We start from the raw sequence: 242207 nt of genomic DNA, 5'->3' as shown, positions 1-242207 counted from the left end.
TATCTCTGGCTCTGCCTCTTACTCTAGCTCCACCTCCAGCTCTGGCTCCACCCCCTCTTCTGGCTCCTCCTCCAACTCTGGTTCTGCCTTACTCTAGCTCTGCCTCCTGCTGTGGCTCCGCCCCCTCCTCTGGCTCCGCCTCCTGCCCCACCTCAGTGCTGCCTCCACTCTCAGCCACTGCAGGAACCACCGCTTCACTCTGGACTGTCCACCGGCACCCCCAAGATGTGGTCATACCCATGTACTCTCATGACTCTTCCCTCTCAGCGTCATCTTTGTTTCTATGGTTCCCGTTGTTTCTCCAGGGTCTCGGACAGTTTATATGGAAGCTTAAGCCCTCCATATTTACCTGGTAGACACAATGACTTATAAGACCTGGGCTAGGATGCTAAGGGTCCTTGGGTGAAAAATGTTGAGACTACATGAAACCACATGCAAAGGTTTTTGGTTATTCAAGTGTCATTGTTGATGTGCATTAGAACTGAATTCAAATACTAGTAAGAGGATGAAAACAGAACTTGGGTGAAGTACTCTTCCTTGTATCAGACTCACTCTTGTGCATGTCATTAGCAATGATGTTTCGAAGTGTGTGACAGATAGACCTTAAGGTGACCCTCAGTGATCCCTACCTCCTGCGGTTCACACCCTTGTCCACTTCCCTACCCTTGAATATAGACAGACTCTGTGACTTGCTTCTACCAGAATGTGGCAATGGTGATGGGATGTGTTAGGCAGCTTTTTTCGCTTCTGTGACCAAAAGACCTGACAAGAACAATTTCAGGAGGAAAAGTTTATTTGGGGGCTCATGGTCTCACTCCATAGATGACTATTAGGGTTTGGATGTGGTTTCCCCCAAGAGCTCACATGAGACAATACAAGAAGGTTCAGAGAAGTAGTGATTGGATTACCAGAGCCTTAACCCAATCAGTGAGTTAATCACCTGATGGGACTAATGAGTGGTACCTGAAGGCAGGTGGGGTGTGGCTGGAGGAGATGGGTCATTGGGGGTGTGGATTTGGGGTACATATTTGCATCTGGCAAGTGGAGATCTCTCTCTGCTTCTTGATCATCATGCGAGCTGCCTCCCTCCCCACACTCTTCCGCCATGTTGTTCTGCCTCACCTTGAGTCCTGAGGAATGGAGTTGGCTGTCTGTGGATTAAGACCTCTGAAACTGTGAGCCCCCAAATAAACTTTTCCTCCTCTACAATTGCTCTGGTTGGGTCTTTTAGTCGCAAAGGTGAAAAAGCTGACTAAAACAATGACCAACTCCATTCCTTGGGGTCTGAGATGAGGTAGAAGATCATAGTGGAAGTGTGTGGCATAGGAGAAAGCAGCTGAGGACATGGCACCAAGAGGCAGAGAGAGCTCTGCTCAACAAAGACAAAATACAACCCTAAAACATAAAACCCTCAAGACACCCTCCCAATGACCCACCTCCTCCTGCCATACCCTACCTGCCTACAGGTACCACCCAGTGAATCCCTACCAGGGGATTAATGCATTGATTAGGTTGAGGCTCTCATGACCCAATCATTTCACCTCTAAACTTTCTTCCTTTGTCTCACACGTGAGCTTCTGGGGACAACTCACAACTAATCCATAACAGGAAGTCACTGTGGTTATATATTGTATAATTAATAATTACCTCAGTCTGTCTTGCTGGGAGACTCCACGTATGTCATATGGGAAAAGGGGAAGCCACTGGTCTAGAAAGATCCCAGTCGATGGCGTACTATTGCTGTCTGCTGTGAGACCCCAAGACCGTAGTTCCCAGAAACCACTTGGAGTCCTGAAGAGAAGAGATGGTGCAGCGGGATCTGGGAGGGTGGAGGCACCAGAATGTGATGGGGAATGCTGGGAATAGGCCTCGGGGAAACGCCATTAGGCGGCTTTGTTTCAGCGTCTTCAAATATGCACTTCCTGGGAACGAGAGCCCTGAGACAGGAACGGGGAGTCCCTCCATGGAGACCCGGGGAACCAGGGCCATCCAGACGGTCCATGGGTTGGGTTGCACCAACCATCTCTGAACTCTTGGAATGACCACGGGGCAGAATACAGCCCAATCAGGGCAGCCAGGGGTCCTCTCTGACCCTCTGCGGCCTTCAGTGGACCGGACAGGAAGCAGCCTCCCTCCTGAGTACTACGTGGGTGCTGAGCTGCAGTGTGGTGAGGGGAACCAGCCTGATGCTGGTGTTGTGGGGGATGCAGGGGAGCAGGGACAGAAGGTCTGAGCACATGGGGCTAGAATGTCTTAAGAATTTGTGGAAAGAAGGAAAGGAAACAACCAGAAAGTCAGGCAACCAGCGGGGTCTTTCTAGAGGCCAGCGCCTTCCTGGATGGCCCGGGATGGCTGCTACGGGTTCAGATTCTGGACCCTCTACCTCTGAAGTTGGGAGGGCGGAAAGAGCCTGCCCAAGGTGATGAGCAGTTTGGCGACCCCACAGCAGGAGTTCTGGGTTCCAGAATGACAACGAGGAGCCAGGTGCCATCCTGGGCTCTGCCTCTGGACAACCCTCAGGTACACTGACCGCTTGGGATGTCCAATTCTGGGCCACCAGGTGCCGGGCTGGCTCATCCCCTCCAGGATGATGGACAGTGGCTTCAGTTTGGTGTTTACCTTTGACCCAAACGATTCTCATTTTTTTGAAGTCTGGAGCTGTTGGGGTGGGGAGAGAGTCACAGACAACAGGAGAATAAAACTTGAATGATGCTCTTAAAATAATGAGGGTTTGGTGTGTGTCGTGTTTCAAAATCAGTAATGAACACAGGCTGCACGCAGGGAGAATGTCAACGCCGTCCCCTTGACAGGCACACGTGCACCGTGTCCCCGCATCCCCAAGTGCCGCTCAAGCATCTTGGTGGAAACACCTCTGAGGAGCTGCAGACACCCAGCTGTGCAGAGCTGGGCTCCCAGGGGAAGGGGCTCCGCACAGCATCAGCCTCACAGGATCCTTGGCAGGGTTTGCTCTACAGCTAAAGAGGGTGCTGAAAACTCCGGAGGAAGGAAGAGCGAGTCTGGAGCAGACAGAAACTTAACACTTGGGGGTTTACAGGTGCATGTTTTCAAGGCCATTAGTAAGTGTGGGGAGTACTCTGGGGACCCAGGGAACTTGGAGCAAAGAGGTTGCTCTTGTGACGCTGCTTTAAGTTCAAAATAAAAGGAAATTCGGTGTCTTCCAGGCCAGGGGCAGGCCACCGAGGGTCCCAGCAGGTTACCCGACAAGGGGCGGCTCTAGCCAGCCAGCCCCGACAGTGTGTCTCCCGTGTGTGCCTGGGCCTGGGGAGGAGCCATCGTGAGAACAGCTGCCAGGCCGGCAGGAAAGCGTTCCACTCCCTGAGCACAGCTCCTGACGTGCTCCCGCGCTTGTGAAGGTTGAGTCCCAAGAGTCAATGTCCCTGAGTCTAAGTCCCTTGATGGACAAGAAAGGGGTATTGGGATGGGTGAGGACAGGAGGGCAGCCTTAGCCACGGAGAGCCAGGCTGGAGGTCTCGGGGAACCTGGTGGCCTTTTTCACTGCAGTGACTTCACTTTTTTTCAAATGTCTTGAGTTACAATTGGACCTCCTTAAATGACCCATCCACAATTCAACTTGGCTAAGTGGCAATATGCACCCACGTGTGTACACACACACACACACACACACACACACACACACACACACACACAGTCCCATTCTAATTTGCTTCCAAGAATTATCAAGTTTTCATATAAACCACAGAATATATTTAATTCAAATTAAACATGAAACTAGAATAATGTTCGGTCCTTATCAAGTAGCAATTACATTGTTTAAAAAAAAAAAAAGACAGTACATTTCTCTACATTCTGGCAATCTGACAAGGCACGAGTCACATCCAGTTTGATGAGGTGACAGATCCAGCAGTCACCATCGATGCTCAGGGTTCTGAGGGGACTGGAAAACACAGACCAGACTTAATACAAAACGGTTCTGCAGCAAGTCTGCAGGAGGGGACCTCCCTCCTCACACGAGAGTAAAGTCCCAGTGGCAAGAAGCAGGCGACTTGCATAGTTGAGGGCTGTATTAAACAGGGGGCCGTCGCTTCTTGTTGGTTCCGAGCTGTGGGGGTGCTGGCTGCGTTCACGGCAGTGACAGAAGCTTCCTATACACCGCTCGGCAGTGAGGCCCGTTCCTCTCCGGGTACTTCTTTGTTTTTGATTTTTTGGCATTGTTTCCCTCCCAGCTAAAGAAAGCCAACTTCTTCAAGACCCAGGTCATTCAGCTTAAAGTGTGGGCCTCTACGTCCTCCCTGGCTGTGCACAAGGCCAGGCCGGGTGGGAGACCCTTCTCCTCCACTGAAAGCTTTTCACTGTCTGGTCTGCCCAGCCCAGTTCCGCTCCGCAGGCGGGCGGGCGGGGCGGGTTGGGAGCGGCTCTCTTCACAAGGCGGTACTTTCCGTGTCGTTGTCTATGTCCAGCAGAATGTGGCCAGGCAGGTCTCTGTTTGCTGAGTCTGAGTGCATTTCAGGAAAGATGCTGCGAAGCGGTTCTGAAACCCTAGAATTGGTGTCTGGACAAAAACATGAGGAGACAGGGTATCAATGGGGGTGATGTGACGGAGTCCCAAGAAAGAGGCAGGAGGTTTGAGTCAGCCCATGCACACAGTCCCTTGCTAGAGGCCTCAGCAGCCCTTAGAGGTTGAGTCAAGCCTTGGAGACCCCAGAGGGTGGCCCGCTTGGCATAATCCTCTCTGGTGCACATTCTTGTGAGCCCGGGCAGCCCTCAGAGATGAGACCCTTGGAGGATTTGCTTGTTTCGACTGAAGAAAGGAAATCTCTTCCTTACCAAGGCCTCTAAAGCACTAGCTGAAACCTCCAACCAGCCTCAGGGATGCAGACAGACGAGCTGTTCTGGAAAGAGCTTGCTTCTGAGGCTGGCAGCGATTTCTCCTGTTACTAATGCTATGACCTCAACCTTGGCCTAGCGAAATTCTGGGTTGAATTATGTGGGTTGTGGGGGCTGTCCTGTGCATTATAAGATATTGAGCAGAATCCATGGACTTTATTCACAAATGCTAGATGGCTCTTTTCCCCTAGGGTGACAATCCAAAAAGTCTGTACACACTGCCAAGTGTCAGCTGGGGGCACAATCATCCCTGGTTGACAATAACTGAAGTAGACTACAAAATCTCCTGCAAATATTAATTTTCTCTTCTCTAATACTTATACAGCAAATTCCCTTTTCATGTCTTATTATGTTGGCTGAAATTCCTTTGGTGGACTCCCTCCCTACCCTTCCCCTCCACAGTGCTGGGGTTGCAACCCTGGGCTTCAGGCACGCTAGGCAAGTGCTCTGCCACTGAGTTATATATGTTCCCAGCCCTGAAATTCCTTTAGTAAGATGGAAAACAGTCCCCAAGCCACTGTCCCTCACACTGACGCTCATAAGACACCTTCATCACAGCTCTCTTCCAGAGAGGTCAGTGGGCCTTAGATTCATCACTCACGAACAGTTATTAAATATTTACTGAGCACTGACCACATGCCGTGTTCTGCCTGCCGAAGACGTAACAGTGAAGCAGACAGACGACCTTAGAGGAGCCTGTGGTCTAGTCGGGAGTCTGGCCCTGAGGCTCAGTGTCAGGTGGATGCAAGCTCTGACAAATCACGAGGAAAGCCCTGGCAGGTGTGAAGGAAGGGACGTGTTTAGATGTCGTGACTTTACTGTCAGGTCAGGGGTGTCCTGGAGGGTGCAGGAAGGTACTTCCCAGAATGCTGAAGGGTGGCTTCCTTGGCCCTGGTCACGGCCACGCCTGCCTGAGACCGCTGCCTCCCTGCTCCTCAGCCACATAGGCACGGTGGGCAAACGCTGGGCAACTTCGGCACCGCTGACTCATGCCTGCCCCAAGCCTGTCCTCACTCCTCTGCCTACGGTTCTCCTTGGGGCATCCCTCTTCTCAGTGCTGGCAGACTGTCCCTCAAGTCTCGCTACGCAGAGAAATTCCTAGATTTATGGAGGTGCCCGTGAAGTAAAGAATTAGGTGCTGAACGTCATTTCAGATGGTGAATCCAACTAAACTGGGCTGAACTGCACCATACGGTGGCACAGTCGAAGGCTGGCTGTGCAGAACCGAGGATGTCTCGGAACTGTCCTCAGCAGAACGGAAGTCAACAGGGTAGGGGCCACGTCCATCCTGTTCACAGTGCGTCCTCAGGGCCTGGAAGCACGACTGGCAAAGAGCCGATGCTCACTACACCTCGTGCTGGACACCTGGCTGGCTGCAGGGCTGGATGGGTAGGGAGAGTCATCTGGAGCGACCACCTTTCCAACCCTCCCTCCTTATATCCTTAGGCAATGGCAGCCGTGACTCAAGGCAACAAGGGAACAAGAAACCACTGCAAGTTGCAAATCCCTTCCCTGTTATCCTAACCCAACAAAACAGACAGTGCTAAGCAGCTAGTGTTTCCTCTCAACCCCCGGAGTTGACAAGGAACCTGGAGGCCCGACTAGACTTCTACTTGTTAACATCTGTATTTACATGCAAGACCTCAAACATCACAGATAAAATCTCAATTTTTACTTCTCTGAACTTTTCTATTTATAACGAACACAAGAAATGTGGAGGAGAAATGTGTGGTGGGGCAAAAGGGAAATCCTTTAACCAGCCTCCTGCCTGTCCCAGCCGCCCCCAGCCCCTTCTCATTCTCCTGTGTGCCATTTTGTGAAAGCAAACAGTGGACCTGTTTGTACACAAGGAGGAAGAAGGATGGCGATGTGTGCAGAGCCAGTTCCGAGGAGAATGTCAGTCACGAGGACAGTGACTTCATCGAGCACTGGCTGGGTGTGAGGCTTGCTCAGTGCTCCTCATACGCTATCATGTCCCCTCATGCACCCCTGCCAATCACCCCTACACCAGCTTTAGTTCCACTGTGGAGAGAGAACGGGAGACAGACACTCAGGGGACAAGACTGTGCAGGTCTGAAGGGATCAAGGCCAGCGTGGCTGGACTGTGGCTGGTGATCTGCGTAACGCTTTTCCTCCTCAAGGGAGTATGGAAGTTCTTGGGTGAGGATCCTGAGAGACGTTAGCTGAGGAGCTAATGGTTGCAGCCTTAAACATTCTGGAGCATTGTGGTAAAAAGGAAAAAAAGATTATATTAAAGACAGATGAAAGAACCCATTTTTTTTTTAAATGCCTCTCCACCTATGAAGATAAATTCATACTATCTACATTCTAAGAAGGAATGGTCTTTGTGCATATTGCTTGGAATTAAGTTTATGGCAGATACTAACAACAACAGACTCAGCCCAAAGGCAGCATGGAGATGGTTCACTGTGGATTCAGGCCTCTGACACACGTAACCCAGGTTCCTTCCTGTTCTGAGTATCTTCATCCAGGAAGCAGGCCCTCCAGGGACCTGAACTGGCAATCCAATATTTAGGGTATGGTTCTAAAATGGTTCATCTCTCCAGCAATTTTGAGTATGTGCTTTCGGTTGTAAATCTATCCTTCAAGAAGGCAAGGTTACCTGATAGTACCTTGGCTAAGGAGAGGATCCGAATCTACTCTTGAAGTGTTTCAGGCATGGCTGCAGCGTGGATAGCCCTACTGCCTGTCCGACCCTCCGCTCTGACCGGGGACTGAGGGACGGCTGCCTTCTGTTCCTCACCATTCTTTAAGGCTATGAAAGCCACGGGCTCAACTTTTTACTACTCTAGGAGAGCTTCTGTTCAAGTCTCACTGGATGTTTAACCTGACATGATTTCTGTTATCTACTTACTAAAACTGCCAATAGAAGTACAAGCCACTCCATACTGATCCATCTGCTTAATGAAATATTACGTAGTCATCTAAAAAAGAAGGCTATAAAAAACTGGCAAAGATCATAGGATGTAAAACAGAATAACACAGGATCAAAACTTGTAAATGTCAAAATAATTATGATCATGCACCTCCTTGCCTTCAGAAAAACTAGAATGTTAAAAAGTAAACTAAAAATACTTATCCACCGTAGAATTATAATTTCTTATTATTTCTATTTCTCAAAATTTCTCTAATATTCAAGCTAATGTGTTGCTTTCATGATATAAAAAAGGTTTGATTTTAAAAAGAGGTCGCAGGCTGTCCAATGTTATGGGCTTTTGAGAGTGATTCCGTCGTACAGTGGGAGAATGAGCCCTGGGTATGCTCCCGAGTCCTCTCACTTCATTAAAGACGTCTTCTCCTCCAGAGCATTGTCTTCCTAACCCACAAAAACACTGATACCAGGTAAACCAAGTGGTGCATCAAACTGAAATATCCACAGCAGGGCCGGCCCCTGACCTGTCTCTGGGTCCTGGAAGGCCAGGTCTGGGCATGTCAGTTCTATAAATGCTGACTTATGAATCAATCTAACAAGTAACTTTGATCTAAGACATTTTCTTCTAGATAAACCTGAATAACTGCCATTCATTGTAACCCGTGTATACCACGGCCTGTGACAGAGCTTCCTATTTTATCTACGTCAATCCCCTCAGCAATTCTGCTGATGTCCCAGGTCAACCAGGTGGTCCCTTGCCGAGTATAACAGGGAGCTAAAATGCTAACTCAGCTACGCCTGACTGCAGTGTTTGCTCCTTCTACTACACCTCCAGCCTGTTCGACAGAGAAAAGAAGGGAAATCAGCAGTGCCGAGGCCGGCCCTGTGACCACCTGTTCCACATCTGTGCACACACTTAGTATTCAGGGCACCTCACAGCAAGCATGAACAAGCCGCCCTCCTTTAGTGAGTGCATGCACTATTAGTAGGGGTGCAAGCAGGCAGGGTTAGGGAGACTGGTTAGTAACAGGCATTAGTGCACAAGTATGATCGGGCAGTAGCAAAAATGCTTTGGCCAATCAGGTGCCTTTTCCTTACCATTAAATATTCCAATTTCAGTTCTTACTGAATATGGCAGGTCATACATCTAAATTATTTAATGAAATGTTTAAATTAGAATACTCTTTGCTAAAACCTATTAAACACAGCAAGATGTAAACTCTTTCCCTTGGGAAGTTAAAACCCTACTGATCCTTCGTCCTCCAGAGCTCAGCTGTGGCGCCGAGCTGCCAGGGGCTGGCTACCAAACCTGCAGGGCAGCAGTGATACCCTGGGAGCTAACCTCAATCCCACAAGCCTCGTGTCAGCCCATCTGAAGTTTTCCAAGTGAAAACAAGATGTCATGAGAAAGGACTCCTGCTCAAGAAAGTTACTGTCTTCCTGCAAACCCCTTGCTGTGTCCAAGAATGGTTAATAGCAAGACCAACCCTCGTGGGCTCCTGAACTCTGAATGCTGGCTTTCTGTGCACTTCCAAGGACATCCAGGTGATTTTAAGATGTTAAAGGTTAATTCTGTAATACAAAGACAATTCTGGTGACCTGGAATCTTGTGTTAGAGAATTCACAGCATAGATGGGCTTTTAAATATTTAGCTAATACCTTAAGAAAAAGTATTTTTAAGTGTGAAATTTCACCTCATAATTACAAAACACAGTGAATTACACTGTTGTAGCTGATTGACAGAAAACCTGACATAAATATATCACAGGTTAAGAACTGTGTTAAAGAAGATCTGGTTTTTAGTCCTCTGTCTAAATAAAATGAAAGATCTAGAAATAAAATGTTGGTGTGCCACAGTATGAAAGTGTTGATCCTTTAATAATGATTAGGGTTCAGTTACTTTACTTTGTAAATGATTTCTACACCCAACAGGGCACTCCCAGAGGAGTAAGGGGGTGGACTCAGGCCTGCGCCTCTTCCATGTTTTCGGTTACTCTAGAGTTTTCCCTTCTGCTGTCTATAGAAGTCTGGCTCCTACAGAAGCTACAGGGTCCATGAAATGCTTCCGGCTCTGATGAAAGCAATCACACTTCTAACGAGAGGCTTCTGCTGAGCAAATGTAGGGCCAAGGGCAGGTTGATATGAGCCTCTGGGCGCCTTTTAAAAAGCTCATTATGGTTTAAGAAAGCAAAACATAGGCATGCTGGATTGCAAAGGGATTCAAAGGAAATCAGGAAAGGATCTTGGGGTGAAGACTGTTTTTCACCCCCGTCCTGAGAATTTCAGGCATCAATTAAGAAGCTCCATGCAGTTAAACTTGCACTTAAGATAAAAAAATTTTAAAATAAAACAAAGCTAGGACATAGCGGATACAAGTCTTTGTGGTGATAGCACCCGAGTCCTCTGTGGTTGGATGCTGGTGAGCCAATCGGTGGGAGGCAAACTGCCATGGGAGCAGCAAACTGCTGTCAAAGGCTTTCCAAGAAAGAAAGGCCAGCATCCTACGTGAGCAGCCTGAAGGCAGCTCTCAGTCTACTGGCACCCATCCTGCATCTGGAGCTCTGCAGCTCAACGTGCTTCTGATGAGGACAAAAGGAGGGTCCGCGTGCCACGGCACGGATGGCCCACTGCCTGCCATCGCGCGGGGACATGGGCCACTCTGGAGCACAAAGTCCAAAGCACATACACGAAATGCGGCTTAGCAGGAGCGTTGGAGCTGCGGTTCAAGCTGCTTGAGGGGTACAGACCTTAGTCCTGGGCACCTTCCCCACCTGTGAGGGCACTAGGAAGGACATCTATTGGGAAACAAACAAGTAAAGAGACCATTGTGGTTTTGTGGTTTTTAAAATAAACCCTGGTGTCATAAGAAAAGTCACTAACCATTAAAGGTACGTGCGAACCAGGCATTATATTCCTGGGAAAAAGCAGCTATTGAAAGACACCTTTTGAAGTTGGCTATCTTACCATCTGGGGTACCAGTTTTGGGTGTACTGTTGGCCCGTTTTTCACTGAGAGCCCAGAGGAATATTTCAGCGACTTCTCCAAAAACGCCTCCATTTAGAACAACCTACTGCTAGGTTATGGTAGGTATGAGGAGGCTGCTGTAAGAAATGATGTGGAGCTCCGAATACCATTTTTAAAACACACTAAAAATCTATTCATTCCTAAAATTAAATATTAAATTTGAGTGTCTGGGACAGAAATGTTTTTTTAATATGATTAAGTAAAATGGTCATGTTTTAGATTTCCTCTAAGAGATGCCATGAGGTGGCCCACTGCACCGGTACAATCATCCCCTCTCCAAAACAGGCTCGCACTGGGCTTGCAGAAGAATCCCAATTCCTCCCTCTCCTGCCATTTGCAGGTGGCACTCTGATAGGATCCCATACCTCCCGGCACCTCCCGCATAGGAAACCAAACTTAACAGCAGGCGGTGGATGGCAGGCTTTGCAGGTCACGTGATCTGCCCAACCGCACCACTCCTGCTCTAGCACAAGAGCAGCCAGAGACCATACGCAAGCCCCTGGGTGCGCCAGCACAAGGCGGGGCCAGCTGGGCTGCAGGTCCTTCTGCTGGCGGTTGCTCAAAGGCAAAGCCTAAGTGACGGGGTAGCGTGAAAACCACAGAGCTGGGAGAAGCGTGGGTGTGACTTCCTACTCACCCGTCACTATTTTGGAAGCTGTTGGTGCTGCGCTGGTGAGGCTGCCGTCCCCAGCAGAGTGGGCACCAGGAGGATGGGGGGGCGGGGGTATGCTGGGTCGGTTCCTCGGCTTTGGTACTGGTCTGGGTCTTGGTAGGGTTCCAGCCTGTGTCTGCGCGGCCTCGGGGTTACTCACCGCCTGGGTCTGAGCGGCTGGCACTCCGAGGTTCTGCTTTCCTAGGGGTGGAGTGCTGGGGGGTGTTGGAGTCTGGGGAGGGGTGGGCGTCGGCTGCTCGAGTCCGTGCTCGCTGGGCAGTGCCATGGAGGTGGGCGGGCCCTGGCTGCCAGGTTTGGTGTGCACCTGTGGCGTGGCCTGGGTCGGGGGCTGTGGCGGCGGGTGACTGGGTGCTTGTATTGGAGACAGGCTGCTGGAGTACCTCCGGGGTGCAGAGAGCTGGGGGGTGGCCGAGGGCTGGCCTGGAGCCTGGCCTGTGTGTTGCGGGGGAGGAGAAGGGCTTCGAGCGCACGGCTTTGGTGACAGGCTGGGTGGCAGCTGAGCTGTTCCTGGAGAACTCTGGCCGCCGGGATGGCCAGGAGGTGGGTTACCTGGCTTCGGGGGCGCTGGAGCAGGCTTTTTAACTGCTGCACAAAAGAGAAAAAACCACTTTCAGTTCCAGCAGCAGGGCGCGAGCCAGCAGCTAGCCAGGAGCAGGTCAAGCCCTCCAGGCGCAGGCAGGGCTGGCCTCGCCACCCGCCGGGAGGAGGGCGGCCGCCTGGTCTCCTCCCGGGGACCTGGAGCCCCAGGCTAGCCATCGGAAGGCCATCTGGCCAACGCCAAGGAGGGGCTCCCCCCAGCACCCGACTGCCCCTCCTCAAATGGCTGAAGTCAGGAAAACACAAGGAAAGACTGAGACGCTGGCACAGACTGGAGGGGCAGGAGACGGGACCTCCTGGGTGGGGAAGGGACGTCACTGGAGTTTAATGAATAGCTGGGAACTGGTATCGGTCCCTTAGCTGTGATGAATGTCCCCTGGTGATGTCAGACAGGAACAACAGGGGAACTCAACTGCTCGGTAAATCAAAACTTAGGCCAAAGTTAAAAGTTCATTTAAAAATACTAAGTGCATTACACACACAGGCCCTTTGTGACCTGTCATTTTAAAAGATCAGAAAGAAGAAAAAGCAGTTAACAGAGGCTGCCACACTGACACAGAAATGCTGCACCAGGTCCCACACCCAAGCGCCCCAGAGCATGGGAAGAACGGAGGGAGGGGGCGCAGCGGGCGCCCACCGGGCCAACCCTGGCCCGACCCCAAGAACCATCCGGGTTAACAGACACACCCTAGAAAAGAGGAAGAGCGGCCTTAGAACAACTTCTCTCAAGAGAGGAAGAGAGCCATCACCCTCCTTCTGACACCAGCAAGGTCGGTCTTCGGACTTGACACCGAGGAAGACGCATGGAGAACAACAGATCTGGAGCCTCGGATTTGGGCCAGGAGGGTGGGCAGACCCGAGCATGTCATGATTTCTGCTAAGATCTCACTGATCCCACAAGAAAGGGAGAAGGAAATGAAGAACAGAAATGGACTTGTGTCACTCCCCTAACGCATCACCGGCACCAGCTGAGCACTGCGACACCCATTTCACAGTGGAGAACACCGAGGAACAGAGAGGGCAAGCATTTCGTAAGAGGCCACACAGTGAGTAACGGGCAGAGCAGAGCTCCACACCCGTGTCAGGTGGACTCCCTGGATTCTTCTTCCTCTTTCTTCCTCACTGCTTGGCTCCCTGCTCCCTGCCCACAGAGCCCAGAACCCAGAGTTGGTAAGGTGAGGTCTGCTCTGCTGCACTGGCCTAGCACGTCTGACGCTGCAACTCCGAGTGCCTTTTTCACAACCCACCAGCCAGCTTGCACGGAAGCGCTCTCTCGAAGGGCAGCAGCTTTAAATTCATAAAACGAAAGCTCGTTCCTGACACTTAAGTGTACAGTGGGAATCAGGAGCAGAAGCACAACAGCAGGGTGACAGGGCTGTGGGCCGGGACCCACGCAGGGCAGGGCTGAGAAAGCGGGCCTGGTAAGACCACCAGAGAGTGTGCGGGAAGTGGGGGAGGGGGCAAGGGGATGGAACCATCCCCCAGGAAGCCTGAGAGCCGAGAGTCAGGGAGCCAGAGAGGCTGCTGACGCCGGCAGGGAAGAGCCTCAGTCTGGACGCAGGGGTCCGCAGGGGTCCGCAGGGCCGGTGTGGGGACTCGTGTCCTCCAGGGTGCCTGGTGAGGGGGCCCATGAGGGCAGCCTGAGGGGAGGGGGGGCCTGGGGAAGGACAAAGGAGCCTGTGCCAGCCCCGTCCCCAGCGTGCCTCCTCCCTAGAGTGAGAGACGCCCCGAGGTCTGCGATGCTGCGTGAACACGGCGCCTCCTCTCGCCAGCGGACTCACTGAGCTTGACCCTCACGACCCCCGAGGTGGGCGTCCTGACCTCTATTATTCTCGTGAGAAAGGCCGAGTCAGCAGCCTTCAACCAGCTGACTTCAGGCGAAGGCTAGAGCTCAGCTTCTGCCCCCAGAGCCCTCCCCACTCACGAGTGCCTCTGGGGGCGCTGGCATCACCCGACGCCGGCCTGCTGAATTCCTCCTCCTGTGGCCACCGCCCCCGTGCGCGGCCTCGTCATTGTGAAGCCCTGCAGTGGCCAGTGACTTGCCAACCTCTGGCTGTGCCGCTCTGCGCTCCTCCTCCTCCCAGGGCTCCAGGGCTCCAGGCTGATCTGCCCCCGCTCTCGCTATAGCACGGCGAGGCTGGCGGGCAGTCAGACCGTCACCGAGTGGCTCTTCCCGGGACGTGCGGTCCCCAGACCTGCATTACGTGTCAGGAGCTCAACCACAAAGAAAGGGCAACAAGGTCTGGGGAGGGTGGGGGGACGCGGGCTGCTGCCCCGTGGGTGGGGCCCACACCTGTCAGAGGGTGAGCGTCTTCCGCGCTGACTGACTCTGGTCAAACGCACATTTTGGGGCTGGGGTGCCGAGGTGGGTAGCCAGGTGGGTGCTCTGCAAGCCAGGTGAGCTCCAGGGCAGACGGCCAAGCAGGGGAGCTGCCCTCAGGGGTGCAGGGAGCACACGAGCAGCGCCATCAGAAAGTAGACCACCGTGGACGCTGACCCGGCCACTGCTCCTGAACTCTAGTCATCAGCGGAAGAACAGAGAACGGCCCTGGCTCTGCGGGGCTTACCACACCTCCACACAGGGGCCCTCAGGAGTGATGCTGCTCCTGCGGGACACGTCACGTGCCGAGTAGGACAACGACGTCCCTGTGCGGTGCTGCAACCCTCTCCTGCCCTCTGTCACCCTGCCTCCCTCTGATCTGAGGCAGGACACACGATTAGCATACCCTGGAAGCTGTGGCTGGAGCGTCCCCCAGCATCTGCGTGCCGGGGCTTACTTCCTCCGTGTGGCCCAGTTGGGTGAGGCCGAGGCGGAGCTGTCTGGGCTATGAGAGCAGAGCCCTCAAGAACGGGTCTCTGCCCTTCCTGCAGGGAGAGAGCTACCCAGGGCTCCGGCCCCCTTTTCTTTCCCACAGACGCCCAGGTGCCCTTCCGAGTTGAAGCAGCACGAGGCCCTCACCAGAAGCTGAGCAGAGGCTGCAGTGCGCCCTTGGACTTCACAGCCTCCAGAACTGTGAGCCAGAAGAACCCTCTTAGCAGCCGGCCATGGGTAGTCTGTCACTGCAGCAGCTGGCTGCGCGTGCATGTGGCCTTACGAGCTCCTCCTCAGGACGCTCCCTGTTCACCCTCCCATCGCTCCAACTAGCTGGAGGCTTTTCAAAGCAAAGCTGCTGCTTGTTCTCTTTCCCCAGTCCTGCTTACAGAGAAGATGCCAAAAAGAACATGGGCTCAGAAATATACTCCTGACTGCATGCAACAGCACCTGCTACAATAAATTCTTATTTATTGAGCTACTAAAAACTACAGGTCACTTTGTAGTGAGGATCATCATAGGCCAATAAATGCAGTTAGTCATTAGGACACGGGTCATGCTGGCTCACGTGGAACCAGTAGACTTAGACACAACTTCACTGAGTCAGGCCCCTTTCTAGGCCACGGGTTTTTGATCTCAGCACCACTGACATTCTGGGCTACTTGATTCTTTGTGGTGGGTCCTATGCACTACAGGAGTTTCAGCAGTGTCTCTACCCTCTGCCCAAAAGATGCCAACAATGGCCCTCTCTCCATTTATCACAACTAAAGTGCCTCCAGGTGTTACCCAATGTTCTAGGAGGGGGGCAGTCACCTCTAGCTTCTCTAGACGCTTCTAGAGGCGTCCTGCCCCAGACCCACAAGGGTCCACACAGTGTCTACTCTCTGACAGGCATGGTACAGGGCTGGGAGCACTGCAGTGCGTGAGCCAGTGAGCACTCAGCCCATTGAGAGCTATGTGAGGAGCTCTGGAGAGACTGGAAATAAGCTAAAAACAAAGAGACTTTAAGATCAAGAAAAATGCTCTAAAAAAAAAAAAAAAAAAAAAAAAAAAAAAGTATCACGATAGAGAAAGGCAAGGGTAGAGATGGAGGAGAGGTTGGTTTTATGGAGGAAGTGACCTTTAAGCTGAGACCTGAATGATAAGAAGGAACACATAAAGATGTGGGATAGAAAGTTCCAGAAGAGAGAACAACAGTTGCAGAAGCTCTAGAGAAGGGTTGAGCTTAGCCCATCCAAGGAACTGAGAGCAGAGTGTGGTGAGAAGAGGGAGAGTGAAGAGAGGGCCTCAGGAGGGAGTGAGCAAGGAGGCCACAGGTGAGCTTCACCCAGAGACGGCGCGGACTCTGTGGGGGAAAGAGATGTCCCTGTCCTGAAGGGGGTCAGGAGGGAGCCATTCATATCATCAATCAGGACCCAGGAAGCCCTGAACCCAAGTCAGAGGCACAGAGACTTGCAGATCCCGGCGCTCGGCAGTGCAGGGGCCACGGTGGGTCCCAACAGAGTGCAGGCCTGGGAACTGGGAGTGTTCCTGGAGGAGAGCTCCCTGCTGGGTAGGCCTGGTGGCTCCCAGGGAAAGTGTTCTCTGGTGTTTGCTTTCCTCCTACTCCCCCCCATTTTTCTTAAATGCCTTTTCTCTTTCATGACTAATTTTCTTGCTTGCCATTTTATAGGAAAATTTTATAGGAAAAGATCCATCTCAAAGCCCCACAGCCTGAACCCTGGCACTGACCCAGGGAGGTCTGCAGCCTTCCCCGAGGGCAAGGAGCCCAGTGGTCACTTACCCCGGCGCAGCGTGTGAGGGCTGGGACCAGCGGCATTGTGAGCTGGGCCGACCGAGAGCTGATGCGAGCTGGCACCTGCCTGGGCCTGGCTTTGGCCACTGTTCACTTGACTGCTGCTTCTCCCTGGTGCAGGGCCAGCTGCAGATGCAGAGTCCTTGGGTTTTGGAGGACTAAGAGAAGCAAAAGCCAAGTTAGATGTCAGGCACTCCTAGCTAGAAGACTAAACAGTATGAGATACAGTTGTCCCTCAGTACCCCCGGGGGCTAGTTCTGGAATCCCTGTAGACACCAAAATCCAGGGATGCTCAATCCCTGATATAAAAAGGTGCAGTATTTAAATATAACCTACCTGTAATGCCCCAGATATTTTAAATCACCTCTAGATTTTATTGAACACTATGTAAGTGCTGCGTAAACAGTTGTACTATATTATCTAAGGAATGACAGGGGGAAAAGTCTGCATTTTTTAAAATACAATTTTAGAAATATTTTAAGAATATTCTTGATGTGTGGTAGGTTGGACCTGTGAGTACAGAACCCCATAGGAATGGGGTGTGGAAGATCCCAAGGGGTCCTGCGGGGAGGGCCCTAGTGGCTTAGCATGCCCAGCACAGTTAGGAGGCACATCTCAGGTGCTCAGGGAGTCTGACTGGATGCGTTAATGGACGAGAGAATGAATGTTAAATGCCAGGAACACGACACCTTAACTGACTTGCTACATTCAAATGCTTGCTAGTAGCACACCAAGTGACAACAAGCAAATGGCACGTGAACAGTGACAGGTACACATCACGCAGGTGAGAAGAGGGTCATCACACTGCTAGTGCCCATGAGTCTCCAGGTTCCAGCACCAAAGCAGTATGGCAGAGAACGCACACACGCTGCTTTCTTCTGAAAACAGAGAAGGAAGCGAGCACCGTGCAGTCCTTTCTGTCCCTTGCCAATCAGGGGAGTGGAGGCACATCTGGTCCACTCTACACTAGAACACGTCTTTGGACATGAGTGCCATGCCCAAAGGCCACCACCTGCAAGAGGGTGGGGGCATCCAGCCTCCACTGCCAGCAGAATCAGCTCCCTTACCTGCTGTCGCCCGGGCTCAGCCCCTGCTCCAACATGCCCGCAGGGGAGGCTACTGTCCCACCCCCTGAGCTGCTTTCGGCCCTAGAGCTCTGGGAAGGGGGCTCTGGGCCTGCTGGAGCCAAGGCGCTGCCATCCATGGGCGGGAGTGGTGGCTGGAAAGCGGGGGATGTGTGCTTTCTATTTAGGGTGCCACCCCGCCGGTGCGCCTGGAAGTCCATGAGCTTCACACCAAAGCTGCAGAGAGAAGAAGCAGTCAGCACACACACAGGCCGACTACCAGGGCAGCAGCTTCACACCAAAGCTGCGAGAGAAGCAGTCAGCACACACAAAGGCCGACTACCACGGCAGCAGCCCTTGGGTTCACATGTATGTGTCAGGACCACACATGGGAACAGCGCCCAAGTTGCCCAGCATGCAGGGATGGGACAAGGACCACAGAAATGGCCATCCCCAACACCAAAGCAAGCAATTCAACTTGGCTTTAAATCTGAGCAAAGCCAAAGGGCCTGGGACCGATCAATGTCCTTGATCAACCTGGTGTGAGTGGCTGAAAGCGAACAGGCAGCCTCACTTTGAGGAATGTCATGTTAATGTGTTTACTTCCCTACTCTTCACTCTGGCTCAAACCAGTTTAGGAAACAAGGCAGAAGCCAAATCCAGAAGGCCTCCAGGGGGCAGTGTAAGGCCATCACACGGCTCTGCCTCTTCCCTGGGACCAGAGGCGGGGTGTGGGAGAGGAAGCGGGCTGGAAAAGGGCTGCTTCTGGAAGGAGGCGGGGGCTGGAGGATAAGAGGTCCCTCTTTTCACTGAAGCCTGTTGGTATATAAACCTGAAACCTCTTTTTCTCAGTCCAAAAACTAAAAAGATGCATGAGTCTCTGAGCTCATGTTCACCAGGTCCCCTGACATGGAGAATCCACCCAGGCAGATAACTGAGAGATGTGTCACGTGTTAAGAATTGTAACACTGCAATTTATAGCTTAAACTATATAAAAGCTGGGGCTGGGGTTGCAGCTCAGTGGTAGAGCGCTTGTCTAGCACATGTGAGGCGCTGGGTCCGATCCTCAGCACCACAAAAAAATAAATAAAGGTATTGTGCCCATCTACAAGTAAAAAAATATTTAAAAAAAAAATCTACAAAAACTAATTTTGTTATAGAAAGAATAACATCCACCAGGAATCACTAGTGAAAGTGTGAATGAGGGTTCAGGTAAGTGAGACTTCTACATTGAAAAATAATAAAAAGTGAATTCTGGCCAAACACTGTGGCACATGCCTTCAATCGCAGCAACTCAGGACACTGAGGCAGAAGGAGTAAAAGTTTGAGGCCAGCCTCAGCCACTAAGTGAGATCTTGTCTCAAAATAAAAAAATCAAAAATAAATAAATAGGACTGGGGATGTGGCTCAGTGGTACAGCACCCCTGGGCTCAATCCCCAGTGCCGCAGAAAGAAAAAGAAAGGAAAAAAAAACCAACTCCCATACACCTCTCTATAAGATCGGGCAATGAGTGCAAGAGCGTGTTGCTTAGTTTTGACGTAAACTGTTTCCAGTGACATCAGGGAAAGCAGGTGGCTTCCGACAGGCCTCTGAACTCTAGCAGTACTGGAATACAGGACATCTCATCACACGTAGGACAGGCTGGCACCTGACGCCAAAAGGCACGGCCTCCAGTACCCTCAGCCATCACAGAGCGCCTGCAGAGATCAGCGCAGACACCACCTCTCACCACATTCAACAGCCACAGTTTCCCCAGAACTGGCAAATGCAGAGCTTTCTCCACTGAACATCAAGTCCAGCGGCTGGCTTCCATGGTGAGACCAAGGGACACCAACAATTCGACTCTTTAAACAGAAAATCACACGCCTCACTGTGAGATGTGGATTGTCCTCGCACACAACCCTGGACCTCGGCCCCCACCCGTCAATTTGCTTTCCCGCCAGTCCACACCTTCAGGTGGACACGTGTGATGACCTGTACTGCAGGGGCGTACAGGCCATCGGGAAAGCGAGGCGCACACGGCAGGGTTAACTGACAAGCTACACCCTACTTCACGGTCAGACTGGTGCTGGGAATGGCCACAGCACGGCTCCTGGGCGAACTGGCCTCTGAGCAGTCGAGGTGCACAGGGGCCGACGAGGCCGGGCGTTCTCCCGCGGCCGCCTGCTCTGCTTTGCGAGGGCACAGTCTGAACGCACCTCTCCTTCTTCACCAAGTCCCCTTCCATCACCGCCATGCTGGCGGGCCGCTTCCTCTCCAGAGTCCCCGAGTCAGAGTCGTTTCCAGTGTGGGAGGCGTGATTGGAATTGGGGGTGGCGAGAGGCACGAATGCTTCTGATACATTAAACTCCACCTCTGCAAGAGAAATGGGCACAGCGTGGGGCACAGCACAGGCGAGAGGGGCCAAAGCACCCCATCTGACCAGGAGCCTCGCCCTCCGTTTCACACAGCAGCAGCCCCCGGCACCGTCACCTGAAGAACACCTGTCAACCCGGTGGGAGATAAAGAGAACCGGAGATGGGGGGGTCGCATTCATAAGGGAAGTCACACTGCTCTTCTGCTTCTCTTTTTGTGAAAAAGAAGTCACGGAAAACAGAAGAAGACCATGAGTGTAGATTACTTATTTGGTCATTAAAAACGTGAGAGATATTTACACGTTGATATCAGACAGAAATGAAACATCAAGGGCTGCTTTTCCAAGATTCCTCTCCTGGAAGGAACATCTGGGCAGAAGGCCCACAGTCCTTCATCCATTGCACCCTCGGGCGACCAACACCAGGGAGGCGTGATGTGAAGGACGGAGACAGTGGAGAGGAGCTGAGTACCGCCCTGGAGGGAGGGGGCCCCCCTGGCAGGGCTGCTGCTCTAGGGAAGCAGGGCTGAGGTCTGGACGCTGCACACGCAGAGCCAGTACCCACCAAGGAAGCGTGGGAAGCTCTGTGGGTCCCAGGAGTGCAACAAAGGTAGCTTGAAGATCTCTCGCTTTCGCACGAAACCCCGGTTCCCTGACCCGGTGACCTCACAGGCCCCAATCACCCCTTCCTGCTTCTCTTCCACCTGTGAACAAACTCCACCATCCAGCCTGAGAGACAAAAAGCCCTCTTCCACGTGGAGGCTCCTGGATGTTCAATGTCACTTCCGCTAAAAGGCAGACCCTGGCTCCCTTTTCCCAGGGCCTGAGTTTTCACCTGGCTCTCCGGCCACCACCTCCTAGTGATGCGTCTGCTTGCACGGCTGCCTTCTCCAGGGGAACAGCGCATCTCACCAGCAAACACACAGCAGGACCTTCACTAGATACTGGCTGAATATGTCTTAGTGAAACCAAGTCAGTATGTCAAAATATGAGTACGAAGGACAAAGACGGGAAAGAAGGTGCGGGTGAAAGCAGACGTGTGACCCCTGAGAGGACTCTGTACTATCACCCCACCGCTTTAGCAGTCCGTGGACTCGAAGTGGCGATTACCTCCAGGGAAGAACCAGTCCGCGTGCTGGATGATGGGCTCAATCACCGCCACCACGTGCACGGAGGTGGCCGCTGCCATTTCAGCCAGTGTTCTGCAGAGGAAGGTCACAAAATGAAAACGCTTCCCCCAGGCAGTCTCTGACTTGGCAGACGGGGTCAGGGCATCTCCATGAATCTTAAAGATATTTAATGCACATTTAAAAATGAATCCACAGGGCCCAGCCGTCGCCCGGGGGGAAAAGCGACCCCAGCGCGGCTGTCCTCGGCAGTCTGTGCAGCACCCAGGAGCCCTGACGCGGGTCTGAAGAGGCAGTAACGAGGGCTGCTTTCCTCCTGGAGCCTCATCGTACCTGGCGGCCTCCTGGGACCTAAGGTCACCAAGACCACCTCTGCCAGCGTCCCTAAGGACGTGCACTGCTACAGCGTGCCCAGAAGACGGACCCCATCGCCACGCTGAGGGCCGCATGCCTGCGTGCACTTGTTCTGGACCCCGGACGGGCGCCCAAGAGTCGCCACTGTCTGCTGCCACGTCCCAAAAGGAAGGAAACGGACGATGACGATCATCCGGCTGGGGACGCAGCTTGGTCGAGGGGCCTGGGGAAACACACACACACACACACACACACACACACACACCCTAGACTCTTTCCTGGTCTGTGAGAAGATTTTTGCTTAAGGTGCTTTCTGACACCTGTTAGAGAGCCCAAATTATGAACTTTAAGTGCACTGCTTCTTGCTGTTTTCACACTTAGAAATTCCTTCTCTGTCCCCCAAATTACAAAAATGTAACCATGTTTATAACATCACTTAAGTCTTGTATTTTTGGTACCAGCGATTGAACCCAGGGGCACTTAACTACTGAACCACATCCCCCACTTTTTAAATTTTTTTTTTTTTAATTTTAAGACAGGGTCTTGGGCTGGGGTTGTGGCTCAGTGGCAGAGCGCTCACCTAGCACACGTGAGGCACTGGGTTCGATCCTCAGCACCACATAAAAATAAAATATAGGTACTGTGTCCACCTACAACTAAAACAAAATATTTAAAAAAAAAAAAAAGGCAAGGTCTCACCAAGTTCTTAGAGCCTCACTCAGGTGCTTACGTGTTTAATCTGCCTGGAATTTATCTGCCATAAGATATGATCGATGTAGTTATCGTATGTCTACCTATCTTAACTTTGCTTTAGATGCTGGATCTTTATTGAGTAACCTTATAAAAGTTTTCTGAAATAAGATGGGGCACATCTGATGTGTGAGTGCAGGCGCCAGCTGTAGGAAAACAGGTCCACCAAGGTAAAGCTCAGGTGCCATTCCCTAGCGGGCTTCCCCTGAACGCCTCAGCTTAAACTCTCTTATCTATGTAAAGTCAGTGGAAGGTGGCAGGATAGGACACCCCAAAATATGCTCCTCTGGCCTGACGGCTATTTTAAGTAAGGCATTTGAGAAAGGCTGCATGCATGAAGGCACCCGACTTTCCTTTTTCTTCCTCAGGTAGGAGACACCTACTCCACGTGGAAGATGCCCCCTCCGAAGCCAGGGGAAAGGAACACTGTCACCGGTGACAGGGCGCGGAGGTCGAAGGAAATCTGCAGGAACCAGCCCTGCTCCACTGATCCTCGCTTCCGAGTCAGTTCCCCACATGACCAGCCAAGGCCCTGGTCTTGTCACGCTGGCCCAATTTACAACTTTTGTCCAACTCTGTACAAAATCATCCAGCTCTAACTGCCTCTTTGGGCCTTCAATTTCCTACTGTAGTGGGCCTACTACGTACTTGTAAAACCTGTGTGGTTTTCCCTTGTCAATCTGCATTATGTGATCTTGATTCTCAGGCCAAGCCAGAGACCCTAGGAAGGCAGAGTTCCGTATAGTCTGTCTGTCTCTCTGTCTCTCTCTGTCTCTGTCTCTCTCTGTCTCTGTCTCTCTCTCTCTCTCTCTCTCTCTCTCTCTCTCTCTCACACACACACACACCCCTATCTATCTCAACACCACACTGCAGGCACCAAGCTTCCTGGCTACCCAAGAGCAGGGACCCCTAGAAGATAGGGATAAGTTTCATACATCTTGTGTCACCAGCATCTGGGACAGTGCCCAGCTTATAGTGGTGTCCCGAGAATGTCTGCTGAATGGAAAAGTCAACTTCCAAACACTCTAAAGAACATCTTAAACTAAAATGCATATCATGAGTTATATGTCTATTCATCCCATCAGGCAGAAAGAAGAAATTTAAATAAGATGACACAGGAAAAGCTTACTTACCCTTCATTTTTGGCCCATAACAAATTAGGGCCTAACACGATAGCAATGTTGCTGGGAGTCATTTTATTGATGTCACTGGTCTGAGCGAGCTTTGCAAGGAACTTGATTAAATACCTATGGAAGAAAAGAGAAAGGGGCGAGCACGTCCCTTCTGAAAACAGAGGCAGACATGTCCCCGTACTGCCCAGGGTTCAGTCCCAGCTCACTCAGGGACTAAATGCAGAGTCGCCTCATCAGAGTCTGACTCAGGTACAGCATTTTACACATCTCTTATGTAATTTGATTTAGAAAACAGAAAAATTAGGGCTTGGAAAGAGAAAATACCTTACATGTAAATCTCTATGATATACCCACTCTTTGCTATATATTTCTAATCCAGTTCTCATTTATAGCCTATCTATTCTACCCCTAAATATATTACATTGTGACTAACAATGGGCTCAACATATTTTTAATACAAAGCGTAGTGTTTAAAACAAAAAAAAGCCTAGCTATATTGCTTAAGGAAATTGTATCTGAAAATGTTACGTTTCAATTGTGAAAATATCCAATTTACCATATAGATGTATGCTCTTCTGTGTAAGGACAGTAGTATACAAATATTAGGAACAACCTAGCTATTCATCAATAAGGCACGGGTTAAGTAAATCACAGTATACCCTTACAGTGGAATACTGTATAACCATACAAAATCATCATGTACTGATATTGGAAAACCTCTAAGATGTATTAAGCAAAGATGGCAGCGGGGAGAGTGGAATGTACAATACACACTACCATTTGGTTTTTTTAAAAAGTAGCCAATTGGAGAAAAACTATGTGTGTAGTATGAATATATGAATGTATGTGTTTGCATGTGCACTGACTCTTAATGAGAAGAATATAAGAAACTGTAAACATTGACTGTCTCAGGAGTAGAACTAGGTGGCTGGGGGATAGGAACAGAAGACTTTGCAATGTGCACATTTGAGTTCTGCACTGTAGCAATATACTCCAAATTTTTAAAAAACAGTACAAATTACAGAGCACAAGAAGGAAACGAAAGGTCAAATTCCAACATCCTAAGAACTGAGCTTGAGTTCCCACCAAAATGCAGTGAACAGATTAAAAGGATTGCAGTTTCAGGCTGTGTGTTGTTAATCAATGAGGGATATTACAAATACCAGCCAGCTCACGAGGCAAGGTTCATACTTAAGGTATTAAAAGGAACTCAGTTTAGCTTAATGATAGAAATCAAGACTGAATTCAAGCCAGGTTAACATCCTGGGAATGTCACCTGTAATAAGTTCTGTCTTTAAATGAGTCCCGTTGGAAGAATTTCCTAGGTTTTAAATTAGTTTCTTTCCCAGGGCCACCTCTCCCCCTTGGCTCTATGCTTCTTCAAAGTTACATATTAAGTCAAAGGGAAAACTGCAGCTAAATTCCAGAGGTTTGTCCCACGGTACACTTTCTTAGGAACACAATTATTTAATGAAGAAATATATACTCTCACAGTAGGATGATTTGTGCTCTATTTATATATGAAAGATATTACGGAGTATGTAAGTATCATGAACTTTGCAGTTTACATACTGGACAATTTGGACTCCAAAGTGAACCCACAGTTGCCCAGATTTCACAAGAATGACTTTGCTAATAGCTGCAGTAGCAACATGAAGGCAGTTTACCTATTAGTGCCAGACGTGCTAACGCGACACCACCAGCGTCAAAGCGATGCCCGTCACACCCACTCCCAGCAGCCCCAGGTTACTCAAAGCTTTCTAATGGGCCAAGTACACCCGAGTTAAATGGCTTCTCTGCAGGGATTAAAACCCACCTTCACTCAGGACCACGGCAGCATGCAGACTTAGTTTACAGAATGCCAATCATACTTACCTAAAATTCACAAAATTCTGTGGTGGCAACTTCTGACATGTTCTCCATAAATCTTGAAGTTTTTTGTCCTGATCCTGTACACTGGTAAACAAATTTTTATGTATAAAAATTTACTGACACCTATTATTATTTATACACTGCTATGGATTGACCTGAAATATCCCCCAAGGCCCACGTGATAATAGCTTGGCTGTCAGCCCTTGGCATTACTGAGAGGGGTGGGGAGCTTTAAGAGGCAGGGCCGAAGACAGACGTCATGACCCTATGTACACGTACGATCACATGAACGGTATGGGTCTACATCATGCACAACCACAGAAACGAAATGATGTCCCCATTTGGGTACAATGAATCAAAATGCAGTCTGTAAAAAATAAATAAATAATTTTTAAAAATAAAAACACAATATTAGAGACAAAAAGTAAAAAACAAAAAATAGGCAGGGCCAAGTTGGAGGAAGCTGGGTCACTGGGCGCATGTCCCTAACAGAGATACTGAGACCCCAGCCCCTTCCCATCTCTCTCTTTGCTTCCCTGTAGCTGTGAGGTGAATGGGATTCCTCCACCACCGGCCCAAAGGCAACAGGCTAAGCGACCATGGACTGAAACCTCTGAAACTCTGAGCAAAATAAACCTTTCCTCCTTTAAGCTAATTATTTCAGGTGTTCTGTCACAGTGATGGAAAGCTGACTAAAACGTGGCACATTAAGTGTGATGCTTCTATCAGTGATGGAAAGCTGACTAAAACATGGCACATTAGGTGTGATGCTTCTATCACTGTTTTCCACAGCTGCAAAGCAGCACAGACTTTGGAGAAAAAAAAAAAAAAAAACCTTAGACCAACACTTTGCACCGGGAGACAAGACACCACTGAAGATGTGTAGGCAATGTGTAGATTAGTGGGTGGTTTTATGGAGTCCAGATTTCCTTATCCATGAGCAGCCTGGCCACAGATCAGTTACCAAGTGCCAGGCACCCAGACTTCTGGAGATTTCTTGATCTCTAACCTGCTCCACGGCCCCAAGCCAAGAAGCCCATTTCTGCCCTGAAGTAGTTACGATAGCTCTTGCACTACATCGCTTCAACACACAAACTCCCAGAGGCAAAAAAAGGGACAGAGCAGAGCCCTGGAGCAGAGTCAATTCTGCACACTAGGAAAAAGAGTGCGAGCAGTTGACCATACTTTCTGGTGAGTTACGGGACAGAGGTTCAATACTCAGATGCCAGTCCATGTGGCACCAGGATGGAGCCATGTTGACATTTCTCAGCTGTAGAGTTAACACAGCAAGACAGACACCTCTTTCACAAAGTTATTCCCCTAAGAGTCTTGACGTCTTAGAATAGAAACAAGAGCTGATATTAGGATGAATGAAAGACACCACCCAATAGAAGAAACTCCACCTCTCTCCCTACCTGGCACTGACTATGGGTTCATTTAGTTCAGTCCCAGGCTAGGCCCAGGCTGGGTTCCAAAGATTTGACAACTTCAAGAACACTTGTCTCTGAACTTAAAAACCTCACCACCTGCCAGGGTAAAGTCCTCATTCCACAATTACAGAGAAAAGCTCAAGTACAAAAATCTGGATGAAGTGACATGGGATGGACTCACAGCCTACTGAAGTATAACTGATGAGAACAAATGGCTTACAGTCATCACAGCCCGTGTGACAGAAAAGTGACTGAGCCTGCGGATGGGGGAAGGGCACAGCAGAGGAGGTGAGATTTGCTCCTCTTCCCTTAAAAGGTGAGACTTAGGCACCTTAGGTTAGGAAACTAGTCAAAACCCTGGGGCAAAAGAGATGTGGAGGTGGCTGGCTAGGCAAGGAAGCTTCTAGGAGGCTTTAAGCAAAGCTGTCCTGCTTAGGACCAATGGTTGCTGGATATGTTGAAGCTGGAGTGGAGGGAAAGGGGTGCAGAATAGCCTTCGGGTCAGCAGGTCTGGGTCAGGAGGTGGCTCTACCTATGACTTGCTACTACCTGGGTCCTGCTCCTTGCTAAGCCCCAGTCCCTCTATCTGTAAAAAAGGGTAGCAATAACAGCAGCCTTTTATGATGTTAATCAAGGATTTCAGGAGGTCCTGGACACACAGTAAACACTCAGGGAACACGTCCCTCTTACAGGGTTGCACAGCTGAACCTGCAGGCAGCCTGCCACTCAGTCACATGCGAGGCCTGGCCCCACTTACAGGGTTTTCTTCAATACAAAGGGGATTTGAAATTAGCCAGTTCATTAATGTAGGTAAAATCAACATACTCAACCATATAAGTCATGCAATGTAAACCAATGCCTAAGCTGTGACTTTCCTGCAGTGATAATAGTAACACTTGATATTTTTACTCTAATATAAACAGAACTGTGACACATTACTTAATGAGCATGCTATCTTTTTTTTTTCTGGTGGTGCTGGGGATTGAACCCAGGGCCTTGTGCATGCGAGGCAAGTGCTCTACCCACTGAGCTACCTCCCCAGCCCATGACACCTGGGGGGAAATGACTTACAAGCAGGGCACCATAGTCCATCCCTGCTTGCAGCTTTTGAGATTCCTGTTTTCTTTTAACTTACCTTGCCACTTGTGTCCATTCCTCATACAGATTAAAAGTCATCAGAGGCTCAGGCAATTCCCGCAAGTAGGACTTCAAAGCACCTGCAAGTGTTCACACTCTCTCTGAGTAGGCAAAGGCAAGGCCAGAAGTCTCCCCAGGCATATTGTCTTGCAAACTGAAATCATCTCAATTACAATCTTCCAAGGTGTACAAAACAAGATCGTCACTGGCCAGGAGGGTTAGAGAATGACATGCTCTCAAAAGGCATTCAGTCCCTCGCAAAAATATGTCGAGAGATGGGGAGAGAATAAGATGAGTGCTAGAGCCACCCGTTAGCAGCCAGGCTGATCTGGGTTGTGAGGTGAAGGAGCGCACACCAGTACATCCAAAAATACCTGCACCATAAGCTCCTTTGCTTGTTTAATACGGGCAGCAGGGACAGACCACAATAAAAAGGAGCGCAAGAATTGTGTGTTACATCCTACCTCAGGGGATTTTATTAGGACGACATTTGATGATTTTGTCACCTAAACCTCCAATTAAACGTGGAGTCCTAACTGGGGCCTCTGCCACTTGGAGGGCAGCTGGACCTACAGACCCTCCGTGCAGCTCACCTGCGACAGCATGGGGGTCTGAGTAGAACTCGTCCAGGTGAGAAGCAGAACAGTCCAAAGCAGCCTTCAGCTTCTTTAACTTGGAGGCCCCAGCCCCGATTCGGAAAAGGCCCTAAAGACAAAGACAAGTCCCAGCCTGAAGTGCAGGTGGCAAGTGACAGCCAGCAGCAGCTGTGTGGCCGGTGGCGCTCCAGCCACCTCCGCCTCTGAGAGCAGCCGCAGAGCCACCTCGCAGGGCCGGCTGGAGAGGGGAGAGGCCCGAGGGTGCGCCCAGGGCTCAGTGTGCGGAAGGGCAGCCCACTTCCTGCCACGCAGGCACTCGCCCTGACTCCCCACTAAACTGCGGGTGCCTAGCAGAACTCCATCCAAAAGCACTTTTACCTCCAAAGGTTTGGCTTCCACAATGCTGCCTGCTGCGGATTTTCTAAATTTAGGAGTTTCTTAAAAAATTGACATCTCAAGAAAAACTGTTAAGCCACGCTGCTAGTCACTTCTCTGCCCTGAACGTGACTTCAGAAAAAGAGAAAAACAAAAAGCGTCAACCAAGAGAGGCAGGTGCGTGGGGACGCTGGGCCAGGAGTTAGGAGACAGGGCGGGTCCAGCTCAGGGCCCCCCACAACTCTTCACTGGGGCTGCCCTGGGCACTGCGGCAGGTCCAACCAGCCCTCCCCTCCCCAGGTGACAACCAAACATGACTCTGGACCTTGCAAACGGTTCCTGGAGAGCAGAACTGGCCTCGGATGAGAAGTGCCGACCTGAGGTACTCAAAGTGAGGTCATGTGTGACCCACAAACAGGAGGAGGGCTCCTGGGGGGCCTTGATCTGGGTGCTGACTGCACGAGTCAGTGAGTCCGTTTATTCTGTGAAACTCACCAAGCTGCTCACCTACAATAATGCACGCTTTTCTCCATGTTTGTTATACATCAATAAATGTTTTTTAAAGGAAAAAAAAGACTCGCACTTTGCTTCTGGCTCTGCCAGGGTGTGAACTCCCTATGTGCTGACATCCCTACCGACACCAGAAGAAGCATGAGAACTACCCTGCTTGGTTCTTGGGGATTTTCGGGGGTTTTTTGTAATGATGTCATAAAATAAAGTATACAAATGCATCCTCTTCAAAAAGAAAAAAATTGCACAGCACTATACAGATGTAGGGCGCTTACTTTAAAAAACTACAGCTCATGGAAGCTCTGACCCATTCATGCATCATGAAATCCATGACTGCCAATCATGAACAGTTGTGGGAGGGGGTGGGAGAAGGACAGAAGGTGGACAGACATGACCCTACATGAATGTATGATCACACGAATGTGTGAATCTACATCATGTACGCTAGAGAAATGAAAAGTTGTGCCCCATTTGTGTACAATAAATCAAAATGCAGTTGGTAAAAATAAAAATTAAAAAATTAAAAATAAAAATAGATTCACACAGTGTATTAAAAAATCATGAACAGTTTAAAATGATACAAACAAGACAGGAAAAGGTCAAAGTATGTAAGAAGCAGGAAAAGTAAATATTGTTCTGTGACATGTGCTTCGTTTATCATATATAGTAAGGTGTGATGTACAGGGGCTCAAGTTAAAATGTTGGTCAAGTGACAATCTGAAAACACCATTCTACACAATCCAGCAGTGGCTGTGCAATGTGAGTGGTGGGACGGAGGTGGCATCATGTACTGGGCAGAGAGGGCACAGAGACTTGGCTGCAGCCTGGGCAGCCCTCACCTCCTCCTTCATGCCTGTCTCCAGGAGCAGCATGACACAGGCTTCGATGGGAAGCGCGATCTCGCGTCCACTCCGCTTCAGGTGCTCCTCCAAAGGCGTCCCGAAGGCCGGCTTTTCTGCCCACTTATCTAGAGCAGCAAACAGGTCAGTAAGACATCTGGCCACCTCACGCATCACCACATTGTTGTCTCCCCAAACTACCAAAGGGGATTTTCTAGCAGATTGGTAGCTGAGGCTTTGGGAAGGAGGGAAACCCCTGTGCTGTTTGCTTTTGTTATTTACCATTCACCGGAGCAAAGACTACGTGCCAGACCAGGGCGGTCTCTTGTGGAACAGAAGCCCTGAGCGCACACACGACACCCAAGACAAGCCGCCCACAGGAGCGACAATGTGCCCTTGCACCTGTTACCACGTGACGTCAACACACAGTGGGCTGGTGGCCTTGCATGAGAACAGAGGGTGCATGTGAATATACTGTTTTCACTGAAGAGAAACTTACTCTAGCCATGCAAAGCAGCACCGGCCTCCCAGCTAGAGGAGAGACAGACTCACTGAATGTGAAAATGGAAACCATCTCTTAAAATGTCAAACGTGAGTCCGACGCTCCCTTCACAGGACTGGAGATGGTCAGGCGCACATGCGTCAGACATGGCATCTCCAGGACAGGCAGAGCTTCTGAATGCTGCGTTCCCAGACAGACCCGAAGCACTCCGAGGAGAAAGACTACCCTCTGTGGCTCCCGCAGCGCAGGCCCGGGCTGCCGGGACAGCAGTACAGCAGGTCGGACGCCCTGCTTCATCCACCAAAGATCTGAGGCAGCTCAGCAGAAATGCATACAGTAAGGTAGTCAAACAGAAAGAAGGATTTAGAAAATGGATATGCTGAAGGAGAGTAAGAAGGATTCGGCCAGCCCGGCCTGCTGTGGGCAGGGCAGAGACCTATCGCTGCCTGTGAGGCACGCAGCAGTCCGAGAGGGAAGCTGGCTGACGGAAAATGCCAGGGGGAGCACTCAGTTCTGTCCGTCCTGCTCGGCACCTCCGGCGGGCATGTGTCCAGTCACTCTGCTATGGACGGCTGGTTTGAGGAAGGCAGTAACTGAGTCCGGTGCGTTCTGACACCTTCGCCTACCTCACGGCAGGGGACAGAGCCCATACGCAATCTGCACACAGAGGCTGGAAGAAAACCAAGTCCACAGGCCTGAGAGCTGGAGACAGTTAAAGACGAACAGGAAAAGCAAGTGGGGGGCAGGCCCACTGAAGAGGAGAGGAGGGCAGGAGGCGTGGGCCACGCCAGGAGCCAGCCGCTCGACACCCTCAGGACCGCTGGAGCCCCTCACCCCCAGCCTGGCCCCAGTCCAGCCCCGAGGGAGATTCTGATAGAAAAAGCCTGGGGGGCTCACGCCCCCAGAAGGCAGAGCTCCATGCCGGTCAGCTCTCCCCGGGACACTCTGTCCCTTTCATCTGAAGAAATGATTCTGAGAAGGCCACCTGAGCCCTGTCCTGGAGGATAGTCATCGGGGCTTCTGCAGGTGACACCAGCCATCACCTCCATCCCATGCCCAATCCTGAGAGGCTTAGAGGTGGACACACTCCCATCATCAGCTAGAACCTTCCGGTAAAATGAACAGAGCGAGCACTACCGCTCAGCCCGGTGTGACGTGGGTAGCAGGTGCAAGAGAGAACACTGCCCTAGAGACGGCTCCCAAGGCAAACTCCAGAGCACGTGCTGCCCTCTCAAACCACGGCCCGCCAGGTGCCAGGCACTGCAGGGGACACCCAAGCTGACAGGGGCTGCCCCCAGCGAGAGAGCAACTGAACGGTGAAGGAAATACAGGACACAGTGGAAACACGTAACAGTCACTAACAAGACACGACAGGTTTGCCAAGTCACGGCCGATCAACGGACAAGGGTCATAAACACAGTTGTCTACGGGGACCAGACAGGCAGCCCAGGTGCATGAACCAGGCTGGACAGCCAGTCTGCAAGGGGCAGCAGCCACCCCTGGGGCCACACCAACGTTTCCACACAGGAAAGCATACCCAGGATCGCTAGATCTTCTAAACGTCCGAGAGAAGCCAACGAGCAGGACTGTACATGGAAGCATCTGGTTTTTACATGATGACAACTAATTAAAAAATTTGTTTGAATGAGATACAGCTGTTTGTGACTTCTGGCGCCGACCATCAGCACGAGACAATTCAGGAGACAGTCCACGCGGCTTCAGGGTCAGAGAAGGATTCCCGGTGAGTGAGCCTAGAAGGGCCCCACGAGGCGGATGGAAAGCAACCAGCCAAGAGCAGGCAGGCACCTCTCGGGAGGGCAACAGGCTGAGAGCAGCCAGGACGCAAGTCTGGAAACTTCCAACTCGCCCCACAGCTCCCACCAAGGAGAGGAGCCCGCGGAGCAGAGGGAACCAGAGGGGACAGGAGGAAGGCAGAGCACAGGGCGAGACGGACAGCGCCCATGAGACAGGTGAGAGAGGAAGGGGCATCAAGTCATCAGAGCTGGCTGGTCTGGAGAAGGTGGCATCAAGGGGACAAGGAGGGGACAAGCACGGCTGGAGTCAGATCCCTGAGCTGAGGGGAGGCCCCATTGGAGGAGCAGAAGCTTAAGATAGGGGGAGCGGATTGCGAGGGAGAGGAGGGCAAGCGGGGAGAGAAAGAGGAAGCCAGGAGCAGGGACCACTCAGCAAAGGCTGACTTCTGGGTGGGAACAGAGGTGAGAATCGCAGAAAATCAAGGCACAAGAAGAAGGACATTTTAACAAGGAAGAGATGCGCAGGACACGTCAGTGCCGGCATCTGCCAAGGGTCCTTTGGCAATTGTAATTTTTTTAATAGCACATGGGCTAAAATCAAACAGTCTCCCAGAGAAAGGAAGGAGACCAAGATTAATTGGGTGCAGTGTCAGGACATGCAGGTCCCCGTACCCATCAGAGGGCTGATGGTGACATTGGGGTCCCCAGGGGCATGGGACATTGGGGTCAAGTTACAAGATTTTCCTACAGTAAGAACGCTGAGTCTTTCTGAAGACAGAGAAGACAAGGAAGGAGGAGACAGGACCAGGTGAGAGCAGGTTCGAGGACAGGCGGAGGGGACAGGCTGAACTGCCGTGCTGAAGGGTGGCCTCGGAGGACGGCCACGTGGCTCTCCCTGCCACGCCTCCCACCTGCCAGCCGCCCTCGATCCTTCCGAAGCTCTCCCTGCCCCGCGTTTCTGATTCTCCAGGGAAACCCAGAAGGGGGCTATCAGAGGAACCCGTCTTCTCTTCCCAATCAGACTCCGGCACTCGGAGGCTGGAGCGATGGAGTCTACTATTCCGCCCCATGAAGGGCCAAACCCCAGTGGGTATCTCAAAAACACGTTCTTGGTGTCCTGAGCTTGCCCAGCAAGAATCTGTCCCTTAGAGGCCTGGATGTTTGCTGCAGTGACTCAGTACCACCATCCACAAACTGGGAAATGAGATCACTTAAGGAAACGAGGCTCATTTAAGGAAACGAGGGCAGCTTCTCCCATGAACAGCCGAGTAAGCAGACACACTGAACCTGAGATTGCTGAAGACCTGCCTCTCAAGATCAGAATCTTCTAATGCCAATACCTAAAAACATTTGGGCTCCAAGCCAGAACATGGTACAACCTCCTCAAGTTCAGGAGAAACAACACAGATTCCTTAAGGCTGCCAGTGTGCACACCCACAGAGCACCCGCACCCTTGCACAATCACGTGGTCACCACACTCAGCACCTGGCCTGACCCCCTTTCAGCTCCAAATTGATGATTCTGTGTCAGGTCTATACCACAAGCAAAACAGCCCTCTGTATACGTGGGTTCTGCATCTGCAGGTATGACCAACTACAGATTGAAAATAACGGGGGACACAACCTTGCTCTGAATGAAACATGTACAGACTTCATTTTCTTGCCATTATTCCTAAATAATATAGTGTGACAACTATTTTTTCAATGTTTACATTGTACTATGTATTACAAGTAATTCAGAGATGTAGATAGGTTACATGCAAATACTACACCACTTCACTTCAGGGATTTGCATCTCTGCAGGGAGTCCTGATAAAGGATGACTGCTAAGTACTAGATCCAAAGAGGACAGAGCATTTCTGCCTCAATAACTTTTGTTCATGTCTACTGCAAACACTCGGATGGTAAATAAGAAAGGTAGAGTCAAAAGCTTTAGGGAGAAAGAATAAACGCTTAAACTGCCCAACCTAACACCACGCATCAGGGGAAAGCTCAAATCATGCATGACTTGGGCATGTAATCTGTCACATGCTTGAATAATATGGCAAATTAATGCTGATGTGAACAAGAGCCTTGAGAAAAGACAGACAGGGTGTCAAGAGAGCGGTCGGGGTCTTGTGACTCACCACTCTCAGTGAGTGACCAATGAGGTAGCATCGAAGAGCAGCTTGTAAAATTCTCTCTTGGAAAGTATGAAATCAACTTTCCCTAGAAGGGATGATCATTGGGTCACAGGGCCAGAACTAAGCCCAACAGAACAAATGACTGATTTGGAAAAGCATAAATAGATGCTAGCATTTTTCAAGCCCACAGAAGACAGGAAAACATACGCACTCCCCAAAGGGTCAGTTTTATCTTCAACTGAAGGTTTCAGAAGAATAGCAAATGTTCATTAGTATGTTAATTTGGGTTTGGAAGAAATTAGAGAATGCAGCAATAAAGATGAAATTATGCCGGGAAATAGTACCCCCCTAGGCAGAGAGGCTTTATCCAAAGGAAAGGCATGCAAAGGAGTCAGGGCGAAGAAGAGAGGCAGAGGCGGGAGGAGGCATCGCCGCACGCAGGTTACGTTACCTTGATGGGCTCGCATTTCGGGAAGGGCCTTTTCTAAGACTGCTAATGCTTTTCTATGGTAATCTGCTTGGGCTTCTAATAACTGAGAACAGACCCACATTCAAAAACAAAAGTAATGTTAGCGTTGGATGGACACACACAATGGCTGAGCAAACAAAAAACAAACTCTTTTGCAAAAAAGCTAAGATGATTCAATTTTTACAACATGTGGATACTTGGTCAGCAGGAGGTGCTTACCGTAACAAAGAATTTGCCAAACTCCCCCTCTTTGGCCATGAAGTTGTACATGTCTGCTGCAAGTTGATCCTGGGTGAGAGAAGAGAAGATCTGTCACTGAAAAGAAGTGAAAGAAAATGGGACCTGAGGAGAGTCTTTGCGAGTCTTAGACCAAAAGGTAATGAAGAGAGGCACAGGCTGATGTCTGTCAACTGACTAAGTGTACAAGCACACATGGGGTTGGGGGGACAAGAAGACGGGAATGGACTGTGGTGCAGAGAGCTCTAGGCTGTTAGGGAGCAAAAGCACAGAGCACTGCTCAGGGCACACTACCATCCAGGGAAAAGGAGGGAAAAGGAGGAGAAAGTCCGGTGCTGTGTGCACACCTCTCTCCTAGCAATTTGGGAGGCTGAGGCAGGAGGATCACAAGTTCAGGGCCAGCCTCAGCAAATAAGTGAGGCCTTAAGCAACTTATCGAGACCCAGTCTCAAAATAAAACATAAAAGGGACTGGTTAAGTGCCCCTGGGCTAATTCCCAGTATTGCTCCCCACCCCAAAAAAGGGGAGAATAAGTATATCTTTATTGCCATATGCAGATACGTCTGGAAGGTCAGGCACAGTGGTGTGACCCAGTAATTCCAGCTATTTGGGAGGCTGGAGCAAGAGGAGCAAGTTTGAGGCAGCCTGAGCAACTTAGTGAGACACTGTCTCAAAATAAGTCTAGGGATGGCCAGGCGTGGTGGCACATGCCTGTAATCCCACTGGTTCAGGAGGCTGAGGCAGGAAGATCACGAGTTCAAAGCCAGTCTCAGCAACGGGGAGGTGCTAAGCAATTCAATGAGACCCTGTGTCTAAATAAACAAAACAGGGCTGTGGATATGGCTTGATGGTCCAGTGCCCCTGAGTTTAATTTCCAGTACCAATAAAAAAAAAGTCTAGAGATGTAGCTCAGTGGTAGAGCACTTGCCCAGAATTCATAAGACGGGAAGTTAATCCCCAGTATTGAAAAACAACAACAACAACAAAACCTGGAATAAAAAACAAAATATTAGAAAGAGCAATTTTCTGTTAGATGGAGGAGAAAGGTGGAAGAAAGACTTCACTCCTCACTGTATGCTACTTTATACTTTTCAGTAATTGAACTAATGTAAATGAATTACTTATGTAAAAATGAAATTTATTAAAAAGTGACAGATTATGCAATTGGATATACATTTCTAATCTTACATGTGTATATACACATATGTATAGGAATTCTACAAACACATACAAAAACATACATTAGGAAAAAATATATACATATAACATGCTTGTTCTAAATTTTAAAAAATGTACTATCTTCTATTTTTTAAATCAAGGCACACAAATTAATGTGAAGATCCCTTCATTTATGATAAACCTGGAAATGCCAGTTGAACGTAACATCCTTTTAGAAGGAAAAGCAAGCAAGTACATTTTCTGAGCCCACTGCATAACCCCTTCCCCCACAAAAAAGAGACAGAGGGAAGGGGGAAAAAAAAAAAAGAAGAAGAAGAAACAAAAAGTCAGAATGCTCAGCTTGAATGGAAGTTGGAAATGATCTGGGTGGATCTGTGCCACCAAGGTGGCCAAGGTGTGTGAACCTGGCTGTCACATGGGGTCAGCAACAAGAGGCCTGAGGCATGGTGAGGCAAGGAAACAGTGCAGACACATCACACGAAGATAAGGTTCCTGAAGAACCACCCTCCACAGAAGGGAGGTCAAAACAAATTACTCATCAGCACATGGAAGTCTTAGGGAAGTGTTAAGGGTTTTGCATTGGACTCTGAATCTAGGAAAGAAAAACAAAGTCCATGAAATTTAAAAAACATACCTGCTTTTATGAGGACTTAAAGTTTGAGTTTACTGTATTTATGGCCCAGGAAATTCCAAACTGAAAAAGTTGGATTAAAGGGCTGGGGAGATAGCTCAGTTGGTAGAGCGCTTGCCTTGCAAGCACGAGGCCCTGGGTTCGCGATCCCCAATACCACAAAAAAAAAAAAAAAAAAAAAAAAGAAAAAAAGTGGGATTTAAAATGGATCTGAGCGAATGGTTAACATAAAAAAATAGATCTGAGCTGGGCTCAGTAGTGCACGCCTATGATTCTAGCAACTTGGGAGGCTGAGGCAAGAGGACTATGGGTTTAAGGCCAGCTTCAGCAACTTAGCAAGGCCCTAAGCAACTTAGTGAGAATGTGTCTCAAAAAAATTAAAGGGCTGAGGCAGGGCTCAGTGGTGAAGCACCCCTAGGTTCAATTTTTAAAAAAAAAGTAATAAGTACTCTAGGACACTCCTTCTCAACCCTAGGAGTCCCACGGATGAAGCCCCTCTTAAAATGAGCTCACAATACAAATACACAAGAAAGCAATCCACCAGAAACAAACTCCCACCACTTTCAAGAACAACTTAGAAAATGGAAAAGTGAAATTAACATAAACTATTAAAATAAGATTTGAAAAAGATTAAAACAATATTCCATACTTAACATTAAGCAAATCAGACATAGCTAAAGAGAGAATGAAAGAGAACCTAGACCTAAGGAAATTGCACAGAAGGTAGCACAAAAAAAAAAAAAAAAAAAAAAAATATTTTTGTAAGTTTTTGCCACATGAAATGCTGACAAGTCATGTTGTCAAAGTTGAGGGGGAAAAAAAATAGCCCATGATGCACCTGTCAGACTCCTCAAACCTCCAGCCAAATGTGTGTGCAATAAGCATCCCATAGGCAGGCTGCAGGGTAGACCAGGTGTGAAAAAGAGTGCTGGGAAATGGCACTGGCCAAGCGAGTGGATGCGTGTTCTTTTGAACAGCAACAGCCACTGTGACACTAATTTATTAGAAGTGTTTATTTGAGAGATCAGTTTTCAATTCTACCCACGACATTATTTTAAACAGCTTATCACAGTTAATGGATCAAGATTTACTATCCTTTTTTTTTTTTTCTTTTTTCCTACTGGGGATTGAACCCAGGGACACTTTACCACTGAGCTACATCCCCATCCCTTTTTGTTTTCTATTTTGAGACAGAGTCTCACTAAATTGCTTAGGGCCTAAGTGGCTGAGCTGTCTTTGAACTTGCCATTCTCCTGTCTCAGCCTCCCTAGCCACTGGGATTACAGGCGTGCATCTTCACACCCGCAAAATTTACTATCTTGAAGAGAGAATTATACATGACCTGAATAAACTAAAATATAACAGCCCTAACTCTATCTATCCATTTTTTTGGAAAATGATGAATAAGAGTAGGAAAAGTCTATGTCGATCCTTAGATTCACTAAAGACCAGTTTTTTATCATTTTGAATAGCATTTGGAATAAACATTCATCTACATTGATAGATGAATAGAAAATGAGATCACTTAACCATCTAATTAATCTGGAACTTAATTTGTTTTTTAAATTTAAAATATTTTTTGGTATTTTTTGGTACTGAGATTGAATTCAGGAGTGCTTTACTACTGAGCTACACCCCCAGTCCTTTTTAATTTTGAAACAGGTTCTAGTTGCTGAGGCTGGCCTTGAACCTGAGATCCTCCTGCCTCAGTTTTCTACATCACTGGGATTACAAGTATGCTCCACTGCATTTGGCTGTATCTTATAACATCTGTTCTAGAAGACCTGTGTGATTTTACTGATATATTTTTTTTTGGGGGGGTGCTGGGGATCGAACACAGGGCCTTGTGCTTGGAAGGCAAGCACTCTACCAACTGAGCTATCTCCCCAGCCCCTTTACTGATATATTTTTATACCTATTGTGCACTGTTTTAATTATTGTAACTTTATAGAATGTCTTGCAATGGTTTTCTCTTTCTTTTAAAACTGCATTATTTTAAATAAGCTTAGTCAAGTTTTTAAAAATACCCCACTTGAAGACTTTTAAATGTTTTATTTTGATTAAAAAGTAGTGTAGTCGGGCTGGGGAGATAGCTCAGTTGGTAGAGTGCTTGGCTCGCAAGCACAAGGCCCTGGGTTCAATCCCAGCACCGCAAAAAAAAAAAAAAAAAAAAAAGTAGTGTAGTCTTGGAAAACAAATAAGAAAACTGCTTTTAATATCATTCAGAGAATTCTGATAGGAGTTATATAAAATGCTAAATAAATAATTTGCAATATTTGACTTTTATTCATCATTTGTAAAAAACAAGACTGACACATGTATTACATTCATCAGGGAATTCTTGTACCTTGCACTGTTCTACTTTATTTCCAGCTTCATCCATTTCTTCCTTTAGGGTATCTATTTTGATGGAAGCCCCTGAAAGTTAGTTCCTGAAGATTTGTGAGCTTGGTTCCACCTGCAAAACAAAGGATAGCCAGTCTCTGAGAACTAGTTATACATACCAACCTTATGGAGTCAGGCCCTAAGGAGACAGAACCTTCCCCAAAACTGATTGTACCTGGGATGGAATCAGTACCCAGGACAGCTGCTTCTCTTGAGTTTATCCTCTAAGAAAAGAAGCAGGCAAAAATAGACATTAGCTTCCCCCTTGCCAGGATTCCCCCAGTGCTAGGGTAGCAGTCTGCTTTGAGCATAACCAGACACATCTGCTCTCACAAACCCCCGTTCTGGAAAGCCACCTGTGGATCCCCTTTCCTGCAGTGCCCAGTTGTGGAATCCTTGCTACAGGGTACCTCTTGCTCTCCTGCTTTGATCTGGAATGTTCCCTGCGCCCCTGGGAACCAAATCCTATTCTTTTTTTTTTTTTTTTGCGGTGCTGGGGATTGAACCCAGGGCCTTATGCTTGCAAGGCAAGCATTCTACCAACTGAGCTATATCCCCAGCCCCCAAATCCTATTCTTGAGGACTCTTTATGATGCATTCTCCTACCATCTTGACCAGGGATTATTTTTAGTTCTGGTAAAAGCCAGAACTTCAATAATACAGTTACGAGAGCATTAGAAACACGTACAGTTACAGCAGCAGGAGAGGTGAAGGAAAATAATCAAAGACCATGGTTTCGGTTTTCAAACGTGCTTTGACCTCTGTGTGTGAATATGTCTGTTGCTGTGTAAAGTTCTAACACTGCAAATCTGATCGCAGATGAGATATAGATGCAGCATGAAAATCTACATTAGCAACTACTTAAACTTCCAAACTGTTGCATTGCCCCCAGAACAACTTGTGTGCACTTCACGCTCCTGATGTGACATAGCAAAACGATTCAGCGAGTCAGCCGAGGCAACACTGTGATGCTGTGGTGAGGCTGTTTCAGGAGCATGTGGCCTTCAGAGTCTGCTGTGCCCAAGTCTGAATAGTGGCTCCAACTGAACAACCTGTGACCTAGTGACCTAGCCTCTCTCTGCCTCGGTCGCCTCAGGAGATGAGGAACACTGTCTGCTGTGTAGAACTGTCGTGAGGAGCAAAGGAGAATCAAACACAGGTGTGTGCACAACGGGTTCCTGCTCACCATTAGGGCTTATCATTTTCCTACAGGGAAAGGTAAGTAAGAGTAAAGGAGAAACATTCAACTATTTCCGTTTCTCCAACACCTACTTTAGATAATAGAGTAAATAAAACCCCATGAACACAAAATCAAGAATCAGCGTTGAGGGCTGGGGTTGTAGCTCAGTGGCAGAGCACTTGCCTAGCATGTGGGGCACTGGGCTCAATCCTCAGCACCACATAAAAATAAATAAATAAATAAAGTTATAAAAAATCCACATTGAAATCCTCTCTGGGATACACATACTTGAGATGTATAATTCCCGACAGACAGAACATCTATAATATCGCTCAAGCAACCCCAGTGTGGAAGCATTGTTTAATCATGCCTTATTTAATTACCCCTAGAACATTCTTCCTTCTCTTGAGCAAAAGGCACCACACTGTGGGCCTGTCACACAGAATTCTTTTTTTTTTTTTTTTTTAATTCTTTTACATGTCTGTTCTTTATTCAAAGTCAATTATACTTCATGAATGGCCCACAGTTTCCACTTTTTTTCAAGATCATTCTCAAATTTTCATTAGGTAATACTTAATAGGCATTAGAAATGATGAAAAATATCTACATTTTTGGTTAAAAATGTTAACATTAAGGAAAAGTTAAAAAAAATCATGCATCACACAGAATTCTAATCACACACATACCCGTGACAAGCAGACATGCTGTCAGAATCCTACTCTGCCATCTATTCTAGGGCATGAAGCAAGTCAGTGAAGTTTGCAAGTCCCTCCCTTGTCTGTAAAACAGGCCTCTTCTCAGAAGCAGGGGATGTCACACTGGCCCCAAGCCCTGCTTCTTCCCCAGCTTGCACGGAGGGACCTCTGCATTTAGTGTTCAGCACAAGGTCTGCACAACTGATTGTTGAAAACGAAGAAGAGCAAATGACAGGACTGGCAGGAGCATGGGGCCAACACACGGGAGCCTGGCACGTGGCAAGTGCCCGTAAGTGACCTCTTGGTTGACAACTGCACTGTGATCGTTTCCATCCTACGGGAATGCCCACATGGCCCTCCTGTCATTTCAGTGATGCTTACACCACAACATACCTGAACAACTGATTTGTACATTTAGGGTCCAGGACTGCTTTTTCCCAAGAAAACCAGTGGATTTTAAACCAGCGATGCATCTAGTGCTCAGTGGCTTCTAAGACACAAAGGAGCGCAGTCCTCAGAGCCACTTGGCTCTGCAGCCAAAGCCTCTGTCTCAGAGGCACTCCAATGGCAGCAGATCCCCACGTCCCTGCCCAGCAAAAATGACCACATCTCCTTCAAAGAACTGCAAGGAGGACGGAAAGACCTGACAAAGCAGGGGTCGGCACAGTCACCTGCTGTTACATGCTCATTCACTTATGCACTGTCCATGGCTGGCTGGCTGGATGGATGGATGGCTGATTGACTGATCATTTGTTTATTTTTGCAGTACTGGGGATTGATTGATTGATTGATTGACTGATTGATTTTTGCAGTGCTGGGGACAGAACCCAGGGCCTCCTGCAAGTGCTCCACACTGAGCTCCACCCACCCCAGCCCATGGCTGCTTTTATGCTGCAACAGCAGGTACAGGGTTACAAGGACATCTGGGTTGCACAAAGAACATTTACTGCCTGCCCCATACGGAAGAAGTTTGTCAGCCAGTGTGACGAAGTTTGAGAAAGGCCTCATCTGTCGGTGGTTGTTTCCCTCTTCCAGTTCTCATATGCCCAAGGAGAGTGCACGTCAATCACTGCCACAAACTCCATCATGCACAGACACAGCGGCCGTCCTGCCGAGGACACCTCAGGCTCCATCACAGACGTCAACGCACGGGTCACAGCCCTATGGACTTGGTTACTTGGGGTCACAGGAGTTCCTCTCCCCTGAGGGCCACATGATCATGAAGGGTAAATCTAGGTACGTGGGGTTTGTGACTTGGCGGGACCCCGGGAGCTGTTTTGTACACTCCACAATTCCAAGAGCCATGCTCTTAGAACAGCAGCACCTCCCTCCTGCTAAACACATTTACTCAGCTTTGCTCAGCTTTTCTGTTTCCTCTCCCTGCTGGCTCACCAAGGACAGGATGCTCTAACAACACCCCGTGCCAGACTTGGGAGAATGAGACCTGAAGGAGGGTGGGCAGGCTGCGACCAGGGCTGCAGATCTGGTTGTGAACTTGTGACAAACCCACCTTGTCCTATCAGTATCCTCACTCCTGTCCATGGTGGGGTGGGGTTCTGGGGAGGTGACATAATAGTATTGCATCAGTGGCTACCTTGACGACTTTACCTTACCTGGCTCTGACCGAGTCCCAGTCCAACACCAATTTAGCCAGCTGTTTTCTCTGTTTCTGGATGTTGGGAATCTCCACCTAGAGGGAAGAACACATCAAATGGGTGCACTTTGGGGTTTTAGTTTATTTACAGATGTTTTCCTCCTAGGTAAAAGGTTTTGCAGTCTCAGTTTACTCCCTTATTTCCAAAAAGAGGCGAATGTTAAAGCGCTGATCACTGTTCACACTGCAGGGACAGGGGCGCGCTCACCCGTCCCCCGGGCCTCCACCAGTCGTCGTTCTGCGTCCACAGTGCCAGCACCCACCTCTGCTATGGCATAGAGAGGATCCACAATCTCTTTCTCAACAAAGACTTCGTGCTGAGAGAGCTCCAGAGCCAGCTGATTCTCCGCATCTCCGCATGTCTCCAGCATCTTCCTTTAGAGACAAGACAGCCAACAAGAAGCCAGCACTAGTTAAACCAGATTCAGGGTTGCCACGTGGCCACTGCTCTGCTCGCCATGTGATGGGGTCAGAGCAGAGAGGCTGCCCGAGAGCCTTTAAAATAGTATACATTCCTAAAATGTGTGTCCACAGATTTGTGCTTTAAAATGAAGGTGCTTATCTCGGGTGTGGACCCTGTACTAGGGACTGAGGATGACATCACAACTCAAGAACTAAGTCCTCACGTCAGTGAAATCAAGTGTTCTCAAGACATCCTGGAAATCGTGTAAAGCTGACATAAAGGGCATGACACACTGCTTTCTGCCTGCTGTGAGTGTAGCCTCGGCTGTTTCCTCCAGAATGAATGCACAGGCTGGTTCTGCTGGGTGAGATGAGGGGGCTGGTCAGTGCAGAAGGGCCTGTCATGAACCTCACATTTACTCTGTTCTGTGAACGCATGGCTGGTGTCACACCAAGTGCACATGCAAAGGATGCAACTCCACTGTTGCTGTTCCCTTCTCTCCTTTGGCGTTCGCCCTGCCCCTCCAGCTCCCTGTGGGTTCTTTTGGCACCAGAAAGTGTGCAGCGTGGTGCAAGATGGCCATGGTGTCGTGTTAAGCTTCTCATATTTGAATATAGGCTTTGCTATTTCGCTGTGTGGTCTCAGGCCATTTTCTTACCCTCTCTGTTGGCCAATGTTCACATCTGTAAAATGGCAGTATTAATGTCACTCACCTCCCAGGTCATTTTGGGGATTAAAGGAGCTATTACTTGGGAACACTCAGCACAGGGCTGGCACTCTGGTGTGAGGAGAGTAGCCACAGGGCAAGGGAGCACAAACATGGAGACACATTCAGGCCCGAGGAGCAGGGGTGAGGACAGGTGGGCACCACCACCCTCTCAGGGCCGGTGCTCTCAGTTGTGAATGTGCAGAGGGACAAGAGAAGGCGCAGGGCAGCAGAAACAGCAAGGTTTCTAGAAAGCCAAGGCCCGAGCCCAGTGGGAGCAGGCCCTGCTCTAGCAGAGCTGCACAACTGTCGACCTGTATTTAAACAGCACATGCTGACTGTCACCTGAGGGAGCAGATGGAGGGGGGCTGCCGGGCTCAGGAGAGCCGCGGGCTCAGCGCGCAGCTGTGGGGACAACGATCAACTGCACATTTCACAAGAGCTAGTAGACAGGGTTTAAATGTTCCCCAAACAAAGAAATGACATGTGTTTGAGGTGACAGATACGATCATTACACATTGTACATGTACTGAAATGCCACACTGTACCCCATAAATAGGCATAATTATGTGTCTGCTAAAAATAAAAAAGTATTTTGAAAAAAAAAAAAAAGAAGAAGAAGATAAGCCAGGCATAAAATTTTAAGATAAAACAACCACCACAGAATAAGAAAATCCATTATTTGGAGACAACCACCACTGTTAGCGGTGACCACCCTTAAAGGAAGCAACTCTCCAGCACTGAAAGGGACTGGGCGGAGTTTACGCTGACACCAGTTCTTCATGCCCAGGTCTGGGGGGACAGACGCTGAACCCTCATCAGTTACTTTTTTTTTGCAGTGCTGCGGAACCCAGGGCCTCACTCCGGCTGGGCAGGCCCTCTACCGCTGAGTACACCCTCAGCCCTTGATCAGCTACTTTTGCTAGTGGTTCCACCACTCCAGCCTGATGCCCAGGAAAAGATTCTCCGGCAACCTGGAGGCTCAGACCCACTTCCTCCTGCAGGGCGGAAGCCTTCTCCTGACGGATGAGCCGCACCATCGTGCTCACGGCCCCCCTGGGCCACAGGAGGTGCCTGCACACCACCAGCCCACGCTCCTCCCCAACCCGAATGCCCCTGGTCTCTGAAGCAGCCGACTCTTACCCCAGGAGAGAGTCTTCCAGCTGAGCGGACGCTTCTTGCATGTTCTGAGCAAGAGCTGTCAGAGGGAGTTTTTTCTGGAAGAAAGAAAACAGCATGTTTTTTCATTATTGTTTGATGACCCCGCTTAATGATCTGCTTCAGTCACCGTCCATTGCTCTCTCCCTCCAGGCACACTGCATGAGTAAGAGGCAGCGGGCTCCGGCTCTGGTCTCAGAGACCTTGGTCGTGTCTTGTCATCTCTATGTTAAGTTAGGGGCCATCTGTAAACCAAAGCAGATACTCCACATCAAGCACCAGGTGCATCGGGAGCACTTGTGAACACTGGAACATTAGCTGCTATCACTCCTGTGGTTCCATTACTATCACTAGTTAACCAAGGGCATGTAGGTGAGTAGCTGTCATCCGAAATGCCTGGGAAGAAAACTGTTTCAGGTTCTGGAATACTTGTGTAGACTTTACTGGTTGAACATCCCTGATCCAAAAATCCAACATCTAAAATGCTCCAAAATCTGCAACTTCAGATTTCAATTCAGAGCATTTGAATTTCAGGTTTTGGACCGGGGATGTTCAGTCTGTACTATGCTCCACACCCGGCCTTACTCTTCCAATGCTCATCTCTAGTAAAGCAATAAGGTGCTCAATTTCAAAAATTTGTGCTAAAACATCTTAAACTGGGTCTTAATTTGGCTATAATCCTAAAATTTTGTGATAGTTAAATATCTAAAAGCAATTCAGCTAAATATTCAAAACAAAGTTTTGGAAACGTTTTTAAGCACAAAGTCAATCAGTTTCCTATGGGGTTTGTTTTCTTAGCCAAACAATGACAAGAACACCTGACCTCTATAATGAAAGAACTCAAACACCTGGAGGGGTCAAGCAGCCGGGCCAGGACCTCCATGCCCATGGCCTGAGCCCAGTTCCCTGTCTTCACCGCTGCTGGTGGCTTAGCTCAGAACACGGCAGGAGGGGCCTAGAAAGCAGTGGGTGGTCATGCTGCCACACCACTGCCTGCTAACAGAAGATGCACAGCCCCTCAGTCACTTTGCCTTCCCAGCAGACAGGGCACTCGTGCCAAAGACACAGGGTCCACTGGCAAGTCACCTGACTTCTCTGCCTGGGAAGGACGCCCTCTAATACACCTGCACACACACCAGCTGGTGCCACAGAGGGTACCCCTGGAAGGCTGGCCAAGGAACTGCTATGCTGGTGGCTCTGGAGGGGAGCACAGGGTGCCTGGGGACAGGTGGCAGACACTTTGTCTTATGTTCTTTTGTATATGCTGCAATCTATTATGCAACTGCACAACCTATTTGAACCTGTATATTGAAATTTAAGAGTAAATAACAATAAACGTATCTAACTATCTCCCCGCCCTCCAATCTTTTCTGGTGAAAAATAAACAGTGGGCTCCTTCTGCCCTATGAGGAGACTCTTGGCTCCTCAGTCTTGGACTGGAAAGAAATGAGAATGATAGAGGACAATTCCTACGTTCTGGTTATGCTGTTTTTCAGAAGGAGGTCAACTGTAAGATAAATGCAATAATCAAAAGGAATACACTTTTTCCACTCTGGAACTCCAGTTCTGTGGGAGTCTTTCATTGATCAAGATGCCAGTCTGGGCACAGCCTTGTGCTTCCATGCCCTGGCCCCAAACCACAGTCCTGCTTCCTGGTGAAGGTAAGTGAGGAGACTCTGCTGGACACTGCTCATCAGGGAAGGTGTGTCTACCAACACTCAACTCCACACAAGGCTGCAGGCTTCCCAGGGGTGAACGGCCATCGCCAGGGAAGAATTTAAAAGCTGTGAAGTCTTAATTCGTAAAATGTATGAAAACTACACATAACAGAAAAGATTCTAAGGGAAAGCGGGGTGGGAGTAGGAAAGATAGTGGAATGAATTGGACATAACTTCCCTACATTCATGTATGAACACTCCACATCATGACACAAGAACAAGATCCTAATTAGAATAAGTCATACTCCATGTAGGTATAATATGTCAAAATACACTCTACTGTCATGTATACCTAAAAAGAACAAAAAGGGAGGTGAGGGAAGGAAAGAGGAAGGGAGGGAAAAGGAAGGAAGGCAGGCAGGAAGGAAGTTAATTCTAGGTCTCCTATGACCCACAACATAAGCTGGACGTGTCGATGGAGGCTGGGGCTGAGAAGGCCACCAGCTCCGTCTCTTTTCCCTCCATTCCGAACTCTTCACATACACGGGAGCTTCTGGGAGACCCTCCCAGTTTTCTAGAGACGGCATGACTTTCTTCTAGTGTGATCTCTGTGGTCACCATCCTCTCCCACCGTTGTCATGGTGACGCATCCTCTCTCCACTCCGAGCCCTGACTGTGGAGGGCTTATGGAGGGAAGCACCTTGTCCTGCTTCCTGGAAGATGCCCATCACCACCAGTAATCCCTTCACAGCTCGGGCAGCACCTCCTGCAGGAAGCCTGCTGGACTGCCTCTCCCCCTCTGGGGCCCATTCTTGGCCCCCCAGAACACCCTGTGCATATCTTAATTAACTCATTGCTTCAGAATTACCCGCTTGCACGTGTCTCCCCCACCAGGCCACGGACACTTACACGCCACTCCTCTCTCTAGAACTCATACGTGGTAGGTAGTTGATAAATACTGTGCTGTTTTTAATGAACATATGTGACAGCTGGGCAGCAACTCAAGCAGACAACAGGAACAACAGAACACAGACTGTGAAGGACGGTGACACCTTTGGGGACTACAGTGAACTGCAGTGGGCATGAGAGGAAGTGGGACAAAGAAGCTGATAAGGCAAAACGGGATCCCATTACAAAGGCCTAAGATGGGATCCCATTACAAAGGCCTAAGACGTGCTGCAGAGCTGGGATGCGTCCCACGTGATGGGAACCAAGCACCGAGGGGCACTGCCCATGAGGAAACACTTTACCAGGCACCGGAGAACATTTAGCATCTGGATTCCCAGCCTCCAAAGCCAGCAGCGGGGCTGGGGAGATAGCTCAGCTGGTAGAGTGCTTGCCTCACAAGCGCAAGGCCCTGAGTTCCATCCCCAGTACCGCAAAAAAAAAAAAAAAAAAAACAAAAAAACAAATGCCAGCAGCGTTCCCCAGTCCCTAGGGCAAGGCACAATGACTCTACACATTTCCAAATATACCCAGGGCTGAAATTCTGCTCCCTGGAAGAGTCAACAAGCTAAAATTTGCTTTTAGGCAGGAGAATGACAGGTTTGATTCGTATACCAGGCAACTGACACTGCAATCAGAGACAGTTGACAGACTGGAAAGGAAGGACAGTAAGGCAGGAAAGGAGGCTCAGGAATGACTGCAACAGCCCAGGCAGAGGTCCCTCGGGTCTTGAATTAAGGCAGGGGCCGTGGGGCGGAGGTGAGGAATCTGAAAGGGGTTCCCACGGAGATCACAGGGCTTGAGAACCAGGCAGTGATGGAGGGTGGAGGATCGCGTAAAGGGGACATAGGGTCGCCCCAGTTCCCTGCTTGCATGACAGTATAGACAGAGCTCCAGGGCCTCAACTCAGGACAAAGAACTGGTTGTATGTGCTGATAGAGCCTAGGGCTGGAACTCTTTTGCCTGTTTGAAAATGGTTTACAACAGTAAACACACCACTTAGAACCCGCAAGAACAGGGTGGCCAGAGAATGTGACTTGAAGAGCGTGGAGAAGCACAGAACCCGAGAAGACCTCTGTGAACGGCAGCTGCTGAGGCAGGAGAACGAGCAGCGGCAGGCTGAGGGTGCATCGGGCCTGGCTCAGGGCAGCAAGCACTCCTGGACCGTAGGCAGGTGCACACGTCCACTCCTGACAGACACACTGCACAGTCCTAGCCGTTGTGGATGGGAGGGATAACCCTGGGGTCAAAGTGCCTACAATTATCTAGGAAATACAAAAGACAGGTGCAGGTATCTGCATGCCACGTCCTCCTTCTGAGAAATCTGGTGACAAACAACACACGGTGCATCCCAGCTTCCCAGTATGCACTGTCACTTGACCGCACCATGTCCAGGCGCCGCTCGATCTGACAGGGCAGAAACAGAGAGGGTTTGCAGGGTCCGAGAGCAGATCCTCTCCTCCCCGTGTGCTGTCTGCAGGCAGGCAGGAAAAGCCTCCAAGGCTGACCTCTTAGCCTTGGGTCTAGTAGGAACGGCTCCCACTCACGCCGCCATTGGCGTTTTGGGCTGGGTAACTATGGGTTGGCACAGGGTGACACAGCACCTAAGACGGTGCATGCTCGTCAGCCAGGAGCCTGCTCACAGAGACAGAGCTGCTAGGTGGACACATGCTGCTGGGTCTACTGGTGGCCCCAGGGACCTGAAAGCTCTGAACACGTGCACGTGTCAGTGGACACAGGACGGCTCTCCCAGGGGCCCCCTTCCTCTCTAGGACAGCACCTGATTCTCCTTAGGGATTTTCTCAGCCTCAGTAAAGCCAGTGAGCTGGAGGTAGACACAGCCCAGGCTCCAGGGCTGGGCCCGACCAGCGTCAGTCGACCCGCCTTGCCAGCTGGTTGACATGCCTACAGTAACTAGGGCTTGTGGCCTGACAGATTAGGGAAATGGCAAGGAACTTCCATGTGGCAATGGCGTGGGAAAAGACGATGTCTTATGCCACCAAGAGAACTACTGGAAGAGCTTCTCGCACAGGAAGCCAGAAGCCTGGAGGCTGCTGGTGCCAATGTGCAATCGCCAGGGTGCGAGTCTTGGGATAAAACAGACGTGAAGAAGCCGGGAGAAGCGGTGAAGTGAGGTTTTGGTTGGATTACTGAAATGCAAGGAAAGTCCTACCTCAAGCCCATCCCAGTCCCTGGACTTCTCCGCTAGCAGGTCAATGAATGACCACCTTTCTAAGTCAATTTAAGAACACTTTCAGATTTTTGCCATCGAATGATTCCCAACTGACATGTCCATTCTCTTACTGATGGCAAATGGTTCAAGTCCTTAAAGGCGCTTGCAGGAGATTCAGGGGGAGCTGGGCACTCGGCCTGGTGATGTCCTAAGCAAGAAAACAATGCTGCGGTCAGGGAGTATCACAGCATAAAGGGCGACAGAGGCATCGATCCAAAGCCAACCTGCCAATGCTGCTTGGAAAAACCAGCCAGTTCAGGAGGTGACAAGCCCCAGAAAGACAAGAAGGGTGTCTGTGGGTCACGTCTGATACTCACGTGTCTTCTCTCAGCATCAGTGCCATGCTGGCCCTGGAAGCACGCCATGAGCCGCTTGTGCGAATGGTGGCACGTGGACCGCACCATGTCCAGGCGCCGCTCGATCTGACAGGGCAGAAACAGAGAGAGTTTGCAGGGTCGGAGAGCAGATCCTCTCCTCCCCGTTGCTATCTGCAGGCAGGCAGGAAAAGCCTCCGCGGCTGACCTCTTAGCCTTGGGTCTAGTAGGAACGGCTCCCACTCACCCCGCCATTGGCGTTTTGGGTTGGGTAACTATGGGTTGGTGGGAGCCACCCTGTGCGTTGGCAGCACACTGGCCTCTGCCCGTCGGACACCAGTTGTGACTCCAGATGTTGTGGAGTATCTCCAGGAGGGTGAGACCACCTGTCAAGAACACTGAGCTTCAAAGGCCTCTGCCTGCAGGTTAAGGGGACAGTCCCGGCTAAGCCTTACTGTCAGGACGAGGGTGGCTGTCAGTTCAGCCTCTATGCACCAGCAAAGCCCTGAATGCAACCACCAGAAGAGCAAATGACCAGTCCAGGCCCAGACCAGCGGCCAAGAGGGAAGAGCTGTCACAGGACAACCAGAAGCTCTCTCCAGCACGTGGCAACGGAGAATTCCACGTGCAGGACGTCAGACTGAAAACCAAAATCAACGTTCCATCATTTAAACTCATGTTCAATGCTCGGAAAATTATTTCTCATTGGGTTTGGGGTGGGGTCTATTTTTTTGTGGGGAGGGGCGGGTGCTGGGGATTGAACCCAGGGCCTTGGGCACGCAAGGCAAGCCCTCTACCAACTGAGCTAGATCCCCACCTCTGTTTTTTTTTTTTTTTTTTTTTTTTTTTTTTTTAATGAATCTCTAAAGCAGAAGAGATGGCCAGCAATAAGAAACAGTGGCTTGGGGACCCACACATTGAGAAGCTTCCCAAAATACTACTGCTCGGAGATGGCTGTTTATGGCAAGAGAGCTGCTTCTGACAGGAAGGAATGCCAGAAATGTGCGCTCCAATGACTCACCAAGGAGCACGGGCCCTTGGGGATGCTTTCTATTTTAAAGAAAAACCAGCAAATTCAAAGCAGAATACATCTTGACTCCCCCACAACATCTCACCCCATGAGATATTTTATGCCTCTTTCTCAAAGGTCCCCAAGACACCAGCAGCTTTTCTTCAGATCCAAGCCCCAATCACTAAGACCCAAATCTCACAATGACTATCCCTGATTTAATTTTGATTTCGATTTCCTCTAGAATGCAAACTCCGAGAAGACAGGAGCCCCGCCTGCTTCGTTCACTGACCCACCAGCGAGGGCCTGTGCGCTGTCTGTCACGGGGTCAGAGGCGTTCGCTCAGCGTTCGTGGACAGACAGGAGGCAGGCCCGCTGAGGCCCCGCGCCAGGTAGGAACATAAGTAGTTCTGGTGTCTCCCGCCAGGGACTCCCAGGCTCCTGGGCGACTTCACACACACAAAGCAGAAGGCAGCCCTTAACCACGCCTGTCATCCCAGCTACTGCAGAGGCTGAGGCAGGACTGCAGATTCACGGCCGGCCTGGGTAACTTAGCCAGACTCGGTCTCCAGATTAAACAGATTTAACAGGGCTGCAATCTGGCATGTAGCTCAGCGTAGAGGATTCCTGGGTTCAATCCCCAAAACAAAACAACAGGAAAAAAAAAATGAAAGTGTGAATGATTCTAACAGAGATCTAAGAAAGAAGTAGAAAGGCAAAGGACAGACAGAGCGGTATCTGGCCACAGACGCAAGCCAGCAACACCCATCTCTGCGGTGGTGTGGTGGCAAGAAAAAGTCACACTGCAGGGTCCATCGTCAGCACTTTCCACGCTGAACTCTGACCCTTTCTAACAACCCTGCCAAGACCCTGGTTGTAGGGGCGAGGAAACTGAGGCACAAGCCAGTCAGAAGCAGACCTGGGAGCCAAGCTCAGAGCTCACGCCTGCTGGCACTTCCTACTCTATTCTCCACCGTTAAAAGCAGCAGAAACCGGGCAGGGAGACCTCGGTGGCAATGGTGGCAAAGGTGGACTCAGAACCTGTGCAATGAGCTCGGGAGTTTCTAGAGACCAGCAACCCTTTCAGACTCCAGGGGATGTCTGCGCAAAGGGACAAGGATGAGGACTGTGCCAACATGCAAGTTCTCTGCCTCATCTCAGGACCCCAGGGCTAAGTGAGTTGATGTTTATTACCGATGTGGGATGTGAAGAGAAAAGATAAACGTGAAAACCTACTCTGGATAACACTTAAATGGCCCAAATGGTATTTCTGAAAGTCTGAAAATTAATTTAAAACATGAAAAAAAATCAACAAAGAAATAATGAGTATGATTCTTTAGAAGTTTTTACAAAATTCTATCCTGTGATTAAAAAAAAAAATAGAACTGGGCTAAGCTGGGTGCAGCAATGCACGCCTGCACCCCAACAGCTCAGGAGGCTGAGGCAAGAGGATCACAAGTCCCAGGCCGGCCTGGGCAACTTAGCAAGACCTTGCCTTCCAACAAAAAGGGCTGGGGACGCAGTCCAGGGACAGAGCACAGGTCAGCATGTGCAAGGCCCTGGGTTCAATACTCAGCACCAAGAAACAAACAGAAAATCAAATGGCCCTCTGTTTCGAGGGTTCTGCATCCACTGATTTAACCAACCACGCATCAAAAACGTTTGAAAGCCAGGTGGGGTGGCACATGCCTGTAATTCCGGCAGCTGGGAAGTAGAGGTTGGAGGATCATGAGTTTAAAGCCAGCCTCAGCTCCATAGCGAGGCCCTACGCAACTCGTGAGACCCCATTTCCAAATAAAATACAAAACAGGGCTGGGGATGTGGCTCAGTGGTTAAGTGTCCCTGGTTCAATCCCCAGTACCAAAAAAAAAAAAAAAAAAAAAAAAAGGGAGAGAGGGAGAGAGAGAGAGAGAAATTGCATCTGTACATAACATCCGCACTTTATTTTCCTGTCCATATTCCCTAAACAATACAACTATTTACACAGGACTTACACTTATGAGGTATCATATGAAATCCTGAGATGACCTCACATATACAGGGATGTGTGTACAAACTAGGACATTTATGTACAGGGTAAGCGCAAATTTTGAACGCACTGGGGATCCTGGAAACAACCTGCCTGTGGACGCCGAGGAACAACGGTGTTCGGCCTGAAGATGGCTGTCATCATTCAGAAGGTTCTGGCCTGTGTGGTGGCAGCTGTGCCAGCTCCTCCTCTACACAGGAAGGCACAGAGGCAGGGGAGCGGACTTGGGCCTTCAGGAACCCTCCCGAGTGGGCTGCTCCAGGGTGCGGGGGAGGCTGGACGGCCTGCCCTCCCCGCTGCTCTGCGGTGGCGTGAGTGGCAGAGGTGTGACGAGGGAGGCCCAGGGTCTGCCAGGAGACGCTCCCACCCCAGCGTCAGGGAACCGTTGACAGGTGGGGTGGGGCAGCCCTGGCCAGAGTCCCCTGGCAGGAAAGGAGGGAAGAGGGTCTGGGTCGCGAGCTGAGGTCTCGGGCTCCTGGGTAGATCTGGGCACCGTCACTGAAAGCATAAGGTCCTGAGGAACCGGCCAGCCTGGAGCTGGGGAGCAACAGTGAGAGAGGAGGGGAGAGCAGAAAGCTCCAGCCGGAGCCTGTGGGGCCCGGGCCTCAGCGGGCGGGGCCTGTCCCCCCAAGGCCTCCGACAGCCGCAGATCGGAGCCTCAGCCCATCAGCGCCTGGCACCTGAATGCAGGGCGAGCCCGCCGAACTCCACGACCTGACCCGGGTTTCAGATCCCCTTTGCACACCGCACCACTGCACCGCTGCTCTTTCCTGCTCAGAGACACGCCAACTCCCTTGCTCTATTCCACTTTGGAAAAAACCCCACAAGCTTCAATTCTCACTGATAGTTCTGGTTTGCTTGTTTTTGTCTTTGGCCGGGCTGAGGACCAAACCCACGGCCTCGTGCTCTCTACCACTGACTTTTTTTATAGTGACTTTAAACAGGTTATTTTAAGAAAACTTTACTTTGTTACCTGTAACAGATCTTCACTGAGGACTTCTGTTTTCTCGGCTCTGTGGGAAAAAATTAAAAATTCAGAATTAGAAACCCAGGGAAGAAAAGTGACTCATGAAACTTAAAAATCATTAGCCTCCAGTTTAAAGTGAAAGAGGCAGAAATGAATGCTGGGGGGACGGGGGTGGGGGGCTTCCGCTGGTGTTGACATCAGAGGGTGACTTTAGCAAAACCAAAGAAAACAAACAAACATTCACAGAGGAGACCAATGGTGGTTCTCCACCCGGAGCATCCGCAGAGTCCGAACCAGCATGTCCAGAGTGAGGGCCTGCATTCCCAACAGGCCCTTCCTTCTCAGACTCCCTCGCAGGAGGGCCAAGAACATGCTTCCAGAAGACTCCTCTCGCAACACTTAACCTTCAGTTCTTCTCCCCTTTTTCTTTAGGTGCTGAGGACTGAACCCCGGGCCTCACACCTGGGCTGCACCACTGGGCTCTACCCGCAGCCCAACATTCACTTCTTAAAATGATCATTTCCATGTTTCACAGCCTTCCTGAAACAAGTTTGTCACAAATCTAGAAACAAGCAGACACAAGTCTACACCACCACACGTACCGACAGCTGAGTATTCCACCTTTCAGACTTCTCCTTAACTTCAAAAAGAAACAAGTATTTTCAAAACTTTCCCTATGCAATGTTTAGAACTACTACTCACTTCACTGACCTCTCCAGAAAACCAAGATGGTGGCCAGCAATCAGAAGAGGCGCATTCTGAGATCCAGAAGGCTCATTTGCCAGACCAGAATAATTTTTGAAGACTGCTATAGTTTAGGTCTGGAATGTCCTCCAAGGGTTCACGTGTTAAGGGGTTGGTCACCTGCTCATAGCATTATTGAGAGATGGCGGAACATTTTGTAAGTAGGGCCTAGTTGGAGGAAGTTAGGTCATTTTGGCATGTCCTTGAAGGGCATATTGAGACCACAGTTCTTTGTCTCTCTCTTGCTCCTGGACCACCATGAGGTGAACAAGCCTCCTCTGTCATGTGCTCCTGCAGTGATGTACCATGTCACTCAGACCCAAAGCAACAATGGACTAAAACCTCTGAAATCATGTGCCAAAATAAACCTTTCCTCTTTATAATTGATTTTTCTCAGGTATTTTGTCACAGTGCCAGAAAACTGACTAGCACTTTTCTCTGCAGTTCAGAATGACTGCATCATTACCATAAATAATACCTAGAAGTACTATTGTTTAAATGTCATTTTGGACTTCTGGTACAATTAGTGATTTGAGTCAAGTCTTTTAACATGTCCACCAAATTCCCATTGAAATGAACAAGTAAATTTTTAAGAAGAAAAAAATCCATTTCAGCTCTGAATAGTGAACAGAGCTGGGTAGAGGCCAAAGTAAACCAGAAACCTGACCTTTTATAAGCTGTACAGCAGGACGCAGAACTGCACCGTCTCAGCCATGAGCAAATGCAAGAGAAACACAAATGGGACCCAAAAGTAAACTCAACACAAAGTTCAGAGAAGCACCAGCTGTGGGCAAAGGAGATGAGTAACTTCGGGCAATGGCATGTTAGTCAAACTGGCATCGCCCCAGAGGATTCCAATGCCGGTCATCACAGCAGTGTCCTAGTGAGCCTGGAGCTGCCTTTGGGAGTGGCTCACTCACAGTTTCTGCAGGAAACTGGAACTCTGCCTGGATTCTACCCTCCCAAGGCCAGGCTGGTGAGAAAGTCAAGGCCCCAGTTCCAGAGCTTACACCCCATGAACAAGTTCCACCAGCAGCAGGCCAAAAGACGCCATCCTTCCCTTGCGTGGCACACGTGGTGCGGGGCACTGCTGACATGCTGAACTCCAGCAGCCACCCAGTCAGGGGAGCTCAGCAGGGTCCTGCCAACTGGGAAGTCAGACTAGCTGCTTCAAAATGAAACCTGACCATCAGCCTAGCAGGGACCAGGACCACCAGAGCCTCCCCTGCGAGGCCTCCACGCCTCCCACCGACAGCCTCACCCTTCCTCCAGTGAAATGCCACTGCTGGCTTTTGTAACTTTTGCTTTTTCTTCTCCAGTCCAGACCTAAAAATCCTCAAGGTCCCTATAAGCCCCTCTGACAGACCCACATCAACTATGAAATCCCACCCTCTGTAACTCAGAGTATACAGAAAAAGGTCTCAAGGCCTGTGAACACTCACAGGTCAAAAGCAAAGCGTCAACCTGAGAACGGCAGGTTCATCCTAGGAGAAAACAAATTACTCCCAAAAGTAACAGAGGGGAACTTGCTTTCCTTTCCCACCAGGCTACTGACAGGTGTGGGAGGGTAGTGAAAGTGTGGTGGCACGCTGACGCCGACCAAGACGCTGGCTGAGGATGGCCACCCTGAGCCTTCCAGGCACCTCACACTGATAATCTGAAAAAAGACCAAACACAAGGGCTAGGGGAACAGCGCGATGGTAGAGCACCTGCCTAGCACAGACAAGGCCCTGGGGATGGCCCCAGCACCAAAGGAGGGAAACACACACACACACACTTATATACATATAATATAGAAACTTATGTATAAATGTTTATATCTAAGTAAATATAATTTATAGATACTATAACAATATATATATTAAAAATCAAATTGAAAACATTTCCATTTCAATTAAAAAAATTTTTTTCCCTTTAAACCATGGCTTTTTTGAGAGAAAGAGCCAGGTGTTAAAGATTTATGAATTTATGAGCATAGTGCTGCAACGGCAGCAAAAATAAATAAATAAAGTGAATGTAAAAATGAAGCAAGTATTAACTTCAGGAAAAATAAAAAGTCCATTAGGAAGGTAGCTACAGTACACTACTATGCTTAGTTGCAAATAATTTACTGAACCTGACAATGCGAATGCCAAACGGTAACATAACCTAACTTTGTAACATAAGAATATTGGAAGGATGGTGGTGCAGAAGCAGAGGGAAAAGTCATACAAGGGCCCCAAACTCTCACTTATCCTAACAGAAAGTCAAGAGACAAGCTACACTTGACGACCCAGAGCAGAGCAGTTTACACGTTATCTGTGAATATGGATATGAGTAAAGGCCAGAACAAACAGCTAAACTTTCATACTAGTTGATTCTGCAGTTGGAGAATCTTCTGGAAGAGCTGGGAAAGCCCCCACTGTATTTTGCAATAAGCCTTTTGAGATTATTTAAACTACTTTTTCAACTACATGTATACATAGCTCAACATTTAAAAAAATACTACAGTACTCACATTTTTAAATAGTGTGCTTGATATGGTTAAAGGGACCTCAAAGCAGGTGCAACTATCAATCTACAAAAACACAAGAGAACACATACCTTGGAGTATCCAAGATACAAAGAAAAACAGCACATTTACGGTTCTTTTTCCAAAGGAACTGGTCCTTTTGTTTTAAATTTAAAATGACTTTATCTAAAAAGGTATCAGTGGTTGAAAAATATTGAAAGTATTACATGAAAATGTTAACATGTTTAAAAATAAATCAGCCCTATGTTTTTGCCTTGTGGATCCAATGCGTCTTTTTAACCAGATTTCAGAGTTCAAGTGAAATTATTTAAGTGGGCTACGTCAGCTATCACCACATCTAACTGACAGAGCCTGACTGTGGGAGGCAATGTGCAAGTCGGTGCCCTCTGGGACCCTTGGCCTTAATGGTAGGAACCGTTACTGTTGTCACCAGTCCCAGGGTGGGGTCCAAGGACCTGACCTGCCTCTTCACTGTGACTGGTCCAAGGCCTTCTATGCAGAACAATTTTTAGGGTGTTCGTCTTTACCAAGAATTTTTACCTAAGGAAATCCAGCAGTTATTCAGATATTAGCCAAGGCGTTCATTCAATAGGCATGTGAATTAGCCATAAAAACAAGCTGATCTTTCCTGAGATGAATTATATTTGCAAATCATAGTATTTCCTCTGTCAGGTAAGTATGAGGTATGTTGTTTTTGATCTGTTGTTGTTGTTTCCACTTATTAAAATTAAACAGACTGAATATGTCAAGGTACCTAAAGGGAGAGAAACAGTGGACAGAGTGACCCAACAATAAAAATAATGCTTGCCAAATGAGACTGCTGTGAATCAGACATTCTGCTGCACAGACCTAAACTTTGTGCGTTGTCAGGGCCTTCTTTGTGCCTAACGTTCTGTGCTTGAAAACACACTGGAGTGTTTCCTGTCTGTAACTGGAAAAACAATACGAATCAGGAAGGAACTTCCCACTCGCCATGTTGCTCTGGGGTTTGTTTTTTCCTATGCAAGCCACTCCACAATCCACTGGTCATTCTAACCAGGCCTACACCAGGGAGGGTTTTTGATTTACTTTCTGCTAAAGCATGAGACCTCTCCTTGCACTTCTAAAGCCTCAAAGCAGCAGGGCTGAGCAGGCCTGGACAGTCTACCTTTCCCTTGACTCCGCAGTCATGTCCAACCCTCCAGTTTTGGCTGACAGGATGCTGCATTCACCCCACTTACTGGGCAAGGAAATATCAGAAATATCCCCAATCTTAGTAGAAATCTCATTAAAAGGACAGAAAATGCTCAGACCAGGGCACAGAGTCAAAGGAAAACTTTCAGACTGACAATTTCCATGTCTAGTCGTAGACCAATTTCTAGCAGAGTAGCTGCCATCCAGACACCCAATTGCCACTGCTGTGAAGCACAAGATACTGACCACTACACACACCTTCATTAACTTCTATTAAGGGAGCCCTGGACTTCCAAGCCAAGGGCAGAAATGCACAGGTCACACCATCAACACAGACTGTGATCTCCAAGCAGAGACTACTGACCTCTCGCTGCCAGACGGCTGGCCCCATGGGGGCTGAGAGCAAATCCAGCCATCACTGTTGCCCCGCACCTACCTGAGCACCTGCCACACAGCAGGGGCTGAATAAAAACACAGTGGAAGGCTGGATGGATAGATGGATGGATGTCACCAAAGAGAAGGTCTGAAAAGCCAACTTTTACCTCATGAGAGGTAACAAGAATAAAAAATCAATCAAACTAGGTAAAAACCAGAAATGTGTGTACAGAACTGCCTTCCACAGTAAAACCCGCAATGACCAGAAGTGGGGGAAAAACACAAAAAGTAAAACCACCTATATTACGACAGATTTTTGAGTTTTATATTGAAGGGGACTAAGACACCCTCCACCTCTCTAATCCCATGTCTCAGCAGGAACTACCACCAGCAGTTCACCTATCCTTCCCAGTGTTGTTCTAACGTTTAGTGATTCGCAACTGGAGGCGACTGCCCGCCTCCAGGGACACGTGGCACTCTCTGGGGACAGGTGGGCTTGTCGTGACTCGAGGCTGCAATGGGTGCTGGTGAGCAGAGGCCAGTGCACCTCTAAGAATCTTACATGGGTCACTTTCCATGACTAACATAAAAGATCATCCAGCAGGTATTAGTTTCCTATTGCTGCTGTAACATATTGCCACAAACTTGGAGGTTTAAACCTTTGTTTTCTTTTGATTCCAGAGGTCACCAGTTCAAAATAGATCTCGCTGGGCTAAATCAGAGTGTCAGCACTGGCTGAATTCCCTTCTGGACACTCCAGGGGAGAATCCGTTTCCTTCCTTTTCCAGCTTCTAGAAGCCGCCCACATTCCTTGGCCCCCTTCCTGCATGGTCAAAGCCAGCAACACACTCTGTGCCTGTCTTCCCCGGGCACGGCTTCCTCTGAAGAACCGTTTCCTCCCTCTTCCACAGTTAAGGACCTCTGGGACTGCGCTGGGTCCACCTGGATAATCCAGGATCATCTCCCTCTGTGCTAAGTGGCAACTTTAAGGCTATTTCTAACCTTAAAACGCCTGTAAGTCCAGGGGTTTGGAGAGCAGGACGTGAACATCTTTACAGAGGAGGAGCATTACTCTGCCTGCTAGGGGTCCTAAAGGTCAACGGTACCGAGGCCGAGAAATCCCAATTCCAGGGACACATTAACACACAGGGATACGTACATCACACACACACACACACACACACACACACACACACACACACCGGGGTATCTTTACAGGTCAAAACAAAGATCTACAGCTCTACCTCTGTTTCTGACGGAAGCACAGTAACCCGTCACCTGTGTAAATAGATTAATCTTAACTGCATGAAACCAGGCAGCACCAAACCATCCAGCTTCATGTTAAACTGTTCCAACAGTGAGCTGCAGGCTGCCCTGTGTGTCAAACCTTCGTGCCCTAAATGATTCTGCAAGGCTCTAGGGGTCCCTCCAGAGGCTTCAGAATAGCCGAGAACAGCCACAGCTACCGTTTACCAGGCGCTTCCTACACCCCAGGCACGGGGTTGGCACCTACATCTATTCTCTCACTTTAATTCCTTATGAGGTAGGTGCTACCATTACCCCCATTTTACAGATGAGGAAAGTGAGGCGCTGAGAGGACACGCCTAGGACCACACCGCTGGTGAGAGGGATGCTGGGATTCAATTCCAGGATGTCTCTCGAGCCCTGGACACACGAATATTAATCCCAAGGGTTAGCCAACCACACCTGCAGGCCAAATCCAGCTCATGGTCTATTTTTATATGGCCAGGGAAGCTAAGCAGTTTTTAGAAACTAAAAGAGGAATAACGTTTTGTGGCACATGAAGATTATATGGAGTTCAAATGCCAGCATGTATAAATCGTTTCCTGGAACACAGCCAGGCTCATGTTTATGTATTATCTGTGGCTGTTTCGGGCTATAATGGCTGAGTTGAGTTAATGTGACCGAGACCATATGACCTAAGAGCTCAAAGTACTCACTATTGGGCTGTTCATGAAAACATCTGCCAACTCGGGATCTACACCAGTGACTCCCCAGGAGGAGGGGGGACCCTCGGAGCTGGCTTTGAAGAGCCACTCGGACCGGCAGGAGGCCGCCTGGGGTGCACTCTCTTCCTCAGCACTCTGCCTTACATTCAATGAGCAGCTGGCAAAATGGACAGGAGGGGCTTCCCCTGGTAACACTGTCCAGTGTGGAGGGACCACTGTCACTACTGCTGGTGACAATGGTGACAGAAAGAAATCAGAAACTACTCTCCTTCACCTCCCCCAATCGCACCTCTCAGAAAACTGTAACATAACAGTTATGGTTTTCTTCCTCGTCTCTACTCATAAACATATTTCAGGACAAGATCTAAACAAATGCGATCTTCTATGTAAGGGTGTAGCTACCTTGTTCTAGAAAGACCGATGAATGTTCACGCCTGTATCACCTCATCCATCCGCGCTACAACTACTCCGCTCTTCCCCTGAAGCACAAAAGCTGCAGATAACACATCCATGACAAACCTGCCAACGTTCCAATCAGGCTCCATGGACACATTGGAATTGCACCTAATTTTCCTGTGTCAGGAAATACTACTGCTCTTCAAATTTTTTCCAACCACTTAAAAATGCAAAGACCACTATGAGCTATATTGGCAGCCGGATTTGGTCCTTAGGTCAGTTTGCTCACCCAGATCTAAGTTAAGGATGTTTTCCCAGGAAACTCCAACCCTTGTCGATCACTTTCAAAATTCACAATCTCCTTACTCTGACAGGAGATTTCTGCACTTTCCCAACTAGCACTTTAGAGCTCAAGAGATGCCGGCTTTTGGAGACTTCACCAAATGGCTCCTGTTGAATCCTTTCCGCCCCCTGAGGCCTGGAGCAGGGGCTTACCTTTCCAGCACCCAGGCAAGCTCCACACAGGGAGAGCAAACACGTGGCTAAGCCACCAGGGCTAACATCAAACATCATGGCCCCGCTGCCCCAAGATCGCAGCACTACAGTTCTTTGGTTTACACATTTGCACGTGAGACTGTGGCTCTGCTGGTCTTGTTCTTTCATGCCTCCCCTCATCCCAAACTACTGCTAGCGTGGCACTGACTGAACTTGCCTAGGAACAGACACATCCATTTCACAGTTGCACACACTGGTGCTGCATAAGTGAGTATTAACACAACAATGACTGAACTCTGGCTGTTTGTCAGGCCCAGGGGGTGGAAGGGTCACACAGAGACAGGAACCTGTCAGAATCTGCCCTTGGGAAACTACCAAGGAAGGGTCCCTTATATTTTCGGGAAGAATTCCTTCTCTCCAAAGCATCCCCAAGGGCCCTTCTGAATGCCAGGCCACCAGCAAGGACGAGGACAGAACCAAATCAGAAGTGGCCCTCTACCTTGGTGAGCAAGTAACTGACCAGCACAATCCAAGTCAGCAGAGAGAGACACACCCTGTGCCCCATCACAAAGACCAGACTGGGCCCCCCCAGGGGGTGGGGCCAGGGAGAAGGGTGCTCCCAGAGGTGGGCATGTGTGGTAGTTAAAAGTCGGAACTGTGGCCCCAAACCGCCTTAGTTTCAAATTCTGGTCCACCAGCACAGCTTTTTGCCAGTTTCTCACCTATCCAATAGGTTTGTGAGAGCAAATAAATCATAAAAAAAATCAACCTAAGCTTGTGCTAGCCTGGATTACAAGCCTGACTCACATAGCAGGCAGGGAGGCTCACTTTTACTAAAAGAACAGGGAAAGGGAGAGAGGGAGAGAGGGAGAAAGGGAGAGAAGGAGGGAGGAGGAGGAGGAAGAAGAAAAGAAGGGGGAGGGGCTTAAAAGCCTGCAGGGGGCTCCTTGTCCTGTGTGTGTGTGTGTGTGTGTGCGCGCGCGCGTGCGTGTGTGTGTGTGTGTGTGTGTGTGTGTGTGTGTCTGCCACTTCAGATGGTTTTCTTAAAACATGAGTGAAAAAGAGAAATGGGCCCCTGAGAGAATTTTTTAAAAACTGATTTTGAATTCTGGTTACCTGGATATATCTGTCTAGGGCTGGAGCAGAGGGTGCGCACAGTGAATTACAGTGACCAGCCCTGCCGCTGAGCAGGGGCTGAGCCAGTGTTTCGTTCCGGGGAATTCCATTTTATGCAACACTGTCATCTGCTGTTTCAAGGGCTTCCGAAATCCTCCAGCCCCTGCGCTGAGCTGGGCCCAATGACTTCATTTCATGGTGACCTGGCAGATTGCTGAGTGAGTTCTTACTGCGGTATCTCACTAGATCAGCTGTCTTCTTACATTTCTGGGAAGGAATCTGAAATCTACTTAATTGGATTTTAAAAATAAAGGACCCTCTGACACTTAATACATAAACAATTTGTTACACATTCCACAAAGTAGTTTAGAAAGTCTTAAAAGACTTTACAGAATCCTAAAGGCATAGCACTGAGAAAAAAATTCTTCCCATGCAGAACATGAAAAAGAAAAAAGATATTTCTCAGGAGGGGAAAGATCAAATACAGATTTAATAATTCTATACTCTGAACTATTTCCCCAAAAGATGGGATTTTGCCCACATATTTACAGTTTGTCTAAGATAGGATTATGACTTTTTTTTTTAAACAACAAAAACAAATCCTTATCAATCTTAATCTTCGTAACATTATTTGAATTCCAATCAATAACTAAGATGAAGAGTTATAGAAATGGAATGGAGTCTTATCACTTTCCTGCACATGTAAGCTTATCCACTTGGTTGTTTGGTCAGTTGGCCTTTCTCCCCTCTGGCACATGGAATGGAATCTACTTGCTAGTCCTGCTCCAACCACGTGGCCTGTTTCACAGTTCCACCGACAATTCCTGCTTATACAGGCAAAGTCCAAGGAAACTTCTCCGCCAATCACACTCTGCAACTTCCCTCAACTGTCTCTCCAGGGGACTTCCAAGTGCCCCAGCCTACTCAAGTCATTTATGGTACCTGCTTGGACCAGGGGGCAGCTGAGTTTGAGATTTCAACATTTATTTAAGCAAAAACAGGTGAGAAATATTTCACAATATATTGCTATGCAGACAGTGCATACAGCACTGTGACCTATGAAGACAGGTTCCAGGAAGCGGGGTCCAGTTTACTGCTGTGGTAAGGCAACACAAGAGGTGAGCAGGAGCTGAAAAACCACACCAAGAGTCTACAGCAGAGTTTCTAGGGCGGGCTGCGGGTGTAGCTCAGTGGTATAGCACTGGCCTGAAATATGTAAGGCCCTGGCTTCCCCCGCAGCACTGGGGGGGTTGCCAAAGGCAAGGCCACAAAAGTCAAGTGCTCAGCTCTCCACACCTGGGCTGACTGGGTGCTGTGGCCAGAGCTGGCAGGGAGGCACTCCAACCCTGAGACAGGTTCTGCGGGCTCTATCAGTCAGCCTGGCTCTGTGGTCCCAGAGAAAGGAGGCTAGAATCGATCACGAAGTTCTCAGTGCAGCTTACAGGCACCCACTTAGCTCCCACCTATCTAAGTCAACTCTGGCAGGGGCCTACGGTTTTTTTCTGAGCCACTCTGAACTGAGGGAACAGTAAGGGAAAAAATTGGAATACACAGTGGCTCTTAACCACCTCTACTAGTTAACAACGCTGGGCACTTTGAAAATAAGACAGATGGCTCCCTTTGTACAAAGGGGCAGAAACGACAACTTACAGAGGCAGAGAGGGGATGAGCGGCTGGTGAGGGTGGGACGGGAATGGGCCTAATTGTGAAGGGCAGCAGGGGAGCCCACCTAGGTGATCGGCAAGTTCTCAATCTGGATTGTGGTATGGCTACACGACTCTAAGCCTACTGAAACTCACTGAGCTGCACACTTGCAAGGGGTGAATTTTATGATACATAAAGTCAATGATGGGCCACATATGTGATGGTCCCAGAAGATTATAAAGAGGCTGAAAATTCCTGTCACCTGGTGATACTGTGCTGTGGCAGTGCAACACATTTCTCACATGTTTATGGTGAGACTGGTGTAAACTAACCTTCCGGGCTGCCCGCCATGTGAGAGCGGAGCACTCCTTATGTCCAGTACTGGATACCTGACCTAAGCGACACTGCTCCTGCTTCATGCAGGGCCTGTACTTTTTTGTACAGTTCTAGGGATTGAACCCAGGGGTGCTGAACCACTGAGCCACATCCCTAGCCTTTTTAGTTTTGAGATAAGAGTTTTGCTAAGTTGCTTAGGGCCTTGCTAAATTGCTGAGGCTGGCTTTGAACTTGTGATCCTCCTGCCTCACTCTCCAGAGTTGCTGGGAGTACAGGCGTGCTCCACAGCACCTGCCTTTACCGTACTTTGAATTGTACATTTTAGAAGAACTGTTACTTTGGGGATTTTACTTAATCCGAGGGTGTGACGTGACACCAGCAGCAGCCTAGATGCCTCGGGTTTGCTGCGCCTCTTGGCTCCATCCTTTCACCTGCTCTGTGTGTGCACGGCGGCTCCAGGAGCAACAGGCTGCGCCCCGCATCTGTACCACAGGCCCAGGCACGTGGCAGGCCACGCTGTCTAGGTTTGCGTGAGCACACGCCATTAAATTCACGCAACGATGAGATCATCTGACATTTCTCAGAATGTGCCCCTGTCCTTCAGTGACACAGGACTCAGTAAAGACAAGACCAATGCCTGGACACCACCCAGAACAACTGGATCTCTCCTCTGGGGCAGACCGTGGCCCTTTTGGAAAAAAGAAAATAAATCCTCCCCAGGCAATTCCCCAGCAGAGGTGGCACTGAGAACCACTGTGTAGAAGGCACATCGATGGCAGACAACTAACAGGGCGGAGCACGGGTCCCAGCAGGAACGGCCGGCAGGAGCAGAGATAAGCCTTCCCAGGTACAGCGGCCAGCGCTCTCTGGCCAGTGCTCTCCGGAGGTCAGCGCTGCCGGAACCTTCCTCAGGGCATGAGTCACAGCTGGATCCACTCTCTCGCCTTCTAACCTTCGCAGGCAGGGTCGCTGAGTTCAGGTAAGAAGCTGGTGGCTACAGACTGTAAATTTTGTTTTAGGGAGAGAATAGGGAGGACAGGGATATGGGATATGGCAGGGGCTAAGGGTCAGGGATCTGGGATCAGGCAGACCTGCTTTGAAGCCCTCTGAGTGTCCCTCTGCTCCCTGGTAAACAGAGTAATTCTAACTATAAAACAAAAATTACAGCGATCACACCACCGGCGCAGTGTGGTGTGGAAACGCCACCCTTTCTATTATTGACCTCACTGATGGCAGTTCCTGACACCTAGTGAGGACTCCTGGCTGGCAGCCACTCTGAGAGGGCTGACCAATTACAACGGCAGATGATCCCGAGGCTTATCTAAGAAGGACCTTTCCCGCGTTCTCAAGCTGCACTTGCTTCTCTCTGGAAGAAGTTACTGCTGAGCCCGGACCACACAAAACCAAAGACCCCGTCCAACCTGGAGCAGGAGCAGGAGCAGGAGCAGGAGCAGGGCAGGCGGTTCAGCTGAACAAAGGGCTGGTTGTGACAATGCTGTGTGGGATGAGGCCACCAACGAATCGCGGGCACCCTGCAGACAGACACTGAGGAGCGGAACGTTGGTGCATGAGCAGAACCCTCCCTCGGAGGATCAACGGCTTAAGCTGCGGTGCCCGCAGCTGCTGGCAAGGAGGCTGTAAAGCGCCTGCACCAGCAGTTCCCAGGGCGCACCAAGGACGAAGCTGCTCCCAGGTAGGCCGACCTGAGACCTGCGCTCACTCATCCCCTACTTACGGCATTTTCACTAAATGTCAGGAACTGGGGAGAGGGAAAAAGAGAAATGAGTCAGCCCCACCCTGAGAAGCTCCTGGGAAAGACAGAAACGTAAACAATCACCCTCGTCCAGAGAGTCGTGGCAACACAGAAGAGTCCTGGCCCCGCGGCCACGTCAGGCTTTCCAGGGCAGCGGTCCACGCAGACTGCAGCTGAGGCAGGGCAGGGGCAACTCCGGAGGCGTCTGTACTCACCAGGGCAGAGAACGCAGGAGGGGGACATGGCTACAGAGAAAGGCTCTGCCTGCTCAGGAACCAGAGGCAACAGGGAGCCACTGATGGCTTTCCAATAATGAACTGGCATCAGGTTTGTTTTCAAATGCAAACACGACCTGAGGTCTCTGCCATCATGCGGGGCAAAGAGAGAACACAGACCCAGAGCCCTAACTCCCCCATCCTGGCCGTGACCTGAGGCTGCTTAACAGAAGCAGCACCACACAATCACTGCGCGTCAACCATCAACTTGAAAAGTCCTTCACAAAGTACTGGGAAAATTTATAAAATATAAAGCTCTCTCTAGTTAAGAAATTATTCATATACAAAAACCACGATTCATAGACCATAACATAATTCATCAAGATACACCATCATTTAACACCAGATAAAAATGTTATTAAATAGTATTACATTTATACATTATTCTCTTTTATGAAAACACTTTCACATGTTACTTCATTTTATTGTAAGCATCCTTATAGGGCAAGTTTTATTTTCCTGATTTCTGGGTTTGGAAACTGAGGCAGATACCCACTAAATAAATGAGACAATGTGAACCCATCTTTCAACCCTCAAAGAGTAATTTCAAACTAGCCATGGTGGTGCGCACCTGTAATCCAGCTACTTGGGAGGCTGAGGCAGGAGGATTCAAAGTCCAAGGCCAGCCTGGGCAGCTTGCTGAGACCCTGTTTCAAAACACAATTCTAAAAAGGGAGTGGGCTGGGGATGTAGCTCAGTGGCAGGACACTTGCCTAACATGCACAATGTCTTGGGTTCATCCCCAGTTCCAAGGAAAGAAAAGGAGAACGGCAGGCGGGCAAAAAGGAAGGAAGCAAGGATGGCTAAGTTCAATGTCATGGACCGAAGCTGGGTTTCTCTTAAATTTTCATGCAAGATTCTGTTCCTAGCCTCCACCACAAACTAATTATATGATCTAAAAATACATCACTTGACCTTCCTGCCCCTTACTTTATTTATATTTGCATCCAATTCTCACATGACTTTTAAGAGACTACAATAAAATAGCAAAAGAGAGACCATTTTGAAACCTTCAAAATGGCTTTACAAATGTCGGCCTGTATCTCTATAAACAAAAATGTTTCATATTTTTAAAAGGCATACAGCACTGACATTTGGATCATCGGGGACACTCTAGTTTTCTGCGATGAGTAAACATCAGATGCAACCCAGAAAGTTCCACTATGCAAGTTCCAGCCTACGAAATGAAGAGGGAAACTATTTACCTGAAGAATCAGGGCAAGGCCACTCTGGACGGATGGCGGGAGATTCTGGGTGGGGAGCACTGGAGATTCTGGGTGGGGAGCATCATAAAGCTTGACTTGCCCTTTTCTAAAGGTCAGAGAAAAGAGTGCCGATTCAGGAAAGAAGGCCGCAGAGGACTCAAAACAGAAAACTCATTTCTTAAAAACAAGGCTTCTTCTCAAAGGGGACCTGGAATAACTCAACATTTGAGTGGAGCTCTGTAGCCGGGCACCCCCTTCGACCACAGGCCGCTTGGAGCAGGCTTCCCCACTAACCTTTTCATGGGCTTAGTCACTGGACAAATATTTATTTGGTTCCCTTCCATGAGCCATCATGAGTAAGAGCCACGGCCCCGGCCCGAGAGAGCTCACAGACTGTCGAGGAAAATAAACCATCACACTCCGGCGCAATGAGGGATCCAACAGGGGAAGCGCAGAGTCCTCGGGGACTTGTCATCCTCGCCACAACTGATATTTCCCAAGCACTGTTCTGGGTGCTTTGCAAGAACTAATTTCATTAAATTTCACAGTGATTTTGTGAGAAGCACAATTCCCACGCCACAGAGGAGAAAAGTGAGGCACAGAGAAGTTAAGTGACTTGCCTAAGGTTTCACCTGTAGGCGCCAAATCTGGGCACCATTACTCTAGACCCTGTACTTGACCCTCTAGTTCATGCTTCATGCACACTAGCCCAACAAATTCTGAAAATGACCATGCCCATTTTGGTGATTAGACATCCACACGTGGAAAACTTAATTAACTTGCAGAAAGTTAGAGAGGAAAGAAGGGGCTCTGAACACAGGCCTGGGAGAGCAGAACAGCTTTCTGAAACAGGTGCTGGCTTCTGGGACCTAATGATGAGTTGAACGTGGATGTGGGGCAGTACAAGAGTATACGATAGCGGCCAAGTTATATTGTTGTATCATGTGCATGGAGGAATCCATAACAATGAATCCTATCATTATATACCAATAAAAAAGTTAACATTGAAAAAAAAACAGCATATGAGGCAGGGAGGACAGAGGGGAGAGACCACAGGAGGAAGAGATGCAAGGTGACCTGGCTGGGGAGGCACTGCCCCTTAAGCTCAGGTGCGTGGGGCCAGGAGAGCCTCCTGGAACCCCAGGCCTTGCACTGCATAGGAGGCAGCTGCAGCGCACCCCTCAGGAGGGCCAGTGCTGAAGACCGTCCCCTCCCGGGGACCAACTGAGGGGAAGGTGGGCGGAAGCTATGAAAGCAATGAGGAAACCAGAGAGACCCTGCGGCCTTTGTGACTTTGAATGGGCATCGAGCAACAGGCTTTTACCATAGAGGAAGGCAAGAGAGAAGCTCTGAGTGCAGCACACAAAGCCCCCAAGTTTGAGGGTAAGGCAGCAGAAGTGGGATAAAGGGGATCTGCCACAGGGAAGATGCTGATCCCATCCTGCAGCCAAATGAACATGTCCAAAGCAACAATGAAGCCCAGAGTCGCACAACTACAGACCAGATTGGCCTTCAAGCCCTCACACGGACCATCTGGCAGAAGAAGGGGCACAGCACTCTCTCTTTCCAGGCACATCTGGCATTCGGTCAAAAGCTAACTCAGGAAAAACAGAAAATAGGAAATGTCATGAAGACAGTATACTGTCAACAGAACTGGATCAAGAGAAGGTCAAGACATTGGAATTATCTCATAGGGACTTTAAAACAACTATGAGAAACACATAAAAGGTTTTAATGGAAAAGGTGGACCAAATGCATGAACAGATGAGGATTTAGACACTTAAAGGAATTATCCCAACTAAAATACAAGGGGAAAAAAGAATGAGGAAAACTGGACCAATGTGTCCAAGATACATGCAATCAGTCCTAAGAGGAAAAGTGAGAGAATGTGGGCAGAAGATTTGTGGAGTCAACATGTAAGAGTTTTCTGAAATTAATAAACTATATTAATCCATGGATCCAAGATGCTGAGAGAACCCCAAGTTGGATAAATGCAAAAAAACAAACAAACTATGACAACAAAAACCCAGGTAAAAATATCAAAGCCAAACTCCTGAAAAACAAAATAAGGAGGAAATCCTAAAAGCAGACAGAAGGGAAAAGCACTTTACAGACAGGGAGCAACAATAAAAATCAGCTGATTCGTCATCAGAAACTCTAAGACCAATGACAATGGAATGACATTTTCTAAAGTGCTGAGAAAAACAAACTGTCCACCTACAAATCTACATCAAACTAGAACATTCCTTAAAAATAAAGGCAAAATAAAGACGTTTTTAGAGAAACAATGTTAAAAAGAATTCTTCTCCAGTACCACAGTAGGGAAGGAAAGGGGAGATGAACTCAGGAGAAGCCTCTGGAAGGAGAGGTGACAGTGGCCTGCACTCCTCAGGCCAGTTGCTAGCCAGTGTTTTGCAGTCCTGCCAAAGAGAAACCAAGAGGCTGCACCCAACTCCCTGGGAGAGGCTCGACAGAAAGTGGGATCCTTCTAGGCATGGATATTTTGGCCCCAGGTTAGGTGTCATTCTTGAAATCACACCTTAAGTTTACGATGCAAGCAGGAGAACAATTAAATGGTGAAGGCTTTATCTACTTCTAGGAAAGTGGCAGGATAGTTCAGCTCTAATAACTTCAAATTCTATGGTCTCTAAGGTCTTGAGAGATGAAGGACAAGTCTGGGCCCGCAGTCTGCTAGGTTCTTCAGAATGCACGGTCTGAGCTTGGCACTCCTGACATCGTGGTCTCGGTGACTCCTTGCTGTGGGGGCTACCTGAGCACTGCAGCATATTTAACAGCATCTCAGCTCAACCCACGTGGAAGCGAGTGACAGTGTGTTCCAGTCTTCCCTTCCCCACAGCGGTGACAACCTGAAATGTCTGGAGAGATTCCCTGTGCCACCCCCACCCCCGAGACGGAGTGGGAGCAAACTATTTGGTTATAGAAAGAATCTTCACAGCTGCCAGAAAGGAAAGGCCCCTTGACACTAGGACGTGAAGGTGGCACTCTTTCTAAGTGCAGATCAACACAGCACACTCAAACCAACAGCACAGAGTCTGCAGGAAGAGGGAGGAGGCTCTTCCGGCTCCACAGTGACTAGTATATAATCGCTCTTCATTTTATTACTACGACTCCCAATTTCATAAATCTTGGTTCTGTACATTTAGGGAGCCCTAGATTCTAGAAAATAAAGAAGATACATACTCATTTCAGTTTGCTTCCACAGTTAGTTCCCTGAGACTTTTTCTGAAAGAGTAATAGTATTACAGATTTGTAATTGCTATGAACTCTGAATCAAGTGCACACCTGTAACCCCAGCAACCCAGGAGGCTGAGGCAGAATTGCAAATTGGAGGCCAGCCTCAGCAACTTAGAAAGACTTGTCTCAAAATAAAAAACACAAAGGCTGGGTTCAATCCCAGTAATGACAAAAAAAATTTTTTTTTTAATTTTTCCCTAAGAACTATATTTTGTTCTTAGATGCTTGCCTTTCTTTAAAAAAAATATATATATATATATAATTTTCTGAAAATTTTTCTTATACCTATTGCCCTGCCTTGAATGATGAATAAATAAGTAAAACTACACTCCACAGACCTACTTTCAGGTACACCTCAACTTTTTCTAAATGACTTTCAGTACTGTACATTTTTAAAATTTCCAAGATATTTTAAAAATGCCTTTTACAACATACAATGGATTTTCTGGGGGAGAAGAAATAACATGTATTCAGTCAACCATCTTAAACTAAAGTGTGTCCCACAACATCTTAAGGTCCCCTCTTCACTGAAGAATTTTCCTACCATTAATAATTTCAGTAACCTATGATTAGAGACATCACTTTGACCTATTATGCTACATTATGGCAATTATACTCGTATGAATTCATAAAAAATTAAAATCAATTACTATAATGTCAAGAGAGGGAGTAGCAGGCAGGGAGGGGTAGAGCATTGTAACCTGGCAAAGGAATTCTCCAACTTCACAGGGCAAATCTAGCATTTTACTGTATCTGCATCATTCAAACAGGATACTTGGTCTTTTCTTACAACCACAAGAATGTTTTTTCTTTTTTTGGTGATTGGGATTGAACCCGGAGTCGCAAGCATACTAAGCACAGGCTCTGCCAAAAAGTTCTTGCTAAGGAGCGCATTCATTCACACACATTTCCCTGTCACCCCCAACTCCAGGGCAGAACCAAAACCACCCAAAAGGAACCAGTGAGGCCCCTCATGGATATAGCCAGCTGCTGTCCCAGGAACGCTGAGAAAGTACTTTTGCTCTCAGCATTACACGGTGATCAGTCTAGACTCTGGAGATGGGTGTACCAGGTCTGTGACCTCAGTTACTGAGGGAAGGACGGAGGGGCCACACCAAGCACAGGTGCACTGAGGAGGGGACAGGGAGCAAGTCCAAATGTAGAATGGTCAGGCGAAGTGACAAAACGTGGGCGTGGGGGCGAGTGAGACCAAAGAGCCCAGGTGACCACCGGGTGAGGTTTCAGTGCTGGCTGGCTGCTGGGACCCTGCACCCTGACAGGAAGCCTGGAGGGCCTGAGGTGTGGTGCATGAGGTCAGCTCTGGAAGTGCTGAGCTGAAGGGGGACAGAAGGGGCCTCTCAACAGGGACGCCCTGCTAGCGTTAAGAATGATCAGCAAAAGCGGATTTCTGGGAGCGCATGCAGAACAGTTCCAGCAGAGAAGATGGAGGCCAAGGACAGAGGACTCAGAAGAGCTAGAGCAGGGAACGAGGTAAGAGAAGAAGCCAGGATGAAGTGCGGACAAAGCCAGGGTAAGTGGCAGCTGAAAAGTGCAGCTGAGGCAGAGAGGGTAGGAAATGGTGGGGAAAGGGAGTGTGGGCACTGGAGGCCAAGATGCAGGCTCCTGCATGGGAGGGAGAAGCCATCTTGACCTGCCAATACCATTTTCATTTATTTTTTTCTCTGTACCAGGGATTGAACCCAGGGGTGTTTAACCACTGAGCTACATCCCCAGCCCTTTTTATTTTTTATTTTAAGACAGGGTCTCACTAAGTTGCTTAGGGCCTTGCTAAGTTGCTGAGGCTAGGTTTCAATGTGTGATCCTCCTCCCTCAGCCTCCCGAGCCACTAGGATTACAGGCATGCCCAATGTGCCCAGCATTTTGTCCTACTTGTCTAAAAATGAATATCAAAATTGCTTCTTTTCTAGTTTCCACAAAGATTAATTTAAGATCTTGATTGGTTTGGGACTGATTCATAAGACACTAGTGATGGGGTGCCTCCTCTGGTCGAGGCTCTGCAGATACAAAAATAAATGAAATGGGCACTGGAGACCAAGATGCAGGGCACTGGCGGGAAGAAGCCAAGCCCCACGAAGGGATGAGAGAGTGAGGACCCCTGACCATGGTAGCAACTGAGAAGGCAGAGGCAGGGGAGAGAGGGAGGCTGGGAAGGCAGGGCAGGAAGGGGAAGCCCCGTGGGGAGGGCTCTGGACGGTGCCTGGGCTGGAGGGCTGGCCTCAGTCAGGGGGCAGGCTCAAGGCACACGGGCCCAAGGACAAGCACAGGGACTGGTAAACTGGAACGACGGTGGCATTTCCAGATTTCTCTGGAAATTAGGAGCCAGGTCATCCAAGGAGAGTGGGCGAGTCTGGGGCAGGGTGGAGCAGCTCAGAAAAGTGAAAGTCTGGCAAAGGCAGGCAGGAAAATGGGAGGGGGCCGAGCCAGGGAGTGGGAGCAGTGCTGAAAGCCGGCTGAGCCGGAGGCCATGGGATCTGGAGGCCCCGACCTGCACAAGTGGATGGTCTTTCCGAGCCACGCCCTGTATCCCAGGTGCAGGAGAGAAGCAGCCAAAAGGCCAGGCTGTTATTCTGCAGATCAGGTGAAAGAAAAAGGCCAGCCGGACAGGGCTGTAAAAGCGACGCCCAAGAGGAACGGGCACGACTGGAGAAGGAAGGGGACCAAGACTGCAGAAGTGCTGCTGGGAAGGAGGACTCTGCAAGGAGAAGAGGCTGCCAGACCCCAGGAAAAGGATCAGGGCGGGTCTCAGAGGCGCTTCCTAAAACGCAAGGGCAGCCTTCTTTTCAGAAAAGAATGCCAGTCACGTCCCTGGCAGCGTGTGACACCGCGTTTCCCTCAGCTCCCAAGACAGCAGCACACCATCACCTTCAACTGTGATCATTTAACAGGTGAAAAAGGAATCTTGAAACTGGGTTTCTTAAATGACTTGTAATTTTGGAAAGAGTGTCATGTTTCCTGGTCGGTCTTTTCAAACAGCTAGACTCATTAATCCCCTGTCACAGAGGCTGTCAGTTTTTCCAATTGGTCACTCAACATAATTTTAATTGTGATATTATAACATATGTAAGACTTTTTTTTTTTGCAGGACTGGGGACTGAACCTAGGGCCTCACGCCTGCTGGGCGAGTACTCTAGTACTGAGCTACAGCCCAGCCCAGAGTTTAGTCATCATGTGGATAAACCTACAGGTTATCTTATATTGTTCTTTCTCTGTACTTTTCTGCCAAACCGTGAAGTACTTTTCATAAGCCCGATTTTCTTTTATTTCTTCTACAGGATTTGTTTGGGGGTGGGGCATTTCTGGGAATGGAACCCAGGCCTCACATGGGCTAGGTACCCACTGTACCCCTGAGCTACTCTCCCAGCCCCTACATGAAACCCTTGATCCGCGTGGAATTCACTTTGGCCTGAGGTGGTGAGGTGAAATCTAACCTGGCTCTTTTTCCTGGAACCAACCTGTCATCCGTACTACTTCCTCACTGTCCCATGATGCCTCCTCATCACAGGCCAGCTCCACAGACATTCCCCGGCTTGCCCCCTGCGGTGCCAGGAGCCCAGCTTATAGCATGGGAACACAGCAGGAGGCTGGCTGGGCCAAGGTCGGAGGGCAGTGGTCAGCAGGGAGGGTCTCAGCTCCTAGTTCACACATCGCTGCGCCCACTGCCCTGAGGCAGTTGTCATTTTTTTGAGTCCTCATCTAAAGTTTAAAAGACATAATTAGCTGACTGCCAAGAAAGGCCACCCTGAGGAGAAAGTAAATTGATCATGAAATCTCCTCACAGAGAGAACCACACTTCTGCTTTTGGGGGGAAGGTTCTCATTCAGAATTCAAGTGTGTGTTTTGGAGACTAGCAGAACAGCCCCCCCAACACATGCAGAAGTGTGCAAGATGCACACCTGTACTGGTACTTCTCCAGAGAGCGCGTCCCAGCATGGGAGCTGCCAGCCAGGCGGTGAGGTTTTGTTCCTCCTGGGGTTCTTGTCCAGAGGCTTGAGGATGTCGCTGAGGCCCATGGAATTACGTGCAAGTGTGTGGATACAGATGAATTTTTCTGGCCAGAGCACTGTTAGACCTTCATCTAAATCTGCAGGCAACAGAGTTTCTCTTCCTAAAGGCTGCCCAAAGATTCAGAGGCCACAATTAAGTCCACTGCCTTGTGATCTGCTAACCACTTCCTCAAAGGTGACATTAATGTGTTGCCGCATGTGCTCCATGTACATCTCCTCCTTCTTTCTCAACGTTTGCATTCAGTTCCTCCAAGTGTACTGCGACTGTTTTTGCCATGTCGTTAGACCATGCAGATTCTGCATCCTGCATTTAAAATCACCGTTAATCTTATGCTGAAGACGCAGAATAAAGGCTCGCACGTCAGATGCACTCAAAGATGCGGCTCAAAGAGGGGAAGCTGCCCACAGGCTTGCACTAAACACTGTCCAGACTACAACACTCGCATTTTAGCAGGATCTGAATTCCTTATCATGTTTCTGGAATGCCCAATAAAGAAACAGTCATACAACTACAATTACTTGGGGATCTAGCAATTAAATAAGGAATTAAAAAAAAAAAAAAAAATCCCTGAAGAAATGAGAGGAAAGCCGGTCACAGTCCTGCACCGCTGTAGGCCCAGCTACTCAGAAAGCCGTGGCCACGGCATCACTCAGGCCCGGGACTCAAGGCCTACAAGGGCCACAGAGTGAGAACCTGCCTCGCAAAAAAAAAAAAAAGGAAAAGAACAGAAACATTACACAGATGATATCAGGTGCACAGACAAGCCAAAGACGCAACAAAGCTGGTAGCTGTGACTAGTTAAGTGGTTAAGTATACACAGAACATTAATTGCCCAGATTTACCAACTGAAGTAGTAAGGTCCTATCCTCAACCAGAAGAAAGTCCCTGGGAAGTGCACGTAAGTGCGTGTGCACGGAGGGAAGCACCACGCTCCTGCCGTAAGCACGATCACCTTCCGATCTCCCCCAGGACATCGCGCGACCTCCATCAGTTCTCCCCCAGGCTGAGGTCACAGATTTACTAGGCCATAAAGGCCTGAGTCTGATTGATTTTTGTATCCCAGGGCCAGCTCAGAGGAGGCATCCAGCAAATATTATTTTAATAAATAAACCCCCAAAACAATCAAAATTGTTAAATGAGTCTTTCTAGAAAATAGAAGAGATACTGATTATCATTTTTAGACAAAAATGGGAGGGGGCTTGAAAAGATCATTTGAAGGAGACCTGTTTAAACAAACCAACAGCTGATGAAAGCAGGGTAGCAGTGGTGTCCCATATACCCTCCCCCCAAGCCACAAAGGAGATGGAACACAGCCCAACGAAGGGCCGAAAACAGATGTAAGAATCCTATTTTTTTAAATAAGAGAAGCACTACAAAACATAGAAAGTGGGGCTGGAGATGTGGCTCATGGTAGTGTTTGCCTGGCATGCATGAGGCCCTGGTTCAATCCCCAGCACCGGGGGAAAAACACATCAAAACAGATAGTGAAGAATTATCCTCTCCCTACTTCAGTAAACAACATCCAACCATAACTTAAACCTCAACTGTTCCTCTTCTCTTTTCTTCAGCCCAAACATTACGAGGTTAAGCATTCTTTCAAATCAATCCCCAATGCCTCTGGCTGTCACCCTCTCTTAAGGCTATTTTAACAGCTTCCTAACTACCCCCTCCTCCCCATCTTAACTCCATCTGCTGCCAGACTTCTGTTCCTAAAGCACCCCCTTCACCTTCTCATCCTTCCCCAAAGTCCACCCGAGTATTCTGCAAACCATGATCCTCCCAGAACTGGAACAGAAGAACTAACAACAGGGACAAAAGTCACTCAACACTGCCTGTCATGCCAAGTGTGGTGGCACACAGCTGTAATTTCAGCTACCAGGGAGGCTGAAAGTTCCAGGATCGCCTGGGCAACTTAGTGAGACCGTGTCTCAAAACAAAAAATAAAAAAGGCTGGGAATGTATTGCAATGGTAGAGCACCCCGGTTTCAATCCCTAGTACCACCAAACAAACAAAAACCACTTGGTATATTCATCAAGGGAGGTCATATATCTCTCTTGGTCCTGCCATCTTGGGGTTGTTTGGGAAATATTATTAACCCTGGCACATCCAAGACTGCAAAAGCAGCAACAGTATTACAATGATATTAAGATCAGATGAAAAGACATGATGAAAGTAAAAAGTTACATAGTGAGAATAACACAATAAATTTTCAATGTACAACAAAGTTGCCCATTATGGGGAAAGATGATCATTAGTTAACTATGGGCATGGAAAGTAAGTATGTGGTGATTCTGAAGCTTAAGAACCAACTTACACTTTCTATGGGATGGAAGTGCATTTAAACACCACAACCACTCTGGACTCAGGAACAAATGGATCTACGATAGCGATTCTCTACCCAAATGCTATGAAAACAGAAGAGCTGGAGAGGATTGTTCCCCTAAGAAATCAGAAGATGGTTGTCTTTCTCACATTTATAGATTAAACATCCAGAGTGTTAAGTTTCCCCAAAGGGTATTTCCACCCTGTTAAAATTCTCTATTACCTACTCTCTCTGCGGGCCTGTTACCTGGATCCCTTAGGTGTTACATGTCCAGAGAAGCCCAGGCTGAACCCCCAGGCACATGAGGCCGCCCCGACCCATGCTGGGCTCCCTGGACCCTAGCACTCACCACATCAAGTGATGCAGAAATACTCTGGTGTATCTCCCCAAGGTACAGCTGGGCTTGGTTTCGAGTGGCCAATCAGGCAGTGCATCTGCAAGCATCCAATGACCAAGTGAAATCCAAGATGGTTGATTTGTAAATGTTTGCTCTGACAGGTGACATGCATTCCTGAACATTCATTTATATAAATATTTGTATTCATCTGAGAAACTTTATTTGTCCTACAACTTATAATTTCAACTCCTTAAGAAGCATGAATTTGAACCATGCAGGAGAATGCTGAGAAACTGCAGAAGAAATGCTAATGAAATATTAAAAGAGAGATCAAAGAGATGAGACCAAAAGGCATCTCTGACAAGGAAGACACCTAGTAATAAAAACTGGGAAAGGAGAGAACAGAGAAACATCTTAGGATGATCAAAAGGAAGCAGCTGTTACAAATAATCAACACGCTGCAGTCAACGTAAACTATCATAGCACAGGGTGCCAGGCCTCACAGCCTCGAGGGTTGAGGCAAACTGAATACTATTTTCAGGTCGGACATGCCTCTCATTTCATTTTCTACAGTACGAGTGATCTAGTCAAAAGACAGTTTCTAATAAATGTCAAAGATGTTTGATAGAATCTGCTTCATATTCTGAAACTTGTATTAAATTTGCACCTAGTCAAGAATAAGTTCATTTAAGATTCCATCACCGCATTCTTTAAGTGATGTTTTTAAGAATGTCAACTTGTTTATATTAAAATTAATTAATTAATCAAGGAATGGCATGATATCACTAACAACACCAAAGACCTGCTAGACTAGGTATAACTAATTAAATTTACATTATCTCTTTGTATGTCTGTCTCTCCTACTCATGTTCCGAGGGAGCATAGTTTAAATAGTCATTTATTAATAGTCATTAATTGCATTTGACAGGTTTTCAACAGACACTTGTTGAAACGAACTGGTAACTGAACAATGAAATTGGTAACTAAACATCAATGCAACAGCAACTAAATAAACAAATGACACATACAGAAAACTCAGATAAGGAACCACAAATACACAGACACATTCACTTTGATCTTGGTGGCTAGGAGGTAAATAAGTAGCAAATTTTTTAAAAGACAGTAATATCCAGGGTGACAAGGTATTGTGCACAACAGGTGCACTATCACTTTCCACACTATGAACTAAATGATAGCATGATCATCTTCGAAGGCAATTTGGAAGTTCTCTGGTCATACAAATACTAATTTGCTTTAGATGTTAATGACTGTGAATTCTAGGAATTCATCAGAAAAAAATAATGTAGAGGGGAACAGCTATAATCAATAAAAGGGTGACTGACCCTTTCAGTAAAAAGGGAGGTGGGGCTAGAGGTTCAACAGGGGGATGAAATCCAGCTCAAGCCAGCAAAGCCAGCTAGAAGACAACTTGAGTGCAGAGGAGAAACAAGGGGAGACTGACCAAGGCAGCACAAAGGATGGCCAGGAGAAGCAGAGGCCCAGGCAGAGGGTAAGCCGGGGGCAGGCTTGGCAGACCCTAGACACAAAGGACATGGGGAGAAACAAGGCTGGCAGGTGGGGGAGGTGGTATTCAACGCCCTCAAGCAGGGGTCAGTGAACTTTTTACAAAGGGCAGGAGGGTCACCATGTCACTGTGGCAAACACATACCTCTTCCCCTACCGTGTGTGGCTGTATCCCAATAAATACTTGTTTTACAAAACGCAGGGTGGGCTGGGATGAGCCTGCAGGCTAGGTGTAGTGTCCCGCAGGCTGTGGAAAACAGGGAAACGTGGCACATTAGAGGGTGAAAAGTGTACCTTTCAGCTGGCTGCTTGGCAGAGGCTTCAAGACAGGTGGTCACATCAACGTGGGGATGGTGAGATGCCAGGGCTAGAGGCAAAGCACCAGAGTCCTCCACCAAGAGGTGAGACCAAGGGGCTGTGCACATCAGGGAACACTCTGAGAGGAAAGGAGACCAAGGACTCTTTCCACACAAAATGGCCCTCCCCGTATCTGTATCTGCGGATACAACTAACCAAGAATTTTAAATATTAGGGGAAAAAGGTTGCATCTGAACATATACAGACTTGTTTCTTGTCATTATCCCCTAAAACACAGTATTACGATTATTTACACAGCATTTGCATTGTATCGGTTACCATCAGCAATCTTGAGAGGACAGAGCACGCAGGGGCTGTGTCCACAGGTTACATGCACATACTGTAGGGACCTGCACATCTGGCCACTTTATGATCCATGGGGGTCTGGACCAGTCTCCCCAGGCTGCCCAGGGATAAATGCACAAGGGCGGATAGGGCGACCATGGCCCTGGAAAGGTAAGAATACTATTATTGAATCCCCTGGAACTCATCCTTTGTAAAAAGGGGACCCCTGTTTTCAAAATGGGCTTCTATTTCCTTTTCTAAGGTAAATAACTTCAAATTTGTAGATGGAAAGGAAATTTTTCTAAAGGCTAGGAAGGCACTTTTAAAATAAAGTGCCTCCCAACTTTATTAGACTTTACTACAAAATATTTTATACACAAAAGAGACAGCAGGTCTGTACAGAGTAATAAAGAATGGTACAACAAATCAGTCACCCCATCGCAGGCAGGTCCGTCACCAACACCACTGACACCTTTTCATATCGCGGCATCAGTCTCCAAGCTAGAGGTCACGGCAGGCAGCCCAAAGCCAGATAGAGCTCGCAGATATGCTTTCTTTGGCCAACAGAGTGTAATTTCTTCTTTCTTCTAGTTACCAACATTTAAATAACAAGAAACTTCACATGGATATCAGCATTATGGACCATCGATAAAAAGATGTGGCTAATGATTACCCACATTCACCAAAGCAGCAAGTGACCACAGGGGAAGAACAACGCCGCCCACCCCCCCGCAAGTAAATACGTATTCGAGAATTCACCCCAGTCCCCACCATTCTCTTTTGTCTCACACCCACCTTGCACTTCTTTAAAGGCCCTGACACTTGAGTTTGTGATTCCTGCTTATACGATATTAACATGGCTCTCAACCCTTTGGAGTACTGGAAACATTAAAGTACAAAATTTACACAGATGTTCTCAAAAGGTACATTACTAAAAGACATACCTACAATCCCTAACCATCATTTTGAAATCCAAAACACTCTCAAAGAACACAAGTATTTTTTAACTCATTTGGCAACAGAACTTCACCTGAACTGGTAAGAAACTATTTATAACCATTACATATCCATTTGATGTATATTCACACATTTTGCCTCAGAAATATCATGCTGGGTTATGGGGCACCAGCCCAGACTCTGCTGGAGGTATCATATCACACCAGCCTAAGTCCATGTTACTGCTTGTAAACCTGGAAAATTCTGAATACTGAAAAGTGCCAAGGGCTTTGGGACTGTGGGTCTATCATACTTCTGGTATCTACTTCAAAAAAATACACCCAGCCAGGCATGGTGGCACGTGCCCATCATCCCAGCAGCTCAGGAGGCTGAGGCAGGAGGATCACAAGTTCAAAGCCAGTCTCAGCAACTTAGCAAGGTCCTAAGCACTTAGGGAGACCCTGTCTCAAAATAAAAAAGGACTGGGGATGTAGCTCAGTGGTAAAGCACCCCTGGGTTCAATCCTCAGTATAAAAAAAAATAATAATAATAATAATAATCGCCCAAAGCAGATGACAGTGTGATAATATGTTTAAATATATTTGTCCTTGATTAATTACTGTGGCATCTACCTACATTTGAGAAACAGAAATAGAAGGATAAATGCAAAACGTTCTGTGGTCTCACAGAAATGCATGGTGCACATACTGATTCTAGAACGGTCTAAGATAATGGCAGACCCCAGTGGTACACACTGAGAACCTCAGCCAGGAGGATAAGTCTGTAACAGAAAGGTATGCTGCCTTTACAAATGAAGATATGACCATGAACTTTTATGGTTTATTTTTCCCCCCAGTGAAGAATGGACTTTCACCTATAAATAACCTGTTTGTTATTTTAAGGTTTCACAGCGTATAAACCATATAACAAGGGCACAGAAGATCAGATTGAGAAGTTATGAGACAAGGGACTTCTCCTTGCCCCATGCAAAAGCTGGACAGAATCTACTTAGCTTGGAGCAAAGTACAGCTCAGAAACACTGAGCTTACTTAGAAAAAATAAGAATGAAAATCAGTATGAGAAAAAGAAACAGTGCAGTAGGTGAGGGGGGCAAAGGGCCACTGGGGGCAAAGTAAGGATTCGGTGTGTGATGGTCAAATACAGGAAGGGCTGTCTCACAGAAGAGAGCATACTAACATGCCACGGCACCCAAGGTGGCTCTGAGATCAGCAGGTACACATGCATTTGGATTCAGCGTAAAGTCATGCTGCTGGTAAAGAACAGTGGGCTTGGATCCACGGCTCTGTCACTTACTAGCTCCATGACTTCTTTGATCTCTGGCTTCCTCATCATTAAATCAGGAAGAAGTAACAGCACCTCTGCACGCTGCCCTGAGAGTTAGTGCGATACTTTATGCACAGCACCTAGCCCAGCAACTACTAAGCACAGAAGCTGATTAATAAAAATCCATCATTGTTAAGCCTTTCCTGATGAAAGGGCGGCTCAGCCTCTGCAGTCAGAAGCATCTGGAGTCCAGAGGCAGAAGGCCTGCACCCAGGTCCTGTTTGGCCCACTGAGTAGCTGGACCAACTTGGCAAGTCATTTTTCCTTCTTTATGAAGCAGAGATCTCCTGTAGTGAGAACCAGGCCAGGTGGTCCAGCACAGAACTTCGTAAACCAAACCACCAGAGAAATGTTGACAATTACTACCAGAACTCTGGACGGTTTCAGTAAAGGAAGGATGAGCTCGTCAACAAATCTAGAGAACCGAGAACAGTGACATCAGAGGAGGGAAGAGGGAAAATAAAAAACAGGGCCTGTTAACTTCCAGGTCCTCTGTACGCGTGGTTGCAACTGGTGACCCACACACAGGTCATATATGGCCCCAAAGTATTTTGTGGAGTCCCATAAGGTGTCATGTTGCTTAATTTAAATTAAATGCCATCTACTGTTCACTGAAGACCATACTTCGAGCTATTCTCGAAAACTCCAGCTGGGCCCACATTCACAGAGAGCCACTTTGTGGGTCATGGCCCTCCAAATCCCCTGCGGCGCCCACCTGGACCAAGTCACTCATTTATTTTACTAGCCTGGCCCTATGGGCATTTGGGTTTGAAGCCTTGGCTTACCTACAGACAACTATCTGGGAAAGCACTGGGACCTCCAGGGGAAGCTTTGATCGCTGCAGAATCAACAGCCAGAAAGACGCTCCCTCCCAGAGCCCCAGGACCGCACCCATAGCTCCATCCCTCAGACCCTTCTCCTTGACACTGGTCTCTGTCACTTCAGGCTCCTCATTCTGCGTGCCCCTGTCTCTACTCAGTACATCTCCACACCTCATCCCCTGGACGATCTGCACTAAGGAGTCTCAAGAATCAACATGTCTCTGAAGCACCAGTGCATAAAGCATGAGGGGACATTCCTTGCTTGCCTAAACAGCACCGTTCTCCCTTCTGCTGGTGACAGCACCCCAGTTCACCCTGGGGAACCAGTGATCCTCCACTCTCAGTCCACATGGCTTGGGTGGAGCAGACTCCATTCCATTTCTGGGGAAAGGCATGTGACCCAGAAACATTCAGAGCCAATTCTGGGACTTTGGCCACAGTCACAAAGTATTCTTTCCCTCTGAGACTCACACCGAGGATAATGGAAGACCTGGGGGTGGGGAAGGGCGTCCCCACAAACACCGCCTATCTAGAGGGGAACCCTTAGGTCCAGCCAAATATATAACCAAATTGCTCTTGGACTCTTCCGCTCACATACAAGTCAATATGAATTCCTCTTTGCTCAGGCACCTTGAATTGGGTTTGCTTCCAACCAAAACAGACCTAATCATTACTAGAAAAATTTCACAAAAGTGCCTGAAGATGGAAGAAAAGAAAAAGGCTCTGCTCACACCTTCCCCTCTGAGAAGCTTTGGCTTCTTTCTTCCAACCAATTACAGCTGCGTTTTCCTCTATGCACAAGCTGTCCCTCTGTAAGCACTTATCTCACGTATATAATTATTTTTGGTTTCCTATCTCCTCCACCTATCTACTGAGCACCTTCAGGGCAGAAAGCATGTCATATTCACCTTTCATTCTCTGATACCTCGCACAGTGCGCCTGGCTTGGTCCCAACAAGTGTCTACTGAATGTATGACTCAACAAAAAGCAGGTGGATAAAACGAATCACCCTACTTCTGTGAGACACCCACATCATGAGACCACCTCATGAGCCTTACCCATTTTTCTCTAATAGACTCATCCCACCACTATAAACAAGTTGCATCATGAGAACTCATTCCTTCCAGGCATTACTAATTCTCCACATGCTGGTCCATGGAACCCCACCACGGAGTTACTCACAAGGTCTCCATCCTGCAGGAATACCTCACTGCAAGACGCAACCCTGTGAACTGACACAGCAGCACATATACAACTTCCTTCTCCATCCAAATCATAGTGGGAGAAAAACCCTCTGAACTGTCTCACCTTCCTCTTGACTCAAATACACCCAGGATTCTTTCTTCTGGTGCCCACCAACCATCTGCTTCCTAGCAATAACAATTCTATGTTCTCTCCTGCCTCCAATTTTCCCTCTGGTCCTTTATGATTACTTAAAAAACAAAACAAAAACAGAAACATCTAGGAAATCAACAGCAAGAAGGCGATAGGTTCCCCAGCGAAAACAGATGTTCTGACTTTGGAGGCAAAACCACCACACCCTTAATAGCTCTGTAATAGCTGCAGCTTCCACTGGCATCCAGCAATAAAGATTTTCAAACAGTCAAAGGTCAGGCTGAGAATTACAGTCCTAGTTATGAATCACCATCTACTCTATCCAGTTCACATTTTCCCATACTTGGGCCCACACCACCAGGCAACCTAGTAAGAACTAGAATCCTGGAATTAACCATGCTGATTGAACATCTGCCACAGCAGACCCTGGCAGTTAAAGGAGACACAGCCAGGACCCTGGAGGTGTTCAGGCTGATGGGGACACAGGAAAGTAAAGAGGCAATTCCATGACAAAAAGCAGGTGGTCTATGGGATTATGACAAGACCTAGGAGGGACACCCACTGTATGCTGGAATATTAGGGACCTTCCAGAGTCGAGGAGACATTCACAGGAGATCTGAAAGATGAGTAGGAGGCAGCCATAAGAAAGTGTGGTGAAAGAGGCTTCCAGGAGTTCCAGGGAGAGGCTAATGGGTTTCACAGGGCCTCCTCTAGAAACTGAAAGTAGCCAAGTATGGCTACAGTCTAGAAGTGGGAAGGGAGACTACCAGGAAGCAGGAGCCAGGGAGACCCTCAAGGCTTTCCAGATGGAAAGTACTCAGAACTTTGTATCAAAAGAGCAAGTGCCCCTTGCCTGACACAATGCAAAAACAGACCAAAATAACAATCTAGCAAATGTATCCTGGCACTCACTAATTCCAGGATGCACTTTGCTGAGAACTCTAAGGATAAAAACTCCCAAGAAATGATAATTTGTTTATAATGCTTTTTGCTTGAGACATTAGCCCCCTTCCATTCCTACTCACATCTCTCTTCTAAGCTTCACTTCTTCAATTGTCCTACAAATAACAGAAAAGTAGGTATGTCTGGGCTTTAGAGGCAGGGACTAACTCTGGAAATAGAATAAACGCACCAAGAAAACATGGTAGGCAATGTGATCCTGCAATATGTATAATCGGAAAAATGAGAGATTACCTTCCATCTATGTATGATCTAGCAAAACGAACAAATGCATTCTACTGTCATGTACAACGAATTAGAACAAATAAAATTAAAACTTTTTAAAAAAGAAAACAAGGTAGGGTATTGTAAAAATCAAACAACAAAACTAAGCAGAAAGTTGAGGGAAACGAAACACTGTGAAAAGCAAATTTAGAAAACTCAAGAGGAAGTAAAAGTATTTTCATACACACTGAAAAAGAAGTGTCTCACGTGCTCCAACCAAACCAAACTCCCCTTAACTGTTAAATTAAAAAAAAAGAAGGAGGAGGAGGAGGAGGGGAAAAAAGCAAGAACTGCGAAACATTCACAGCTCTTCCCAGAATAAACAGTAAGTTGGTCCCGTACAGCTCGCTGCCTTGCAAGCCCTTGAAATATTTGCTCCAGATAACATGGCACCTGACAATCACCTACAGAAGCTCTCAAAACCACAAATCGTTCCTGTTCAGCAGCCCGATCATCTCCAACCCTCTGTTCTTTCATTTACAAATCAATGCCTCTTGTCAAGCATTAAAGCAGTACCAAGGGAACAGGGAGACGTCTGTCTCTACACCCAAGGTGAGAAAGGCTTCTTTTCAGCAAACGCAAGGCGTCTCCACATCCTTTTCTTCCAATCCCAAGTTTCCAAATGTCAAGAACTTGCAGTCGAGTTGCTATTAACCCTGGGGTTGGCGGCCCGCTTCTCGGCTCCCTCCAAGCGCGTCCCCAACTTGGCTAAGCGAGTCCCAGCGGCGGGAGGAACGCGGGCTTCTGCCACCGGGGAGAAGGGCTCGCCCCAGCCGCTCGCCCGGAGAGGCCGGGAACGCCGCCCCGAGGACCCGCGCGGGGCGCAGCGCCGGGCACCGCGTCCTCGCCAGCCCGGGAGGGGGACAAGCTCGGGCGCAGTCCCGGGGGCGATGCTCCCGGGCAGTGGGCCGCGGGACCCCGGGCAGGCTGCCGAGGAGCCCGCGGGGCTGCAGGCGGGCGGCGCCCAGGCCGCGGCGCAGCCCCGGGCCCCCGGCCGCGCTGGCCCGGGGCGGGGCGGCGGCCGGGTCGCCTGCCGCCCGGCCCTCGGCGGAGGCGTCCCGCCCCCCGCCCGGCGCGACCCCTGCAGGCCCGCCCGCCCGCCAGCGCACTCGCCTGCCCACGGTCTGGTTGGCCAGCTGCTTCATGCGGTTGAACTGCTTCTTCATGGCGGCGGCGGCGGCGGCGGCCCGCGGGGCTCGGGCCGGGCAGGGCGGGAGACGGCCTGGCGGCTCCTACATGACTTCCCGGCCCAGGCGGCGGCGGCGTTCGCGGCGGCGGCTGAAGCTACCCCGGCCCGGCCCCGCCCTCGCCGCGTCACTTCCAGCAGTGCCGCCCGCCCCCCGGCCCGAGCCAGGCGGGGCCGACCCGAGCCCTGCCGAGTGGGGCCGAACCCAGCCGAGCCCAGCCGAGCCCATCCGAGCCCAATCGAGCCGAGCGGGGCCGAGCCGAGCCCCGCGGAGTGGGGCAGAGCCCAGCCGAACCCATCCGAGCCCAATCGAGCCGAGCGGGGCCGAGCCCAGCCAAGCCCAGCCGAGCCCAGCCGAGCCCAATCGAGCCGAGCGGGGCCGAGCCCAGCCGAGCTCAGCCCAGTCGAGCAGACCGAGCCCAACAGAGCCAAATAGAGCCGAGCAGTCCAAGCCCAGCTCTGCCAGGAACTCCAGGTCTAAGCCTGCTGTGCCACAAGATCTCCCACCCTCTCCCCGTTCCTCCGAGCAGATCCCAGTCGGGTCCCCGACCAACGAACATACTCCGGTTGATATCAATCCAGGAGTATTCTCCTGTTCCACCTGGCTTTGTGGCACATTCCTGTAATACAAACTACTCGGAAGGCTGAGGCAGGAGAATCTCAAGTTTGAGGGCAGCCTCCGCGACTTAGCAAGACTCTTCTCATAATGAAAAGTAATACAACGAAAAGGCTGGCGGTGTATCTTGGTGGTAGAGCACCCCTAAATTCAATCCCCAGGACGGGGGCGGAGGCGGGGTGTGGGAATTGGCCTGTGCTGATCACCAGCTCCACAATGTAGTAGGACTTTTACACCTATCACTTTTACACCTGCATATATTAAAGTCACTACCCTGACAAGATCTCTAACTCATCTGGAAAGAATCCAGACACAAAGCATAAAACGTGAAACACCCTGTGTAGGACGTTTGGGAATTGACAAAACTCTTCCGTGGGCACCGATACCAGAACACGGCCTGTGGGGCAGGAGGGCAAAGGTTGAATGAAACATTCCAGATAATGAAAATGTTCAGTATCCCCCTTAGAGTAGTGCTTATGTGTATGTGTACACATTTGCCAAAACACACTGAATCGTACTTGTCAGATAGGTGAGTTTCACTGCATACATTTTACTGCCACTAAAAAAAAAAAAAAAAAAAAAAACACGATTTTGGACCAGGTGAGGTGGCGCAGGCCTGTAATCCCAGCGGCTTGGAAGCTGGGGCAAAAGGATCGCGAGTTCAAAACCAACCTTAGCAAAATCGAGGTGCTAAGCAACTCAGTGAGACCCTGACTCTAAGTACAATACAAATAGGGCTGGGGATGTGGCTCAGTGGTAGAGTGCTTGCCTAGCATACATGAGGCACTGGTTTCAATTCCCAGCACTGTGAAAAAAAAAAAAAAAAAAAAAAAAGTGGTGTGAACATAGCCTGAAAAATAGACCCCTGCGCATACCCTGGCAGGGACACTTAGTGGGATCCTCTGACAGCAGGAAAAATAAAACTTCTTCCTCTTCTTTCTTCTTCTTCTTCTTCTTCCTCTTCTTCCTCTTCCTCCTCCTCCTTCCCTTCTTCCTCCTCCTCCTCCTCCCATTCTTCTTCTTCTTCCTCTTCTTCCTCTTCCTCCTCCTCCTCCCCTTCTTCTTCTTCCTCTTCTTCCTCTTCCTCCTCCTCCTCCCCTTCTTCTTCTTCTTCTTCCTCTTCTTTCCTTCTCCACCTTCCCCCCTCCTCCTCCTCCTCCCCTTCTTCTTCTTCTTCTTCCTCTTCTTTCCTTCTCCACCTTCCCCCCTCCTCCTCCTCCTCCTCTTCTTCTTCTTCTTGTTCTTCTTCCTCCTCCTCCTCCTCCTTCTCCTCCTCCTCTTCTTCTTCTTCTCTACTGCATATTTAACCCAGAGGTGCATTATCACTAAGCTACAACCCCAGCTTCTTTTCTTTTTTATTTTGAGACTGAGTCTTACTAAGTTTCTGAGGCTGATCTTGAACTTCCGATCCTCTTGACTTGGCATCCCGACTGCAGGGATTACAAGGGTGCACCACCACATCCTGCAAGAAGACTTCTTAAAGCAAGGCAGATAGGGCTTCTGAAGTCAGCCACTGAGTCACCACATTCAGACGTTGGCTGTGTACCGTCCACTACTGCATCACACATGGGTGGGTGCCAATCAAGCTTTCCAAGTCAATGACATGGATTTTAGTGACATAATTCAGTCACAATAAGAGATGAACAGATTGTCAGATAAAGATTTTTAGGCGGTGAGTCTGAGCTGGGCATGGTGGCGCATGTCCATAATCCCAGGAACTTGGGACACTGAGGCAGGAGGATCACAAGTTCAAAGCCAGCCTCAGCAACTTAGCAAGGTCTTAAACTTAGCAAGATCCTTTCTCAAAATAAAACATAAAAAGGGCCAGGGATGTTTCTCAGTGCTTAAGCAGCCCTGGGTTCAATACCTGGTACCAAAAAGAAAAAGATTCTGAATCTGAGCATTGGAGACTTATGGCTTAGACTTCCAATATAGAAGGAACAACTAGTAGGCATAAATGAAATCTACCAACTGCAAAATACCATTAAGGAATCTGAACAGAAGTCCAGAGATTGCTGACGATCAAGTTGAAATGTCAGAATTACAGAAACAGAGATGGATAGAAATCAGGTGCAGGATTCAAGATTAGCTAAGCAATTATGAAGAAAAAAGTTAGTTAGCCAGCAAGGTGGCTGAAGAATTGGACCTCTGTAAAATTCAAGAGATGGAACTGAGCATGGTGGCACATGCCTGTAATCCCAGTGGCTCTGGAGGCTGAGGCAGAGGATTGCAAGTTCACATCCAGCTTCAGCAACTCAGCAAGACCCTAAGCAACTTAGCGAGACTCTGTCTCAAAATAAAACATAAAAAGGATTGGGGATGTGGCTCAGTAGTTAAACACCCCTGGGGTTCAATCCCAGGTACCAAAAAATAAAATAAAATTCAAGAGATGGGGGTAAAAACTTCTCAAGTCCCCCAAACTGAAAAAAGTAAAGTTCACCAAAAAATTGAAGACCAGCGCTAGAAGCTAAAATAAACAATGATCTTCTTGCAGAAAATGACAGATATGGTTTGACATAGGAATGAGAATCGATCCATGTGAAACATGGATAAAGCATGGAATATGAATTTTTGAAATGATAGCCTTAAGTGATGAAGCAAAGTGATACTATAAGAGGAAAGAATTGACTAACACAAAGGAAGTTTAGCAGTTCCAGAGGAATTTGATAAATACATTCAAGTTATAAGAAAAAAATGAGATTTTTCAACATTGATGAAAAAGATACACGTCTTGCATCCATGAAAGAAAAATAATCCCTGAAATAAAAACTGGAACGATTCAGGGAACAACAGAGTGGGGTTGGCAGCTGTGGCTGACCCTAAAATCACACTACTCTAGAACCAGAAGCTGAGGTTTTTCAAATGAGTGTAATGAAAAGTAATAATCTGTAGAAGGAAATCAAATATCAGCAGAAGATCACTGAAGATCAAAAGCAGAGTAAGATGCATCCAGTACAGTCTTTACAAATGAAGAAATAGACAAGGAATAATGTTAAATACCAGCCATGAGCAAATAATGATCACACATCCCCAGCTCATTTCAGGGAAAGGTGAGGAAACAAAGAATTTGCAAAACACAATAGAACAGATCAAACCCAGCTGCAAAAAAAAAAAAAAAAAAAAAAAGAGAGATTCAAACCGACGCTGGTATTTTTCAAGTAGAAAAAAGTTTTGGTACCTGGTTGTAGAAAAAGGAAGTGAAAAGCATAGTTTATCTAAAGCTGAAACTGAAAGATTAGTAAAAGGAAGAAAAGAACAAGAATTCAATTGTTCAAGTTGGATATTCAACATGTAAATGAAAAAAAAAAATGTCTTTGGCTAAACAGACTGATCAGCCGTCCACAGATGAGCTTGGTAAACTAACTCACATCTGCCAGTGGAAAGATTTAGAGATGTGGAGTCTTCATACTAGATTAGCTTCATCTACTCACACCTGGGACACTGCTCACTTCTGCAGCAGCTGCAAGTATGTGCCCTGGAAAGAAAATGTTAGCTGCTTGGAATGAGAAAGGGAGAGAAAATAAGTATCTAAAAAGAGAGTATCAGCAGGTGATAGACATGGTCCTCGCTAGAAAATCAGCCCTCATCAAGTTGCAGGATGAAAATAAGCAATTGTCTGATAGACTTGCAAGTAGTGGCAGGCTCTGTGTCGAAAACAGTGCAGAATTTATCATGTCTCATTTGCAAGAATGGAATGACATGAATAGGAATAAAAATGCATTGAGTCAGAAATGTCAGAGTGTACTGAAAATTTCACGAATATCCAACACTAGTAGTGAGATTGGTGGTATGGCTAGGAATCAGTTAGAGGAGCTTTTAGAGAGATGGGATCCATTAAAGTAGCAAGTTAAAAAAAAATGTAAGTGTAGAAACAAGAGGTAGTGACCATAAGGCAGTCCAGATTCACAAACTTCAACAGGTTCAGATTTTACAGATTTTAATTAATATTGATCATAATTCAAAAATACAGATGAATTGTACTGACCTGATCCAAAAATATGAAGGAAATGAAACCAAACTTCAAACATTGGAACAAGAATTGGCCCCCATTCAGCACAGCATAGAGCAGTTTTGCAATACCAAGGACAGTTTCTCAGGACAGCTTGATATTTCACCCCTGCTTCCCTCTAAATCATAATGTTCTCCACTGTCAGTGAAATCTCTTGAGACAAGTGAGTCTGGTATATTGATTGAAACTTCCAGTTTTTCGCTCCAACAAAAAATTGAAGAGCTCAAAAAATCTCTTCAGGAAAAAGATACAACCATTACATCCCTCTGGGAGGATAACCAGAGACGGATTCAAATGTTGCCTTCTTGGAGCTCAAAAGAAAAGAACATGAACATATGGATTTAGAAATTAGGCAGCTAAAAAAGAAACAGGATGTTACTGATGGGAAAAGAGCTTCTCATCAAAGCCAAAAGTTGTGAGGGGAAATCTCACAAAGAAAGTGGACAAAAATGAGTTTTCAGCAACCTGAAGGAGAGAATGTCAAGTTTAGAAATGGACATGCATTCTTTTCAAAGCAGGAAAATGAGCCAGGTGTGGGGGCATATGCCTGTAATCCCAGTAATTTGGGAGGCTAAGGCAGGAGGATCACAAGTTCAAAGCCAGCCTCAGCAACTTGGTGAGGCCCTAAGCAGCCTAGTGAGACTCTGTCTCAAAAAAATAGAAAGGTCTGCAGATGCAGCTCAGTGGTAAAGCACCCCTGGGTGCTTAATTAACAGAGAAAGTCACAATAATGGAGGACAAACTACTTTTCTGTGCTACTGAGATGGAAAACAGATACCAGGGAGCTGGCTTGCATGTAAAACCTTCCAGGAAAAAAAAAAAAAAAAAAATGGGAGACAAAATAGCATTGCAGCTTTCTGTCTCCAAGGGACAAGACAACCTATAGGATCTATCTTGTCTGAATGGGAAGAGGCACAAAATCCAGAAGGAAACTGAAGGAAAGGGACCTGAAGAGAAAGTGAATACTTCAAAAACAAAATGAGGTCCGAGAGGACATGCTGGTTGGATGTCGGATGGTACTCAAGAGGAGCAGAAGAACTTCACATATGACACGGAAGGAAAAGCGAACAAAGTCCTAAAGAGGAACCTCGCCCTTGGATATCTTCAAACACACCATGAACAACAGGAAGCCTTACAACTAAAGGGAAGTGCGTCGGGTACTGAAAGGTAGGAGAGGGAACAGTTGTTCCAGGTAGACCTAGGCCAGGCTTCCGAGGAGCAGGAGGGACCTGAGTGTCCCCAACACACCTCTGAAATCCAACTGGCACTCTGTGCTTAATAGTTGTTTTTTCAGAAATTTTTGTTGAACTTCTAGAAATAGGATCTCAATCATCTACACCAGCAGCAAGACTTTCTCCTTATATGGAGAAGCCTCTAGATGCATCGGGAGAGAATAAGCAAATTGGGAAGGTACCAGGGAGTTTGAAAGAGACTCCAGGGTCCGCACCCACAGGAGCAGATATGAGCTCTGCTCCACACCTGTGTCTCTTATCAACCCAGCTGGACTTGATATCGGTGGGGACGGGCATCTTCACTGTTTCTGATGTCATCTGACAAGTGCTGAAATTGCACTGAAAGGACTTTCAAGAAATAGAAGAGTCTCAAGTTAGAGATGTTTAAAGAAACCAAGCCACTGTGTGTGTACTATATCACAAAGTAACCTTTTGAAAAAAAAAATATTCGTTTTCAGTTTTACTCTCTTTAAATTTACTAAAGATATTTTATGCAGGTGGGGCCTGTCTGTGATCCCAGTGACTTGGGAGGCCGAGGCAGAAGGATGCCAAGTTCGAGGCCAGCCTCAGCAAGGAATCAAGGCCCTCAGCAGGGTAGCTGCACAAAATAAAAAATAAAAAGACCTGTCTCAAAATTAAAAAAATAAAAAGGGCTGGGGAAGTGGCTCAGTGGTGAAGCACCCGGTTGGATCCTCAGTACCCAAAATAAATACTTATTTAAAAAAGTGTCATTTAAGGGCTGTGACAGTATTCACCAAACTGAAGACAGTGTCCGCTGCTTGAGTAGAAGGGTGTGGGTGGCATAGGAGTCTAAGGTCAAAGGGTACTTAAAGTATGGTCTTCAATGCTTTCAGTTTTAGTGAGGAGCAGGTGTCTGTGTATAATGTAGGTAAGTAAAACATTAACTTGTGTTAGCATTAAAAACGTATAAAATATGAGTGTACCCTCCCTATAAATGAAAAATGGTGAAAGTTCTACAGTGCAAATTGCATATAATTAAAAAGCAAGTCCCTTTTGTGAATAAGTCCCATTCCCCTTTCCATTGCCTGGAAAACCACTCTAGTGCTAACCTATTTTCTTTCAGATCCATTAGAAATAGATGTGTATGCAGGGCACAGTGGTGCACATGTATAATCTCAGTAACCTGGGAGGTTGAGGCAGGAGGATGGCAAGTTCCAGAACAGTCTTAGAAACTTAGTGAGCTCCTATCAATCTTTAATTCTTCGTGTTTCTCTCTCTCTCTCTCTCTCTCTCTCTCTCTCTCTCTCTCTCTCTCTCTCTCCAGATTCCTTTCCTAACCTCAGACCCTCTTTCTCAGTCTCTTTGTGGCTTCTTATTTCTGGCCATTTCTTAAATGGTAATGTTCTCTGGGGTATCATCCTCTGCTAACAGGATCTTCTCACTTTCCCTGTAGTCTCAGGACAAGCACATCTACTGCAATATGAACTGAAGCCTCTCACTGATGTTCACTAAGTTGATCCCCTGGTCACCAAAGGGTCTTGGGGAGAGGTGACTTTCCAGCACCATGTCTTCTGGAGACAGGGAAGGCCACCCCCACTTGTAGGTAGAATATGCCAGAGACCCCAGATTCACTATCACCCATGGAACATGTACACTGCCAAGCTGGGACACTATACCTGTTCACTGCTTCGTACAGAACCTTTCTTTGTAGAGGATCATGCTAAGAAAAAATACCCTTCCTGGTAAAACTTCTTAATGTCAGCTGTTTCCAACCATCACTTCTATCTTAGGTATCAAGGGTACCTGTGCCTCCATTGAATGCTTAGTATTTGATATTTGAGTTGTTTTATTTATTTATTTATTTATTTGAGTTGGGTTTCATTGTTACTGAGGTTGGTGTTGAACTCCTGGGCTCAAGTAATTCTCCTGCCTCAGCATACCAGGCAGCTGGAACATAGGCATGGGCACCTGGCACCGGACACGGCCCCCCCGCCCCCCACCTTCTGAATGCTAGGCAATATTCTATCACTGCACTACACCCTCCAGAACTATTTTGCTTTTTCTAAAATTAGGTATGATTCCAAGTTTTAAAAGTTCGAGTATATCCCTTCCCTGCTCCCAACACAAAGCAAATACAACAGAATATACAAACACTTTTTTATTTAGAAAATATAACAAATCCAAAACAAAATATCTGTAATGAACATTTTGACTATGTATAAAAATGAAACAAACGCATGAACTCACTCCCATTTGAGAAACTGAAGATATGCCTATGAATTCCCTCTCTAGTGCCTTTCCCTGACTTGTGTGTCCCACACTCCCCACTCTGTAGAGGTCACCAAAACCCAGATTCCTGGGACTTTCCCCCCTCATTCCTTTGCCTTCCTACATATTATTTTATCAAATACGCATATTTCTCTAAACAACATTAGTCTTGCTTGGTTTGAATTTATAGATATATAAATATCTTTCCTTCACTGAACAATTTATTGTTTCTGAAATTTGGCCGTTGATGCTGGTATTTGGTACTTTTAATTTATTTTCAATGTTACATAGTTTTTCGTGCACTACCTCCTTCCCATTTCAAGGGAGATTGTGTGTGCAAAGACCTTAGCACAGGACCTGGAACAGGGTCAGCACTCCCTAAAATTTGTTGATTTGTTGAATGACAGCTCCTACCGACCGTAACCACTTACCCTTTGGGGGGGGGTGCTGGATTCTCAGCCCTTTGCTCCAGTGCTCAAGATCCTGATAGATCTTTTGCCCTGAGTTCATTATATTTACAAAATTTCGTGACCAGCAACAAGAAACCAGGCGCCCTCCCTACACAACTAAGACTACACTTCCCGGGGACCATTGCGGTACTCTCAGGTCATTTTCGGTTTCCTTGCTCTTGTTGTAGACTTCCGGGTCGTGTGGGCGGAGCCAAAAGAGCCCTCCAATGAGCAGCTCCATGGACTGAAGAGGCGGGGAAACAGCCCAATGAGCGTCACGGCAGAGGAGCCAATCAGTCCGAAGGTTGCTGGGGCAGCCGGCGGGGGCGGCGTCACTGAGCCGCGCCAGCTGAGCGGGTGGAGCCCGGCCCCTCGGTCGTGCCTTCTCGGTGTGGCTTGCTCCTTCGCTCGCCGCCTGTGGACCCCGCTTCCATGTCCCTGGTGGGCACAGCACCCCGGAACCTCCACGCCCATGGCCGCTAGCCTGAGGGAGCCCCCCTTCATCTCCTCTCCTTCCTCGTCCAGCTGCGACACGGACGACGAGGGCGTGCGCGGCACCTGCGAAGATGCCTCTCTGTGCAAGAGGTGCCCGCTGGGCGCGGGGTTGGGGGCCGACCCCTGGGGCCGGGGCCTAGGTGGGAGGCGGGCCTGTGTCCAGGGAAAGCGCTCGGGCGCAGGAGAGGGATGCGGCACGCAGCTCCAGCGACCCTCGGCCACACCTGTGAAGTGCACGATCCGGGTTCACTTATTTAAGTAATAATTCTGAGCTCCTGCTGAGTGCCCGGCACGTGGGAGCCTTGGGTACCGGGAATGGGAGGACGGCGCTGAACAAAGCAGACGTGGGCTGGGCCTTCTTGCTGGCAAGACGGACATGTTGCAGATAATAACTACAGCCTTGCTGGGTTTTGAGGAGAAGGGTAGATTTCCCCTCCTTTGTAGGTTACGTTCTTTTGGGGGTTGTCATGATCCCCATTGTGCACTTGAAACTCATGCCCATGAAGGGGAGATGGCCTGTCCAGGGCCACATAATGATGGTTTACAAAGCCAGTAGCACACTGAGGCTTGGGTAGTGGCTGGTAGCAGGTGTGTGTGGTGTGGCATTGCCAGTGTAGGTGTGCTTCAGAGAAAGAGAACGCGAGCTTGTGTGTCCTCCATTCATTCATTCAGCTTATTATTGGGAGATGACTTTGTGCCAGGCCCTTTCTTTGGACTGCTGAGCAGGGTTTCGGTCATTGTGAATATGTGGCGAGCAAGACAGACACGGTGTGGGGCATGTTAGAACTCACAGCCTAGTTGGGAAAGATAGGAAACAAATAGTTACTCGTAAAATATATAATTATAATTTTGTGTTGTGTGTCGGGAGGTGCAGTGTGCCATTAGAGTTTGTAATTTAGACAGCGATGTTTAAGCTGAGAAGAAAAGGCTAAATTAAAAGGTGTAGGAGAGTGTTCAGGTGGAGCAAGAGTGGAGTATGGATTGTTAGAGCAACGGAAAGAACTGGAAGAAGTAGGCTGGGGTCAGGGTGGGATTGTAGAGTGGGGAATTCAAAGTTTTGGATGAAAACTTGTACTTTTATTAGGTTCTTGGAGACTAAGTATAGTGGTTTGGGGCTTGAGCTCCAGAGCCAGATTTTTTTAAAAAATATTTTTAGTTATAGATGGACACAATTCCTTTATTTGTTTTTTTATTTTTTATGTGGTGCTGAGGATCAAACCAAGTGCCTCACACATGCTGGGCAAGTGCTCTACCACTGAGCCACCACCACAGTCCCACCAGACTCTTGTCAAACTGATCTCTGCCACTCACAAGTTGTGTGAGCGTGGGCAAGTTCTTAACCCATTCTGTACCTGAGTTTTCTGATTTGTAAAATGGGGATATTAATGTCTACTTGCAGGAGGTTTTGAAGATCTGATGATATTTAGTACTAGTTTAGCAGTCAGAACCGTGAGTGATTAAATAGTCATACATATGTAGTAAAGACTCGGAGGCAGTCCTTGATGATATTTATGAATTTAAAGAGAATACACATGCCTTTATTTCTTCTAGCTTTCAGGTGCTTTTGATCATATCTATAGCACTGTTGAATTTGTAATTTTTTTCTTATATTGAGTGTCATTTGCTTAAGAGACTGTGTGCCATCCAAAGTTTTAGAGAGAAAATTCCTAGGGCTCTTAGGGTTAGAATAAGTTAATACTTTTGGTAAAATTTTTTTTGTAAACTTTCTTAAAACAAATAACGATCTGGGCGTAAACCCAGTGGCTCAGAAGGTTGAGGCAAGAGGACACAAGTTCAAAGCCAGCCTTGGCAATTTAGTGAGGCCCTCAGCAACTTAGTGAGATCCTATCTCAAAATAAAAAATAAAAAGTCTTGGGACTGTGGCTCAGTGGTTAAGTGCCCCTGAGTTCAATCCCCAGTACCAAAAAACAAACAAACAAAATACCAAAAAAACAGATGTTGGCCTACTTTAGAACTATGAATCAGAATCTTCTGTAGCAAGTTCTGGTTTATAAAGACCTCATGTGTTTGCCATCTGGATGCATTTTATCAGTGCTTCCCCACCCCCACTGAATGTTCCCTTTCTGGAAAAACATGCCAAGAGAGTTTTTGAGAATTTTTAAAATTAATTTTCTAATTAATTGCAGGACTCAATGTCTTTCAGTTTCTATGATTCTGTGATCAGTATCTTTATTATAACACAGTAAGCCCTTAAATCTTGGCAAAAGTCATGATATAAGGATTCCTTGCATATATTATAGGCAAGTTACTCTCTTTGCGTGTCAGTCTTCTTACCTTTAAAATGGGAATAATACAGGTAATCTATCTTTTGTGCATGATGAGTCAGTGTGATATTTATTGTTTATTTTTATATTTTGGTTTTTTTTACTTGTAGGTGGACACAATACCTTTATTTTTTTATTTTTATGTGGTGCTGATAATTGAACCCAGGGCCTCACACATGCTAGGTGAGCACTCTACCCACTGAACCACAACACCAACCCTCACTGTGATATTTAATGCAAGCTATGAGTACATGATTTGGCCCAAAGTGAAGCCCTCAATTATTAGTAATTTTTTTTCTTAGGACCAGGGATTGAACCCAAGGGCACTTAACCACTGAGCCACATCCCCAGCCTTTTTAGTTTTTATCTTGGGACAGGGTCTCTCTAAGTTGTTTATCATGAAATTGTTGAGGCTGGCCTTGAACTTGCAGTTCTCCTGCCTCAGCCTCCCAAGTTACAGGTATGTGCCTGACTTACTAGTAGTTTGATTTCCCTCTAGTCTGAATATTACTTGGTTGAAGTTGCAGAATATGTAGTAACTGTGAGTCTGGCTGCTCTTGTAACTGTGGCCTGTAATGACTTATAGCCATAAATTCCCTAAAATAACATTAAAAAAGAGAGGATCCTGGGGCATTTACAATTCCGTTGCTTCTGTTCTGGCTTGCCCCTTTCTGTGGTACAGAGTGCTTGTGGGGCAGTGAGGAAGTTATCTGTCTCAGTGTTGTGGTGAGGGTTAAAGGTGGAGTGCTTCCAGTTGTGTCTGCACACAGAAGGTACTCAAAACTGATGGTCAGTGTCACTAACGCCACCCCTTTGTTGTTGTTGTCATCATCATCATCCTCATCATCGTGGGCTCCTGTTATTAGAACTTTTCTGGTTGGATATATTGTTTCTGCTTACTAATTGATTGGTTACAACAAATATTGATAGAATACTTAACGGTGATAGCTGACTCTCCTCCTTCTGTGGTGTGAATTTGGTTTGTTCCCACCAAAACTCTTATTGAGGCTTGGTCCCTAGTGTAGTAGTTTTGGGACATGGTGCCTTTGAGAAGTGTTGGGGTCTTTAAGAGGGATTAATGCATTTCTTTTTTCTTTCTTTTTTTTTTTTAGTATTTTTGTAGTTGTCAATGTACCTTTATCTTATTTATTTATACATGGTGCTGAGACTCGAACCCAGTGCCTCACACATGCTAGGCAAAGTGCTCTACCCCTGAGCCACACACCAGCCCCTAAAGCATTTCTTAAGGGAAGGAGTTTTCATTCTTATGGAACTTGATTGATCAGGGAGAGAGTGGATTGTGATAAGGCAAAATGTACCTCCCCTGCTCTCCATTTTACTCAGCTCTGCATGCTGTGACCAGAATACCTGATCAGAACAACTTAGAGGAGGAAAAGCTTATTTAAGGCCCATAGGTTCAGAGGTTCAGTCCATGGTTGGCTGAGTCCATTGCTCTGGGCCCAGCTAAGGCAGAACTTCATTGCTGAAGGGCCCAGTAGAGGGAAGGGGTCGGAAAGCAGAGAGGGGACAGGGAAGGGACCACAGGGAAGACGCACTCTTCCATCACATACGCCATGACCCACCTCCTCTAGCCACTCTTATCTGCACATAGTTACCACCCAGTCCATTCGAACTAGCAAGAACTGATTAGGTAACAGCTCTCACAGTCCAGTTGTTTCACCTCTGGACATTCCTGCAGAAACACAGGGACTTTGGGGGGGGACACTTCATATCAAAACTGTAACACCTGTCTTCCCTTCTGCTCCTCCTTCATATTCTGACTCAGCCAGGGAGCCTTTGCCAGGTTGGCAGCTTGCTAATTCAACTTTCCAGCCACCAGATAAACTTCTTTGCCTTATGAAGTCCCCAGCCATAGGTATTTATTATAGCAACAGACTCAGATAACCACCCCCTCCTCTCCACATTCTTCCTGTCATGCTATGGCCCAGGTTTGCTCTCCATGCTTTGTTTACCTGTGACTCAGTGTTTCCACCAAATAAGCAGCGTGTCCTCTGAAGCTGCTACTCCATAATCAATAGCCCCTCTGTTTCCTTGAGCTCTCCTTAGCCATTCTCTTTCTCTTTTTGCATTAACCTTGACCCAACCCTAAGGATGTCCTTTTCTTGAAGTCCTCTCAAGTGGTCCATCTGTGTTCTCGAACCTAGCATGCTGCAGAATCAGGATGTTGGAGATAGCATTCTCCCTGTTGTTGGCTCCCCCACCCCATTTCTTTGAGATCCTTCAAACCTAACTGGACCCCTGCTCATTGATGCTGGCTGCTGCCCTCACTCATTAAAGACTGGTCCTGGCCCATAATCTTCCATCTGCCTCAATCCTTGACACCGTCCGAGGTGAACGCTGTTGTGTGGAGGACCCAGGATACAGACGGACACCGTTTCCTGAATGCATCATCTGCAGTGATCCCTCTTCTCTTCTGCCTCCATCACCCATTGCCACCTGGTGTCCTGGGTTTTCCCACTGAAGCTGCAACACCCTCATGAGCAGTGCTGCTCTCTGCAGCCCCGTCCTTTCCAGGTCGCTCCCTCAGTTTATGAAGCTCTGCCCTTTTCCTCAGGACCTCCCTGGTTTTCTCTTCCTTTAGTCACTTCCTCTTTGTGTTACCTGTCCACTGAGCTTAGAGTTCCTAGTCCCCATTTAGAAATTCAGCTGGCGATGTCTTTGTTTCACTTGCCCTAGTCCTGGCAGACCCAGACCCCCACTTGAACCAGACTGTCCATTTTCTCCTTGAAGACTCAGGGTAGAAGTCACACAACAGGGCATCTTGACACTATTGTGAATTCATATCAGCCAACCTCACTGTGCCCTCAGCAGAGCCTGACCCTTTAGTATGTTTCTTTGGTCAATTAATTCTCCTATTCTCCAGAATACTTAATTTCAGCATTTTTTCTTTTCCTTAAACTTATGATCTACCTTGACCCCCCACCTCCCCGCCATTGCCCTGCAGAGGATGGAAACCCTCAGGGTGGAATAGCACTAATTTCCCTCTAAGAACCTTCACCATCCTTTCCTACTGTGACAGGCTTCGTGTCCTCCAGAAACACACCTATAGCTAGATGACTTCGGTATATTGCTCCTTTGCAACGAGGGAGAACTCAGACTGTGGGGACCTGCAGGGCATATCAATAAAAGGGTGTTGAAAAGACCTTTTTAGGATTTGGACTTTGCCTCTGTGATTTGGGGAAGGGTCCGTAGAAGCAAGAATTTGCTTTGGATTGAGTGCCCATAGGACGGGGGACAATTCTGTGATCCTGTAGCCTGCTCAGTCTTTTCTAGGAGGAGGTGTGGCTGAGCAGGACTGAAGCTGTTATTCATAAAGAAGCCACAATCACTCATCAGCTGGGCCAGAGGGATGTTTGGTATTTTGTGGGTGGCACAGTGACCTTGTTTTTATCTGTGCTTAGACAAAATTATGAAGCGCCCCTGTTTTTTGTCCCTGCATCACTGTTGCAGAGTGCCCTTGTGTTGGCGTTCTGAGAGATTGTTTATGTCCAATAGGAGAACAACACAGCCTCGCTCTGGATGCCAGGCCAGCCGCCCACAAGATCAAGGCCTGGCTCACAGTGGTAGGCTGCTGTCAGGACTGCTCTTCTCCTTTCACAGAGGAAAAGGTGAATCTTCAGAAGATGCATGGGGTTTTCCAGGCAGAAGAAGATGGCATGATCAGAGGCCTTGAGGTTGAAGCAGAGCAGTTGAGAGGGGAACTTGACAAAGGGTGGGGAGTGGGTAGCAGGAGAGAGTTCTGCAGAACCAGTCAGGGAACGAATCATGGAAGGTCCTGAGCAGTGAGTCATCCTCAGGGATGTTCAGTGGCGGCTGACACAATCTGGGTTTATAGTCAGCTCAGTTCCTGCTCCGGCTCTCCCCGTCACCTCATCACTTACTGTATACATCATGGTTGTTCTTCCTGTTGCCAGGGTAGTTTTCAGATTCGCAGATCTTATCACTTACTTAAAATCTTTGGATTTGCCATCAGTCACAGGGTACGAATCTGCACTGTGTTGCATGACCCACTGCACCTTTACATGATTTGGTCACTCTCACCTGGACATCTGACAGCAAACTGTCACACTCTACTTGACCATCTCAGAATGATCTGAAATCCACTATTTCCAAACCCATGCCCAAGGTTACCTTCATATGTCTGTCTTCCTGCCACCCATCACCCTCAACTTAGTGATCAGTGTGGTTTTTCATCACGTTCACATGGAAGACAGGTAGGCATCATCTTGGAAGTTCCCTTTTGCTTTCCCCTTATGTGATCAGTCTTACACTCATGTTGGTTTCCCCCCATAAGTATGCTGGTATTTGCTTCCTTTCTTCCACCTCTGCTTCTGGCATCTCAGCCCAAGGTGAAGTCAGCTGTGACCAAGCTAAGACCCTGGTCAACCTCCTGCTCACACCCCTACCCCCCATCACTCTTACTTCTCTCAGTCCATATCAGTGAAGCCAGAGGTTTGGAAAAGGTCCACTTAATTATGTTGCTCCCTAGCTTAATGGCTTCCTGTTGCAGTTTGAAGACCAAAGTCCTTACCCAGTCTACAGGAGCTCTACCTGCTCTGCCCTGCGTCCCCAGCACTGCTTCATACCACTGTACCCTCCCTGTGCCATCCTTCCTCGGGGCCATCAGCATGTTGTTCCCTCTGCTTTGGATGTTTCCTCTCGTCCTCCTTTGACTAACTGGTTCCACATCAGTTCGTGGAATAATGCATGCATTCATTCGACTTCCTTTTATGGAGTGCCTTCTTAATTTATGGAGGTACTGTTCTCAATACCGTGGATACAGGAGTGAACAAACTAAATGAGCTCTTACGGATCATTGATCTTAGTGAGGGAAACAGCAGGAAACAAGCCCAGTACCAGCATGCCAGTTGGTGGTAGATGCAGTCTTGTTGGAAAGAGTTGTGATTTGAGAGGCGGTGACCAGGGAAGGTAAATGCAGTCTCCCAGGCAGACTGGAGAGTGGAAGGCCCTGAGGACAGAGCTAGCCCTACCTGTTTCAGGAAAAGCAATCCCAGAGTGAGGAGGAGATGGGTGCTGTGGGGAGAGGCTGCAGGCCATGCCTAGTAGGCTTTGTTTTTTTGGTGCTGGGGATTAAACGTAGGGGCACTTTACCACTGAGCTACATTCCCAGCCTTTTTTAAAGTTTTGAGACACGGTCTTGGTAAGTTGCTTAGGGCATTGATAAGTTGCTGAGGCTGACCTCAAACTTACTATCCTCCTGCCTCAGCTTCCCATGTTTCTGAGATTGTAGGCCTGTGCCACCATGCCAGACTCTAGTAGGCTCTTGTAAGGATCCGGTTTTTACCCTTGGAAGATTTTGAACTCAAGAGTGAAAAGATATGACTTGAGTTCTAACAGAATCAGTGCAGTTTCTCTGCTGAGAACAGACCTCAGCAGACAAGGATGGAGGCCAAGAGAGTAAATCTACTAGGGCAGAGGATATCCCAAGTGACAGATACTGTGCTTGAGGCAGAATGGTAGTGGAGGAGGTGCTGAGAATCCACCAGATTCTGGATGCATTTGGAAGATGGAGCTGATAGAATATGCCGACAGATGGTGTGGGGTGGGACTGAGGATTGCAGGATGACTCCAAGTTGTTTGGCTAACTCACATGTGGCTCTGTCAAAGAGGTGCCTCGGACCCCACAGATCTATGCTCAGTAAATGTTCTCCTACCACCCTCTGTGTCTCCTCTGTGGTCATCAGCCCAGATATAATTCAGAAGTTCATTACTTAATGTTTGTCTCTCTCATGAGAACAAAGGATGCAGAGCAGGGACCCTGCCTACATTTGTGCCTAATGCGTTGAAGGCACACAGTGAATGTGTGTCAGATTAGAAGCTGAATGCACATGTTCAAGAGTATGTTTCCTGATGAGGTCTTAAAATTTTTTTTTTTTTTTCTCTTTTACTGGTTTTGAGCAATCTGTATTTTTTTTTTAAATTTATTTTTATTGTAAACAAATGGGATACATGTTGTGCAGTCTGTATTTTTTAAGAAACCAGACCAGGGCTTGTAAGCCTGAAATTTCATTTTGAAAATTATAGACCTTAATTTGATTTCTCAACCAAATTGAAACCCCCCCCCCCCCACCTCCCATGGAAGCAGGTCACAGGGTCACTTGCAGGCAAAGCCAAATTTTTCCTGAGGGCTTAGGCCCAGGGCCTTTCTAGCACACTGCATCTTTATAGCTGCGCTTCAGGGAGCAAGGTAGAGATTGGATCTGAAATGTTTTCAAGGCAGGTACTATTTTCCATTCCCAGCAAAGATATGCCACTTCAGAAGTAGAACATTCTGTTGAAGGTAAATGAGCTGCAAAACTTGTCCATGAATAAAGTAAAATTAATTATGGAGGACTTCTTTCTTTCCTTTTTCATTTTTTTAAAGGAACAAATTCAGTTTTGGAAAATATCTGCCAAAGATAATGATCTTGGATCTAGAAAATCAATATCCCACAATTTTTCCTCTTAAAAGCGTGATTTTTCAGCGGCCTTGGCGAGTCCCTCCCTGCCCACGTAGTGCTCTAACGTGAGCACTTGGCACACGTCCTTTCACACAGGCCTGCCTCATTCTTTTTTAATGGTGCACAGTGTTCTGAGGTGTGGTTGTACTTTGTCTTCTGTTGTGTGAGATGGTTCTGTTTTTGCTACTACGATCATGCTGTGGTCAGCATTTTCCCACATGTGTTTGAGTATTCCTATGAAAGAAATCTGTGGGATGAAATTTCTGCACAATTGTCCTGGGAAGAGGTTGTATTAGTTTTTCTTCCCATTTATGTTGAAAGAGAATGCAAGTTATTGAATAGTCCCAGTCTCTTAAATTGTTTCATCAACTAGCAGATGGAAAATTTGTAATTGGCAATATCTTTTATTTTTAATTCATAATCATTAGCTAGGCAGTTAATTTTTTTTTTTTAAGTTGTAGATGGACACAATACCTTTATTTTATGTGGTGCTAAGAATCGAACCCAGTGCATCACATGTGCTAAGCAAGCAGTCTACCACTGAGCCACAACCCCAACACCGCCAGTTAATTTTTAATTTGTTCACTGTCATTGATTTTTGTGAGAACCCTATCTACATATCTCCATATCACTTCCTGCTGGGTTGTTTGGCTTTTTCTTTTTTTGTTGCTGTTTGTTTTGTGGGCAATGCTAGAGATTGAATCCAGAGTCTTACGCATGCTATGCAAGCACTTCACCACTGAACTACATCCCCAGCCCAGTTTTTTGTGTGTTTATTATTGATTTGTAATAACTTTCTGTATCAGGGATTGTAATTTTTTTTACCTCTGTATTTGTTGCAGTGTTTTTTGTAAAGCTGCTACATGTCTTTCAGTTTAACTTGTTCAGTGGGTTTTACAGTAACGGAAGTTGTAAATCTTTATGTTTCAAAAGCTGGCAATCTTGCCTGGCATGGTGGTACACACTTGTAATTCCATCTGTTGGGGAAACTGAGGCAGGAGGATCTTAAGTTTGGGACCAGCCTGAGCAACTTAATGAGACTGTCTCAAGAATACAAACAAAAAAGAAGGGCCGAGGATGGAGCTCAGTGGCAGAGCTCTTGCTGAGCCCTCAGGAGGCCTGAGTTCAGTCCCCAGCACCACACACTCCTCCCCCACAAAGTCTGACACATCTTTTTTTTTTTTTAATGAAGTTATATTTTAATATTTTAGACCAAACTCAAAATAGGGTAATTTAATAAGATTTCTAATCACTAATAGAAATTACATTGGTAACTCTTTACACATAATGTGCCAACAACTGTAGACATGAACTAGCACTGTATTTATTTACTGTTGACTCCAGAATTACTCCCACTATGCACTCCAGTTTAAAATAAACAAGCATTTCCATTTGTGTGATTAACTACTAGTCAATATAGCCAAACATAACTGATTCCAAATATTGGGATAGAAAGCATGGATCTAAATTATGCAACAATCATGCACAGTTAATCATGAAGATCAATTACCAATAGTCCTCTGAGGTCAGATTTTATGTATGATAATGGCATCTGTTGAGGATATTCTTGTCTGTCTTTGACAAAAAAAAGTAAACTATGATATCATGTTATAAAATGTGAATTAGACAGTGTTTAACAGTTAAGGAATTTCCTTCCTTTTGATTTAATATATTTTAACAATTCTGAGAATTTGGGCCTTGAAATGGTGAGAAACAAGCATAAAAGCCTAATCTACTTTGAAACCAATGCATATATGTGTATATATAATACACACATATATGCTTTATTTATTTATTCTGTATTTTTTTTGGATTCAAAAGTTCCTTTTATTTACCCGTGCAGCTTTTGAATTTGCCCATTTCTTTTTTTTTTTTTTATTTGTTCCTTTTAGCTATACATGACAGCAGAGTGTATTTTGACATACTGTATATACATGAAGTATGACTTATTCTAATTAGGATCCCATGCTTGTGGTTGTACATGATGTGGAGATTCCCTGCGATGTATTCATATGTGAACATAGGAAAGCTGTGTCAAATCTGACCTCTTTATTTACCTTTTGGGTTGTGAGTTTTGAGTGATCCTTGGAAAGATGGTCCCAGTCATTATCACAGTTTCTGTTGTAAATCGCAGTGCTGGTTTAATTTCGCCTCTGGTCATTATGGTCCATCTTGGTGTGTTGATTGGAGATATCGCTTGTGTTACATACTACATTCTTAGGTTTGCGGTAAAACAGCAATGCATGTGTTGCCTTGATTTGTAGGTGCCATTGCTTTTTTTCATTTTGATGACTGAAAATGTTGATCGACAAAGTTACTCAGTTGCACATTGAGTCAAAGTGCCCTTAGCTTGGTTTTCAGGGTCAGGAGACGTTCATAGCAGGGAATATCAGAATTTTCCTAGTTCATATGAGCAGCTGTTCTTTAGGAAGGAAGAGGAAAAGAAAGGGATGCGAGTCTTGAGCTGTGTCTTGAGCTGTCCCTTGTCATTAAGAAAGCAGATTCTTTTCGGGAAGTCCTACTCAGTAGACTTCCTATCGGTCAGGCCTAAGATCCAGGGAGGGAAGAATTTCTAACAGTGCAGACTGATTCCTCAGACAGAATTGGGTCCTCTTAGTAAGGAAGAAGGGGTGGGTAGTTGTTGGAAGGTGCTGTGGTCTAAAGGTGACCCTCAAATTCATGAGTTGGAAACTTAATTTCTGATACAGCAGTGTTGCTAGTGGGGCCTGTGGCAGGCGTTTAGGTCATGAGGCCTCTGCGCTCATGAGTGGATCAGTGACACTACAACAAGGGCTGACCAGAGGGGTTTGCTCCCTCTTCCCCTTCCCTCCACGTGTGGATGCAGCAAGAAGACCCATACCAGATACCAGACGTTGGTCTTGAACAGCCCAGCCTCTAGATCTACAGGGAAATAAATTTCTGTTGTTTATAAACTATTCAATCTCAAGTATTTTCTTATAATATCACCAGGCATAACATGAAAAGGTTGACTTCATCCTCCCCCTACATCCCCCAGAATTTCCCCAGGTACTTTTGAAGGAGGGAGAGAAAGAGGAAGGGAGGAAGAGGAGGAGGGAAAATGCAGTGGGAAAGGAGGGGAAGAAAGGGAAATAATTTACATATAATAAAATGCTTAAATCTTCATGGTTCGTTTTGATAAGTGATGTAATTATATCTGTGTACCCACTCAAAGCAAGACATAACGTGTTGCTGAAACTCCAGAATGTTCTCTCATATCTCTTTTTAGTAAGTCTCCTACCAGCCTACCAACCATTTTCTGGTTTTGGCTACTTTAGATTAGATTTGCCTATTCTTGAATATTATATACATGGACTTGTGTAGGACATATTGTTTTTTGGTTTTTTTGTGTGTTGTGTGTATGTTTTAACTCAACACATTCCTTGAGGTTTATCCATGTTGTGTGTTGTCAAAGAAAAAGAAAGCCAGATAATAAAGTGTTGTTGGGAGATTTTAATCAGAAATAACTTTTGGAGTTCAGTTCAGTTCAAGCCAGTATGAACTGAACTAACTGAACATGAGTTTGAAGAGATGTGCCTGGTCGTTTTAGGGGAAAATGGAGGTAGGGAGGTGAGCAGGGGCTCAGTAGGATTCAGGAGGTGAAAAATTACAAAAAGCGAGAAGGCCAGGTCGGTGCATGGACACCCAGCTGGCTTTGTTAAACTGGTGCTTTTGGAAGTAAGGCTCCTGCCTCCCATGGAGGCCACCGCCAGACCCTGGTCTTCAGGTGTTGGCCAGGACAAACAGCCAGGTCTTTGGCAGCCTTGAGTTTACTCAGGCAGGTACTTGAAGGGTTGATGGGGTCATCCTAGGATGGGGCCTTGAGTTGTGAGAAGCTAAGTTAGTGCTGGTTCAGATCTTTGTAGACCAAAGCTGAAGCCTGTCAGGAAGAAGACGCAGAGAAGCCTGGCTAGAGTAGGGTCCAGGAGAGAATCTTTGTCAGCATAAAGTCATTTGTATCTTTTTCCTGGTGTGTCATTTTTTCATGCATTCACTTGTTAACGGACATTCGCACTGTGTCCAGTGTGGCCATTGTAAAGAGGCTGTGAACATTCTTGTGTAAGACTCTTCAGTTCTCTGGATTCTCCTTGCTAGGAGTAGAATTGCTTAATCATAGGGTGGGTTGATACTTAACTGCCAAACTAATTTCTAAAGTGGCTTATCAGTTTACATTTCCACCAGCAATGTCTCGAAACTCCAGTTGCTCTCTATCTTGTTAACATGGGTATTGCCTAGAGGTGCCCGATAGCATCTCATTATGGCTCAAAATGACATTTCCCTGGTGACTCATTTTTCATGTACTTATTGGCCATTGTGATATATTTTATGTATTGTCTATTCAAATCTTTTGCCAATTTATTATATATTCTAGATAGGAACCTTTTGATGGATGTATTATACATACATGTATAGGAAGGTAAAATTTTAAAATATGATTTACAATAGCATAAAAGACAAACGGAGTAAATTTAGTGAAAGACAGAAAACACCTTTTCCCAGACAACTATAAACTATTACTGAGAGATTAGGGACTTAAATGTGAGATATACTTTGCTTATACATTAGAAGATGTGATATAAACACCTTAAGGTTTTTATTCTATTCAAATTAATGTATACAGTGAAGTCCCAATCAAAATACTATCCATCTTTTTTGAAGAAATTAGCAAATGCATATAGAATAGAGGATCTAGACTAGTGTTCCCTACCCTTCCTCACTCTGCAAAAATAAACAAACAAAAAAAAACTTCAAAAGAACAGAGTTGGAGAACTTACACTGTTTAATTTTTGACACTATTTAATTTTAAGATTTACTGTAAAACTACAGTAATCAAAATAGGTGGCATTAGCATAAGGGTAGATGAATTGATCAGTGAAATGGAATGGAGAATTCAGAAATAACCCACATATGTACTACCAGTTGATTTTTGCCTGGAGTGAGTAAGTCAATTCATTGGGAAAAGGAAAGTCTCTTGATCTAGTAATTCTGGATCATCTGGATATCCAAGTGGGGGAAAAAGTGTCAACCCTGCTCATTCCAGAAGGATGACTGGAGGATGCATTATAAACCTGTTCATCAGAGCTAGAACCGTAGAGCTTCCGTATGAAAAGGAGAAAGATCTTTGCAACCTTGGAAGACCAAATGTTTCATAGACAGAGTGCCAAAAGCACTAACTATAAAGGGAAAGACAGATACTTTAAGAAAATGAATAGGCAAACAATATTCACGATGTATGTTCTTAAATCGTTTTTTCCCCTAAAGTAGTTTAGCATTATTTAAATCCAGGACATCTTATTATTATATTACATATTGCCTATTGTTTTGTAAGGTTAGAGATGGGAAGTTGTACCCAGGGAACTTTCTAACTAGATCCCCTTGATCATTTCACCCTCTTGTGAATGTTGGTTCGTTTTCCATTTATGCTTTGCTCAGTAACAGAGAAAGTAGATTTTATTGTTATTATTATTATTATTATTGGTACCAGGGATTGAACTCAGGGACACTCAACCACTGAGCAACACTCCCAGCCCTGTTTTGTATTTTATTTAGAGACAGGTTCTCACTGAGTTGCTTAGTGCCTTACTTTTTGCTGAGCCTGGCTTTGAACTTGAGATCCTCCTGCCTCAGTGTCCTGAGTCGCTGTGATTACAGGCATGGGCCACTGCACCTGGCTATTATTTTTAATTGACACGTAGTAGTTGTACATACTTACAGGGTATATAGTATGACATTTCAATACATGATAAAATGTGTAATGGTCTGATCAGTGTAGTTGGCATGTCATACGTTTATTTTTTTGTATTGGGAACATTCAAAATCCTGTCTGCTTGCAATTTTGAAAAAGTAAATTAGTTGTGGTCAACTGTTGTCATCCTGTTGCCTGTAGAACATTAAACCTGTTCCTTCTCTCCACCTGCACCCCTGTACCTATTAACCATCCTCTATCCATTCTGCCCACACCCTTCCTGGGTGTGGTAAGTTGTATTCTTCACTCTACTTCTCTGATATCACTTTTTTAAGCTTCCACATAAATGTGAGAAGGGACAGTAAATTTTAGATCATATTAATTTGTGTAAAATAATTATATAGTAGATGAAACCAGAAGGCAAAATAGGTAGCATTTTTGGGGGGGAAGTAATAGTTGACTGTGAGTCTTCTTACTCAGGGCCATTTCTTTAGGTGGTTTAAGACCTCATAGGAAGGGCAACACATGCAAGCTCTGTCTAGGTGTAGTCTGTTGCCCTTAAGATTTTGATTCCTGCTTTCCATTTACAGTCCAAGAATAAAACCGTCAGGAAATAGAAACTAAAGATGAAACCAAAAGAACTGAAAGAATAGCAATAAAATTCAAGTTGGAGGTGGTACAATGTCTTAAAAGACCACAACAGTATGCTGTTAAAAACCCCAATCTTGAAATTTTAATGCTGAGACTAGCCAGTTGAATTTTGTAGACACACACACACAATTTAAGCAACCAAAGTGTTAGGAGGGAAACGGGAAGTGAGGATGTGGGAGATCTAAGTCCAGGTGGGTAAGAAGGTTTGAAAAGCAGTAGAATTCTGTTCCCTATGTTGTAGAAGTTCCGCAGCTTGAGGCAACTGCCTGACTTTCTGTTTGTAAAGCATCCATTCTCCTCCTCCTCCTGGTAGGGCTTTTCCAAGGTGATACGTGTTCATGTTTGTCAGGCGTTTGGAATAATGCCTGGCTTGTCCTAAGCCTTAGGTGAGGTGCCAGCCTTCATACTCGGGCAGGGAAAGCAGGGAGGGCCCCTTCCCTTCCCCAGCCTGCTGGAAGGGATTTCACACCTCTCTGATGAAGGACCCATTGTTGTGTTGACACTCATGCAAATGGGACACCGCCTGTAAATGCTTCTTGAGTGAATGGGTTGGTGTTTCTCACGGGAGGAATGTGAAATGATTTCAGGTGGAGCACAGCCAGGCATTTTACATTTCAATAGGTAGGAATTTATTACTTTTGCATTAGAAGAAAGTGCTTGGAGCAAGTGAGCCCCGGATGTTAAGCAAGGCAGTGGGGAGTTAAAGACCACATGGAGCAAGTGGTAGGGACTCTGGAAATTGAAAGCAGTGGCCGATTGAATAAAGCCTGGAAGATGTTGACATTTTTTCCAGATCTGACAGTTTTGATTCTTTAAAACAGAGTTTTAAACAGGAAGTCAGGATATATAGAAGCACGGAACAAAACCGTCTGGGTTTTGTGGAGTGCAGTGGAATCGGAGGGGCAGAATTAGATGTGCAGTGTCCTGGATGGTGTGAGTGGTGTTTAGTCTGGGCGGTCCTGTGTGTGTGTGGGTCTGTAACTGTGCATGCGTTTACATACAGTCTTGTGTGTGTGTTATATGTAGTATAGATGACTGCATATGTTTTTCTAAAAATATTAGAAACATCCTCTACGTATAATTTTGTAGTCTGCTTTGTTCAGTGATATTTACAATTTCGTATTCCAGTGTTCCTTGGGAAGGTCCTTGTGCCCCTTGCTGGTACTTGCTTAGGAGAACTGAAGTGGAATGGTAGGCCGCGGCCCGGGTAAGCCTGTTGCCACAGCGCCTTGCAGCCCAGTTGTTTAGCCCAGGTTTCCAGCAGCAGTGCTTGAGCGCCCTCTTCCTCCTGCTCCTACAAAACCAGGGGCTTTTAGAAAATAGTTTTGCTGCCAGTTTGTTAGAGGAAATATTACTGGTTTTGCTTTCCTTTTGCATTTTCTTGGATTATCAGCATTGAGGTTTTTTTTGGGGGGGATACTGGGGATTGAACCCAGGGACACTTTTTCACTGAGCTACACCCCCAGTTCTTTTTGTTTTTTTGAGACAGGGTCCCAAAATAAAAAGTTCAGGCTGGCCTTGAACTTGCGATCCTCCTGCCTTGGCCTCCTGTCTCTGGGATTCAGAGATGCGTCACTGCGCAGCACTGTCAGATGCTTTCTAAATTCCTCTTCCCTATCTCTTCCTCTCAGCTGAAGGCACAGTTGAGAACACTCCTCACAGTGTTAGTTTAGGGTTGGAAAGAACCATTGTTGCCTCAACTGCAGATATGGCTCTTTCCACTAGATGGCACTGGAAGACCCCTTTGAAATCGGTGCTAACGGTGGGAAAGCATGTTTTTCATTGCACCTAGACCTTCAATTTGTGCTGGGAACAAAACTTCCATCAGTCTTAACCCTTACTATGTCTAGTGCATGCTGATATTTTTTATTTTACTCTACTTTCATTCATTTTTTTTAAAACAGGACTGCACACAAATTTTATGATAATGGGACCCAATTGTTCCAAAACCAAATTACTTTAAATAACTGAGAAAGTTTACTGTTATAAAACTTTGCAAGAATGCTGTTCTCCTTTGGGCAGTTTGGATTGCCAAATCCTACCTGTCAGTGAGTGTTTTGCACGTTTGTGTATTGAGTTGCTGTGTTGACCAGCTGAACCCCTGTGCTCCCCTTGTGGGTATGTGGATGTGCAAACAGGTGAGAGAGACTGTGGGAGACAGGTTTGTACAGAATAGGGCACCTACTGTAGCAAGGTAGGAGTAGGCCTCTATGGTAGATACGAAGAAAAGAGACAATGCAGCATCTGCTTCGGAGCTAGAATCCACCTGGGACACAACACACACACGCACACACACGCTTAAGTTTCAGCCTAGTTATGGAGGAACATGGAAATAGAGGTATGGTTAAGGGTGTCAGTTAGGATGTTTTAGGCTGCAACTAACAGGCCCGGCTCAAATTGCCTACATGGTAAAGACACTTATTATCACACAAACTGTAATTGAGAGCAGAGCAGGCTGCAGTTCCACAGAGAGTTTAGGGTGGCCTTGAGATCCAGGTTCTTCTCGTTGTGACTTCTCAGCTGTCCTAAAGCTGACTGTCATGGTTGCCAGAAGGTGTCCAGAGTGATAATCAAGGCTTTAGCTTCTAGGCTTGGAGTACTGAAACTTGGAACGCAGGCGCTACTCCTTGTAGTGTAGAATTTAGACTATTGTCATGTTTTCTGAGTCTTAGTTGTTTTATTTATTCCTGGTTTCCCCACATTGATCTCTAAGGAAGTGTCATTACTAGCACTTGATACAGAGTTGGGAGGAATGCTTAGGTAGCAGTTACTGATGTTCACCAGTATTTTAGGGTCTTCTGGGCACAGAATGTTTGGTTTGGTACAGCTGTCTGATTAGCTCCTGCTGGTTAGTTCACTGAGTAAACAGATCGTAACAGTGTTCTCTGAAGTATGAATGAGGTTATTTGCTCTTTGGAGTCCTAGGGAAGGAGAGAAACGACCATGGGGGAGCCGTGATGGACAGTGTTGTGAACATGGATGGATGATTCTCTTTAAAGGTGTAATGGGGCACTCACTACATGTGCATTTATTGACCTTTTGTGGTACAGTTTTCCTCTGGACCGGGGATCTGCTTCCTGGGAACTTGGCATTGGAACTGGGCCTTTACCTGCCAACCTCCACTCACTGCCTACTCTTTGACCCTTCCAGGTTTGCAGTCAGCATTGGCTACTGGCATGATCCCTATATCCAGCACCTTGTGAGGCTGACTAAAGAGAGGAAGGCCCCTGAAATTAACAGAGGCAAGTACCATCCCCCTCCCTCCCATCTGCTCATCTCGCAGGAGGCCGAGGTTTTAGGGATGCGTACTTAAACAAGTTCTGGTGCGCACTCCTTCAACAGAATATGAAAGGTCTCGTTCCCCAGCTTCCTCATCAACACACTGTACTGTGAAACTGTATTTGTAGGTGAGGTTGAGTGTCATTTTCCTGTTTAAAAACCCATTTATGTATCTTTTACCATGAACTGTTTGCTCATTCATGTGAGGGATTACTTTCTATTTCTTTATGATAGTGTTGGTTAGTGACATTATTTGGCTTTGTAAGAAATTTTCATGAAGGGAATCCAAGGCCTTGAGGCAGATGCATGATTTATCCTCAGGTCCATTAAGAAATCAGCTGAATGACCATAATTTTCCTGTGTGCAGGGAATCTTGGACCCCAGAGAGAAATCCTTTGGGTAGAGTCTATAAGAAATGCAAAGAAGCAGGGTATGTGGCACATTCTATAATCCTAGCTACCTGGGAGACTGAGGCAGGAGGATTACAAGCTCAAGGCCAGCCTGGGTAATTAAGCAAGCCCTTGTCTCAAAATAAAAATTAAAAAAACTAAAAATTTAAAAAGGGTTGGAGATATAGTTCTTTGGGGTAGAGTGCCCCTAGGTTCAATTTCCAATATTGCAAAAGCAAAATAAACGAATGAAAACCAGATTTTAAAAGCAGTGGCTCCTGAGAACAAGGGTGTGCTCTTTTCCTTGGCATCTCTCTCAGGGTCTCAAGGCAGGTTTCCTAACAAAGGTTGCAGAGACGGGGAGCCCTGGTGGTGCCTGGTTCTGGTGCGGTGGGGTCTGTAAGGATAATTTCTGGGTGATGGCTTGTTTCTCTGCCACTCTCGAAGGGTATTTTGCTCGAGTCCATGGTGTCAGTCAGCTTCTGAAGGCTTTTCTCCGGAAGACAGAATGTCATTGTCAGATTCTGAATCTTGGGGCTGGGATGGATACCACCTTCTGGAAACTAAAGGTAAGTTAAAATTCCCCTCCCACCTGCCCAGTTGTTTCAGTTTAATTTTTTGGAGACATTTACCTTGTCCAGAATTTAAAAAGCATATGAGGTATGCAGTGAAGCCTGTGTCCCGCCCCTGTCCCCCTGCCCACGTGCTCCCCACAACCACCGTCAGTCTCAGGTTTCCTCTCACCAGGGCCCTACTGAAATCAGGTCGATTCTAATTGCTATTGTTACAAGTGGGATTGGAATAAAAGCCCCTGTGTATCCCCTATACATGTGGGTGTACATCAGGAGGGAGAATTCTGTCAGGATTACTAGACAAAGAGCACGTGCATTTGTGATCTTTACAATAACTAGGATCCACGTGCTGGCATCCTGGGTAAAATTTGGAGATTTGTAAGGCTGGGGAGATAGTGTGATGCACAGGCCTTTTGTAGTGGTTCTCTGATTGGATCCCATGACAGAGAAGTTGAGGGCGGTGTGATTACACACACTCACAAGGAGGGAAACCTGATTCTAGGTAGCGGCAAGGCCAGGACTAGCATGCTGCTCTTTTGACTCTAGGATTTGATTTTTACTGCTAGGCCTTTTCCCTATAGTTTATAGCTAAACCTTTTCTGGTTGCATTTCCTTTTTGTAGTTTTTTCAGCTTTTTCATGGTTCTTCTGTGAGGTTGGTCGTGTGGCAATAACGAGTACGTGCATTTCTAGCAGGTCAGACCAAGGCAAATTAGAGTGTATGGACATAACCCAACCTGCAAAGCTAGTCCCTAATAGCTCACCTGATAAGGTCTGGTCCTCAGAGCTTCCAGCCTTTCTCTTACGTGAGAAACCCGTGTCCTCAGCATGGTCTTGAGTACATCGTTTGCCTCTGTTCTTTTAGATAAGATAACTAACGTTCATGAAATGCTTTTACATACATGACCTCGTGAGTTAGCATGAGAGCTTTGTGAGGGGGGTCTTCAAAGATGGCAGAAATGGGGCTGTGGGAGGGTGTGTCTTCCAGGATCCTACAGCCAGGGCGTTGGACTGGGAACACGTCAGAATCAGCTCTTCAAATCCCAAATGCTTTCCTCTTCCCGTAGAGCCCCTGTGGTTGCTCAGGGGGTTCTCTTTGGTGCCACCCCTCTTCTGTAGGTCTGTGGAGTCTTCGTAATGCAGTGCACCGTGCTGTGGTGTAAGGGACTGGAGCAAATACTGTGGAAGAGGATATGCAGTGTCAGTGTTGTTAGAAGTCACTGGAGAAGTCTCGCCACTGGGCCTAAGACCCCTTCGTCCCATAACTGATTTTTTACCCCATCTCGTAGATGGGTTAATAATTAATCTGAGATTTTTACTTTTGAGCAAAGTACAGTGAGGTTAATGTACCTCTACCAAGAAAAGATGTATCTCTCAGGAGTGAGGAAGGAGAATCACAGAATATCTGAAAGTCCTTTGTAGACACTTAACACTTTTGTTGATAATTATATTGGCCTGAAGCATTTGGGGGTGGGCAGGATTCTTTTTTATTACGTATAGGTATTTCCCTTGTTTGCTCTTTTAGAGCAGAAGTTGCGAACTCCAGGCCACGGACAAATCTGGCTCACCACCTGTGTTTGTAAGTAAAGTTTTATTGGAACCCAGTTACTTCCATTTGTTTGCATATTGTGCTTTAGCAGCCGTATGACAACGATGACAGCAGAGTTGATTATTTATCACACAAACCATCTGGCTTGCAAAGGCTAAAATATTTATTTTCTGGCTCTTTGCAGAAAAAGTTTGCCAATCTCTGTTTTAGAGATATATGTTTCCATGAAAATATAGGGAACTCTTATCCATGTTCCTAGTGTCTCTTCCTCCATCTGGGATGGTGCCCGTGTACCTGCAGAGGTTTAGCAGTGAGTCCTGGGCTCTCAGGGCCACTACTACCTGAGCTCCTTCCATATCATCTCAGGGGACCAGGACTGGTGTATGGTGGAAGATTCCTATCTGTAGGTATGCTAGTATTACCACAAACAGAATAAGGTGCCTCAGCTTCTTGATGTCTTTTGAATACTGTTGCCACACAAAGGACCAACTATGTAGGGGAAGCAGTGTCAGTTTTGGCAGTCTGTGAGGTGCCAGCCATGTTGGATGCCCTTTGTGTGAGTGGTGCTCTGTTGCCAGCTGTTCTCTGGTAGTGTTACTGGGTCTCAGGTGTCTTCCATACCAACTCGTGACATACAGGCTTTTGGGTGAGGAATGTCAAAGGCATAGAGAATCACAGAGGCAAAATTGGGACATCACTTGGCACAGCCATTTTTCTCCTCTGTCAAAATCAAGAAGGAAGTGATCTCCTAAAAGTGCCTGTGTATTGTTTGGAAATGCTCCTTCTGCAGTGGCCTCTCATTCAGAAGTCTCAGGTGAGTCAGTGCCAGGGCCAGCTCCTGAATAAGGATGCTGTTCCGTAAGAGGTGGAGGACACTCTGCTGGCCACGCAGCATTTGATTTTCATTGTTCTCATCATCTGCTGGAATCAGATGACTCTTAACTTTTAGTACCCTGTGAGTAAAAATTTGTTCTCCGTGGTGCTGGGGATGGAACCCATGGCCTCTTGCCTGCCAGACACTGAGCCAGGGCCTCACAAGTGCTAAGCATGTGTTTACTGCTGAACTACACCCCCAGCCCCAAGAAAAAACCCTACACAGTCTCGTATAGTTTCTTAGCAAGAGTCGCTTCTCTAGCCCCACTACACACGTCCTCCAGATATCTTCAAGGCCCAACTCTTCGGGCCACAGGGGTGTGCTTGACTCTTACGTGTGGACAGCTGAGATTCGCCAGCCCAAGTCTCCTAGGATGTATCAATGAATGTCTTCTTAAGGCAATAAGCCCCGGCTAGATCGCCTGGGATTTCAGCCGAGGACCGTCTGGAGTGGGTGGACGGACTGGATGTCAGCCTCACGTTTGCTCTGCGGGGCGCTTTCCTCCTCGGAAGTGCCTGCTGGGACTTCTTCCCCATCCTGCTCTCCTGGCGTGCCAGCCCCAGCATTGGTCTGCTCCTCAGAACCTGGTCTCCTCCTCTTGTTGCTGCCCCATCAGTGGTTCTCCTGTCACTCAGGTCGGGACTCTCCGCTCCTTCATCACGTCTTACCATGGAGCCGTTGCCAGGTTCAGGATGTCAGCGGTTTTCTTTTTCATTCTTTTAAAACTGTGGGGAGTCTGTATTTCTGGGATGTAATGAGGATGGGAAGCAGGATGTGGCACGAGCACACGGGGAGTGTCTGGACCTCGTTTCTTTTCAAGCCTTAGAGGTGTGAAGAACCGCAGGAGGGACAGGAGACCAGGAAGGGGTGCTGTAGGGTCTGGCAAGAGGGGACAGGGCTGAGGAGAGTGGGTGGTCTGAGAAGTCAGCAGGGCTGAGTGAGTTAGTAACCAGCGGAGGCTGGAGAGGAGGCTGGGGTGCCGTGGCTCACCCGATGGGGCGTACAGCCACCTACGTGCTAGGAAAGGCAGAGGGGAAGCAGGGCTGTGTGTGTCTGTCACACTTGTCTGACTGTGGCCCACAGTGAGAAATGCATCTGAGCCAGGACCCAGGTCTATGCAGCTGTGTCTGTAAGTGATAAAGGCACAGATACGGTGTTTACTGAGGCCAGGCCATCTTCCCAGGGCCCCGATTGCCTCGTTAAGCCTCACAATCCCAAGGTCAGTCATCGTCTCTACTTTTTAAAGGAGGACCTCTTGGCTTAGGGAGTTCAGGGAGTTCCCAGACCTCACCACAACTAAGAGGTGGAGCTGGGATTCCAGTCCCGGCCCGGCTCCGGGGTGCCTGTTCTCCACCTCTTCAGTGCACGTCATGTAACACGACACAACACAGAACCCAAAGATCAGCTTCAAAATAATACCCTCACTGCACGTAGCACCTTATTATAGTAACTATTTCATTCTCTTTCATCCAAGAAATGCTGGTCACATTGGTTTCCTGATGCTTTGTAGTTTGTCTCAAGCTGCTTTTAGAAGAACACTGTGTCTGTCCTACCTCCCAGGCACTTTGAAACCCCCCTGCCCCCTCCGTAGATGCCCCCTCTCGGGCAGGCTCCCTAGACCTCTTACGTGGACTGCTACAGAAGCCGCCTAGTGTTTCCTTTGTCCATTCTTCCTTCCCTCACATCCACTCCGCTTGTTGAGACCAAAATAATTAGAAAAATATATTTCTGACCATAGGAGCCCCTGACTTGAGACCCTCAAACAGCTGTGTCACTCTTCAGCACCTAGGGCTTGGCACATGGCAAGTGATCAGTGAGGGGCGAGTGAAGAAATGATTTTGTGTGCTTTTCCCCAGGATGAAGATCTTCTCCCAAGTAAATATTTTGAAGTTGACTTTCCAATGATAGTCACGAGAAAGCTGCACAACATCAAGTAAGTATGGTTTGTTGGATGAAAAAAACAGTGGAAGAGAGGCCCACCTCTTGGTAGACAGGAGGTTTGAATGCCAGGGACTCCTTTCAGGTTGCTGCCTCCTTTGACCTCCTTCCCACTCACTCTCCTGCTCTGAGATCCTTGTCCCTGCGCATCGTGTAGACTTAAGCAAGGATTGCACCTTCTCTCTGACTCTTCTGTCCATTAATGTGATTTCTGTGAAAGTGACCCATCATAGTTGATGATCTGAGAGTTTTTTCTGTCTTTGGCGTAGAAAGCTACCTGACCAGAGGAGCTCTACAGTTTTGTTGTTCTCTGCACGAATGAGTATGTGTGAGGCGTGGTGACCCTCTGAGTTCAGTATTCAAGTGTCGTAGATGACAGGTCTGCTGATCTTCACTGAGAGCTTTCTGTGCTGGATCCACATTCAGTGCTTCACCTGGGTTGTCTCGTTCAGTGTGCACAGCAGACTCATGAGTTAAGCGCTCTTCCCATCGCCTTTTGGCAGGAATAATCATGAGCTCAGAGAAGTTCATTTGCCCCAGGTCCTGACTAGGAAGGGGTGGAGCTGGGATCTAAACCCTGATTTGAAGCCCACTGTCAGGGCTTATAGTTTTTACGACACTTGCCACTCATTCCTCTTTAGATTAGTAACTTAAATAAAATTCTGATTCTTATATTAAAAGGTTTATTAAAGACATAAGTTTCAGCTAGTCCTTTAGACATGTCTAATCCCTGCTGATTGGGAAATGTCTCAAGCTTTATTTTTTTCTAATCTGTATTATGAAAATGCTTTTTATTTTTTCTAGTATAAAATTACATTTTATATTAAATATGCTTCTTTTTTTTTTTGTGGTGCTGGGGATTTGAACCCAGGGCCTCATGCTTATGAGGCAAGTACTCTACCAACTGAGCTATATCCCTAGCCCTTAGATATGCTTTTTAAATGTTGGCAATTCTGGTGCACTTGGACCCGCTTAGTACTACTAAGCTAGTTAGAATTCTATAGTGAAACAGGTACGTTGGCTTACTGTGTTAAGCTTAGAGATGGCTTTCTGGGAAGAAAAATGGATTAGGATTTGGTTTAGGATAAATGAATTTGACTCTCTGGTGTCTGATTTCTTGTATTTTCTGGGATAAGGGAGTTAATCACATAGAAGTTGTCAGTTCTTACCAGATGTGGTGGCACATGCTCATAATCCCAATGATGTAGGAGGGAGTTCAAAACCAGCTTCACCAAGTTAGCAAGGCCCTAAGCAACTCAGCAAGGCCCTGTCTCTAAATGTACTACAAAAGAGGGCTGGGGATGTGGCTCAGTGATTAAGTGCCCCTGGGTTCAATCTCTGATACCAAAAAAGAAGAAAAAAGAATTTAATTCTGTGATAAAGAATAGCTATTGCAAATTTTTTGAGAATAAACAAGAAACTAGAGAAGGTCCAAACACTGGAACATTTAGGCAATTCTTGTTGGCCTACCTTTAGCTATTTCTGCCTTGGATTACTTAATGATCACTGTGTGATTTGGACATCAGATATAGAGCATAACACTTGGCTGATCTAACCTGAAACCTGTGTCTGCTGAATTTTTTACTGTATTTGCGCAGGGTCAAATGTAACTAAAGCTCTTAGGAGTGGCTCTTGCTTTGAATAGTAGCAGTCTATACAGGTTGAACCTATATAATCAGAAAATCTGAAATCCTGAATGTTCCAAAATCTGAAACTTTTTAAGCATCATATCAGATTAATAAAGTAATTTGCCAGTTAAGGCTAGGCAAATATTCCAAAATTTGAAAGAAATCTTGACTCTTTAAAACTTCTGGTTTCCAGCTTTTTGGATAAGGGATACTTGGTCTGCATTTTCCATTCCCACAGTGGGTATCTGCATTTTGGCAGTAAATGAGCTCATGAATAAATTGGTGTACGGTTGGACTCATTTTTTTTTCTCTTTCCCATTTACCCATAGAAACAAGCCTCTCCTGTCTAAACCCATCATAGAATTACATTCGGAGGACATGCTTCAGATGGGCAAGTATCCTTAACTGTAGCAGTCTGGATCGTATAAATATTTTTGCTTCACACCCCTCCCCTTTTTCTTTTAAAAGACAGTGTGAGTTGTGTCATGCAATGAATACCTTTGCTGATAACATTTGCTCTTATATCATGGTTGCCGTGATGAAATCAAAACAAGGTTCCGTATGACTCTTTTTAGATGTCCTTGGGTCTTCAATCCTAAATCTTTTATTAATTTTAATTAGTTGCTAATGGTTCAAAAATAGATTTCTCATGAAAATCTTTTCTTTTGGGGGGCGGTTACTGGGGATTGAATCCAGGAGTGCTTAAACACTGAGCCACATCCCTAGCCATTTTTAAATATTTTAAATTTAGAAACAGGATCTTGCTGAGTTGCTAAGTTGCAGAGGCTGACTTTGAACTTGTGATCTTCCTGACTCAGCCTTTCAATGAAAATCATGATTTTTTTTTAGTTTTTCTCGGAAAAATCAAGATGTAGCTACATTAGACCCCAATCCCTAGTTGGCAATAATTCGTAGCAGCTGCCCCATTTAGAGGTGACCTGCCTGCTGCCCTCTGTTCCCACCTGTCTCCGTTGTCTTGACCTGTGTCACTCATTTATATCATCTGCTTGGCTCCTGCAGTCTGTATTTCTACCTGGCATTTAATTACACATGTTTCTAACAACACTTTTCTCATTTCTGAGCCTTCCAAATTGTGATTTAAAAAATCTTTCTTACCAGAATCTTTCATTGTGTTCAATTTGTGTCTGACAGAGAAGTTGAAGGGGTTTCATAGTCATTCGGGTCAGAAAATTTGCTCAGAGAAAAGGCCTTCTTGGATGGTCAACACAGATAACACGGTAAATAAACATCAGGGAACTGGGTAAACCTCCATTTACGCACGACCATGAGCATCCTTGTGACTGGAGTCCCAGGAAAGTTTGCACAGAAAATATCTTCCCAGCCTTTGCTTCCCCTACAAATTATCAGTAGCACCTATTCAAGTTTGCCATTTCCTGGACTCTGTGCTTCCTCCCACCTCTGCTGTTGTAGTTTTTTTTTTTTTTTTTTTTTTTTTTGTGGTGCTAGGGATTTGAACCCAGGGTCTTGTGCTTATGAGGCAAACACTCCACCAACTGAGCTATATACCCAGCCCCGTGTTATGGTTTTCTGTACTCGGTTAACATTTATGTTAGCTTTGTGGTCTGTAATGAAGGATCTAGTACTTTACATTATCTTTGATTAAACAAGGTGGAGATACCTGATGTAGAAAGCAAAGACCCCAAGATAACCAGTACTCGAGTGTTTTCTGCCCACAGATGTGCAGTGGTTACCTCTACCTAGAGGAAGGTGAACAAATGCGTGCATAAGTACCCTCCGCACCGCACCTGGTGCACAGAAGGTTCAGTACATTTTTGTTGAATGAATGTATATACACATTGAATAAATATATATTGTAGCTCAATGTGTATTTGTTGAATGAGTCTCTGCTTCTATATGTAAATGTAATTTTAATAAACAGTGAATAATTTATACACAGTTTTGTAACTTGCTCTTTTTATGTCCTTGTAAATCACAATTGTCTTTTTATGTCAGACTTTATAGATTTGCATCATTATTTTTAATGGCTTTATGGTACTTGTTTGCATGGAAAATTTCATCATATTTAATCTGTTTCCTACTGATGGTCATTTAGGTTGTTGCCTTTTTTATGTTTTTACATTAAACTGTGTTGTAGCAAATATATATGTATATGTGCATATTTTCAGGAATTGCTAGTTCAAAGAATTGCACATTATGAGTTCTGATAGCTGTGGCTGCCCTGCTTTTCCAGCCTCTTTTTTATGACTTTATATTCTCAGTAGAATTGGTGAGGATTCTCTTTCTGTTACCCATACTGGATTTGTTCATTCTGAAAGTTTTTACCAGATAGACTGGAATGTTGCCCTATTATTTTTAAAATGTTTATAATTTTGAATGGTAGTGAAATGGATTATCTTTCCCTGGTTATTTAAAAAAATGTCTTTATTGGTGCATTATAATTATACATAATGGTTATTCATTTTCTCATATTCATACATGCATATAATACAGTTTGCTCCATTTTGGTCCCCAGTGGCTTTCCCTAGTTTTATTGATCTTTGAAACTTTTTTATTTTTTGTAAATTTTTGTTTCATTTCCTTTGTCTTTTTTTTTTTTTTTTTTTTTAGTTGCATTATTTCTATTTCTTCTTAATTTGGAGGAACCATTTATAATATATGGATGTATTCTTTAAGAAAGGTCCCTTGTGAACCTTTTTTTTTTTTTTTTGTACTGGGGATTGAACCCAAAGTTGCTTAATCATTGAGTTACATCCCCAGCCCTTTTTGATTTTGAGACAGAATCTTGCTTAAATACCTAGGGCCTTGCTAAGTTGCTGAGGCTGGCTTTGAAATCGCCATCCTGCCCCAGCCTACCTACTTGCTGGGATTATAGGTGTGTGCCCCCAGACCCTGCAAGCTTTCTGTGTGTGTGTGTGTGAATTTTTGTTTTCAGCATTTTACTTGTCTTTTAACTTTGTGTTTGGGTCTCATGCAGATGAAGATTTTAGTCCAGCTGTGTATACTTTTTGATCTTGCCATCATTCTCCAAAGAGAATTTGAATAACAATGAAATAAGAATGTGAATGGAAATTTGGGGAAAGTGGCAGATGCTAAAAAAAAGTTGCAGAAATTTTGTTGAAAAATTATTGTTATTTTGGAGCTGGGAGTTTAACTCAGTGGTCCAGCACTTGCCCAGCATTAGTGAGGCCCTGGGTTTGATTTCCAGCACCAAAGAGAGAGAGTTGAAGGGCGGGGGGATTATCCTATTTCATCAAACCTACTAGGCTGTCATAGTGGTTTGTTTGTTTGTTTATTATAAGACAGAAAAACTGCCAACAATTAAGTTGACACATCATCACTATTGAATGCATCATGATTTCAGAAATGTAAAAATATGTGCATCTTAGAATTTATGGTGCATTTTCTAAACTAAAACATGCAGGATAAAAAATTAAAAGAATGTAAATGGGCACGTATGGAAAGTAAGTTGGAATGAATTTTTCAGAAGGAAGACAGTTTCTTCTACCTCCCTAATTAAATGCCTGACTGGATGAGATCCACGTGGCCTGTCAGGCCTCCGCGTGCCTCCTGAGTATATTTTTGTCCACAGTAGCTGTGATCCAGCCACAGGGCCCTCCTGCTGTCCTCTGCATATACCATGCATGCTCTTTTCTGCAGGCCTTTCCACTTCCTCTTCCCTCCTCCTGGATCTCTTCTCCTCTCTTTACTAAAGGGGCTCCTTCTCTTCACTGGGCTCCCAGCCCAGATGCCACCTAAAGAGGTCCCTCCTGACCCCCAGACTCCCCTGACCTCCCCACTGTCTGATGGCACTCTGCTCTGAGCACTCTCCACACTGTGTCTGTGCAATCTTAGTCTTCTCCGCTGGATTGTTCTGGTCTCTGGGGGCAGAGACCGATCTTTTTGTTCATTAGTGTATTCCCAGAAATGGCTCAGTGCCCCACACGTAGTGAGAGCTCAGGAAGAGTCAGACGGGTAGACAGATGGACAGATGAGTCTTCTGTATGGACCAGAAACCTACAAGGGGCTGTCTCCATTTTACTGTAGTTTTAAAAAATTTAAAAAAAAAATTTCCCCAGTACTGTGGATTGAACCCCCGGCCTTGCTTCTTCACTGAGCTCTTTTGAGATGGGTTCTTGCTAAGTTTCCCAGGCTTGCCTTGAACTCCTGCCTCAGCTTCCTGAGTAGATGAGATGACTGATGTATGTCACAGCACCTGGCTTGTTTTTTTTTTTTTTTTTTTTTTTTTTCTTTTCTCTTAAGTGTCCTGGGGAAAATCCTATGAGTGGAAAAGAGCACTTTGCAATCTTTAGAAATAATTACTAGTCTGTCATTGAAGATAAATGAATGGGATTGGTGGTATTCAGTCCACATTAACACATTGCTCTTGAAATATCTGGTGGTGATAGAAGAGATCATTAATTGTGTAATAACATCAGCACTGTGGAGTCACTGTTCCTGAGTGCAAGTGTGTGTTTAACGACTGTGTTACACTGTGTAAATTTCCAATTTTCTCATGCCTTTTGCAGAGCACATGAGCTTAATGAGGCAGATAATCAAAGCATGTATCAGGTACTTTTGCTCTATAACAAACCACTGCAAAACATGTGTCCTGAAACAACAGCTATTTATTTTGCTGCTAAGTCTGTGGTTCAATTTTAGCTGGGTTCATTTGGATGGAATGTCTCAGCTTGGCTCATTCAAGCACTTGCCTGGATTTAATTATTTGAGTCTTGTTTTTGCCTCCATTACGCACCAGGTGTCAAGTTAGACCAAAGTGTCCCCGTCTCTCTGGGATCACAGTGCCCTGAGTGTCTCAGTAATTTCTTCACAATGCCTTAAGCCAAATAACAATCTGCATAGTTCTGTTTATTAGTTAGGTTCAAATATCTTAAGTACTTATGTCCTAACAACTTTTAACCCATTTGAAAAAGGTAATAGACATGAATTGGAAAAGCAAATACTATTTTTATTTCATTCTTAAGTAACCACAGTTACTATTGAGATGTGTGCTTCTTCTGGGCTCTTCATGACTTCCTGAATCAGAGTGGCTTCTACCCCATGTTCCATGTTCACACAGGACTTGATTTTCACTCACAGCAGCATCTGAAAACTTAGCTCCCCAAAGAGACGGATTTTGGAAGGGATGCAGGACAGTATAGTGTTGACGCTCTACTTTGAGCAGGGAGTTTGCTTAAGTTCAACCAATGATGAGTATCTCTGCATTTCCTGCGGGAACTGAAAATATCCCGCTCTGTCCCTGTGTAACTGTCACACCGCCCCCAGGCCACCTTGGCTCATAGTCTGGGAACCAGAGCTGTCACCTTAATACTGTTTGAGGCACTTGAACATGGCCTCGCACAGAATGGTGTGAGGCTGGCCATTGTTCCTATTTTGTCATCAACCCATCAAATCCCAAACTTTCAATCCTGTGAATGTAATAAATATTCAAATATTATTTCAGAATTACCTTAAGTGAAATATTTGCTATTCAATATTAGTTTTTATAGGTGTTCCACATCCGGGACAGTGGCACAAAATAGATTAAGAGAAAGGTAGTCTCAGGGGTCCTCAGCCTTGCCAGAGCCAAGTGGCTGGGAACAGGTGGCGTTAGAATGTGCCACCAGGGTCTGAGGTCCAAGCCCGTGCTGCTGCAGACCGTCTCTGAAGAGGATCCTCACGTGGAGACTGCGAGCTGGATAAAAACCACAATGTGTCACGTTTCCTCTTTCAGAGTAATGTGGACACTTAAGGATTTGGGGTGTGTGCAAGGAGTCCTGCTTTGTTGCCCAGGCCAGTCTCGGCCTTCTGGGCTCAATCAGTCCTCCTGCCTCAGCTTTTTGAGTAGCTGGGACGAAAGATTACTTAAGAATTCTTACTAATTTAATTTATAAATTTATAAAAATGACATTCCCCCACCCCAGAATAATGAAGTTCCTTTGGAACTTGCTCTTAGCCTTGTCCTCCACCAGTACAGTTTGTTCCCTGTAGAATAGGAAGGCATCCTTTGAGGAAGGTAATGGACCTGCTGTTCCTACACAGCTTAGGAGTGACTCAGTCGTGATGGTGCTGTGTGTCATCCTCAAATTCTGTCACTTAAGGGTCATTTAAAGGGGCACCCAGGTCAGCAGGTGCAGTGTTTCCTGCTTCCTGGATGAAATGCCCATGTGCCATAGCCAGGGCTGGGCCATCGCTAGGCAGTGGGTGAGCCTCCATTCAAGACTGCTGTACTTTGTGCTTAATTATAGGAATAATCATGGTAAACATTTGTGCTTTACGTGCTAACTTTAGATCCTAATCTGTGTAAGATGTATGTCCCCTGAGCCACAAGGTGCTAAAGAAACTGCGTGCTTCAAAATTCTGGTGTGTATTTTTGTTCTTGGTTTTTTTGTTTGACTAGGCATAGAAAGACTCATTTCAAGCATGCTTATCATTGATACGTGTGTTATGTACAGGAAGGCACACGGGCACGCGGGAATTGCTTGTTTTCATAATAGGGCAGACAAGTGCCCTCATATTCTTGACATTATTTCTGTGATCCAGGCATGGTGGCACCCTGGGGCAGACTTTGGGTTCCCTGCTTGCCTTTTATTGCTGTGCTTTCCTGCCATCTGTTGGGCTCCTAGGAAGTATGTCTTTTAGCTTCTGGAGTGTGGTCAGATGTATTTGAATCAGCCGAATGGGCTTTTGAAGATAGTAAGGGAGAAACTACTTACGTGGTCTAGTTCACCTCTTCCAGCATTTTCAGCTGAGGGCTTCAGAGCCAAGAAGACCTAACATTGCAGTGTTACGGACGGCTGTTGGGCGTTTCAGCTTTTTCCATGGTTTGTTCCATTGACGAAGTTGAGCACGTGATGTCTGTGGTAAACAGGCTATTCTGTTCTATGGAGAATTTTTTTTTTTTTTTTTTTTTTTTTTTGGGGTGCTGGGGATTCAAACCCAGGGCCTTGTGCTTACAAGGCAAGTACTCTACCGACTGAGCTATCTCCCCAGCCCCTATGGAGAATTTTTTTGAACTTCAAATTGAAAAAAATTCAAGCAAACACATATATTGTCACTAGATGGACGAACCTCCATAGTCCTGTCACCCAAGTTTATTGCCCATGTCACTTCATTTGTACCAGTAGTTCCCCAGACTGAGCATCAGCACTATCTGAAAATTTGTTAGAAATGCACATGTCTGTGTGGAGAGGTCTCCTGAGACTCACGGGGTGGATCCTGTTGATCTGCTTCAGCAGGCCCCGTGAGTGACTGATGGCTCCTGAAGCTGGAGAAACACCACGTCCACCAGTCCATGCCCTGCTTCTGGGGTATTTGAAGCAAATGTCCTCATGTATTTGCAAATACCTTAGTACATAAACTGTCTTCTTTTAAACATGTCACAAATGGTTGCAACATTTAGAGAACTACCTCTCAGTGGGTGTCAATATTTAAACAGGCTTAACCTTTACCTCTTAATTCCACTCATAGTAATCTATTTAAAGAAAATAACGGGACAGGTACTTCATTAATGTATATACAAGGTTGCTAGTTACAGTATCCAAGATGGAGAAAACTTGGAACACCTCATGTCCATTAGCGAGGGATTGGCTTTATAAGGTTTTTGGTGTTTTTTTCCTACTCAGTAGAATGTTATGAAGTCATTACAGAGAATTATGTTCCAGATGTTGTTAATTTAGTAGGAAAAGCAGTTTTCAGAATGGGTTTTGTGTGGTCCCATTTTCCTTTTTCTGTTCAGGGTGTGTGTGCGAGTGTGAGTCTCTGAGTGTCTGTGCGTGGAGAAGGAAAGTGTTTTTGATGTGAATATGACTTAAACACAAAGAAAAAATGGCCGGAATATTAGTCACCAAAACATACTTACCTTTGGAAGATGTGATTTTGGTTAATGTTCATGTTTTTCTTGCCTGATATAAATACATATATATATTTAAACAGTGAACATATATTTTTTTAATTGGCCCAATCAGTGGAGTTACTTTAATTTTGAAAAAGCCATTTGCATCGAAATTACAAGCTCTTCTTGATTAATTTCAGTTAAAACAATCTCTCCTTGCATTTGCAGATGGGCACACACTGGATTCAAAGAGATACGCCATTATTGGAGCAGATCTCCGAGACCTATCTGAACTGGAAGAGAAACTAAAGAAATGTAACATGAATACACAGTGAGATTTCTTTTTAACCTCTTCTGCATTTGTGATTTCATGCTCATTATGAGATGTGGCCTGTCAGAAGTATAGCACGATACCCTTCCTTCCCTTGTTATTTCATGAGTTTTGTCATTTCATTTCTACTTAGTTGCTGAAGGTTTTTTTTGGTTTTGTTTTGTTTTTAATTTATGTGTTGTTTTTAGAAACACATGACAGTAGGGTGTATTTTTTTTTTTTTAATTGTTAGTTGTAGATGGACACAATGTCTTTATTTATTTTTATGTGGTGCCTAGGATCAAACCCAGTGCCTCACATGTGCAAGGCAAGTGCTCTGCCACTGAACCCCAGCCCCAGCCCCAGGAGGGTGTATTTTGACGTATTATACATACATGGAGTGCAACCCATTCCGATTTTGATGCTGAAATTTTTAAGCAGTGTTGTTTCTCAGGTCTGTTTGCACATCATAATCACCTCTATTACTTTTTTTAAAAAAATGGTGCCTAATATCAAAGTTTGAGAGAAGATACTTGTATGGATAGAAAGAAGAAAAGATGTGCATGGAGAATACATAATGAACAACTGCAAAAAAGAAAAAGAAAAAAATATATATATCCCTAGGAAAAAATGGGCAAAAGATAGCCAGGCAGCTCCAAGAAGAAACTGAATATCCTATAGTATCAGACTATATGATATCTGAGTATCCTATAAGGGTGCTGAGCCTCAGGAGTAATCAGATGAAATTCTGTTTTCCTCCCAAGTTGGCAAAAATGTCTAAGTCTGACAATACTGAGTGTTGGCAAGGATTTGGGGGCCAGGAAATGGGTGTACACCAATGGTTGTACCAAGTGGAAGCAGACTTGGCAGGACCACTGTGAGGAACAGTCTGAAGTGTCTCTGGAGTTGTAAAGGTGTGTACCGTAGGGAGCACAGTTCTAGTTTTGGGTATGTTCCCCAGAGGAGGTCTTGCATGTATATGTGAGGAGATGTACGTCGTAGTTGTTAAAGTGCAGAAAATTGGAAATGTTTGTCAGTGGGAGATTGGATAAATCAAATGAAGAATGAATGGCTTAGATTAATGTGGGGAGAGCTCAAAACTAATGTTGAGTAAAAAAATAAATAAAATCAAGTTGCATAATAAAATGCACAGTGTGATACTAAATGCATAAAACTCAAACCCCCAAGATTCTGTATTTTCATGGTCTCATGCTTTCACTGCAGGAATATATAACTGGTCCAGAGGGTTCACAACAAATTCTTGAAAGTGGGCATCTCTGGGAAGATGAGGAGGGTGAGATGCACGGTTTTAGCATGACGCCGCTGGTCAGAATCAGATTGGAGTTACTGAAGTAGTGAGAGGTGAAGATGACATTGGTGAATATTTGAGATTCACAGCACAAGGCAGGCATTTGAGGGGAAGGTGCGGTGAAGGGGCGTGAATGCCATGGTTTCCTCAGGCGCATGCTTTTCTGAAGATGTTAGTGAATCAGTAGTGGGCTGGCTAAAGCTGGACTCACAGGCAACCATGGTACCCTCTCCTTACCAGGGGAGCGGGAGTCTTCGCTTCTCATCCTGAGTTCAACTCTAAGCTTCCTACTTACTAGTTAGTTAACTGGAGATTTTTTTTTTCTTTCGTATGCACAAAAACATTTAATGACTTGTAAGGTGTAAGAAGACAATTCCATTTTTCTACTTTATTTTCTAAAAAGATGATATTGATAATCAGAATGTTTCAGTATTGAAGAGTATAATGTAAAGGAATTATTACAGTGGTTGCAGTTGTTAAGTTCTTTTTTTTTTTTTTTTTTTTTGCAATTGTCTTAATGTCTTTAATTTACCAGCAAATGATAACCTGAATTATATCTGATATACCATGAAAATAATGGGGCTCAAGCTTCAGGGACCCTCCTTTCCAAGACAATCAGGAAATGTGTTCATATGGTCTCATATTTTTGGAAAATTTGCAAAATTTTATATTCTTTCTCTTTTTTTAAATTTATTTTTATTGTAAACAAATGGGATACATGTTGTTTCTGTTTGTACATGAAATAAAGGCATACCATTTGTGTAATCATACATTTACATAGGGTAATGGTATTTGATTCATTCTGTTATTTTTTCCTTCCCCTCACCCCTCCCACCCCTCCCACCCCTCTTTTCCCTCTATACAGTCCCTCCTTCCTCCATTCTTGCCCCCCCTCACAACCCCCCATTATGTGTCATCATCCACTTATCAGCAAGATCATTCGTCCTTTGGTTTTTTGAGATTGGCTTATCTCACTTAGCATGATATTCTCCAATTTCATCCATTTGCCTGCAAATGCCATAATTTTATTATTCTTTATGACGGAGTAAAATTCCATTGTATATATATACCACAGTTTCTTTATCCATTCATCAATTAAAGGGCATCTAGGTTGGTTCCACAATCTGGCTCTTGTGAATTGAGCAGCTATGAACAATGTGGTTGTATCTCTGTAGTATGCTGATTTTAAGTCCTTTGGGTATAGACCAAGGAGTGGGATAGCTGGGTCAAATGGTGGTTCCATTCCAAGCTTTCTTAGGAATCTCCACACTGCTTTCCAGAGTGGCTGCACTAATTTGCAACCCCACCAGCAATGTATGAGTGTACCTTTTTCCCCATATCCTCGCCAACACCTATTGTTGCTTGTGTTCTTGATAATCGCCATTCTAATTGGGGTGAGATGGAATCTTAGGGTAGTTTTGATTTGCATTTCTCTTATTACTAGAGATGTTGAATACTTTTTCATATATCTGTTGACTGGAGACGTTTTATATTTTTTTAAAACTTCTTTGAGCCTTGTTTTTTCTCATGATGAACTGGGATAAAAACTGCATCAGCATCTAGTTTTGAAGACGAAATGAAGAAACTCATGGGAGCATAGCTAAACAGAAATGCTAGGCCCTCAGTAAGTGACATCTGAATCCAGCTTTGGTTGTAGTGACTGGTAGTTTCTGTAGATGAGATAAAAGATCAAGGAAATAATCAGTCATAAATTGAGCTAGCTCTTGATAGAGAAATTTGCCTCCCTTTTAGAAATTGACAAAACGGGTGAAAACAGTTGAAATGACAAATATTAACATTCTGTGTCAGATTCTTACACATGGTTTTATTATGGTTCTGTGTTTTTCTTTATGGGTTGATTTTTCTGTTTTGTTTTTTATGTTTTGAAAAATTATGAAGTCTCACCTTTTTTTTTTTTGTAGTGCTGGGGATTGAACCCAGGGCCTTGTGCATGGGAGGCCAGCACCTCTACCCACTGAGCTATATCCCCAGCCCAAATCCTCACTTGTATTGCTAATGATTACCTTTAAAATAGTTTTGGAATATTTTTAACTTAATTTGCAAATAATTCGGATTTATGAAAATGCCAAATTTTCCTAAAAACTCTTTACCAGTCTTCCTTACACGTTAGTATCTTATGCAATAATGGTTACCTTTTACATTAAAATTTTTCTTGACACCTATCAACTTATTAGATGAGATTTTGCAATATTATTTTTTCATTCATTCATTCACACATTCTCATCATTTCAAGTGACATAACCTCGGGTTTTAGATTCAGATCATTATTGTTAATAACGATCAAAAATTTCAAAAAATTCTTCCTTCTAATGTTTGCATTTTGACATCTCCAGTGTTTGCAACATAGACAGTTCTTCCTTCTGGATTCAGTGTTCTCATTTGCTTTGTGTCATGATTCAGTCCAGGACCACATTGAGTTTAAGATGTTAGGCGAGGGACAGGTGCTCCAAGGAGCTCTTGGATAAAATTTATAACTGGCTGAGTTATCTAACATTTCATTGTTAAAAAAAAAAAAAAACAAAGCAGAATCCAGATGAGCAAAACAACTGGCCAGGAAAAGCTGAGTGCCCAGGTCTCGTTGCGTGTGGACAGAGGGCAGGCCCGCGAGTAGGCTGCCCGCTGAGATGCCTCGTTCTCTTCCCGCAGCAGGCTGCCTTGAGTTCATTGACGGTTTCAGGGTTCCAAGGGGAGCAGGAGAGCAGGTGCTAGTGATCTCCAAACTTGCACCCTATCTACTGCTGTCTCCTTGACCACAGCAAGTGCCAGATTCCAGGGGTAGGAAAATAAAGTCCTTCTAATGAATGGGAGAGTCTCGTGTTATGTTGCCACTGCGCCCAGGCACAGGACGGTCAGTGCGTAACCCTTCTAACAGGCGTCCACACTTATGGACCCAGTTTCATAAGCCAGACAGATCTGCTCACTGCTCAGCTTCCTGCAGTGTAAAGCTTTGGGTCGTAATGGTGTTACAATAACATGTTGATTGATGCTGTGCGCGCTGTCTTCCTGGTGTGATTTGCCCTGCCAAAGCTGCAACGTACATGTAGGTAGAGGGTCCTCACTTGATACAATCACACTGATATATCTGTTTTTCAACTGTAGATTGCCAACACTCCTGATAACTGAATGTGTGCTGGTTTACATGACTCCAGAGCAGTCGACCAGCCTCCTAAAGTGGGCAGCCAACACTTTTGAAACGGCCATGCTCATAAACTATGAACAGGTAAGAGGAAGCACAAGAGGTTGGATTCCCTAGGACTCCAGCCGTGGCTTTTTCTCTTGATACCTTCCATATATCCTTCCCTCGTTCTTTCCCTTTGGTCTTCAGCCACTTACAACTCCTTCGTTAATGGGTTCCATCCATCCTGGTACTTTTGATTGCTTGACTTTCTTTGAGTCAGAGATTTTGGAACGTCTGACTCGGTCTTTATAAAACTTTTCCATTTCTTATTTTATTGCTGTATTTACCATAGAATCATAGAGCATTCATTACCAAGGTCTTTTGGCTGCCGTCCAGGTAGGGATAGCAAACGGGCGCCCTCAGAGGCGGGCAGGTATGCAGATGGAGAAAAGTGCCAAGTGTGAGTGGTGTGCAGCGGGGCCTCTGGGCCCGGAGAGGCCGCTGCTCAGCCCCACCCGGTTGTCAGCCCTGTGGAAATGTGATCTGGAGTTGCCACGACTCCTGGTTTTGAAAAGAAGTTAGAAATGCAGGATTTCAATGTAAAATTCTCTAATTTTGAAAATCACAAATTGGCCCACTGGCTGCCTGATTGCCTCTTCTGGTTCAGTGTAAAAAAGGTGACATTTGGGCTGGGGAGGCAGCTCAGCTGGTAGAGTGCTTGCCTGCCATGCACAAGGCCCTGGGTTCGATCCCCAGCACCACAAAAAAAAAAAAAAAAAAAAAAAAAAAAAACTTACAAAAAGGTGACATCTCAAGAGCTTTGAAATGACAGAGCCCAGGTCTGCGTCCAGGCCCCCACTCTTCATTACTGACCGTGGGACCTCGGGCCGCCTTGCTTCCTGATAGGAGCCCGTGCTCTGAGAGCAGACGTTCTGGCTTTTGACGTGGACGGGTTACGTAGAGCTCTGTGCCTGTGTCCTCGCCTAAGAACGATGAGAGCCCCGCCTGAAGGGTTCCTGTGAGGCGCGAGTGAGTGCCGGCCCAGCAGCCCTGGGCGTTGCCCTGTTGCGTGAGCCCAGCTGCCACCGCCTCCCTGAGCCCAGGCCGCGGTCCTCAGGGGGCCGTGCCCACAGCTCTGGGTTGCTGAGGTGTGTTCAGCAGGGCACGTGATAGGCGCTGACTCCCCGCTAGCTGTTTTATTGCTTGTGTTGTTAGAGTTTGATTGGTTTTATTTTTACAGTTGCATTTCATTACAGACGAGAGCAGTCAAGAGACTTGCCCGATGCCGTGTCCTTATGGACGGGTCTGGGGCTAGACCCTGTCCTCCACCTCCTTCCCCGCTCCTGCCCTGCGCCAGGCTCCTGTGTTGGTTCTGGGTTGGCTGGTCTCCTCCCCTCCCTCTCTTACCTGGGGAATGGATGTGCTGGAAGCTGGCCTTTGGTCTGCCTTCCACCCCAGGGGAAAACGAATGCCACCTTCCACACACGTCTGTGTGTGCCGCTCTGTCCCCTGTGCTTCCTCTGTGTGTTGTCCCACCTGCACGTATGCCACCTCAGGGGCACATGGAGGGTTAAGGGAGTTTGGAACAGAGACGCTCGGCTTTGGAGGGAGCCTGGGAAAGTACTCGTTTTCGGTGTGTTGTCCACAGCTGTCCCTCACCTGGTTCAGCTCACACCTGGTACCTCACCTTGTCAACAGTAGTTTAAGTCACTAACTTAGATACAGAATCACCAGCAGCCTCATTACATGTATTAATTGCTTACATGCTTAGTCATTTCCTAATTGTTTAAAATGACAGAAGCACATGGATGAAAGAGAGTAGTGCCCTGAACTCGAGGTCTGCTTGCTGGGCACCAGGCACCGTTCCAGCTTCACTTGCGTTCACATATGTGATCGTGACGGTCGTCCTCAGGCTCCGTGCTGGCACTGCCCTGGCTTTTCAGAGAGGGGACAGAGGCACAGAGAGTTGGCTTGCCCAGGGCCTCGCAGCGCTCGGGCCAGGAGTCGAGCCAGGGCAGTAAAAGAGTGGAGCCTCCGTCCTGGGTGAGTAGTGGGCAGTGTGGTCATTAGTGCCCATAAACCCTGCCGTCCACGAAAGGAGTGGCCCTGCTTCCTGTCGGCATTGTTGTCGTGCCAACTCCGGGAATGGTTTTCCGTCATGTTCACGTGGTGTCTTTGTCACCTTGTATGGCAGCAGTAGCGTGTGCTGTGGGTCCAGCAGCGCACAGTAGTGTCTTTCTGGCATTCGTGTACATGAATAGAGCAGCTGTGGTTTTCTAAGCTAGGCTTTTATTCAAAAATGAGTACCACATGCAGAATAGGAAAGCCATGCAATCCAAAGGTTAGGTAAAAAGTGACCTCTCTCCCACCCTTGCCCTCAGCCTTCTGATCTGGGCAGCAGCCGTCCTGTTTTCAGAGATTTTCTATGAATTTTTCTGCAGAGAGAGATTTATTTTCTCTTGAAGGCAGATGGGACCCTTCTGTTCATAGTCAGTCCTCTCTAGCTTCTTTTTTTTTGTTTTAATTGTTTTTTTTTTAGTTGTTGATGTACCTTTATTTTATTTATTTATTTATTTATATTCAGTGCTGAGAATTGAACCCAGTGGCTCACACAACCCCAGCCCTCCTCTATAGCTTCTGGAGAATTTCCCTTAAAGTCATCCCATGTCTCTATCCGTAGCTGTCTTTCTTGCTTTTTCACAGCTATATAGTATTTCATTATATGAAAGCGATAGCATTTATTTAACCCCCAAATGATGGGTATTTCTTTCCAGAATCTTTCTACTGCACATAATGCTGTGGTCGATTCCTGCATCTTTGCATATGAGCATGATAGGACAGAGTGCCAGCAGTGGAATTGGCACAGCATAGGTAGAGCTCTGAAGACAGGTGTGTGCTGCCCCGCGTCCCCAGGGGCTGCCCACGGCACACTCCCAGCTCCCGGGGCACTGGTGCCACTCTTTCCTTCACCTGTGGTGGCAGGTGCTCTTAAACGTCAGCCTGGACTGGTTAAAAGGAATGGCATTGGGTGTTTTCAATGTCTAAGAAACAAACTCCGAAGGTGGTGCCAACCTCCTCTCTCCCTTCCCAGGTAAACATGGACGATCGGTTCGGGCAGATCATGATCGAAAACCTGAGGAGACGACAGTGTGACCTGGCGGGAGTGGAAACCTGCAAGTCACTGGAGTCCCAGGTCAGAGAGCGGCCGGGGCGCCTGTCTGCACTCAGCCTTACGAGGGGCCTTTTCCTTGGCAGAGGAGATGCTGCAGGAAGCCCTGTTGAGTACCTGCCGACATGGGCCACAGGGCTCCCTGCTGCCAGGACGGCCCAAGTCCTGCCTCGACATCGTGGTGTAGAAGATAGAAATGTGTTTGTTGTAACTCCATTGTTTATATTATGCAAATCTTATTTTATGCAAAGTTTTCTTTTAATATGTGATATTTGAAACAAACATAGAGTTAGGGGCATAGTGGACTGGATGCCCACGTCCTGTCGGCCAGCTTCTGTCCTTGGTAACGTCTTGGTCAGTGTTATCTTCGTGTCCTCCACTGTAGTTTTTGGTAGTGGGTAGTGGCGTTGGAGTATTTTCAGGCAAACCCTAGTAGTACATGACTCCACCCTCAATGTTTCAGTGCGATCCTCTCCCAGTAAGGACTGTCTCGCCCGGGATCCTGCTGAAACCATCGTCACACCACACAGACCGACGTTATCTTCTCCTCGGCACCCACCCCGGGGCCATGTTGTTTTCCTTAGTTGTTTGAAGCAGTTTTTATAGTTGGTGGGTCTGAATCGGGACCCACCCACGCTCCACACTCTGTGGGTGATTGATAAGTCCCTTGTGTGTCATCGAATCTGCAGTATTCCACGCCCTGTTACAAAATGTCATTTATTTGCTGGAGACCGCTCCTAGCCCTGCCCCCTGGTTAGTTTTGGTGTGTCTTAAGTCGCGTGACACCGCGTGCTTTAAAAACTTGCTCAGGGCTGCGACAGGCTCAGTGGTAGGGGCTCGCCTGGCTTGCCTAGCACGTGTGAGGCGCTGGGTTCGATCCTCAGCACCGCATAAACATAAATAAAATAAGGTCTTTAAAAAAAACTGTTGCTCAGAGAAAAGCCTCTTCCTGTTGGTCTCTGAGTGCACTGCAGTTTTCCTCCCTGATGACGACACGTGCTCAGTATAGACAATGTGACGGTGAAAAGATGGCAAAGGGGTCAGAAGGGCTATTTGAAAAGGAACCATCTCGGGACAGACCTCTGTGGCCTGGGGTGTGTGAAGGACCTGTGGTCTCCCCTCTTCTCACCCACACTGCAGAAGGAGCGGCTCCTGGCGAGTGGCTGGGAAACGGCGTCCGCAGTGGACATGATGGAGTTGTACAGCAGGTTGCCGCGTGCGGAAGTGAGCAGGTATGGCTGGCGCCCTCCTCTGTCGCACCAGTTGGGAACTGAGGCTCGCTGCCTGCATGCTTTAACTCGAAACACAGCAAAGCTTTATCCAGACCCTTTAGGTTAGATACTGGTGTCAACCTGAGAGTAACAGATCAGCTATTAGGTGAGAGGGCTGTGCCCGCGCCCATCAGCCAGAATGAGCAAGTCCACCTGGGAAGTTCCCAGGGCAGCCTCTGCAGTGGAAAGCCTGCCTGATCCCTGTTTTAGAGAAGGAACGAAGTGACATCACCTGAGCATTTGTGAGGGAAAAGGACCTCTGATAGCAACTTGAGATGGCCCCTGCCTGCATCGTAAACGAAGTGCAGTCAGTTCTGAATAGCTCCAGGCAATGCTAGGGACCACGAGGGAGAGTGGCCACTCAGCAGGCACGAGTGCAGAGATGGGTTTTGTTAACAAGTTGGGGTGTATTCTCCTGTGCTTATATAGAGATAGATATTTATTGATACATGATGTTTGTTTTTTGAATCAGTGAACTTTATTACATATATTTGGGAATAGAATGGATCATACTTATCTTTACATAACAAAACTTGAGGGTTAACATATCCTATTTACATATATGGTATTTATTTATTTGTTATTTGTTCTTTTTAGATATACATGACCACACATGGTATTTATATTGCTGTGTTGATTAGAGTATTTCAATATTGATAATTTTAAATTGATAATTGATAGTTTTAAAGAAATGAAAAATGGGGATAACTAAGCATTTAATTCTGGTACCTTATGTTTGTTTTAGTTTCTGTTTCAAACACTGAAGGGACATCAGCATGTATACCTCTGTGTTAGTGCCTGCTTTAATTCCTTTACCGTTAGTTTATGCTTCCTGATTTGTGCTTTCCTCTTTCCTTTGGAGCCCTAGAGCTATAGCTGTTAGTCCCTTACAAGGCAATGAGGAGAACTTTGGGCCTCACTCTTCCACAGAACTTACTAACATTCAGAAACATCACTGGTTTTCCACGTGCGGACATCAGTAGTTGGTCTTGAAGGTCAGAGAAAATGCAGTCTGCAAGTAGTTGGTCTGTGCTTCTTGGCTTCTTCTAGAAGCATCGTTTCCAGGAGGTTGGTTTTCACTTCATACGTGTGAAGATGACTGTTTTGAATATCCCTGGTCTCACATCTGTAATGGGGATGCCAGCTGTAGCGGCTTTTTTAGATACCCAGCTCTTCTAGATAGCGTCGTCAACAACAGGAAAAGTCACTTGCTTCTAGGCAGTCCTTTGTCGCATGTGACAGTGGCCTTTTGTAGACAGGAGCCCATAACTTTCACAGAGGCTAGTGATGAGGTGGGATGGACTTTGCTGTCTCTACCCCAGGCTGAACAGTCCTCCCAGCTCTGTGAATGTCGCAGTCTGTGTCTGCATTTTCTCAGTACTGTGGAATATGAAAAGAAGTCTAAGGTGAGCTTATTCTTCTAACAAATGCCAAGTGCCTGCTGTGTGCCAAGCATTTCTCTAAGCACAAGGGATACAACAGTGATCAAAATGGACCAAAAAGCATGCCTGTCCCTGGAAGCTCACATCCCAGTGAACAGCTTCATAATGAGTGGTATGTCCTAGTAGTTGCACTTGGTGATAAACATCCTGGGGCCTTCTTTATGGTGCTGGTTTTTTCCCTAGAACTCTGTTAGGTAATCTGCCTTGGATGTCTGTTTGCCAGCTTTTTGCTACTGTGACAAATACCTGAAGTGATCAACTTATGAAGTGGAGAAGTTTATGTTGCCTCAGGGCCTCCTACCTGTTAAACATGCACTCTACTACTGAGCTATACTCCCAGCCCTCTTTCTTCTTCTTCTTCTTTTTGGTACCAGGGATTGAACCCAGGGGTGCTTAACCACCAAGCCACATCCCCAGCTTGTTTTTATATTTTATTAGAGACAGGGTCTCGCTGAGTTGCTTAGGGTTTCACTGAGTTACTGAGGCTGGCTTTGAACTCACAATCCTCCTGTCTCAGCCTCTGAGCCACTGGGATAACAGGCGTGTCCCACACCCCAGCATTCTTTCTTCTTTTTAATATAAACAAGTTAAAATGGAACCACGCCAGACAAACTTTATTTTATAGTCAGTTTCTTTGTTGTTGTATTTTGTTTTGTTTTAAAATAGTTCTGGTTGTTAATGGACACAATATCTTTATTTTATTTTATTTTTATGTGTTGCTGAGAATCAAACCCAGTGCCTCACATGTGCTGGGCAAGGGCTCTGCCACTGAGCCACAGCCTCAGCCTGCCAGTTTCTTTCTAATTATGTCGTGAACATTCTTCCGCGTTGGTAACCGTGGGTCACCACCTTATACATTTTAATTGTCTAACATCATACTTCACTATTTTGATCTCTTCTCAGAATCGAATCCCTGGAATTCCTGGATGAGATGGAGCTTCTGGAACAGCTCATGCAGCATTACTGCCTGTGTTGGGCAACCAAAGGAGGACAGGAACTTGGTACAGATCATATTTTTGTTGCTTTAATGTAGAAATGGGGAGTGTTCTTCTCCAGAAAACAAAAGGCATACCTGTAACTCCAGGCTCCAAAAGCAGTAGAGAACTCTACGTTCATATGCATAAGCATATCCTGAGAATTCATGGTTCTGTCATCTGGGTTTTTGTAGCACAGAAATCAGGAAAGTTGTTTAATAAGCCACAGATCCTAAAACACCAGCCAACCCTCGACAGTTCTGCTGTGGAAATTCTGCAGTTGGAAGGTTACGGACCTTGAGGGTTCCGAGTGATGATCTTAACTATGTACCCAGTGTCCGTCCCTTAGCAGGCTCACTAGGAGTGAACACACACCTCCTGCTCGCTAAGGAGCCCCCGCAGCTGTGGGTTGCCCTCTCCCGCTCTGTGGTTGAGTTCCCTGCATGTGGCAGAGTAGGCGCGGGCGCCAGCATGGATCCACGGCTCATGTGCCCTCCTCTTGGCCTTGGTCAGCTCCTCCTCTATGCCTGCACCGTTGGTCCTGCTTCCCTGGCCGTTTTCTTAACGTCTCTCTACCCCAGTGGAAACCATGTTAGAGGACAGCCGCGTGTGGCTGCCCTTCATGCTTCCTACAGGTGTGATCTGAGTGACATGCCACCTGAGACAGGCTGCTTGCCAGCCAAGACCCTGACGGAGGCTCGGGCAGCCCCCTGTGTGAGATCCAGGTTGACGTGAGACTGATAATCAGCCTGCTTGGGCTTGTCATGCTGCAGGTTTACAGATTTACCCAGCTGTGCAGTGCAGCCCACGGAATCCTTCCACACTTGTTTTTGATTGAAAAATCACCTATAGGTGTGTTTTTATTTTGCCATCCTTCCCTCTATTATAAAACAGTGTACTTTGTTTGGAAACTTCTGAAAAGTGCGGCGAAGAAAAAGAAAATTCACCTGTACTATTACTGAGAGAACCTCTAGTGACTTTTCCATGCTTTTTTTTTCTAGATACTATCTTTTTAATATTTTTAGTTGTAGATGGACACAGTACCTTCATTTTGTTATTTTTATGTGGTGCTGAGAATCGAACCCAGTGCCTCACACGTGCGCTCCACCGCTGAGCCCCAGCCCCAGCCTGTTATCTTATTTTTAATGAATCTGAAACTTTGATTCCTGATTTTTTTCAACTTAACATGGCAGCATAAGCATTTCCCCCTTGCTACAATATACTGTCAATGAGCATAGTTTTACTGGCTTAAGTTCCGTCATCTGTGTCTGAATTTATTTAACTCTTCCATACTTTTGGAAATATAGGTTATTTCTGATACTTTTAACTCTAGTTCTCCCCCCTCCCACCTTTTGTAGCGCTGGGGATTGAACCCAAGGCCTTGCTTGCTAGGCATGAACTCTGCCACTAAGTTACATCTGAAGCCCAGCTCTAGTTTTTACAGAGCAACAATACATTGGCCATTTTAATGCGAGGGGCTTCTTTTGTCCGCACAGTCTGCCTAGGTGCTTGTGTGTGCACGGTTAAAAAACATTTCTGCATTTGCTCAAAGTTCAGCTGTTACAGGGTAGATTTTGGACATTTGCTGCAGAGAGCCCATAAATTGTTACGATGCTTCCCTAATCCTTTTAAACTACCCACAAATAGAACCTTGCCCAAGGGCTTGTTTCCTGATGAAATCGCCTTTGACAGAGGGGTGGGGGGAGACAGCTGCAGTGCCAGAGGAGCTGGGCCTGCAGCTCTGCCACAGGGGCTCTGTGTGTTTCCCCCTCAGGTCTGAAGGAGATAACTTGCTGATCTATTGAAAGTTCCTGCTGAGCCGGAAGCCAAGCTGTCTTCCCTTCCCGGAGATGCACTGAGCTTCCTGAGTGACGGGCGGGCGGAGGGTGACCTCGTCTGTCCATCTCATCCCACACTCTGAGAAACCTTATTGTGAAGGTGGTCACACCAGTTCCTCTTCCTGTTGACTTATTGTTTAAATAAATCTCACTTGCCAAATGCCTGTGTCGGCTGGTTCCCTTACTCCAGGGGGTGGCCAGGGTCACTTCTTACTCCCTGAGTGAGACGCGGTAGGCTCATGACCTTGAGTCTGCTGGGGATCCACTCCTCCAGGCGCTGGTTACTGTCGCACCTGACCCTGGGCTCCACCGGATGCTGGAGCTCTTCTCTGGCCTGCTTCATTGCGTCCTTCCTCCGAGGAACGGCCCCACATTGTCCACCTCCTGCTCCCGGAACCCGGGCGTGCATTACCTTCTGTGGCAAAGGGGCTTCGCAGGTGTGATTAAGGTACAGGCTTTGAAATGAGACCATCTGGATTTTCCAAGGGGACCTGATGTAGTGACAGCTCTTTGGAAGGGGACCAAGGAGATGTCAGACAAGGCAGAGGGGTGACAGATTGTGGAGTGATGTGCTTTGAAGCTGAGGAGGGGGCCAGAAACCAGAAATCAGGGAGCTTCTGGAGGCTAGAAAGGACAAGAAAACAGGTTCTCAGAGCCTCCAGGAGGAGCCAGCCCTGCGTGACCTTGGCCTAGTGACGGATTGCAGATTGCTGACCTCCAGAGCCACATGCGAGAGAACAGGGCTGTGGTGACCGATTGCAGATTGCTGACCTCCAGAGCCACATGCGAGAGAACAGGGCTGTGGTGACCGATTGCAGATTGCTGACCTCCAGAACCACATGCAAGAGAACAGGGCTGTGGTGACCGATTGCAGATTGCTGACCTCCAGAACCACATGCAAGAGAACAGGGCTGTGGTGACCGATTGCAGATTGCTGACCTCCAGAACCACATGCAAGAGAACAGGGCTGTGGTGACCGATTGCAGATTGCTGACCTCCAGAACCACATGCAAGAGAACAGGGCTGTGGTGACCGATTGCAGATTGCTGACCTCCAGAACCACATGCAAGAGAACAGGGCTGTGGTGACCGATTGCAGATTGCTGACCTCCAGAACCACATGCAAGAGAACAGGGCTGTGGTGACCGATTGCAGATTGCTGACCTCCAGAACCACACGCAAGAGAACAGGGCTGTGGTGACCAATTGCAGATTGCTGACCTCCAGAACCACATACAAGAGAACAAGGCTGTGTGCCTTAAGCCGCCATGTTTGTGCTAATTCGAAACAGCAGCAACAGGAAACTAATAGTCGCCATTCAGGTTAGCGGGGCCTCCAGAAGGGAGACTGCAAACGCAGTGTGTGATGGGGCAGGAGCTTGATCGTGTGGGGTGGCAGTAAGGAAGCCCCCAGCTTCCCACAGCTGGATCGGCACAACCTCCCCTCCACCCTTTGGGATCCTCAGGTCTGGGCTGTGTCCCACTGGTGGCCTGCCTGTGGGTGGCAGTCGGTGCACAGAGAACCTGAAATGAAGGAATCGTCACTTGAGGGCAGTTTCCTTTATGGTTACCTTTTTCATCTCAGTTTACGGAGATCGTAGGCTAGTAATGGTGTCTTCAGCATTTCTGAATCTTCACCAATCCAGAGTTTTGAAACCATTAGTCAGTGGTGAGTCAGTTTAGTAGCTTAAAGTTCATTTACTAAAAATGACATAGAATAGAATGAAAAATATAGCCCATTACCAGTAGCAAAGGTGAGTATCGTTTTTGTTTTGTTTTTTGTTTTCGGTGCTGGGCATTGAACTCAGGGCCTTGTGCGTGCGAGGCAGCACTCTACCAACTGAGCGACATCCCCAGCCTGAGTATTGTTTTTTTGAAACTCCGTTTTCATGGACTTTGTAAGTAGGAACTGGTTTGTTGTTATTGTTGTTTTATTAAAGGCTGAAGTCAGAATTTTACAGGACTTACCACCAGGATACAGCAACACGTCTAGCTGACATTAAGAAAAACTTCCATTGTGTTAATCGTCTTTTTTGCCTCTACTTTTTATGGATTACTCTTTGCCCAGGGGGAATGATGCTCCACCACCTTTGATGGCTGTGTTGTAAGATATCCCTCAAAATGCCCTGCATGTGGCTGAGGATGCAGCTCAGTAGTAGAGCGCTTGCCTAGCACATGCACGGCCCTGGATTCAATTCCCAAAACAAAACCCACTGACTTAATTTTTTAAATGAGTCCATTTAAAGATAATTATTAAGAAGACAACAATAGAGGCACCCGAAGGGTTTTGAGAAGACACCCAGCAGTGATGCCTTTGGAACTACCAAAGCTGAGGAGCACCATGCAGGGCGGAGGGTCTTGCCCAGGGTTGGTTTCTCGCCCCCGTCTGCCACCCTGCATGTGACCAGGACATCCTGCAAGCTGGGCTTGGCTTTTCAGATCGCATCTCGAACTCATTTCCCCAGGAATGATCTCAGCCCCCTGGTAATGATCACACACGCGACTTCTTGGCACATCCGGTGACCCTTTCTCCGGCTCTGGCTGCCTCGGGGATCTCGACAGGGACGGCCCCCTCTGCCCCGAGGTTTCCTGGAGGCCCTTCCCTTGGCTCCCTGGGACCCTTCCTCCCTCTTCTGTTTCTTCCTCCTTTCCACCCCAGTGCTTCCTCTTCCTGCGCTTCATGGAACACAATAGGCCCTTTTTCCCCTTCTCAAAAAATGTTCTTTTTTTGTTGTGGTGAAATATGTATAACAGAATTTTTCCACTTTAAGCATTTCTGAGTGCGCAGTTCAGGGGCACTGAGCACACCCACGTTGTTAGCCTGCCGTCACCACCGCCCGTCTCCAGGACTCTTCACTGTCCAAACCGAAACTGTCTCCACCGAACAGTGATCCTCTGTGTCCTCTCCTCGAGCCCTGACAACTACTGCTGTACTCTGTCCTGTGGATTCAACTACTCTAGGTATCCCTGGGGGTGGGATGATATAATGCTTGTGTCTGGCGTACTGCACTTGGCATAATGTCTTTGAGGTTCGTCCATGACGTACCGTTTATCAGAATTCCCTTCTCTTTTTAGGGCTGAATACTATAGCCTGGTATTACATGCCACATTTGGATTATCTGTTCACCTTCTGGTGGGCATTTGGATATTTTCACTCTTTTGGGTATCGTGAGTTGTGCTATCATGAACATCGGTATATGAATTTATGTTTGACCATCAGTTCTTTTTGGTATATACCCCAAAGTAGAATTGCTGGATTATTTGGGGGGAACATCCATACCATTACCCAAAGCAGCTGCACCATTTTACAATCCTATCAGTAATGCACGGAGGTTCCAATTTCTCCCTATCCTTATAGTACTAATTTTAAAAATTACATCCATTTTATTTTTTCCATATTTTTAATTGGTGTGTCGCAGTCGCACATAACGATGGGATTTGTCATTATATATTTGTACGTGCACACAGTGTAATTTGGCCAACATCACTCCCCAGCACTCCCTCTAATTTTGTTTTATAAGTAATAGGCACCCTCCTGAGTGTGAAGTGATATCTCATTGTGGTTTTGGTTTGCACTTTCCTGGTGATGAGTGAGGTTGAGCGTCTCTTATTTGTTCATTTATAGTTTGAACTCCTCCGTTTAGATCCTTGATCCACTCTGAGTTGGTTTTGCATGTGGTGTTAGGTGAGGAAACCAGCATCATTCCGTATGCGCATGGATGTCCAGTTTTCCCAACCTGGATTGTCAAAGAGACTCCCCTTTCCCATTGACTAGTCTTGACATTCTTGTCAAAATCATTTGACCTTTATGCAGGGTTTCTTTCCAGGTCGTCTATTCTATTCCATCGGTCTCTTTATCTGTCTTTATGCCCGGGCCAAACTATTTTGATTGGCTGTGGGGTAAGTTTTGAAATTAGGAGTATGAGTCCTCCAGGTTTTGTTTATTTATTTATTTACTTTATTTATTTTTGTGGTGCTGGGAATTGAACCCAGGGCCTTATGCTTGCAAGGCAAGTACTCTACCAACTGAGCTGTATCCCCAGCCCCAGCTTTTTATTTTTTAAGTTTGCTTTGGCTACTCAAGATCCCTTGAGAATCTGTATGAATTTTGTGAGTGTAACGATAATAAACAGGTGTTTGACTTTTTTTTTCACTTTATGCTAATTTTTTATTTTGCCATTATGAAGACTTATTTGTAAAAGTAGGAAATAGAAAAGGTAGTTTTCTAGATTTGTTTATTATTTTAAAAAACTTTTACCACTGAGCTACATCCCAGTTCTCTTTATTTTTTATTTTGAGACGGTCTCTAAGTTGCTTAGAGCCTCGATAAATTGCTGAGGCTGGCTTTGAACTTGCAATCCTCCTGCCTCAGCCTGCCGAGCCACTGGGATTATAGGCATGTGCCACCACACCTGGCTGTATGTGAATTTTTGTTTTAATTATTTTTTAAAATTTATTTGTTCTAATTAGTTGTACGTGACAGTAGAATACATTTATACATTTTGATAGCTCAAACAAATGAAGTGTGGTCTCATTTTTCTGATTATACGTATTGCAGGATCACATCAGTCATGCAGTCCTGTGTACATGAGGGAATAATGTCTGTTTCACTCTATATTATCATTCTTTTTTTTTGTTTTTGTAGTGCTAAGTTGGAACCAGGGCTTTGCACATGCTGGGCACTCGCTCTACCACCAAGCCACCGCCCCAGCAGTCAAACTGTGTCTTAATTTTATAGCTCTCTTTCATTTTTGGGTGGGAAGGGATGGGTGATCACGAATAAAATACACACCATGAGTAGGATATATATTTATATTGTGGCTTATTTTATCTCCCTCCTTGTTCTACAAAAGGAATCGAGATGGCTAATAAAACTGCAGCAACACACAACACAAAAACAAATGCTTAGGGGATTTGGGACATGAATTAAAGAAAAATAAGGCCAGGAGTAAGATTGGCTCAGGAATGTGAGATTTTATTGTCTTGTACGGGTACTGGCAGTGGGCCACAAATTTGACTCTCCCCATGTCCTCATGATTCAGTTTCCATAAAATCACAGCCAGTCACATGCTCAAGAGAGGCACAACTCTTCTGCCTGAGACTCCCAAGAAACTGAGCATCCTCAGCAAGATCCCCGCAATTCACATACCTACAGACGAGCTTGCGGAGCTGTTGGCCCAGGGTCCCTTGGTGCAAACCAGTGACTCAATGCTAAAGTGAAATTCCATGAAGGTGATTCTGTGAGGCCCAAACAAAGCAGTGCACTTGTATAACTCTAGGAAGCTGCATTTAATACAAGAGGAGAATTTGGAGAATCCGGAAGAATGAAAGCTACGGAACTGATGTTCCTAAGTGTTCCTGAAAGCTGCACGTTTTATACGAGATTCCTGGCAGTGAACTGGAGATTGGAATCTTCGGAGGGAAAAAAATGGAGGTCAAATTGACAAAGTGACCCAGATCAAAATGCCCTAAGAGCCAAACTGATGGAAAGTAGGGTTATGTTTTTTTCATAGGGAAACATAAGCCCAGCTTCATTCCAAGTCAGCTGCTCTGCATGTGAAGCAGACTATTCCACACCTCTTAGGACCCCCGGGGCCCTCGCTGCTCCTGGGGTGAAATCCGACTTCTCCCTCACCCTTCAAGATCTAGGACCCTGAGGGGTCTGGTCTCTCCCCGCCTCACCGCGTGCCACTCTGCCCCTGCCTGTGACACTCCTACCCTGCCTTCACTCTCGTCCTTCACCTCCCAAACTGTGCCTCTGAAGGACCTTGGCAGCTCTCGGTCCCTTTCTCAGCCAGCTTTGTCCCATGAAGCTCCAACATCCCCTCCTCGGAGGGCTTTCCCATCACCCCATGTAAGCTTGCCCTGGGGTTAACCCAGCACTGGATTTGTGCTTTTGGTCCTTTCATGTTCCTTGCCTGAATTTGTCGTCATTTTAACTTTGTTCCATAGGTATTTCCCAAGCATGTTCTGTGTGGCAGGCTCTGTTCCAGGTGCTGTGACGGTACACAAAGTTGCCGTGTCCCCGTTCATCATGAGCCTTCAATCTTCTGGGAGAGACATGAAGCCAAAGAAGAAATAAACAAATCAAGTGATTACAGTGCTACTTAGGTACTCGGAGGAGATGACTTGAGATAGTCATGGTATGGAAGATGGTGTAATCGTACTGTTATGAAAATATTTGACTTGAGTCTATCTGAGTAAAACATGCTTGGACTTCTGGTGTGGGGAACTCGGGCACTGTCATCTGTGATGGTCACCCCAGTAGCTACGGACAAGGTGACACATGTTGGGCTCACTCTTAACATTTGTCAGTGTGAAGGGGAAAAAAACGCATCCAATAGCAATAGATCTTGCAATACTGTGAGTATTGTCCAATGGAGGCTGCCCATAAAGCCACACCAGACGCTCCCATTGAACTTCTGGTGGGAAAAACATGCTGTCAGGAAACTATTGCCTGCTCTGCAAATGAGATCTTGCTAAGCTCAGTGGCAGAGAAGCCCTCTTGCTCCCTCTGCTAATACTACCACTGAACTTGGTGACCAAGTGGCCTGGGGAGTTCAAGCACGTGCCTGAGGCCCGCCGTTCTCTTGGTTTTACCCACCATTGTTTCCCAACTGTGGCTGAATTGAGTCGTGGAAGTCCAGAACTCAAGTTGGATCATGACTTGCAGAGAGGAGAGAAATGGAAATTTTAGAGATAGAAGATGGAGTTCATTAAACCAGTGAGTGCTTTGGATGGTCCGTGAGGAATAAGAACCAAGAAACAGGACCCTAGGACTATCCTGGTGAAATCAGGTTGAGAGGACCCCCCAAACCTTGCAAAGAAAAAGTCACAAAGGGCAGCTGTCATCTTTCTTCTGGTGATGATTCTTCCGTTCCCCAGCAAGTGGTGGGATCCTGTTTCCAGGTGTTGAATCTGGGTGGCCATGAGACTTGCCTTGGCCAGTAGGACAGTAAGAAACATCAGCAGCAACTTGAAAAGGACAGTAAGAAACATCAGCAGCAACTTGAAAGGCACTGGCGCATTGGGGTCCTCCTTCTTTTGCTGCTCTTGGGCCTGTGAGACCACCGTGTGAATAAGCCCTGGCTCCTCTACCAGATGCAGAGACCACAGGGAGCAAAGCTGAGCTGTCCCAGAGGAGCCTCCTGAGATCCAGGCCCCGGACAACTTGACAACTGACCACAGATGTGTAAGTGAGCCCAAGCAAGACTAGCCACGCCAGCCCAGGACAGTTTGTTTTAGTCAGCTTTTGTGTCACTCTGACCAAAAGACCAGACAAGAAAAACACAGAGGAGGAAATTTTTATTTTGCCTCACAGTTTCAGAAGTTTAGTCCATGGTTAGTTGATTCTGCAGCTCTGGGTCCAAGGTGAGCAGAATATCATGGTGGAAGAGTGTGGTTGAGGAGAGCAGCTCTGGAGAGAGAGGGAAAGGGGTGGGGGGAGGGAAAAAGAGGAGGGAAGGGGAGAGAGAAGAGGATGAATGAGAACGTGCTCCATTATTCAGAGACAAAATATAGACCCTAAAGGCAAGCCCCCTGTGACCTACTTCCTCCAGTCACATCCTACTGCCTGCAGTTTTCACCCGGTTTGTTAGTGTATTAATCCACTAATTAGGCTTAAACTTTCAACCTGATCATTTCACCTCTGAACGTTTTTGCATTGTCTCGCATGAACTTTTAGGGGACGCCTCATATCTAAACCATAACGTTCTACCCCTGGCCCCCAAAGCTCATGCCCACATCACTGCAAAATACATTGAGTCCATTTCTAAAAGGCCTCAAAGTCTTAACAGTTACAACATTGCCCAAAGTCCAAGTTCAAAATCTCATCTGAGACTAAAGGCACACTTTTAGCTTTTAGCTTCCAGCCAAGATAAAAAGCAAGTTATGTATATCCAATATATAGTGGCAGAGTAAATACTGCTATTCCAAAAGGGAGAAATAGGGCATAGAAAGAAGGGATAGGACCAAAGTAAGACCAAAATCCAGTGGGGCAAACGGGTCCTGTAGCTCCCTGTCCAGGGCCTGGGGCCCACGGCATCACGATGTGCTCTCAGAGGGCCGTAGCTCCACCCCTGTGACTTCACGGGTCGCAGCCCTCGGTGGCTTCTCTCTTGGAATGTCTGCTCGGTCCCTGCGGCTTTCCTTGGCACATGTCCCACGTCACTGGCATTTCTTAATCTTGGGCGTCTCCACTGCGGTTTCAGCTTCCTCCTCACATCTTCCCGCATCACCCTCTCAGGGTCCGCCCGCAGGAATTCAGCCCCTGCTGCACTTTGCCTGGCCTCCCAGGCTTTCCTCTGAATCAAGGTAGAGGCCTCCGTGACCCCCTTACTCCAGCATCCCGCATCCCTGCAGCACCAGTGCCACATGGTTGACGTCAGGGTCTGCCGCCATCTCCAGCAGTAGCCAAGCTCCTGAATGGCTGCCTGGGTGGCTGAGCACAGCGAAGCAACGCACACCTCCCGCTGCAAGCAGGGAGCCCCACTGGTCTCTTCTCCAGAGGGTGTTTACCTTTCCACCCTTCTCGGCCATTCCTAAGGTGCCCTCAGATCCTCTGTCCTCTTGTTCTTGGATAAGGTACTTAGCATCTCTTTAGCGACTGGAATTTGTAATATAGTTGGGTTATTCTAACCAGTTGTCTACTAGTACTAATTACAATAACTCAATACAGAAGGGGATAAAATTGACATTTAGAGCCGGTGATCACGGAAGATTGATAGGAAGCATTAATTTCTTTCTCTACCAATATTCTCTATTATAATTTCTATAGTTTATGTAACTGTATATGGAAGTATAAGAAGATAATGAAATGTTCAAGCTTAAACTCTCTGGGGTAGAGACATATAGAATCAATACAAGTTCAAGGAGTAAAAGGAATAATGTAAGAATTCCAATTGCTTAAGATGAGTATTTTAAAAATATGTTGAATAGATAAGAAAATTGTCATGCTAATTGCTTTCCATTTATAACTTTTAAAGTGGTATAATTGGGCTGGGGATATAGTTCAGTTGGTAGAGTGCTTGCCTTGCATGCACAAGGCCCTGGGTTCAATTCCCAGCACCACCAAAAAAAAAAAAAAAAAAAAAAGTGGTATGATTTTAATTTAAAACTGGAATGTTTATAACATAAATTTCATTCTTTGCAACTACATTGCATGCATATAGAAGTATATTCTTTAAAAAATCTACACAAAACACTCATTCCTGAGACATGATACCTTACATTTTAAGCTTAATATAACATTTTGAAGATTTTCCCACATGACTACATATGGATCTACCACATTCGTATCAGCTATATGGTGTTTCTTTGTTGTTGTTGTTGTTGTTTTTTGGTGGTACTGGGGATTGAACAGGGGCACTCTACCTCTGAGTCCACATTCCCAGATCTTTTTAAATATTTAAATTTTGAGACAGAACCTCCCTAAGTTGCTGAGGCTGGCCTCAAACTTTCGATCCTCCTGTCTTGGCCTCCTGAGTTGTTGGTATTACAGATGTGCACCACCACACCTGGCTCAAATGTATATGCATTTGTGAGAAAAGATACCAAGTGATCTTGTGTCTCCCTTACCCAGTTTCCCTAAAGGTAATATCTTGCAAACTGTAATAAAACATCATAACCAATATTGACATCAATACAGTTCCGATACAGAACGTATCTGTCACCACAGAGATCCCCCATGGTCCACACCCCTTACCCTCCTACCCCCTCTTCCCTAAGCCCTGACAATCACTAATTTTTCTCATTTTTCTATAATTGTTACCAATTTAAGAATCTTATATAAATTGATAATCTTTGGGGACTGGCTTTTTCTCAGGACAATTCTCTGGAGATTGTGGCAGGTATCAGTTATTTCCCTCAGGTTTTATCAAGGGTACACACTGTCATCGGGAAGTATCACCGCTACCTTGACCACCTGGCTGGAAGCAGCATCTGCTAGGTCTGTCCACTGTGCGATTACCCGCAACCCTGACTTTCCTTACTCTTCTTTTTGAAAAGCAGTCACCATGTGCCGCCTGCATTTAAGTTTCTACAAAAACTGCTTAAAATTCTTCTGCCTGTGAGTTTGTTTCTTCTCATTCATTTGTTTATTTAATCATTGATTTATATCAGTATGGATTCATGAATATTTATTTTATTCTTTGGATTATAATCCATTACTTTTTTGAGGGGCGGGGAGGGTGTCAGGTTTTAAGGATTTTAAAAACTGTCAAAGAATTTTCCAGAGTGGCTGCACATTCCCACCAGCGATTTATAAGTAGTCCAGTTTCTCTGTAACCTTGGCAGCATTTGGGGTTGCTGTTTTAAGCTTTTTGAATTTGGGCCTTGTCGATAGGTGTGCAGGGACACCTCGCTGGGGTTTCAGTGTTGGCTTCCATGATACCTGATGAGGCTCAGTGTTCTTTCATGTGCTCTTTGGGGCCGTCTTCCCTTCACTGTGGTGCTTTCACACCTTTATCAAAATTTCGTGCAGTTTTGTGTATTGTGTGCTTTGTGTCCTGCTCAGAAAGGTCTTCCCCGTTTCAGTAGTGTAGATTAATTAACAGGAATGCTGGGGATTGAGCCCAGGGCCTTGTGCAGGTTGCCACACACGCAGTGCACCACTGAGCTACCCCATCAGCCCAGAATGAATTATTGTACCTTTCCTTAACATTTACATTGTGCTCTATCTGAAAATCACGATATAATATTGGCCAAATTATATGGTTATATCATGTTCTATATGCATATGTGATCATGAATTCCACCATTAGGTATAATTATAATGCATCAATAAAACATGATAAAATAAATGTATAAAATGAATATACAAGAGATACATGGAAATTTAAAAAAGGAAAGAAAGAAAAAAGGAAAGGGTCTAGCTTGCTTTTTCCCCAAAGGTTAGTCTATTTTCCTCACTATTCTTTCATTTCCACTGCTTTGAACTCTACCTTTATCATAAACTAAATTCCTGGAAACATTTGGGGATATTGCTAGGCTTTTCATTCAGTTCGTCTTGGCTCAGCCTTGTCTATTTCTTCTCTAGTTCTGAACCATGTAGAAGATTTTCAAAATGGAGAATTGGTATCTGGTAGAGCTAGTTCCCTTTCATTCTCTCCTTTCTCCTAACTCTCTGGCTATTCTCACACATTTACTTTTCCTGAGGAAATTCAATGTTGGCAGATTATGTTAGTGATCCCCAAAGAGCTATTTTTCCCTCCTGCGGATAGGTGCTGCTGCCCCATCTGAAAGTACATTTCCCAGCCTCCTTTGCATCTAAGATGTGGCATGTGACTAGTTCTCACCCATGGAATGTGAGTGGAAGTGATACGAACCACTTTCTCCCGATGCAACTGTCTTTTCTGTTCCTCTCTGACAACCTTGGAAGGCAAGATTAAAAATGGTGGAGACACAAGATGGAAGGAGCTGGTCCCTGAACCCTGCTATGGAAGGTGCCTACTGAACACTTAGGAGTGATTCAAACAATTTAAAGTGTTTAAACCACTGAGATGAAGGTTCATGTGTTACAGCAGCTCGTGTTATTATGACTAATATGTCTAATATAATTTTTTCATATTCTTTTAAACTCCTGTTGCATGTTACTTGGGATGACATTCAACTTATAACTTAAAGAGAGAACTGATCTCATTACAATATTGAACACAGTGTCTTTCTGGTTAATTGAAAAAAAGGCTATCAGTAGAACTTAAAATGCCATTCAATGAGAGTGACAATTAATGCATTGGTAATGGTGTTTCAGATCTCTCTGTGCAGTCACATCTTGTACATGTATTTAATTTTACCTAACTGGAATAATATGACACATGCTGTTGTTTTATTTGATTTTTTGGTACTGGGAATTGAACCCAGGGGCACTTAATCACTGAGCCGCATCCCCAGGCCTTTTCATTCTTTTTTTTTTGTTTTGTTTTAACAATAGCTATTTTTTTAAAAAGTTAATGTGTGCATTACAGGAAAAGTAAAACACACAAGTAAAGGAGAGTCACAAGCAGCTTAGTTGGACGTGTCCCTTCAGGTTGTGCCTATATATTCACCACATCCCATTTTGTGCGATTGAGATTGTAGTATGCATCATGCTTTTCCATACATCATGAATATCTACCAACTCAAAATCCCAAAGCTACAGATGGGTTCCCACTAAGTTGCTTAGGACCTTGCTAAGTTGCTGAGCCTGCTCTCGAATTTGTGGTCCTCCTGCCTCAGCCCCCTAAGTCACTGGGATTACAGGCATGTGCCACCACACCTGGCTTGTACATGCTATTCTATAAATTGCCTTTTTACTCCAAAATGTCTGCAATATGTGGAGATCAACAACAGTATTGTCAGTTTAGAGAGAGTATTTTAGATATTATGGGACAGGAAGATACTTTGTAGCCACTTAACGATCAATTAAAAATGTAAAAACTTTCTTAACTCATAGTTTGCAAAATAAGCAACTGGTCAGAGCTGACCCACAGGCCATTGTTTGCCAACCTCTAAACCACATGATCATTTAATATCTATTTAAGTGGTTTTCCATAAATGTCCATCTACCTGCTTCCATACTAATTTCTTAATATACATAGTGTAACAACGAGCATCCTTATGTTTAAATCTTCTTTCACACTTACTTGTCTACCTCCAAGGGTAAATTCCTAGAAATAGAGTTATTGCATCAAAGCCTAAGACATTTCACTCTCTAATACTCACAGTAGAGCTGGGAATATAGCTCAGTTGGTAGAGTGCCTGGCTTGCAAGCACAAGGCTCTGGGTTCAAATCCCCAGCACCGAAAAAATAAATAAATAAATACTCACAGTATATGTAGATGTTCTCATTGAGTATACACGAGATCCTTTCTTCTCATATCCTTATTAACTCTGAATATTATCAATCTTTTAAATTTGCCAACTCAATGAGTAGAAAAAACAAAGACATCTCATTGATGTTCAGACACTCATTTCTTGGTTTAGTTGCTTGAATATATTTTACATGTTAATGTGAATTTATTATTTACACATTCCTTACTTGTTCCTTTTGCCCATTTTTCTCTGATTTTTTTCACCTTGGTTCATAACAGCTCTTTACATAGTAGGGATAGTAACACTGTATCTTCATGTATACTATTTTCCCACAGCTTTTTGTCTTTTTTTTAACTAATTTTTTATTCTAATTTGTTGTACAGACAGTAGAATGCATTTATACATGTCATTTGTCTTTTAACCTTGTTTCTGGCACTGGTTTTTCTTTTCTGGTTTAGAAGTTCTTTATTTTATGTAGTGTGGATTGATAAAATCTTTTCCTGTCTGAGAAGCGTCCAGTACGTCAAACATCTTCCTCAAATGATTATAAAAATGTTCACTCCTGTTTTATTTTAGTGCCTCTCTTACATTTTAACCTCTGGTTCATTTAAAATTTATTTTGAGGTAAAAAAGGAGACAAAGATCCAACTTTGTTTTTTAGCAAGGCTTGCCTAATTTTCCTGACACTATGTCTGTATCTTTAACCAATGACTGTGAATGAACCCTGATAATTTCCTTGCATATATTTAAATCTAAAATGACTCATTAAAAAAAGTAAAAGGAAGGAAGGAGGAAAGAAAGAAAGAGAGAAAGAAAGAAAAAGAAAAGAAGCAACCTACTATCTACCAAGGAGCTAAGTATTTTGATTCTTGCAAATCAGTCACTCCTGGCCTTAAATGAAGAATTCCTTGAAACACAAAGTACACCTTATCTTCGACTGAAAGCTATTTTACCTGATAGCAATTTGTATATCAAAGATAAAATTTTTATTATTTAGGTTGATAGAATTATTTGCATTTCCTTTGAACAGAGGATAAAATTATTAGAATTGAGAACTATATGCTTATGCTACACATTTCACTCTCTGTATATATGTGTAAGCATGGTTATTTAAATAAAATAGTTAAATAAAATAGTGAATTTAAATAAAATAGTGAATTGCAAAACCTAAGGAGTTTTAAAAAAAAGATGGCAAGATGACATTTCACCAAGTTTGAAGAATGAAAAGAAATAAGGCCTGGCTTTGGAGGTGGACTCCATTGGAGTCTAGCCCTACTGTTCATGGATTATGGTCTTGGTACACAGATGGCCCTGTCCCTCTCCTGGTCTCAGCTCCTTCATCTGTAAAAGGAAGACAATAGTTACAACACCTACGTCACACAGTGTTGACAGGGCTGAGTAAATGAAACTGTACTCTACTGTCTGGGGTTAACCTCTGACATCCCTGTGCCCCCTGACCTGTGGCCCTAATTTAAATGCCCCACCCCATTTCACATTGGCACCTCCACCTGGGTTTCACTTTGTTTCTTGTCTAACAAACCAGCTCCTCATCATGTAGCTGGACCTTTGGTCCTCTGCCCTGTTGCTGTCCAACCTGCCCCATCATTCCTAACCGCTGCCCGAGTTGCTGCTCCATGGCAGACCAATGTCACCTGACCTTCATTTCTGCTGCAGCTGGGGAAGTCAGGACCCATCCCAGGGTGAGAGCTTGTCGCTGAAGCCGGAGGTCGCCACACCCCTTGAACCGCCTGCATTAGGATGCCCCTTGGGACCGACTTGGTCGTGCTTCCTCCCCTTTCTTGTTGGCTTATGGTTGTCAGCTTTCCATTACTGTGACAAAACACCTGGGAAAATCAACTTAAAGGAGGAAATATTCGTCTTGGATCATGGTTTCAGAGGTTTCCATCCATGGTCAGCTGGCTTCGTTGCTTTGGGCCTGAGACCTGGCAGAACATCATGGCAGGGAGTGTGTGGTGGGGCAAAGCTGCTCTCCTCCTGGTGACCATGAAGAAGAGAGAGAGAGAGGTTGCGGAAGGGGCTGGGGACAAAGCATACCCTTCAAAAGCGTGCTCCCAGTGACGTTCTTCCAACTAGGTCCCTCCTCCTCATGCTTCCATCACCTCCCAATAATCCATTCAGCTATAAATCCAGCAATGGATTAATCCACTGATGGATCCTCATGTTCCAATCACCTCCCCTGCTGCCTGGGGGACCAAGCCTGTAATCCTGGACTTTGGGGGACACTTCAGATCCAAACCCTAACAGGTTCCAAGTCCCAGGTGACCCTGTCGATTACTGCCAATAATTCTCACAGAGACATTTGCATTCCCAAAGAGGGCGCTGGGGAGTGTGGGTGACTCCTCGTGCTATCAGAATTCCTGGCATTGTGACGCGACGCACCGCCTATCTGTTGACCCAGGGTCAGGTTATCTGTGGCAGCCATAAACTCCAGGGCAGTTTACCAGAGCGTGGCTTTTGCCCTCACCTTCTGCCTTGGTCACAGCTCTCTGTGTTGACCGTGTTGACTGTGGGGAGCGAGCGTGATCTCTTACTCATCTCCACTGCAGTGTGACAGGTGTGACGGGCGTGACTATAGCGTCGCCCCACCCTCCGCCCATGGGCAAGTGCCCGCGGTCCAGAAGCACCAAGGAAATTTCCTCTTGCTCTGAGTGTCTGGTCCAGTGTCTCCTGGAAATTCTGCAATCTGAAAAGCAAGTGCAGCTAGCAGGATCTCTCTCTCTCTCTCTCTCTCTCTCTCTCTCTCTCTCTCTCTCTCTCTCTCTCTCTAAGACAAAACCCCAGCTCCAACTGGCTTGAGAAAGAAGACCTGAGAAGACCAGGCGTCGCTGGACCCGAGGCACAGTGCGCTGCGCGAACCTTGTTCTCCCTCTGAGCTGCTTTCTGCTGAGTGGCTCCCTTCTCAGGCTCGGCCCTCAGAATGTGAGCATGGCGACCAGCAGTGCCAGGTCTGTGTCCTCTTCTCACTCCCAGAAATCTCCAAGAAAATGCCCAGGATTGCCTGTCAACGGACCGACATGGCCCACATGCCCAGCCCTGAGCCAGTCGGTGTGGCCTGGCGGATGGTCTCTGATGGGCTGGTGGCGCAAGCTTTGAAGGGGTGGAGAGGGCAGGTCGGGGAGCTGGTTGGTGGCGGGAGGAGTGTCATGTGAACTAAGCGTGGAGCAAGGGTGGTCGCCCCAAAGAAATCAAGATGCCACACCCAAGGAAGGAGGGGTCGGATCTTCAGAGATATTCGCGTTAGATATCCATTAAGGGACAGCTGGAGAGAGGACGCAGGAGGGAGGGCGAGAGATGTTAGGAGAGCAACCACTAACACTCAAAAGAAAGAAAAAGGTGACTTTCAAAAAATAATCAAGAAAACAATTATGACGCTGATGTTTATAGCAGCACTATTTATTCACAGTAATGAAGTGGTGGAAATAACCCCCAAGGCCATCAGTCGAATGCACAAACCAAAGGTGCTTTGTGTCTACAGTGGGATATTATTCACTTACCAAAAAGCAGTCCAATCTTGATATGTGCTCCAACATGGCTGAGCCTTGAGGATATCATGTTAAAGGAAATAGGCCAGACCAGAAAGGGCACGCGCTGTGTGGTTCCACATAGGTCAGGTTCCTGGAACGGTCGGACTCATGGAGACAGAAAGTAGACACTTGGAAAGGAGTGAACCCCTTGCTTAGGGGTGCAGAACTTCAGTTTCACAAGATGGAAAGTTCTGGAGGTGGAGGGGGTGGTGGTCGCCCAATGATGGACCAACCTAATGCTGCTGAACAGAACACTTACATTGTGGTGAGCATGGTGAATTTGACGCCAGGTATATTTTACCAAAATAAAACATTACCAGGGAAAAATCATCATAACTGAGTCTGGGAGGAAGGAAGTCCTTCCGCCAGTCCTCTTGAAAATACGCATCTCGAACTTTCCTAGGGGTCAGTCAGAACTTGCTGGATACAGCAGGAGAGCACCTTGAGATACTCCATCTCCATCGCCAAGACAGAAGTGACTTCTGAACCAACATGAAGACGATCATCTCCGAAATGCCAGCTCCCACCCTGAATGCTTGGGTCTGTTCAGGGACCTCAGCAGTATCTTACGGAGACTTTGACTATCAGCATGAGGGTGTCAAAAAAAGGAGACTTCCCCCAAGAATCCAAATCCCCTTACGGTCTCAACCAATTTTGTCCCCCAGACAATGACTGGATGGAGTGGTGGAGAGCGCTACTGGCATCTTGAGAACAGAGGGCAGAGATGCAGCCAAACATCCTGCACTGCACAGACCATTCCCACACCAGAGCTGTCCAGTCCTAAACAGTGATAGTGCATGGGTGTGGCCCTAACCTGGGAAGTCCTTACACATCCCAGGGCTTCACCACACACACACACTCACCTCCACCCTCCTTGGTCCCTTCCTAGTGTTTAAGTTTTAATGAATCACATGAAGTTTGCCCCATAAATACATGCTTCTAAAATTAACCTCTTACTCAATATCCTTTAAAGCAAAGGGCCATGCCATAAACGTGCCTTGGATTTGATTCTGTGCCTGGGCATGTGCAAAACAGGTCAGAGGTTGTGGGAAGAAGAGAGGGACATCAGGGTGCGACATCAGGGTGCAGCTACACCACAGACAGGAATCGATGCCTCTCTCTCTGCAGCGCCCTGGGAACCATCCTGACCTCAACAGGCAGGTGTCAATCAGTTAAGTCTGGCATGCAGAACACTTTCTGGGGTAAGGAAGGGGAATGTATATTGTTTGAAAAAATATGTGGAATATGATCATACAGTCTTGTTTGGAAATAAAACTGAATAACTGGCATTTTGGTGTTTCTCAAAAGGTGCCCCCACTTAAGGCATGTTGCAGGTACCAGACACATTTGATCAGAAGTTACAGTTTTCATTTAGTTGACAAAAATTTTCTTTTAGAAGTTTCTTTTAGAAGCCACCCAGCTGGCTTCTGTTTGGATGAGTTAGCTCAGCAGTTTTAAAACTCACCCCACCGTCTGATAGTTTAAAAACAGGTCTAGCTGTGCCCAGTGGCGATGCTTGTAATCCCAACTGCTCAAGAGGCTGAGGCAGGAGGATCGTGAGTTCAAAGCCAGCCTCAGCAACTGTCTCAAAATAAAATATAAAAAAGGGCTGGTGATGTGGCTCAGTGGTTAAGCACCCCTGGGTTCAATCTCTAAAACAAAACAATAATCGCTCTGAATGATTTTCCCTAGATTCTTCATTTCTAGACTCTTACTCCAATAAAAACAAACAAAAACTAAAACAAAACATTTTAAGACTGAGTTTACTTTTTTTCCCTATGTATCAAATTTTTCTTATTCCTTAGCTCGTCAAAAAATCTTTTCTTTTGAGGAAAGCATATTTTTCTCATTTGACTAGATTATTTGTTTTCTGAAGAAGTTAGGAATTTTTGGAGAAAGGGAAGGGGGAGAATAAAAGAGATTTGGGGGAGGTCCTTAATTAAGGCCAAGATTGATTTCTTACTCTGCTCCAGGACTTCATTTTTCTCATACCAAGGTATATTTTTACAAATAAAATACAGTAGTTCCCTCTTGATCCCTGGCAGATACTTCAAAGACCCTCAGTGGCTGCCTGGAACCATAGCTAGTAGTGAACCCTGTGTTTTAGCATATTTTTTCCTACACATAACCTATCTATGATAAAATTTAACAACAACAACTAATAAGAATGATTATAACAATATACTGTGACTAAAGTTATTTAAAACTTACAAATTAATTATTTCTGGAATTTTCCATTTATTAGTTTCAGTCTGGGGTTGACTATGGTAACTGAAATGGCAGATAAGGGGAGACTACTGTGGAAATCAAACGATTCTGTCAAAAGATACTGCTGGTTTCTGTTTATAGGTAGTTTTCCTCTCCTAGAGAGAATTTACCTGTGAAAAGCAGTCTTTGGAGTAATAAAACCATTCAGACCCTAAGGGTAAATGACCTCTAGTGAGTTGCCAGGCCTTTGGACTCCAGCTTTCTGTCTGCAAAATGGGAGCAATGCCAACCCTGTAGCCCTGTCGTGAGAAGCGAGTAGGGTCACGTGCATTAAGAGCTTGGTGTGTGACCTGGACAAGGACTTCCTGGTCATTAACTTTTATCGCCCTTGATAACAATTTCAATTATTGGAATAATAAAGGGCATAGTAAAGGCTGATTTTTAAAGGCAATTTCTAAGTGTGCATATTTTTATATTTGTATTTCATGGTGATAAAATGTTACAGCTGACTGCTGGGAGGTTGGATTCAGTATTCTCTTCTTAGGTGTCATAAATTCACCTATGGGTTTCTTCTTGATCAGGTCCAGAAGAGTAGAAGCGATCTTTTCAAAGGACAGATTGATAGTTTTATTTTTAACTTTTTATTGAGGTATAACACACACACACAAAAGCATGTAAATTGTAACAACTTATTGCATGATTGCAAGGTGACCCCTCTCCTGCAGCCAGCACCCACCCCATGAGATACAGAGGACAGCACCCCAAAAGTCTCCATGTGCCTGGTACCAGAACTACCTCGAAGCTAGTAGAATGGTCAGCTTCACCTGGTTTTTTTTTTTTTTTTTTTGGGTGCTGGTTCACCTGGTTTTGAACTTTGTAGTCCACAGTGTGTGCTCTCTCTGTCTGACTTCTTTTGCTCCATGTCTATGAGATTCATCCAATTTGACACAGGATGGACATTTCTCATAAAGTATCTTTCTTTCTCCATGTAAAGACTTTATAGTCTATAAGCATTGAATGCTAATTGCTTTAAGAAAATTTCTATCACTCAGTTAGTGAAAATGTTACTTTTGTTGTTTTAATTTGAACCCTCCCCCCAACTCCTGGAGAGATTAAGCATTTTTTCATACTTATGGGCCATTTTCCTTTGTTCCCATCATGACTGGGGATGGAACCCAGGGCCTCACACATGCTAGGCAAGGGCTTTACCACTGAACTCAATTTCTTCTTTTGTAGAAGTTATTTAATTTAGGTAGTAGGGAAAAGGATAAAAGAGAAAGAAAAAGGAGATATGGGAACATTCCGATTATTCATATAAAATACGTTCATAGTGCCAAGCTCCCAGTAGGTCCTCAGCAAATGGGAGCCATTTTTACTACCATGTTTATTGTTCGAGACATGCAAACGGCAGCAGAGCAAACCTTGCTGAGACTTAGCGGACTGCTTCCTCTGTTCAGCAGCTTCCCAGCTGTGAACAGCTCTGACATAGCCTACAGGTCTGGTTACTAATGTGAAAGACATTCAGCACTTTGAACTTGTCAGTGCAGGGAGCAGAGAAGGTGCAGTTGCTTCTGTGAGGCAGGAAGTTGGTCAGGTTCAAAGGAACCCGGCAATTCAGGCGGAGGAAGGTGAAAACCAGGCTCATTTCAGCAGCCAAGTTGTCCTGGGCTCCTGGTGATCACACACTGAAAACATTCCCAGAGCCATTTCCATAGAGAGACACTTTCAAAAGAAAGTACCTACAGCCAGTTTCAGGAGAGAATGAAATGCTCACTTTCAGTTTCTGTGCTTGTTCAGAGCACACATCTCAGCCCCAGCCTGAGTCACCAGGCATCTGCATTGTAAATGGTGGCAAGTTTCCAGAAGAGATTATTGAACCGAAATGATAAAGAAATCAGAACTGTCTTTTCTGGAAGTACCTGGAATAGCAGGACACATATTGTTTATTTCATAGGCTCCCAAACTTTCTTGGCTCACTCTGCCTGGGCCACAAAGTTACCTGGTAGTTTTGTTTATTAAGTAGTTAAGTCCAAAAAATTTGTATTGATGTGCTAACAACTTAGCAGTCATTTGAAAAAAAAAAGTAATTATATGAATTATATGATATTGAAAAAACAATACACATACATTGAAAAAATAATGCCTACATTTTATGTACATACAATTATTATATACATCGAAAATAATATGCAGTGTTGAGTAATACACATACATTGAAGAAAACCACATCTTTTATATTTTCTTCTTAAGCAGCTGTGATAAAATAGCAGCTTTGCTTAAGTTCCTAAACAACTTTCTTAAACACTGTGATTACTTACCATGACCTCTCTGCCTTTGTGGCCCTGCACGATTTCTCAGGCCGCGGAATCAGATTGGACAGATCGACACTGCTGTCCTCATGTCTTCTTTCACCTTGATTTTCATGGGATACTTGGGTTTTATCAGGGCATCTGCTGTATAGACTGCTTCACAGAGATGTTATGTCATTGAAAGGAATGTAGGGGCATCTACGATTAAAACTGCCACCTATCTTGACCTAGTCGTTACCGTGGTGTTTGACAGATATTGAGCATCATTTTGTTTCCTCTGAAAAGTTAAAATATCCGTAACCCCTTGTGAATTCACTGTGCCTCCCTGGGAACTCACAATCTGGAAACTGGAGACTAATTTTTTTAACTCCCTGTCCCCATATTTATTGAAGTAAAACCGAAGTGCAATTTGATCAGTTGTGACATGTTTTGACACATGTGTAACCAATACAATCAATATAAAAGCATTTCTATTACTTTTTTAAAATTTGAAATCATGCAGACTGTGTTTCCTGCATGATTCATTACATCAGCAATCAATCACCCTAAAATATATAGAACCCTGCTCCTACATGTCAACTACTTCAAAATTAAATGGCACACTTATAAATATCTCACAGGTGAAGGAAGAAAGCACAAGAAAAGTAAATAAGAAGTGCTTTGAACTAAGTGATCATAAAAGCTTAAAATATCAGAATCTTCAGGATGAAACAGTACTCAGATGGACATTCATAACCTTAAAGTACCTGTATCCAAAAGAAACTAGATTAACAATCAAATTATTTTCAAATTAGGTGGTAGGAAAGAAAAAATAGGAGTAGGAGCTGAATTATATGAAATAGAGAAGAAACAAAACAGCAAAAAGTTGATAAAAATCAAATAAGTCTAGTCAAGAAAAAAGCAAGGACACAAAAATTAATATCAATGGAAAGGGAGCTATCAAAATAATCCTACAGATGTTAAAAATAAGTTAAGGTTACAACTGCATTCCAACAGATAAAGCTCACATCATCTATATTAGAGATCTGTGTGCTGCTGAGAAGAAAGTGTATTCAGTCATTGATGGATGAAATATTCTATGTATGTCTATAAAGTCTAAATTATCAATTGTATGTCTTAGTTCTGTATCTTCTTTTTTTAAGAAAATTTTTTTAGTTGTAGATGAACACAATACCTTTATTTTATTTGTTTTTATGTGGTGCCAAGGGTTAAACCCAGTGCCTCACAGGTGCTAGGTAAGCGCCCTACCACTGAGCCACAACCCCAGCCCCTCTATAGCTTCTTTATTTAGTGTTTGTTTGAAGGATCTATTCAGTGGTGACAGAGGCATGTTAAAGTTACCCAATATTATTGTGTTGTGATCTGTTTGATTCTTGAAACTGAGAAGGGTTTGTTTGATGTGTGTAGATTGTTTGGGGCATAAATATTTATTATTGTTATGTCTCGTTGATGTATAATTCCCTTAAGCGGTATGAAATCTCTTTCTGTCCCTTCTGATCAAGTTTGGCTTGATTTCTACTTTTTCTGATATGAGGATTGAAACCCCTGCTTGTTTACACCATTCATATGAGTGATACGTTTTTTCCCCAGTCTGTGGATGTCTTTGCCTACGAGGTAAGTCTCTTGAAGACAGCATATTGTTGGGTCTTATTTTTTAATCCAATCTGCCAGTCTATGTCTTTTAATTGACGGGTTTAGGCCATTAATGTTCAAGGCTATTATTAAGAAATGATTTGTGTTGCCAGTCATTTTGGTTTATTTCTGGCTTTTACTTTGAATTAGTTTCTCCTTTGATTCATTATTCTTTTAGTGTAGTTCCTCCCTTTGCTGGTTTTCACTTTTATTTTTCATTTCTTCTTCATGAAATATTTTATTAAGAATGTTCTGTAGTTCAGGCTTCCTAGTTGTAAATTCTTTTAACTTTTGTTTATCATGGGAGGTTTTACTTCATTGTCAGTTCTGAGGCTTAATTTTGCTGGGTATAGTATTCTCAGCTGGCATCCATTTTCTTTCAGAGCTCGGTATATGTTATTCTGTGACCTTCAAGCTCTGAGGGTCTGGGTTGAGAAATCAGTTGATATCCAGATTAGTTTCCTGCAAAATGTTACCTGCCATTTTTGTCTGGCAGCCTTTAAAATTCTATCCTTATTCTGTATGTTAGGTATTTTCGTAATAATGTGACTTGGTGTGGGTCTGTTGTAATTTTGTATACTGGGGTCCTGTAAACCTCCTATATTTGATTTTCCATTTCATTCTTTAGGTTTGGGAAATCTTCTGATATTATTTCATTGAAAAAAGTGTGCATTCCTTTGGTTTGTATCTCTGAGCCTTCATCTATTCTGGCCTGTCTTAAATTTGGTCTTTTCATGTTATACCATATGTCTTGGAGGTTCTGTTCATGGTCTCTTAACATCTTTCCTCTGCAGTCAACTTTGTTTTCACAATTATATATATTTTGTCTTCATTGTCTGAAACTCTGTCTTCCAAGTGATCTGTTGTTGAAACTGTCTATTGAATTCTTAATTTGGTTTAGTGATTACTTCATTTTGAGGATTTCTGCTTGATTTTTCTATCTCTTTATTGATGTGATCTTTCACTTCCTGTATTTTCTTCTCTGATTTTACTTGTTACATCATCCTTTACTTTGCAGATCTGTTTGACTAAGTACAGTTTAAATTCCTTCTCTGACATTTCTTCCACTGTGGTGTAATTAGATTCTGTTATTGAAGTGTCTTGGTTGGTTTGGGGTGATTTGTTCCCTTGCTTTTTTATGTTATTTGTGTGTCTACTCATCTAACAGTATGAATCTGAGGCAGTAGAGTTTCTACCCTGTGGGCTTGTAGTGTCCCTGAAAGTTTCAAGTACCTCACTATTTAGGGGAGACAGATAATAACGACCAATGCAAATGATATACAGTATTAGACCAAATAGCTCCTACTATGCCATCTACTATGTTAATTATTACAATAAACAAAAATGATGTGATCAGTTATTGCCTACAATAAAAACAGTAAGTTTGCAAAAATGATTTAAAATTTCAAATGGGAGACAGAGAGAACAGAAGTGATATAGGATGTGATAATTATGAGGGAGGAGGAGAGAAGATGGAAGTAAAAAAAAATTAAAGAAAGAATGAAAGAAAACCACAGAGATTGACTGTTATCCAAAGAAAAGAGAAAGAGAATCAGGAGAAACAGGTAAGAGAAAAATATATAAAAGTAAAAATTTTAAAAATTAAAAATAAAAATAAAAGAATACAACACAAAACTAACTTATACTAATCAGACATCCTATTCCTCAAAAAACTGATCCATGAAAAATAACTGGCTTCAAAAATGCTAGAAATGAGAATAAAACAAATATGAATATATATAAATGTCCATGGATCATTAAGGTCATAATTAAACAGAAAAAAGAAAAAAAATCTCCATGAAAAGTTTAAGAATTCTTTCCATTGGAGTTCAAAAGTTTCTCAGCTTCTCTTCTCCACAGTTTTAGCATGATGCTCTACCCTCTGGATTGCTGGAGCGACAGAGGTAATCCCGTAGGCAGAGTTCCTAAGGCAGGGTTTAGGCTTAGGCAGGCTCCAGGCTCTTCACTAAATGCCAACAGATCTGGAGATTTTTAAATCCATGCACGTCCAGGGTCCAGTAATTGCTGGTCCATGCTGGAAGACTGTACCCCAGGATTCTCCTGAGTTCCACTCGTGTAGTGGAGGAGCCAATTCTTAGTCCCCTAAGTCACCTGCGAACCCCACATTTCCTGGTCTTGGGTTCAGTCTCCAGTCTCTTCCACCTCTGCCCTTCTGAGTTCCCTGTTAGATGTGTCTTTCTCAACTGGTCCTGCAAGCAGCCAGGTTGGAGTGGGAGGGGCAGAGCTTGGTGGGTTTCTACAACCAGTAATCCCCTGTGCAAACCTCTCTCCATGTTTGATTTTCTCCTGGTCACTTAAGCACACTCTATGGGGTGCAGTGTGTGTTTACTGAGCCCATAGTTTGGGCCAAACTTGGGTTTGCCAGGAATCGGCTCCCTCAGCTGCCAGCCCCCGTACCACGCCTGCAAAAAGATTCTGTCTTGTCCCCCACACATCTCCTGGAGAGATGGTGGCTTCCTTCCCTCACAAGGATATTGTGCAGTGCATCCTTCAGTTTAGTCATGCAATGTCCTTGATCTCGAAATGCTCTGTATGCAGACATGTCTCAGCTCTCCTAAAAATGTGGGTTCCTTTAATACTTATCCCTCCACTTTGCTTGTGGAAGGACCACTTTGGTTAGTGCTTCTGGCCTGGCTGCAGCAGTGGCTGTGCCACTGGAGATTTCTGCCTTATATTATTTTATCCAACCTCCTGAGTCTCTGATCTGCTTTGAATGTCCAGTTTTAAATTCCAATAAAGTCCCCTCCTTCTCACTTTTGTTTCACCCACCTTTCTGAGAAGTTGCCTGTCTGCTTTCTTGATTTCACTCCATGAAGCAGCCAGGAAAGCCATCTCCTCTAGTCTGCCATTTTGAAAAACTCCTGCAGATTGATTTAAGAAGTCTGGAGTAGATGGTCTGGGGGTTGGTCTGGTGGCTTGGTGATGTCATCAAGGATTCACCCACTGGCAAGTTGCACCTCATGGTCTCAAGATGACTGCCACAGCACCAGCACTGCATTCTTGCTCTTGCAAGAAGCTGTCAATGAAAGAAATGGGGGAAGGGTAATACGCCACGGTAAAATGTGACCATCGTTTAGACATCGTCTGGACCTGGCGGTGGATTGCGGAGACATCTTGAACTGTTGCCATCTGAACAGGGATGAAGACTAGAGGCCTTAGTCATGCCAACCAGAGATTAGAGGACTGGAAAGTTTACAACCAAAGAATTCCTTAGGAAAACACTGTCTCCCTAACCTACCAGGTGTTCCAGTGACTTTGGAATGGCCAGTACATTGTGTATGGGGACATAGGGCCATACAAAAATTCTCAGGTAGTAGAAATATGCTGCTTTACCTGAGTGACATTCAGATGTCCTCTGGAGATTCACTGGTTTGGGAGTTGTAGAATCCATTTTGTTTCTAGTTTAGGGAGGAGCATGTCTAGAGGATTAATATCTAGTTGACCCAGGCACCAGGGAGGATATAATAGGTGATCTAAGATTTGAGAAGTTGGCCAAGAGGACAAGAGAAGACTCCAAATGGAGAGAGGGGCATAGCCAGGGAGGGCTCAGGGTGTTAAATTGCATGGGGTTCATGTGGCAAAAGCGAATCTGGGCTAGGACTTGGGGGTCTGTGTTGAGCCAAGGGAGTTTGGTTTTGCCCTGAAACCACTGGAGCCGCTGCATTGTTGTAACTCAGTTAGACGGAAGCCTGGGAAACCGCAGGTAGCGTGAGGCAGAAATTTCCTGATACTCATACCACGCCTTTCTTTTTCCTCCTGTGCACACAGCTGGACTACATTTCTCAGCCTCTTTTACAATCAGATGAAACCATGTGACCAAGTTCTGTGCCATCAGGAATGGCTGGAAGGGATACTTGCCATTTCTAGGCCTTGCCCACAGCAACGTTCCTGCCGACACTGTGTTCTCTTTCCCTAAGAGCTAGCAGAGATCCAAGGATCTTAGTGGTGGATCTCCAAGAGGGAAGGAGCCTGATTCTGAGTCACCATTTGGTGGACAGCCTGCTATGGACGGTTGTGTGAACAATGGACCAATTTTTATTATGTTAAGGTACTGAAATGTTGAGGGGGATATTTGTTCTAGCAAGGGGATATTCATTTACCCTAATACAAATCATAACAATGGCTACTATTTATTGGGTTCTTGCTCTGGATTTATTGGGTTCTAGCCCTGTGCTACGTGCATTTTCTCATTTCAGCCATCAAACAGACCTGTGCATTGTTAGTCCACCTTTACGGAACCGGAGACAGACTGACAGAGCAGGCAGGGAGTGGGCCTGAGCATTCTGATCCCCAAATCTGGATTCAAGTGCTCAATTGTACTCTGCTGGCTTCCAGTGTGAAACAGATAAATGAAAATCGGGTGAGACCAGGAGACTAGCTGAGGAGTTGTAAGGATGCTAGCAGGGAGATCCTGCCGTGATGTGAGGACACCAGCAGGCTATCGTCGATACTGACCGAGAGAGTGAGCAGAGGAGTCCAGAGCAGGGCCTCATCTCTGCCAGGCGTATGATGAATGCTAATTTGATTTTTCAGAGCAAGAAGTGACAAAGGCCTGGGTGAAAACAGGAGAGCATTGTCCTGGAAGTCCCAGTAGAAGGGCCTGCGCAAAGGATGCAGGAGATGCGGAAGTGGAGGGTTGGAGCTGTTGGAAGTGGAGCTGTTTACAGGGGCGGGGAAGAAAGCACAGGAACGTTTCACACAATGTTCTGTGGACTAGGAGGAGGGAGAACAGAACTGGAGATAATCTGCAAGACAGCAGGTCCTGAAACTTCTGGGATGCATAGATGTTCAAGGGAGGCCCCGATTCCTGAGGCTCCTGACCGACGAGGCAGTTGCCAGACTGTCAAGCCCTTGTCCACTTCTGTCCCAAAGCAGATACTTTTAATCTACACAACCATGGGCAAGTTCTTTAGCCTCTTTGTGCTGCACTTTTATCATCTGAAGACGGGGATAATGAGTACCGAACATATCTCCTAGGGTTGTGGTGAATGGAGGCAGCAGACTTCGCACAGGGTTGCAAGCGTGTGAGCCGTCCAAAATGGAAAAAATTATCATTAAAACTCCCTTATTGCTAACGTTAGTTCTTCACATACCTCTCATACAAACACTCAAACAATAGCTACGAACACAGAGCAAAATCTTTCCCTTTCTTTTTTAGTGCTTCATCTTTAGCCATCTTGAAGAGTGACAGACTCAGAGTGGCTATTTAAGTATTTGTTGAATAAATGATGAAAACCTATCTTACATTGTTTTCTCCCTCCCTCTCTCTCTCCATCCATCCATCCATCATCCATCCATCTATCCATCCAACATCCATCGATCCATCCACTCCATCCATCATCCATCCATCCAACCATCCATCCATCCATCCATCCATCCACTCCATCCATCCATCCAACAATCCATTCATCTATCCATTCAAGGTAGTGGAATATAGTGACTGAACCTAAAAAGTATTTTTTTCTTCCAGTAGTGGTAAATTATGTACAACATATAATTTAGTATTGTAACCATTTCCCAAGTGTATGGGTTTAGTGACAGTAAGTACATTCGCTTTGCTTTGCAGGCATCTCTATCATCCATCTCCAGAACACTTTCGTCTTCCCAAACAGAAATTCAGTACACATTAAACATGAACACCCCATATTCTCTCTCCCCTCCAGGACCCGGGAACCTACATTCCATTCTTTGTACCTATAAAGTGACTATTCTAGGTACCTTATAAAAGTCGAATCACAATGTCCTTTTATGACGGCCCATGAGTTAACAATCATAAAAGACTGTAAAATGAGAAACTCATTTTACCCCTACCTTGTAGAGCTGTGGGTCAAAATGAGGTAATGTCTTTAGGGTCCTTAGCCCAACATTTAGCACGTGGAAAGTGCTCCATTAATAGTGATGACACCTCTCTGTACTTTAAATCACTGGATGCTAGTGTTTCTGACCACTTTTATCGGCTTACTCCCAGTGAATGGACCCGGTATTGTGCTCACTGTGGGACTATCACTGTCCTGAGCAGTTACCAGATCCTACCTGAACCTCATGAGGACTCTATGATATTGGTCTCTACTATTCAGAGAATAGGAATGAGGTGCAGAGAGGCTGAGCAACAAGGGTGCTCAAGGTTCCAAGGGGAGTTCCATGCCAAGCGGGGATTTAAACCCAGGCCGTGTGGGCTGGCTGGGGCCTGGTGGTAGAGTGTGTGCCCGGTATGCCGAGGCCTTGGTTCAACGCCAGCCCTTCAGGGAAAAGCAAAACAAAGCAGAAAGGTCCAGGCCGCCTGCTTCCGAAGTCCACGGGTGCCACATTGTCCCTGCTGCCTCCGTCCGTGGGGACCTTCCTTGACACACTTAATCTGGGATCAGGCCTTGAGGGTGAGTGCAGGGTCTGGGGCTCAGGTAGAAGATGTCCATGGAATCATGGAATCTGACTTGGCAGGTGTGGTTCCCACCCCGTGGGGCCTCCTTGCGCTGTGTACATAGGCTTGTTGCCTTTGGACCACGGGGACCGGGTGCCGAGCCCTCGTCTCCTACTGAGCAGGGCTACAGTGAGAGCCCCAGGTGATGCAAGCCGGCCAGCACCCAGCACCCAGCACTTTGCCCTGCTTGGCAGAAAGCCCAGCAATCCTTGACCTCCCCCACCCCCACCCACCCAGTCCGGTTGAGATAAAAAAAAATTCCCTCCCTGGGCCTCAGGGCCACCTCCCACCCAGGCTTTACTGCTCTCTTGACACCTCCAGGGAGCTTCTGCCAACCTTTAAAAGAGGCAGAGCCTGTAGCGGGATCCGCGGTCCTGCCCAGAAGATAAGCTGAGCGACAGCAGGCGCGCCTCCCAGCAGCTCTGGCCCGGTCCCAGGCCCTGCGCCGGCTCTCGCTGATGTCTGGGGAGGTGAGCCCCGGCCGCGCCTCCTGCCCTGGCCTGGCAGGTGGGGGGGATGCATTCCAGGTCGGGGGTCCGGGGCCTCCGTCTGGCTCGTCTCCCACCTGTACCTCCTCTCCCCTCTGCCCTGCGGCAGGCGCCTATGTGTGACACTGAGCTTGGCGGTGGCAAGGTGAAGGAGCCCAGCATGAGCGGCCGGAGTCGCGGGTCCTGGTTCGAGCGGTTCGTGCAGCCCTGCCTGGTGGAGCTGCTGGGCTCTGCCCTCTTCATCTTCATCGGGTGCCTGTCTGTCATTGAGAATGGGCTGGACACTGGGCGGCTGCAGCCGGCGCTGGCCCACGGGCTGGCCTTGGGGCTCATCATCGCCACGCTGGGGAACATCAGGTGAGACCCATTCTGAGCCGCCGGCCTGGGCTGCCTTGGGGAGCTGGGGTGGGGTGCGGAGCAAAGCTCTTGGCAGGGACCCTTGAGCACACGCTCAGGGTGGCAAGGAATGGAGTGGGCGGGAGGTCAGCCTGCCGGCCCATCGTAACTCTGCAGACCCCAAGCTCTGGGCTTTAGGCGTCGCTAGGACCCGTTCCCACCTCTGAAATGGGCATGATACACTTCTTAAAAGATTTCTTTCAGGCCAATATGGACACATGACTGATCATGTGCTGGCATTATGCTAAGCATTTTCAGATACTGATCCTTCAATCCTTATGTCGACCTCTTGGGGTAGGTCCTATTATTTCCCCCTTTCAAAGAGAAAGACCATGTACGCAATCTGTTCAAGGAGCCGGGAGTCAAGTCTAAGCAGAGCCCAGACGTGAGAACGTGAAGGGCTTGTCACGTCTGAGACACTCACTCAGTGCTGACGGCTGTCTCGGTTACTGTCAGGAGATAGGTTAGAGGAACTGGGGCTCTGTCTTCCCGCTGGGTACACAGGTGCCTGCTGCTCAGCTCTCATCGGGATGGGTGCCCCCGGCAGGGCTGAGGGCCGGGGTCACCGTAATGATAGCTGTCTTGCCAGGGACACCTGGCAGGGTGCAACCTGGTTGGTCTGTATTTAATTCCACTCAAGAAATAGATGAGGAAGCTGGAATGCTGTCTGCCATCTCTCTAAATGTCCAAGGGAGGCTGAGGCTAGGATGAAAGCGCCTGATCCTCCTTTCAGTGGACCTGGGGTTGAATGCGACCTCTGTCACTTGGCTGGGTGACCAGGCACGCCACTGAACTTCTCTGTGTGCAGCAGTGCGTGTGTAGATGATCACGATAGTGATGTTTGTTGAGTACAAACTACAGACAGCACCGTGTGCTAGACACACATTCGTTCATCATGTCTTCGCCACAGCCCTGTGAGGGAGAGATTATCGAGGCCCTGGGAGGTTACATAACTTGCTCAAGGCCACATGGCTCTGCAGCAGAGCTGGGTGTGAACCCAGGCCAGTCTGGCTGGGAACATCTCTTCGGCCTGCCGCAGAGCGTCTCTTTGTAATAACAACCTTCTATTCAGTCACTGTTTTATTTTTCGATGAATATTTATTCAGCTCTTCCTGCGCGCCAGGTACAGACTTTGAGGTTGTTGACTGGATCCAAGATAAGGTATGTAAAGTGCCCAGCACAGCACCTGGCACGTAGTGAGTGCTCATTAAATATTTGCCAAGTAAACAATGACTGAAAGAACTAAGAACGTGTCTTGATTGGCTTACTGTTAAGGGGTGTGAACCTGGTCTAGGGAATGCATGGCGTCCTCAGGTGCCTACACCTGTCCTGGCCAGAGCCTTGCTCTGAGTAGTAGTTTCTTCCCTGCCATGTGGGCCAGGTGCCCAGGAGAAGAGAAGCAGTGGCCTGGGGCGTCGACTCCTCCACTCCCACTTCATCTGTCTGAAGCCACGTGGGCCGGGGTGCCTCTCTTCCTGACTTACGTCTGAGCCTCCACTGGTGCTTCTGAATCTGAAGCTCCCTGGGGACCTGGCTGTCACGCTGGGCCACACAAGTTGGGGGCAGCTGGTGTTGAGGCATTAGGGTGCTGGACAGGGTGCTTTTGCCCAGAGCTAAGGTCCTTGTCCAGCCTCAGCTCGATACCCTGGGTCCGCTGGGGAGCAAGCAGGCTCGTTGGTGGGCTCTTAACATTTGTGGGGCACTTTGACTCTTGTGTGACTTGGGGGTCTTGGGCCACTTTCACTCTTATGGCAGTATCCATTCCCGGGATCCTGAGGGACTTAATGGTCAAATCTGGAACAGTTCCTTCTTGGAATGGGACTAGAGAGGACCCTGATGGAGTCGTAGGGGCTGGGGGCTTCCTGGCTCTGGAACCTGGGCGGAAAATGCATTTTGGTAAAAAGAGAACTCTTTACCTGTGATCAGTGGAGGGGCAGCCAGTTAGACTTGCCCTTTGACCCCGACTTGTCCCTCTCTCAATCACATCCCAAACTCCCAGTTCCTAACCTCACATCCCAAACTCCTAGTTCCTAACCTGATCATGAACTCTGACCCTATCCCAATCCTCAGTGGCATTTTCTGCCTGAACTAATCTCAATTTTATACTCACCACACTTGCAGACCAAACAGGGTTTTATTGGCTAAGCAGTTCAACCAATCATGAGCTCTTATTCAGGACCTGGCTACCTATAGGGGGAAGCAGGGTCCCTCTCTTGGGCTACTGATTTGGAGTCTGGCCTCTCAGTCTGACCTGGGGCCAGGTGTTGGAATGGCTGGAGGGAGTCCTGATCCGGTCTAGGTCTCCCTACCAGTTCTTCCTCTAGGGTCATCCTGGGGCTGGTTTAGGGGCAGGTCCTCCTTTCCACCTCCCCTGACCCTTTGCCCTAGCATCTGGCACCTCAGGGACAAGGGGAGATCTGGTGTACTAGTCTTTGGGCCAGGGCCTGGACCGACTCGCCCTGTGAAGTCAGCCTGGGGACGGGCTGGGACAGATCTCTCGGGAGACAGCCTGTGGTCAGCCCTAGACCCTGGCCTCATGATTTCCCTTGCTTTTGTGGGGTACAGCGGTGGACACTTCAACCCTGCCGTGTCACTGGCAGCCATGCTGATCGGAGGCCTCAACGTGATCATGCTTCTTCCCTACTGGATCTCCCAGCTGTGTGGGGGACTGATTGGGGCCGCCTTGGCCAAGGTGGGTGATCCCCAAGGGGGCCGGCCTAGCTGGGCTGGCTCCTATGACTGCTGGGGGGTGCAGGGATGGGGGAGTTGGGAAATGCTCAACCCTGGTTTATGTCTGTCAGTGGAATTGGTGGCCCTTTTCTACTGGGGACACTTTCTGGGTCTTTGGTTCTCTCCAAACCTACCTTCTTCCATTCATGGATGGACAGAATTTGTCTAAGCAAATTCAGGGCTTGACATTTCTCCTCCTAAGCTTATTTCTGGCTTTGGAATAGATTTGGATAGTTCTAATGGTTTTTACATTCATTCACTTATTCATTCATTTCTTCATCTATAAATATCTCACACCCTGTGTGGATGATATCTGGCTGAGGACACAGGGTGACTATGGTTATCCTCTTGGAGAAACTCCTGAGTGAACACTTCTGTGTTCTTCACTTTGCCTGTCTTTAAACTTAGTTGCCTTCAGTGGGAATTGATGCTCAATTTATGTCTGAAACCCTCCCACCCAGCTGGGTGTGGTCGAACCTGTCTGTAATTCCAGCGACTGGGGAGGCTGAGGCAGGAGGATCCCAAGTTCAAGGTCAGCCTTAGCAACTTAGTAAGGCCCTATGCAACTAAGTGAGACCCTGTCTCAAAATAAGAAAATAAAAAGGGCTGGGGATGTGACTCAGTGGTTAGGTGACTGTGGGTTCAATCCCTGGTCCCCCCACCACAAAAAAAATCCTCTCATTCAGTCAAGAAGGCTAGCTCTTCCTCTTTGTTGCAGACTGTTTTTCTTTGTGCTGGGGATGAAGTTCAGGGACTCGAGCATGCCAGGCAAGCGTGCCACCACTGAGGTGCACCCCGCCTGAGCCACAGGGTCTTTATGGTTCTACACACAGCTTCATGGGGGGTTCCTTTCCTCCCTCCTCTTTCTTCTTTTGCCCTGAAGTCTCAGTTCAACCAGGGGTTCTTAAAGGCGTGGAGCTTGCGCGGTGCCTGTGTGTGGTGTGCTGGGGAGGAGAGGAGCCCTGTCAGCCCGGTCCAGTCCAGACTTTGGTTTCAACTCTTATTTTGCTGTCTTGCCCTGCCCTGGCCTCCGCTTGCCTCCGCTTGCCTCCACTGAGACTCAGACCTTTCCCTGTCTGTAGAAAGCAGCCTGGACCTTCCTGCTCTCCGGGTGGGCAGGCCTGCCTCGTAGGCCCCCTCTGCTCGGCTCCCAGCTTCTCTTCGTCCCCCTGTGAGGCTGAGTGTCTTCTCTGCAGGTGGTGAGTCCTGAGGAGAGGTTCTGGAATGCGTCTGGGGCGGCCTTTGTGACAGTCCAGGAGCAGGGGCAGGTGGCCGGGGCGCTGGGGGCGGAGATCATGCTGACGGCACTGCTGGCACTGGCTGTATGCATGGGCGCCATCAACGAGAAGACGCGTGGCCCTCTGGCCCCGTTCTGCATTGGCTTCTCCGTCACTGTGGATATCCTGGCAGGGTGAGTGTTCCTCAGCACTGGGATTATCGTGTCCAGATCTGGGCCAGACCTCAGGGGATCAGGCCTAGGGTCACATGTCAACTGCCAGTAGGGGCCAGGAAGGTGCCACAGATGGGGGCAGTAGGTTGGCTTTGGGCAGCAACAGGGAGCGGTGGGGACTGCGGTAACTAGGAGGCTCTGGTCAATTATGACTGACAGTGTGATGTTGGGACAACCCTTCCAATTCCATTCAAGGAAAGTCAGAAATCTGAATCTTTGTAAAGCAAAGTTTTCTAATTTGTTGTAGTGTGAATAACATCCCTGCAGGCTGTGGGCTCAGGCATATAAAAACCATCTACCTGTGTCTCCTATTTTGTCTCTTGGTAATCATGGGAAGGCATTAAGGAGACAAGGTTGGATCAGGGATGACTCCCATTTTACAGATGAGGAAAACTGTGGTTCAGAGGACAGAAGTGACTTATTTAAGGTCACTGGGCAGTGGCAAGTCACTTATAGTGAGAGATCGAGAACAAGAGCCCATGTTTGCTGAAGGGGACGAGAGGGCCTCTTCCTGACGTCCAACTTCTTCCTTTCTTTTGGACACAGAGTCAACTCCAGCCTTTCTCCAGGGTCAGGAGGGGTAGTCTAGGACCTGGGATGGTGTGTGTCAAGTGGTGCTTTGCTGCCCCCTAGTGGCACTTGGTCCACTTGCAAGCTTATTGGATCTTGACCTTGGCACAGGTGGGATGAGGTCTTCGGGATCCCAGCTGGGGGTAAAGAAGCCCCTGGGGAGTGGTCCCTCTAGGGATTCCGGACCCAAGTGTGAGGCTGGGTCACAGTTCACACTGGTGCACCAACTGCTGAGGCCTGGGCTCTGTAGGCGCTTCCTTATCTACTGCTGCAGACCACCTTTGGGATGGGCACTTCCACCGCAGGGAAACACACAGTTCTCCATCTAGTGGGGCTGGGAACACGGAGAGGGTAAACAAAGGTCACAGTTGGCCTCGCAGGGCTGGTTGACCTCAGACAGGTAGATGATGGACTGACTTTGCTTTATGGACTTTGGAGAGGAACTCGATCCATTTTTATTTCCTGGCGTCACCAAGCAAGAATTCTTTGCCAGTCATTCTTGCAGAAGAGCGCGTGAGGAGCGGAAGGTCATAGGTCAGGAAGGAGCCGCGCCTCTGGCTTCTTGGCGCTAAGAGTCTCTGCCTTTTCAAGGATCTCCCCAGGAATTCCTGATGTGGGAGGATAGGAAGATTTCTGGGTGGGTCGTGGCCTGGGCCCATTTGGGATTTGAGGAGAGTGGGCCTGCTGGGGCTCTGGCGACCTGAGCGGCTGTGTTTGCAGGGGTGCTATCTCTGGAGCCTGCATGAACCCGGCTCGTGCCTTTGGACCTGCTGTGATGGCCAACCACTGGAGCTTCCACTGGATCTACTGGCTGGGCCCACTCCTGGCTGGCCTGCTTGTAGGACTGCTCATTAGGTAGGAGTGCGGCCCAGGGAACGGCTCCTGGAGACCCAAGCCAGAGGGCTGGACTCTCACTTGGGCTTGGGGAAGGAAAGATGGAACCTTCTTCAGAGACAGAGTCTGTATTTACCTAGGACCTTTAGCTGCAAGTCACCAGAATCCATTCCATAATGTGGGATTCACTGGTTGCCATGATTGGGAAGTCGCAGCTGGTGCTGGCTTCGGGTGGTGCTCAGACAAGGTCTTTAGGATTGGGCTTTCTCCTGGGCTCCACTTTGCTCTATGCTGACACAGGCTCTCCAGCTGAGGCACAGCTGCCCACTGGCCACTCTGCACTTATGCTCTGGCAGCTTGGCTACTCCAGAGGAGGTGGAACAACAGCTCCAGTGAGAACCCCGTGTCTGATGGTCACTGGTGTGGGCTGGCCCAGAGGACTGAACTCTTAGTGGCTGTGTCCGCAGGATGAGCTGTGTAGGCCCTGGAGTGGGGCAGAGCCTGATCAGAGCGACTGCAGCAGGGTCAGGATTAGGGGAGGAGCAGTTCCCCACAGGGCTGTCGTACAAGCTCAGATGCCCAGGGGCATCATGCCAGGATACACCATTCACATAGTACAGTGTAGACAGAGCTCCCCAGAGTCGTGCAGTTGCTAATCAGGCTGATATTATCAGGAGGATAGGTGGATTGCAGGCAGACAAAGCCAGGGTCTCCTTCCATCCTGCCTGATCTGTCCTTGGCTCTCTTCTCGCATCCTGTTTCTTCTGCCCCTGGTGGAGCAGGGATCACTGTCTGGGAGGGGACAGGCGTGGGCTGGGCTGATTAGCCTGCCCACACTATTGCCCTCGGCCACCCAGGGACCTCCAGATCCTCCTGTGGCTCTCTCTTCTGCTGCTTTCAGAATGGTGGCAGTGAGCACAACCCGGAAACCAGAGAGGAGACTGTCTCCCTCTCCCCAGAGGGGTCCTGCTAAGGCTGGAAATGCTCAGGAAGAGATCCGAGATTCCAGGCCTGGAGGCAGGACGAAAGACTGGCCCTTCCTGCAGGGGCTCAGGGACCTTATGGCGCCCTCTTTTCTTTTCTCTTTTTGGTAGGCTCTTCATTGGAGATGGGAAAACCCGCCTAATCCTGAAGGGACGATGAAGCAGAACTGCTAGAGTCGCCGCTGCCCCTGTGTCCTCAGCTGCCCCATTCTGGGCTGAGGACAAGACAGCTTCTGCACTTCCTTCCAGGGCAGAGGACCGGATGAGCAGAGGACCTTCTGCTACTGACTTGGGCCCAGCTTCTCAGACAGACAGACAGACAGACTGCTGCAAAGGCCCAAGGATGCTCTAGGTTCTTAGAATTGCTTTGTGGCACCTGGGGTCTCAGCCTAGGGAATGTGTTGCCAGCACTTCCCAGGCAGAGGTGGGGACACCACAGGTTTTCTTGAGAGGGCAAGTCCTAGGAGCAGAGGAGCAGCCGGAAGAAGTGGCTGTTCATGTACATCAGCTCACCCGCCCCTTTCCCTTCCTGCCTTCCCTCCACCATCTCTCCCTCCTTCCTCCACATTTTTTTACAGTATTAGGATGGAACTCAGGGTCTCCACATGCTAGGCAAGTGCCCTAGGCCACACTCCCAGCCTTCACACCCGCTTTCTCTTTCCTCCCATGGTTCTTTGATTCCTGTCACAGAAGGGCCGTCTGGAGCCTGACGGCTTCCTTGCTTCCCAAGCTGCCGATCTAACTTTGCAATAAACAGCCCAGCCTTTCCTTCCGTGTGTTCATTGACTTGCCTTCCATTGGAGAAGTCGGCACTGCTGGGGAGGAAGTAAAAGTTCGGAGTGGGCCGTTGACTGTCCAGCTGGCTAAGCCCAGCAAAGCCCAGCTTCCAGTGCCAGAGCAGGTACTTGGAGTGCCCGTCTCACTTAGCCAGACCCATCTGGGAGCTCAGTCTGGAGCTCAGAGCCCACTTGGATCCTAAGAAGACTCAACTCCAAATCAGAGTCCTCAGGACCTGCTGAAAGACCAGTGCAGAGTCCAAGGCCTGGGTGAGGGCCCAGTGCTGCTGGGACACAGATCAACCCCCTCATTGCACACCAGCTGGGATGAGGGTGAGGACAGGTAGGGTAGAGCTGCGAGGGTTTCCTGAGGAAGCAGAATCCCGAGCAAGTGGCAGAGCATAGGCCTGGAAAGACAGTGGCATCTGAGCGGGAGACTCGAGCAGAAAGAATAAGAAGGGAGAAAAAGAATCTGAACTTCACACCTTTCAAATATCCTAAGAATCTATGGGTCAAAAGGAGGAAAAGGGATCTCATGAAAATAGAAGGGAGAGCAGAAGAGGAAGAGGAAGGATATCAGGGAGGAAGCGGGAGAGGAGCAGGGGAGGAACAGGGCAATGAAACTGACCAAATTATGTGCATGTATGAATAAGTCACAGTGAATCCCACTATTACGTAATTACAGCACACCAATAAAAAGAACATGAGTCATTTATGAAAGTTGATCAGTATGACACCATAAAGAAGTGTCAGGGAAAAATCATTCTCAACAATAAATAAAAAATCTACAATTCTACAAGATGAACAACTTACCCACTTGCGTAAAAATGAACTGATTGCTGGGAAAACCTGCCTAATTCAATAGGGACGGTGAAGCAGAGCTGGTAGAATTACCCGTGCCCCATGTCCTATAACAGCCTATTAGAATGTGGATATAACACCACACACACACATAACACGATCTTATATATCTCTGTCTCTATGTGTGTATATGTGTATATATGTATATGTACATATATATACACACACATATCCTAACATGCAAAAATTCTCAGAGGAAGCATGGCCCAGAATAATAACAACCAGAAAGGTCAGAAAAAGGCAGGAAATACTATGAGAAAATTAGAATTGAGCAAATTAGAAGACTTAAAAAGAGTAAAAAATGTTATTTCATGTGGTGAAACAATGAAACCTTTGACTAATGTAGTAAATAACAAAACAGTGATATACACGTGCACACACAGACATGCGCACGGTGAGTGTGAGCATTTGTGCCTGGTGAGTGTGAGCATTTACTATGGAGTAGACTCTGCACCAAATGCTTGACTTGCATGACGCCCTTTACTCCCCACGACAGTCCTCTGAGGTGGTGGAGAGGACTGAATGGCGTCCTCCAAAATCCACATCCATGCTAAACCTCAGAATGTGACCGCATTTGGGAAGAGGGTCTTTGTAGATAAAATTAAGGTAAACATCAAGAGCAATTGTACTAGATTAGGACAGCCTAAATCCAACAACGGTGTCCTTATGAGATAAAGAAAATGACACACACGGACACTGTTTTGGAGAAGTCCTCATGAAAGTGCAGGCAGACATGGTGTGATACTGTCAGAAGACCTCTCAGGAGCCACGAGGAGCTGGAAGAAGCAGGAAGGCTTTTCCTCTGGAGCCTTTGGGGGGAGCATGTCCTTGCTAACAACTTGGTTTCCAACTTCTGGCCTCCAGAACTATGAGAGAATACGTTCCAGTCATTTTAAGCCACCAGGTTTGTGGCAATTTGTTACAGCAACCACAGGAAAATGCTCTTATTCTTGTTTTCCAGAGGAGCCAATGGAGGTTGATAGAGATGACGTCACTCACGTCACCTGGTTAGTACACCAGTGGAGCCAACATTTTAAACCAGTCTCCTTGGCTGCAGGGTTCATGAGCTTTGTCATTACAATTTACGTTGCTGAGTAAGGGGCAATAGTATGTCTTCTGCTTGTCCCCGACTTGCCTGTTAGTGCCCTAATACAAAGGGGACAGTCAGACCTGTATTAAAACTCCTCGCTTCTCAGCTGGAACTGGATTTCAAGCTCTGGTCTTCATTTCAATTTCCATCTCTCAAGAGAAAGGTGGACACAAATTCACCCCCGTAACTCCATACTATGTGGCATAGTATTTGCTGTACAGAAAGAACTAAGTACCCACTGACTGAAAGAATGGCTGGTCCCAGTGTTCTGGTTTAGATATGAGTTGTCCCCAAAAGCTCATGTGTGAGACAATGCAAGAATGTTCAGAGGTGAAATGATTAGGTTATGAAATTAGAAGGTTAATCCACTGATATGAATTGACTGGGTGGTAATTGTAGTCAGGTAGGGTGTGGCTGGACAATTTAGGTCACTGGATGGGGGGTGTCTTTGGGGTTTATATTTTGTCCCTGGTGAGCACAGTTTTCTCTCTACTTCCTGACTGCCATGTCCTGAGAAGCTTTCCTCTGCCATGTCCTTCTACCATGATGTTCTGTCTCACTCCAAGCCCAGAGCTATGGAGTTGACCAACCATGGACTGAATCTCTGAAATCATGAGCCCCCCAAAACCATTTCTTCCTCTATGTAGTTCTTGTCAGGTTTTTCAGTCACAGGGATGCAAAGCTGGCTAAGATACCCAGTGACTCCTAAATTCATTCTGAACTTACAGAATAGAAACCAAAATTGACCCAGATCACCTAAGTTCACTTCCACCTCATCTCCCCTTTTTTTCACCAACAAGGACGTCAAAGAATTTTAGGATGTTAGAACTAGAAATACCATCGTAGTAGTGAATATGGTGGCTACAATGTTTGGATCCTGAGCAAGATCTAAATTAAATCTCAGAATCGTCACTTTTTTTGCTGTGTGTGCTTGAAGCAGCTATTTGACTTCTCTTGGCCTCTTCTCTTACTTCTAAAATGGAAATACTGTCTCAGAATGCTTTTAAGAGTTAACACCGTGTTTATAAAGCCTTAACACAATGCCTAGTATGTAGTAAATACACAATGTGTTAGCACTATTATTGTTATTGTTTAGTCAAAGATTTTACAATTTCCAAGTATCAGACTCACAGCAAAGGAGTTTCTAAATGCACTGGGCACACCACATGTTTTTTCGGTCAGCTGTTCTCAGGTAAGGATCTTTAGGACTCTAATGGGACATGGTTGGGAACCATTTCCTGACCAACCCCCAAACCCAGAGAAGCTAAGTCACTTGACTATTCAGTTAGAATTGAGGATTTTGGACATACAATCTAAGGTTTCTTCTACTGCAACAGAAATGTACTTCCTGCTCCAGACCCTTGGGTACAAGTACTGATTCATTTTCTTTTCCAGAATCGTCCTAAATCTTCATGGGCCTTGCTATTGTGCATCTCTGCTGCCGTTCAGAGGTGTTCTGTGCTCCAGCTGAGACCCACATGTCCAGCCACAGGGACTTCTTGAAAGCAGGCTCCTTTACTGATAATTCCATCACGTCTATGAAAGCACACCTGCATGCTCCATAATCTCACGTACCCAAGTGACTCTTAAGGTCTTTTAGGTCTCTTCTCTCCCCTTACCTGCGGCACTCAGCCCTCAACACACCCAACCACACGCCTCTTTTCCTCTAGAGTCCCAGTGTCTCAGGGTGGGTTTAGGAATTTGCCTGTCTTGGAAGCCAAAGTCAATGTCCTGGACCCACCATGGAGTTAAGGATCTTACGATTAGCGGTGTTCCTTTTCAGCTTAAAACATGAAGCACTCATTCTCTTTCCTTAGAGTCTAGTTGCCTCAACTTAATTACATAGGTTGAACATTTGTAACCCTTACAGATTTTCCCCCCCTTGGAGGTTTAAAGTTTCCCATCTAATTGCCAGACCTGAGTCAGTTCAAAGCCTTAACACTCTGTGAGGACAGGTAACTTGAGAAGAAGGCTGACACAACCCTGCAAATGAATGTCACCACTTTTACCTTGGCTTTCTCCAAAAAGGTCTGTGACCATTTACTCAAGGAAAATAAAGACCACAGGGACTCCCCTAGCTGTTGTCTGTAGACAGTGATCCTGAGGAGGTGTGACTTGTGAGGTCTCTGGATTCTACTGCAGCCGGTTGCTCACAGTCCGTGTGATAGGAATACCTTGTCTGGAATCCACCTCATGTCCAGGTGAACTGGTTCTCTTCCCTAGCAGAGACGGACCTATGCACACCACAAAATCTCCACAGTGACTCCTGGGATCAGGATGGTAAGGTTGTGTGGAAGCCACTGGAACTCTTCCTTTATGCCAGAATAGTGACAAAAGGAACACTGTGGCCACTATGCTGCACCAAAACAGGCCCCCATCTGGCATACTGAACTCAATGCACTTGAAAAACAGGTCCAAGAGGGATGTTCCAACTCCTCATCTTTCTGTAAGCAGGAGCTGAAACCTCCATGTGAAAAATGCCCTCTCTATGCCAGGAGGAGAGAAACATTCTTATGACCAGAGATGGAGAGTTGAGGTCAAGAGCATTGTGCACAGATCTTGTTAAAATAACTCGTAATGTCCTTTGGGCTTCCCATGTATTTCAGCTCCTTTTCCCTGCCGCCTCTCTGCTCCCTCTGGTATACAATGGCTCACAGTGTGCTACTTCTTCAGGTCTTCATTTCCTGTGGAGACTCCCACACACGCAGACACACGCTCTTCTTCTGTTAGTTTGATTTATGTTAATTTCAACTAAGGTCCAGCCAGACACCTGAGTGCAGAGGTAAAGCTCCCTACAACTGTACCTTGGGGAAACTGTCAAGGTTTCTTCCAGCACCCAGCTGGGGGTGAGTGCCTCTTCAGAAATACATGCAGTGTGTTTAGCCAGGGCCAACTCCACCCTAGTGTTAAAGCCAAACACTATTTGGGACAATGGCAGTCACAGTTACCAGAAGACTGCTGTGTGGGAATAGCTGGGGACTCACAAAAGATCGTGCCCTGTTAGTCATGGGGGACAGTTATGAACAGGAATGAAATTCTCTTTTTCATTATTAGCTATAGAATGAGCTTGTAACTTCTTAAATTTTCCTTTTATGTAATAGAAAAAGGTCTTTCAAATTATGGCAGAAATCGAAGACAGCCATTTATTGTAGACATTTATTTCACATGTAAATTTTCAAGAAGACAGCTAAGTGAACATTAATACTAAACAACAAACAGACACACATTTACACTTGCTTGGTCTTGGAACGCATTCAGACCGAGGCGAGGTTTTCGGTTTCACACGTTACCCACACTTCACCTGGGTGCCCTCATCACTGGTCTTGTCTGTCCCTGGGCACCAGACCTCACAAAACAGACTTTCTTCACCTGAGCTGCTTGCCAGTGGCTGTCAGGTTGCCTGGGGGCTGCCTGCCATTGGACCTGAGTGACGTGTCCTTCCTTCTTAGCCAGCAAGCTTCTTTGCTCTCACAGCATCCCTTCCCTGAAGTATGAAGTAGAGCCGGTATGGCCCCAGGCTCCCTCTCCTGCAGTGGGGAGCCCGGCTGGGGGCCTGCCTGACCGCCTGTTCATCTCCACCACGCTCCCACAGCCTCACCAACACAAGGCCGGAGCAGCCTCGGCAACAGAGTTAAACTTCTCAAGCAGAGAGGCTGTGATTTGACAAATATTACTCAGTGAGTGATAAGGACCAGACTAAACTTGTCTCTTTTGGTTTCTGGTCTAATGCTCATTCCATAATGATAGGCTGCCCTGAGCTATTATATATATCTGTGTGATGTTTTCCTCTTCAAAAAACTAAGATTTCTTTCCAGATGAATGAATTAGGTCAAAAGTGTAATGGAATCAATAGTAAGAATTAGAGGTATTTGTGGAAGTCAATGCAAGCCGAGGCAGGAAGTACGAGCCCAGTTTCTAAATACCTTGGATGAGATGTCAGAGAATAAAATCTCTATTTGTTTATACCACTTTTCAAAAATAGGATTTGAGACCATTTCCAAAGAAACAGGACAGAAATAAATACAGGTTTAGGTAGTTGGTTGAGGTGACTGTTTTGTCCAGTTTTCCAGCATCCAGGACAAAGAGTGGTGGAAAAGTAGTAAGTTATAAAAATCACAGTGTTCATAAGATAAAAACCTGTTTTGTTTTTGCTTAGGATCAGAGGATTTCCTGGTACTAAGACCTGGAAAAAACCCTTTTCCTACGGATCTTTATAAAGGCAATGTGATGTGATACAAAAGACATATTAACTCAAAATGTGATTATCCATCTTAAATTTCATGCGTCAGCATGAAAAAAAGATAAAATGCAGGGAAACAAGGCTCCTTGACCTACAGTGTGGGTGAGATCTTCTATTTCTTTACAACAGAGAGGAAGGTGGATAAGATACTACATGCCAAACAGCCTGTTTACAACTAGGAACACAGGCAGGGCACCAATTCCACCTCAGCTGATCCCAGCCATCGGAGAGAATGAGTTTTTCCACTGGAGATGGAACAGGCCTTGAACCTTTCCCGCCGCTGGGGAGGTGTGAGAGACAGAGGTACCAAATGGGATTCTAGATTTGCAGTTTAGAGAAACTCCTCAGTAAGTGCAGGTGGTTTCCTCCTGAGTTTCCGACCTTTTGTAACAGCACAGGGGTAACTGGCATCACCTGTTGCTGCAATACTTTATGGTAATTGCTTGAGGACAGGTGCCACCCTCCTTTCTTTCATTTTTGTACCCCTCGCTGCAGCTAGAACACAATCTTACACATAACAGTGCTTAGTAAATATTTATGAGTAAGTCATCTACTTTCCTGAATCATGCTTCCATATAATTATCAATCCTGTGTATGTATTACTAAGTGGTGATTCCTATTAATGTGCGTTTTCTCTGGAGCTGAATTCCAGGACATCTACACCTACAACAGAAGCACAAGTCCACACGCTTCTCACTGTGCCAGGCACGATACCAACATGGAACCACACACACCCGCAGAAGTCTAAAATTCAGACACCACGGGGGAATCCACTACTGAGATGTGAACAGTCATGACACTTCCAACAAATGTACATCAGACACATTTACCCATGTGTACCTGAGTCACCTGTCTTCCAACAGGCCATCCCCTATTCTGGCGCCATACACTGGACTCCTTTCTATGGTCTACCGTCCTTGGTACTTTGCTGAACAGGTTTCAAAAGATTCAAACATACTCAAAAGAAAAGATATTATTTCTAGATATCTTAAATTATTTAAAGAGAGCATTTAACAGGAAAATTAGAGCAAAATAATGATCTACACGCAGCCCATAATCTGGTTATCTTTCCACTAATCTTGTGATGTCTCTCTCCCACAAACAGAGCCGCCATGGGCTACTTTTGTATTAAAGGTATAAATGCCACAGGCCTCACCCTGGAGCAACCAGCTCTGGAAGATCAAATTCCTAGGTTTATTCTGTAATTCCACATATGAATTCACTATCCCCCATGTAACCTTTCTGCCAGTATGAATAGTGCTATCTGTGTGGGGGATTATCAGAGATTATTTTGGACAAAGTAGATGAAAGGGAAAAAAAAAAAAAACATGATGTTCTGTATTGAAGTTTCTATAAAAATTTCCACTTTTGCTCAGCGAGCTATAGAGCTGCATACTTACTCAGGGCTCTACAGTTAGGTTTATGATCCTATGAACAGGGACTAGAAGCCTCAGAGGCAGACACTGGCATGTCTAACAGCCAGCCCTGGAAGTACTGTTCTTTGATCTAAAGGTAGCCCTAAGGAGTCCAACTGGTCAGATATATTAAATGTTTCAGGTCTCTATTTTACTTCTTCCCTTACAATTTTAGAAACACTAAATATCTAATATTACATTGATATGTGGGGGTAGGAGGTATAAAATAGGCCAACGTACCAGTCACTTTCTAGGTAAGACCAAGAGGAGTTATCAGGTAGAATTAGAATGTGCCCAAAACCCTACTTCGATGAGACACACTGTAAGCAAGCATCCTTTCAATCTTCGGAAGGCATGGCAGTCCAGGAGAGTCAGAAGAGAGCACCCAGAACAAGTAAGAGGTAAGCGTAGGACTTATGAGTAACAGCCAGAGGAACTGGGGTTACTGTAGCCTGCAAGGGCAGCAGCTACAGGGATTTAAGTCTTCAGGTACAGAATGCATGAGGGGGATCAACTGCTTCTCCTCTTGATGGAGGGCAAGGCATTAGTAACGTAACCTCAGTGACAACACAGGGAGTCACCCTAGCTACTTGCATCAACGTCGTGACACAAAGAAGGTACACCATAACAGGCTTCTGAGGGAAGCTATGAAATCTTCACTCTCCTTTTGTGAATATCTTCAAACAGATATGGACTGATTAGGAGTTCTGATCAGACTCCTGAAAGTTCTACCCATATGTGAAAATCTGTTATCAAAGATGCATCCAGGATCTCGTGTAGTAGATAAAAACAACAAAAACTTTTCAGCAATTATCCCCTTGAGAACGCCTCTTACCCACATGGAAGGATCTTGAATGTTGCTGAATTTAGCAATCTAAGAGCAGAAGCCTCAATGCTGAAGAGAATCTCATTCTAAACTCAGACAATAAATCTTCTCCACTGTATTAAGGGAGAAGCTGAGAGAGGAGGGACAGACTGATGGAGTTAGAGGCAGAGGTGAGAACAAGATGGAAGTCTAATTTATTTATATTCTCAAGTTTATCTTGGGAATTACAGTTTAGAGCTAAGAAAAGATTGCTTCCAGAGTGAGATCAGGGTAAGCTGGCTAAAGGGGTGTGGAGGGAGAGGGGAGTTCCTCATCAAAGAGTCCTCCTGAGCTCCTCGGCCTTCCCCTTCAGGGGGTTCTCCGGGGAATACACGGAGGACGGGTGCGGAAGAAGCTTTTCTCTCACGTGAACTTCCCGGTGTTTGGTGAGAACCGAGCTCTTACTGAAACGTTTGCCACACTGGGCACATCCATAGGGCTTCTCTCCAGTGTGTATTCTCCGGTGTTCTCGGAATCTCGTGCAGTTATTGAAGCTTTTCTCACAGTCCACACACTTGTAGGGATTCTCCCCAGTGTGCACCCTGCGGTGGGCGCTGAAGTGGGAGCTGTTGGTGAAGCTTTTCCCACACTCTGCACACTGATAGGGCTTCTCACCGGTGTGGGTCCTCTGATGGATGATAAGACTGGAGCTCTGACTGAAGCATTTCCCACACTCTGCACATCTGTACGGCTTCTCCCCTGTGTGGATTCTCTGGTGGGCTCCAAAATTTGAGGAGTCATTAAAGCTTTTGCCACAGTCAAGACACTTAAAAGGTTTTTCTCCTGTGTGGATTCTTTGATGTCGGATGAGGCTCCTGCTTCTACCAAAGCACTTGCCACAGACACTACACTTGTACGGATTCTCCTTCTGGTGGGGCATCCGGCACATGAGACGAGCACTTCTTCCAAAGGTCTCTCCGTACTTGAGCAGTCTGTAAGGTCTCCTCCCCACGAAAGGCCTCTGATGCACCGTGGCTTTCCCCAGATCTCGAGGCTGCGGCACCAGCTTTCCCTGTCTAACTCCTTGAAGGGCTTCCCACTGTCTTCCTGAGATGCACTCCCTTCTGCGATACTTACTGGGATCAGTGTTCTGGGAAATGAATCTTTTAGACCTTTCTATTAATGCTCTTTGAGGTTCTGTGTCCTTATATATTACCTGTGTTAGGTCCTCCTTGATACTATTTCCCATTTCAAAATCTGAAAAAAAGACAATATAAATTTCACACAAATCCTATATCAACACAAACAACCTGACTTACAAGGCCTGGCATTTATGATCCTGTACATTTTGTGGGCCTCAGATCCTGGGAGTCTTTCCCGATTCCTTATGCTGTGTTCTCCTTCAGTAAACAGGCCAGTAACAAACATCTGGTACCCAGTAGGTCTTCAGAAATGTTTTCTGAATTGAGTATAATTCAAATGAGTTATAATCCAAACCATTCTTCCCTATGCACATCCTGACGAACATGGAAGCAAGCTGGCTCGTCTCCCTGGAGTTCTATTCTGACTCGCCCTGTTCATCACTGCACATCAATAATAGGGACACCACACCACCCAGCCTTCAGCAGATTCCAGTGACCAAGTCCAAGTTCTTCAAGGGGGTTCTGAATTCAAAAATGGTTAATCATATTCTATTCAAGAGTACTTCTTTTTTCTCAGATGTTCTTATCATTTTGCTTTTCTGTCTATCCCATAAACCACATTAACTCAATCCTTAATTCTCATTTTACAAAATCGGGACTATTTTCTCCTTGCCTTTTCATCTACATCTTACCTTTAACATAATGCACATCACAGATCCAGCTTTTCTGTGAAGTTTCTGGACAGAGTGTACAACGTGGTGAAGAGACAGAGTTTTAAGGGGTGAGAGGATGGAGGGTTGGGAGGCTCTGATCCAGCCTTGTTTGTTTATAATTTCCGTAATCTCACAGTGCTGGGGTCTCGAACCCTGGTCTCGAGCATGGGAGGCAGGCTCTCTACCTGATGGGCTATATCGCCAGCATGAGACAGAGTTTTAGAATCACATGATTCTGGTTCTAATTCCTTCTTGGTCATGTGCTAAATGTGTGACTTTTTAAATTAATTTCTTATTGTGGGAAGTTTGAACAGAAAATACAGAAAGATAATGGTATGTATAATGAACTCCCATGAATCTCTTACTTCTTACCTCATCTACCTTGGTGTGGGAAGGAAGATGGTGATTTTAGTTTGACTAAAATTTAGTAGTCAGCAGGAAATACACTGGCAGAGCTTAGGATGAAAATAATTTCTTTCCCATTTTGTCTCTGCCTCTTTTTTCTCATGCACATCACACGTGACTGAGTTGTTTCTGGTTTGAACTTACTGACACACCTCCTTCATCCAAGTTTTTTTCTCATGCATAATTCCAAGGTCTTCCCCATAGCATTTCTAGGAGATACAAAACACCATCTGACCTGAAGAGACAAAACCAAGCCTGAGACCCCAAAGTCCGAGTCAGGAGAATGAGTGACTAGACGGGGCAGGTGAGTGGCTCCTTTGCATGGGAGCACCCTGAGCCCAGGACCTGTTTTACTCTTTGCTGTTTCCTCAAACAGCACAAGGCACTCAAGTACCTGCTGAATGAGTAAGTATGCATGAGCCTGTGCCAGACCTTATTTTCTCCTCTTTTAGGCTAGAACCTTAGAAGAGCCTTACCGTTTGGGCTTTGCAGTAGACCTGTAGGTCCCTGGAATTCTGACTCTTGTACAATTTCTTCCTCACTCATCCTCTCACTGCCAGAATCTTCTATTACTGCCTCCCGTAAGGTCTCCTCAGGTTCCCAGTCTGTAGGTCCTTGGGGTTCAATTTCAACATGCCCTCGTTGTTGCCTTGAGGGCGAGGGAACTTCTTCTGGTGGGTTTGTGGAAGGCGCAGAGGCCCGAGAGTTGATGAGGGCATCCATCTCCTTGTAGAATGCACAGGACTCCAGCACATGGCCATTCTTCACTTTGCGGTAACTCTTCTGCAGGCTTTTGAATTTGGTTCGGCACTGTTCTGGTGTCCGGAGGAAGCCACACTCTCGGAGCTGTTCAGCCACAGCCCCGTACAACTTGCTCTTCCGATGACAGGCTTGAAGTGCTTCATAAAACCGAGTCTCACGAAGGATATCAAGAAAAGTCTTGGTTTCTTCGTAGCCCCAGTGCACACCTGCCATTCAAGATAAAGTTCAAAGATAAGGAGTCTGTAGCCCATGTATTTTATACACATTACAAAATGTAAGGGTAAAAAAAAATCCCAATTGTAGTAGCAACTGGAAATGTGATATGCCCAGGAATACACTTTGCAAGAAATAAGGATGTCTATATTAATAAAATCTATACTATTTTATTGAAAGACATGAAAGAACTAGAAAACAATTAGAGACTATGTTTCTGAACAAGTGGACTCAAGTTATATGGATATTAGGTCTTAAATGAATCTATAAAAGTAAAAATCCAACAGTTTTTTCACTGAAATTGATAAACTGATCTTGACGTTTATTTGGAAGAATAAAAGTATAGTCTCCTAAATCTGCCACTGCTCTGGAGACAAAAGAATTTAGCTATCTGGAAGTGTCTTTCTCAGGTGGTTAAGAACAGGGGACTAGGGACACCCAATGGGAACTTCCCTGACTTCTGAAGTAGAGAAACCAGTACTAATAGCGGTGATATCAGTAATGCTGTATTTTAGTATTTTCTGAATGCCTTCATCTCTATATCCCATAGAACACTGATAAAATGCTGTGAGGTATTCTTACTCATAGAGATGAGACAACTGAAGCCCAGCACAGTTACGTGATTCACCGACCATCGCACAATCAATTCTGTATGTCTCAGTCCCCGGATACTCAACACTAGATTTCTTTTGCATGGTGCCGCTTCTATTCTTGTTTCAATTTTAACATCTCTGAGTTCTTATATTTAAGATGCACCTCTTATAAGCAACATTTTTTTTTTTTGTGGTGCTGGGGATTGAACCCAGGGACTTGTGCTTGCAAGGCAAGCACTCTACCAACTGAGCTATCTCCCCAGCCCAAGCAACATGTTTTTTAATGTGTGACAATCTTAGTCCTTAAGTTTGTAATGAATGATACATTTGGATTTATATCTAACACCTTATTTTTTTTTGTTTGACACAGGCTGGGCAAGTGCTCTGTCACTGAGTCACAACCCCAGCCCCAAAGTACAGTTCTTACCACTCAGGTTTTGAAACAAGACAGGAGCACCCCGAATCTCAGACTTTCGGATAAATTCAATGCCTATTTCATCACCGTCAGATTCTTCTGCAGCTTCCTCCTCCTCCAGTAGACTGATCTGTTCTTTAGCCATGATTCCAATTCTCTTTAGCCTGGGAAGAGATAGCCCCTCCTTTGGCTTATCAGTGGATGAAGCATGGGCAGCGGGGTTCAATAAAGCGTCCATGTCCTCAAAGAAGGCACATGGTTCCAGCAGGTGGCCATTTCTCACTTTTCGATAGCTTTTCTGAAGACTTTTGAACTTGGTTCGGCACTGTTCTGGCGTTCGGAGGAAGCCACACTCTCGCAGCCATTCAGCCACAGCACCATAAACCTGGCTGTTTCGGGGACAAGCCTGAAGTGTTTCATAAAAGCGAGACTCCTTGAGAATTGCAAGGAAAGTCTTTGTTTCCTCATAGCTCCAGTGAACACCTGCTATCTTCTCATCCTCTAAGCCCCACTGCTGCTGCTCTCTCCACGCCTTCCCCGCGTTCCTTGCAGGGATCTGAATAGCATGAACTGACTTTTCTTTGATGTAGTTGCTTCGCAGTATATTCCTCTTATTAGAGGAATGGAGACCTATGGTCCATGGCTCCTTTCTTTGTTCCAACCGGGTTACCTTGTTAGATGTAGACACTGTACTTCCTGTGGTAAGAAAACACATTTCATGGTAGGCACGGATGTCCTTACTGCATTCCTCAATCTTCTGCTATGACATGCCCTCCTGGACCGTGTGCTTATGCCAAAGCCTCCCTCGATGATGGCAATGTGTGTGGTCATTCTTATAAGATGTCTCTGGCACAATCATCTCCTGAAGCTATCATTTTACTTCTCACATGTGTACCTCTTCTCCTATCTAGTTCTTGAAGGAATACAAGGGTAAGAAACATACTTTACTATCTTTGATTTCCTCTCAGCAGTTAGCATTGTGTAAGGTTCACAGTATGCTCCCAACAGGTATTTGTTACTTACAAAATCAACTGCACCCCACACTGCCTCCCTGTCCACTTCAACAAATGCACACACACACATTGGGCCTATGAGAGATTAGAAATAAAGAAGTTTTGTCAAACTACATTAAAAAGCTACAGTAATAAAAATAGTATGATACTGGAAAAAACAGTGGAATAGAATAGAGCCCAACACTAAATCCATTCATATATAGTCTTCTAATCTTTGACAAGGGTGCCAAGAACACAACATTGGGTAAGGATGATCTGTTCAATAAATGGTGTTGAAAAAACTGAATATCAACAGACGAGAGTGAAACTGGACCGCTATCTTACACTACTCACAAAAAATTAACTCAAAATGTATTAAAGACCTGAAACCATAAAACTCCTAGAAGCAAGCACAGGGAAAAAGCTACTCGATACTGGTCTTGGCAATGACTTTTGGATATGATATCAAAAGAACAGGCAACAAAAGCAAAAATAAGCAAGATGATGTTAAAATAAAAAGCTTCTGCACAGCAGAGGAAACAGTCAACAAAGTAAGAGACAACCTATAGTATGGAAGAAACTATAAGCAAACCATCTATCTGATAAGTGCTTAAAATCTAAAATATATTAGAAATCATGAAACTCATTAGAAAAAAAGAAAAAAAAATCCAATGAAAATAATGGTCAAAAGACCCAAAGATCTGATTAGATATTTTCCCAAAGAAGATATACAAATGGTCAACAGATCATGAAAAGGTATTCAACCTCAATAACCAACAGGGAAAAGAAAAGTAAAAAATCACAATGTGATATCACCTCACACCTGTTAGAATAGCAAACATCATACCAAGTGGTCAATGAATATACGAAAAAAATGTTTCATATCTTTAGCTATCAAGGAAATGCAAATCAAAACTACACTGAGATTTCATTTCACTCCAGTTACAGTGACAATCATCAATAAGACAGTAACAATAAGTGCTGGTGAGGATGCAGGGAAAAGGAACTCTTACACACTGTTGGTAGCAATGTAAATTGGTTCAGCCACTATGGAAATCAGTATGGAGGTTCCTCAAAAAGCTGATAGTAGGGCTGGGGATATAGCTCAGTGGTAAAGTTGTTTGCCTAACCCGTGCAAGGCTGTGGGTTCAATCTCTGGCATGCTCCCCAGCAGAAAAAAGTCTAATAATAGAACTACTGTATGATCCAGCTATACCACTCTTTTGTATTTACCCAAAAGAACTGAAGTTAGCATACTTTAGAGATATATACATACCTATATTAACTGCAGCAGAATATATAAGAGCCAAGTTATGGAATCAGACTACATATCTATCAACAGATGGAAGGACAAAGAAAACGTGGTATATGCACAGAATCTAGTTTTATTTAGCCATAAAGAATGAAATTACATTTGTAGGAAAAGGGATGGAACGAGGGGCCATAGTTTTGAGCACAATAAATCAGACTCAGAGAGTAAAGAAAATCTTGTATGTTTTCTCTCACACGTAGAGGGAAAAAATGGGGAAAAAAGGATGCCATGAATATAGAAGAGAGACCACCATTAGGGTCGAAGAAGGAGACTAAGCGGGGAGAGGGGGAAGTACTGAGAGTGAAACCCATCGAATGATGTTTTTACGTATATACAAGTACGCCAGAGAGAAACCCACCACTCTGCATAATTAATATGCACCAATAAAAATAAAGCAGAAAAAGAAAAGATAACAAGTGCTGGGAAGGATGCGGAGAGAATGGAGCTCCATGCACTACTGGTGAGACTGTGAACTGGTGTCATAGTCACAGGAAACCGTACTGAGGTTCCTCAAAAAATTAAAAACAGAACTATCATGTGAATGGACAATCCCAATTCTAGGTATGGATCTTTTGGAAACCAAATCCAAACCTTAAGGGATTTGTATTCTCATGCTCACTGAGGTGTGTCTTAACTTTGAATCCTAGTCACAGCGTTTACTTTACTTTGCCCAGGGGACATTTTTTAAACTCTCTAAGCCTCAGTTTCCTACTCAAAGAGGTGTTAGGAAAATTAAATACCTTCTCACATATAAAATATCTAATGCCTCCAATAGGTATGTAGTAAAATTTAGTTTTACTTTCCATACAAACTTCATAGAAGCTTTACAGAATTCGCCTAGAGATTTTGGTACTGGGGATTGAACCTAGGGATACTTCCCCAACCCCCCACGTTGTTTTTTTTTTTTTTTTTTTTTGAGATAGTCTTGCTAATTGCTGAGGCTGGCCTCTAACTTGGTTCCTCCTGCCTCAGCTTCCGGATTCGCTGGGCTATAGGCATGCGCACTCAGCCAGCTAGAATTCTCCTAGGGATGCAACATCACATGAAGCCCTTCTGAAGGAACCCTGCGGACGGGGATCTGCTCTTTATTTTTCACACTAGAGAGGCAGGTATGGGAAAATATAAGTTCAAATGCTATAAGGCATTTGACTAGGCACAACTTTGAGCTGGGATGGGACTGTGGCAGCCCTTTACTCAGTTCTGGACAACTGCTGCTGTGTGGAGAGTGGGTCTAAGGGGTCCCATGTTTAATTTTCCAAGACACACTGGACATACATTTTTATAAATTAATACTGAATGAAAACACTGTGTGGCAATTCACAATAGTTAAATTATGGAATCAACCCAGATGCCTGTGAATAGATGAATGGATTAAGACAATGTGGGGTGTATGTATATGTGTATGTGTGTGTGTGTGTGTGTGTGTGTGTGTGTGTGTGTGTATATGTATATATATATATATATATATATATATAAAATGAAGTTCTACTCTGCTACAAAAAGTAATTATGGCATTTGCTGATAAATGGATGGAAATGAAGAATATTATGCTAAGTGAAATTAGCCAAACTCAGAAACTCAAAGGTCAAAAGTTTTCTTTAATGCACAGGAAGCTAGAGTAAAATAAAGGAAACGGGGAGAGAAGGACAGGATAACACAAAGAACCATCAGATATCAATTAACAGATGAGCAAAAGGAAGTCTAGCAGAGGGAGGAGAATGGGAGAGGGGAGGGATTGTAGGAGGGGAAAGGGGGAGGGAACAGGGGGATCATGAACTGAAATCTCTTTCAATGCACATATGAGTTGGGATGAATCCAACTACTATGTATAAATATAAACTCTGAAAAAAAAAATAACCACTGTATGGGCCAAAATATGTGCATAAGCCACATTTAGCCTATGAGCTGTAAGTTTACAATCTACAATAAGAAACTGGGGGGCTGAGTTTGTAGCTAGTTGCAGAGTGCTTGCCTAGCATGTGTGAGGCACTGGGTTCAATCCTTAGCATCACATAAAAATAAAATAAAGGCATTCTGATCAACTACAACTACAAAAATTAAAAAAAAAAAAAAAAAAGAAACTGGGAACTGGGATTGGAGTCTCTGGGCCTGGATCTTTTTAAAATTATACACAAAGAGGGTCAGGCTGAATCTGAACTCTCAAAGTATGGTCCCTTTCCATTAATGGCAGATTTTACTAAGGACTAACCCAGCACTTTACTGGGATTGGGTGTTGTGTGACCCAAGGAAATGGTAGGAAACATGTATTATGTGCACAACTGGGCAGATGGCTGGAATGCCTGTTATTTCTTGATGACAATGGTGTGTCATCTTAAATTTATCATTTTTTTCAACTGCTTCGTTTTCTAATAAGGCAACTGATAGTTTGCCTTTATTCATTCCTGAGATATGGTTAATTTTACAACTGCTACACATCAGTGTCTACAGGTAGACATTTAGTCCAATAGACCTTTGTGTGATGGAAATGTTCTGTAATTGTGCCATCCAATGTGGCTATAGAATACCTTAAAGATGGCTACTGCCACTGAGGAACTGAATTTTAAATTTTATTTTAATCAATGTAATAAATTAAAATTTAACTAGTCACATGTGGCTAGGGCCTACCCTTATAACAGGATTACGGTATATATAATGTGTATAATTTACATCTCTTGGTTATAAGTTGGTATTAGTGCATTTTTTTGCTTTCATTTTATTCATAAGTACTCTTTTACTTAAGAATAAAAGTTCACACATCAATGAATCATACTAATTCCTCCTGTTAAAGCAGATGAAGATAATCCTCCAAAAATCTGCTTATAGATTGTTACTTTAGTGGTGATGCATCCCTGTAAATTTGTGTTTTTTGAATGAGTCACCACATGCTTTATTGTACTTAAACTACTTTCTTCTTCTTCTGTTTTTTTTTTTTTTTTTTTTTTTTTTTTTTTTTTTAAATACTGGGGAATGAACCCAGGGATATACCAAGTTATATCCCTAGTCTTTTTTTTTTTTTTATTTTGAGACAGGGTCTTGTTGTTAAGGGTCTTGCTAAGTTGGTCATGCTGGCCTTGAACTTGCAATTCTCCTGCCTCAGCCTCTCAAGTGGCTGGGGTAACAGGTATGCAACACCATGCCTGGCTTACTTTCTCTCAGTTTTAAGATTTCCATCCACCTGACAAATACTTATTGGGCACCCACCCATGTCAGATAGCTCTGTCCTAGGTATTGGAGTTACTTTGTGACTTTATGAATCTTTAAGTCTAGTGGATGTAAGTTTACAATGTTTTTTTTGAACCCAGGACTTTGTGCTTAATAGACAAGCACTTTACCAAGTGAGCTATATCCTCAGCCCAAGTTTACATTTTCTATATTCTAAATATGACAGTCATATTTAATTCTTCTCCTATGTTTTAATTGCTATATTATTATAATTTTTTTTTCTTATTGGAAGGAATAAATGGGTAAGAGAACACAGCTAAGTGATTACACTAGGGAACCCATGGAGATTCTTTAAGGATTAGTACAACTATTTTATCACCAGTTGGAATGAATACATAAGAAATCCCCAAGTTTTTTTTTTTTTTTTTTTTAAATCTGTGAAAGGAAAGAATCCTTACCCAGGGAGACCACGGTCCCAACACTCTCCTTCCTGATATCCCGGTAGAGATCTCTGTGAGCAGGAATCTGATGCACACTCTTTTTATAGGAAAAGCCTCTCGTCATGTGGACATCTTTCACTGGTTCCTGCAACAACACTAACACCAATGACTACCAAGATAACTGCATGGGTCTTCAAAGGATGAACGATCATGGATGAAGCAGAGAAGGGCCCTTAAGAAGAGCTGAAATTAAGGAACCAAGTGTGTATTGTGTGTCAAAGGAAGCATAAGATACAATAATAATCAGAAGATGAGAGAAGACAAGAGAGATGATCCAGCATGAAGTCCCATTACTCAGAGGGCTGAGTCCAATATTTTCTGGAAAAGGAATAAGGGGTAAGAAGTCTCTAGGAGAGAGTAAAAAATTCTGAGGATACTGAAGCATAGGAAATCATCATGACTAAACTCCCTAGCAAGGAGAAAGGCCAGAGAGGACAATTACAATTTACCTGGGACCCAGCAGATAGATGTGTAGTTGTCACTTCCTGATCTACGGTATTCCATTCATCAGCACGGGCAGGAACCCAGGGAGAAGAACGAGCTACAAAAATTGGAAGAAACAATTAGTATTATGGGCTCTGACCCTTTAATCTTTGCTGCTTCTCCTTTCAAGAAATAAGAATATATTAAAACCAACAAGATATAAATTGGTAATTTGTTCAATGAGTTCAGAGCGAGGCCTGAAATTACATTATCCTAAAGCTGGGCTGACAAACTCAAGTGCTGTCAAGGAGTAAGCAGGTAAGGTACACAGGAAAGGGGCCAGGCTGGGACCATGTGGAAATGGAGAGCACATGCCCTGATGAAAGGGCACAGCCAGTGCCCAGCTCCAGCTGACGCTGCAATGAGACCGAGACTCTAGTAGAGCCAGAACCTGTCATTTTTTGAGAAGCTGGAAATCTGTACTTTCATGAATTTCCAAATTTTAAATCTTGAGAACTAAAGCAAACAACAAAATCCCCAAACAAAAACTCCCTGTAGGTGAAACAAAACAAGTTTGACTTGGTGGGCAAGTTACCAATTTGAGATCATTAGCATAATTTAAGCCCCTATGAATGAATACTGTCATAAGAACTTAGCAAACAGACACACAGTAATAGACACTGCAGGCAAATACAACCCTCTAAGGGTGGAAAGAGGATATGTAGCAAGGTCCATGGTCTAACTTCTTCCCTGGCACTCATGATCTAGGGAAAATGTCAAGAACAACCATCACTTAGTCACTGGTGACTAAGAACTCAAAAACTTGCTCCACTTCTTTCTACTAAAGCACACTAAATCATTTCATTGGAAACGTTCTATTCCCTGGAATCCACACAACTGAAATCACAGATCTTCCTTTAGGATGAATTTACCTTTCTGAGATATTCATCCTCAAGATTTGTCTGAGTATATCCCAGTTAGTACCTCAAAATTAATTTACTTTAGAAATTCCTTATCACCCTGGGATGGTAAAATCCAGAAATACCATAAGTAGGTATTTATCTGAATAACTAATCAAATAAAGTCCCTGGGGCCATCTAATCCATGCGATCATGAAAGCTTTGATGCTAATAAACGCACTCTGGATAATTCAGAATGCACCAATCTTTGCAATGCATTCTATTATGGGTAACATGAACTTGGAGAGGGGTCCAACACAGGTATGGTAGTAGTGAATCTGACCTCTTGATGAAAAGTTCAATGGGTCCACCAGAATTGAAGTTTAGGAATAATTTTGCCATTATGAGAAAAGAAACTAACATGTATTGGCCACTATCATGCATTGGTCATTTTACGCTGCCTCATTAAATCTATGCTAACAAGATTGCTATTTCCCTTTTGAGAAGTGACCTGACCAAGGCCACAGAGATAAAAAAATGGGAGAGCCAGGTCTGCCTGTCTCTGAAGTCCCAGGTCTTAACCTCATACTGCTTGCTCAAGATCACATAGAAAGGGGGCAGAGTCAAGAAAAAAACGAAGACTTCTGACTATAAGTCCAGTGATCTTTCCATTCTTCTTTTTAAGCCCAATACGAAGCCACACTTCAGGAGATGGGGAGAGAGCTGGGAAGGTGCATCCCCTTGCATCTGACTTGATTCATTCTTGCCTAGAGTGGCGATGAGCATCAGTGTCCCTTCCCTGTGAGTCCTGCGGTTATTCCTCTCATATGCCATCATGCAAGTCAGTTTTGGAACACTGGACTTATTTTGCTTTCCAAACAGTTTTTCAAGTTGTTTACGGTCAGCCAAGAGCAAATACACACCTGGTAGGACTAAAAACACAAGCTGATTGCAGATTAGAGATTTAAAGTAACATTACAAGACTCAAGGCTGGCCTGGGCAATGCTAAGTTCCTCACCCTTAAGATCTCTCTTTAATTAGGTCGCATATGTTCCCAACTCTTGAAGCTAATAAAACCTTTCTTCCCAAATATTCAATTCACTCTCAAATTATGTACTGAGCAAGTCAAATATGACACTAAGCAAGTCACAGTGTTAGGAATACAATATATATCTGCCATGGTCTCTGCTCTGGGCATGCTTTGAGTCCTTCTTACTATTCTTCTCTTCTTTTTTATTTAACTGGTGTCTTACTTACCATTTCTGGGTAAGGGCCGATGTGGTCTCTTTTGGTTCAGCTGTTCCTGGTGTCCTGAGTGGAGGCTTCCCAATTCCTCCCGAGACACTGCCCTGGAATGGGTCTCCACCTGCTCTGGCTGAAAGTCTGTTACCTCCCACACTGTTCCAAGTGGGGCTTGCTTTTCTGAGTGTATAGGACTGCTGACCTGGGAAATAAAGTCAATACCATAATGGAAAGGGGGAGGGAAAGAGGTAACACACACACTTAAATAAAGGACAGAAGACACGAGAAGGAATGAAAATTTTATTCCTTTCCCAGTGGAGTCTCTGAGGGTGTTGGTCTTACTGCACTGTCCAGGAGTTTGAGCATAAGAGAAGAGGAGAGTACTCCTTATTGCTACAAACAGGGAAAATCTACCAGGAATGAAATACAGGGCCTCCTAGTTACTAGAATAAACATTATTTGAGCCCTCACGTCTATTAGGTTCAGAGAAGTAAGTCAGAACATGAACATATTCACTAGTGAGCTGAAAACTTATTCACCCCATACATCAGTTTGTCTACTCCAGGTCAACACAGCAACCTGCTGATACTGGGATCTTTACACAGCGGAAATTCCGTGCAAGGTGAAACTGCAAACCTGGCAAATGCTGCAGAATTTCATGAGGTTAATGAAAGGGTGTTGAAAAACAAACAGAAGAGCATGCAGAACCACAAGAAATGAAGATCTAGGAGTAAGAATGGAGAAGAGTGATGGGATTATGGTACTGAGAGCACTTCAGAAGACACTAGTTGGAATATTACAGGACTAGAGAGGATTCTGGGATAACTGATTAAGTCTTTTTTTTTCTTTTGTTTTTTTTTGGGGGGTGCAAAATCAGCATTGCTTTGGATTAAGCTGCAAAAGTCAAACCCCATAAGGCATAAACTGTTTTGTTTCCTCATACAGTTTCGCTGGAAACACTGTGCCAAGGATTAAAACATATTTAGGTGCAATGCTTTGTTTCATTTGGAAGATAATATTTTTGTTCAAAACTTTTTTTCCTTTCTATTTTAATATGAAATCCTGATCTCCTTTTAAGTGCATTCATTTTAAGGGTCTTTTATTAGTACCACTGATCTTTCCATAATAAGCACTTCTTGCAATGCAATCCTGCCCACTTGCCTTTCCCACCACCTTCTTTCTAAATTACAAACATTTGGAAAATCCTTGCTCACCTGCTGTCTCAGCCTCCCAGTCTCTTTCTCCAAATGGACGACCAGGGCCACGGCCTCTTCTCCACTTTCTGGATATTGCTTCTGTGCCCAAACCTGAATCTTCTCGGGTAAAATAGTGAGAAACTGCTCAATCACCAGCAGCTCTAGGATCTGCTCTTTGGAACGTATTTCTGGCTTCAACCACCGGCAGCAAAGTTCCCAGAGTTTACTGAAAGCTTCATGGGGTCCAGTCACATCCTCATAAGAGAACTGCCTGAAGCATTTGCGAAAGGTCTCACACTCAGTGCTCTCTGATCCTTCTAGAATGGGTTCCGACGCCCACTCGGGGTCCTTTTCCACCTTCATTATTAGGCACCCCTCCACCTCCAGGGGCACGTCGATCTGAGAATTGAGGGCCATAGCCATGCTCCAACCCGGGGGTCAACCTCAAGACTAGTTCAAAGAGGGGGCTGAAAGAGGTCTCCCAGGGCTCCCTGCTTAGTGTTCTTGGAAGTTTGGGATGGGAGGGAGGTTAAAAAAGAAAACAAAAACCCTGGCAGTGTCGGCAGAACCGGGTACTCCTAGGCCCTTGAAAAGTCCAAAAACTCGGCCTCTTCACCAAACAAGATATGACCCCGCATAGTGGTTTTCCAGGGTGCAGGCCTGTCAGTGCAATGTCGGGGACAGGGAGCGAGGCTCAGGGACCGGGAGGCAATCAAGCGGACTGAGGAAGGGATGGGCGGAGGCGGCCGGCCTGGAGGGGGTGTGTCGCCGCACCCGGGTCGGGCTCTGGGAGGCGAGGCCCGAGTGGGTGGGGCCGGATGTGCGGGCCCCGCCCGGCCCCAGGTTCCGGACTCGGTCGGGCGGCGCGCCCAGGCCGCAGGTGGCCGGAGCGGACCTGTGGTGCACCAGACCAGGGTCGGGCTCCTCCAGGCCCGCGGCAGCCCCGGCCGTTCCCCGGGAAACCTCTGCACGTCGAGAAAGGCTGCGACGCGGTTCCGCCCCGAAGGAATAAAAAATCGCGGGGCGAAGCCAGGTCTCGCGGGGGGCAGTCTACCGGCTCCCGGCGCTCGGCCTCGTCCGCTCGGCCCGCGGAGAGCGCGGGGGGCGCTGGGAGCCGTCGCCGCGCATGCGTCGCCCGCGACGGCGCGCCGCAGGGGCTTCCTCGCGGCGAGGGGCTGGGGGAAGAGGGCTGCGTGGTGTACTCTCGCGAGAGCGCGCAGCGCGGTGACTTGCGACCGAGGGATTTAGAAGAGGGATGCGGAGATGCAGCGGAGGGATACAGTGGGGCTTGAGCTGTCAGTGGAACAGAGACCTCGAAGCAAAACAGGGAAGGGGAGAGAGAGTCTGGCCTCCGCCCGAGAACTAGGCGACGGGAGCGGCACTGCTGGGCAGGGGACGCAAAGTCGTCGCTGCAGTGGAAGGAGGCCCCGGGGAGCGGGGACTCTTTGTCCTGCGAGAGTCATCGGTCTCGTGGCGGAGGAATCGTGGTCCGTGTGGCTGCGAGTGAGCTGGAGGGAACCCTGGGCTAGACGGCTGGAGCGTGGGGCGCCCCCTGCGGGAGGACGGCGCCGCCTTCACCCCGGGGCCGCTGGAGGCGTCGCCCTTCAGTTCCTGGGTTGTTACTGCCCCGGGTTCTGGGGAAGTCAGGTGGCTAGGTGTGATCAGAGGGGACTTCTGGGACAAAGTCTGTACAGGCGCCAGCTTCACCTTTCCCAGTGCCGTCGGGAGGTGCTGTAAAACCAGTAGCTGGCTTTCCTGAAGCCTTGCATGTTCTTTTCACCCTTTCTGTATTTATTGAGCATCTACTAATGACAGGAAGTGTTTTAGGCTCTTGGCATGCATTGGTGGACAAAACAAATTCTTGTTGTAGGGGGTAGGTAGCTCGTTGGAAAACAGGTTAGCGACTTTTGTTTCTCACAGTTTTAATTAGAATTTGAGGTGCAAGTTCTAGCAGCCTAAAGAGTCAGAGTACCATGCACGCACATAACGGGTGTTTTGTGAGGAAGAGTCAGAAATAATCTATCTAGTATGCACCAGGAATTGTATCAAAGCCAGTACACAGCTTTTCTTCCTTTTTAGAGTAATACTGTTATGCATTAAACTTTCATGTGACTTTATTAAAAAGTTATATTTATTGAGAACCTGTTTTGTGCCTGACGTGTTAATAGGTTGTAAAACCAGGATCCTCTGTCACCGTTTTCACTCTGGTGGACGACAGAGGCATTAACCAAATAAACCTTAAACTAATGTACAGTTGTGACTGTGGTAGGTACTACCAAGGAGAGAAACCCGAAGGGCTTTGAACTAGTCAGGAGGTCTGGGAAGTTTTCTTTGAAGAAGCATTCTTAGGGATGAGATCCAAAGGTACGCATTAAGAGTTAATTAGCCAAAGCCCTGTCCCCACGAAGATCCTATAAAGCAGACACGATCACTTCCATTTTAGAGGATATTGAGCCCTCAGCAAGGTGGTGTGAATTCCCAAGGTTACATCAGATAAGTGGTAACCCAGAATAAAGATTCAGATAAGAAGAGGATCTTTTTAATGCTCCTTGGGACATTGGTAGTTTTAGGAGAAGCAAGTGTCATGGCAGCTCAGGAACATGGGTCGGGTAGATAACAGTGAAGTAGACAGAGTATGACATGAGGGAATGATGTGGACTGTAGTAAACCAGAGGATGCAATTCCTGCCTGAAGGAAGCAACCACTGATTTCAGCCTCTTGGCGACATGCAGGGGTATAGACTTGTCACCTGTTCTGATTGTTAAAAAGTTGGCAAACAGTTCTGTTAGGTGAAATCATCACAATTTTAAATAACTGAAAAAAGTACATTTTTCTGTCTTCTCCACTGGAAAGTTTTTCTTTCTTTATTTATTTATTTTGGTACTGGTGATAGAACCCCGGGCACTCAATCACTGGGCTACATCCCCAGCCCTTTTTATGTTTTATTTAGAGACAGGGCCTCACTTAGTTACTTAGGGCCTCACTAAGTTGCTGAGACTGGGTTTGAACTTGAGATCCTCCTGCCTCAGCCTCCTGAGCTGCTGGGATTGCAGGCGTGCACCACCACACCTGGATTTTTTGTTATTTTTTTAGAACTACTTTGTGCCAGGAGCTTAAAACAGTGTTTTGCCCATAGTAGGCACTCAGCCAACCTCCACTTTTGTCCATATGGTCTGAGCTGTTCTTCCCAAGCCTGCATGGTTTCACGATTTTTGAAGCACTTTTACACTCATTTTCTTATTTTCCCTGCTAATCTCTCTGCTGTCTATTTACTTACTTCTGGCATGACTGCTGCATGAAAAGCCCCTGGGAGGTTCCGCAGGGAAATATTTGGGTGTGTCTTCCTGCTATATTTTTTTTCACCTTGTCAGTTTTTACTCCCTCTTCAACCTGGTGTATGCTTGGTCTTGTGTCTTGGTTCCCTCTATGGAACTCTCCCATTTTCTATTTAAATAACATATTCTGACCTAGATCTTCAGTGCATTGACCTTGGGCCCCTCACCACAACCAGGCATCCTAACTTTACTCTGAGCCCCAGGGCTGGGGAGATAGCTCAGTCAGTAGAGTGCTTGCCTTGCAAGCACAAAGCCCTGGGTTCGATCCCCAGCACCGCAAGAAAAAAAAAAAAAAAAAAAAAAAAAAAAGTCTGAGCCCAATCCAATCCCTGCAACTCCAGGCTGCTCCCAACGAAGTTTTGTAATGGAATTGCTTTCCTGAGACATCTTGCTCCAGAAGAAAGTGAATATCCCTAGGCGTTGAAGTACTTCCTACTTCTCATGGACTTAAGCAAGACAGAAATCTCAAGTTGGTCCGTGGAAATTACAACCTAGCCTTCTTAAATCTCTGCTTCATTTTCTCTTAGGGGTTGAATCACTAGACCTCTGGGAATTACTGTTTTGTTTGAATAGCCTCTTAGCACATACCCATGCCTATGTATATTTTTAATGGGAAATTTGTATATTTATTATTTTGTGGGTACTGGGGATTGAATTCAGGGGCACTTGACCACTGAGCCACATCCCCTGCCCTATTTTGTATTTTATTTGGAGACAGGGTCTTGCTGAGTTGTTTATAGCCTCACTAAGTTGCTGAGGCTGGCTTTGAACTGGCAATCCTCCTGCCTCAGCCTCCCAAGCCACTGAGATTACAGGTGTGCGCCACCGCAGCCGGGGGAACTCCCTTGTAAAAACATAAAACTTCTAGTCCAACCTTCCCTGATTGTGCCAATAATTCCACAGTGCCATTAAAAAAAACAAACAAAAACAAAAACAGCTGATTTGTTTGAAGAGTGTTTGCAAAGGAAAAAGGAATCAGACACTGTGCAGGTTAAAAAGAACAGATGTCCTCTACATGTGCTAATTAGATATTTACATTGAGTTCAGCATGAAAGTTTGTGCCTAGGGAACAGAAGAGCAGATTTTTGAAAAAGTAATGAATCAATATAGGTCAATAAATGAAGCAGGTTATCCTGTACTCGGAGACCTCTTGGAGGAATGGTTATATTCTCAAGACCTCTACCTTCTAAGTTTATTCGTACCCAGAGGCACTCTCCTCCTGTGATCCCAAGAAGAGCGCTCACATCAGTCTTTCCTTGGTAAAACATATGTTATCACGGCTGTCATTTTACAAGCAGCCTAAGAGGGACAGTGCTGCAACATGCCTCTGTCCATGGTGCTGACCCACTAGCACGTTGTCTACCAACCCAGAGAACTACGACTTGTTTTTGACTAGTGGAATTTAATATAGGGTTACCATAAAGTTGAACGTTAAATGCGCAATAGTTTGAGGAAGTGCTCTTGATACCGGGTTCAGTTAAAGAAAAAAAGGACCCAAAACTCCAAGCTGGAAAAATTTCTAGTAACAACAATTACCTCTCATTTCTTTTATGACTTGAAAATCCAATCCATTTCTTTAAAAATTGAAAAGTGAGAGTGAAAAGGTTAGATATGTGTGTATTGATGTGTCAATTTCAGACATAGTATTAATAATTTCAAGTTAACCAAGGTAAAACTAATTGAAGTATTTTTTATTTCACAAATTAAAAATTGTCTTTCCCACTGGCCAGAGAGCTGTCAGAATAAATACTAAAATATCCCAGTTCTTTTGACTCAGTCGAGGAACACAATAATGAAAAATGCTGAGCCGAGTCTGTGTAGAGGGGTTGAATCTGAAACCTTGTTAGGCAAAACTCTACCCTTGAGCTATACCCCAGCATCTGTTTAAGGCCACCAGACTTGATGGGAACAGAGGGAGAATATGGACAGGAAGAGGAGGTAGGCCCAGACCCTAGAGCACCCCTCACTTAGTAGGCAGCGGAGGAGGACAGAGGTCGTGGGTTGGGTTGTGTCCCTCATGGTCCTCCTGGGGTACTCACCTCATCAACATACGTGCAGGCCAGGACTTCCCATGGAGGGAGTCCAGGTCGATGCTTGCATTAATGTATGTCAAGTGCTTATTAGGAGTCGGGTTCGGTTTTAACTATTTCAGGTGTATTAACTAATTTCCTTCTCATGCCAGCCCCGGTGGAGGGTGTAGATCCTGCGATCGTGCCCTTTTACCCACAGGAAACAGAAGCAAAGCAAAGTACATGCCTAGAGTGTTTTAACTCACCGAGTCAAGGATCCTGGATTCAAATCCAAGGGACCCGACTCCAGAATTTGTCATCTAACCGTGTTCTTTAAGCTACAGTGACGACAGAGGTGAACAAGCTCAGTCTGTTATCAGAACGGACTTAATGCTCCTCAGAGCTAGTCAGGAGTAGATTCAAGTCCAGAAGCTGCTGCCGACCTTTATTTTCTGTTTTGATGTGTGTTAGACTGAATTTGCCTTTCATAGAAACCAGGAAGTCAGTCTCTTCTATCTTGATCTCCATCCTTTCGTATTTTATTTTTATTTTTTATTGTTCTTTTTTAGTTACACAGGACAGTAGAATGCATTTTGACATATCACACATCCATGGAGTATAACTTCCCATTCTTGTGGTTGTACATAATGTGGAGTTACACAGGTCGTGTATTCATATATGAACATAGGAAATTGATGTCTGGTTCATTCTACTGTCTTTCTCTTTCCCATCCTCCCTCCCTTCCCTTCATTCCCCTTTGTCTAATCCAATGAACTTTTCTTCTTCCCTCCCCCCATCATTGTGTGTTGAATCGACATATCAGCAGAACATTCGACCTTTGGTTTTGGGGATTGGCTTATTTCACTTAGTATGGTAGTCTCCAGTTCCATCCATTTATTGGCAAATGCTGTGATGTCATTCTTTTTGGCTGAGTAATATTCCATCATGTATATGTACCACATTTTGTTTATCCATTCATCTGTTGAACAGCCCTCTTTTCATCATTTTCTAACGAGGGCCCCAGCCTTCTTCTGTACCTGTTCCTTTTATCTATCCTGATGAGATTCATTGGCACTGAATTCACTTTTTCTTTTTCTTTTTTAGGAAGACACTTAAAGACCATCTAATCTCTGTGGCTAATATTGGTCAACTCTCACAGGATAACCCTGTGACAGTGTCATGCTAGAAAACCTCCCCACCACCAGAGAAGGTGAGCAGGAGGAAGAGTGGAAATGAAAGGGACAGAAAACAGACCTTCTCCAGCTGGGATGGGATAAGGGGGCTCTCTGGTTAAGGAGAGCAGTAGGTTCTATGCCTCTGGGATCAGAATCTCAGTCTGGGGTAGTGTGAGAATTTCCTGTAGGAAATCTCACAAGATTTTAGGGACTCTCGGAAACAGAAAATGGCAAGTGATTACCTTGGCCAGGTATGCATGGGTCTGAGTCTGTGAACCACCTGCTCTTCACTGTTGGAGGACTGAAGTGAGGGTGTTGGGAGGGCTGAGCAGCCCCGTCTAGGGGCAAGCTGCTCTTTCTCTGGTCACTCCGCATCTCAGGGAGGCTGGAGATCCGTGTTGGGATTCAATTCCTGGTGTTAGAACTCCTGTGTTCCCACTTCTGAACACTGTTGGGTGGGGCCAGGTTCCCCTTAAAACTGTCTGGTTTGGTGTGGGGGTCAGAGGTCCAGCTGCGTCTTCATGTGTGTGACTGATGATGGCCTGTCTCTGGAGTTTGGGTCTCAGGGAGCAGGCATGTAACCCTGCCCAAGCTAGGTGGTCTGAGAATTGGCAGCGGTCATTCCTCAAGGGAGGTGTGATCCACATCAGTTCTCTTGGTGGCTCAGTAGATGTATTTACTACTGGAGCTGCCGACTTGTCTATCAGTTTGCCTTAGGAGAGTTTGCCTGAGCACAAGGTCCACACAGGAGACCAGGGCCAAAAAAAAAGGGGAGGGTTCCATAGAGTTCTGAAGTCATTTGAAGTCCTAGATCCATATGTATCTGCAGCCAGAAAACCTGCTCCTTTTTCCAAGACTTTAAATCCCCTGGTTTTGCTTAAGTCACTAGGGGTTGAATTTGTGCCCCTTGCAACCCAAATGATTCTGACTAATATCTTAAATGAGCACTTGGCATATTGTCTCTGGGGACTTAGAAATGATCACCTCAAATATTACAGCCGAGGAAACAGGCATGAGTAGTTTGCACGGACCTCCTGGGGAATCCGTGAAAGAGCTAGAATGGGGCAGGGCATGAGGTTCTTCCTGAATCTAAAGAAGAAAGGAGGAACTTTAAGTCACTAGCGGGAAATCCGAGGGGGGGTAGTATGAAAGATGGTGGACTGACATCATGACCACATGAGATAGACATCATGACCACATGAGATAGACATCATGACCACATGTGCATGTGTGATCACACGAATGGTATGAATCTACATCTTGCACAATCACAGAAACGAAATGCTGTACCCCATTTGTGTACAACGAATCAAAATGCAGTCTGTGAAAAATAAATAATTTTTAAAAAGACTAAAAATACCTAATAAAAACATACACACAAAGAAGAATATACTTTACCAAAAATTATGAAACCGTTTCGAAGTTTGGTTTCTCCAAGAAACACAAACACCAGCTGTTTCTCTGCCGCCGGGTTCCAGAATACAGTCAGCGAATAGTCAGGCCGATTTGACTTCTCAGTCACATACGATCCGAGAACTTGAGGTTTACGGCGTTTTGTGATTTTGTTTTCCTTGCCATTTCGCTAATGGAGCTCTGTGAGCAAACACTGCCCGTGATTTCCATCCACCACACTAATGAAACACACACTCGCGAGCACACTCCCCTCCCCGGAGCAGTCCGCTGCTCTCTGATTAATCCCACGTGTAAAGTACAGTGTTTGCAGGAAACCGGCAGGTGGCAATTAGCTTCTTGGAAATTATCTGGGAAACGCAACTGGAGCTGCCACTGCAGGATGGCAAAATGGCAAGAACCAGCAAAGTGGCAAAAACCCCTTTTAGCTGGGAATGAACGGGGCTGTGGGCTCGCAGAGGCTGGTGGGGTCGCATGGTATGGGTCACAGACACCTCTCCAGCTTCTCTAGTACTCCAGAAGCAGTCCTCGGGGAGGGACAGGATAGAGTTCCCTCACAGACCATTTTAGAACAACCTTTTAAAAAACAATCAGATCTCACTGGGTGCAGTGGTGCACATCTGTAATACTAGCGGCTCCAGAGGCTGAGGTGGGAGGTTCAAGGCCAGCCTCAACAACTTAGCGAGGCCCTAAGCAGCTTAGTCAGACGCTGTTTTAAATTAAAAAATATAAAAGGGCTGGGATGTGGCTCAGTGGTTAAGGGCCCCTGGGTTTAATCCCTGGTACAACACCCCTCCTCTAGCCCCCTAAAAAAGTAGAAAAAGAAAAACTCAGATCTCAGTTCAAACACAGGCAACACTGATGCTATAATACTGGTGGTTAAAATGTTAAATGGTTTCCATAGAAGTTCATAAACAGCTGCCATCTTGAGTCCTCTGAATGCCACTCCACTGCCACCTTCCCCTTGAAAGCTTTCAGATCTTCGAGACCCAGTGGTACAAATGTTAAAATCTCAGTCCTGCTCCAGTGCTAAGTCCAGTGTCCATTCTGATTGGGTAGTGCCCGGGCTGTCTGATTGTTAAATATTTGGAACATTGACCGTCAGGAGTTTCAGGGACCGTTGCAGAAAGCAGAAAAATGAGGCTGGGCATCCTGGAAGGAGCAAGAAGAAACAGTGTATAGGTTACTTTATACTTGAGATTTGTTGATTAATAATTTAAAAAAGCAACAATAGGTGTTGGCGAGGATGTGGGGAAAAAGGTACACTCATACATTGCTGGTGGGGATGCAAATTAGTGCAGCCACTCTGGAAAGCAGTGTGGAGATCCTTAGAAAACTTGGAATGGACCCACCATTTGACCCAGCTATCCCACTCCTTGGCCTATACCCAAAGGACTTACAATCAGCATACTACAGAGATACAGCCACATCAATGTTCATTGCTGCTCAATTCACCATAGCCAAATTGTGGAACCAACCTAGATGCCCTTCAATTGATGAATGGATAAAGAAACTGTGGCATATATATACAATGGAATATTACTCAGCCATAAAGAATGATAAAATTATGGCATTTGCAGGCAAATGGATGAAATTGGAGAATATCATGCTAAGTGAGATAAGCCAATCTCAAAAAACCAAAGGACGAATGATCTCACTGATAAGCGGATGATGACATATAATGGGGGGTGGGAGGGGTTAGTGTTAGGGTTAGGGTTAGGGTTAGGGTTAAGGAGGGGGGCAAGAATGGAGGAAGAAAGAACTGTATAGAGGGAAAAGAGGGGTGGGAGGGGTGGGAGGGGTGGGGGGAAGGAAAAAAATAACAGAATGAATCAAACAACATTACCCTATGTAAATTTATGATTACATAAATGGTATGCCTTGACTCCATGTACAAACAGAGAAACAACATGTATCCCATTTGTTTACAATAAATAAAAAAAAATCAATACACACTAGGTATATATATATTTATACTTGTATCATCCATATTTATATTTATGTCTATATGGCTATGGTTTGTATTTACCTCCCAAATGTTTATTGGTTGGAAACTTCATCCCCAAATTCATATGTTAATATTTGGATGTGGGGTCTTTGGAAAGTTATTGAGATTAGATGAGGTCATAAGGATGGAGCTCCTGTGACGAAATTAGTGCCTTTATAAGAATAGAGAGTCTCAAGCTAGCACACTGCTCTGCCTCACCCATGATACCCTCCACTATGTTACAATACAGCAAAAAGGCTCTGTCAAGCAGATGTCAGCAGATGGCCTCCAGACCAACGAGCGGAATAAACCTCTTTTCTTTGTAAGTTACTCAACCTCAGATATTTTGTTATAGCTTCAGAATATGGATCAAGATATATATTGATATCATCTTCTGTGTATAAAATGGCACTGTGACCCTGAATCCTAGTGCCTGCTCTATCAACGTGACCAAGCAAGGAAAATACATGTGAACCATTGATTTTCAGCTCTGGCTTCACATTAGAAAGGCCACGGGGAACTTTTTACAAAGTACATATACCTAGAAAATATGGAGTTTGTGATTCTGTAGATTTGGGATGAGGCCTACTCATTAGAATTTTTTTTTTTAACAAAACCTCCCTAGATTATTTTAACATGCTATCGAGACCCACTAAAGTTTTCTAAGTTTCAGCTTTCCATGTAGTGAGTATTCGTGCCCATCTCATGGAATTTAATGAAATAAGGCACAAAAAACTTTCAGCACAGAGTATGCAATGTGACCTTGTAAAAGTAGTTTTATTTTCTTTGAATTACAGAGGCAGCAAATAAATTCATCCTAATGGTCAACAATTCAAATAACATAGAAATAGAGTAAAAAAAAAAAAAAAAAAAACAGTGAAAAAGATGTATGTGAATCCTTCCAGAAATTTACCTGCTTTTATTTACAAAAGTGTAAGTATTCACTTAAATCTTTAATAATTTAAATAAGATCATTTGCATTCTGTAGTGAGTTGCTTCTTTTAAACTACTAATAGGTCTACACTCTTGGAGATCTCTACGTGTTGGTGAATACAAGTTTACCTTCTCACCTTAACAATTCCATTTGCTATATGAATAATGGATGTATCATAACTTATTTAATCACTCCCCATATTAGTGGGTGTTGGGAGTTTCCAAATCTTTGCTCTTCCCAACGAATGTGCAATAAGCACTTTTGTGCTTACATCTTTGTGCAGATGGGTGAGTTTTTCTTTAGCTTTCTCCTAACATTGATATCTCTGTCTCAGATGTTATTGCATATAAAATGGCATTAACTTCTGACTAATTGCTCTCCAAAAAAAAATCTGTTCCAATTTATATTTTTAACAAGGATGGATGGGAGTGCTTGTTGTCCATCCCTGTTACTTCCCACCTCTTGGGGGGGGGGTATTTTTGCTTTAGGTGTGTCTTTTATAGCCCAGAATTAAAAACAAACAAATAGACAGCGAATCTCTGTTGGTAGCATTTCCCTGATGACAAACAATGTTCAGCTCTTTTTTATGTGCTTCTTGGCAAATGAAGTCTCTGTCCAAGTGTTTTGTTCTTTCTAAAAAAAGTGAAACTTGGTACCTTTATATTTGACTTATGATCCATTTCTAATTAATTTTTGTGCATGGAATGAGAGGTGGAGATTCTTTTCCTGTGTGGGAATCAAATAGTTCCAGTATCATTTGTTTTAAAAAAAAAAAGGTCTCCTCTTTCTCCATTGCATTGACTTGGCAGCCTTTGTTGAAGATAGGATTGAATTTGTGTGCGGGAGTGAATCTTGTACTCTCTTCTATCCCATTGATCTATTTGTCCATCCTTGCTTCGAGTCTTTGTCATTTAACTGGAGTTTATTGGCGTACTTTGTTGACTCTTTCTATACATCCTAATTTCTTTAAATGGGCCCAGTCTTTTTAGTGACAACGAGGTTTTGATAAGACCACAAGGCAGCAAGCTGCCTCATAGCCAGAGAGCCAGTCCAAAACCACCAGAACCAGCCCTGCTGCCAGGTGTGTGGCTGCTTCCTTCCCCCGATCGATGCTCATCAGGGCAAGGCAATGTAGATTTAATCAACAGTTTCTACCTAAACCACGGCTGTGCAGGGAAAGATAAAAGAGAGCTGCCCCAGTCAAGGATTCCCCCAGCTCCTATGCAGCCCAGTGCCTTGGATCTGTACCCCAGATCCACCATTCACTCTCCTCCTTAGTCCCCTGTTCAGAAACCTTCAGAACTACTCCCCAGACCACCAAAGCTGGTGTGACCAGCTGTTTCTACTGTTTTCTCTGCTCACTTTGTTTGCTTCTCTAATTATCAAGACCCTCTGTATTGGTCTGCTAGGAGTTCCACAACAAATTACTACAGACTGGCTAGCATTAACAACACAGGTAGATTTTCTTACAGTTCTAGAGGCTGGAAGCCCAAGATCAAGGTGCCAGCAGGCTTGGTTTCCTCTGGCGTCTCTTGCCTTGATGGTAGAGGGCCATCTGCACTGTGCCTCCGCATGGTATTGTGGCTGGGGTATTACTAAACGTCCTCTGTGCGCTCATATGCTAAAGGCTCAGGTTCCGCCCTGTGGTGCTGCTGGGAGGTGATGGAACCTTTAGGAGGTGTGGCCTAGTGGAAGGAAGTTAGGCTATTGGGGGTGTGGCCTCAAAGGGGATATTGGGCCCTGGCCCCTTTCCCTCTCTGCTCCCTGGTCACCATGAAGGGAACAGCTTTGCTCTACCAGCCACTCTCTTCCATGTTCTACCTTGCCACAGGCCTCAACACAGTGGAGTCAAGTGACCATGGATTGGAATCTCTGAAACTGTGAACCAACATGATTTTTCCTCCTTTTGATCTCAGGTGTTTTGTCACAGCAATTGAAAGCTGATTAACACTCACATTTTTTTCCTCCCTCATACATATCTGTGTCCAAATTTCTTGTGCTTAGAAGGAAACCAGCTAGCTGTATGTGGTGGCACATTCCTGTGATTCCAGAGACTAGGGAGTCTGAGGCAGGAGAATTGCAAGTTCAAGGCCAGTCTCAGCAAATTAGCGAGACCCTAAACAACTTAGTGAGACCCTGTCTCAAAATAAAATATAAAAAGGGCTGGGGATGTGGCTCAGTGATTAAGTGCCTCTGGTTAAGTGGTTAAGTGGTTAATTACCTCCTTAAAGACCTCATCTCCAACTGCAGAAATGTTCTCAGGTACCGAGGATTAGAATTTGGGGTGGGGACAGAACATACAATACCCTCTAATGGAGTAGCTAGAAATGTCCCTGACCCATTGAGTCAAAACTGGGCTCCCTATGGTATCTAGCTGGACTTCAGTTGTGGGTTTGACTCACTTCTGGTTTGAGTCCCAGAATATACAACTCTCTTCTTTTTCTCTTCTACTCTTTTAAAGTCATTTCTGAATTCACAACTTAATTTTAAGACTGTCAACGTGAACATACACAATATCCAAACGCTTTACCAAATCCTTGGTAACTCTATTTCTTAATATGTTTTTCTCCTTGAAGACAGTCACTTTACCTTTCCCTCAAAGACTTTGGTGGGTTTTCTTCTTGCCATGATATTTTCTGTTTTCTGCTCTTGTGATGGGCTGACAGATCTGGCTCCATGAGAATGTTATAGGCCAGACTCTAAGGGAAATGACTAAACAGACTCCATTTTGCTCTGAGACTCCATGTTATGTAGGAAATAAATTTCTCCCATGGGAACACTCCACCTCTGTGCCCATCATCAGTTACTTGGTGTGACATGTTTAATAATATACAATGGCAACTCCTATGTAGTAAAGAATTGCTCTCTTTTGGTTCCTATTGCTCCTAAACAATGTACCACGTGAACAGTGATTGTGTGGATGTTAGTAACCATTCTTTAGTTTGTACCTAGGTAAGGGTCATTTTGACCCACTTCCCCCTCTGTCGATGATCTCATGATGTTAGTTTGTAAGTTCGACTCATAGCAACAGACACTTATGATTAATGTGATTTTTGGTATAAGAACCCCTACAACCCTGTGGTCGGGGCTGTTCTCCCAATAGCCATTTTTTGGGGCATTGTGTGAGACAGTCAGCCGGCCGGCTTAATAAAGACTCTCAAATTTGGACTTCTCAGTGGTGATTGGTCTATTCTTAAGTTGCGCCCCACAACACTCTCACACTTCCTTATTTTTTGCTCCCCCACATTCTTCTGTACATTGTTACATTCATTGAATTTCTTTGGTTCATTTTTTTTCCTTATTGGCTTTTGGAAGTTATAGATCCTATTCTATTCTTCAGTGGTTGCTCTAATATTTTAACACATTAAAAAATCATTACCAAATTAAAGCACAAATATAAAAAAAAACAACAAAACTAAGCAATATAGAAAGGCATAACTTGAAAAGCAAAGTGTTCCCTCCGCTCATTCCACTCTTCAGAATAATCCACTTTTTAACCATTTCTCTTTTGGGCAATGCTGGTTGTGATTTCCGTAATTTAAATAACACTTCAAAAATTGTATTTTTCATTGTATATAAACTATTAAGTTAAATAGTTAACTTAATAAATGGCTTTATTTTAATTAATTTTTATTTTTACTTTTGTTTTATCTTTTAAAAATTTGTTCTAATTAGTTAGACATGACAATAGACTTTTACTTTTTAATTTATCATCTGTAAATTGTTTTTATTGAAGCTCTATTCTGAAAGTTAGGGAATGGTCTTCAAATCCCACTTCCAAATTTAGCCAGCTATTTGATTATTTGTAGTTTTTCAAGCAATGACTCATATACCTTAACTCTGACCTTTAAATTTTATTTCTGGTGCCATTAGCTTTAGACACTATTTCCTGATAATTTCAAACATGTGGAAATGAGGACTTCTGTGTTTTTCTTCATGTTTCCTGCTACTCCTGGCTCCTGGCTTGTGTACATTGTAAGGTTCCTGACATTTTTTTTTTCCTTCGGTACTGAGGATTGAACCCAGGGGTATGCTGGGTGTGGGGTGCACACCTGTAATCCCAGTGGCTTGGGAGGCTGAGGCAGGAGGATTGAGAGTTCAAAGCCAGCCTCAGCAAAAGGGAGGCCCTAAGCAACTCAGTGAGACCCTGTCTCTAAATAAAATACAAAATAGGGTTGGGTATGTGGCTCAGTGGTTGAGTACCCCTGAGTTCAATGCCTGGTACGAAAAAAAAAAAAATAAAAGACATGAACCCGGGGTGCTTTCTCACTGAGGGACATCCCCAGCCCTCTTCTCTTTTCACTCTGAGACAGGATTTCTCTAAGTTGCTGAGGCTGGCCTCCAGTTTGTGATTCAGCCTCTCCAGTTGCAGGGACCCAGGCGTGTGCCACCATACCTGGTTGACATTTTCTTAACAGGTTTGAAACAGAAGTTGAAAATGAATAACCACCACCTACAATATCTTGATAATATTAATATCTTTCATTGTGGAGTCCTGTGAGGCATAGAGAATACAGTGTGACCTGTGTTGCTACATCTCTGGGCTGGAAAGTGTTTCAGGACATCAAAATAAAATGGATTTTTTTTTTTTCAGTCTTTCAGTTGCTCCAAAACACTTCACAATTTAGTTAGCTTCGTATTTGGAGCCTGGATTTCTTACAGAATTTTCTTTTTCTTCCTTCCCTCCTTTTCAGCTGGGCAATGTCACATTACGTTTTCTTTCTTTCACTTCTTTTTTTTTTTTTTTTTTTTTGCACGTAGCCCAAGAAACCTGTCTTCACAACTTACCTAAAATTAGCCACGTTTCCTCTTCCCTTTATGCACCTTCTGATGAGCGTGCATGGATTGTGCCTATTAACGGGGCTCGGTGTGATATGTCAACACAGGCGTGCAGTGTTCACGGGTGATCAGCGTTTTCCCTCTCATCATTGTCTGATGTTGGGAGCCTGTGGGTTCCTCACTTCAATAAAATATTTGATAAATTCTTGTGCACCCCAGTAATCCTGGGCTGCAGAACACAGGACTCATTTCTTCTATGGAACTGAGTCTTTCTCGGTACCTGTCACCCAATCTTCCCAAACTCTGGTCATCGTGGTTCCACCTTTGTATCTATGTTCTTTTTTTTCTTTTTTTAAATTTATTTGTTCTTTTTAGTTGTACATGACAGTAGAGTCTATTTTGAGATATTTCAACAAACAGGGAGTATATCTTAGTCTAATTAGGATCCCTGTCTTGTGGATGTACATGATGTTGAGGCTTGCTGTGGTGTATTCACATGTACAGAGGAAAGCTGTGTCAGATCTGATCTGTGCTCTTTATCTTCTGGGTATGAGAGACAGCATGTGGTATTTGTATTTTTGTGAACTGCCTTCCAGTTCCATGCATTTTTCTGCAAATGACAGGATTTCATTCTTCTTTATGGCTGAATAATATTCCAGTGTGTGTATCTCTCTCTCTTTCTCTCTATCTATCTAATCACATTTTCTTTATCCATTCATCCACTGATAGTTATGAAGTTTGATTCCACATCTTAACTACTGTGAATTCTGATGCAATAAACATGGCATAGCCCCGATTTTTGCTTTATTCTGTGCCGAATGTCTGATGTTTAAAGAAATCTGACCCAGAGCTCTCTGATTTGTGCTTAGGTATAAGCTAGTGGTCTCTGGAACTGCTGTGCAAGGGTCCTGGGGTCTCACTTCCTTATATTCCTAGATTACCTCCCTTGTATCTTACAGAATGTGTTTTCCTCTTTACAACCTTTTTTTTTTTTTTTTTTTTTTTTTTTTTTTTTTTTTTTTAAGGTTAAGAGCATGTGAGGTCAATATTTTGAATCCCTGAATGTCTGAAAAGCAGTATAACATTTTATATATAGTTAGACTGTTTATAGATTTATATTTGTTTATCTTGGGGGAAGTTTTCCTTCATTATTTCTTTACTTCTTCCCTTTTATCTCCTCCATAATCTCTGTTTCATTCTTCTGGATGTGCTAACAGGCACAGGGTGGAACTTTTGTATTTATCCTCTATTTCTCTGAACTTTGCCTCAGACTTTCCATCTTTTTGTCCTCCTGTGATTCATTCTGGGAATCTCTCAGTGTAATTTTTCATATAATAAATTTAGGCTTCAATTATACTATACTATCCAGGTAATGAGATATCTATGAGATTAGAGTGAACATGTTTATTCCAAGTAATTTCCTTGTATTAGCTTTATTTTTGTGCATATGATTTCCTATAGAATCCCTGAAAATGTGAACTACACAACTGTGACATTTTCTTTTGCTTCCTCAATTAACTGTATTTTTTTAGGGATTGATTTTCTCCTTCTTGAACTTGGTGCTTTCCTTTGATGGCACTGGTCTTCTTCACAGGTCGGACTAGAGCTAGAACGCTAGATCTCATATAATTTCCCCTGAGATCTCTGTAGACATTGCTTCTCTCTGTCTTCTGAAATTCAGTGTTGCTTAGAAGTCTGATGATGTGGTTATTTTTTTTTTTTCCTATGGATGACTGATTTTACCCTTTTTATTTCTTAGCTCTTCTGGGGCTTTCTGTCAGTGGAAAGATAAACACACCTTCAGAAATGAACAAATAATTTGGGAAATAACATTATTAAAAGGCAGGGAAACGGGAAAGCAGGAAACATGAGAAGAAAGAGTTTCAAATCGGCGTAAATCATGTTTTAATCGTTCTTATATGAGGAGTCACATTCGCAAGATGTTTTTACAGGCTGATATGAAAAAGAACCATTAAAGATCTTAAAATACACATGCTGGTATTAAAAACTCAAGATGATTAAGGCATTGAAAATAATACCCCTGCTGGTTTGGCCCGGCACGAAGCATAAAAGGTCACAAAATGGAAAGAAAAGGAATTATGAGGGAAACGTTAAGAAACACGAAGTCTAGAAGCACCTGAAAGACAATTTGATCAAATTTGGGATGCAAAACAACTTTGAGCTTAGGATTTGATGTTTGGTTAAACTAGCATTCAAACGGCAGGTTCTCATCTAGCTTTTTTGCATAGGTGATCTTGAACTTGGGGTTTCTTGTGGTTGATTTTTGATACCAGGGAGAGCCTTCTTCAGTGCAGATTTTGGACTGCACCGTCCTCTCTTTGTTTCCTCTTTTTTTCAATAAAGCAGTCTAGTCCAAAACCTTTTACATTTTAGAGACTGAACGCCTCAAAATACCTAGTTTTAAAAAATAATCTGAAAGTACTTTATCCTAATAGGGAAATACATTGTGATAAGGAGAGACAAGTTTCTTACTCCTAGAAAGGAGGGAAATGGGAAAAAAAGGAAAGGCTAGCATAAACTCAGTGACGTCAGATTGAAACTGTAGCTATCAGCATGAGCTTACAGTTTAAATATAGGTGGGTATATATAAAAATAAATGTAAGTATATATATGTATGTATCTAAATACTTAGATCTATTTCTCTCCTCTCTCTCTCTCTTGCTCTCTCTCTCTCTCTCTCTCTCTCTCTCTCAGAGAACCTATAAGCAGTGACATCCCAGTAACAATGAACACACTCAGTACCCATATCTTGGTGTCTAAATACCAAGAAACTGGGATTGTGAGAGAATTGGTTGACCCACCCCAGAGCAAGGGTAGGGAAGTACATCATGAGTCTGGAATACCTTGTACTTGAAAGAAAGGAAGTTCTCACATCATGGGACACGTCAAAGCAATTCAGAAGCCAGTTTTAAGGCCCACCCAACTATCAGGTCTGAGGTCATGTGAACATAAAAATAAATAATGATAGTACAGGATTATAGATTATAGGGCAAAATAAAAACCCAGGAATCCCTGCAGATTTAAGTAAATATAGGGATACGTCAATGGGGAGAAGGGGCACCTTGTGCTTGCAGTGGAATCCCAATTAGTAAATGCGGGAGCTGTGAAGGATTTGGAAAGCCACCACATGACGATCACCATAGCAACAATTGTTTCAGGCAAGAAGCTTCAATGAATGTTAAAGCCAGTAAGTAAGTAAATATAGGATGAGAAACAGAACAGTCGATATCGTCCCAGAGCATCTCCCAAGAGGAAATTTATTATTTACAAGAGGAAATACGGCAGCTTTGCCATGGAGAAACCTGGCGGGCCTCATCTCAGCCCAGTGACCACGGTTCCCTTCCTGCACGGCAGCGACAGCCCCAGGCTCACGTCCATCACTTCAGTTCATTCACGCCCTGCAGCCTCAGCACCTCCAAAAGTATCAGGCACATAATAGGTGCTCAGCAAAACGCTTTTCGGGCTGAATACCCATATCCATGATATCTACTTCCTTTGATGTGATTTTAGATACTTTGTGCACTTGATTTGTCACAGGCTAAGAAAAAATTTAAACAAAATTTGTACGTGTTCTTTTCTGTCGTACGTGACAGCAGAATACCTTGACACATTTTATACACACTTGGAGTATTAACTTCCCATTCCTGCGGTGTACAGTACCTCGCGCACGTCCCTTGTGGGCGAGGGAATTGGAGGGATGGGCTGGCTGAGAGACAAAAACTATACAAGTAATATATCAGAAAACAAAGTCAAAAGGCAAAAATGTTTTTCCAGCAGGGGCATGACCGGTTGAACTCACCAGAAGGGTCTGGCTCTTAAAAAAGAAAGAAGCCCTCCCTTGCTTTATTTATAGCGGTGCAAATCAAAGGCGATCGGTAGGTGTAAGGTATATTCGGTGTGCGGGAGTCCTGTTTCGGTGCTGGCTTCTGGGTGGGGCAGGGGTCTTGCAGTCCCTGGGTTTTTGGCATTTGGTTCTTGGTGGGTTACTTCCATCTCTGGGGCTGGGCTAGGTTAGGGTGCCAGTGTGATTCGGCCATTCTCCAACTGGGGAGTTTCGCCCGGGAGTTCCCGAGAGCAGCTCCCCTGCCGAGTGGCTTGGACATCCATCGCTCAGTCCACACGCGGCTCGGAGTCGTGCGGACGTGGAGCCGCGGTGGCCGTGCCCTCTAGGTGGCGCAGGAAAGCCCTGTCTGATTCATTCCCCCGTCTTTCCCACTCCACCCCCGCCCCCCCTCACTCCCTCTATCTGATCCGAAGTACTTCTAGTCTTCCCCTCCCTTACTGTGAGTCAGCACCCACATGTCGGGGGGACATTTGGCCTTTGGTGTTTGGGGACTGGCTTATTTCACTTAGGATGATATTCTCCAGGTCTCTCCATTCACAGGCAAAAGATGAGCTAAGGAGTCGAATGAACAGTTACTGCTGCTGTGCTTTGTCTAGTTGGTGTAGTTTCTTCCTCTTTTATTCCCTCCCTGCACCCCCACCCAGTCCCTTCTGCCCCACCCCCCAACCCCTGTTTCCCCTGTGGCCTTCGGAGGGCCTGGCGTTTGGTCTGCACGCGTTTGTGAAGTGTAGCTCCTCACCTAGGCGCTACCTTTGTCATCAGCATCAAACCTCCTCTCTTGGCTGAGTAGTTTACCTCTTTCTCTTAGCTTACCTGATCTCATGCACTATCATGGGTTCATGCTCCGTCTTTTGGCTTGTGTATATTTAGTGCTTTCCATCATTGCCTGCTCTTTATCTTCGTCAGATGTTTTCCTAAGATTCTTTTCATCTTCTTCTTAGAAAAGAGATGTGGAGCCGGGCAGGTTGGCACACATCTGTCATCCCAGCACCTTGGGAGGCTGAGGTAGGAGGATCACAAGTTCAAAGCCAGCCTCAGCAAGTTAGGCACTAAGCAACTCAGTGAGACCCTGTCTCTAAATGAAACATAAAAAAGGGCTGGGGATGTGGCTCAGTGGTTAAGTGTCCTCTCTCCAAAGGGATGTCATTGGGCAGGATGACTTTCCTTCTCACCTTTGAAACTACTATTTCTCCTTATGAAACTTTCCTGAATTTCTCAGGTACAGTTGGTCACTCTATCCATATTTTGTGAGTATTTCTAGAATAGCCTTTACCATATTTATCAGATGACATTCTAATTATTTCTTTAATAAAACTATTTCAGTTTCTTGCTTTGGACTTTTTGAGCTAAGAAAGTTATATTGGCTTCTCCCTACAGATTTCCCATTTTTAAAAAAAAATTATTTTGTTTTAAATTGGCACATAATAATTGTACACACTTATGGGTTACTATGTGATACTTTGATACCTGTATACGTTGTATAATGATCAAATGAAGGTTTCAAGTACACACACGCCTACACACAGAGAATGGAATACTATTCAGTCATCAAAAAGATGAAGTTCTGTTATTTTATTATGTTCTCACTTTTCTATCACCTCAAACATTTATCATTTCATTGTGGTGAGAACATTCTAACATTCTAACTTCTCTCTTCTAATTGTTCTGAAATAAACAACATAGTATTGCCAATCGTAGTTACCCTATTGTTATGTAGAACATCAGAACTTATTTCTCCAACTTCTTCCCACCCCACCCCCAACCTTCCAGACTCTGGTATGAAATGAGTTTTTTAAAAATTCCACAAATGAGAGAGATGATGCAGTCTTTGTCTTTCTGTGCCGGGTCTATTGACTTCATAACGTGCTCCAGGTCTGTTCATGCTGTTGCAGATGATTGAATTCCATCCCCCTTAATGGTTGAATTTGGTGCGGTTGCGTCTGTACACCCTGTTTCATTACTCTGTTCATCTGTGGATGATCACTTAGGTTGTTTCCTGTCCTGGCCATTGTGAGCATTACTGCAGTAAGCACGAGAGTGCAGGCATCTCTTGGTCATGCTCCTTTAATTTCCTCTGGGTGAATGCCCAGCCGCGACACTGCTGGATCCCATGTGGGTTCTCTTTATCTTTTGAGGAATCTCGGACGGTTTTCCATGATGCCTGTATTCGTTTGCCTTGGATGACTGCTGTGCTCATCTTGGGACACAGTTACAGCAGGACTTTCTATTTCTTCTCATCTCCTGTTAAAAAGAGAACTTCTCCTTAAGTATCAGTGGGCAGCGTGGCTCTCCTGGAAGGTTTGTAGGGATGCTCTGGGGAGTTGCACGCCACACTCCGATAGGGCGCACGCCCTCAGACACCTTTCTGCAAGGGGTGTCCTTGACTAAAGCTTCCGGTGTGCTGGGTTCCAGCACCTCCTGTCCCCCCTCTTCCCTGACAAATGTCCTCTTGCCCCATCTCAGGTTTCTCCTGGTTTTTATACCCAGAGCTGAGAACCACAGGCATTTATTAATGCCTTCATGTTTGCCAGAGATTGGTTTATAAGGAAAAGGATAATTTATTGGGCTGGGGTTGTGGCTCAGTGGTAGAGCACTTGCCTAGCATGTGTGAGGCACTGGGTTTGATTCTCAAAGAAGATAATTTGCTATTAGCTAATTAAATCAGCCCTGTAATCACCATCTCCTTCAGAGCGGGGTGGGGGTGACTTTTCTTGAGGGAGTCACATCCATCCTCTGGTGAGTTGTCAGAGTCTGTGGTGTTTACAAGAGAAGTGACATGCCCTGCTTCATGGATCCTGGGTGAAACTCTCATGGCATTAATCTTATCAAACAAACGAACAAAAAAACCAAAAGCAAACCCAGCTGGGTTAAGGGATTTGTCTCAAACCGCCTCCACGTCTGTGGGAAGGCGGTGTTTGAAGACGGGTCTCCTGAGTTCGACTTCAGTTCCATTTCTCTTCTTCTTAGTGAGCACACATTCCTCAGGCTACAGAACGCCCCTGTTCTAGCGCTTTCCCTCCTTTCGTTTTCGGAACCCGGCCTAACTTCTGTTCTGAGCCTCCTTGTGCTGAGGGCCAGAAGGGAGTCCTGGTCCACCTGAGATAAGCTCCCTCCGGCTTTTCTGGGTCAGTTCGGATTAGTCTCCATCAATTCCACCTTGTCTCTCTCCCCTTCTCTCTGTCCCCCAGCGTTGGGGACTCCAGATTCACTCTCCGTCGTCCACCAAGAGGGCCCTGTTCATGGTTCCCGAGCTGACTTTATGCCGTCCCTGGCTGATACAGGGTCCCCTTGGGTCCACCACCCCTTCCTCAGCTCGCCTTGGTTCCTTCTTGGGCAGAGGTAGAGAAGGGGGAGAGTGGGAAACGTCACATGGTCCCCTGAACCCACTGGGGGTTGGAAGGCCCTGGCCTTCTTGGTGTAGGTGACCACCTGCCATTTCTGTTCTACTGTTGCTGTCTGAGGTTACTGGTGGTGAGGGGTGGTGACAGGTCTGGACGCGGGGTCACTGTGAGACTTGCCAGCTTCACCCACAAAGCTCGGAGGCAGGTTTCCCCTACCTTTGGTTTCCCGAGTTGAGCTGGTAGTTCTGTCTTCCATCTCCCTTTCCCTTAGGACGGTCTGGGGCTGGTGGAACAGGAAGGGCAGGTGACAGCAGAAGGACAGGAAGAGCCTCTAACCATTGCTTGCTCCTGGAATCTACACCCTCCGCTTTCAGGCCAGAGGAATTTTAGCACCTCAGAGCTCAGGAGGACAGGATGCCTCACCCTCTAACCCCGGAATCTGTGACCTAAACCAGATGCCCTCGGGGCTCCAGTGTCTTGGCTGTTAACATCCAGGTCTGAGGCTTCGGAGGTACCAGAAACCTTTCCTCTCACATGATTCCCTCTGCGAGTTCCAAAATCATATTTTAGGCTAAAAAACTGAGGATGGAAGCTCTTCTTTCTCCTGGTATTTCTGCTTCAACGATTCTATCCTGAGGGCATGGGGTGGGGTGGGAAGCATTTGCTACTTCCGAAATGGGGAAAGTAGATGGGGATCAGAGCAGCTGATATACTGAGCAGAGCAGCATGTATTAAAATGAAAATATACTCCCCGACAGGCAGAGTGTGATATGCAGCTGCCGTCTAGGATCCTGCCTTTCCCCATCTCTCCACTTCGCAGCAAAAGGCTACACACCCCTTTGTGTCTCAGACCGGAGGGTCACAGATGGGCGGTGCTGGGGACTCAAGTCAGGCAGGAGGGACTGAGGTAGAAGAAATTAAAATTAAAAAGTCGACAGAAGACAAAGGGAAGGACCACGAGTCTGCATCTTTCATCTGAAAACCTGATGCTGAATTTCTCATGTCTTCCCTCCCAAGCCAGTTAGTTCTCTCTCCCAGGCCTGCCACTCACACATTTCTGAGAAATCTACAAATTTTCCTTCACGATCTTAAAATTACTGGAAATTCACCCACTTAAGAAAATTGCCTTGTGCACTGTAATTAGCCTACATAATAAATAGATCAAACAAAGCGAGAGAGGATATTTTAAGAAACCTATAATCTAGGGTACTTTCCGATGCCATCTGCCGATCAGATGACGGAGACCACGGCAGCCTAAGGATCCTGAGAACTGTTCAACCACCATCAACCCCTTGTGGTCACCAGTCGGACGTTAGTCCCACAGATCTTCCCATGCCTGTCCTCACCAGTCTCCTTTAAAAGTGCCTGAAACCTTCAAAACGTCTCTCGCTCTCGAGATGTCTCCACTTTCTAAAGAAACCTCTGGGCCTCCAACGGACACGCTCTCAAATTCATTTCTGGGACGTTTTTGGTCAAGAATCCATTAGCCCTGGCTCGAGGTTCCCCCTCTCTGGGAACGCCTTGGACCTCCTCTGGTGACAGGTCTGTGAGAAGGAGTCTTGGTAAGGCAGAGGACAATTCATGGCTTTGCATCCTGGATTTTCCACTGAAAAATCTGTGTGACTTTGAGCGAGTCATCCACCCTTCTTGGACCTTCAATTGTATTCAGGTGGAGTCTGGAAGATTCTTACTCCTATCCGAGTTTTACCATTGTGCTGGCCAATGAGACTAAGCCAAGTCTTACGGCTTCCCAGAGTCCCAATTCTCTTATCAGCAAAATGGGCTAACAACACCCATACCCCCTGCGGAGACTCAAATGAACAAGTGGGTGAATACTGGAGACTTTTCAATAATGCAATATGGTCTTGCTTTTTCCAGAGTGTCGTCTAGTTGGAATCATACAATAAGTATGTTGTAGTCAGCTTTTTTTGCTGCTGTGACTAAATGATCCGATCAGCACAATTCTAGGGAGGAAAAGTTTATTTGGGGACTTCACAGTTTCAGAGGTCTTAGTCCAAAGGAGGCCGGCTCCCTTCCTTGGTGCTTGAGGGGAGGCTGAACATCATGGTGGAAGAGTGTGGTGGAGGGAAGCAGCTCGCATGAGATCAGGAAGCAGAGAGAGACCTCCACTCTCCAGATACAAAATATGTACCCAAAGCCACACCCATTATTCCCACCTCCTCCAGCCACACCTTCCACTTCAGTGACCACTCAGTTCAGCCCTATCAGGGGATTAACTCACTGACTGGGTTCAGACTCTCACAACTCTCACAGTCATTTCTCCTCTGAACCTTCTTGCATTGTCTCACATGTGAGCTTTTGGGGGACACCTCACCTCCAAACCATAACAAAGTATGATTCCTTTTTAGATTTCCAGGCAAAACTATGGAGATGGTAAAAAAAAAATCATCAGTGTTTGCCAGGGATTGGGGGTGTGGGTAGATATAGGGAGGGATAAGCAGGTGGAACATAGAGGGTTTTTACAGCAGAGGAACCACTCTGTGATACTCTCATGGTGGACATCTGACATTGTACAATTTTCCAAACCCCTAGAATGTGCAACACTGTTATGGTTTAGATATGAGGTGTCCCCAAAGGCTCACGTGTGAGACAGTGCAAAAATATCCAGACAAAATGATTAGACTATGAGAGTTGTCACATCGTCAGTGGATGAATTCCCTGGTGTGGATGAACTGGGCAGTAACCGTAGGCAGGTAGGGTGTGGCGGAGGAGGGAGGTCACTGGGGGTGTCCTTTGTGGCTTATATGTTGTCCTTGGTGAGCAGTACTCTGCTTCTTGGTTGCCATGTCCTGAGCTGCTTTCCTCCTCCATGCCCTTCCGCCATGATGTTCTGCCTCACCTTGGGCCCAGAGCTATGGATTTGTCGGCTTGTGGCCTGAACCTTTGAAACCATGAGCCAAAATAATCGTTTATAAACTTTTCCTCTTCTATATTGCTCTCGTCAGGTGTTTTGGTCACAGTGAGCTGTCTGAAACCAACAAGAGTGAACCTCATATGAACCATGGGCTCTCGGTGACAGGGACCAGGCAGTGCAGGTACATCAGATGGAACAACTGTACCACTCTGGTGGGGGATGTGGACCATGGGGGAAGCTGTGCATATGTGGAGAAATGGACCTGCCTCTCAATTTTACCACGAACCTGAAACTGTTCTAAAGCATAAAGTCCATTACAAGATGTGAAAGGGTAACAGGTAAATGGAAATGGGCGTGCGAAGGTTGGGGACATGGTTCCTCCCTCTGCTTGTCCTTCCAGGGCTTCCTGAGAGAGTGAGGCTTCCTGGTAAGGAAGATGTTCTGGTAATTAGCCATCTGCTTTGGGACAGTCAGTCACCTTGCTTCTTCAGGTGAGGCCGGTGGGTGCTAATCCAACACCTAACAGCAGAGGGCAGCCTGTGTCCAGAAATGACAGGACGCTCCCGCAGTCTCCAGCCAGCTCTGTGGAGGCAGCCGCCAGGGATTATGAAAAAATGCACGTGCTGTTCATCAGCATTGGAATCTGGGAGTGCAGCTCAGGAGTGCTACTGGTTTTTAATCTATATATTTATTTAAGATGCTTCTTTTGAAAGAACACACATGCGTGCATGTGCAAGTGCAGGTGTGTGTACCTGTGCTTAAAAATTAGAACTGGGCAAGAATCTATAAAAGACTCCTTATGGTGGCCACATGGCCTGGTATAGTCTAGCCCACTTCCTGCCTCTCTGACTTCACGTCCTGTACTTCTACCGGAAGCTTCCCTTTGCAGTTACCTCGCCCCAATGACTGGTCTCTGGGGTATCCATGAGACTCATTCCCTCCCCTCCTTCAGACAGACCCCGTCTGACCTCCTCATTGGATACTTTAACTCCCCTCAGTACTCCCTGTCCTGGCTGGGAAGGGCCCTGGCACGTGCTGCTGTATATTATTCTTCTTATTTTTTCTCAGAGTACTTATGACTCATGCCTCCTGCTCGGACAGTCTGTTGTACTTTGTAATTAAAAACAGTTCCCTCGTAAACTTCATGAGGACAGAAGACAGACCCCCACTTTCTACATCATCAGTGCCAGTGTCCTCGCACATAGAGCAATCCTACCAGGTAATCGTTGGGGCTTAATAATAGTTGAGTGAAGTTACGTCACAGTGCTACTTATGGAAGGCCCTGACCGTATGATGCAATGGATTGGCACCTGCTGTTGCCTGTAGTTTTGGGAGTTGGCCATCTGGGCAGGGCTCAGCTGGGTGGCTTTGCTGGTCTACGCTGTCCTCAGCTGGACTTGCTCATCTCTGTGGTCAGCTGCCAGGTTGACTGAGGCGCCTTAGTTCCCCTTTGTGGTCCTTTCATCCTCTAGGAATCTGGCTTAGACTCCTTCACACAGTGGCCACTGGCTCCCACGCACAGTGAGAGAGGTGATTTCTAAAACCCAAGTGCAAGGGCTGGGGATCTAGCTCAGTTGGTAGAGTGCCTATCTCAAAAGCACAAGGCCCTGGGTTCAATCCCCAGCACTGCAAAACAAACAAACAAACAAACCCAAGTGCACTGGAACTGCCTGGGTCTGACTGGTCTCATCTCCTGGCTAAGCCGGTCCCAGACGCTCGGAGGAGCAGCTAAGTCACACTGCAAAGGGGAGAATTTCAGGTCATTTCTGCAATACACCAGAATAAATATGATTCAATTGCTTTTCAAGAAGATGATAAAAGTGGATTGAGGGGGAGGGAGGAGGGACAGGAAAGGGGAGGAACTGTGGAATGAAATTGACCAAATTACGCTCTGCACACGTGGGAATAGGCCACAGTGAATTCCACCTTTATGCCTATCTACAAAGCACCAATTAAATAAAAATAAATACATAGAAGGAAGACCAGTAGAGGAGGGGTAGGGGAGCAGGGAGCGGGGGGAGGACGGGGAAAGCAGAAATACCATATTCCAAGCGTGTATGAATATGCCAGAATGAACCCCACTATTATGTACAGCTAAAATGCACCCGTCAAAACATTAACAAAGAGGATAATAGAACTCCGCCAAGAGCGAATAAAGGCGCTGTATTATTTTCGTGTTACTACAACACAATGTCTGGGACAACTAACTTAATGGAGAAAAAAGGTTTATTTGGCTCACGGGTTTGGCAGTTCAAAGTTTGAGACTGGGCAGCTGTGACATGTGACCAGAAGTGTGGGGGCGTTGTCAGGCTTGCTCCTTTTGAGTTCTCTGCCGAGAACTCCAGGGTTGCGTGAGAAATACCTTAATCCCTTTGGAGGGTGAGCCCCCAGTGGCTTCCCACTCTGCTCTACCTCTTAAAGATTCCATCGCAAGTCCCAGCCAGTACGTCCATCCTGAGTCCAAGCTGCCGACACAGGGACCCTCAGGGGACACCCAGACCATGTCCAAGTCATAGCAATGCCTATTTCTTCACCCCATTATGAGCTGTTTTACTACATGGAAAGCAACAAGACTCCACTCGCCAGATGGATAGCTGAGAAGTAGATCACATTTACTCAGAGAATCTACAAGACTCCCCTTCCCCAAAGTTGGGTACCTGGTAAAACGTGGATCCCGACCCCAGAATGCAGGCTATCGCTTGGTTTCCTGTATCTTCTTGCTGTGGGCAGGGCGTTGACCCCCGTCCTGGACCCGGGGCTTTGGCTAGTGGTGCAAAACCCGTGTGACGCAGGGGGTGGCTTCAAACAGGCTCGCAGGCTGGTGCTTGCTGACTTGGGTACTTCTGCTGTCACCACGAGAACGTGTCCAGATCAGTGTGCTGGGGAAGGAGAGACGCTCGGTGCAGGGTTTGCACGCCCCAGTCACCCAGCAGAGGCCAGTCCAGAGGAGCGGACCGCCAACTAATCCCAGAAAAATGGGCAAGATGCCCAGAATCAGCGGCGCTGCCTGGCTGACCCTCCGCCAACCCCGGGTGGGGTGATCATGCCCCTCTGACCTCCCCAGTGGATCTCTGGGGTCCCACGACTCTGGATCACAGAGGAGCTTAATTAGATGCCGGGGTCCAGGAGTCCCCGTGGCTGTGCCTAGACCCGCGTGGCGCTCAGCTGGGGCATCCTCTGCAAAATGCCATCCCTTCCTGATCTCTTGCCGTTTCCCCAGCCGGAGAGCTCTGATGTGGCAGAGCCTCTTGGGCTGGGTAGGAAAATCTTCATAATTGTCAACAAGCTGGCCCAGTCGGACCCTGACATCTGACGGAGAGGTCACGAATGGCAGAAAAGTCCGCTGCTACCGGAGCCTGCCTAAAATGATGGATGGGAGGCCTGGCGGCTGGGAAGGATGGAGATGTTTGTTTCCTAAAGCAGGGCATTTCCTCCCCGGGCACAGGGCTAGTGGAAACAGGGTCAGAACAAATCACTTTACATTTTCTTTCTCTTTGGTGTGTTTTTTTTTTTCTTCTGATAAGAAATAACTCCTACTCCCAAGGCATGATAGACCAAGGAAACTGAATCAAAGCTACATTTATTCTCTGAAAAAAAAAATTTTTTTTTTCCTCGAATTGAGCTCTTCTTCTGGGACATCGACTTCTCTGAGAACCTCATGAAAGACACAGAGCCAGCAAAACACTCATAAATATAAAATCATACTTACAATGTCAGGGAATTTGTAGTTTCTCTGCAACCTGCTCAGGAACCTAGATTGATTCTAAGAGAGGGAGGGAGGGAGGAAGGAAGGGAGAGGGAAGGAGGGAGGGAGCTCGAGGAGAAGGGAAGGCAGAAATACTGTGATTTCAGTGTGTCCCTGGGGTTCACGGGGTTCAGGTGCTGAAGACTTGGTTGTTACTTGAGTGGTATTAAGAAGTCGTGGAACCCTTAAGAGAAAGGGCGTAGTGGATGGTGGCTAGGTCATTGGGGGCATCACCTTTGGAAGGAATTAATGCTGATCTTGAGGAACTAGTTAGTTATGGCACCAGAGAATTGTTCTCATACAGCAAGCCTGGCTTCCTGTCTGGCCATGTGATTTCTCCCTCTGGCACACGCTCCTGACAATGTGATACCATCTGCCATGAGGTCTTCATCAGAGGCTGAATGGATGGGACCATCTGCTCTTGGACTTTCCATCTCTAAACTTGCAAGTGGAAGAAACCTCTTTTCTTGATTAGGATTCAGTTTCAGGTATTTTGTGATAGTATCAGAAAATGAATTAATGAAGTAGGAAGAAGGAAAGACAGTGGTAAGGAGTGAGTCACAAAAAATGGGAAAAGTTTAGAGACAGACATGTTGAGGAGTTTGAAACCAAGATTCCTCTGGTCCCAAACATGTCTCCTCTTCATCCTGCACTAGCTCCAGAACCTAAACTTATCCTGAAAATCACCTCTCTCCATCAGTGACATCCTACTTGGTGAATTATTCTTCAAACTTGACTTCTCCTGCCAAGGCTGTCTCTATGAGGCTCTTCCTGATGGTAAACTTTGATCTAATTATTTACTTGGCCTCCTGGACAGTGTTCTGTAGGATGAATTTGCTACATTTTATGTATCCAGCCCATGATAATGGACATTTCAGTGGTTTCCTTTATTTTCCTCTTAGGGACAGAAAATATCCTGGTATGTGTTTCCTTGTTTGCAAGTGAGAGAAGTTTCTCTGGATTGTACTTCAAAGTGGAACTGCTAGGTTGCTGGGCATGAGCATTTTTTTTCTTGTATCCATTTGTTTCTTTTAAAAAAAAATTAGTCCACAATCAATAGATTGTACAGATCAATGGGTTTCCTGGTGACATTTGCATCTGAGCATCTAACATACACCGGAGGCATTCACCCTCCTTACTGCCCTTTCTTACTCCTCCTGCCCCTAGTTCCCTTCCCTAAAACTCCCCTTTTACTTTTGTGTTGCTTCCCAGATTCCACACAGGAGAGAAAGCATGTGATCCTCGTCTTTCTCAGTTTGGCTTGTTTTGCATAGTGGATGGACTTGGGCTCCATCCACCTTCCAGAGCATGAGCAGTGTAAGCCTTCGCCGGCTGTCCCGGGCCATCGCACCCACCCACAGCTCCCAGTCCTACACGCATGCCAGTGCTTATTGATTCCCGACTTCTACGTTAAAAAAAAAAAAAAAAAAAAAAAAAAACTTTGAGAAAAGTGTTTTTTTTTTTTTTTATGGGGCGCTGGGGATTGAACCAGGGCCTCATGCATGCTGGGCAAGTGCTTCACCCCTGAGAGATCCCCAGCCCCCGACTTTTACATTAAAAAAAAAATCCAGTGACGTAAAATAATGTATGTGTCTTTTAAAAAATATGTTTAATTTTCATCTTTTCACTTTCTTTTTGCATTTGTGTGCCTCTTCTGCAATTTGCCTATTCCTATTCTTTGCCCATTTCCCCAGAGTCTCTAGCATATGGAAGATGAAGTTTTCCTAGATCTTGCTTTTAGAGTCTTTTAATTTAATCATAGCTTACCTTTTCAAAAATTGTTTTTTTTTAAATTTTTTTTAAAGGCAACAAGTGTGTTAGAAGAAATAATCTGAACCTGCAAACTGTGGTATATATATACAATGGAATATTACTCAGCCATAAAGAATGATAAAATTATGGCATTTGCAGGCAAATGGATGAAATTGGAGAATATCATGCTAAGTGAGATAAGCCAATCTCAAAAAACCAAAGGATGAATGATCTCGCTGATAAGTGGATGACGACACATAATGGGGGGTGGGAGGGGTTAGTGTTAGGGTTAGAGTTAGGGTTAGGGAGGGGGGCAAGAATGGAGGAAGGAAGGACTGTATAGAGGGAAAAGAGGGGTGGGAGGGGTGTGGGGGGAAGGGAAAAAATGAATCAAACATTATTACCCTATGTAAATTAATGATTACACAAATGGTATGCCTTTATGCCATGTACAAAGAAACAACATATATCCCATTTGTTTACAATAAAAAAAAATTAAATTAAAAAAAAAATCTGAACCTGGACTTAGGGACTTATGATTCAAGTCCCAACTCTGGTGGTGATTGACTGTGTGGATTTGGGCAAGTTATTTAACCTCACTAAGCCTCAGCTGTCCCACCTGGGTAATGGGAGAACAATCTCTGCCCCTCAGAGTCAGGGAGAGGTTTAAAGGAACTGGTAGCTGTGAGTGCTCAGTAAATAAGAGTTTGTTGGATTGAAGGTCTCAGGGAGGTTGTCTCTATGTCCATGCCTTCCAGATATCTCAGAACCAGCCTGTGGCACAGTGTCCATGAAGGATTCAGATACTGATGTGGGTCACAGTCCTGTGTCTGCCCAGTGGCCCTAGTGTTTGCGTGTGGGTCTGGGGGCCCCTGGATGCTCGGGGGCTCTCCTCCCTCCCTTCCTTTGCTTCTTCCAGAGAAGTCCTGTGGGACGTCATGAATCTTCCTACCAAAACTGGCTCTGGAATGCCAACATGGCCCCTGCACCTTCCTCAAATGCCCAAGGGGAAGACAAACCATTGGGAATTAATAATAATAACAAAATAAACAACAATAGTTAACTTGTCTTGAATGCTGTTTTAGTCTGCTTTTGCATTTCTACGACCAACGGACCCAACAAGAACACCATAGAACTAAGCTGCTATATTGATGTGGCTGTGTCACTGTAGTATGCTGATTTTAAGTCCTTTGGGTATAAAACCCAGGAGTGGGATAACTGGGTCAAAAGGTAGGTCCATCCCAAGTTTTCTGAGGATTCTCCACACTGCTTTCCAGAGTGGCTGCACCAATTTGCAACTCCACCAGTAATGTAAAAGTGTGTCTTTTTCCGCACATCCATGCCAACATCTATTATTGTTTGTGTTCTTGATAATAGCCATTCTAAATGGAGTAAGATGAAATCTTAGAGTTGTTTTAATTTGCATTTCTCGGGTACTAGAGATGTTGCTCAGTTCACAATTGCTAGATTGTGAAGCCAACCTAGATGCCCTTCAACAGATGAATGGATAAAGAAACTGGGGTATATGTACACAATGGAATATTATTCAGCCATAAAGAAGAATACTATTATGGCATTTGCAAATAAATGGATGGAATTGGAGAATATCATGCTAAGTGAAATAAGCCAATCCCAAAAAACCAAAGGCTGAATGTTTTCCCTGATAAGTGGAGAATGATATATAATGGAGGTGGAAGGGAGGGGGTGAGAGAAGAATGGGGAACTTTAGATTATGTAGAAGGAAATGAGAGGGAGGGTGGTATAAAAAATGGTGGACTGAGACAGACATTATGACCCTACGGACATGTATGATCACATAAATGGTGTGAATCTACATCGTGTGCGACCATAGAAATAAAATGATGTACCCCATTTCTGTACAATGAATCAAAATGCTATCTGTAAAAAAATTAAAAGATAAATAAATATAAAATAAAAGAACAACATAGAAGAGGAAAAGTTTATTTTGACTCATGGTCTGAGAGGCCTCACTCCAAAAATGACTGACTCCACAGCTCTGGGCCCAAGGTGAGGCAGTACATCATGGTGGAAGGGTGTGGTGGAGGAAAGCAGCTCAGGACATGGTGACCAGAAAGAGGTGAGAGAGATGGAGGGAGGGGGAGAGAGAGAGAGAGAGAGAGAGAGAGAGAGAGAGAGAGAGAGAGATTGAGCGCTAGAGAGTGCTCTACTTACCAGGGATGAAATATGAACCCCAAAGTCACCCCCCATGACCCATCTCCTCTAGCCATACCCTACCTGCCTACAGTTACAACCCAGTTAGTCTATCAGTGGATTAATCCAATGATCAGGCTACACATCTCATAATATCATCCTTTCACCTCTGAACGTTCTTGCATTGTCTCACGCATGAACTTTTGGGGGACGCTTCATATCTAAACCATAACAAATGCTAATGGAATAAACAGACGTGAAGCGCTGAGGACTCTGGCCGGCAGCCAGGGAGCACTATGGGTGGCGTTCACGGTCACAATCATGGCGGCGACGATGAGGATGCAGTAGGCACTGAGCTAAGCAGAGTGGGCATGAATGTGTTGGACCCGCGGAACAAGGATTTTTGCTTGACTCTCTTAGGCGCAAGAGGTTCTGGGGCCAGGCTTGCCTCCAACATTTCTTTAAGCTCCTTCCTCTCTGGGCAGAGCTTAGCAGTGCTGGAGGAGGAGAATGATTTTTCCTTTTAGAGGATGGTAATACGTCATCTGGTATTTGTTCACCAACAGTCTAGAAAGTTCTTGCACCTGTGTTCATCCACTGAGTTCTCACAAGGTCTGCACAGTGGTATCTTTTCTCCTTTTTGAGACACTACCTCTCAGCTTCCAGGAGCCACATCTCCTGGTTTCCTTCCTACCTCCCTGGACACTTTAATCATCTTTTGCTGGATCTTCTTCCTTTCTCGGGTCTCCAAACCTAAGTTCCCTAGAAGGTCTGATGCCCCAAAAGAGTCTGTCTGATTCAGTTGGTTGGTGGTAGGACCTCAGCAGTAGCTCTTTTAAAAAACTCTTTAGGTAACTGACTCAGCAGCCAGAGTCAAGAACCATTTATCTACGCGCTAGTAACGCTCCATTTTTGACCTCTGTTGAAGACTCCTCCTTTGCGCTTCAGAGAGTCCACTTGGCATTTTGTTTGGTTGTTTTTTGGGAATTTCCGTCTCAGTATGCCCAACACTGAGAGCTTGATTCTCCTCTGCTAACCCATTGTTATGGTTTGGATATGAGGTGTCCCCCAAAAGTCCATGTGTGAGACAATGCAGGAAGGTTCAGGGATGAAATGATTGGAGGATGAGGGTTGTAGCTTAACCGCTGGGTTAATTCACTGATATGGATCAACTGAGTGGTAACTGTAGACGGGTAGGGTGTGGCTGGAGGACACAGGTCACTGGGGTGTGACCTTGGGGTTTATATTATGTCCCTGGTGAGTACAGCTCTCTGTCTTCTTGGCTGCCAAGTCCTGAGCTGCTTTCCTCGGCTACACCCTTCCGCCATGATGTTCTGCCTCGTCTTGGGCCAAGAACAATGGAGCTGGCTGACCAGGGACTGAACCTCTGAAGCTGTGAGCCAAAATAAATTATTCCTCCTCTATGTTATTCTCGTCAGGTCTCTTGGTCACAGCAACAAAAAGCTGACTAGAATACCTGTCTCTTCCATGATCATCATTAGCCGATGATATTGTGATTCTTCCAACCACTCAAGTCAAAGACCTGGGAGTTGTCCCTTCCTTTGAGCCTGTCAGCAGGTCCTGCTGACCCTACTTCCAAAAGTCATCTGTGCCCTTCCATTTTCTTGACACTGTGTCAGCCAAAATCACCACCTGGATTCTTAATTATAACAGTGTCCCCCCCAGGTTTCTGGACTTTATCTTCTTTCTTATCCAAGATGTTTTGTACAAGTGGCCCCAGTAATCTTTCAGAAATGGGAAACAGATCTCTTCATCCCCCTGGGTTGTTTCTCAAGCACAAAGCACCTTTTTTTTTTATTATTATTTTTATTTAGCTTTTTATTTTTTACAGACTGCATTTTGATTCATTGTACACAAATGGGGTACATCATTTTGTTTCTATGGTTGTACACAATGTAGATTCATACCATTTGTGTAATCATACATGTACATAGGGTCATGATGTCTGTCTCATTCCACCATTTTCTCATACTCCCTCCCTCTCATTTCCTTCTACATATTCTAAAGTTTCCCCATTATTCTCTCATTTCCCACCCCCACCCCCATTATATATCATTCTCCACTTATCAGGGAAAACATTTGGTCTTTGGTTTTTTGAGCTTGGCTTATTTCACTTAGCATGATATTCTCCTATTCCAACCATTTATTTGCAAATGCCATAATATTATTCTTCTTTATGGCTGAATAGTATTCCATTGTGTATATATACCACAAAGAACTTACAAATCACCTTCTTACACCTCTTCAGTGAACTGTGGGATTTGGACCCTGCTTCTCTCTCTACTCTTCTGTCTTGCTAATTTGGCTCTAGCTCCCCTGACTTCCTCTTCCTATTCCTCCTTCTCTTCCTGTTCCTCCTCCTCTTCTGCTCCTCCTCTTCCTCCTCCCCCTTCCTGTCCCACATCAAGTTCCTTTTACTTTGATCATTCTTACTCCAGTCTCCATAGACTTTTGACCCTTTAGGTCTCAAAATGTCATCTTACTAGAGATGTGTTCTGACTTCCCTTGTCTAAAACCAACCCCCACCATCTTTATTACAGAATCTGGCCCTTGATTTATTAATTTGTTTGCTTAGAAACATTTTGTTTCTCTGTTCAGTTGATTAGATTATGAACTCCACCAGGGCAGGAAACATGACGGTGTTCAAACAAACAACACAAAACCAAAGATCAACAGAAACTAAACAAAAATCCAGGGTGTCCAGTTAAATTTGAATTTCAGATAAACAACAAATGAATGTTGATTGTAAGTATGTCCCAAATATCGTATGGGATGTACTTACACATAATTTACTTATAATGCCTCTGAACTACAAATTTAACTGATCATCCTTTATCTGGCAACCTTATTCCCAATACTCATTAAAGTGCCTGATCAGGTATATAGTAGGTGATTAATAAATATTAATAGTTGAATAAATGAATTCAAAGTGGGCAGCAGAGCTAGGAAAAGAGCCTTTGACATCTTTTCCTGACCATCTTTATAGTTGCACTCATTCCTCCCCTCTCCACTATCCTTAACCCTGAGCAATCACTAATCTATTTTGTTTAAATTTTTTTTCTTTTTGAGAATCATAAAGTATATGATCTTTTGAAAATAGATCTTTTTCCATTCAACATAATGCCCTTGCGATCCATTCAAGTTGTGTGTATCAGTGGTTTACTGATTTTTACTGTGGTGCATCCCATGGTCTGAGGGTAGCCCTGTTTAACCACGTCCCTTATTGAGGAACATTTTCATTGTTTCTGGCTTTGGGTGGTTACAAATAAAGTTGCTATGAATAGTCACATGCAGTTTTTATGTGGGCATGAGTTTACATTTCTTTGGTGGTAGATGCTCAGGAGTACAATTGCTGGATCACATAGTAAAGATTTCATTTTTAAGGGAAATGTCAATCTATTTTTACATTCAAAAAACACAAAAGAATCTAGTTTATCCCTATCCTTGCCAGCATTTGGTATTGTTACTCTTTTCTACGTTAGTTGGTTTAATAGTTACATAGTGATATCTCACTGTGGTCTTGATTTGCCTCTTTCTAGTGGCTGGACACCACGAATAGCTGTTTTTGTGTGTGTGATTATTTGCCATCTGTATGTCTTTGGTGAAATCTCTGTGTCTTTTACCCATTCTCCTCCATTGACTTGTGAGTCATTTTTCACTGTTTTTTTTTAAAATATTTTTTTAGTTGTCAATGGACCTTTTTTGTATTTATTTATTTATGGTGCTGAGAATTGAACTCAGTACCTCACACATGCTAGGCCCACTGAGCTCTAGCCCCAGCCCTCACTGTTGGGGTTTAAGATTTCTTTATTCTAAATGTGATGCTTGGATATGTGACTTGAAAAAGTTTTCTTCTAGCTCTTCTCTTCATCCTCTTCACAAGGTATGTTCTTTAGAGTTAAAGTGTTTCATTTCAAAGTCCAACTTACTGGTCTATTCCCGTGTGAACTGTGGTTTTGGTGTTCTGTTTAAGAGCTCTGCATACATCTCAAAGATTTCCTTCTAAACTATTTACAGTTTTATATTTTACATTGAAATCTATGATCTATTTTGAGTTAGTTTTAATATACTGTATGAGATTTTGGTCAAGATGCTTTTACTTTTTTTGTTTTGGTAGTATTTGTTGAGATGACACTTCCCCCATTAAATTGCTTATTGATCCTTGTCAAAAATTTGTTGGTTTGCTGGGTTTTTATATTGTATTCCATCAATCTCTTTGTCTATCCTTCAGTCATTATCACACAGATTTAGTGTGTATATGTATACATACACACCATATATATATATATAAATACATTTATGTAAATTATATATATATTTATATAAATACAAATATTCATTCCAAGTCATGATTGGCAGAGTGATAGATTCATTCCTCTGGGTTTATCAATGTCTTTTCAATTTTTTCCAGTTATCCTGGCTCCTTCTCCTTTCTATATGCATTTTAGAATCATGTTGTCTTTATCTACAAAAGAGTTTGTTGAGATTCCAATAGAAATTATGTTAAACTTGTATATAAATTTGGGGGAGAATAGACATCTTTACTCTGCCAAGTATTCTACTCATGAACACACCATTGCTCTGTTTATCTCTTTCATTTCATTGTTTTCAACATATAATTCCTGTCCATATATATTTATATTTACACTTCAATGTTTCATTTTTTTTTGAACAATTATAAATGGTATTATACATATTTTTGGAAGACATTTCTTTTTTAAAAATTGTTTTTAATTGTCAATGGACCTGTATTTTATTTATTTATTTATATGTGGTGCTGAGAATTGAACCCAGGGCCTCACATATGCCAGCCAATCACTCTACCACTGAGCCACCACCCCAGCCCCTGGAAGACATTTCTTTTAATATAACTTTTGCTACTAGTATAGCTTATTTTTAATTTTATTTTATTGGTTGTTCTTAGTGATATATGACAGTAGAATCCATTTGTTGAAATTATACAAGCATGGGACATATCTTATTCTAATTAGGACCCCATTCTTGTGGGTGGGTACGATGGTGGGATTCACTTAGATATTTTCATATGAGTATATAGGAAAATTATGTTAGATTTATTCTACTGTCTTTGCTATTCCTATTCTCCCTTCCTTCCTTTATTTCCTTATTTTCTAATCTACTGAACTTCCCTTCTCCCCATCCCCCTGTTTGTTGTGATTTTGCTTCCACATATCAGTGAAAACATGTGACCTTTGGTTTTTTTGTGATTGGCTTATTTCACTTAGCAAGATTGTCTCTGGATCCATCCATCTACTGGCAAATGTCATGAAGTCATTATTTTTTGTGGTTGAGTAATATTCCATTGTGGATATGTACCACATTTTCTTTATTCATTCATCTGTTGATGGGCACCTAGGTTGGTTCCACAGCTTAGCTATCAGGAATTATGCTGCTATAAACACTGATGTGGCTGTGTCACTGTAGTAAGCTGATTTTAAATCCTTTGGATATATGCTGAGAAGTGGGAAAACTGGGTCAAATGGTGGTTCCCTTCCTACTTTTTAAATTTCAGTTTCCATGTGCTCATGGAAAAATTATTACTATTTTTGAGAAAAAGAAAAAGAAGGTTCATTGCTTTGCTAGCAAAGGAGAAACATGGCAGGCTCCTGTTCCAGAGGCTATGATTCTGTCCATCAGCAGGAACAGGGGACTTTTAAAGAGGTGACTCAAGTGTCCATTCCTCATGTTCTCTGCTGGAGTTGTGATTCACTTGTTAATGTGGGAGACAGTCATTTTGGAGATCTTCTGCTACCATCCCCAAAGTCTGGATTATTTCATTCCTAAGGTGGGTGTGTGCTCAAGGACAAATAAATCTGCCTAAGATAGGGAAGAAAGAAATCCTGTTTCCCCTGAGAATAGGGAGAGGGAGTGATTAGGGAGGAGCAGGGAGAGAGGAAGAGAAAGAAACATGTCCATTTTAAAAATAAGTCGCAGTGTATTCAAAGCATGAAGTGGACACTGTTATATTCCCTCACTGTCCACTTCTACAATCTCAGGAAACATTGTGTTAAAATTATGTATATGTGTTTAAAGTAACAAGTAATAACAACTGATTTTTTTGTATGTTTATTTTGTTTATTGTGATCTTTTAGTTTTGATTTTTTGTAGATAACAGGATTTTCATGTCATGATATCACATGAAAGTATGAACTTCTCTGTTTCTTCCCTTCTAATCGGTATACCTTTTATTTCCTTTTCTTATTGCATGGCTGGAACTTTCAACATTAAGTTGAGTAGCC

At 45.6% G+C, this 242207-nt stretch overlaps 4 protein-coding genes across 6 annotated transcripts; 2 read left to right on the top strand and 2 right to left on the bottom strand.

Moving 5' to 3' along the window:
• Window positions 1-3709: 3709 nt before the first annotated feature.
• Arhgap17 (Rho GTPase activating protein 17) lies at window positions 3710-87482 on the bottom strand. Its single transcript, XM_047533030.1, is given in 21 exon segments — window positions 3710-4531; window positions 11421-12041; window positions 16649-16818; window positions 17728-17961; window positions 19924-20080; window positions 21189-21280; window positions 23443-23556; window positions 25318-25398; window positions 27880-27961; window positions 28475-28586; window positions 30202-30329; window positions 35031-35112; window positions 35268-35336; window positions 39443-39504; window positions 39507-39553; window positions 42969-43045; window positions 43273-43384; window positions 45262-45335; window positions 50430-50534; window positions 54438-54477; window positions 87307-87482. Coding segments are annotated over 21 exon segments (2643 nt in total). The 5' UTR covers window positions 87360-87482; the 3' UTR covers window positions 3710-4400.
• Window positions 87483-96228: 8746 nt separating this feature from the next.
• On the top strand, window positions 96229-143184 carry Lcmt1 (leucine carboxyl methyltransferase 1). 2 transcript variants are annotated; one of them, XM_047533889.1, is made up of 12 exons: window positions 96229-96499; window positions 114682-114773; window positions 115647-115768; window positions 117296-117349; window positions 120050-120126; window positions 122089-122150; window positions 129801-129903; window positions 134312-134432; window positions 137422-137523; window positions 138640-138731; window positions 141116-141213; window positions 142961-143184. In XM_047533889.1, the coding sequence occupies exons 1-12, from the start codon at window positions 96387-96389 to the stop codon at window positions 142981-142983; spliced, it is 1059 nt and encodes a 352-aa protein (XP_047389845.1). In that variant the 5' UTR covers window positions 96229-96386; the 3' UTR covers window positions 142984-143184. The 2 variants fall into 2 exon arrangements, with proteins under 2 accessions (XP_047389845.1, XP_047389846.1); XM_047533890.1 differs by lacking the exon at window positions 117296-117349 and having other exon boundaries at window positions 96230-96499.
• A 29101-nt stretch (window positions 143185-172285) lies between these two features.
• On the top strand, window positions 172286-180152 carry Aqp8 (aquaporin 8). 2 transcript variants are annotated; one of them, XM_047533718.1, is made up of 6 exons: window positions 172286-172413; window positions 172541-172788; window positions 175393-175519; window positions 176754-176968; window positions 178298-178432; window positions 179506-180152. In XM_047533718.1, the coding sequence occupies exons 1-6, from the start codon at window positions 172402-172404 to the stop codon at window positions 179552-179554; spliced, it is 786 nt and encodes a 261-aa protein (XP_047389674.1). In that variant the 5' UTR covers window positions 172286-172401; the 3' UTR covers window positions 179555-180152. The 2 variants fall into 2 exon arrangements, with proteins under 2 accessions (XP_047389674.1, XP_047389673.1); XM_047533717.1 differs by having other exon boundaries at window positions 172319-172413; window positions 172538-172788.
• An 8383-nt stretch (window positions 180153-188535) lies between these two features.
• Window positions 188536-203606, bottom strand: Zkscan2 (zinc finger with KRAB and SCAN domains 2). Its single transcript, XM_047533786.1, has 7 exons — window positions 202569-203606; window positions 201370-201556; window positions 199240-199331; window positions 198749-198875; window positions 192837-193520; window positions 191318-191809; window positions 188536-189838 (listed from the first exon to the last, which is right to left on the bottom strand). Exons 1-7 carry the CDS (start codon window positions 202971-202973, stop codon window positions 188916-188918), a joined length of 2910 nt encoding a protein of 969 aa, XP_047389742.1. The 5' UTR covers window positions 202974-203606; the 3' UTR covers window positions 188536-188915.
• Between the last annotated feature and the right edge of the window lie 38601 nt (window positions 203607-242207).

This window comes from Sciurus carolinensis, chromosome 18, assembly GCF_902686445.1.
Source record: "Sciurus carolinensis chromosome 18, mSciCar1.2, whole genome shotgun sequence".
Classification (NCBI taxonomy): Eukaryota; Metazoa; Chordata; class Mammalia; order Rodentia; family Sciuridae; genus Sciurus; species Sciurus carolinensis.
This window is presented reverse-complemented; position numbering and strand designations above follow the sequence as displayed.

Coding starts and splice junctions, on each gene's coding strand:
- Lcmt1 (XM_047533889.1), top strand. CDS start 96,387: ATGGCCGCTAGCCTGAGGGAGCCCCCCTTCATCTCCTCTCCTTCCTCG. Junction 120,127..122,088: donor AGAAAGCTGCACAACATCAA/GTAAGTATGGTT, acceptor ATTTACCCATAG/AAACAAGCCTCTCCTGTCTA. Junction 141,214..142,960: donor CAAAGGAGGACAGGAACTTG/GTACAGATCATA, acceptor TTTCCCCCTCAG/GTCTGAAGGAGATAACTTGC.
- Aqp8 (XM_047533717.1), top strand. Junction 176,969..178,297: donor ACTGTGGATATCCTGGCAGG/GTGAGTGTTCCT, acceptor CTGTGTTTGCAG/GGGTGCTATCTCTGGAGCCT. Junction 178,433..179,505: donor CTTGTAGGACTGCTCATTAG/GTAGGAGTGCGG, acceptor TCTTTTTGGTAG/GCTCTTCATTGGAGATGGGA.
- Zkscan2 (XM_047533786.1), bottom strand. CDS start 202,973: ATGGCTATGGCCCTCAATTCTCAGATCGACGTGCCCCTGGAGGTGGAG. Junction 199,332..201,369: donor TCGGCCCTTACCCAGAAATG/GTAAGTAAGACA, acceptor CAATTTTTGTAG/CTCGTTCTTCTCCCTGGGTT. Junction 191,810..192,836: donor CTTGTTTCAAAACCTGAGTG/GTAAGAACTGTA, acceptor CTTGAATGGCAG/GTGTGCACTGGGGCTACGAA.